The 245,995-nt window shown below is 41.9% G+C and overlaps 2 protein-coding genes, 3 non-coding genes and 3 pseudogenes across 6 annotated transcripts; 3 read left to right on the forward strand and 5 right to left on the reverse strand.

The window, feature by feature from the left end:
* Nucleotides 1-109,952: 109,952 nt before the first annotated feature.
* Nucleotides 109,953-110,056, forward strand: LOC148092017 (U6 spliceosomal RNA). The gene has a single exon (XR_015715365.1). It is a non-coding gene; the product is annotated as a U6 spliceosomal RNA (small nuclear RNA).
* An 18,077-nt stretch (nt 110,057-128,133) lies between these two features.
* On the reverse strand, nt 128,134-131,102 carry RPS13 (ribosomal protein S13). Its single transcript, XM_016225163.2, has 6 exons — nt 131,003-131,102; nt 130,810-130,858; nt 130,513-130,591; nt 129,304-129,473; nt 128,788-128,888; nt 128,134-128,209 (listed from the first exon to the last, which is right to left on the reverse strand). The coding sequence occupies exons 1-6, from the start codon at nt 131,023-131,025 to the stop codon at nt 128,176-128,178; spliced, it is 456 nt and encodes a 151-aa protein (XP_016080649.1). The 5' UTR covers nt 131,026-131,102; the 3' UTR covers nt 128,134-128,175.
* LOC148092018 (small nucleolar RNA SNORD14) lies at nt 128,396-128,486 on the reverse strand. Its single transcript, XR_015715323.1, has one exon. It is a non-coding gene; the product is annotated as a small nucleolar RNA SNORD14 (small nucleolar RNA).
* LOC148092019 (small nucleolar RNA SNORD14) lies at nt 129,631-129,720 on the reverse strand. The gene has a single exon (XR_015715360.1). It is a non-coding gene; the product is annotated as a small nucleolar RNA SNORD14 (small nucleolar RNA).
* Nucleotides 131,103-136,566: 5,464 nt separating the features above from the next.
* PIK3C2A (phosphatidylinositol-4-phosphate 3-kinase catalytic subunit type 2 alpha) lies at nt 136,567-217,430 on the reverse strand. 2 transcript variants are annotated; one of them, XM_016225162.2, is made up of 33 exons: nt 217,339-217,430; nt 197,741-198,775; nt 189,015-189,118; nt 182,683-182,840; nt 180,393-180,513; nt 179,392-179,503; nt 178,121-178,200; nt 177,934-177,997; nt 173,759-173,902; nt 172,213-172,255; nt 171,918-172,128; nt 169,492-169,614; nt 168,268-168,435; nt 164,177-164,288; nt 163,383-163,528; nt 161,676-161,864; nt 161,099-161,192; nt 160,517-160,611; nt 159,981-160,161; nt 158,142-158,246; nt 156,969-157,061; nt 155,421-155,550; nt 150,641-150,777; nt 148,213-148,382; nt 147,476-147,632; nt 146,688-146,797; nt 144,708-144,915; nt 143,356-143,480; nt 142,010-142,127; nt 141,857-141,929; nt 141,405-141,514; nt 141,192-141,317; nt 136,567-139,587 (listed from the first exon to the last, which is right to left on the reverse strand). In XM_016225162.2, the coding sequence occupies exons 2-33, from the start codon at nt 198,710-198,712 to the stop codon at nt 139,405-139,407; spliced, it is 4,962 nt and encodes a 1,653-aa protein (XP_016080648.2). In that variant the 5' UTR covers nt 198,713-198,775; nt 217,339-217,430; the 3' UTR covers nt 136,567-139,404. The 2 variants fall into 2 exon arrangements, with proteins under 2 accessions (XP_016080648.2, XP_016080647.2); XM_016225161.2 differs by having other exon boundaries at nt 197,642-198,775.
* LOC148092020 (U6 spliceosomal RNA) lies at nt 186,411-186,510 on the forward strand (annotated as a pseudogene).
* Nucleotides 205,689-206,020, forward strand: LOC107546702 (large ribosomal subunit protein eL33 pseudogene; annotated as a pseudogene).
* Nucleotides 217,431-221,002: 3,572 nt separating the features above from the next.
* On the reverse strand, nt 221,003-234,230 carry LOC107546731 (large ribosomal subunit protein eL15 pseudogene; annotated as a pseudogene).
* Between the last annotated feature and the right edge of the window lie 11,765 nt (nt 234,231-245,995).

A 245,995-nucleotide genomic window follows, 5' to 3' on the forward strand; every position in this document is an offset into this window, starting at 1 on the left:
GAGATGTGGAATGGCATCTTCAGTTCACTTCAGTTCCCACCACTCCCTACTGTTTCCTGATGGTGAGGGTGTAAGCCTACTGCTATTTATCATCACACCTGCATTTCTCACTTTCTTGCGGGAAGAGAAATTTCTTTGTACTCCTACCTTAACCAGAATTGGGAAAACAAAAACTAAATGGAGTGAGCTGAGTATTCCAAAACCAAACTGGAGAGCAGAAACACAGCCTGCTTTTTGTTAATTGCTAAGCCTGTACAGATATCTGAGTTTGCAACCCTGTCTTGTACCAACACCACTGAGTCTATAGAATACCTTCCTTTTAGGAAGGAGACCCATTTTAAAGAAAAGATTTCTTGCATAAGAGTAAGAACTAAAAAAAAAAAAATGGCAAAAGCAGGGCAAAAATTCTCCTCATAAAAAAATCTTAGATGAATCTTCCCAACAACAATGGAACGAGCCTCGCCCTTAGCCTTCCCTGACTGCTCTCCTGAAGAGGTGAGTCCCTACACAGCCAGCAGGCTGTTTCTCCCACAGAGTGAAAATCTAGAGAGACACCACCAACTATGCTGTCCCTAAAGAATCCAGAGACAGACAAGGACCAGGTGGACACCCACAGGGACCACTGACAGCAAGCAGGGACTCCTACAACAGAAAAGCATATGGCCAGGTGCTTACTGCGTAGGACAAGATCACAGACCTCCCACCCCAACCTGAAAAGTGCACAAGTCCACTGTGGTGTTCAGAGCACAGGCCCTGGGGTCCAGGCCTCGACAGCCACCCATATCACAGATAAGGAAAATGCTCCAGCAGAAAGCACCTTCAAAACATTGCCATCATCTTTTAAAAATAATTGCTCCTGGGGTGTGGTGGACGCCAGGTAGAGGTGGGCAAAGGGGGAAAATGGGGGACATCTGTAATGCTTTCAACAATAAAAATAAATTTTAAAAAATAATAATTGCTTCTGCTATGTTTTCAGGAGGAATCTTTAAAAGACCCATAATTACTAGACTATCAGACCTGAATGATATTTGTATTACTTGGCCCCAACAACGATATGTGACATAGTATATTCATTCATTCATGTAACAAGTATTTGAGAGCCAACTAAACATCAATCCCGTGATATCTTACTCTGCTTGAGTAATCAAGAGGAGGATTAGAATGTTCAACAGCATAGTTTCTATATCCCGTCAGAGGTGAACAAAAGGGCAGAGTTTTCAGATTTTTAGATTCGTGAATGAAAATCTGTCTTCTTAATCAAAATTCTCCATCAGTTTATTAGGCCAACTTGAGATCTTCCATCAACTTGAGACCATTTATCTTGAAGGATAATCCTTGCTTTCCAGAGATCACAGTATTAAGAGTTTCAGAGCTGAAAATGGCACAGAGCTTACCTCATCCAATCTCTGTTTTACAGATGAGGAAACTAAGGTCTGGGAAGGTTAGGGAATTGCTCAAGGTCTGTTATTACTAACCATAAAATTAATGTTAGTTCCTGAAAACAGGGATTATGAAAAAAAAATCATACATTGTTTTAAAACTAATTTCCTGCCTTAAACAAAATCCATTTTCCAATGACTAATTTCCATTAACAAACATGAAAAATGTATTTTAGAGCCGGGAATTTTTTTATCCAGTCAAAACACCCTGCACAGAATTCCAGTGCTGTTGGTCTGGATTCGAGTGGCAAATAAAACACACACAAGGGAGAAGGCCATCTGGAGACAGAGGCTGAGACTGGAGAGGGCAAGGACTACCAAGAATTGCCAGAAACTACCAGAAACAAAGAGAAGGGCATGGAACAGATTCTCCCTCAGAGTCTTCAAAAGGAACCAACCCAGACAACACTTTGATTTCAGACTTCTGGCCTCCAGAACTGTAAGATAAGTCTCCGTTGTTTTAAATTACCAGGTTTGTGGTAACTTGTTATGGCAGCTCTAGGAAATAATACAGAATCTATATTAGTTTAGTGGCACTGACTCACTACAAACCCACTTAGTCAAAAGTGTGGAGAAGCTGTCACAAAGTCAGTGTGGACCTTGGGACTTACTTAATAGTAGCAGAGGGTCCAACACAAGGGAGATAAAAGATGTTCTATTTGAACTGATTAGACCCCATTCACACCTACAGGTAACCACACCCACAGGCTAGAGCGGAAAGCTGGAGCACGTCTAGGAGAGACAAGCCATGACTGTGAAGGGAACCGCTGGGTAAAAGCCTCATCACCAAAGGAACTGGAGTTTTACGGGCTGAAGACTCAGGGCACATGACCGCTGTCATCATTTCAGAAGAGCTATCGTGAAGAAGAGCAATTTAATTTAGCCTCTGAAGTTCAAGATGGTAGAACTAGAATCAGTGGGTCAAGTCACTGGGAGACATTTTCAAGGAATTGTGTGTCAACAACATCACAGCCAGAGAAGCCTCTGAACATCAGGCTGGCTGGCTCGCTGCCTCCTGTTGATGGAAGTTTTCAAGCTCAGGCCAGAAAACCATTTGGCAAGATGTTGCTAAAGAAAGAACACAAACCCCAGGACTGAAATCTGCCAAGGTGGCCTTATGCTCCTCTCCAGCTCTGTGATTCTATTAAACCATGAAACATACCATTTAACAGATATGTCAATCAAGAGATTTTTGAAATACATGGGTAGGATAAAGGGATCCTGAGCATTAAGAAATATTTTGGTGGGAAAACAACGAAACAAGGCCCTGTACAGAGCTATGACTTAGAAACTATGCCCAACTCCTGGGAACCTGGCTGTAGGAGCAGGTGGTCACAGCCCCACAGTGGAGGCTGGGTTAGGTCCCTTACACACTTTCTCACAGGAAGTTTACACTGAGGTTGACAATACCTATGTCAAGCTTTCTCTTTTAGATGCACAGCTTTAATAGTCCAGGGTAGCCAGTATCTATTAACAAACTACTTCCCGAATACCTGCCATTTTGAGTAACTGCTTGAGATGCTTGAACGTATTACCTTAAATGGTCACTTCAACACTGCAAGGTATTATCATCATCTTAGGGAACTGTGGTTAAGAGGGGTTAAGTAATTTGTCCATGGCCATGCACTTCTAAGGATTTAGGATTCCCACTGGGATCCAAGTCCAGAAGTCAAACTCTTTTCCTGCATCACAATGTCTCCTCTGCACTGTACTTCAGGAACTAAATCTGTCCAAAGTAAATAACAATACCAGGCAATTGGGAAGTAAACAGGTGGCTTTCCCTCTCTGGGCCTCAGTCCCCTCATTTGTAAAATGGGAAAAGGTTGGAGCCCTCCCAGCTCTGACACCGGGTGCTACTTGACTAGGTTCATTTTCTCCATGTCACCTCCACACTGGTGGGGCTGAGAAAGTGGTGACAGTGGTGACTAGAAAGTTAGCACTCTAGTACTAACCAAAGGGGGCACATAGCTGGCAACTTTTCCCATGCTGCCTCGAGGTCAGAGCCGTAATGGAAGAAGGAAACCAAGACCAGGCACAGTCAGCTGTATGAGCTCACTCACAGGTGTGCAGTGTAGAATGACCCACATAAATCTTGACATTTAGCACTTTACTCCATAAACCGGGGCCGTGCTGTAAAGTATCAGCGTGCAGATCTGAGGGCAAGCTGTGCCAGAGCCCAGGGGACAGCAGGAGGAATTCAAGCGCAGGGTCTTTGTTTGGAAAAGATCAGGCTGTCAGTGGGGAGTGAGAGGTAAAGCAGTCCAGCCACATTCCAGGGGGAGGAGCCTCCTGCAGCTGCTCCCCAGCCCGCTGCTGTCCCCAGTTGGCTGGGGGACCTTCCACCCTCCGTGTTGCTTTCTCGCACACCCGCTCAGGACCTCCTGAGGCCGCCTATTTCCCAACTGCCCTCTGAGGGTCTTCTAGCAATGGTATTAACAGAGCCCACCACACAGGGGCACTGGCCCAGCATCCTTCCACGACTGGGGAGGGGGGCCACCCCACCCTCAGTGCTGGGGTGGGAGAGGACATCCGGTCAGGGAGGGGTTCTCCATGCCTATCTCACTTCTAGTAAAGGGCAAAATGGGATGATTTCGGAAACCCCCTCCCAGTCCCATTTCCTTCTCAATTTCCTACTGATGCCCATTCAGGAAGGGAGCCCCAGGTTGAGGAACACACCAGGAAGAGTGCCTGGCCCACAGGACCCTGAGTACCAGACCTTTCAGTGAGCAGACCACTGAGCCCAGGTGGAATATCCTGACGGACTTGTTTGGTTTTAGCCCAGTGTTTCTTTCCTTTTTCCTTTTTGGTTGGGTAGGGGGCAAGGCAGGAGAGGAGACAGAGCAGAGGAAAGGCATCAAAGTCAGTGAAGGAGTGTGGGTTTGGAGGCAGGACTGGGTTCCCATTACAGCTCCACACTGCCAAGGCAGGCTTTGGGACACACTTCTAAACGGTGTGGTGCCCGGCATCAAGGAGGTGAACGAGGGTAGCTGTCCTTCTCGAGGTCCCCTCTCCCTAAAGAAAACCTCGTAGCTCTTCCCATCCCTAGAGTGCCCACCATGTCAGTGTGGCAGACTCCTGTAGCTAGTGAAAATGTATGCAGGGAGCATGGGTAGTGGATAAAGAACCACATAAGATGAAAGAGAGATATCCATAACCATGACTTCAGTGAGCGTAGCCTACCCCATTCTCAGCACTCCGCAGGCATTATCTCCTGCCTTGTTACAATCCCAGGAGGCAGGTACTATTATCTCCATTTTACAGATGAGCAAACTGAGGAGGAGAAAAATTACAGTTTTGTGCAAGATTACAGAGCTTGGTAGGGGCAGAGCCAGGATTTAAACCTAGGTCCTTTGACTCGAGAATTGGAGATAAATACTCCCTGTGAAATATTCCCTGTGAACACAACATGGCAAAACTATATTTCCAAGGCAAAAAGAAAACTTTGCTACAGGGTGAGGACTTCATAGAGGGTTCTTACTAGAGTTTCCAAGTTCTGAAAATAAATCGCCAGCCTTTCACATCCCTGTCTGGAGGTCCCAGCTCCCTGTTGTGGGTAGTCGCTGGAAGCTTGAAGTCATTAGAGCCCAGAACTTGCTGGTGATTTTTAACCCAGAATGACTCTGACCTTTGGCGAAAGTAAAGGAAATGGAAGTGCAAAGCTCCTCACCATCCATGTCTCTGAGCACCCCCTACTTTGTAGATAGCCACAGTCTCTGACTCTGAATCACACATATAAACTACACTTTTCCAGATCCCAACTCCATTCCCGATGTTAAACTGTGTTGCTGGGGAGGGATACAGATAGGAGAGAGCTCAGTGCATCATTTTCTCTGCTAGTGATGGTATCTGATGCATGTTAAACGCCTCCCTTGCAAATCCCCAAGTGTCTATTAATCAGTGAACCAAGAACACAGAGGTACCAAGGAAAAATCTGTCATTGCAGGGAAAAAAGCAAATTGTGAGATGCTGCCTTACTAAAGCACACAGACTTTTAAACCCAAGGTGAGGCAGTGATGGTAACAGCCCAGTCATTGAGACACTCGGTCCTACTTGCCACAAAGCAAGACATTAAAGAACCTTCAACTAAAAGAAGCAAAATCCACCTCTCCCCAGCCTCATCTGGGCATGGGCTGGGCCAAGGGCAGAATCTGTCAAAACTGATTAAAAGAAAAATTTGGAAATGTCACTTGCTCTTGCAGAGCTTCAGTTTCCCCCTTCCCTGTAAAATGGCCCTAGAATTCTATCAGCACTCCCCAGCTCCTGAAATGAAACAAGATACAGAATGGTCCTGCCCCTTCTCATGCTAAATATCCTCCTGGGAAAGCTCAGGGTCTTTCTAGGCTTACTCGCTGCCATCGTGATGACTCCTGAAGCTGTGTCTCCAGTGCTGTCCATTCTTGGACCCTGGATCCCGAGATCCAACTGCTTACAGGATACTTCTACCAAGATGTCCATCAGGCACCGTTAAATCAAAATATTCCAAAATGGAACCCTTCCCATCCTATTTTTCCTCCTTTATTCCTCATCTTAGTAAAACCACCATTTAGTGATTTTCAAGCAGGGGCATTTGGGAAAATGGCAGTGATATTCTTGTTGTCACGATGACTAAGGGGACATTTGGTGGGCAGGAGGCCCCAGGTGCTAAACAGCACTGTCCTGCACAGTGAAAAGCTGTCCCTCCCAAAATGCAAACAGTAACACCATTTAGAAATGCCAAAAGACATCCTCTCTCTTTCCCTCATTGCCTGTCAGTCACTGAAACTAGTCAAGTCTACTTCCTGCAGCACCGATCAGCCTGTCCTCTCCTCCCACACAGCATCCCCACTCTCACTGAAGGATGCAGTAGCCTCTAAGCTCCTCATTCTCTCTCGCATCTGCCCACCCACCTAGTCCCAATTGACTTTCAACAATCCTCCACACAGGTACCTGCAATACCTCTAAACCTACAAATTGTGACTCCTTGCCCTAAAATCATCCAACAGCTCCCCTCACCTTCTGGATAAAGGCAAACAGCACCCTTTACCTGTTCCCTGCCTCATGGTTCACCACTCTTTCATGGATACCCAGGCTCCAGTGGTGCCTCAGTGTCTTTGCACACACTGCTCTATTTTCTTGAAGGCCGTCTCCCTGTCTCTCTGGCTAACTTCTATCTATCCTTCAAGATGCAGTGCAAGGGTCACCTCCTCCTAGAAGCCTTCCTCGACATGAGGTGGAGTTAAGTGCCGGCTGGTGCACACTGGGATCACAGCATTTACCCTCTCATTCCAACTGTCCTTCTTGTCCTGCCTCTCCGTCAGCTCAGACTCTCCAGCACCATGCCTAGTATACAATATATACTATTGTCTGAAAAATAGCCAGTGAATTAAAATTTACAGCTGACAAAGCATCCTCTCCTGCGATATAATGACCTGGAAAGGTAGTTACTATCATTATTGCCATTTTACAGAAGAGGAAACCAAGGATCCGAGAGGTTAAGTTCTTGTCCAGATTCACGTGACTAAGGGGCAGAGACACACTTGAAACCTGGTGGCACATTCTTTGTTTATTGTCATCATATCACTTTACATGAAAGGTTACAGAACAAATATCCAGGTGGGTGTGGGAGGTGTCGTAAGTCTGCCTTCTCTACACCTGGAGGTAACCTCGCCAGGGAACTGAGCTCTGGAAAACCCACCCACATTGTGCAGCTGCACAGCACCACTGGGGAGAAGGGGTGTCATTGTCCTGTCCTCTTCAGGCCTGGGGGGGGGGGTAGCTTCATGCGCAGACAGAGCTCTCAAAAACCCATCCACATCACCCATTTGCATAATATCATTCTTCCCCCATTATCCACCCTTCCTATACCCCAATCATACTGTGCTGTAACCCCAAAGCCAGCAAGAGCGTGGTTTTACTCTCAGACACGCCGCGCTCTGCCTGCGTGCAGCGCAATGGCTCCAGCGTGCCGGCTGGGTGCAGGGAGAAACAGCCGGGGCTGGGGGTAAGTGGCAGCATTTAAAGTTGCCAGGCATCAAGGGCCAGCCACTTTAAATGGGCTGCTCACAGAGAAGGTGTGTCAGGCAAGACTTCTGAGTGGCTGGGAGGTGGGCAGGAGAGCTCTGAGGGGGCGGAGGGCTCACCAGCTGTCCTGCAGCACCCCCTGAAAGGCTGCTAGTTCCTAATTACTTTCCCAGAGTTTTCATGAGCACCTTGCATATGCCATTTTGCTTCAGGAACACAAAGCAATTAGAAATGGGGTTTCAGACTTTAGGACTCTAACCGGGCTGCAGTGGAGTGCACTGCCTTGTGCACACGCCTATTTGGTTCAAATGAGAATTTCAAAGGTGATTAAGGAAATGTGCAGTTTGGTTCTGCAAACCTCTCACAGGGCAAGGAAAATGATAAATGCTCATTTCAGGGCTCTGGATGGCAATCACTACCGACTTCGACAATGTCATCTAGACATCACCATGACAACCATTAAAAGACTTCCTTCCTCCAGGACAAAGACAATAGAAATTTTAATTGAGGCCATTCATTTTTTTTTTCTGACCAGTGGAAGAAAAACATCAACAAAATGTTACCCAGAAATGCATGGCCAGGAACACTTTCAGAATTCAAAAGTATTTCTTTTGGCTCTCCAGACTCACATGATCTGTCCTATCTCCCCAAAGCCCATCCTCTAGCCTTCTCAACAACTCCAGTTTTATAGATCTCATAAATTTAGATTTGTCTAGATCTTTTATCAAACATTAAAAAACCAGGTAAACATTCCAATTTAATTTTCTGACTACGACTGAGAAGAGGATTTTAGTCACTTTTATTTCAGTCATGAAAGTCAAAAGGTCTGAAACGTTTTTATAAAGTACTTCCAATAAACTCTGAGACAACCCAAGATTAAACAAGTGCTCAGTGGCCTTTGGGCAGAGGCAGACCTAGATTTGAATACTTGCTTTGTTTCCCTAGGTGACTTTGGGTTACTTAACCTCTCTGAGCTTTAGTTTCCTCACCTAGAGGACAGAATAAGGCCTACTTGGGAGCAATAACTGGAACAAGCCAGCACTTTGTCTAGTACATAGTGAGCTATCAATAAATAGCAGCAAGTATTTTATTACTTTGCCTTATTTAGCCCTGAAAGAATTAGGAAGGCCTTGTCCACTCCTCGCAGGAAATGTCTGTGACATGTGTTGGCTCCTCTCCGTTCTCACACTAAATTCAAGCTTTCATCTCCTCCCACCTGGCCTATTCCAACAGCCTCCTGACTGACTGACTGACTTCCTTGCCTCTAGACTCTGCTCTTTCTAGTTCATGGTCTTCATGGCTGCTCAACCAATATTCGAAAATCCAGACATGTGTTGGTCACTTTGCTCTGTATAAAGTTCTAATAGGACTTTTATGGAGGAAAAAAAAATGGCTTTACTGAAAAATATTTTAAAGGCCTAAATGCAAGGAGAGCTAGAAAACCCTATTGTTGTAAAGATGCTGATTCTTCCCTAAATGCATCTATAAATTCAATGTGAGACCAATCAAGATCTCACAGGGTTTTTTGTGGATCTTAGCAAACCAATATTAAAATCTAAGTTTAAGAGCAAAGGGACAAGAATAGTCAAGAACATTTTATCATCATAGAAAGTGTTATTCTAGGGGAAATTATTTTTTTTTTGTTTCAATGGGTTTTATTTTGGAGTAATGTGGTCAATATGGACTAAAACTTAGCAGAAAAACATGTTAAGTGGCGAGAAAATGAAAATACTGATAAGTGGCTTCTGATTGGAGGTGGAAAAAATTGGAAAACTTTCTCTACCAACACAGTGTAGGAATCAGGCCAGGGGAAGGGGAGGCAAAGAAGGAAAGTGGATTGGGGAAGAGGTAATAATCTTTATCAAAAGCCTAACGTGTCTCAGGCGCTGTGCTATGTGCTTTCCATATGATTTCCATTTAATATTCACCATGAGCATGTTAGGTAGGTAGCATTATTTCTATTAAAGATTAGGAAAACCTTGAAAAGGGTAAGTGATTTGTCCAAAGACAACGAGCTTGTAAGTGGTAAAGAACCTTGCCCTCTGGGGTTTCTCTTTATACCACACTTGTGAGCCGTTCCAGGCCTGCTCTTAGCAGTCCCAGATGTCAGCGGAGGAACAGAGAGCCTGGGTGCCAGGGGTGTCCAGAAAAGTGCTGGCAGGCTCAATGGGGTGAGTGGGGGTGGGGGACAGGCACCTGGTAGACCTGCTCCATCCTCACTCCCCACTCCCCCTTTCCTGCAGACAAGCCCAGGTGCACACGGTAACAGGAAGGGTCTAGAGGCCAGAGCTTGGCGCTTCCAGCATGAGAGATCCAGGTCACGCCAACCTAACGTGTAATGGGAAGAGAACTCTCCACATTTAAGCCTCTCATGGTGGTAAATCCTCAGCTTTACTCAAATTGCTTGACAGCAAATTCTGCACTCAAACATACAGTTGGAGCTCAATAAATTTAACTTCACTGACCCATAAATCCTGTTAAAAAACAAAACACATACATATGGTCCAGCCAGCCCTTGGCTCAGGTGGAAAGCAGGGGGCTATGGTGAATTCCCGTTCTGTAAAGGCCTTGTAACTTTCATGAGATATTTTACTGGGTTACAAGTAGACCATGAAATGCTGGCATCAGCAATTATTCTTGGATAAATAAAACGGAACAAATTACCTAAGGGCACAGACACCCCTCTACATTTCTTTTGCTCACATTCAATTTAACATAACTATCCATCACCACCATCCCCCAGTCATCTTTTCCTTGTAAATAAAGCTGTGCACATAACTGTACATAACACTGTTATCTTTAACGACTTGGTGGACCTTGGAAAGACTCAATGGGCAAGTAAGAAATGCCTCACCTTTTTCCCAAAAAAATCTTTTCTCTAGAAAAAAAATTTTCAATCTAGTTCAGGTGGCACAACATGTGGGAATCATGATGTTCTTTTTGCATAACCCAACGGAGTATATATTTTATGACATAGTTTATCTTTGGCTCCCTACTTATAGAAAGTAATACACAACCCTTAGAGAAAAATTGAAAAACCTAGAAAAGTAGATGGCTGAGAAAAAATAATCACCTCTAAGTCCACCAACCAGACAATCAACTGGGAACTAAATACTTAATTTTGTGCTAAACTAAATCCATTTGTTCAGTCAATTCTAGTGGGGACAAAATAATATAAGCCACAAGCTTCAGAGTTGTATGGGATTTATCTACTATTACCTAAATTCCACATTAGCAATTCATTTATTTGGGTACGCATTGTCCTTCCCAGTCTTTCTTTTCTCTCCCTCTTTCTTTTTTTGTATCTTTGAGACATAATTTACAGGTCGAACAAGTCACCCATTTAAAGTATACAATGCAATGGCTTTTAGTATAATCACAGTTGTGCAACCATAACCCCAATCAATTTTAGAACATTTCCATCACACTAAAAAGAAACACCTTTAGCCTGGCCGGGCGTGGCTCAGCGGTTGAGCGTCGACCTAGGATCCAGGCGATCAGGGTTCGATTCCCGGTCAGGGCACATGCCCGGGCTGCAGGCTGCAGCCGATCAATGACTCTCTCATCATTGATGTTTCTATCTCTCTCTCTCCATCTCCTTTCCTCTCTCTGAAATCAATAAAGATATATTTAAAAAAAAAAAAAAAAAAGAAAGAAACACCTTTCGCCATCATTCCCCACCCATCTCTCCAGCCTAGGCAACCACTAAGCTACTTTTTACCTCTATAGATTTCCCTATCCTGGACCTTTCATATAAATAGAATCACACACTATGTCACACTATGTGACTGGCTTTTTTCATTTAGCATAATATTTTCAAGGTTCAGCCTTATCGCCAAATAATATTTCATTGTACAGGCATACTACTCATGAGTTGGTGGACATTTGGGTTATTTCCACTTTGGGGATAGTATTGTGAATAATGCTGCTATGAACACTCATGTATGAGTTTTTATGAGGACATATGTTTTCATTTATCCTGGGTATATACCTAGGAATGGAATTCATGAGTCATATGCTAACTACGTTTAACCTTCTGAGGACCTGCAAACTGGTTTCCAAAGTGGCTGCACATACATTCTCTCCAGCAGTGTATTAGTGCTGGTTCCAGTTTCTCCACCCACATCCTTACCAGCACTTTTTAATTACCTGTCTTTCTGAATACGGACATCCTAGTGGGTGTGGAGTGGTATCTCATGATGGGTTTGATTTGAATTTCCTTGATGGCAAATGATGCTGAGCATCTTTTCATCTGCCTGCTGGCACAGCTTTTCTTTTAACCTGCAAGTACCTCTGGACAGGAATACTGACTGAATTCAAATGTTACTTATTAACTGAAGTATCTTGGATAAGTCAGTTAACTTCTATGAACTTGAGGTTCCTTATCTGTAATGCGGAAATAATACAACTACCTCATAGAGGATTTAAGAGTTGAGATAAGGCATGTAAAGGACTTAGCACACAGAGGGGCACTCAGTGAAGGGTCAGCAAGTGACAGCTATTACTAACAACACTCTAGGTCACTAACACTTTACAACCTATTAATTCTTCGAAACAGTTCTTCCCATAAGGAGGGAACCTAAGACCTGGGGCAGAGAAGCTGGGAGCAGGAGGCAAGAGGAATACAAAAAAAAAGGGGGGGGGGGGGCGCGCAACAAAAACACAATTACTAGTGGGTCATTTTCAGAGTCCTGTTTTAGGAGTCACTGCCCAAGGCCAGCTTAGATCCTGCTCCTCCACCCTTCCAATGATTAAGCACCTAGTTCACTGTATTAAATCCATTTCTGTTTGGAATAGCTAGTTTCTCATTACTGCCTTTGAACCCTGACTGACACAGCAATGAAGGAAATCTTAGTCACAGCTGTTGTCACTACGGCCTTGCACGATTGTATGACATATAACATTAGGCAATCAGTAACTGAGGTGAACCAAATAGAATAAATGAGCGAATGAATGGATGGAATCAATGGACAGACAGAATGTGTTTGGGATATAAGGGCTCAGCAAGGTGAATGAAGCCCAGGCCCTCCCAGAGGGTCCTGGGAAAGGTGAGAAACAGCACAAGGACCCAGCAGCCAAGCTTCTCACCTCCTATCCAGTCCATCACCACTGCACAGCCATCTACATTAGAATATTTTTCCTTTCTTTGTTGCCAACACCCAGGGATTCTAGATTCTAGAGAATGCCGCTTTGCTTTATGTATTTCTTGAATTCATAGTGAGAAGGTGAAAAGGCATCCACTTATGCTTTTTGGCATATAAATAGCTCACAGTGGAAAGAAGCGGGGAGTCAATGGTTCCAAATGCAAAATAAAGACAGGCTGTTCTGACAAGGTCCAAATTACAGAGTGCTCCCAGCACAAATAAAAAGAGACAATTTCAGAGAAATTCCATTTCCCTATTCAATTGCAGAAGAGAGAGTCAAGCCAAGAAAACCCGTACAGCTGTCCACAAATTGATTTGGTTTCAGCAGTCATTTGGGGTGGGCACGCAGTCAGACAACAGACCATCCTTCAGGCTTTTGTCCTTCTTGCCATTTCCCTTCCTTTAGAGACTGGAAAAGCATCGCTGCCACTTGATCCTTCAACGTGGCGAAGAGACAGAGCCAGCTCCTCCTGCCTGCTAGACAAACTGGCATGGCCAGAATTGCAGAATCCTCTCAAAGACCTTGAGGCTGTCAGGGTATGACAGGTTTGAATTTTGCAGTCCATTTTGGGGTCTCTCTTGACAGTCTTTCATTGCCTTAAAACATTCCTTACTCTTTCATGTAATTTACTACATTTACAGGACACTTCTTCACTTACGTCCCCTCCTTCACCAAGCACAAGCAACTGCTGAGTGCCTGCTGTGTACCCACCCACTGGGTATACAGACCCTCAAAGCCCCAGGCTTAACTTTTCAGGGTGGATACCTCTAACTGCTGTGTTTCCTGAGTTGTTCATTATGGCATTATTTTAACAGTAAAGCACTGAGAAAATACCTAATTGTAATGTAACCAACCATATGGGAATGGTTAAACAAAATATCATGTTTCTACTTGATAGAATATTGTACTGCCATTAAAAACAAACTTTATAGAGAACCTAAACGTAATAAATGCTTGGGTTAGATGAAAACCAACCAGGACCCACACTGATATAAAGCATAACCCAACTATATTTATAAAATGCAAAGAATGAATACAGGATAAAAATAGGCCAAAATGTTAATTCTAAGATTATGGACAATATCTCCTCTGCGTACTTCTCTGAATATCCCTGCTCACTGAAGAAAATTTAAGAAAATAAAAGCATAAAAAATGTTTAAAAGTCACCTGTAACATGCCACCACTGTTATTAATATGGCATGTTGTCCATTATTTGTTAGAAAATTCATAAATATATTTTGCATATATTGCTTGCAAAATTTTTAAGACTCTTTAAAATGGGAAAGAATCAGAAATGTTGTTTAGACATATGAAGATAATGTTAACTGAGTCAATCATATGTACACGTGAACAAAAGCACACTCTATAACAAGACTTAATTTTCACTGCTTTGTATCTTGTCAAATTTGTGCCATGTCATGTCTACCTATTTAAGATAAATGAAAATTATTATCCTCCTACCTCCCCCAATAGTCCAGAAGAAATACATTAAAGTGAAATAAATATGGGTACTTTTCCCCCCTCTTCTCTATTATTCAATTTTTAATGTAATGTAGTTATACAACCTTCAGAATGAAAAAAATAACATTAAAAAGTCTATGCTTTCCTCAAGGTCACCATAACCCATTAGCAATTTCCCTTTAAATGACCTCCACTCCACCCCCAGCAGTGTTCTTTGAAGCAGAGGCCCAGGGAACAGCAGGGTGAGGAACTCTGGTGGCTAGGGCGGGAGGGGGGGACACACAGACATGACACGGACACAACACACACCTGCAGGGACCCCTAGTACACCACTAATGCCTGGGAGCATTTCCTCTAGAGAGAACAGGGAAGCAGAAACACTTCCACACACCCACCCAGTGTCACAGTGCTGCACGAAGGTGAAAGGCTGAGTGAGAGGCCTTTGAAATGACTGGCAAGGGAGATGACTTGGCTTTTTCCCCCCAACTGCCCCTGTATTCCATTCTCCAGGCTCCCACTCCACCTCCTCTGGAGTCATGATAGTGATGGATCAGGCGCTGGGTGATCATTAGTCTCATGATCCCACTTAACCGCAGAGTTTACAAAGACTTTCAATGTGAAGCGTTTCATTTAACACTCTCAGGGGGAAAAAAAGTGAGCAGAAACTCCTCCACTTTATAGCCAAGGAAGATGAGACTCCGGAAGGTTAAGGGATCCAAGCAAAATCTAGGCCTTAGTCTCTCAATGCCGGGCATCCCTTGACAGGCCTGAGTCAGGGACAGCTCTCCTCATTCAGGCTCTTACCACACTCTGAGGAAATGCCCAGGGGCAGGTGGTGGCCTGGCAAGCCAGGTGCAGCCCAGTTGAAACAGCCCTAGAAGTTCAAACTGGCCGTCTGACAAACACCAGGTCCTTGGAGTCATCAACTTCGCTTAAGAGGAGGAGCAGGCTGGTGGGGTTCACAGTGAACAAACCTACTTGGGCTTCATAATTTGGGGGGGTTTGAATCTCAGCTCCCCCTCCTATTCTGTGACCTTGAGTAACTTATTTAATGTTTCCTCATTTTACAAAACAGAGACAGTTATGTGTCCTCTGTGTAGAGTTTTCAGGTGGATCAAATGAGATGTGTATTGAGGCAAACACTTCACACACATTGGCAAACAGTAAACACTCAATAAACAGCAGCAAGTATTAGTAATACTAACGATTAATATTAGTAGGGATGACGCTATAGGAGCACATCATAGTGGGAGAAAATGTGTAACCAAGGGACGGTGGTAGAGGTTACAGAAGAAACAAAAGGAGCTTCAGTCTCTCGGTCGTTTTCCTCTTCAATATGCTCACAGAGAAACTGGAGCCCCTTTTATGCTCAGTGCCTTTACCCCTCAAAACGTCCTGCTATAAAAATCAGTGAATATCATGCCATGTGCTCTGAATTCTGGTGAATTTCCATCCATAAATTACTGAGCAGAAAGAGCTGATTTCACAAGACCTACAAGGCAACATCTGAAGTAAAACAGAAGGCAGCCACAACACCCTGGATATGGAGCAGAGGCCTGCTCCCATCACCACCCCACCCCCCAGCACCATCCAGGCAGCAGCCTGGACAGGTGTGAATACCGCACCAAGAGCCTCCGCTCCTGGAAAGCTTGGGCACCTGGAAAGCTTGGGCACCTGGAAAGCTTGGGCACCTGGAAAGCTTGGGCGGTAATCGCCTTCTGTCACTGAGACACCTCAAACATGTTCCCTCTCTAGGCTGTTTCCTTGTCTGCAAAATAAAGTGCTGGACTAGCTGAGCTTTGCTGTGCCAAAGAGCTCAGAGACCTTTAATCTCCAAATTCATCTGCATGTATCTCCTTGCAGACAAATTCTGGCTTCAATGCCCACATTTGGGCCTCACGAATCTCTGGGTGCTGGCAAGGAAGCATAGGAAGGTGGCACTGGTTTTGATTTTCATAAAATATTTGACAGCGCTTTGGAAACCTCACCATAAAAAGAAACTGGCTCTCCCCAGTCAGAGGTAATAACTAACAACCAATCTTGCAGAGACAATGACCCAAAAGAGTATCGCCAATGGCCAGCAAGAAGAAAGAGATTAACTTTACAGGGAGAGAGGGGAAGATTAACTTTATGGGCAGAAAGATGACAGGGGTAATATACTTGGCCAAATACAAGTCTAGAATTGCTGTGCTGAGTTCTGCACTTTTGAATTTGAGAAAACCTCAAGAGCGGTAATTAGACCTGAATCTTATCATCGCCACTTAATAGATGAGTAATGTTTTATAAACACTTCCACATGCAAGGTGTCACTTAATTCTCATTCACAACAAACACCTCTTTCTATCATAATCAGATGAGGAAAAGGGCTAAAGATGGTCAAGAAACTTGCCCAGCATCCCATCGCTAAGAAGTACAGGGCTGGCAGGCAAATCTCAGACTGGAGTCCAAATTCAGTCTTTCCAAGCTTATTTACGCCTTTCCTCTGCAGGCAAAAACAAAGGAGGAGAGAGTTTATATTCAGCATGACTTTATTGATGTGTGTAATCCAGCACAGTAGCCAAGTGGGGAAGAAGCCAGCTATGCAAATTTTAAAAGTGAAGTCCCCAAATATAAAAATAAATGCCATACGATGCCATTAGGGAAACATCCCTGACACACAGCTTCTGCTGCTGAGGCAGTAGTTCTCAACCAAGGTGACTCCCCCCCCCAGGGGGCATTTGGCAATACCGAAAGACATTTTTGTTTGTTTGTTTGTTGATTTTGATTTTTAGAAAGAGGGGAAGGGAGAGGAAGAGAGAGACAGAAACATCGATGAGAGAGAAACATCAACATTGATTGGCTGCCTCCTGCACACCCCCTGCTGGGGATCGACCCTGAAACCCAGGCATATGCCCTGACCGGGAATCAACTGATGACCTCTTGGTGCACGGGGACAATGCTCAACCACTGAGCAACACCAGCCGGGCACGTGAAGACATTTTTTATTGTCTTCAACTGGGGAACGCTACTGGCATCGGGGGAGTAGAAGCAAGAGATGCTGCTAAACACCCTACAATGCAAAGGACAGCCCCCACCCCCAACAAAGACTAATCTGATAAATGAAGAAAAAGACAATGGATGATACTCTCCATCTTAGCAAAGCAGAGGAGCAGAAAGATAGGCTATGCTTTCCAAGAACAAATATAAGCTCTATTAGCATTTTGGACTTGGCTTCTGGTTCCTCTAGACTTGGCTCCAGCCCTAACTCACTATGTGATCCTGGGCAAGTCACATAACCACTCCCTGTCATATTTCTCCTGTAAAACAAGGGGAGTGACATTGTTTAACAAAGTGGTGGCTCTCAAACATTCCTGTACCTGATAATGGCCTGGGATTCTGGCTAAAATGCAAATTCCTAGGTTCTATTCTCAGAGACTCTGAATTTTTATCAAGCACCCCAGGGGAGTCTGTTACAGGTGATTAGCAAATTTCAGTTTGAATGGCATGAGAAAACTTTACCAAAAAAAAAAAAATGTAGCTTTTTCTAAGCAGGATTTGTGAGTTTGAGAAATAGTGCCATCAGCAGCCCAGGGGTTAATCTAGAGGCCTCCTGAGCTGTGGGAAAATTATAGGGGGCTGTCTCTCAAGGGAGCACCAACTTCTCCAAGGCGAGAGGACCAAGGAGGGGGCCCAACCATGAGATTGAAGATAAAGAGTAGCTGAAACCACAAAAGCAACCCCTCCACCTGAGAGGCTGCTCATGGAACAAAGTCCCAACCACAAACACCCAAAAGAAGGTGGGAGAAGGTAGTAGGACTTAGGACATCAAGTCAAATGCATTAGCCATTCACAAATCACTTAAAGGAACCCACAGGCAAACCCAAACATACTTAGTGAAGGGGCTCATTCACTCATGGCAATAATCTAGTCCCCTATTAACTCCGCCGGGAAGAGAAGTTTACAACATTCAAGGGGAAACGAGAACAAGTGAGGCCTTAGGGACCACCAGCCTGTGAGAGGTAACTGAGAGCCACAAAGGGCTGAACATTCACTGCAGGCACCTGCTCCGTTGACCTGCCTGTCCTCTAGGCCCAAACAGAAAGCCATCCTCTGCCATTCACTCACAGCCTCGTTCCCCACCGCTCCCTCCTGTGCGCCATGCTCCAAACATTTGAGAAAAAAGTGAGCCCATGCCCCAGCTAATGAACCAAATATAAACATATTCACACCCTGTTCGTTCCTTTTCATCTCTCACCTTCCGCAAGGCATCCTCAACCTGTCCAGGTCCCTGCTTACGCACCGGAGGAGTGGCACAGCTAGAGCACACCCTGGTAACAGAAAGGGGTGCTAGGTGCATCCATAGGGGCTTCCCACCAAGCCAGTACCACACACGAAAGGCCTGATACAATCCCCTCACTTGTCATTTTACCCTTTCTGCTTCCATAAAGGACATGGAGCAAACTTCTACTGTAGTCACCACCGGCTTCTACACAGATCGTCCCATAAAAGGAAATTGCTGGTAGAACATGGCTACTCCTTATTTGGGGAAAACTACTGACCATTAGAATCACCTGTGGAATGTTTTTAAAATGATGATACCAGAGCCCCAACCCAGAGCAAATAAATCGGAATCTCTGCCACTGGGTCCCGGGCATCATTATTTTTTTAAAAGCTTCCCAAGGAATTCTAATGTGCAGCCAGGGCTGACATTCACTTGGCAAAGGCCTTGCAGTGGGATGTGGGTCTCCAACTTGTTAAGCTAAAAGTACTAATGACATCCAGCCCCAAAGTGAATTTGAGGTAACAATAAAGGGAGGCAGAAGAAAAAGTTTCCCCTCTTCAAAAGGAGGAAAAATCATCTGACATGTAAATTTAAATAGAGGCTAAAGAGCAGAGAATTAGCTGGGTTTTGCCTCATAAATTCTTATTTCATTTCAATCAAGCCTTAGCACTGTACCAGGCACTGAAGCAGGGAACAGCAATTATAAAACAAGGCATCTTAAGAGCGTAGACTTTCTGAGGAGGTAACAGTGAGGGCATCCGGCAGCTCCTATTAAGGCCAGATGTCCTGGTGTGGACATGGAGGGGAGAGCAAGGAGCTGGAGGAGGTCAGCCAGCCTGGGCTGGGCCCCAGAGATGCTTTGGGTTCCAGCCACGTTGAGATACTCCCACAGGTGCTGCAGGTCTCAATTCCCAGTCTGTTTCCTGTGTGACTCGCTCCACCCTGCTGGCCTATTGCCAGTCAGCTCTAAAATGCCTAAGTGAGGGCCTCTTGCTGCCCATGAAGTTACAGCTATATTCATTTCTCTTCCAAATTAATATCCTACTGCCCCGTAATAAAGCTGTCAGCTCCCAACAAAGGACGCTGGCTAAGAAAGGTGACCAAGGCTGTTTGGGCAGAAGGCACGGTGGCAGCTTGATCCCAAGGTAGGACCCTCCCTCCCACACTGACAGCTGTTTTCCCACCACCAGAATGCACCCCAACACCCCTCCCTGCCTGGCCATCCTCCTTCACCGCATATGACCACTAGGCCATTGCGCTTGGGACTGAAACACAATTAATCCCTGCTCCAGCCACATTCCTTTTTTTCCAGAGAATGAATCTGATAGACCCGCAGTGTCAATAGGAGAGCACCATTCTGAATGCTAATTGCCCCCACGAGTTCTGCAGAGGGCACGGGAGAGGCCAGGATGCTGGCCTCCATGGCGTGGGCACTCTCAGGTTCAGAAACCCTACCTGGCGTTATCAGCAGCAATTCGATGCAGGGACCGCCCTCCCAGTCGCGAAAGCAGTAGCCAGAGACCCTCAAGTTTCCTCCAGGGTAACATAAGGCTGGTGGCCGGAGTCGGGTGGTCAGGCAGTGGGGAGAGAGGCGAGTGGGCTGCCTGCAGACTGCGCAGCTCCACTCCGCTCCACTCCACTGAGGGGAACCAGCAGCAGGCGAGGATTTAAAATGCAGAAGATGAGATTTAGGTTAGATTCAAAGACGAACTTCCTGACAGAGAGGGAAGCACTGGAAAGGCTGACCCATTACTTAAATTTCACTGGAGAGCCACAAGAGGCCGATTGTACTGCCCGCCAGGACGCGAGTGAGCGGCCTCTGTACACAATGTCAGAAGCAGGGCCCTCACCCAGGTGGCCCACAGCCCCTAATTGTGCCATAACTTTTTTGCTTTTTAATATAAGGTAAATAGAACAGTCTGATAATCCAACTAATATGCACTTTTAAATGTATTTATTCTTTGACCAAGGAATTCCAGTTCTAGAAATCTAAGAAAGTGATGAAAAATAAAAAAAATTAGAGTCAACTATTTATATGTATTGCAGGGGAGAATATGTATTCCTATATTTTAGTGGAAGCAATCTAAATGCCCAACTAATGAATGAGAAATGATTAAGAAAAGTTTGGTCCATGTAACAAATAAACATGTTTTTAAGAAATATGTAATGATCTGGGAAATGCCCATGACATCATGTTGTGACTAAAGCATATTAAACTGAATATTTTGAAAAAAGTATATGCACATTTCAAAAAAGAATGAAGAGAAATATACCAAAATATTAGCAGTGATCATCTCTGGGTGTGGAAGTAAATGTTTTTCTTTTTTGATTTTCCAAATATTCTAAAATAACCACATTACCTTAATAATCAGAAAAATGTAGACATTAAAAAAAAAAGGCAGTCTGTTCTCTGACGTACCTCAGCGCCATAAATCTACTTCATCTGCACGGCCATTATTCCCAGAAAGCAAAACGGTGACACTCAATCTTGTACTTGGCAACACAAACATATTCTTGCTTCCAAAATGGCTCAGCGGACCCACTGCAGCCACCTGAAAACCACTCGTCACTATTTCCCGCTGGGAAGCACAGGGTCTTCCCCCTCAAAGATTCATAGGGCTCTCATTCTGTGGCCAGACCCTCCCTTCGCATCCGATTACAATGTGCCTAAGTGAGTCTGAAAGGCAAAGGAGAAAAGCAGAATCCTGCAAAGAACTGGGGCTTACTGGATTAACCCTGAGGACTCTTGAACTACCAGGTTTAGAGATGGTCACTATTTACCAAATGCCCACTATATACTAGGAACTAAGCAAGATGCTTTCACATACTTTGCAAAGTAGGAATCATTAGCCCAATTTTACATATGAAGAGACCGAGGCTCCAGAACTCATATCAACTTACCTCAAATCACAGATAGTATGTGGTAGGGCTGGGACTAAATGCTGCTCACATGACTCCAAGTCAGGAAGCTTTCCAACTCTAGCATTAGCGTCTTTGCAGGGAACACAGTACAGGCCACACTTCTTCCTTCCACACTTAGACCCTTACTCTTGGTACCCTAAGAAAGGTCACGCAGTGTTTCTTGCCCACTTGCTATTCTCGACCACTACCCATGGATGCAAACACACGAGCCCCATGTGGACACCCAATTCCCCAACCTGCTTCCTGACCTTTAAGGCTGACCTAGAATGGAGAGATGGGGCTCACTAACAAAGCCCTGTCTGGAGGTGTCTGAAACTGGTGAGAGGAAGGGGTCCTATAGTTCACAGCAAAACCAGCTTTAGGATCTCCTTTATGCCCACAATGTCTCTGAAGCAGCAGGCCTCTCATGCCCCTTTACGGAAGGGAAACTGAGGTTGGGGAGTGGGCTGACCTGTTCCAAGTCTAATCAGCAGCAGAGCTAGCACTAGAACTCAGGTCACTGACTACTGGCCCAGTGATCTTTCTACCACAGGGGCAAATACTAAGAACTTGGGCTCTAAAGTCTAAAGGTCTGGACTCAAATCTCATCCCCACTACTTACCAGCTGTGTGGCTTTGGGCCCATTACTTAACCTAAGTCTCATTTTCCTCAATCACAACATGAAGAAAATAACAGTCCCCACCTGGCAGGGCTGTGGTGAGGATTAAATGGGATCATATGTGGAAAAGAGCTAGCAGGTGCCTGGGAGGCTGTTGGCTCTATTATCACACAACCCCGAAGGCACGGCAGCAAGACTCTTCGCCTTATCTCCCTGCTATGCAAGGCCCAAAAGGCTTCAGCCTGAAACCAGGGCCATGAGGGCCTGCACCAACTTAGATGGAAACTGCTTTCTGCCCTGCAAGGCCTGGTCAGCAGCCTCCACAAAGTGTTCAGGTCTTACTGACTTGACTTTGAACATGCTCTTCTTTTGACTATAAAGGCTCTTCTCTGCCCCACTTCGTCCCTTAACTCCTCTCCTTCAGGGGCACCTCTGAGGTCAGCTAGTCTAGGAAGTCTTCCCTTATCTCCCAGGCTGGATTAGGCCCCACAGATTCCTGGATTTATAGTTCTATCAGGGTGCTCACCACTATTATCAAAATTGGCTCTGTACTTTCCTCTCTCCCCCACCGGTGTGAGAGCCACTGAAGACAGGGACTGTGCTACATTCACTGTTTGATCTCTAGTACCCACATGCACTGGCTTCCTATCGCTATTGTAACAAATTACCACAAATTTAGTGGCTTAAAACAACACAAATTTGTCATCTTACATCTCTGGAAGCTGGAAGTCCAAAATCAGTTTGCTGGGCTAAAACCAAAGTGTCAGCAGGGATGCATTCCTTCTGGAGGCTCCAGGGGAGAATCTATTCCTTGCCCTTTTCAGCTTCTAGAGCAGGGGTAGGAAACTTCTGGCCCATGGGCCAGAAATCATTTGGTCTGGCCCTACCAAGGCAACAGCAGGCAAGACTCGAAATTCAATAAATCTAGAAGCTTTTTTCATAGCTAATTTTTAAGTTGATAATTTTGTATGGCTCGCAAATGATGTTATAAATATCCAAAGGGCCCTTGGCAGAAAAAAGGTTCCCCACCCTTGTTCTAGAGGCTGCCCACATTCCTTGGTTCATGGCCCCATATCACTCCAACCTCTGCTACTATTGCATGTTTCCTTCTCTTCTCTGACACTCTTATAAGGAACTTCCTGATTATGTTGGGCTCACCCAGATAATCTATAATCATCTCCCCAACCCAAGATCCTTTCCTGCAAAATCCGTTTTACCACGTCATAAGGTAACATATTCACAGGTTCTGTGGATGAGACCCTGGACATCTTTTGGGGAAGGGACCATCACTCAACTTATCCCACCATCACAGCACCACATGCATAGCAGATGGGCAGTTACTGCCTGCCTCTTTAAAGAGACTATGCTCCATGTGGTCCTAAACCTCTGAGAAGTAAAACCTCTTCAGTTGGTTTAGGAGGGACCCAAAGCCTAGACCACCTGTTCTAGCCAGAATCTCCCAAAGGGGGCGCTCTCTCCATAACCTGCAACTAGGTTTCTTCAGCTAATTTGGAACAGCCCACACCTCCATACACCTTCATACTCCCACTCTAGGTAAACACCTACTAGTTGATTCTCTGAACATTCAAAGTATGGATAGATGAATCAATCTCAAAATCCACCCAGTAACTGCCCTTCGGAAGAACTGACAGGCACAGTCCGTGTCTTCCTGGAACTCACAATCCACACAGCATCTTCACAACATGAACAGAAGCCAAAAGGCAGCAAGATAAGGGTTCTATCGCTTACCAGCATGAGTCAGATTTGATAAATACCACATATTATAAATTCAGCACATTCTTTGAAATTCTATCAAAATGAAGTTTTAAATTAGCAGGCTATAGCAGCAACCTAGCAACCCAACCACATTCATTTCCACTTGAACCCGGTGTATGAACAAGGTGTCAGAACCCAAGAGGACAGGGCCAGGCTCCGTTCAGGGCTCATCCACCTTGTGAAATGTGACAGATAGCTACAAGGAGCATTGGAAGGAGCCCAAGCTAGGATCTGAACTCTGACTCTCCAGTCTATCCTGTGTGACCACAGGCTTGTTAAGCAACCCCTCTGAGCTTTGTCAATATCACATAATGAGCTCATTAATACTGACCCACAGATAAAATGTCTAACAGGTAGTAGTTTCCATTAGGGAATGGCTGCCTTCTTCCTGCCCCTGAAAGAATAAAGCTGGCAGGGCAAATAGATCCTCTCAGAGAGTGCAAATTGGTATATATGCACCGTTTCCCTAATGTTAGCCACATGTCGCCCACACACTGCCTCCATGGTTTCAGCCATGTCCCTGTCCAACCTCTACTTCCACTTTTTTCTTTAAATAGACCATGCAGATTTTAGCCACATCCTAAGCAATAACTGCTGCCAAATGATGAGAATGATGCTCTAGCTATATTTCTCTCCAAACGCACATAAAAAAATATATACACACTGTACAAAACTATTCAAATACAAAATATTCACCCCGTGTTAGCCTATGTCCTTTCACACTCTGGGAAACTCCGGTGGAAAAAAACTTGAGTTCTGGTCCCAGCTCAACTAAAATCATAGATGCCCAGGTCATTTTCCTTCTCTCAGACTCAGTTTCCTGCAAATAAGAAAATAAAGAGGATGGTCTAGACAAACTTTCCATTTCTCCCCAGTTCTGAGATTCTGAGATAATCAAGTGGTCCAAATAAGCAAAAGAAGCCAAGCAGGGAACTTTGTAAAAATGTAATGAACACCACTCAAAATAATTAGGATCATTCATCTTAAAACCAGGTAGAGAAACATAAAGAGACTTAGCTTGTGGCAATGGGCACACAATGCAGTGTGCAGATGATGTGTTATTGAGTTGTACACTTGAAACCTGTATGGTTTTGTGAACCAATGTCACCCCAATAAATTCAATTAAAAAAAACCAGGTAGAGGGAAAAGAGAATGGCAAAGAGGTAGATGCTATATACCTTTCCTCATCTTGAAAGACTGACTTAATGACTCTCTTTTCTGGGATTAATTATATCAGCAATTTTTCATAAGAGACTTGGTTTTGTAATGGAACCACCTGGGTTTCTATCTCAGCTTGGGTGGCTGTTAATTTTATCACCTGAGGCAGCCATTTAACTTCTTAGTTTCTACAACTATAAAATGGGAAACACTTGCACAAGGTTGTTTGGGGATTAAGGATGAGTGACTTGTCTAAAGCACCTGGAACAGCCCTGGGCACGATAGCTGTTTGCTATTACGATCATGTGTGAACTAATTGTTGAGCACACATCTGTCTCTCCCACTTAACTGTAAACTCTCTGAAGGCAGGAATGCCTTGTACAGTGCCTCACATAAAATAAAGAGCTCGGCCTGAATTTATAGGAAGTCAAAGCCCACAGAAAGAGTGCCTGCTCCAAGACAGGAAACTGAATACGCCCAGAGATGTATAAAGAACACACAAATATTTCCTGACAAAAACTAATGTTTCCTCTTCCTTCCTAAAAACAGTCCTTAGAAATCCACCAAAATATAAACAGTGGTTGTCTGTGGTACTTGGGCCATGATTCTGTCTTCCTCTGTAATTTTCTTCTTTTTTTTTTTTTTTAAACATATCTTTATTGATTTCAGAGAGAGGAAAGGACGGGGAGAGAGAGAGATAGAAACATCGATGATGAGAGAGTCACTGATTGGCTGTCTAGCCCGCAACCCGGGCATGTGTCCCGACTGGGAATCGAACCTCAATCTCCTGGATTCTAGGTCGATGCTCAACCACTGAGCCACACCCGGCTGGGCTGTAATATTCTAAATGTTCCACAATATGTACATAATAGGAAAGATTATTAAAATTATTATAAGGATATATGAGACTGCTTGCCTCTGAGTCAGAAAGTCAGAGACCTGGGGCTCAGTCTCCACCATTAATATCTGGCTACCTGGCCTTCGGCAAGTCACTCCATTTTCCAGTAAAATGACAGGAACAATTCTCACTCTGATGACATCACCAGACTGCTGTGGGAGCCAGGGTGCCCAGGTCTGTGCTGTGTAAACCCTCTCTCGCCCAGCCAGAGTGGCTCAGTGGTTGAGCATCGACCCATGAGCCAAGAGGTCACCGGTTCGATTCCTGGTCAGGGCACATGCCCAGGTTGCAGGCTTGATCCCCAGTGAGGTATGTGCACGAGGCAGCCGATCTATGAGTTTCTCTCTCATCGATGTTTCTATCTCTCTATCCCTCTCCTTTCCCATCCCTCTAAACTCAATAAAAACATACCTTTTTTAAAAACCTCTCTCTCCTAATGAGAGCTCTGGAGCTCTTGAGCATGCCTGGACCCCCACCAGGTCCTTTCCACTTTTCATTCCAAACTCTACCTTTTTTCCTTTATTTGTTTTCACACCTTCATAAATATTATTGTTGTCATACAAAGAAAGAATAACCCACAAAGCAGCAGCCCTTTTCTTATCCTATAAACCTGCTACAGAAGTAATGAGAACGCATTGGAGGCTGCGCTCATAACCCGCTGTGAACACTGCCCGTGTTTAAAACACCACCAGCCAGGAGCCCTCATATTCACAGCGTGTTCGTCTCTTCTTTCCTTTTCTTTTTTTCTTCTAACGCATGTAAAACTTCAGACCTGAGTGCTCACTGGCAGATCGCTGGAGCAGAGGGAAGGAGGTGAAACAGCTACTAGGTAAGAGAGCATATGAGGGGTGCAGTCCGACACAAGTGACACTTAAAAGTCCCAGCCAGGAAGGTGCTGTGTCTCTGAGCCCCCATTGAAGGGGGAGAGACAGAGAGAGAGACAGAGAGACAGAGAGAGAGAGAGAGACAGAGACAGAGAGAGAGACAGAGAGAGACAGAGAGACAGAGAGAGACAGAGAGACAGAGAGAGACAGAGAGAAAGACCAAAAGAACAAACTGACCAATAAGAACCTAGTTTACTCATTTTACAAACATATCCAGAACTAGCCTGGGGTGTTAGGTCAATGGAAGAAATGCAGTGTGCAAACATATTTGCACAAACTTCGATTTATTCCTACTCTGCGAGGCAAGCTTTCCTTCAGATGTACCATTTCCACAGGAGGTCAGCTACCCAACAATAAGAGTTACAATTCCTAACAGTGCAACTTCCACATCAATAAAACTTGGGCAAGAACTAACTGCATTGCACATTGTTGTGAGAATTAAATGAGCTAATACACAAAGGCACTTAGAACAGTGTTGGGCACACAGTAAGCTAACAATCGTTATTTGCATGCTGCTTTACAATTTGGCATATATTTTCCCACTTGATCTTAAGAACTGTGTGAGGGAGGTTTTATTATTCTCATAAGACACTGGCTTAAAGAGATAAAAATACTTGTCCAGAGTCATGCAGCTAAAAAGTGCTAGGTATATTGTTGCTCTTAGGACTAACCTCCCATACTCCTGGCTGGACCAGGGACGGCTGCTTTAGCAGGAGTCTGAGCAGGCTACATTTCCAGTTCAACCACACTGTGTGCCTGCAGTCAGGGATGCCTGGGTCTCCAGGGCCTCTTTGAACACCTGAGGCTGCAAAATAGGTTTGACGGGGAAGAAACTCTTCCAGGACAGTTCTCACACCTGACCCTAGGAGCCCAGATATGACCTCTGGAGTGGGCACAAAATGGCATTTCTGACATTCTTGTTTTTCACATAATAAAGCAACTCTCAGCTGTTGCTCCAAGGATCTGATAGTTACCTTTAAGGAATAAAAAATAATAGACCCTGTTAAATCCTTTATAAACATCTCATATAATCCTCAATTATGGGGGGGGGGGGGCAGTGAAGAAAGGCTTCCTTATCCCTATTTAACAGGCAGGGAAACAGACTCAGAGAGGCCCAGGGACACAAAGCTAATAAAGAGCAGAAACTGAGTTTGAACCCAAATCTGCAGAGAAAGTGCCACACGCCATTGCCCTCGACCTCTCATTTTCATTCCCATCACCCACAGGACACAAGCCTGGAATACCAGAGACAGTATAAACCCTAGGGAGGAATTTTGTGCTTTTGCAAACCAAGACTGCAAAGGCTGCCAGGGTCTTTATTCTATTTCTCTTGATCTAGTGTGATTCAGGGCAGACCTTCAGAGCACCTCTCTCTTGGCCTGTGTACTCTGTCCTGCTGCCCACCTGACAAAGAGGCTCCCTGCCACAGCTGCTGCTGAGGAGCACAGTACCAGCCACCCCAACCCCAGTGCCTCCTTTAAGGGGAAGGGGAGAAGACAAGCCCCGGAGCTGGTGTACAGAAACAGGGTGTCCCTTTTCCCAGGAGGCAGGGGCTGTCAAGCCCCAGCACAGAGGCCTCAGCTGATGCAAGACTCACCACAGCCTCCTCTGTCCAGTACATACATTAGGAACAGGACACATGGGAAAATCTCTAAACCAACCCTGCTCTGACCCTACATACAACCCATAGTGACCCTGGCCCCCTTCCTAGCCCACAATCCAACTGTCTCGCTTTCCCCACAACACTTAATGTTATCCTGCTCACCTCACAGTGCCCCAGGGACACTCCTACCCACCTACTCTTTACAGAATCACCTTGAGTAGGTTCCCCAGGCAGTGGTCAGGCCATTATCAATGAATATTCAGTCATGCCCAGCAGGCTGTGAGGTAAGCAGACATTAGATTGCAGCCTTGGGCAGATTTCCCATAATAGAAAAACTTGTTCCTAATCAGGGCCATCTCCAAACCCTCAATTCAGATCACCAAGGGCTGCCAACAGATCACCAACACAGTGGGGCAAGGCTGGAGAAGGGGTCATTCTAAAAGCATATGCGTTGGGGGAGGGGTCTCACAGAATACACACACTACAAACCCAGGTGGGAGGACAGATAGCATGGATGTCCCAATAATCCAGGTGTTGGGATTAGCGGCCTCTCTGAAGCCAAGCTCTCCTTCACTCATTTCCTCACTGAAGGCTGGATGGGGTGAGATGGGAACTATATATCCCTAGGAGCCATCAGAACAGTCCAGCCCTGCAGACCAGAGCCAAGAGGAAGGTGACCCCAGCAAGTTGAGACACTGAGGAAGGAGACAGACGTGAGGAACTACAGCAGCCTGTCTTGGAGAATCTCTCTGATACAATGCACAGCCCACAGCAGAGCTTAACTCTCCCTCCATTCACTCCCGGGTCCCCATAAACCCACCCCTCTCTATACACACTCCCTACCCCATGAGCCCGTCCCCCTTTCCAGACCCCTCCCAAGAGTGTCAACTTTCAAGATGTGCTCCTCTTATCAGCACACTTACTCTACAGACCCATCAATCCTTCAGTTTACAAGGCTGATACTCTATCCTAAGCTGACCAAAAACAATTAATTAATTTTAAAAAAAAATACAGTTTCCTAGATCTCTAAGGCACAATTCTGCAGGAAGTGGGGGATGGGGAGACTGAATTTGCCATCTCTCCTCTAGCCCAAGCTGGGGCAAAATCTCAGGCCTGCTTCCAACCAGCCTCCATCCAACCCACCTCCCCGAAAACCAAGCCCCATCCACAGCTCTCCATTTAAGCTTGGGCCCTTCCATTCCCCTTCAAGAAGGGTCTGCTGGGAAAAAGGCCAGCAAACAAAGAGCGCACTTTGTGACACAGCCAGTCTTGGAATCCACTTTCTCCCAGCCAGCGGGGAGGGAAATTGAAACTATCTGACCACCTTGACCTCCTCCTTCCCCTGGGCTCTGAGGGCAGGCACTGGGAGAGACCGGTCAGGTGACCACCTGGCAGATAGTTTTGCCTCTATCCACAGTCTTACAAACCAGTGTCTTGAAAATACAGGCGAGGCCACTTGTTGAGCAGGTGCCGAGGTTTTCAGGCACTGGGGCTGGGACAAGGCAGCACTTTTCATAACCCCTGGAACTAGCTGAGGACCCAGGCCTCACACACCTGGCCTGGAAACTTTATCAAAAAACTGCCCCGAGGCAGGGGATAGAGGGGTGGTTTCGAAAAGCAAAGGAGGAAAAGCAGAAGCTGGTTAAAAAGTAGATAAAAACCCAGAGGCCCACTCCCTCTCTGACCTCTCAGGGGTGACAGGGCTATCCCACAGATGGGGATAAGGGACCCCTTCCTTGACCAGAGTGCCGGTCACGGGGAGAATGCCAACAGCCTTTTTAGGAAATAAGCTGCAGTACCTTGGGCTTAAATCTTGATTGTCAACGCAAAAAAAAAAAAGAGGAAAGAAAAGAAAACCTGTAACCCACCAATCTCATTTTTGGATTCCCTCTCTCCAGCCTAAAGATATTAATAATTAACTTGCCTACTCGGAAGCTCGCCGTAGGGGCAATAAAAGATGAGTAATAGCACCGGAGCCCGGGCCCCAAGCCCCCGGGCTTCTGGGCTCGAGGCTGGGACCGGCCCCTGAAACAAAGCCTCTGCATTCCTCCGGGAAGGTGTGTCTGAAACCAAACCTGTCAACGGCGAGAAACTGACCCCTCACCTCCCCCATAGCCGGCTCCCGGCAGGAAGGAGGAGGGTAAGAGTGGCAGGCGCCCGGGCGCGCGGGGTGGAGCGGGTGGCTAGGTCGCTCTGCCCACTCCCCCCACCCCTGACCGACCGATGGCCCCAACCATGGCCAATTTCGGGAAGCCGCGCTGTCTGCCGAGAGATAATCCTGTTACCATGAACGCAGGCTGTACTTAGAGACCCAATTCTCAAAGCAACAAGGCAGCTCCCTCGGCGCCCTTCCCGATGAGTAACCAAAGCCCGGCGCCGGCTCAATGAACACACTCGCTGAAACTCCAGTGGCGCGTTGCGGCTGCCAAGCCGACGGCCCGCCGGGGACAAACCGGCTCCCGACACGCCAGCGCCCTGGCACAAAGGCACCCCCGAATGCAACCCGTGCACCCTGCGCCCTGCCGACCCAACAGCCCACAGCCACCCGAAAGTTACTGCGTTCAGACACACCTGCAGGCACCCCGCGGCGGCCCCAGCCGGCCCCCAAGGGCGCCGGGGCACGCGTCCCGGGGCGGGCAGCTCCTCCACTCCATGCGCCCGCTCCGCGAGCCCGGGACGGCCACCGGTCCTCAGCGCCGGGCGACGGAGCGCGCTCGGGCCTCAGCGCGCCCGCGGCGCATCGCGCGCCCGCCGCGCCCTCGCCTGGGCCTTCCCTAGGAGCCCACACCCACTTGACATCAGCGCGAATCAAAGCACGTGGCGCAGCGCCAGGCGGCCTCCCGCGGGGGTCCAGAGCGCGCCTCAGGTGCGGCCGCTCCGCCGGGACGGCGCGTCCGCGAGCCGCACATGCCTCCTCTCGCAGAGGATGCTGCGAGCTGGACTGGGCAGGGAGGGGGAGGAGGGGCAGGGAAACCGCGGAGGGGGCAGGACCTGCGCCGAACAGCGGCGCGGCTCTGGCGCCCGGCCAGACACCAGCAGATCTTACAGCCGCTGCCGCAAGTGCCCATCGACTGTGAAGACCAGGCTGCTGGAGGCCGGGGTTGCTGTCCTCTCCCTGCCATGCAGGGCCCTGACCTTGAATTATCTTCCCCAGAATGGCTCAAGGAGAGTTCTCTAAGCATCCTTACTAAATTGCCGGGGTGCATTTTGCCAAGCCAGGAATGAACGCTTGGCCCGATGGTGTTGCTAACCCTTTCACCCAGGAGACGGCTATGGGGCACCCAGGAAAGCAGACCATACCCTCTGGCTTGTTTCTATACTAGCAACATCAACTGGGTCTCCTTTCATTCTCGTCTCTCAATGCCCTTGGCAATAAGGGACAACTCTCCTGGTTCTGCAGGAAACCAGAAATGGCACCCCTCAAGCCCCCGCACACTTCCAATCCACTCATTAGCATTCATCCAAAGAGTCAAACATTCATGCACTTATTAAGGCTTCATATATGGCAGGAGAAACAAGATAAAAACATTCCTACACTCATAGAGCATTTAGTCAGGGAAAGAGATATTAAATACAAAGCAAGGTAATTATAATTATGACAAGGGTATTAACCGTAAGAGGTGCTATAGGAATGCACACAGGGACCACAAACCATGTTGACAGTCAGGAAAGGCTTCTCTGAGGAAGTGACATTTGAGCTGCTGAGGCATGAAGAGGGAAAGTTCAGACAAAGCCCCTGTTATTGAAGTGTAAGCTCACGCCATTCACAGATGGAGATGATCGAGCAGAAGTGAACTGCCATGCCGGAGACACCTGCGCCTTTGTCCAGGAGGGCAATGGAGCAGCTCACAAGTCACAGAAGAGAGCCTGGCTGTCTGTCCCAAGAGGCCTTTATGTCTTTTACCTTCTCTCCCCTGAACCATGCTATCCCACCTGAATGGAAGACTTCACTTCTAGCTCCAAGTACATCATCAATTTGCTATGTGGCTCTACAGAAATCCCTTCCACTCTCTGGGTTCAGTTTCTCTACCTAAAATGAGGGGTTGGTTTAGAACAGTGTTTCTCCACTTATTTTTTTCAAACCCATACTCCCTTTTGGATAAATATATGTCATTCCTATCCTGCAGCATCTATGACAAGCCATCAAATCATCAAATCATTTTCCAAATCAAAAATTATAATATTGACCAAGCTTTTAAAATTACATATGCCGTTTAAGTATTAAGCAATATTTTGTCTTTAGATGTCTGCTGACGGTAACTTGGAGGCGGGAGTAAAGGTTTCCAAGCTCATCCTTTACCTGTTATAGGTCTTTCTTTCCCACACGAACCCCTGGCCACCAGCACTTATCTCTTGCCTTGTTTCTTTTATTCTTTCCATGATACATTGGCCAGGCAATGAACAGAAGCCCTGGGTCATCAAAAAAAAAAAGGGGGGGGGGCATTCTGTGGAAGATTCTTTTGAATGATAATGTCCAGTGTTGCTGGGAAACAGACACTTTGAAGGAAGCATACAATGTTCATGGGGACAATTGAGCAATATGAATTAAAGCCTTAAAAAATGCTCATCTCCTTTGAACCACTGATTCCACATGTAAGAATTTACCCTCAAACAAAAGTATAGATGGACACAAAGATTTATCTACAAGGATGTTCATTTCACCATTTTTATAACAGCAAGTAATTGAAAATAACCTAACTGTACAATAGGAGACTGGTTACAGTGGAATATATGCATCTTTAAAAAATGATACATACATAGGATATTTACTGTTGAATAAAACAAAACCAAGGTTAAAAAACACATGATTCCAATTGCATGTGCATGTGTGTGTATGTTGGGGGGTGGGGGGATAGTAATCCTGTGGTGGAGTTGCACTGTGTCCATTTTTCTTACTGGTTGACTCGGAGCAAAACGTGATGCAGCCATGACATGTCATCCTCACAAATAAATCTATTAACCCATACTAAAGCTATAGAAGCTCAATATTAAAATGGAATGAAATAAACCTTACAGGCAGGCAATTCTTTACCACCATCTACTCACCATTAAGGATTTGAGAGTAATCTTACGGGTAGGATGGCGTTTCCCCCAGACTTTTCATTTCATATAGATTTCCCAGCTGTTCTTTCCTTGAGTCTAGTTCAGCGGCTTCTAAACTTTAAAGTGCATAAAAATGACTGTCCATGATGGTTTGGGATCATTTTGACTTAATGAGATTTTTTCCCCCCTTAAACTGAGTTTGGAACCTAATCACTGTATGAAAAAGTTAAAAAGAAAAAAAGAGGAAAAGAAAGACTACCAGACGTATATTTACCAAAATGTTAACAATGTTAGATTTTTATTTCCTTCCTTGGGATTTTCAAGTTGTCTGACAATAAACATATATTACCTTAGTCATCAGAAAATAAAATGCTGCTTAAAAATAAGTGGGTTAAAAAATCTCCAAAAAATAAAAAGAAACTATGTCTTGACTTTTACAAGAGGTGACTCTGATCATGCCCTTCATATGGCTACCCTCCACAAGCTCTGATACTGTCCCAGTTGGTGCCCCAACATCCAAGGACAGGCTGTACAGCGTCGCTAGGAAACCATGCAGGAAAAACTGGCAAGAAAATTATTTTTACATTTACCTCCTGGGCTGTGCTTATAATAATGCTCAGAAGCTTAGACTAAAGGGTCTGAAATGAAGCAGCCATGACCATCAACTAATGGATCTGTCTGTCCCCTACCTCTAAATCTCTCTACCAAATATTGTTAATAAGCTGAGACCACGTAAGACATATACCCTTGGTCCTAAAGGACCCAAAACTATTCAACCTGCTTTTCCCAGACCTGGTAGTGCCACCAAACACATGGGCAAGGACCAACAGAAAAAGAATAGGCCATAAATCAGACTGGGCTCAGCCAGTAAATAGGTGGACAATCTGTGCCTCAGTTTCCCTTTGAGGGAAATAGCCTAATAAAGGCTCTACTTTTCTTTTAAAGGGGTGGACATGAAAGCATTAATGTAACAATAGGAAACTGTAACCCACCCCACCATTCTTTTGATATTGTTTCTGTAAATGCTGACTCTGACTAATACGTAGCTTGTAGATAAACAGCATGTTTGAATAAGAATCCTAGGAACTAGCTTCAGCAGATACAGACTCCGACCTCCAGTCAGCCCAGTTCCGGGAGATCTGCTGACCTTCAACCATAGAGCCGGAATGATGTAGAACCAGGATGATGAAAACCAGGATAACGCACACCGGACTATCACTTGACCAGCTTCGAGATACTTATCGGAATGGACTGTGCTAGTCTGCACGTAGAGAACTTTTCTTTCCTTTTTTTTTGTTTGTTTTTGGTTTTTGTTAATCCTCACCTGAGGATATTTTTCCCATTGGTTTTTAGAGAATGGGGAGGAGGGAGGGAGAGGGAAGAAAGACAGAGGAGAGAGAGACAAACATCAATGGGAGAGAGACACATCGATTGGTTGCCTTCTACATGCACCCTGACTGGGGCCAGGGATCAAACCTGCAACCTAGGCATGTGCCCTTGTCTGGGAATTGAACCGGTGACCCTTTGGTGCTCCAGCCAATGCTCTAACTCTTGAGCCACACCAGCCAAGGCATAGAGAACTTTTTAAGCCCCTCTCCTTGATTTCTTTGTTCTGCTTTCCCTCTCCCTCCTTATAAAAACCTCTGCCTGCACTGAGATGTTGAGATGGGCTTTGCCAGAAGAGTCCCCCATCTTCTCAGGTGGTCAACACTTGAATAAACCTCCTTCCTTTTTCACCAGCACCTGTCTCACGAATTTGGTTTTCCTGGTGGCAGGCAGCCAAACCTTGGTTTTGGTTCATTAAGACAAAGTGAACAGCATCATTTCTGTGTAAGGTGTTATTATTTAATGAAAATATATGCTGGGACTTTAGTGGGGGACTGGTTAGCTGTGGGTCCTTTGGTACAAGACTGGTAAATAGAAATTTGCCTCATATCTCGAGCTTTCCAAGACTCTAGAGTGCTCACAAACCAGGTGAGGGAGCTGAGGTGGGAAAGATAACTGTGCTGACTTTCTCTAATGGCATAACTCAGAAACTCCTAAGTCAAGGACAGAAGGCAGGTGGGATTAAAACTCCCAACTGGGGGCCCAGGTTCTCAAAACACAATGGGCAAAAACCACCAGGTAGGATCTAAGAATGAGAGATGATTGTCTTATTTGGCCACTTTAATTCAATAACTATGTAATCCCTTGTCAGACATTGCAACTACCCAAATTCTCTGCTCAAAATAAAACACATGACTTCCAAGCCAGCCAGAGCTACCATTAGGTTATACCTTAAATCCACCTAGAGTCTAATAAAGCTAATTTTACTCTTATGGTATCTATTAAAATATGGGGCCTTTGTTTAGAGAGTGAACAGAGGGCAGGAAAGCACAGACATCAAGAGCTAGGAATTTTGGTTATTCCAGAATTGTTTCTGGGAAGGAAGTAGCAAGAACCTGATTTTTAAAAATAACAGGGGCACATGCATCAGAAGGTCCACTCTTGTATAACTATCCAGCCCCCTTGAGAGCAGGCCAGCCCTCCACAGCCAGGCAACAGCTTGGGGACAGAATTGAGGCACCATACAAACACAGAGACCAAGGAAGCCAACTTGGGCCTGGGACTTGGAGCTTAAGGATCATTAAGATGGGAAAAAGCCTGTAGCGGAATGAATCCAATTGGTGTATCTTGTAAAACCGCAACAAAATTACAACAAAACTAGGGTGTGAAGAATGCCAGAGAAACGAAATGAAAATACGAGTGAAGGAAGCACTTACCATATAGGAAGTCCTCTAAAACTGATATCTTTTTTTTCAAATCCTCACCCAAGGATGTTTTTATTGATTTTAGAGAGAGAGATATCAATCGGTTGTCTCCTATTAGCACCCCAGCAAGAAAACAAACCCACAACCTAGGTATGTTCCCTGGCTGGGAATCTATCCAGCAACCTTTTGGTGTATGGGATGGCACTCCAACCAACTGAACTACCGGCCAGGGCAAGCTGGTCTCTTTTAAAAAGATGAGAAGGATATACTATTCTTACCTGTCTAGTCTCACCTTGTACTCATAAGCCAGGTATAAACTAAAAACTCCATGGACTCAGCCAGACCTGAGTTAAAATCTGGGCTTACCCACTTATCAGCTGGGTGGCCTTGGTTAAGTTTTCTCTTCCCTGAGCCACTGTTTTCCCAACTCTAAAATGGGATTAACAACATCTATCCCACAGTATTGTTATGAAGATGACATAACTGAATTGTGTAAGTGCATGAGGCATAGGTGGCTCTCGTTCCTTAAATGAATAAACATTTATTAGGGCCTTCTACAAGTCAGGCATTGCAGGCACAGGACATACAGTAGTGGCAAAAGAGACAGGGACAAAAATACAGATAATAAACAAGCAAACAGCCCGGCGGGGCAGGGCTCAGCTGTTGAGTGTGGTCCTAGGATCCAGGACACCGCGGTTCGATTCCCGGTCAGGGCACATGCCCAGGTTGCAGGCTCGATCCCCAGTCAGGGGCATGCAGGAGGCAGCCGATCAATGACCCTCTCATCATTGATGTTTCTCTCTCTCTCTCTCTCTCTCCCTCCCTCTTCCTTCCTCTCTCTGAAATCAATAAAGATATATTTAAATAAATAAATAAAACAAGCAAACAAATAATCTCAGAGATTGATGTGTGCTCTAAAGAAAACAAAACATTCAAGCAACAGCATGATATGGGATTGCAGGGTATGTACAGAAACAGCCTTAGATTTAAACTAACACATTTAAACTAACACCCAGGGGAAAAACATTTTGGGAATGAGAATAGGTAGGAACAAACGAAGTACACTCCTGCAAAGGAAGGACAGGGAGGCTAGAATTCAGCGGCCAGTGGGAAGGCAGTAAAAGATGAAGCCCGGGAGTCAGAGGATGGTAAGCAGGGCAGTGTAATCACTTCCAAATGCAATAGGAAGCCACAGAAGGTTTTAAAAGACTGTGTGATGAAAGAGGCATGATCTGATTTGCTTTTTAAAAAGACTTCTGTAGCTACTATATGGGGAAGGGCCTGGGGATTGGGGACAAGAAACAAAAACCTAATATTTCCTTAGAGTTTAACTATGTGCTCTTAACTATCCTAAGAACTTTATATGTATGATCTCCTTTAATCCTCATGCAAACTTGATATGCGTACTAGTACTATCCTGAGTTTGCAGATGCCAAAACCCAGGCATAGAGAGATTAGATAACTTGCCTGTCACGGTCAATGGAGGACCCAATATGCCAACCCAGATGGTCTGACTGCAATGCCTTTGAAAAGAAATGGGGAGAAGTGGGGAGACTAGGTAGAGAGACCACGGCAGGAGTAGGGGCAAAGAGGGCGATGGCTGGTGAGACGGCAACAGTGACAATGCTGACGGGGGTTCAGCTGTGCAGAATGTCTTCGCGGTAGAGCCAACAGGATTTCCTGACAGGGTTTATTTATGACAGGGGTGAAGGAAAGAGAAGAAAAGAAAAGGTGACTCCCAAGCTTTTGGTTTGATCAACAGAGTCGATGCCCATGCAATTTCCTGAGATGATTAAGCCTGTGGAACGAGCAAATCAAGGGGAAGGGAGGCATTAAAATGAATCAAGGATTCTGTTTTGGCCCTGGCCTGTGTAGCTCAGCTGGCTGAGCATCATCCCGTACTCCGAGAGGTCACGGGTTCAATTCCAGTCAGGGCACATGCCCAGGTTGTGGACTTGATCCCCAGTAGGGGATGTGCAGGAGGCAGCTCATCAATGTTTCTCTCCCCCCTCCCCCTGCTAAAAAGAATCAATAAAAACACATTTTTTTAAAAAAAGAACTCTGTTTTGGACACCTTAGGTTTGAAGTGTCTATTAGACGTCCAGGCGGAGACATCCCAAAGGCAGTGAGCTGTGGCAGTCTCCACTCAGGGGAGAGGTCAGGCTGGAGATGTAATCAGTGGTATCTTACCATCACACGTCTCCTTACTTAGTGAAGGTGTGTTTGTGAGGGTTGGGAAGGAGGGCTTCCTCTGGTTGGCTGTAACTGGCAGGAACAGAACAGCATCTCAGCACAAGATTACAACTTGCTGTGAGGCTAAGCGCCCGGCCCGGCCCAGCCCACCCTCTGTGGCTGAGTAAAGTCTGCGTTCCAGCCCCATCCTCTAAGCCAGCTTCCTGGGAGCCCGGGTAAGCAGCGTTCTTTCACAATGACCTCCAGCATGCCGGGTCTCCGGGAGTCAACTTAGCGACTGGAGGTCCCGGAGGAGAGGTTGGAAATAGCAACCACAGAAAGAAGGTTATCGGACATCCTGCCAGCTTGTGAGAAGGAGACTTCTGCTCAACTCTTCCACTTCAACACTCCTTTTTCAGTCCCCCTATCATCTAAGCCTATCCGGGTGTGAGTCCCTGGAACTGCTCCCAGGGCCTGAGTGCAATGATAATGAAAGGGATTCCAAAACAAGCCTCCCACATCCAGGCTTCCCAAATGCCCAGCCCGTGTCCAGGCTGCAGCGTTTCCAGAAAAAGAGCAACATTGCTTGATAAAATACTTTCGGTATTGACACCTCCTTGGCTCCGAGGAAGTGGGTGTGTGCTGGAGGTCAGGTAGAGGTTGGAAAAAAAAGAAAAAAAACACAATTTTTAAAGTTTAGCTAAAATGTCAGGAACATGCAGCAGCCCATGTTTACACAGAGCTTTCCAAACCAGAGAGCAGCTTCCAAGGAGCTTTAAACAAATGGCTACATCAACTTGTCCTATGAAAATGGCTTTTTAGCTTAACAGAAATAGTACCAGGCTGTTCTCCTTGTCTCCTTAGGCTTAATTTCCTAATATAACTTATATTCTCGCTGGTGCTGTTTTAATTATTTTTATTTATTTTTATCCCTACCCCATAAGCTGCCTCGAATGTACTGAGGACCAGGATAAAACACAGTCTTGACATTCCTGTATATTAGACTTTCAGCTCCATCTAACTGATAAAGGTTGTTTATTATGGGTATTAATAATATTAACATTTTCTATCACCCGAAGTCACTGGAACCAATGTCTTGGTGCTCTGGAGCAAGCAGTGATGACAGATGCTTATAATGCTCACCCTGAGGACTTGCAACCTTCTGGAAGAACAGATAGACCAAATTATTGGAGGTTAAAGGGAGGAAATACCCTAAATAATAGTGTAAAACACTTGAAAATTTTGATAGCCTTATGTTAAAAAAAGGGGGGGGGGGTGTCTAGTAATAACTAGCATCTGCATTTTTCTTATTTTTCTTTCCCAAATTGCCTAAATAATAATTTATAGAGAAAGTGGGTGAACTCTCATGTCCTACCTGTGTGTGGGTGATTTTGTGGCTCTTTCCATATAAACAGGAATGACATGATGCCAGTTCAATATCTGTGCTACTTCATCTTCCAAATAAGACTTGTCAAAGCCACAGAAGGAAATCGGAATATGACTTAATCTAACTCTATCTACAAACAAGGCTGGCATCTGTCAGTCCTTTCCTGGGGTAGAGAGGTACAGGAATGTCAGAGCCCACTGCTTTCTCAGGTGTCCTTCTAAATGCAGAGACAAGCTTTAGAATATGAAATCGCCAGCAGTCTGGGAATACAGATTCAAAGACATAAAAATGATTAGGTTTTCTAAATCACTGACATGAGCCAAAATCCTTACTGAGACTAGTGAGCCAAAGATAGAACCAAAGCCTTATCACATTTACAAATAGCCCCTTAAATGCCTTCTTCCGAAACACTCTAACACAAACCTGAATGCAGCAATTATTCAGCTCCCCATGTGAAGGCAGCAAATGTTTCTGAGAAGGCTCATTCTCAAGGGAGCAAAGAAAAAGTGGTATTTTTGACTAGCATTTCCTATCACCCGAAGTCACTGGAACCAATGTCTTGGTGCTCTGGAGCAAGCAGTGATGACAGATGCTTATAATGCTCACCCTGAGGACTTGCAACCTTTTGGAAGAACAGACAGATCAAATTATGCCTTGTTGCAGTTTGAAATGTGTTTTATTGCCTTCTAATCTTTTGAAGATTGACACTCCATGCAGTACACGGTAGGCGGCAACACTGAGCCATGAGACTATCCCATTTGCCACTGTTACTGAGTAGAGGGTTTAATATAATAATAAATCCCATCCTAAATATTAGGTCTCTATTAAAATAATGACAACAGGCACAAAGTAATTAAAAATACACGCCTGACAAATTCGGAATCAAATGCACCATCAAATGTACTTCCTGGCATGTTGCCATTTCCCACCTCCACTCCCCCAATCACTGGGCAAATCCAATTATTCCTTGAGATGACAGAATTGGGTCTCTTCTCCCTTTCTCCCTAGTGACTTTTATGAAAATGATATTCAACTTTCATGCACCTGCACTTCAGGAAACAGTGAGACAAGAGCAATAAACACATTCTGTGTGTGCAAAAACCAGGGAAAATGAGTTCTGAGACTGCCTGCGCCAACCCCAGGTGTGGGCTCTCTTTCCTCAAACTCAAGCGAGACCATAATGTAACAGCTGACAGAAAGCAGCCGTGGCCTGTGCCAGAAATACCCTTGCTGTGCAGCTCTAATTGCCAAGAGATAAGAACCCATAACTCACACAGACACTTGTGGCTCAGGTTCAGACACTGCAGGCAGCAAGGAAAGAGCATGTGCTCTGGAGTCAGACAGAACTTCGTTCGGACTCTTACCAGCTACGTGACCTTGGGCAAGCCCTTTCCCTCCCCTGAGCCTCAGCTCCCTCATCCAGAAGGACTAGCAGCTACGTGTACAAAGTGCCAACTGCAGGACTGGACTTAGAGCAGGTGCACAAACACTGGAGTTATTATTATTGACAACCTCTGAAGGATACAGTGGAGTACAATGAACTTGCAGACATCCTGAAAAGCATGGTGTTCAAGCTCTCTGGACAAGATCCAGTTTGCACCCTTAAAGGACCTCATTTGTCTCTTAGAGTGCTACAAGAATCGCGTAAAATCCCTACTGCTTTTGCCTTATTTATTCATTCAAACAAGTATTTACTATGGGCTTACATGTGCCAGGAGTATGCCAAGCACTGAGGACAACATCGCCCTGGCGTCATGAGACTTATAATCTAGCGGAGAAGACAAGCTTTCACAATAATCTCATGAGTAGATGGACATGTACATCTGTGACAAGTACTACAAAGGAGAGATGCATGGCCATCTGTAACACGGCCACCTGAAAGAGGAAACTGAGCCAGTCTGCGGAGACGCAGGATGACAAGGGCTAAATGAGGCAAAGAAGAAAGTTGAAGAGGATCTTGCTCTTTAGGCCTTCAGTGGGTGCTACATAAGAAATTTAACTTAAAGGAGCAAACTAGGAAGCACTTAGTGTCCTCTTAATGACTAGGATGTTTTTCTTCTCTAACCATAAAATCCAGAAAACCTACTCTGTTCCCTTTTTGGCTTTGCTGCCAGGGAGCTCCACGTCAAATGTGAAGCTCAGCAATAAGGCATATATCTTTCTATTCTCCCCATCCCCCTTGTTTTGTCTTCTTCCTCTTACTTATACTTTCCCTAGTCCTGATTTCAAATTCCTATTTCTATTTTATCATTGCATCTAGTGCTCATGAATCATTGGTAGAAGGAAGCAGGACACAAATAGAGACTTATTAATACTCTTTCTAAGGCTAAGGGGCTGAGCTGGAAAGAATTAACAGAGTGGTCTTTGTGTTACTCCAGAAGCAGAGAAAGATGCGTGGCTTGCTCCAGTTTTATATAAGCAGAGCATCCCGTGTGATTTGTGTGATCTACACAATTGTGCTTCCCCCCAGAGCCACTTTATCATGTTATAGTTCTACCCTAACAAGCAGCAGTCCTTTCGATCATTTTTCTCTGAAACACTCACTGACCTATATTTATCGTGAACCTACGTTCTGGATATTCCAGGACAAGTGTTTCTACCTCTCTCCTCTGCCTTTTTCCCCCAATTTTCTGTTTAGTAAAGACAACTCGTTAAATACGTAACTGGCATTTTCCTTTTGTGCCTCTGAAGGGCACAACATATACATACAAATCCTTCATCAGACCATACAGCACAATTTTTGGATCAGAAAACAGTCACTCTCCCATTATGATGAATTAATATCCACATGTTGAAGGTTAAAAACAGAATGAGATAAGGAGATGAGAGAGAGGCTATTACCTTTCCTCAATTTGCAATTTATCTGCACCTCATTTTTTAAAAAAAGGCTGTGCCCTAGCCAATTTTGCTCAGTGGTTAGAGCATTGGCCCTCAGACTGAAGGGTCCCAAGTTAGATTCTAGTGAATGGCATGTACCTTGGGTTGAGCCCGGATTGAGCCCCGGCCCTGGTCAGAGCGCACACAGGAGGCACCCAATTGATGTGTCTCACATCCATGTTTCTCTCTCTTTCTCTTTCCCTTACACTCTCTCTAAAAAGCAATGGGAAAAATATCCTTAGGTGAGGATTAAAAGAAAAACATCAAAGTTCAAAAAGAAGATGTTCTATGAGTAAAAAGTCCATATGTTGTAGAAAACTCCATCCCTCTTCCTGGAAAGATGAAATCTTTGTAAATAATTATTAGATGTAATTCCAAGGACTACAAATTGTGGCTCTTTTTATTTGGTCCTGGCCCCCTTTATATGATGAAAACTTTAAACTGTCTCCCCCCAGAAAAAAATACATAAACACAATACTGGATATTTTTAGGGGATTCAAGGACCTCCTCTAAGTCCATTCATGAACTTCATAGGTAGATTCTCCCTAAGGATGGAGAAAATGCCTGAGGGTGCCCAAGTGGCAAGAACACTTGAAAAAAGATAAATACTATAAATAATAGTTATAAATAATGTATATAAGAGCTATGAAAGTCAATAAATAAAAACTAAATATAAAATTACTTTTTTAAATTCACTTCAGTGTTTTTTGAGTCAAATTAAAGAAAAATACTACATGGCTATTGCAAAATGCAGAGATGGAAGGAATGCCTAAAGTATAGTGATCACTGCATAGGGGTGTCACAAAATCTAGGTTTAAAACCCTGCAATACAATCTAGAAGTCATTATATACATTATATACATGTCCAAGCCCAAGGATACACAACACCAACAGTGAACCCTAATATAAACTATGAGCTCTGGGTGATCATGAAGTGTCAGTGCAGGTTCATCGACTACAACCAATGTACCTCTCTGGTGAGGGGTGTTGGTAATGGGGGAGGCCGTGTCTATGTGGCGGTAGGTTATTTGGGAAATCTCCTTACCTTCTGCTCAGTTTTGAGGTGAACCTAAAACTGCCCTAAAAAAAATGTCTTTTTTTTAAGGTACTCTCTTAAAGCAGCTCATTCAAGGCCACTGTTTCTCCTTTTTTCTTCCCTCATGTTCCCCAGGCCAGCCAGCTTGGCAGCATACAGGCTCATGTCACTCTTAACCCTGGGCCTGCCTTCTATCATGAGCCAGAGGATTCCTGGTTTGCTGCAAAGATTATGAAAGGGGAAAGGCTGCCCTGGCACAGAAATGTGTGTGGGGTGAAAGTGCTAGGGATTTCCCTGAGCTGCGGGCAGAAATTAATCAACCTGGATGAGGCGACAAAGACCAGCAGCATGTCCTGGCATCCAGGATCTGATGAGACCCAGACATCTCAACAGGAAGTGAGCCAGAAACAGTGCTGGGTTTGCCAAAGCCATGACCACTGGGAGCTGAGCAAGAAGGGTGGGTGAGGAAGAACCACCATTCAGTCTGTGTGGGTCTGTCCCCCCCTTTCACAATCAATCAGGACCTTAAAGTCACTTACTCAACGTGAATCTTCCCTGCTGGGCTAACGCTTCCAAGAGGAAAAGGACCACTGGTGTCTTCTTCTCAGCCCTATATCTCCAGGCCCTAGCACAGTGACCAGCACATAGTAGGCACTTTGAGGGAATGGAAAAAACTGGCTCCTTTTGGGAAAGGGAGAAGCAGCATCTCATCTCTTCTGCCCTCTGGTGGCCATCAAGTGCTCCATGCCAGTAGATGCTCAGGAAACAGTTCTTTTAAAAGTCATTAATGTAACACTGAATAATCACACTCTCCTTTGAACAAGATATTATTTATGAACTATTTTTAACCTGAAGAAATGAAGCCACAGAGAGTTAATATCATTTGTCACACAGTGAAGAGGCAGGTGGGTTAGGAATAAAAACCAAGGTTTTATATTTGTTGTTTGGCCCAGCCAGGAGTGGCTCAGGGGATGAGCGTCGACCTAGGATCCAGGCGATCGAGGTTCGATTTCTGGTCAGGGCAAATGCCCAGGTTGCAGGCTCGATCAATGACTCTCTCATCATTGATGTTTCTATCTCTCTCTCTCCCTTGCCTTTTCTCTCTCTGAAATCAGTAAAGATATATTAAAAAATAATAATAAAAATATATTTGTTGTTTGGTTTAGTAGTAGAACCCTTTTTCAAAAATTAGAATCTTATTGTCAAAACCCAACGAATAAAATAAAGCAGCGCTGTGTAAAGACTCCTAAGGCAGGGCACATACTTGAGAATTATAATTAACAAACCCACCTTGAATCCCTCTACTAAAAGTGCCTCTCACGAAAGGGAGTTTTGTTGCTTTGTTCACTGCTGTGCCCAGCGCGTAGGACAGCACCTGGCACACGGAAGACCTGAAACAAACACTGCTGACTGAATAAATGCAGCATTCACAAAGCATTTACTAGGTTCTACGCACTGTTCTAAGGACCTTACAGGTATTAGCGTGATTAACCTCACAGCAGGTTCTCCTGTCCCCATTTTACAGATAGGAAACTGAGGCACAGAGAGGTCAAATAAGCTTCCCAAGGTCACACAGCTGATAGGTAGCAGAACTGAAATTCAAACTGGGGTCAGATTCTGTGTCTTTTTAATTCTATTCCCTTAATTTATAGCAGGGGAAAGATCTGAGGCCTCTAGAAGAGAGACAGCAACAGAAACAGTTAATGGCAGGGACGCTTGATCTTTAGCTGGGCTTTTTTATAGACTATTTCTGCATTCCTGACACCCGTCCTACCTTTTTACTTCCCCTTTTTATTTCTCATAATCCCACCATGAGATAGAAATGAGCATTTGTGCACTGTCACTTTAGAGATGAAAAAACTGCTCTCAATTCTTAGGAATGCTGCCATTTAGGGAGAAATTCAGTGACCATGAGACAGGCTAGTAAGCGAGGACAAGTGGAATAAGGAAACTGAGACAATTAAACAGCACTCTGGAGCCATCTAGTAAATCCTATCTTCCCTAAACCAAGAACACCTAAGAGTAAATGGTTTGCACTTCTCCTCCACAACCAGAGAATAAATAGCTTAAATCAACCTACTCAGGGAGACAGACAGCAGAAATCCAATTAGTGCCATTTGCCAACCACCCAAGGACAGATGACGTTAAGAGAATAAATCTCATTTTGGTATATCAGCATAAAGCTGATGCATTTTCTATTGAGATCTTCCCCTTCCCCCAAAATGCCCAGCCCCAGCATCCTCTCCCTCCCAGGAGCACTCCCATGCCTTTCCCCACTTCCACCCCTCACCTTCTTCTTCCCCCACAGGCTTGCATCTCCTAAAATCTAAGGCAGGGGCGGGGAACCTTTTTTCTGCCAAGGGCCATTTAGATATTTATAACATCATTCCCGGGCCTTACAAAATTATCAACTTAAAAATTAGCTATGAAAAAAGCTCCTAGATTTATTGAATTTCCACTCCCACCTGCAGTTGCCTTGGCAGGGCCAGACCAAATGACTTCATGGGATGGACGTTCCCCACCCCTGCTCTAAAGGACCCCATGAGGCTTGCAACCAGGGAGCAATGGGCAGCAGCAGTTTGTCCCAGGCAACCTCCCTGAACCTGTCCCCCAAGGTCCCTTTCCCCTGACTTCTTAGAGAACCAAAGTAGACCAGCCTAGGCTCATTCCCCCAGCCCTTCCTTGTTCCACGGTCCCCAGCTTTAAAAAGCATCCTCTAAAATTCACCTGGACTCTTACTGTGAAATTTTTCCTACACGAAGTCAAGACTCAGATGCCCTTCAGAAAGAATTCCATGAAATTCCCACTTTTAAAAAGCACCATGATAATAAACAGCTCTGCAAACATCCAAGGTTGAGTTCAATGACTCAGAATAACTGTTCCAGATGTAAAACCTACCCTTTGGATTTGCAAACATAAAAGGTACCCGTTTTCAAATGTAAAACCTATCCTTTGGCTGGCCCTAGGCAGACCCCCTCAGGGCCAGGTCGCCTTTCTGGTGGCAACCAGTGCCCACTCCCACTTGGCCATTGTTTAGGAGCTAAATTTGTTTTTCTCAGCCTCACCATGGGAGTGCCCCGCTGGACCTCACACACTGTAATCATGAAACATCAGGGAAGAGAGAGAGAAAGCAGAGGGCTAAAGAGAGGCCAAAAATGATAAGAAAAGGTAAGCAGAGTTCTCACTGCTATTTCATAGCAGTTTCCAGCCAACGGTTAAAAAAATGAACTGCAGTGTCCACTGTAAACTGGTGTATTTTGGGCTTTGCAATAAAAATCCAATCTAAGCAAAGCAATTTCTCCACTTTGGCTTTTTTCTTGCCCCTCCTAAAAATGCTGGAAGACTTTTAAAACAGTAGATAAGACCCAGATGCCCTTCAGAAAGAATTTCATGAAATTCCCACTTTTAAAAAGCACCATGATAATAAACAGCACTGCAAACATCCAAGGTTGAGTTTAATGACTCAGAATAACTGTTTTAGATGTAAAACCTACCCTTTGAATTATCAAATGTAAAAGGTACCCTTTTTCAAATGTACCTACCCTTTGAATTTGCAAACAAGTAAACACTGTAAACTTTTTGAACTGGCTCCCAAGGCTGACTTAAAACCCAAAGCAGCGTTGTGATGGCATATAACCTGAGCCACATCTGCAAGTTTACACTTTCTAGAGCCACATGAAAAAGGATAAAAAAGAAACCAGTGAAATTACTTTTAATAAGACACTTTAACTCAATATATCCAAAATATGATCATTTTCAACATGTAATCAATATAAAAGTTGTTACTGATACATTTTACATTCTTTTTTTAGTATTAAGTCTTTTAAATCTGTTACTTCAAATTCACAGCACATCTCAATCCAGACTAACTGAATTTCAAGTGCTCAAAAGCCACCTATGGCTAGTGACTACCTTTTAGGACAAACAGACCTCCAGCTGTCGAGCCCCAATCATACATGCCTGGCACAGTCCCTCCCTCGGCCTGATGCAGGCAAGTGCGCAGACAGACCACAGCTCGGAATCAGAGGCTTTTTAACAGCAAAGAATCTGCTGTCAGGCCAAAGCCCAGGCTCTTGCTCCTTATTTTACAACATTAAATCCTATCAGAATCAACCACAGGCTTAAGAGAGAAATGTTGGGAGGTGGTAGCTCTGATTACATCATTATGGGAAGGAGTGGAACTGGGAAGAAAGGATTATTATAATGAAAAAATCGGGGGATGAATGGTGATGGAAGGAGGTTGGACTTGGGATAGTGATCATATAACACAATATACAGATGATGTGTTATAGAATAGTACACCTAAAACTTATGTAATTTTACTGTTACTCCAATAAATTCAATTTAAAAAAGAAAGAAAAAATAGGAATGATAGTCCCTTACATCCACTGAGCACACACAGAAATGCTCACACTCATCACCTCCTCAAATACCCATGCCTAATAACCCTGGCACTCCGAGAGCCAAGTGACCAGGAGGTCACCCAGGAAGACAGAATCAGCACCAGAAGAAACTAAGCCCAGGGATTGGCCCCAGCGCCCTGAGCTCTGCCCTGGGTTCCCTAACTGAGCCGCAAAGCAGAACTGCCTGAAAGCACTGATTTCAACACAGACTTCCTGCCCCTGCTCACATATACTGGAACAGTTGGGGGGAGGGGAGAAAGGCAGGACCCAAGGATCTACATTGTTAAGACACTTCCCAGGTGATTCTGATGTTGCCTCTCTTTGGGAATGACCACGCCAAACCACCTTGCAAGATTAAAATGCCTCTCCTTTAAAAAAAAAAATCCAATGTGCAAAAACCCACACTTGACAACACAGGGTGTTACTCTCCATCCAGGAGATTTCTTTTACTGAACTGACTGTTGCAGTTGTTCCTCGCCCTGATGCGTGGCGCAACAGACAGGCTTTTAAGACCTGTTGAATTCTCACTGAGCAAATTGTTGAAGATGCTTTTCTCTGCATTCTCATGACTTCTATCCAAGAATCCGAGAGAAAATTCCTTCTCTGACTTTGATAATAATTACAATAGCCAATATTTATTAAACAGTTACTATGTTCCACAAATACAAGCTATCTCCTTTAAGGCCCTAGAGACAGCAGATCTGAAGGGAAGAAGGCCCAGCACCTGAATGCAGCAAAAGCCACATTAAAAGGCAGTTTCACCTGGCCGGGCGTGGCTCAGTGGTTAAGCATCAACCTAGGATCCAGAAGACTGCGGTTCCATTCCCCGCTGGGGCATATGCCCAGGTTGCGGGCTCGATCCCCGGCTGGGGCGTGCAGGAGGTAGCCGATCAATGACGACTCTCTTATCATTGATGTTTCTATCTCTCTCTCCCTTCCTCTCTCTAAAATCAATGAAGATATATTATAAAAAATAAAAATTAAAAAGGTCTAAAAAAATAATAAAGGCAGTTTCAAAAGAAACAGGGATCTGGGCCTAGGAGAAGGCTGGACCATGTGCCCAGTAGGGAGCTCATCAGGAACAAAAGTCCTACAAAGTCTCCTGGTTTCACTCTCTGGCCTCAAAGGACATCACGCTTTGCTCTCTCATTTAAGTCGCTGGTGCTTTTGGTTTTGTTTTTAAGGGGAAAAAATGTTGCCTCACAATCCCAGTCTGTTCATAATGGAGCCAGAGACAGGAACGAGCCCGATTCCCCCCACAGTGGTGTCTTCGGCCTGCCCGTTTAGGGGAAGCTAGAGAGGCTGGCTCCATCTGGAAAGGGCCTGACTTCCCGAGTCGTCCTCACGGGGGCAGCAGAAACCGCGTGTGGCACCACCCACACTTTTCCCCATCAGGGCACCTCTGCCTGAAAAGTGGGCAAAGCTGGCTGTGGGAGCCAGCACCCTGGGTCCTGTCAGCCCGAGGCTGAGGCCTCCTGGTTTTCTCCCAGTGCCTTTTCCCAAACAGTCTAGTCAAGGGATAACCCCAAGGGCCGGAGCCCCCAATTCTTTAGGCCCCCCCTCCCTCTACTTAAAGTGCGAACCCCTCCCTCCTTCCTCACTTCATATCACAAGGCAGGATTACATCAGCCTGGGGCGGGGGGGATTTGAAAGTGGATGCTGAATATTTTTAGAGCTTGGGAATCACTGAAATTTTTGTTTGTTAGTATTGACTTTTTTGATGTGTTCAAAGAATTTCACTTCAAGTGTCTCCCAAGAGGTTCGCAGAATAGGGATGCACAGAGGGTGCCTCAAAGCTGCCTACAAGCTGACTTCAGCGCCTAATTAGAATAGCAAATCAGGGTATTTGAAGGCAAATCAGGTGTTGAAATGAAATTTCTGTAGCAAACAGCAAAGAGTATTCATTACTGACAGGCCCCAACTTGCTGTGGGTCTTAATGAGCATTCTGTTAGACTTGGCTCCGGCAACACACACACACCACACAGAGAAGACCTGGGGGAACATTCCCTCAGCCTCCTCTCTGCTCTGTAAAGTATTTTCCTCTCTATTGATCAAAGTAGAGGAAGGAGTCATTCTCAAGTTTAAAACCCCCATCCCAGCTGAGGAATTCTTAGGCCCCTAATCCCTGAGTGAAAGGGCAGAGTGATTGGGTCATGGGGCTGATGGCTCCAAAATGCAGCTACCTCGGCATCAGCAAGCCCCCTGGGAACTTGTGAAACACACAGCTGCCTGGGCCCCACAGCGCCTGGGGAGCTGCATTTGTAAGCCCCTGTGGTGACCACTGAATAGGCTACTCTTTTCTCAACTTGGGGGTTGTAAAACCACATCGGAATGTATTAGAATGCCCTGCACTGCCTCACCATCCATTTCCCTCACACCAGGAAGGTGACAAGTCACAGCAATGAGAAAGGAAGGAGGACAGGCAGGACAGTATCTGCACAAATACATATACTTATACATATATACACACATCACACACATACATACAGACAGCTGGCTGAGCTGTGAGGCAGGATGAAGGAGGGACACACACACACACACACACCCAGCCTCTCCAGCAAGTTCACAGAAGCTGGAGAAGATTAGAGGAGGGAAAAAAGCACAGGAACTTGAAAAGATACTTTCTCACATAGAATATGGATAGAAGTGCTTTAGGACTTAATCATGAGCTCCAGGATCCCCCAGCCCTCTCCACAAAGCCCTTCCCCAATTCCCCTGCTCCCCAGGGACATCCTCACCACACAGAGAGAACAGCAGACCCATCAGGGACAGACCCACACAAATGCCCACCTTCCAGCCTCCTCAGCATCATCATTAGGGCTGGATGCATGGCATTCAAGCCCTTGTCACTTGAGTCTGTCTTCTCCTGCTTCTGCTCATGTATTCCCACCTGGATCCAGCCAACCCAGACCCCTAGTCGTTTCCTCACTGTGGATTTCTCACCTCCATGCGTTGCTCATGTTGGTTCCTCCTCCCAGGAAGCCCCCCAACTCCCCCTCTCTTTACCCTCTCCCCATCTCTACTTAGCAAGCCTTATCTGCCCATCCATTTCCGGGTAAACAACCCCCCCCCCCCATGCTCTCTTCCCATTCACCACTGCACAAAAGCCATGCCTTCCCCCCAAAGCCCCATCTTCCCTGCAAGAGGAAAGAGGTAGACAGGGGTCCTGCTCACTTCCCAGGACTCATCTAGAGGACACTTGATGCCCAGCAGCTGAAATGCATTTATAAGGTTGACTCACTGGTCCTTTAAACCAAGACTTTTCAGATTTCAATGTGAGTAAGATCACCTGGGGGAAGGGGAGTGCTCGCTAAAAATGCAGACTTCAAAGACTGGTTTGGTAAATCTGGATAGGGCAGGACACCTGCATTGTTAGCAAGCACCCCATCAAATACACATCAATCTGATGCAGACGGTCTGTGGAAAACACTCCAAGAAACATCGCTAAGCAGGTAACTTACAACAAATCCCAGAATCCCAAATCATTCATTTATTCTAATGCCTGCCCGCTATATGCCGGTACTTGGGGGAATAAAGAAAACTGAGAATCAGATCCTGGCCTAACAGTTTAGCAAAGGAGTTAAAAGGCATGAACATAAATCACCAAAGTAAAGCAAAGTACAAAAAGAAAGTAGCAAATGCCATCACAGTATAGAGGTCATGAGCCACAGAAATTCAGAGGAGGGAAAGAAACCAAACTGGAGATAGGAGGGTGAAGGGTCAGGGAGAGGCGGGAACAGCCAAGATGAGGTTTTGAGAGAGATACCGGTTAATAAATGCTACAGAGTGAGGGGAATTGGGCCTGGATACTGAGTCAGGTAAAGATGTTGGGAAGGAGGTGTTCCATGCAGAGTAGCCCTGTGATCGCCCTGGAGGTGTGAAAGGCTCCGCTGAGGGAATGGAGAGATGGTGTATGGCTAAGGGTATGCGAGAGGCTGAGGGGTGTGAGGCTAAAACTACCTGTGGGGCCACAGTAAGAATCCCCTAAAAGAATCTATGGCTCAAGGTTGGGGGTCCACTGGCCTGAGCCACACAGGGAGGCCAGAGAGAGCTTCATGAAGGTTTGAGCCTTGAAGGCCAAGGATTAAGTTGTCAGATGCATAAGAGGGAACAAAGAAAGGGCATGAGAGGCAGAGGGAATGGCAAATGTCAAGTCATGGAGATGATACTATTAGATCCCACTGGATTATATTTTCTCACAAACCAGGTGTGTTTTTTTTTTGTTTTTCCAGTTGCTTTTTGTTTTTGTTTGTTTATAATCCTCACCCTAGGATATTTTTTACATTGCTTTTCAGAAAAGTGGAAAGGGAGGGGAAGACAGACAGACAGAGACAGACAGATACATCGATGTGAGAGAGACACATCGATTGGTTGCCTCCCACACGCACCCCTATCAGGGTGGGGATCGAGTCTGCAATTGAGGCACCCGCCCTTGGCCAAAATCGAACCCAGGACCCTTCAGTGCGTCGGCCGATGCTCTAACCACTGAACCAAACCAGCTAGGGCTCTCACAGACGAGTTTTAAACCTTGGTCTTCTTCATAGTAATCAGCTAAATGCCTTGTATTGGTTGATTAAATGAATGTAAGACTAAATGACTATGAAGAAACCAAAGAAAGTTATAAGCAAGTTCTTTCATGAGTGCCAAAGTGACTATCATCTACAAGAAGCCTTATAGTTCTAAGATTTTGGGGGGCAAAGGGGGGACAAATAAAAACAATTATGTACACCATCCCTATCTAAAAATTAAATAAGCTAGACCAAATGGTGAGGACCAGGGCTTTTCAGAATGGTAATAAACTAAGACCCTTGACCACGTGTTTGAAATAGAAGATTTAATTTTATGTGTGACATGTTTTTGTACTGAAATAGAAGAACTTACACTGACAAAGTTTACATTAAAGCCCTTTAGGGACTAACTTCTAATGTTTGAATAAATACTATTGCATTTAAGGACACAACTTAACCTACCTACTAAAGATAAATTTATCTGGTTGACTGTGAGACAGGCCAACAGGCCAGGACAAGTGGAATAGGGAAACTGAGACTGGTAGTTTTAACAAACCGGCATAGCAATTTACAGCAGATACAGAAGGTCACCTCCACAGAGATAACATCTAGGCCTCAGTTGTGTTTCAGCTCCAGACCCAGAAAAGCAGTAGAACTGGTAGGTGACACCAGGACCAGCTGCAATGACTGACAGCCCCTGCCCTGACCCTGACCAATTGGTGGAGATGACGGCTCTGGAAGAGCACAGCTAGAAAACTGATTAATATTCTGCTGAAACCCTCCCCTGAGACCTCCCCTAGGATTCCGGCCTACCAGGAAGAGATACTCAAGACAAAGGACCCTGTGGGGAGCACCCCCCATCACTCCCTTTCCCCACTTCTCCCCCACTTCAACCCCACAGGCATGCATCTCCTAAACCCTAAAGGTTCCCACGAGGCTTGCAACCAGCGCAGTGGCCCTCGTCCCAGGCAAACCCCTGAACCTGATCCCAAGGCCCCCTTTTCTCTGGCTTCCCAGAGAGCTAGGGCAGCCCAGCGTAGGCTCCCCTGTTGCTTCTTCTATGCTAAGCCTTTTCTTGTTTTACTGTCCCCAGCTTTACTAAAGGTTCCCTCATAGTCACCTGGACTCGTGTTGTGAAATTTTTCCTGCATGAAGTCAAGAACCGACACACTACTGGCTGGCCCTAGGCAGACCCTTTCCGGTACCAACTGGACAATGTTTTCTCTAGATTGTGTTTATTTTATTTTACTTTTGTTGTTCAAATAAATTATTTACTCTGCAGGAAAACACAAAGCAGATTTTATTTTGAGGGTGCCTATGTTTTTCTTACCCTTCCCCCTCAAGGAGCTGGTAAGAGGGGAATGTGACTAGTTATACCACATTTATGAAAGAATAATTTGGCCTTTATCATGATGAGAAAGTTGACTCACCAAACAGAAACTTATACAAAGTTCAGAAACTAAGCCCTCAGACCCACAAGGAGCTAAACTGAATCCAGGAGTCAGAAAGGAAGTTCAGGGCTTCATTAGGTAAGAAACAAACTTAAGATGAAGATGAGGAAATTCCACAAGTTAAGAGGGTCTTAGAGGGCTTCTGGTCCTATATATTTTCTTAAACAATAACAAAAAATCATGAAATGAAATAAAAACATCACCATAAATGTTCTCTTATCCAGCACTATCAGAGCACAGAATAAAAAATAATAATATAGGATGCTGTAGTTATTTGAAAGGTTACCGAAATCCTCCAAATAAATTTACTGAGAACTAAATAAATACAGCTAACAAGAGTTAAATATTAACTACACACCTTATAGCTGTCTCGTGTTTTATTTTTATATACATTGTTTCATTTGAAAGTCAGTTTCCACAAATGAAGAGTGATTTTTTACTTTCCTAACTTATCAGATGGATTTTTTAAAATTTACTCAAATATTTCCCAAACAACTGTTTTATACAAAGCACTCTGCTAGGCACCCTAGAGAATATAGAAAAGAAAATCTAAACTAACAAACCATGGGGCCTAGATTGCACAAAGCTAAGAGGAGAGATTTGCTGAATAAATGAATGAATGAATGAATGAATGAATGAAAGGTTTTTCCCAGAATACTCCTCCACTACCCATCCATATGGCAACTTCCTACCCATCCTTTAAGACCCAGTTCAAATACGGCTTCCTATTGAGCCTATCCCATGGAATGGACTGCCCACCCCTCATCTGTGTTCCTATGGTATTCTATACAAATCCTCATGAGGACACTTGTCACATTACAGTTTATGTACCTAACTGTTCCCACTGAACTGGGGCATCTTGAGGGACCATGATTTACTCATCTTTGTTTCCCCTAGCATCTAGTATAGTGCCTAGCACACAGTAGGAGTTCAGTTAGTGTTTGAATTCACTGAGTATGCCAGTTGCTTACAGGTAAGAAACAAACTTAAGATGAAGATGTTAAGTATATGTTTGGCCTTTATTAAAAGGCCAAACATATACTTAAGCTGAGGATCGATGAAGCTTAAAGAAAATTACTGATCTAGATAGAGTTCTAAGTTGTGTTTTTTTTCCTCCAGGCCATGTCAAACATGAGCCAGCAGTCCATAATTTCCATAAAAGACATTAAGGATTCCAAAAAGCTCTAGAATGGAGGGGGGAAATGGAATTTTCAGGACTGATCCCAGTTATCAAAAATGAAGACAGGTTTAGTAAGTCCACACAAGGGACCTAAAATGACTGGGGCATGGTTAGCAACCCAGTCACCTAGAAAAGGGGAGATTTTAAAGACCATACATAGCCACTTAGAAAGCAGGGTGGGGGGAAGATCACACCCAGTGATCTAGTCTGTAAGAAATATGTTCTTTTTGGATACCAAAAAGCAAACAGGCATATTCTACTGTCATAAAGGAGCAGCTCAGAGGAATGAATATACATGTGTATGCATGTGTGTGCCCACACATGTGCCTGTTGATCACTCCCAGACACTGTGCTAGGCTTGGAGGAAGAGTCTTCAACGCCAGCCTAGCAGGCACAGCTCTGAGGTGGGGCACTAATCCTCTGGATAAGTCAATGCCCACCTAAAGCACAGACAACCTGATTCCTAGAGGGAAAAGAGCCTTGCTCAAAGTGACCGAGCAAAGATTAGATCTCACTTCAGTGTTCCTCCCATTCAGCTGGTTCGGGGACAATCTTCCCTGCCCCCCTCCCCCACCCCACACACAGAATCAGCTGATGATCTTTCAATGATCCTATGTCCAATGCCAGAGTAAGAGTCAAAGGTAGCCATATTTTAATAACCCCTAATCCAGGTCTGTGACAGGGATAAAGAAATATCCTGCCGGTCTTAGATTTTGCAGGGATCCTCCCCAGGAAGCCTGCTCCCAGCTATGCCCTAATCCACAATCTGTCTACACAGAGCATCTCACAGCCAGTCTGACTCTGGCACTTCCTGCACCTGGGTGAGAGGCAGGAAGCAGCAAATCACTTTACCTGAGGTCTCTGGCAGTTACAAGTTCTGCAAGCACCAGCCAGCCCTTTCAATTCCATCTAAAGCAGCTTAACCAGTATCCATAAAAGTTATGCTACCCTAGAAGAACAGAAAGATTCAGCAAAAATAGCCCAGATGGTCCCAACGGAAGTGGCAGGTTTAAGTGCTTAAGTGCTACCTTCTTAAATGCTAACTTCTAATAATGTGAGCTATTATCACCTTGTATGAGGCATTAGTCACCCCTGCTAAGGAAGTGCTTTCATGGGAAGAGATAAGACTGTCAAAAGAGCAACAAGGAAGCCAAAGGTTGGAGGGAGGAGTATTTCATTCAAGGAAATAAAGAAGTTTACTTTACAACCACTTTCAAACTAAATTAATGGGTATACATATAGATAGCCAAAAGATATATGAAAAGATGCTCAATGTGACTAATCACCAGAGAAGTGAATCGATGTTTCTCTCTCTCCTTCTCCCTTCCTTTCTCTCTAAAATCAATAAAAACATATTTGGGGGGGGGGGGGCCACAAAGATGTTCAACGCATTATTACTTATAAGGCATTAAAAAACTGGAAGCAACTTCAGTGTCCAGAAACAAGAGATCAGTTAGGTAAATTATGGTATATCTATATGACAGAATCCCACCCAGCTCCTTGATGGCAGGACCTTTTGTTGGCTGAAGACCACCAGGGCCTGTTCAAACAGATCATAAAAGCATACCATGCAGCTTTTAAAATGTCCCAAGTATGATTTTATTTACACGAAATATCCAGAATAAACAGATCTATAGGGACAGAATGCAGATTGGTTGGTTGCCAGAGGCTGGGGGAAATAGGAGAAACTGCTTAAGGGTACGGAGTTTAACTATTTTGGTTTTTTTAATCCTTACCCGAGGATATTTTTTCCATTGCTTTTCAGAGACAATGGAAGGGGAGAGAGAAAAAAAACATTGATGTGAGAGAAACACATCTATTAGTTGCCTCCCACATGCACCCTGACCGGGTCAGTGGATCAAGTCTGCGACCGAGGTACGTGCCCTGGGCTGGAATCAAACCCAGGACCCTTCAGTCTGCGAGCCGACCCTCTACCCACTGAGCCAAACTGGCTAGGGTGGAATTTAACTTTTAAGTGAGGAAAATGTTCTGGAACTAGACTGCACAACATTGAGAATGTACTAAATGCCACTGAACTGTTCACTTTAAAATGGTAAATTTTATTTTACATGAGTTTCACATAAATAAATTATATTTTAAAAATCATGTCTCAAAGGAAAACTTCATGTCATGATATACATTTATGGGATATTTTTAAGTAAAAGGGGGAAAGAAAGGATGCCTGTATATGTATGCTCCCAATCTGTGGTGAGAGATAATGCTATATGCTTGAGAAAAGAAAGATTGTCAGTGTTTACACACAAACAGTCACAAAGAGTGGTTATCTCTAAATGGAGAAACAATCAGTATCATTTTTGCTTTTCCTCTCTGTACTTTCCTCTGCATTTTCCAAATTTTTACAATCAAATATGCATTATTTCTGTAATAAGAAAAAAAACTATTCAGCAAGCACCAATTATACAGACTTATAAAGAGAGTGTGTAAGACCTCAACAATATTTTTTAAATGCCTCCAAAAATCTAGAAGGAAATATGCTAAGATCTTAAGTATCTGTATCTTGGGGTGGTAGGATTATGGGTGACTTATTCTCTTCTTTGCTAATTCCTTAATTACATAGCAGAGGTAACTATAAAAAAAAATTGAAAAGGCAAAGAAGCATGAAGGCTCTCAACCAGAAGCACAAACAGTGTCCATTGCAAGAATGAAAGTGTCAAGGTTGGGGGGTGAGCCTAAGCCAGGGAGCTCCCCATCTTTATACTTGGTGACCAGCCACAAGCCATGGTGCCGTGTCCTAATTTCCTCCCGTCTTCCCTGTCACCACTGTCTTGTTTATTTCCAGCCTCTCTCCATACAGTGGGAACTGATGGAATTATTAATAAACATGACAACTGCAGAGACTATTCAAAGCCCATCTTGTTTGTGCCAGATTACCTTAGGAAACTGCGAAAACACATTGGTAAATGTTTAATAAATTCACAGAGCCAAGAAATGTGTCTGCATGCTTGGGTTATCTTTTTCCAGGCTCAGCACCCTACAAGAGTAATGTCTGAGGGAGATGTCAAGCCACTAGTTAAATCGAGTTTAAAAAACTGGACTCAGGGGGGCCATAAGTAATAACATCAGGGCTGAACAGCCAGGGTGGTGACGGAACAAAGTAATGACCCTGAACTGGCTCAGTGAAACCACAGCAGTATAGAGACTACCTTGATTAGAAAGGCTCCCGCAACAAAAGGCCCACTCAGTTGAAATCTAATCTGTGTTAATTAACGCCCCGGAGAATGAAAACACTTCTTTATCAGTGTGCGGTTCCTGGCTCCAGCTCTCCCATAAACGTGGCTCCTGGGTGGAGAGGACTGAGGGTTCCCCTCAGAGGCCATGGAGCCCTGCACCCCCATACTTGGCTGACCCCAGGCCAAACCCAGGGGAAGGAGCCCAGGTGACACCGGTGGATTTTCAGAGCTGAAACGTAGTCTCCCCAAGGGACCCACTGATAACCTGAGGATGAGTAATGGCGCTGACTCCTATGCACTCCACGGCCCATCCCTCCACTCTCCCACCCAGGCCCAGTGTGCGTGCACACGCTCCTCACACTGGCCCACGGCTCCACCAACGGTACTCTTTACTGTGAACTGACTTTTTTATCCACCTTGGGCCAAGCCTCCTTTCAGTCCCCATGGTCCCTTCACTCCTGGACCTTTATTTTGAATGCACAGCCCCTGGCAACCCCCCTCCTCCCACAGCCACACAGCCCTGGAGAAGCCAGAACAGCCCCCAGGTGACTGGCACCCAGAGCAGAAGGCATGGGCGGTCCAGGCCAGAGCTGGGCCAGGAAACAGGAATGAGGCAAGAAGCCACTGAAGACCTGGATTCCAAACCCCCCTGGATTTACTCAATGTGTCCTGAGGCCTGGGTGCCAGGTACCATGAGGGTAAGGATCAGGCCAGTCGCTAGTGAGACGGGAGGACAGGGAAGGGTGGGACAGAGGGACATGTCCACCAGCCCGGCAGAAACAAGCGCTACAGAAGCCCACATGAGAGGGGAGGAGCTTCCCTGGGGATTCAAGGAGGGCTCCTTGACTCGGTGACTAATCCAGGTGAAGTCTCTGGTGCAGTAGGTGCTAAATACAAACAGGTGATCACAGGGTCCACCGGAGAAAGGAACCCACACCCTAAGGTGATACTCCACTCCAGGCCCCTGCTCAGCCACAGGAGAGGTGCTTAAATAATAAATAACAACAACAATGACCGTGTAACAGCTACACCCCACCCCCAGCCCAGGCCTCCCAATGCTTCAAGCAGGAACACCACCAAGAGGGAATTTCACCCCCAACCTACAGATGGGGGCACTGAGGGACAAAGGGGGCTGGCCCAGGGTGGGGAAGAAACTCTCACTCCAGTTACCCACCAACTCCTTGAGCTGAACTTGTCCACAAACTTCTGGTTTACTCTCAGCACCTCAGTCTCTACCCCATGTCTCTAGCCTGTCCTCATGAACAGACCCAGCCAGCAGCCCCCCTGTACTCCTCTGGGAAGCCCATTCATGGTTGGGCCCCTGGGGGTCTCTGGCTGAAAAGCCTGATTCTCTGAAACATATTCCTTCTTACTTTCTGGCTACAGCTTTTTCCAAGCCCAGAACACAAAGCCCTCAAGTTTTAGAAAAATTGGATCATTCAGCAAAGTTTCCTCAGTGAGGTTCTCAAGCCGCCCCCACCCCAAGCTAATCTCTCTGCTACTCACTAGGATGATCAAAGCTCCTGAAAGAGGTGACAGAATCTCGGAGGGGTTGCAGTAAGTCCCCCAGGTCCGGGAGGTGATCCTGATGCCAGGCTCCACACAGCTCATCAGAGGACAAGCCTCAGAGTGGGAAGAACACCTGCTTCTCACACCTGCCCTGGCCCCTCAAAGGCACTGACCCTCCCTCGGCTTCCCTCGGCCAAGAGCTCCGAAGAGTTTACAGTTTCGGGCTACAGGCAACCGGAGAAGTGGCCCAGAAAAGAGGCCCTCAGCCCTGCACCCGCCCCTGGCCACGCCCAAAGGGGGCATCCAAGCTGTCACTGTCCCCAGGGCAGGACTGTAGGACACCTGGGGGAGATAGTGAGGACCCTCCTCACCCATCTCTGCCCCCAGCATCTTTCCTGGAAAAGCACATGTTGTTTCAACCTTGGCCCTCACATCTACCATGGCATCATCAAAGCCGGAGACAGGATTTTGGCAGAGCCAGGAGTAAAGGTCACAGCTGCCCCACCGCATCCTTCTGGAAGAGGGAGAAAAGGCCATGGACTTTTGAGTCAGATGGTCCTAAGATCAAATTGAGGTTCTGCCACTACCTAGCTATTTAACGCGGGCAAGTCGTTCACCTCTCTGAGCCTCAGTTTTCTCACCTGTAAATTGGGAGCAGTAATACCCAACTCCTTGACTGTTGTGAGATCATAGGGGTGAAGCACCGACTGAAGTGTCTGCATAAAGTAGGTACCCGATAAATATGCCATGGTGAGCCTGACCAAAATGCACCAGACGGAAAACAGAAGCCTGCATGTCAAAGTCGGGCTGATACCATCCATCTAGAAGGGAAGTAAGTGGGGGGACATCGGGGCAACTTTTATTCTGTCCTTCTTCCCAAAACAGGAGGCAGTGGAAGGAGCAGCAGGGCCCTGAGTCCCAACACTGTGCCTCAGGTGAGCAGACAGCCCTGTGACTTTGGCAGAAATGACTGACTTACATGGTATCTGGAGACAGACTTCTGGGGTCAAATCCCATCTTTACCTCTTGCTGACTCTGTGGCCCTGGGCAAGGTACTTAACCTAAGTCTTCTCACTTTAAACGGGCATGTCCACAATACCCGCCTCACACTGTTGTTGTGAGGCTGTCTACATAAAAGCCCTTGGAGACGTGCTCAGTATCTTTCACTGTGGTTATTATCGTCTCCAGGCAACACTTACTCCCTAAAACAATTGTAAGTTTGTCTCCTGCAAACTCAAGTTCTGCCATGGGAATAGGCACCATAATGTGGCCCTTGGGCAGCCTCCCTTGAACATGTGTTTCTGAAAATCTCCCATGCACTCCAGTGTGCCCAGTGCCCAAGATGTGGGGCTTGGCCACTGGAGCCTTGGGAACCAGGTGGCACTAAGGGGGTTTCTGAGTTAAAGCACCCCTCCCTAGGAAGGTCAAGGGGTGAACAGACATTTTGGGAAAGGGGGCAATGAGGAGCAAGGGCAGCCACTCTGACCCCTCTTGGCTTCAGCAACCCATCTGTAGAGCAGGTGGTCTCCATTCCCCACCCCAGAAAGCATGCATCATAAAAGACAAGGCCTTGTACACAGTCTTCAGGGGGTGGGTGACACCCTCCCTGTGCATCTCCAGTACTGGGACAGGCGGTGGCGAAACAGAAAAGCAGAGAAGCAAACACCTGACCAAGCAGCCATATTTGATATTTTCCAGATTTCAGCATCTTTTATTTTTAGAGGTGGGCGTTCCAGTTTGGCTGAGGTATCTTCGGGTTCTGTGGACCTTGCTTAATTTAGGACACTTTTTTCTTTTTTGGTGGTGGGGTAGGAGTTAGATACAGCTTCTCTCATCCACCTCTGGATTCTGAGCCCTAAAAATAATTCCAAAGAAACCTGTCTGTCCTACTTCATGATTTCAACTCTCAGAGAAAAGCCATTACCTGCTTCTGAAAATCAGAGAGTTCTGACAATGGAGCACCCAGAGAGGTGTGTCTTTGATCACTGGGTGCTGGGCTGCAGTACCAAAGCCGTCATCAGCTGACTGAGGAGAGGGGACAAGAAGGGGACACATGGCGCTACTTCATGGCCTAAATCTTGATGACCATTCCCCTGGGAAGGCCTAGAGAGCTATTTGTACAGCCAGTCAGAATGGCCAGGGTGTGGCCACAGGTGTCCCATTCTAGCAGCCCTAATGCCTGGCACAGGTGCCTAGGGATAGGGACAGTCTGGCATCTGATCGGCAGTTACACCACATTCGGACAAAAGAATTAACCTCCCTCCACCCCAGCCCCCAGCCTCCTCCCCTTGCTTCCTCCTTTTTTTTAAAAAAGTTTTTTTCTCTTTTTATTGTATTCATAATGTTGTACAACCATCAGCACTATTTCTAAAACTTTTTCATTACCCCAAACAGAAACACTATAACCGTTAGCCGTAACTGCTCATTTCCCCCACCTCCCAGATCCTGTTAAATACTAATGTTTCTATGTATTTGACTATTCTAAGTATCTAAAATAAGTGAAATCATACAATATCAGTCCTTTTCTGTCTGGCTTATTTTATTTAGCATAATGTCTTTGAGGTTCATCTCTGTTGTAGCATGTATCAGAACTTCATTCTGTTTCATGGACAAACAATATTCCATTGTATGGACATACCATGTTTTATTTATCCATTCATCTGCTGAGTTAGTTACACCCTTAAATAATGCTGCAATGACCATTGGTAGATAAGGATCTGTTTAAGGCCCTGCTTTCAATTCCTTTGGGTTCATACCTAGAAGTAGGATCATAAGGTGATTCTGTTTAGATTTTTAAGGAACCACCAATCTGTTTTCCACAGTGGCTGTGTCATTTCATATTCCTACCAGCAATGCACAAGAATTCCAGTTTCTCCACATCCTCACCAATCCTTGGGCTGTACCCAAGCCCCAGGAAACAGCCTCTCCCTTGTGCCCTAAGGATGTCTGCAAGCTCCTGGGATGGACTGAGGGGCTCAGGAACAACAGAGCAGAGCTAGGAAAGTTTCCCCCTTGGTTCCAGGCAATCTGGTAAAACTCTAAGCAAAAGAACAGGGTCTGCCTGCTTCTGAAAATCAGAGCACCTAAGAATGAAGAGTCCAGCCAGATGTGCCCAGGATGTGCCCAGTATACTGGGCTGTAGTAGCAGAGCATCCTAGTAACAGAGATAACTGGGGACACCAGGGGTCTCCGAAGAGGGCACACTCAACTGTGTGGTGCTCAAGATGACCACTGCCAGTCAGGAAGAAAATATTAGAACACCTATTCATGTTTATTTTTATATCACCCTTTTAAGAGTGTGTGTGTGTGTGTGTGTGTGTGTGTGTGTGTGTGTGTCTTATAGGTACGTTATCACAGCAGTTTATATATAGAATTTATAAATGAGAATATATATATTGGAGTACATGCTAATTTATTAATGGGACATACATAACCAAAAAAATTTGAAGACCCCCCTACCTTAGATCAATCTCTCCTACACTGCTGTTTTCCCCTCCTGACTTTTATATATTGTACCAACAGCGATGATAATGACAACAGGGAGAAATAAGCTCACAAAATCCACCGCCCCTCTCAGCCTGACAGTGCTCTATTGTCAATTCACTTTTAGGGTTTAGGGTGCTCCTACTCCTGGGGGAAGTGAGAGACAGATGTCTCTAGACAGGGGAGCAGGGAGAGGGGGAATGGGCAGTGTTTTTTCTCCCTGAGGTCCCCACTCCACTTCAGGTCAAAGCCCAGAAAAGGGAGGTTTGTAGCCTAGAAGTTAAGAACCTAGCTTTTCACCCTGGCTGGTGTACTCCGTGGTTAGAGCGTAGGCCTGTACACCGAAGGGTCATAGGTTCGATTCACTATCAAGGGCACGTACCTGGGTTGCAGTTCACTCCCCAACCCTGGTCAGTCAGGGCACGTGCAAGAGGCAACCAGTAGATGTGTCTCTCTCACATCGATGTTTCTCTCCCTCCCTCCCACTGCCTCTGAAAAGAAATGGAAAAAATATCCTCATGTGAGGATTAACAAAAAAAGAACTCAGCTTTTCAATCAGAGATACCTGTGGGTGAGCAGTGCTATCACCATTAACTTCTGTGGCAAATTAGTTCATCTCCTTTGACCTTGACTTTCTCATCTGTAAAATGGCAGCATTATTACACTAGCACCTACTTCATAGGGTGGCTGCAGGAGTAAGTGAGGGACTAACATATGCGGGACTAACATAAAGTACTAGTGCAATGTCAGCCCAGCAAGGTCTGATAAAGCAGGGAGGAGTGAGGACACAAGAGAGGCCAGGGAAGGAGACTCTGATGGAGCTGGGAGAGAGGGAACAGACTCGGGGGCTGTGTGTGTGCGTGTGTGCTTGCGCTTGTGCGTTGCACCCAGTATGTTCCACAACCATCCACTGATCCAATGAGCAACCACTAGTGTGTGCTTGTGCTTGTGCGTTGCACCCAGTATGTTCCACAACCATCCACTGATCCAATGAGCAACCACTAGTGTCAGGCACCTTGAGAGGCACAGGTACAAGCCAGGCAGTCCACTGTCTGAGGTCACTTCTGGTTTCACAGCCCACCAGAGCACCAGAGAGCTCAGGCAAGACAGGGACGCCTGGAGTCACCTGGAGTACGAAAGCGAATTTGGGAGCTTAAGCTGGAGAGGGCCTGACTGAGATCTAGGGCCTCTAACAAAAGGCACACATCTCTTGTGGTAACACACACCACTAGAAATCCAAGGGGAGCCTTTGTTTCAGTTTCCCTAAATTTTCCATTCAGAGATTTTTTTTTTAATCTCTCCTCTTTTCCAAAACAAACTCTGCCAAAGGACTTTGTCATCTCAGATACTGAAGCAGAAACTCCACACCCTGCTTTAATCTTCGGTCACCCACACCCCTGCTCAGCCATGAGGATTTTACTGCTGCTGTGCGCCTGGAGCAGCTGCCTGCGTCAGGATCCTGGGCTCCTGCTTCGGCCACCTTCACTGGACCATCCCACGGTGGGAAGGGCAGCCCCAGTAATGTGGCTCCACAAAGCAGTTCATCTATGAATGGGCTGCTCAGTAAATTACTTTTCAGGGATAGGGAGCCCGGCACCAGGGCCTCCTGGAAAGGCCCGATAACAGGGCCACTGCAGCCTCCCAGTCAGCACAAAATCGCTTATTCCAACAGGAACACCAAAATCATTTCAGGACACGCATGCTCTCGGTGTCCTATTTTTCAAATTCCCTACCTTGTTTTTTAAACTGGCTGTTAAACTTCAGCTCAGCAACTCACCGGGTACATTATTAATGGCGTACACTTGGGTGGCTTTGCTAGTTAGAGTTTAGAAAAGAACATTCCCATTAAAATGTCATTTCTGCAGCAACCCCCAGAACGGCCCAGAGAGCATTTCATTAGAGCAAACCTGAACCAGCATTCTCCCGTTCCCCTCCAGTCCCCGCACAAAGGATTTTCCTAAACTGGCTTCCATTCTCCTAGAGCAAAGATAAAGGAAAATCTGGACAACTCAAATTGATGCCCAGCCTGTGTCTGAGATCTGGGCAGAGCTAATCAAGGACCAGTGCTCAAGGGGCACTCAACACAGGACTTTCCACCGGGCCAGGGACAGGGAAGGAAGCAAGCTCTGCTTAATGCCACAGGCCCTCCATTTACGAGACCCACCCCTGACAAGCCACAGCATGGACACAAGTCACTTCCTGTTAGGGAGTCCAGGACCCCACTGGACCCTGATTCCAGGAGAGAGCATCCGTCCAGCTATCACTCCTGCTTCGCCCCCTCCACTAACCCCTCCTCCAACAAGAAATGCTCGGCAAACCAGGCTCCTCTGGTGTGACAGGCCAGGAGCCCAGAACAGATCCAGACAAGCATCTGTCTTGTGCCTTCCAGTACTAGAGTGACTTGGGCACCCCCATTAGACACACAGACTTGCCCGCTTGCTGCCTCAGCCCTCTCCTCAGCAGCCACCTGCCGCCTTGGACTCTAGACCCTTCTTTGGCCCACTGCCCAGAAAGAGGGGCTCATCTAAATATGAGGAAGTCATTCCCTGTCTAACCAAACACCTCCTTTTGGGTGGAATGGAGGCTCAGGGCATGCAGGAAAGGTGAAAGGAGTGATGCAGACAAGGGGGGAGGGAGGAGGAAGGGAGAGAGAGGACAAGCAGAGAGAACTCCATTCAGCTCAAACCGAAACAAAGTCCAACAGGGATCTTGTACAGGCACAGGGAATAGAGAGCTACTGCCTCTACCAGCAGGAAGTCACCTGGATGTCAAAAGGGACAGGCTGTCAATGTGTTGGGTGGTTTGGCAAACCCACGGGGAGGTGAGGAGGCCTCAGGCACCCCCAATGCTCATCAGCAGAGAGACCTACCTCCCTTTCTTCCCAGGCAACCACAAGGGAAACTGCTCCCAGACTCAGATCTGGACATAAAGACACACACACAGCACACATGACACTTCATCAGACCCGCTGAGCCATATGGAAAAGGCCACTTTCCAGCCTTGTCCCGGCCCAACTCACAGGCGAGCCAGTGCCTAGATCAGACCTCCTCCCACCATCATCCGTGGACTCAGGGCTTCCAGGGCAAGGCTCCCCTCACTGCCCTCTGTTCTCCAGGGGTCCTCCAGATGCTGCTGTCCAACTCTGCTTCTGCCAGGCCATCTGGAGTGCTCTGCCCCGTGCTGTGTCAGATCAGCGCAACATATTGCCAGAAAGGCTCCACAAGGGTTGCACACCCACCCGCCCTCTCTGAAGGGCTGCTTTGTGTTTCTTGCTTGCAAAGGAAGAAAACTGTTTTTGTAGCTGAACAACACAGTTTGGAGCCTTCAATAGAGCAATGGAGGCCAAAAGCCACCAGCACACTGGCGCCGCCGCCACCCCACTACCCAGAATGCCAGCATGCAGAGACACCATCGACCTGTACCTCAACAAGGCTCATAGGGATTTCAGTGCCCTGATTGCCACCCTCGACCACCACAGACTTCTCTGGAAGCTGCTGGTGCCTCACAAGCTCTGGAAATGGATCCACTGTTTTCGCTGGTATACCTCTCATACTCACACATGCCAAGAAGTTCTTAATGTCTAACCTGGATCCTTCCTGCTTCGACTTATATCCACTTGGGGCTTCAGCAGACAAGCAGACTACTTGATGCCGTTCCTGGTGACCTTTGACATGCCATGCACCCAGAAGGCTGGCTTCATGGGCTACGAAAAGAAAACTGTAGAGGTTTTGGGGGGGATAGTGGAGGCAGGAGAAGATTCTGACTCTTGACGCAGGTGATTACCTAGAGCTATCTCACTCCCTCTTCTATCCCCGCATCAGTGTCAATCACATCTATCACCTGACTGCAGAGTGCACTGAGCTGGGAGGGAGACAGACCATTTTACCAGAAGACAGAATTAGAGCTGAAGGATCTCACAGGCTGATTCTCTGAACCCAATACAGCCATATGAAATCAAACAGGGATGAGCTTAGAGACCTAAATTTGAATCCAAAATCTCCCAGCAGAGGTAGCACAAGAGGGGAAAGAGAGGCTGAGCAGCAGCCCTTGATGTAATATGATTACATATTAATAAGGGACATATTTTGGTTACAGGTTACATTAATAAAGTATAATGCTGAAAAAACAAGAAATGGTGAGCTGTCCAGACACCACCTGCCACAGTGTTCAGTTCCACATACCACAATATAATGGGCATGCATGGCTGACATGCACCCCTTCACTGAGAAAGCCATACCTCCCCACATCCTCATGCTGTGGCTGTCAGTGACCATGCCCCACCCCACGGGGTGGGCCCATGATCTGAGCAGAGCCAGTCAGAATCTCCTCTAAGAAGTGATACACAGATCCTGGGAGAGTGAGCATCTCTCTTCCTAACAAGGGGCTGGCCAAACTGAAAGAGAGCAAAGCCCTCAAAAGGCCCTGATAGCACTGGGGTCCAGCAGTACCAAGGCCAGGTCAGATCTACCCTGTTACTGGAGCCAACATATTTCCTTTTCTGTTTAAGCTAGTCTGAGGTGGGGTTCTATCACTTCCAACCTGAAGAGCTGGCATACAAACATTTTAAAGAGGATTACTGATAAAGTGGAATATGCCCAGAGTGGTACCAAAGACAGAAAGTAAATGAAAAACCATGGTTGATGGGAGAATGGGATGATTTAACTTGAGCCACTTGGGAGCCTCTTCAAATACTGAAAGGAAGACGACTTGTTCTATGATGGCCCAGAGCATCGACTCCAGACATCGATATAAGTTACAGAAAGCGCAATTACTGGGAAGACTGAGTAATACAACAAAACCGATGAATCTGAACCCATCTCCTAGTGTATCCCCGCAGACTCACTGGATTAAAGCAATTCCTATTATCATTCCAAAGTAGTTTCTTCTTTTGAGCAAAATGCAACTTCTATACACCTAAGCTTCCAATCTGTACAATGGGGATGATAATGCCTCTCATACCAGCCTCGGGATGCTACTTTATTGGTCAAAAGAGAAAAGTGCATTATCAGAGCTGGCATCCTGGGGCCCATCAGTGACTCTTCTAAGAATTTATCCCGAGGAAACCGCCAGAGATGTTCATCAAGACAAGGGTATTGATAACGCCATCATTTGTAATAACGAAAAACATTGGAGACAGCCTCATGTCCAAAACTAAGGATCACTCATAAAAAGCAGATGCTGTACAGCCCTTTGAAATAATGTTGTAGAAGAACAATTAATGAAAGGGAGAAACAGCTACAAAATATTAGGGAAAGAAGCAAGAATCAAAACCCTATGCACAACATTACCCAAGTTTATGAAACATATCATATATTTACAATAAGAAAAGACATTGCTAGCAATGATTATTCCTGAAGAAAAAATTGTTAACAGTGATTATCCCTGAAGGATTATAAGTAGTTTTTACTTCTTTCGGCTTTTCCTAATTATACAATAAATATAAGGACACATTATGCAGCAATTAAAACTCATGAGGTGAGCCCTGGCCAGTGTTGCTCAGTGGTTAGAGCTTCGGCCCAAACACCAAAGGGTCAAGGGTTCGATTCCCAGTCAAGGGCACGTACCTGGGTTGCAGGTTCAATCCTCGCCTCAGTCGGGATGCATGTGGGAGGCAATCAATCAATGTGTCTCTCTCACATTGATGTTTTTCTCTCTCTCTTCCCCCCTCCCTTCCAATCTCTCTCTAAAAAAAAAAAAAATCAATGGGGGAAAAAAATATCCTCAAGTGAGAATTAACAGAAAACAAGAACAAAAAACACTGATGAGGTGAATCTTAATTAATGACATGGAAATTTTTTTCAATATATAATTAAGTGGGGAAAAAACAGTATAATACTGTATTGTATTATTTTTGTTAAAACACACATACATATATGTAACCACATATAATATACAACAAAATGTTAACAGTGATTCTCTCTGGGTGACAGGATTACAAGGGATTCTTATCTTCTTGTTGCTTGTCTACATTGTCTAAATTTACAACAATGAACATGAATACCTTTATATTTAAAAAAGCAATTTTTTTAAAGTGCTTGGACAAAAGCTCCAATTTTACCATCACTAAGGCTTCTCGCAAAAATTGTGTTCTTCTCCCAGCTAGCAATGTCTTTTGGGTGGTCTCCATTCTAGGACCCATTCCATTCAGAGGCTTATCACAGCTGCTTGTGGACCAGCAGCCCCACCACAGAGACTTGCTCACTGCCTGACCCCCTGGACCTGGATGGCCCAGCTCTTGGGTTGGGGATGAGGGAGACAGGTGCTTGAGAAGGACCTGATGCTACTGCCACACCAGGGGCTGTTTGGCCAGAGCCCCGAGGCTCAAAGAAAAGCCTCTGGAATTTCTCGGGGTACTTGGCCCTCTGAAGTGAGTGACATCTTGGTCCCTTCCACCTGGGCCTTCAGGAACAAGCCCTGGGAATGAGCTACTGAACCTTGGGCAAGTGATGAGGATCTGAGCCCAGCTGAAGCCTCTTTGAGCTTCTGACTTGGGGCCTCGCGGACCCTCGGAGGAAGGGAGGCTGCTCCTCTGCAGCTTGTTCTGTTTGAAAAGTTTTCCTTGTTCCACTTCTAATGTCCGCCCTATCCCCTTTTTCTCCTCCAGCCCCTTCTCCCACCCAAGAGCAGAAACAAAGCTGAAAAGACTGGCTCAGAGAAGAGCAGGTGTGGGGCAGGAGTGCTGAGAAGCACAGAGACTTGCAGGAATGTGCGGTGCAGCCCGAAGGAATTCCCCTGATCTCTGGGAGGCCCCACTGTTTAATTCACCTCTAAGCAAAGGTGGTTGTGTCCAAAACCCCACCCCTCGAGGCCAGCTCTGTCCAGGAACTTCCTCTATAAGGTCTCACCTGTGCAGTGAGAAGCAATGTTTTCACTCGGTGGAACCACCAGGCTATGGAGCACACTGTTTTCTTACAGCAGCTCAGATGTTTTTCCTGTCACTTTTTTCTCTCTCACATGACATTTACTTTCAAAGCCAGACCCAAGGAGGGGATCACGTCTGTTTTGCTCACTACCATATGCCTAGCTTAAGTGCCATGGTAGATACTCAGTAAATCATTGTTGATGTGTACATGCACACCCACCATCAGTGTGTAGTCACACACCCAGAGCACACACAGCTGTTTCTTTCTACTGTCAGGACCATCACACATCTGTGTCAAAGAAGACTGACATGCCCAGTCCACCTCAGCCAGGGCATCCCCGCCCCTCCCACTACTATTTTTTTCAGACGGGCAAACATCCTAGAGAGGGGAGGCAACTCCTCCTCCCTCCCTCCTTCCCCCCACATTTTATACCACAGCCAGATGAAACGCCCTAGAACTATTCCCCGTGTCAACTCTGCTCAGAAGCATTCAAAAACTCCCCATTACCCAGGGAATTAGGTGAAACTCTCTGGTCTAGTGTCCAGGGCTTCCCAACCCACCAGGCTTCTCCCCTTTCCAACCAAGCTCCTGCTCCCTCTTCACCTCCAACAAACCCCCACTACAGCCCAGACTCGTGATCTTTACACGACTGCTCACACCCCTCCCTCCTCTTCTCCCAGCCTACCTCAGTCCCTCTGGCTGCTCCCCTTCCAACTTCCTCCACTTATTTTCTGTGCCCCTACTTATCCCTCACACCCCCCTGCTGTATCTCTCCAGATAAGAAAGAGTGACTACATCCCAACGATGTCATCCCGGCCTCTTCTCTGTGTCCCTCAGTATCTGGCATCATGCTATATACACAGTACATGTGAAATAAATACCTGACTGGTTAACACTCATCCTGCCCCAACTCAATTTCCCACCCCTCACTCACTACCCAACGTCAAACCCACAAGGCAACAACTGTGCCTACCTGCCCAGACCATGGCCCTACTCTCTAGGATCACTGATGGTTAAGGCCAAGCACACGAGCTTAAGGGCAGACAGACCTCTGGCCAAATCCTGGCTCTACCAATTCCTTGCTGGACAACCTAGGCCAGTTAGTCAACCTCTCTGAGCCATGGTATCCTTGTCTGCAAAATGAGGTAGAATTTCCTTCATCTTCAGGCTGCTGTGAGGAAGAAACAAGATAACATAAGGTGCTAGCACCCAGCAGATGTAAGCCAAAGCTTCCCTCTCTTTGCCACTCTAATAAAAACACACTGGCTCAGATGTTGTGCATGAAAACCGGTTGGGCAGCAAGCACACCTCATCTCCCCTCACCTCCAGTTGGCTCCCAAAGACAGAGGAAACAAAGCCTGAATTTAGTCCCAGTCCCCCGAAGCAGGGAGGTCTCTGGAAGAGGTCTTTGTTAAAACACCTTCCGTTTGCAAGCTTCTTTATGGGCCAGACACACTGTTTCTGTTTGTAAGAGGTAGGGAGAATCAGCCTACAGGTTAATATCACTGAGTGCTGATAACAAGGCCTTTTGTTCACATCCCTCAATTAAGCTCTGCAGTAATTAGCGGCCACCTACTCCTGTTGCTTAAGGGAAACAAGGGAGCAAGAACAAGCCATGGTCCTTATTCATACAGCCCCAGACACAAAATTGTTATCAGTAACCTAAGACAGAAAGTCACATGGGGGGGCAAACCCAACCCTGATGGGCTTTCGAACCATGGAGAATAAAAGCAAAGGGACGGCAGCTAACTGGCGCAGGTATGTTCCTCCATTCTCTCATCTGACATATGCAGATCTCCTGCTGTGTTCAGAAAAGTACACCCCAGCATCGCTTAATGGTTGCATGGCTCCATAATTCAGTTAACTGATTCCTAACTGAGGGACAGTTACGTTGTCTTCAATTGCTTAGTATTATAAACAAGACTGCAATGAACATCCCTTCACCTTTGCAATCTGCTCACTTACTACCCTGGAAGGATGGAGACATAGCAACACAACTGCTGGGTGTCTGTCCTTTTTGATTATCTCAATAAACAACAAAACTGTCCAATGTGCACACAGAGAATTTTACCCTTTCCCAGAAATGTACATATAAACGTGTACACACATGTACCTACACAAATATGCCTCGTGACTTCCTCCATGCCCATACCCCTGCCTCGGTTCAGACCTGTGCCATATTTCACTTAGATTATCACAGGAGCCCTCCAGCAGATATCCCTGCCATTGGCCAGCTCTCCCTGCATACAGCCACCAGTGAGATTTGTAAAATACCAACCTGATTCTGCACTTCGGTGCCTCAAGTCATTCTGCCCCCACCCTGACACCTGCAGGGCAAAGTCCCAACCCTTAGCCTATCTCCAGACTGATCAGTAGGGCGGTCTCTTTCCCACATACCCACAACCCCACCTTCACCTTTTGACACAGTGCCAAGGTGTGTTTACCTCTACCTTGAACCCTCTCCCTTTCTTATCTTTGCCTCCCTAAAGTGTCACCTCTTCTGGGAAGCCTCTCTGGCCCTCCCAAAGTTAAGTACCAATGTACCTTCTATGTGCTTCTAGCAAAGCACTTGCCAGACTGTCATGTTCGTGAGTTCATCCACTAACACACTCTCCCGATCTTCACTTCCATCTCTAGGCTCCAGGAGGGAACAGACCACATTCTTTCCGTCCTTAGATGCCTGGCTCTGGGAAATAGTAGGTCTAGTAAACACTGGTTGGTTGAATAAGTAAATACAAATATACAAGAACACTTGATCTTAGTTTCTGAAAACAACTTTAGGAGGCAGGCAAAGCTACATGGTTATTCCCATTTTACAGCTATGGAATCTGAGGCCCAACTTGCTCAAGGTCATGTAGTAAGCAGGTGAAAGAGCCAGGATAAAGCCCCAGCTCTCCTGACTATTGAGCCCAATAAACAGTGAACCAGGGTGTCATGAACCATACAGCACCAAAGCTCCCCGAAGTTAAATCTTCCACTTTTATCCCCCTCATTCTTTTTAATGGGAAAATGGCCTTTCACCATTTTTGTTTTCGATGAGAGGCACTTGCAAAATAATCTTTGAGAACTTGTCCCTGTAAAGTCGGCAACATGAAAAAAAAAGACATGTTTCACCCTCCTTGAGAAGAAATTGGTTATCTGATTAATCTCAAGTCAGAGCAATTCTCTTTGGTCTATAAGTATTTGTCCTCATTTGTATACCATTCACTGAAAGGCAAGGCCATCCTTTTTGTACACAGGGTCGTCACATCTTGTGAGGCTACCCTATGTCTGTTACCTGGCTATCACCACAAGCAGTGGTCACATAAAGAGTGAAATCAGTAGCTGAGAAGCAAGGGCAGACTGGAGTGAGGCAGAAATGGCCCTGACCCTCAGCAATGGTCAATGGCCACATAAAGTGCCGGGCGGGACAAGGAACCACTGTTTAGATCTCCCTGATCACTGTACCTCTTCAATTCTTGTTTCCCCCAAAGAAAAGCAGCCCAGTGTTGAGCCCAGAAGGAGAAATACCCCAAGCAGAAAAATACATCAGGCCTTTGGAAAGAATTGCAATAGCAAGAACAACTAACATCAGTTGAACACTCACAGTATGTTAGACATTGTACTAAATGCTATATGTGGATTAACTCCTCAAAACCTATGAGACAGGTGTATTATTAGGTTATGTCTAGGGCGACAAACTTAGTAGTGGAGCCAGGATTCAATCAGAGCCATACCCTCAGAGACAGCCTGACCAGGGGACTCTCACGTAAGCTAGGTCCCCAGGGAGGGGCATGTTAGGGAATTCCCAAACTCTCCCTTGGGCCAGTCAATGTCCCCGGATCCCCAGCCACCACCCACAGGGCATTCCTGAGAGATAGGAGAACATGCACAAAGGTGTGGAGGACAAATGCCAAAGATATGGCAAAGAAAAGCAAGCCGTTCTTTGAGGTAGAGCTATGTTCTTGTCTGGTTGGTTTTGGTGGACAGGGGAGAAGAGAGAGGCAAGATAGGGTCAACTGATGAAGGGTCTTACACATCAGGCTAGACTTTGGACTTAATCGAAATGAGCAGAGGTGCACCAAGTGCCCAGTGCTTATCACACAGTAGGGCTTCAACAAACAAAAGTTCCTTCCTCCTTACGCAGAGAGGTCAAGGGGACCCCTTGAGGTTTTCTAAGCCAAGGAGTAACAAGATCAAATTTGGATTTTATTAAGACTGTTGTTCTACTCCTCTTGCAGTCTCAGATGAAGCCCTTAAAGGGTAAATGTGATATCGATGATGGTCAAGACATAGTAAAATGGCATAATATAATGATAAATGTTCTTAATGAGTGTTTACTGAATGTCAAGTATTATCTTTAGCACTTTATATGTTAAATTCATTAGTTCTCACCATCAATCCTATGAGTTATGACACTATTCTTTTTTTTTTTTTTTAAATCCTCACCTGAGGATATTTTTTCCATTGCTTTTCAGGGAGAGGGAGAGAGAAGCATCGATGTGAGAGAGACACATCCATTGGTTGCCTCCCACACGCACCCTGACCAGGGGTCAGGGATCAAGCCTGCAACTGAGGTACATGAGCTTGTCCGGAATCGAACCCAGGACCCTTCGGTCCATGGGCCAACACTCTAACCACTGAGTGAAACCTGCTGGGCTTTGACGCTATTCTTATCTCCATTTTGCATATAAGGAAACTGAGGCCCAGAGAGGTTAAGCTGGGAAGTGTTAGCACTGAGATTTCAACCCAGCCGGTCTGACTTCAGAGCCAGTGCTCCTAAGCCCCCAGCGGGCTTCCTGTAGCACCCTGCCCCACGATGACACTCCAGCCAGGGCACAGGTATGTCTCCCAGCCACCTCCGGCCCCTCATCGCCAGCCCTCTTCTCCCTCACTTGTTGCCAAGTCAGCCAAATGCAAACTACCCGCGGGGCTGGAAACATCATGTGCCCCCAAGAGGCTGCTAGTATTGGAGGGGAAAAGGGGCTACAATAACTTGGCTCTTGAGCTGCACAGAGAAAATGAAGGAATGAGGAGTGGGCCACCAGATCCTCACAAGTTTCAGGGTGGAAAGTGCTCAATTAAAATGCATTTCTGCCGGGGCTCAGCAGCGGCATCTCAACAGAGCCACCATTGTCTCCGTCTACACTGCCGCTGCCCACAGCCCGGCGAGCGGCTACGAAACAGGCTGTCGTCATGGAACCGGAATGCGGGGTCCTGGCCCTCTGGATGGCACCAGAAACGCCGCTCTGTTTACCCACGCTGCCCCTATTTAAAAACAAAACAAAAAGCCCCACTCCACCCTCAGCCCTTCAGCATCCAAGACACAGGCGAAGGACAGGGGATGGTGGGAGGACACTCCATATGCTGGCACGTGAGGCGGGCCTGCCAGAAGATTCCCAATGAGCCGGCCAGGCTGGGAAAGAAAGGCCATCCCCAGGCTGCTGGGAAAGTACTTTGGAATATATAAAAATCAGATACAGAGAGCTATCATGTGGGCATACACAGAAAATGTCAATCCCTGGAAGGGCCCCAAGCTCCTTTAGAAAATCTTTGTACTTCAAAGAATCGGAATGTTTGGCCAAGGGCTTGGAGTCCAGGCGCTAGATAGGCAGACTCCCTGCATGAGAAACCCTGCAGGGCAGAGACAGGCCTGCGTGTCCAGTCAACTCCAGGACAGAGGCAAGCTGAGGCCAACCGGTCATCCATGGCTACCGTATCTAGGGCTCCACCACAACCCAGGAATGGGTGCTCCCAGAGGCAGGGCCTGGAGCCGGGCTCACCCAGTGCACTGAGGTCAGAAACAGGAGGTCCAGGATGACGGGCACAGCTAAGGTGATGACTTGTTCCTGCTCCGCTCTGCAGAAGTCCCAAGGGCAGGTTCAATTAGTAACACCAGACCAGAGCAGGAAGGAGAGTTAGATGTGCTCAGAAACCCACTCATCAGTTCTAGGAGAATGTGAAACCCATGATGCCCAGGTCCCCATACAAACCCATTTTAAGACCCATTCTCCTAGGCAGCCCTCTGACCTCAGGTCCATGACCCTCGGCAGGTCACAGGAGGCTCTTTATGCTCTGATTCAGTCTCTACCTACCCTGTCTCTCAGATTTCACCTCCTACACATACACACACACAATCATACACACACACTCCCTACTGCTCCAGTAACACTGAACTACCTAGACTTCCTGGACTCTACATACTATTTGAAGATACTGTCTTACCTTTTGCCTCAAAGGTTTTTCTTCCCTCCCTGATCTGGCTAATTCCTCACCTTTGGGACTCCACCCAGCATCACGTAGTCTACCGAGTTCTCCTTGACCTCTCAAACTTGTCGATCACTCTGAGTGACGGAACAAGAACTGCACAGAGCCTCTTGGACACTAGTAAACTTTTCCCTAATTGGGAGAGGATTAGGGCTAGAATGGGGTAAGCAAGACCATAACTGACTCCCTATATTTCAGAACTAAAAGCAATGGAAGAAGTCAAAGAAGAAGAGATTTCAACTCAACCTCAAATGGAACTTCCTAACAATGACGATGTGACAATTCTAGGAGTGGCTGTCTTGTCAGATAGTGACCACTTTCTGTTATCCAAAGGAATCAAGCAGAGGCATTTTGATTAGCACTGCTGCCATAGGTATCAGAGACCCAAGACCTTTCCACAGAGGCCTGAGATTCTGGGAGTGAGAGCAGGAAGGAGAGATGCTCATGGTGAAATCCTGGGAAGAGGGAAACAGCTCTGGGGGTAAAGCCTCTCCTGGGAATCCCAGACAACCAGGGGGAGGGAGGTGCAGAGATGGAGAAGAGACACATTTCAGGGGGCAGCTAGCCTGGCATTCCCTGGAGGGGGGGGTCTGTGACTGACTGGCAGTTCCAGGTCGATTTCTCCTGTCCTGGTTGGTGAAGGCTAAGACTTTCCTCCTGCACCATTGCCACCACCATGCCTCACAGTGACTACCAAACAGAAGATCTAGAAAGGAACAGACAAAGATACAGACACCTTGTCCCTCCTCATCCCCAAGTCCAGGACCCATCACTCCACTCCTTGGGCAGAAAGCATCCTGGATGCTGCAGCTCCTGCAAGGGCAGAAGGTAAATGGGATGAGGGCCCAGGCCAAGATCAGCAGGCATTCAGGTCAATCTTTAATAATATTATCACCAAGATCAAAACTACTATTGAATGAGGGCTTATTCCATGCCAGGTCCTGTGCTAAGCATGTCATATACATTGCTTCTGATCAGTCCACTCTCTACACAACAGCCATAATTATTCTTCTAAAATCAAAAGGAAATTAAATAAATAGGCAGACCACGTTACTCCTCTGCTCAAAGCCCTCCAAGTGACAACTGTCACCATGTTCAGGGTGCAAGCCAAAGTTCCTTCAAAGGCCTGCAAACCACTCTCCCCACACACACCCTTCTGACCTCAGCTCCTCCTCCCTTAGCTCCAGGCACACTGCCCTCTTTGCCATGCCTCCAACCAGCTAAGCACACTCCAGCCTCAGGGATCCTGCATTTGCTATTCCCTGTTCATGAAATGTTCTTCCCCCAGATGTCTACATGCTTGATCAGATCTCTACTCAAACGTTTTCTCCACAGAAGAGGCTTCCTCTGACCATTCTACTCCCCGGCCCAACTCACTCCTCCAGCACTCCAAGCCTCTTTCCCGCTTGCTTTCCTCCATGGCACTTACAGTCCTCTACACTACATATTTTAGCCATTTGGTTTACTGTCTTTCTCTCCCATTAAGATGTACGCTCCATGAGGACAGAGACCTTTGTCAGTTTTGTTCACTACCCCATCCCCAGCATCTAGAACGAAGTCTAGATCATTCCATGAATGAATGAATGAATGACCCTACAAGGGAGGTGTTCTTACTAACTCCTTATCACAGATGTGAGAACTGAAGCTCAGAAAAGTTGACTCAGTTCTCCAAGGTCACAGAGCTAGCAAGGGACAGAGATGGGATTAAAATCCAGGCCTGTCTGGCACCCTCCTTAACTCCGTGGTGCCAGGTTCTTTGACCAACAGTAAGGGTCTGGGCATCCTACACCACAAGTAGCCTGGTGCCAGTGGACTACGCCCCACCTCAGCCTGTCTGCATGTTCCTCCATCTGGGCTCCTTGAGGCAGATGCCTCAGCCTCACTCATCTAAGAATGCCCAGCACCTGGCCCAGAGCTGACACACAGCAGGTGCCCACCAGACGTTCATGATTAAATGAACCCACCTCAAGGCACTCGGTCTGTCCTTGTATTTTTATTTCTTTACACACTTCACATATTGCTCTTCATTTTACTGAACATGAGGAAGGGCAGAAATTCTGAGTACAAAAAACTGAACTAGAAATGAACCCTGCCTTGAAGAAATTTACACCAGGTAAGGGAAAGAGAAGATACAGACACCGAAAGGTGTAATACGAAGCAGGGCAGTCATGTGAGCAGCACATACAGAGCCAGGAGTGCAACGGGGAAGCCAGCCGGGCGGGGGTAGGGGGCCTGCACACAAGCAGCTGGGCATTCACACCCTAGAGGCAGATTAGAGGGGAGAGGAAGGTGGGAAGGCTGCTCATTCATTCATTTGGTCAACATTAACTTTTAAGGTTTTCTTTTCCAGACACTGTGTTGAGTGCTGGGGATAAAGAAATGAATGAATAAAACATGAGGAGAACTCACAGGCTAATGGAGAGACAGAGAAACATTAGTATAAACTAAGGTAATGTGTGGCAAGATAGGATGCGAGGATGCAAGCTCCATGGCACAGACATCATTTTGCTGACTGCTGTACTCCCCAGCGCTTCCAACGCTGTCAGGCTGATCAAGGCTTCTCATTACATGCTTGTTGAGTACACGAACGAAAGCCCCAATGAAGGGATATCACAAAGCCTCGGTGGAGGGTGGTCAGGGAAGGCTTCCTGAGATATATCTGAGCCTTAGGATGCATACGTAGGAGCTATCTGGAAAGGGAACATTACTGCAAAGTAAAAGGCTACGAGCAATCTGATGTTACTGGAGTGTATCAGGACAAGATGAACGCATAATCTGACGACACAGACAGCAGGAAGAGAAGCCCCAGTCAGGAACTTCTGGGGAGGCGGTGATTAGGAAGCACATTAGATGGGGTCTTTGGGTCACTGGGAGAGAACAGAACAGAGGCAGGACAACCAGCCAGGACCGGCTGCACCAGGCTAGGTATGAGCTGGTGAGGGCAGGGCCTTCAGTAGGCACCAGGGAAAGGCACTGGGCCAGAACCTTTATCCGTCACAGGTGCCAGACCCCACTGAAAAGGGAGGCAGCCAAGATGAGGCCCATCATGCCTGTGAGCCCACAGAAGTGCGGCCCCACCAGAGCCCTCAGAAGAATGCTGCAGAACTGCCCAGGGGAGATGCAAGAACATGCCACACCTGTGCTCAATCACCAAAGCAGGGACCCTGGGGACTGGCTGGGGGCAAGTTGAGAAAGCGAGGGGAGAAACCAGAAAAAGTGCTGGCTATGTATTTCACTTTCACTTTGAGCACGACAGAACTAGGGAGGAGGCACCCTAGCCCAGGAGTGCAGAAACCTGGCTGGAGTCCCAGCTATCACTCATGACCTGAGTGACCTTGGACAGGTTACCTCACACCCCCCCCCCCAACAGCTTCCCCATCTATAAACGGGAGTTGCCACCAGGAGCCCTGCCCCATCCCACCCCTGCCCCATCCTGCCTCCTGGAAAGGTTCCAGTCAGATAAGTACCAGCTCGGTGTGACTCCATAAAAGTACCTACTGTGTGCTCTTCCTTGTACCAGAGGGGAGGCAGGAAAAGGACGTGTCCAGCCCCTGCCCCCAGGGAAAGAGCCCAAGCAGGCAGTGTGGGACTCCAGGAAGGGCATTCTCAGGCATATTCTTGGCCAGTCTGACTGCCCAGCCCAGGGAGGGAGAGAGGAAGTGGTGAGCTGTTTTACAATCCATCAAATTAATTGCCCCAAATGGGAAATTTACAGGCTTCCTACAGCCTCCTGTGTATCCCATAATCTCCCATGGCCCTAATCTCCTGAGAATGTGTGGGCTGCAGTCTTTCCAGCCCACTGTTCTCAGGGGCAATGCCTTGGAAAAAACGTCCTTTCCAGCAGAAGTCACCCCAACAAAAAGCCCCCCAGCTGGTGGCCAGCCAGGGCCTGACTCCACCTACCCCCACCCACCAGGAGCCAGCCCAGCCAACCTTGGCCTAGACTCTGGCCTCAGGGAGACCTGTGCAACCAGCCCCTTTGGTAAATACTTTTGCTTTCTCCTCCTTTTGCTCAAGAGGAGCAGCTTGGCAGGAGACAGAACCAGGAAAAACGGCTTCTGGGCAGAGACTCATCCATGGGACACGGTGAAAACAGCTCCCAGTGAGGCATTGGGCATTGGTTGTAACCTCAGCTCACCCTTCCCCTGCTGGGAAACCCTCTTCTCATCTGGCCTTCACCTTCATCTGAGAAATTAGGGGAATGTAAACAACATCCCAGGAACTTCTCACTCTGCCTCTTCACGATCCAGGTTTCCCAGCGATCTGCTCCTAGACCTCTTTCAACATCAAGAGTTGCAAGTTTTGCCCAGCCGGGCGTGGCTCAGCAGTTGAGCATTGGCCTAGAACCCAGGAGATCACGTTCAATTCCCAGTCAGGGCACAGGCCCGGTTGGGGGCTCAATCCCCAGTTGGGGGCCTGTAGGAGGCAGCCAATCAATGATGACTCTCTTCATTGATGTTTCTCTCTTCCTCTCTCTGAAATCAATAAAGATAAATTAAAAAAAAAAAAAAAGTTGCAAGTTTTGCTATCCGGAGGGAAAGAGGTTTCCAGCTAAAAGGCAACAACCTGCGCCAGCAAGGAGACTCCCCATCCACCCCAACATCTGATTCTCTCCCTCTACGTCATTTGTACCCCCACACACCCTCTCTAAGCTTCACTGTCCTCAGCTCCAAAAAAGAGGAAAATTTTTTCCTCACTAGGCTCATCCGAGGAGTAAATGAGATAAAATATATAAGCACCTAGCCCAGACCAAGCAATTACCCAAGGTCAAAGCTGGTAGGCAAGTGGTTGGGTTGGGCTAAGAGTCAAACCCAAGTCTGTCAACCCAAAGATTTGTGGCCATGCTACAGTCCCACCCTGTTTTCTTGTCCCACAGCCCTTATCTACTGAATATACTCTTTGGTTTGTCTTTCTCCCTGCACTGGACTATGAATTCCTTGAAGACACCCTTGTCTTTGTGGCCCCAGAATCTGCCATGGTGCCATCTGCTACAGAGTAGGAGCTAATAAATGTTGATGAACGAATGATTATATGAACAACTTAATGAACTGATATCCTGAAATATCAGGGGGATCACTTTGTAAAGTATATAATTGTCTAACCACTTTAGTTTAGTACACCTGAAACTAAAACAAAATAATATTGAATGTAAGCTGCAATTGAAAAATGAAATTAAAAAAAAAAAGACAGGCACCCACGCCTTTTGCCCAATCTCGGCAGCATCAATCCCACCAACATGAGCTGGGTAGCAAGAAACACTTATTTCCTAACAGTTTGCAGCACTGAATCAGCCAGCACTATTCCTCCTAGACAGGGAAGCCCACTTCCCATAGCAATGTGCTGCCTTCCCCACCAGAGAGTCTCCAAGACTGGTAGGTTTTGCTCTAAGCTGTTTCTGGAGCCAGAATTAGCTGCATATAGTCAGATGAGTATTGTCTGTGATGGTCCCTGGTGACCCCAAGATGGCATAGGTCCTATACGGGGGAGTGCTGATGCTAGGATTTCTCCCACCCCAACTCTCTGAGGCTTCATTCAAAACATCTTCTCCCTGTTCCCAGGTAATTAATAATAAGAAAAAGAAAGGCACACCTGTTCATATTCAACAGGCCATCTCAAAACTATCCAAGCCACACCTGATGGAGTATTCCTGTCTCACCATTTGTGCCTCTGCTCGATGCCACACTGGCCCTGTGACTCAAATACCAAGTCCTTCTCAGCCTGGTTGTGAGTTCCCCTCTAGAGCCTTTACCAATTATTTCTAAGGCTCCGGAGTCAATGAGAGCCTTGGTTCCATCACTTCTGAGCCTTAATTCCCCATCCCATCCAATGGTCACCCAATTATAACACAGTTAAGTATGAGGTAAGTATATAAACACTGTGGCCATGGACTACATACAACAGATGTTCACTCAGTTATGGGGCTTTTCCTCTGGTCTATTATATCCCCGAGCCTTGAATCACTGTTGTCCCAGACACGGCTCAGCTCCAACTCTGCAGGGAGGACCTCAAGAGTATGGCTGGCATCTTCTCCAGCCACTGCAAGAATTTGTACAACTGACAATTCAATGAGCATTCAAACACTCCTTATGGTTAGCAGGTAAGCCAACCCATTTTAATTTGCTGCGTCACTGTAGATAGGTTTGGTAAAAAATGTCTATTTTCAGATAATTTGCAAGAAGGAGTGACTGGAAGCCATCAGGAAGATAAATAAGGATGCTGGATGGTCTCCAGACTAGAGAGGAGTCTTTGGGGACACCCGAGCCAGAGGACCCAAGACCAGGCCCTCTGCCTCTGGGACTCTTGGTCTGCAGCTCTCTCGGAGGCAGGGGGACACCGCTCACTGGCTGGCTGGATTCTCAGGCAGAGACCCAAGGAGAGAATATCACAGAGTTCACTGAACCACTTAATAAATTCATTCAACAATTATTTTCTTTCACCACCACCAAAAAAAAAAAAAAGGTCTCCCTATGAAGTGATGGACGTCTTAATGATCTTGACTGTGGTGATCACTTCACAATGTATATGTGTAACACAACATTGCAAATACATACAATCAATTTGTACTTGTCAATCACACCTCAATACCAGAATATAAAAAATTCTTTTCTGAGCACCTACTTGTTCCAACCACTATTCTAGGCACTAGGGGTACAACTTTGAACAAAACAGGCGCTGTTCCTTGTCTTCACGGACATTAAATTCTAGTGGGAGAAACAAATAAACAAATTAAAACATAATATGTCTGGGTCGGGTTGAGAACGCTAAAGAAAAAGAATATAGGGTTAAGGGGATAGAGAGTGCTGGGGGAAAGAAGTCAAGAAAAACCACCCTGCCCAGCCAGGTGGGGCTCAGCGGATGAGTATCGGCCTAGGATCCAGGAGATTGAGGTTCAATTCCCGGTCAGGGCACACACCTGGGTTTCGGGCTCAGTCCCCCATTGGGGGTGTGCAGGAGGCAGCCAATCAATGACTCTCTCATCATTGATGTTCCTCTCTCTCTCTCTCTCTCTCTCTCTCCTCCCTTCCTCTCTCTGAAATCAATAAAGATATACTTAAAAAAGAAAGAAAAGCCACCCTGAGATGGTGACATCTGAGCAGAGACCTGAAGAAAGGGAGGGAACAGTAGGCCAGGGGATTATCTGAAGGAAAACATTCCAGAGGGAGCAGTCAGTGCAAAGGCCCAAAGGCCCATGGTTGTGCCTCATGTGTTGGAGGAACAGCAAGGAGGCCAAGTGGCTGGAGCAGAGCAGGTGGGAGAGCAGGGAGAACTGAGGTGGGACAAGTAATCAAGGATGGTGGGGGGTGGGGGTGGGGGCCAGATGACAGGGCCTCATGGGCCACTGCAAGGACTTTGAATTCAGCTGTGTGTGAGATAAGAGACCTTAGGTTGTTTGAGCTGAAGAGTGACATAATCAAATTTCCACTGTAGAACAATCTCTGGCTGCTGTACTAGGGGAGGGCAGAGAAGCACAGGGACTAGCATAGGGTATTACAACAGTCCAGGCAACAGATGACAGTGATGTGGACTAGGGTGGTGGCATGGATGTCGGGAGAATGGTCTGATCTAGAATACATTTCAGAATAGAACTGGTAGGATTTTAAGTTCCCTGGAAATGTGCCTGATGCCAGGCAGTCCTGGACATTCCTGGCTGCTCATACTGGGGAGTCCAAAAGACAAACGGAATTTGGCCCACTGAGCCCAGCCTGGGCATACAGTATAGAAGCCGTATCACTGCAGAGATGCAGGCAGGAAGCCACGTGGCTGCATTCTGCATGAATGCAGGTGGGGAAGCTCTCACCTGGCCGGGAGGGCCTCTCCCAGCAGGAGGCACCAGCCTTTACCCCCTCCCCACAGTTCTGAAGAGCTGGGTGGCTCATGCCACCAAGAAGCCCAGTGAGGCAGGGTGGTGATCTGGGTCCTAGCCCCGGCTCTACTACCTCCTGCTGTATGACTGGGTACGTCTGGGTCTCAGTTCCACATATGTAAGGGAGAATTGAAATATACCACCTGTGGGGTTCTTGACAGGCTTAAATGAATTAATATATATACCATCCTATGCAAAAACTGGCCCACAGGCTTAGAATCAGAATATACCAACCATTCCTAGTTATGTGACCTTGGACTTAGAGCCTCCCTGGGCCTCTATGTCCTAATCCATAAAATGGAGGGTATAGCACCTTTTAGAGCCTCTGTGAGGATTAAAGCAAATGATCTGTGAAAAGTGTTGGCCACAGAAAAGTGCCTAAATGGCTGTGAAGGCCCTCTGAGCCTCCAAGTGCTATTTGATCCGATCCCTCTGGTTCCTCCTCCACGCCACCACCTAGGCTCTGCCGACTCTGTCCACCTTCCCCACCTGCCCACCCTGGGGGGAAACTGAGGAGCCAGGCGACCCCTGGCTCACACTGTTCCCTCCCGTCAGGCTCAGAATCAGTGGGCCACTTCTGCAGGCTCAGTGACAGTTCCTGGCGATTTTAAAGGTGGCCTCAGGCTCCAGTCTGCCAGAAACAACCAGCACCCATGGGTCATCCATGGAGATTTCTACTCTCTCAGCTCCAGTGGCTCTCTCTGCTGGTGGCCCTGACCTCAGAGCCTGTGCGCAGACCCAGTGAGCACACAGTAGGTGCTGAATGAGCGGTGTTATAGAAACAAGCCGGGGCACACTCCTGACGCTGGACTGCAGACCAGCAAAACCACCACCAGGTGCGATGTGGTTCACGGTTCCCCCTGCAAGCGTCATGTTCCGTTTCCGTCATACCCACAACCTCAGTTAATGTTTAAAAGCCCTGTGCGAGGACCTCTGGCAGATTCTGCATATAAGTGATTAGCCACAGAGGTTAAGTCCCGAAGGCCTCAGAGAAATTAGGACAGACCAAAGGAGGAGGCGGCAGTGGGCCTGAGAGAAAAGTCAAAGCCTTCTCCATTTTCCTCTCTCCTTCCATCTCTGGGTGGTATTTAAGGACGCTGGGAGGTGCAGAAACAAGGAGTGCAGGAGTGTTACGCTGTCTGTCAGATAATTAAGTCTGTAGGAATCACGATGCACTGGGAGCAAAAGCCTAAACACGGCATTTCCCTCAGTCTTGTTCAGTGGGAGTTACTAACCACCTCGGTCCCAGAGGCTTGAATCCAGTGTCTCCCCTTCCTTCCCCTCATCCTCAGCCCCTCTCCTAGAAGCACTGAGTGCACAGGCCAGGGGACAGACTTTCAGTGCGGTGGGGCAGAGGCCACCGGCGACAGGACTTCTGTCCATCACCCAGAGCTGTGGAAGGACAGCAAGCCTGCCCTCGGCAATGGCCCCTTGGAAGGCCCTGGCGCTCGCACAAGGGTGACAGCGGCTCTTGCCCTCACTTCCAGGGGGGTCAGGTTTTAAGTAGGTCACCCCTCGGACACTCACACCACCCACTCTTTATCTGTCTCTTCTATTTTAAGACAGGAGTGCTGCCAGGCAGTGGTGTGGGTTACCCGGTGTCTCCTCCTTTGGAGGCCAAGCCCCTCACCCGTGGGCGGGATCTCTCCCAGCCTCCAACTTACTCCTTCCAACCACGCCCCAAGCTGGATGGGGTCTGCGAGAATGACTGACACCTCACCCCGCACATCCCACTTTCCTCCCACAACCATGGTGGGGCCCTAGTCGTGCCCCTTTTTAAGCCCTGGATCCACATCACCCTCGGGACAAAGCCCCACCGTCCCTGAGCAGCCCTTTCTGCAGCCTCCTTCCTTTCTCGATGTCCTTGAACATGTCACCCTCTCACACAGCTCTGTCCGCACTGCTTCCTCTCCCTTGAACATCCAAACTCCATCACCGAACAAATCCCTGCTTGGTTTTCAAGGTCCAACACAGGCTCCCCTACCCACCCACCCCCAAAGCCTTCCCTGGCCACCCCTCCTCCATACCCCTTCAGTCCCCATGCTTCTCTTATAAAATAATTTCCAAAGAATCCTCTAGTTGTTGGCATGTCTGTATCCCCACCAGAGCACAGCATCTTTGAGGACACCAATGACACTTTGATTCATTAACTGAATGCCTACTATGTACCAGACACCTCTGGGAGCCAGCGATATAGCAGTGAACACAACAGACAAAATCGAGCTAATATTCTAGTGATAACAATAGCTAACACACAGCAGCACCTTCTGTATTCAACGCTATTCTGAGTACTTTACATTAACTCAGTCCCCATTATTATTATCCCCATTTTACAGATGAGGAAACTGAGGCTCCAAGTTACACAACTTGCTCAGGATCCACAAGCTAGTAAGTGGCAGGGCTGGGACAATCCTGTACCTAACCATATTCCCAACCACTGTGCCATCCTGCCTCTCAGTGCTGTTTACTCTGCATTACTCATGTTGGTATCCACAGTGCCCAGGCCAGGGCTTGGCACACACCAAATGCCCAGTAAAAGTCTGCTAAGTGAAGGGACCCCTGAATTATGAGTGCTGGTCCCCTGCATGAAGCACCCACTCTTCCTCTTGCCCCCACCCAATCCCACCCAGCTCACAAGACGCTCCAAGTCTTCCCTGACTCACCCAGCCCCTAATTGTCTCCTCCTGGATATTCCCCTCTATGCCTCACCTGAACTACTTATCCTGACACCTAATCACCCACCACCTGACCATCCTATCACCTGAAGCTGTGTGGACATCTTGCTTTGCCAGCTCCCTGATATCCCCCAAAGTACAACCAATATGGTGCCAGGTACACGGCAAAAATGAATATAGAAATACTAAACTGAATCGGGCGGCCCCTCTCCACTTTTCCATTCTCATCGGAGCCATTTTTCCCTTGCCCGAGGGAAGCAAGCCAGGCCTCAGGTCAGACACAACCTCTGCTGCAACCATATCCACACTGATGAAACCTGTAAGCTGTAACAGCCAAGGTCATAATTAGGGTACAGCTGTGGTTACAAACAGCAAGCAGAGTTGGACGTTTTTAACCCTCTGGTGAAACCCATCCAGATGTTCAATGCCCTCTATTAGAAAATGCCCATCACGGAATCTGAGCTGGGCAGGATGTAAGACAAGGAATTAGCCACATATATTTGGAGCAGCAGAGCCATTACAGAGAAAAGACAAAATACCTAGTATTAAGGAAAATACTTGCTAAAATTTATGGAACTATACCTCCTTCTGGGAACTCAGTACTTCAAATGTATTATTCTCATTTAATCAATGCAAAAGACCCATAGGGCAGATACCAGCATTTGCCCATTTTATTTAGAGGTTAAATAACTCGCCTGGGTCCCAAAGCCACAAAGTAGGACTGCACTCACTCTGGATCCCATAGCTGCCCTATCTAAAGTCCAGAGTGGGAACAGCTGAACTGTGTGTGAGGCTGAGCCTAGTCAGATACACTCAACACAGGGACAGTAGCCTCAGGGGAGCAGTCCCTCCACCTGTCCCACCTAATAACACACACCAGGCCACAGAGCTTTCCAGGAAGGTTTCCAATGGGCAGAATGGGAGAGCCAGAGGAATATTATCAACTTTCAGGAAGTAAGACAAGAACTTAAGGTCCTTCCAAGCAAAAGGCTGGTCATCAATGCATCTTTCAGGTTGATTTATGACCAAAAGGGGAAACTGTGGATGAAAAAGGGGTTCTATGGAAACTAACCTCACAAGGGGATCTGGTCATTAATTCCTAATTGGGCAGATCATTGTGGGTAGTCATACAGCAGGCATATAACTTCTTTAAAAATTTAAAAAGAACTTAAGGTCCTCAGCAAGGACAAAGTACCCTGGGCCACAGAATGTTTAACATAAGTTAAAAGTTCACCTCTGGGCTCTGTGCCAGTAGGTGCCAGGTCCCAGCTCCCAGGACCTCCCTGGCCTGAGCAGGTGGTGGATCTTTCAGGACCCACTGCCCGAGGCTCTGCTTCTGAGCCAAGAACATTTGTACTCCCTCCCCAGGTGGCCACTGCCCCCATCACCACACCCCTCCCAATACCCCTGAGGGACCTATGGGGACAGAAGGGACCAGCCACTTTCTCCTGCCTAACCTCACAGACTGCCTCCCTCTGCTGCACCAGGAATGGCCAGGGACAAGGCCCTGGGATGCAGGAAAGCATTAGAGTGAGGCTTTCATGCTAACTCTCCTCAAAAGGCCAAATCTCTTCACTATGAAGAGGAGTTTATTTTTAGTCTTTTTTCCACTTTGGGTGGGACTGCCTCAGACCATCTCTGGGCCCAGGGTGTGGCCCTCTGGAAGGAGCCTGAGAAAGCCATCTCCAGGTGCATCCATTCTACAACCTCCCCTGGGCCCAGTGTGAGGTGCAGGGGCTTCTCTGTAATTGGATGTGTGTGTCCTGGAGGCAAGGGGATGACAATTTCTGCTGGACCAGCCAGGGCTCTGTCCAGGAGCTGACTCAACAAAAGGCCTCATGGGGTTTGCTCCCAGTGACTCCTAAACTGACAGTCTCAGGCAGTGCCCTTGCCTCCCTCTCTGTGGCCACAGTCCCTTCAGTGACTTGTATAAAATGTGAGGATTTCCCTGAAACAAATCAGATCCAGCCTCCCCTGCACAGCTCACCACAGTGCAGAGTGGGGACAGGCCAAGCAGGGCACAAAGGGACTGTGAGGACCCCAACTGAGGACCACTGGGGTTGATCCTGGCCCAGCCACCTAAAACCTGTTCAGCAAGTTCTGTAACCTCATATTTCTTGTCTGTACAATGAGGATCATAATTGAACCTACCTTACAGGGTTGCTAGGATTAAACAAGCCCATGCCTATTAAACCCTTGAAACAGTGCACGTGGTGAACGCTACACAAGTATTTGTAAACAAATAAGGACTCTACAAAAGCAAGTGGCTTCTCAGTATGACAGTCCCCCTGCCCCATCGCTCAGATTACTGCGCCCCAAAACCAAGCAAAATCCAACGCAGACCTTAGAGAGAAAAACACAAACAATTCTCAAACCTTCCCACTGACTCAAGGAGGCAATCGGCACCAACAGGTCCTCCCCGTCGAAAGGACCAGTGAGATCCTCACACAGGTGTAACAGTTATTACAACTTAAACATGGACACATGGAGAGTTTGAAATAAAAAGAGTGTGCTTTGGAGTTTAATTTAAATATTTATCTATACACAGAAATAGGAAGCCAATTACTTTCCTCTCCCCCAAAGAATTAATATCCCCTCTGAGTTTTAGAAACCATCTGGTACCAAACACACAAACAGGTCTAAGCATTTTCAGGTGAGGAGGACTGGGAAAAAGTCAAAGCAGAGGCCAACTGAGATCTCTCCAGCTCCCACCCACACGCCAGAGCTATAAAAAAAAAAAAAAAAAAAAAGTTGTAATACCCACGCCTTGCTTCCCTCAGGTGTGCATCTTTACTTTTCTCTCCTAAACTCCAAGGGTCCCCACAAGACTTGCAACCAGGGGAGCAACAGGAAGGGGCAGCTTGTCCCAGGCCTAGCCCCTAAACCTGTCTCCAAGGCCCCCTTTCCTCTGACTTTTCAGTGAGCTTACAGCAGCCCCGCCTTGGCTCACTTCTTTCCTATAACGTTTCTGGAGAGCCAAGCAGAGCACCGCCTAGGCTCTCTCCTATTGCTTCTTCTGTCCTAGACTTTTCAGTGAGCTGACATCAGCTCAGCCTTGGCTTACGTCTTTCACTGTAACTTTTACTTCTGAGTCCACACTCCCCAGCATGTCCCACTTCTTTCCCATAATGTTTCTAGGGAGCCAAAGCAGAGCACCGCCTAGGCTCTCTCCTGTTGCTTCCTCTACCCTAAGCCCTTCCTTTGTTTCACTGTCCCTAGCTTTAATAAATGTACTCTCAAAATCACCTGGGCTCGGTGCTATAAAATTTCCCTCCCACAAAGTCAAGAACCCACACATGCCGGAGACAGACCCACTCCAGGCCAGTCCCTCTCCAGTGACACAGTGAGCCCAGGCTTAACCGGCAATGTGCATGCCAACCACTTGGGGGTCTTGTTAAAAGATAGACTCCATCTCAGTAGGTCTGGGGTGGGGTCTGAGAGTCAGCAGCTATAATCAGCTCCCAGGTGACATGATGCTGATGATTCCTCGATCACGCTTTGAGAGTATTTTTTCCAAATAAAAGTTTGATCCTGTCTTGCCTCCAAAGAAAACCTTCCACTGATTTTCCAGTATTCTCAGGGAAAAGATCTCACCATGTGACCTAGTTCTTGCCTGAAATTCTAGCTCCTTACCCACCACTTTCTTGCCCTCTCTTTTCCACTTATTTATTATCAATTTATTTATAACATAATGAAATGAAATAAAACCACCATCCCACTCAAGCACTGAGGGGAAAAATTATTATCCAAAGACTCGGTAAATGGATGTAATTTCAGGTACTACCAATTCCATTTAGAAACGCATTAATGGGTACAACGGTTATAGACAGTTTCACAGCATTCATCTGCCTGTTTCTTTCAATCCCCAGGTCAAAATGTATTGAGAAAAAAAAATCTTTCCAAACACTTTCATGGGCAGGGAAGGGAAACATTTTCCTTCCCTAGGACCCAGACCATTAACTTTGTGTCCCCCATCACCCCTTTAGCTTACAAACCCCAATTGACCCCCAATTCCAATCAACCCTCTCTTCTTGTATGTCTGCCAGTGTTGAGAGGGTTATGCCAAATGTCCAATTAACTAACCTACACCAATTTGGTTGAGCACCGACTCTGTGCCTGACGCTCCCCAAGGAGCTGGCGAGCTGTTCCTGGCACAGAGTCACAATCCTGGCCCTGCCCATCTCCCCCAGAACCAGCTCAGGAAGGGCTGTAACACCAGACTCCTCTACAGTTTATCATCACCACTGTCTGCTGGGACACATTTATTCTTCCACACAGAGGAAGAATTCCCATTTTTCAATTAACTGCAGCCTGCTTACCTGCTCTGGCTATCAATGTCAATCACTCAGAACAACCCAACCCCACCCCTGGCCCCAGCCCCTCCCCTGCCCTCAGGAGGACCTCTGAGTGGTGGTGGATTCTGAGATGTGGAGCAGCCAGCCCACCCTCCCCAGGAAGGCACAGTCCCCATTCAGTGGCCACCTACAAGACCAGCCCCACTACCAACCTGTGCAACTGACAGCATCATCTGGGTAGAGGAGAGGGCAGAGCATTCCCAAACTCTCTGAAGGAAACCAGAGGCCCACCAGAGAGCCTGGCTCTCAGGGATCTGCCCTGGGTAATGGGATGGGTATTACAGACAGCTGTACCCTACTGACACGGTCTCCAGGCCTTCCCACAGCTCCACCCAATCAATGCTGGCAAATGTCCTCCTGTACATGGAAGGGCTCACAATGCCTGAGCACCTACTATGTGCCAAATAGCATGCTAGGAGCTTCAGCTAGGCCATCACATTTATTTATTTATTTATTTATTTATTTATTTATTTATTTTTAAATGTACCTTTATTGATTTCAGAGAGAGGAAGGGAGAGGGAGAGAGAGAGATGGAAACATCAATGATGAGAGAGTCATTGATCGAGCCCACAACCTGGGCATGTGCCCTGACGGGGAATCGAACCCCGATCGTCTGGATCCCAGGTCGATGCTCAACCACTGAGCCATGCCCGGCCGGGCTAGGCCATCACATTTAATTCTCAAATAACACTAAGGAGGAAAGTAGCACTGTCATTAGTGTAAAATTAGGGAAGCTGAAGCTCCAAGATGTGTTCACTTTCAGTGCTCTAATATAGACCAAGTGCTCTAATACAGACACCACAGACACTGCCTCAAAAAAAATTAAATTTTTTTAAAAAGAGCTAAATGCCCTGCCAGGCAGTGCAAACACTAATACTAATACCTAGAAACCCTCTCACTAGGGGAGGGGATGGGGGTGGGGGAGGGATGGGGAGTAAATCAGAACTGCCCGTTTGGAAGATGTGGCCATCATACACACAGGAGACCTACGCATTTCTCTCCAGTCGGACACAGCCACACAGGGCTTCGGACACGAGGAATGATTGCTTGGATATCTAGCACCAATCATTTTAAAGTGCCCGGCTTCCTTTTAAAAACAAGTCTCAACAGGAAAGCACAGATCTCCCTGGGCTTGCCTGATCTCAGGCTTCCCCAAAAAGAGCCGCACAGCTCCTCTGCTGGTTGTGCCGCCCGCCACCATAGGAAGGCGCTGTGGCTAGCAGGAGTAATATAATACTCAACTCTTACTAGCACGTACGAAACCGCAGGCACTGCTCTAAGTCAGCAGTACGGTCATCGTGCCCATTTTACAGATGAAGAAACATCTGAATACACAGGTTTAAGTCATCTGCCCAAACCAGCAGCAGAGCCAAGATTTCAACCCAGACACTCGGACTCCAGAATGCATATTTCGTAACCCCCATGTGGCACCACCCCTCAGACGCAGGAATTGGAAAAATCCCTAGAGCAATATTCCAGATTATACCACTCTCCTTAAGCCCAGCTATCCAGGCCGAGTCCCTACTCTTCAGAGTCCCTACTCTTCAACTTAGCACCAGCCTCTTCCAGATGAAGATGGGCACACACACACCCTTGCCCCCAGCTCCTTCGATTTCCTCCCCAGCCTCCCCTGCCGTGGGCTGCCCTGCTCCGCAGCTGCCTGGCCTTCCTCACACTCACCCTCTGAAGCTCACTAGGGGCCCCTCCTCAGGTCCCAGGCCCAGTCACCCACACTGGCACTGCCCAGCGTCCCTCTCTTCTGGACTGGGCACTGCTAGAGGGTGGAGAGGGTGACTTCTATTTCTCTCCACATCACCCAGTGTGAAGACTGGCATACACTAGATGCTTCATCAGAGTCTGGTGAGTGAATGGTTGAATCCTGAACTAAAAGCCTCTGAGTAAACTGCTTCCCCAATAAGGAGTTCACCACTGCTTCAGATGATACACCGATGCCATCTGTGGACGTGCACAGACAACTGAGTTTGCAAGTGGAGAGAATATGATTATTGCTGAGGTTACTGCATTTATCTAAAACACTGCTCTGGCTCCCCTTCTCCTGGGAAGGAGACAGTCTCATCTCTCACTTTATCCAGGGGTAGATAACGCAGCAGGCTGTGCAGCCAGGGGGCTGCGTTTGGGGATGAAATGGGCCCCTTGCTGCCACCCTCCCCTGAGCGCACTGCCCACCCTCCCTGCACTGCACTTCTCCAGGGACGCACAGGAGGCAGCTAGTGTCTCTGGAGGAGACTGCATGCTAACTCCAAGCTGTCAGATGTTGAGGGGGTGAGGGCTCTGCCTTGGCAGGAAAAGCCCCTGAGAGCCCTAAGGATACTAGCTGTAATGTTGGAAGTTCTCTTCTGCAGAACTTGAGACAGTCTGGCTCTAATCTAAGCAGGCTTAAGAGGCTCATCAGCCCCTAAGCTGTGGTCAGCTGACATCTGGGGGCAAGTTGGGGGGTCCACTCCCCAGCACACCAGGAACCTACCCATTGCCTTGTCTGGGGGCCATCCACCCCACCCATCACCCTCCTATGCTGTAGGGGACTTTCTGAGGGAGGTGAATGGGGGCTCTGTGTCAGCATCACCAGGAAAGATTCAGAGGACCAGGTTTGTGGAACAGAATAGACCCTAAAGGAGGGTTCAGGACAGAGGGGTAGCAATGGGAACCAGAGGATACCTAGTGCCACATCACACAAAACAACACAAATTTGGAGCCAAGAAGACTTGTGTTCAAGTCCCAGCTCCCCCACCAATGCTCTTCTCTGGCCTTGGGAAGGTCGTTTAACCCCTTCCCATTCCAAATCTCAACTGCTTGATCTGTAAAATGAGGACAATAAAAATACCTGCCTCTAAAAAGGAATTTATGTGCTTTCAACTAGTATAGGGCACCATGAAGATTATCACTGTCAACATCTGTGGCCCAGGCAGCACCAGGCAGTAAGTCTGTCCTTCAGCAGTCAGAGCCGATAACCAGCTGGCTGCCCAGATTAAGGAGCAGACATCTGTGCAGCCCTCTCGATGCCCAGGAAAGAGGCAAACCAGGAGCCGCTTTCACACCTCATTACCCAGGGTTCTTTGTCCCCAGGTCCCTGCAACATGAATAAGGTACCCGCAGCCCTGGAACAGTATGCCCTTCATGGACAAGGTTAAACAGTGTTATTTTTAAATTAACTTTTTATTTGGAAATCATTTCAAATTTACAGAAAAGTTACAAGAATAGTACAAAGAATCTCCATACAGCCCTCACACAGACTTACCCACCGCTAACATTTTGCCCCATCTGCTCTATCACCCACTCCCCTGCATAGGCGCGCACACAAAGAAACACACACACACACACACAGAGTTTTTTTTACCTCAACCACTTAAAAGCAAATCCTTCAAGGACATCTTTTTAATAACCATAATGGTTATGCAGTTTTTATGGGTCCAAACCAACTTCTGAGTAGTCCTAGAGTTTGCATGCTCCCAACCCAGGCAGCCCCAGTTCAACGGCACCAGTTGTCTCCTACAGCAGCCGAATGAGATTAGGGTCCAGAATTCACATCTCCACCTCATCTCTTAGGTGTGTGGATGTACAAACAAGGAGCTGGCATTTACTGGGCATTTACTATGTGCCAGGTACTTGCTAAACCCTTTCCATCAATTAATTCATATACTTCTCACATTTATCCCCATTTTACTGGTGAGGAAGTGAGGCTTAAAGGGGATAGGTAACCGACCAAGGTCAGAGAGCTGTAAGTGGTGGAGCTGGAAGTAGAATCTTAGGAATCCAAATCCTACACACCCACCCACTGCCTCCTTACACACGCTACCACATACACAACGTCTGTGTATTTTTCTGCATGATAAAGTTGCGTGATTGTGCTTTGGGCTTCCAGAAAAACCAACCCTGCTGCCAGGCCACCACCCAAGTGACTGAATAGGCCGCATGCAAGAAAGAGAGGTGGTTTAGCACAACTCAGTCCAGGCAAAAGATGACCGAGGTCACAAGAGCTGCTGATACTGTCTTCCTCTAGACCTGTATATCCCCCTTTGGACACAGAGGCTGGGAAGCCAATGATCGGTCTCCCCATACTTCCCTGTCACTTGAGACTGAATAGGACTATTGGTGCCCCTGGGGGGCCGTGTTTCTGTCTAGGAAAACACAAAGTTATACAACGAACACGATGCATCCCTGCCACAGTACTGATCTTAACAGAAGATATGGAAGGGGATTTTATAAGTTAAATTGAGGGTCAAGTTCACATGAATTTTTGTACATAGCCAACATTTTGAGGGCATTTTCCACCATCCAGTCTGCCAGATGAGTTGACCTTCACCCTCTTCTGTCATTAGGGCTGTGGTTGATAAGTCAGAGAAGCTCTGATCTGAGACAAGCCACATGCCCACCCTCTTCTCTGTGCCTTGAAAAAGCTGAGCTAATACAGCATGCAGCTTTGGGAAGTCACTTCATCACTCCGAGCCCACATTTCTGCACTAAGAACACAATAATTGTGAGCCTCCAGATAAGGTTCATGAAACACTCTGTAAATAGTAAGACATTAACCCAAAACACTTCTCATTTCAACAAATCTAAATAAAAATGTTTTGACGGCCATTTCAAAACAACAGGCAAATAAAGCCATGTTTCTCCATGCTTTTCCCTCTGCCAATATTTACTTATGACACCATGCCAGTTTACTGAGCTGCTGCCGTCTCATGGGAGCAAAAAGATTCAACAGGCTCTCGCTGGAGAGGCGGGAAACTGGAGCAGGCACCTCACTAAATCACCAAACAGTCCACATCATGAAGTGCTTTCACAAATAAGCTCCTTTCCCTGTGGTACATAACACAGTGGAATATTACTTGCTGTAAAAAGAATGAAATCTTACAACAACATGCTAAGTGAAATAAGTCAGAAAGAAAAAGGCAAATACCATATGGTTTCACTTACATGTGGAATCTAAAAAATAAAAGGGACAAATAAACAGAAACAAAGTCATAAATGCAGAGAATGAATTGATTGTGGCCAGATGGGAGGGAGGTTGGGGTAGGGGCTGGGTGAAAAAAGTGAAGGGGTTAAGTAGTACAATTGACAGTCACAGGGATAAAGTACAGCATAGGGAATATAATCAATAATATCCTAATAACTATGTATGGCACTAGGTAGATACAACACTTATCAGGAGGATTACTTTGTAAATCATATAAATGTGTAATCACTACGCTGTACACCTGAAACTAATACAATCTTTTTTTCCAAAATGTATAAGTAGTTTAGTTTGGTATAGACTTGGTGTAGACATTGTAAACTGTCTTCCAGAAAGTTTGCATAAATTTATTCTAATCAATAGTATACAAACTACTCATTTCCCAACTTTTTCCTCAACACTAGATGTCATCCAACATTTCATTTTTGCTAATCTGATATGAAACTAATGCAATCTTGAATGTCAACTGTAAATGAAAAATAAATTTAAAATAAAACAAGCTCCTTTTTTCCAAAATCTTAGATTCACTACCATAAGTATTTTAAAAGTTTTTTTATTCTTTTTTTTTTTTTTTTTAATCCTCACCTGAGGATATGTTACTGATTTTTTAGAGAGAGAGGAAAGGAGAGGGAGGGAGAGAAACATCAACGTGAGAGAGAAACATCGACTGCTTGCCTCCCTTACAAACCCCCAGAGATGGAACCCGCAACCTGGGTATGTGCCCTGACCGGGAATCAAGCCTGCGACCCTGCAGTGCACAGGACGACACTCCAACCAACTGAGCCACACCAGCCCGGGGAACTCCCATAAACAAGAGAATGGAAAGACTGCCACCGGTGCACAAGAAACCTACACCCACCCTCTCACACACAGCACTGCGATTCGGGGCTAACACCTCTCCCCCACAACCCGCACCCTGTCCTTTCTCTGGGGAAAAAAGAGCCTTCCAAAGCAACTGGCGACCGGCTTCTTAAAGAGTTTTCTCCAGATCTTTTCCGGGAGGGTTTTGAGACCATGGTACACATCGTGGCTCTTAATCCTTCCTTCAGCTTTCTGCACAACGCCGCTCTTGTTCCTCCCTCACAGAGCCCAGCATTTCAAGCCGTGAGTCAGTTTTCGCCCTTGATGAAACAAGCAGGAAGCGAAACGCGGAGTGTGGGATTCTGCCAGAGCTTGCCAAGCTGGGGGAACCTTTTCTTAATTTGCAACAAGAGGTTTCAGAATTTCCCTTTTAAATACATGTAAGCTGTGAGCTGCCCAGAAATACTCTGTAGAACGGTTGCTCTCTACTTGAAATAAAGTTTCTGGGACTGCTATTCCCAGAAACATCTCAATGAGAAAGATGACAACTAAATAAACCACCAGGTTGGCACTCTCCGAGACAAATCTCACTAACATGAAGTTCAACATTTGTCTGGGGAGTAAAACGTGGCAGACAGGATGGACTTCCTGGGCTAGCCTGAGAGACTGTCCCTTGGCTGACAGCATAATTAAACCTCAAGAAGGTGGCTTCCTGGGCCACCCAGTGTTCATAGGCTTTCCTGAAGGCCTTCCACACTTGATGTCTACAGCCAGCTGAGGTCCCCACCTGGACACTGTGACCCCTGGTTCAGCCTTCACTCCCCAGTTCTTCCACCCTCCCTCCCTCTGTCAGACTCAAAAATGGGTTTGCTGAATACAAGAACACACTCTAGATATTTAGCATTATCTCTAGAAGGGTAACCCTTCTGAAGGAGGCCTGAAGCCTTGGCTCACATCAGTCCCCACTCCCTGCCTCCCTCAGAAGGAGGGGGGGGGGGGTGGAGGGAGAGAGATTAACCAAAGAACTTAAATGCATATATGCACAACCCAAGGACACAGACAATGGTGTGGAGTGGGACTGGGGAGGCGGGTGGGGCGGGGTAGAATGGGTTAATGGGGAGAAAAAGGGACATCTGTAATATTTTGAACAATAAAAAATTAAAATTAAAATAAAATAAAATATTATATTCCACTATATAGAGATGAACCATAAGATTTATGTTAATAATTTAAAACTTTTTAAAACTAAGAATGACATTAAATAGCAAATAAAAACACTATGACAAGTAGAGGAAAAGACTTTAGAAGAAAGAAAAAGTTTTATACCTTAATACTTTTATTTTTCTGGCTTTTTGAACAAGTGGCCCTGCTCTTTCATTTTGCACTGGGCCCTGCAAATTCTGAGCCAATCCTGCCCCTGGGACTTGCTTTGGTCCAAAGGGCTGGGGAGCGGAGTGGAAAGTCAGCCTTACTCCAACCCTCAGAACTCTTTCCCAAGAGCCTCGCTGCCCTCATTTGGAGATGTGCACCCACAAGGGCACTGGCACCTACATGGATGGCCCTGCAGGCTCCAAAGCTGAAACTGAGGAACATGAAGCTAGGAGGGACCTTGTACAATCAGCTGATTCCACCCAGATACAGAGCATGAGGTCATGAGGTTAAGAAGCCAGAGGTCAGGTTCCTGCTTTGTGTGCTGTGCCTGACAGCAAGAAATACATACAAGAAGCCTGGGGTCCAGGCACCAGCCTTGAAAGGCGCCGTTCCTGGCTACTTTGCTTCGCTTACCTTGCCTGGTCTTCCCTACACTCTGATCTCTTCTCCAATAAGAAGTTTTCCAAGACCCGGAATACCTACTTAGCCCCCTGTGTCCCTCAAACACTGCTGCTTCAATGCATACCAGGTGCCTACTCAGTGCCCAGTGGTGGGATGGGCGCCAGTCTCGGAGGTGGAGAACAGGGTTCTGCCTTTAAGGATCAACCTTGGCACAGGCAGGGTAGCCAGAACCCCTCCTCTCTGCCATTCACCCTCCTTTTCGACTCAGGACCTATTCAAAACTGCTGTAGGGAGAACCCAGCCCATGGGGTTCCATGAAACCCCTGAAGACCAGTGTAACACTCTAATTCCCACGGCCCCTTCAAGAACCTAATGGGTCTCATGTTTGAAAAGGCTATATCTGCCAGACTGTTTTTACTAAGTAATAATTAATGTCTTCCATTTCTTACTAATCAGATACATGCACCATCACCAATCAGCACAGGAGTCCCAAGGACTGCTGCCCTTCCAAGGAGTCTCAGTCCCCGGCAAAGACAAAGAAGAGGTCTGGCCCATGAGCCTTGGGCGGCCTGAGTCAGAGCAATGCCACATGGCATGGGGCTCCTTCAAGTATTAACCCTGGCTCTCCCCTGTGACCTGGGGTAGAAGCCGCCATGACTACCATGGTTACCGTATTAGAAAATGAAGACCTGCGGTTCTAGTCCCAGCTCTGACTCTTTAGCAAAATCACTGAATCTTCATGCACCTGAATTTCGTCATCTGAAACAGGACAGACCCTGATCTGTGGCTTTTAGGGGCTATTATAGGGATCAAGTATGAAAAGGGGCCAGAAAAAGCCAACTGCCTTTGCTGTTGGAATGACCAGGATTATTACATGTTTCCACATAGGTAAAATGAAACTAGTAACTTCCTACTTCATTAAGTTGTTGTAAGAATTAAATCACATAACAGTTATAAAACAGTTCCTGGTATTTTTCAAGGACTTGAAAACATGAGGCTATTACCAAATCTCTAGTACTCTGATTGCTGCTGCGTTAATGGCACTATTAACACAATTGTTATTATATCCTACTAACTGGCTAAGGGAATCATGGGAAAGTAGAGAAGTCTTGGAGGACAAGTCTTTTTAGAGGGAATGTCAGCATTGCCTAGTCTAGAACTGAGAGAACCTCATATATTTTGTCCCTAGTTAATCCACAGTTGAAGACAAAGTGGAGAAACCAAAACTGAAATCCACCTGCCTTAGCTCAAGGTTTTCTCCTTCAAGAAATGGATTCTGGAGAGTATTCAAACATCTGCTATCAGGAGCAATTGATGCATCCTGAAAACCTCACACAATTTTCCAGGCAAGCATCCACTCGGGAAAATAAAATCAGGGGTGCTGAAACTTTGTCCCTCTAACTGAGCCGTATTAGAGAATTGACCCCCCCCCCCCCAAAATGGAAAATTCAGAAAAGTTCATGGCAAATCCAAGAAAGCAGATTGAAGTGAAACACTTTTTATGTGGAGAAAAGGAGAGTAATTACTCCCAAACCTTTAAGTCTTCAAGAACTTGTCATAGAACGAGGTAGAAAATACAGTCAGCTGCACAGGGTCCCAGGGGCACGGTGACACACTGCTTCCCCCTTTGCCTGGAAGGACTTGGCCAAGGCCCTATAGGTAGGACAGCAGGGCTTGCTAAAGGATAATCAGGAGGGACTTCACAGAGTTGCCACAGAAGAGGCAGCAAAAGAGATGAAGGGCACGAGGCTGTGACAATGGCCCTCAGATCCCTCAACTCAAGATTTTGCCTACAACTTCACAGAAAAGAGAAACCCTAAACAGGAGAGGTGGGTACCTCTCCCCTCACCAAGCCTATCAAACTCCTTGCAGCAGTTCAGTCACACACAGCTCTTCCTCCCATCAATGAATGAAGTGCCCTGTACCCATCTAAGACCAGTTAGACTTATGACCTGGGTCCCTTCCCTCTCATCTCGCAGAAACACTGCTTCAGCAACGGTCCCGTCTCCTTCCTACATCATCTATTTCTCCCTCTCTACTGGATCATTCCCATCAGAACAAACCATGCTCTACAATCTCCTATAGTCTCTCCCTCAAACCCACATCCTCTCCAGTCCTCAGCTAATTTCTCATCTCCACTTTGTAACACAACTGCCTTGAAAGATTCACCCAAACTTATTGACTCCATTTCTTCATTCCTTTTCTCTTCCATCTACTCCTGCCAGATTTTGTCCTGTACGTTTCTGGGAGCCCTCACTCTCCTAGGCTTTCTCCTACCTCCTCAGTTCTTCTCACTCCCCTTTGCTGGATCCACCTCTTTTAACTGATGCTCTGTCCCAAGGCTTGGGGCATCTTCTTTTTCCTGTCTGCACTCTCCTAGGTAATTCCATCTAATCCTGTTGCCTTGAATAACACCTATAAAACACAAATGTCTCTCTTCAGTCCTCTCTCTCCCTTAGCTTCGGATGCATACATCTGACTGGTTGATATGTTCACATCTCAAATGTAGCGTGGCAAAACAAGATCTCGCACTCTCCCCCACCCCAAACCTGCGCCTCCTCCGGCCTTCCAACCTCAATGATGTAAGCACCGTCCACCCAGGTGCTCAAGCCTCTAGGAGTCATCTTTGACTCTTCTCTTTCTCCCACAGACTGCATCCAAATCATCAAGCCTGAACCTGACCACTCCTTTCCACCTTCAGGGCTACCACCCTCAGTCAAGCCATCATTAATTCCTGCCTGGACTACAGCAGCAGCCACCTAATGCTATCCAGCCCACTCTACTACAGGTAGAGTGATCTTTCTTTTTAAAAAAAATAAATTTTTTTAAAAAATTGATTTCAGAAAGAGGAAGGGAGAGGGAGCAAGAGAGAAACACCAATGATGAGAAAGAATCACCGCAAGCCTCCTGCAAGCCCCCTACTGGGGATCAGCCTACAACCGGGCATATGCCCTGAGATGGAATCTAACTGTAACCTCCTGGTTCATGGGTGGACGCTCAACCACTTAGCGATGCCAGCTGGGCTAGAGTGATCTTTCTAAAGTGCCACGTTCACTTCTGTACTCCCAACGCCTAGAACAATGTGTGGCACACAGGAGATACCTAGTAAGTCTCAACAGATGCAGTTATGAGCCAGAGAGGGCCGCTGATAAGTTCTAATGGTCCCAACCAGCTCCCCAACTTCACACACACACACACACACACACGAGGCAGGACAGAACAGCATTTATAGTCCTAGTGCTCACTTCTATTAATCTCATCCATCAGAATTTCAATAATCCTGCAAGAGCCAAATCCAGAAGGGAGGCTGTGGGCCTTTCCGGAACCACCTGAGCTTCGAAAATACTGCTCCACTGCCGACAAGCAGTGTTTTCAAGTTGGTAGTAAAAAAAGCGTATTTCTGACTCACAGTCCCCAAAACTATTTAGTATTAGTCAGACCACCGTCCAGCCAGACCTTAAGCTAGTTCATTCATTCAGTGAATAAACATTTACCGAGTGCCTACTCTGTGCCAGGCACTGGGGCAAAGGATCAAAGGCACTGTGTGACCTCATGGAGCTCACTGGGGAGCAGGCAGAGGAAGAAACGCTGCAACAGAGGCACTGCCCTGAGCAGCGGGAAAGTAAAGACTACGCTATAGCGTTAGCGCCTGAACGGCGCCTGGAGTTCATTTCTACAGACCCAGGTCTGGGATAACCTGGTTTATGAGGCAAGGTTCCCGGGTTTTTTTGGAAAAGCCACTACCTAAGCAGAGGCAGGTGTGACTGTCCCCGCTGAGCGCCGGCGAGAGACGCGCCCGGTTCAAGCAAGGTTACCGCCTAATCGGTTCCCCTCCCCACCCCCACCCCCACCCCTCCCCACCCCCACCCCCACCCCCACCCCTCCCCAGCAGGCCGGCGACGGAGGGGCGGGGTGGGGTGCGGTTCCAGCTCCACGCTACCATCCCCGAGAACGCAGCCGAACAGAAAGACCGCCCGCCCCAAACGAGATTCCCTCCGTCTCCTTCCCTCCCTCCTCACCCTCCCCACCCTCCGGTTCCCCGACGCGGGACCGAACTCCTAGTCTACTCTCCCCACCGCGCTCACCCGGGTCCCGGCCCTGCGCAGCCCGAGACCCCAAATGGGAGGCGTGTCCGGCCCCTCACACCAGCGCCCAAAGCCAACCCAATTGCTGATCCAGGATCGCAGTTTGCGGCCGCAGCCCCCGCAGCGGGCCGGATCCCGGCCCCCGGCCCCGGTTCCCCAGCGGAGATGCGGACCCCACCCCGCCGCGGTCCAGCAGCCACCTCACAACTCCGGCAAACAAAACCCCACATCTGCGGCCGCGGCGCTGTGCGCGCCAACTCGCCCAGGACCGCGCGGGAGGAGGGGGCGCGGGCGCGCGGCGGGAACCGGGTGGGACCCGCGGCACAGGTGCGAGCGCGACGGCGCCCCGGTCACTCACTCGATGAAGTAGCTGGCGCCCTCCTCCGTGAAGCCCTCCTCCCAGCCGCGGGGCAGGTCTGCGGAAACGCGAGAAAAGTTAGGGTCAAACTTGGCCACCCAGGCGCGCGCCCCCCGGTTGCCCCATCCCGCCGACCCTGCGCCCACCTGAGCGGATCATGTGGCCGGAGTTGACTGGCTCCCCGGTGCGTGGGTGCAGCCAGGTCGTGCAGCGGAGCTGGTCACTACGGGGAGAGAGGTGCACCTGTTAGCGTCGCCGCCACCCGGGGGACGCCCGCCCGGCCCGCATCCCGCCGGGCCCCTCGCCCCCGCCCGCGGTCCGCGTTCCCGCGCCGCACTTGATAAAGAAGACGCGGCCGTCCCGACACACTCCGTAGGACCAGTGCTCAGGTAAAGTGTCCCGCCCGATCCCCGCCGCCGCCATGTTCGCCGAGCGCGGAGCCGCCGCGGGCGCCGCGGGGCGGGAGGGAGGGAGTGGGGGCGGAGGGGGCGGAGGGGGCGGCGCGGGGGGCGGGCAGGCGGGCTCGGCCGGCGCGGGCCCACGCGGCGCCCCTGGGCCCTCCATCGCTGAGCGGGCTCCTCCGGGCGCGGGCGGACGGCCGGGTCCCGGACGGCGGCAGGAGCTCCGCGCCGCACCCGCCAGCCCGAGCGCGGCGGCCGCGGCCTTTGTCCCCGGGCTTCCCCGCCCCCAGCCCTCCGCGCGCCCCTTGGCCCCGGAGCCCCGGAGACTCAGGCGGGGCGGGGGCCGCTGTCTGGGCTCCGGGGGCAAACTCCGGAAACAGGGTGCACCCCGAATGTTCCAATAAACCCCACCCGATTCCTGCGGCAGAACTTTTCTCTCCGGGAACTGTACTTCCTTCTGAACCATGTAAGCCTCACCAGGTTACTTCCATATTCCCAGCCTGTTTCTTCCTCTGTGAAATAAAGTTAATAATAAATATTACACGGGATGGTTGTGTAGATTAAATGAAGTGACAATGTAGTAGGTCCTCTGTTAATGCCAGGTCAAGCATAATTTCATCTACCCAAATTCGCAGCTGGAATATGAAACAGGTGGGCGCAGGTCCTCTCCCCCGCAAACCACACACACAACCCTAAAGTTGTAGGGATCCCAGGCTCTGCCTTCAATTCCCGAATAACTGAGTGCTGGGCTGTACCTCAGCCGTCTGTTAATTTTTAGAAGAGCAGATCCTCCAGTGGGGGCTCTGGAAGTTCTTTTCATGGCTGGAGCCTTCTCATATTCAGGTCTGTGCTCTCATCTCAGCTCCTGGGGGATCCTTTCCCTGACCCCTCTGTCTGAAGGAGAGTCTTCCCCTCCTCCCTTCACTATCCCATTACTGTTTCTTAACTGACCTTATTTGTGTGTGTTTCTTTATTGCCTTGTTTGTTGTATATTAGTCCCCTGCCATCACTATAATGTCAGCTAGCTGAGAGGAGGGGCCTGTCTGTCTCATATACTGTCATATCCATGGTGCCTGGAACAGTGCCTGACTCATGTATGCACCTAAGTGCTGAATGAGTGGGTGAAACCCTCCACACTGACACCCCTGCACACTGAACAGGGACAGAGGGGAAGCTGGGAGATATCAGGCCCAGCCTTTGAGGGACATAGGCTATAGTTAATGAGATGAGACCCACATAAAAGTGTGGGCATTAGTTATTCAGAAAGTCACCCTTGTAGTAAGATTAGGCTGACCTAAAGGACTGGTCAAGTTTGGGAAGCGGAGAGGTGGGAGAGCAAACAGGGTTGTGGGAGAGGTGTGGGATATTGAGGAGGCCATACACACACCCTTTCTTGGGAACAGTGATATTTGGGTAGTTCACCGATATGAGTTAGAAAAAGGGAATTGGTGTGATTGTGGAGGACCCTTAACACCTGTTGGAGAGGGCCTCCTGCCTTTTTTTTTTTTTTTAAATCCTCACCTAAGGATATTTTTTTTCCATTGCTTTTCAGAGACAGTGGAAGGGAGAAAGAAAGAGAGAAACATGGACGTGAGAGAGACATGGATTGGTTGCCTCCCGCATGGACCCGGACCTGAGCAGGGGATTGAGCCTGCAACCAAGGTACATGACCTTGGCTGGAATCGAACCTGGGACCCTTCAGTCCATGGGCCAACACTCTAACCATTGAGCCAAATCAGGCAGGGTGAGGGCCTCCTGTCTTTGAGGAGATTCTTGAGCAAATGACAATGGGAAAAGTAGTGTTTTTATTGTTAAACATTAATTTGAAATACTGCATTAAGTGGACAAAGGTCATGAACACACAATTCACAAAAAAGTAATAAATAAAAGAAGCTTTTAAACAAATGAAAAAACACTCAACCACCTCATAATAGGAGAAAGGCAGATTAAAATTAAGGTGAAATACTATTTTTTAGATATCAAATTGGCGAAAAGCACACTGTAGAGAAAGACATTCTTGTTCATTGCTGACAGGACTATAAAATGGTTGTCTCTTTGAAGGTAGTTTGGTAAAAGCTATTAGAATTTAAATGCATGTACCTTTTGACCTAGCAATTCCACTACTAGAACTTTATCCTACATTAGTGCTCACACAGCACAAAGGCCTGTATATTAGAGTATTCACTGCAGCATTGTCAATAGTTACAAAAGACTAGAAACAACCTAAATGAAAGAACAGGTTTGTACGGTAATGAATGTTAACTAGACTTATTGTGGTGATATTTCACAATATATACAAATATTGAATCATTATGTTATATACCTGAAACTAATACAATATTATATGTCAATTATACCTCGATTTAAAAAAACAACAGATTGTCATATTCCTACAATAGGATGCAGCTATTACAAAGAATGAGTGTGATCTCTAGGTACTGCTATGGAGTAGTCTAAGATATTAAGTGAAATGCAAGATGCAGAACTGTCTATATGGTATGCTACTATTAATATATAGGGGGCATCATGGCTGAGTAAGATATCCCTCGTTTATGTCTTCTCCTCAACAGCAACAATTTGGCATCCATCCATGGATAAAAGTGTTTTGTGGAAGCTGTGGGGTCCAGCACCATATGCCAAGAAACCCAGGAGTTTTACCCGCACATGCATCAGGCAAAAGGCATACAGACATTGGTACTGGCTGTGGACACTGCAGTTGCCCATGAACTGACTCTAGCCCCTCTCAGCTGCAGTGGAGGAGCCCCTGGAAAATATTATCTTAGACGATCACCCACAGGTAAGGGAGTCTTTGTGGAAGGCAAGGTTTCCAGCAGAGAAGTTCCAGCATACCACTGGAACAAAAAATACAAGTTTGGGTGCATTGAAGAGGGCAGTTAGTAAAGACTAGAGGAGGTAACTGCTCTTTCAAATGTGAAGACAGCCACACAAACCTTCAAGGAACATGAAAAATCAACAAAACGTGACATCACCAAAGGATCCCAATAACCTTTTAGTAAGCAGTCCAAAAGACATGGAGATCTGCAATTTACCTGATAATTCAAAATAGCTGTTTTAAGGAAACTTAATGAGCTACAAGAAACTATAGAAAGACAATTCAATGAAGTCAGGAAAACAATACAGTACATGAACAAAATGGGAAGTTTAAGAAAGAGATAGTAATCATAAAAAAACGAAACAAATTCTAAAGCTGAAGAACACAATGAGTGAAATGGAAAAATGCAATAGAGGACATCAACAGCAGAATGAATCAAGCAGAAGAAAGTGTCTGTAAGTTAGAAGATAACTTTGAAATTACCTAGTCAGAGGAGAACAAAAAATGAAAAAGAGTAAAGAAAGCCTACATGATTTATGGTGTACCATCAAAAGAAATAATTTGTGCCCAGTCGGGAGTGGCTCAGCGGTTGAGCGTCGACCTAGGATCCAGACGATCGGTTTTCAATTCCTGGACAGGTCACATGTCCGGGTTGCAGGCTTAATCCCCAGTTGGGGGCGCGCAGGACGCAGTCGATCAATGACTCTCTCATCATTGATGTTTCTCTCTCTCTCTCTCTCCCTCTCCTTTCCTCTCTCTGAAATCAATAAAGATATATTTTTAAAAAAGAAAAGAAATAATTTGTGAATTATTGGAGTTCCAGAGGGAGGGAAGGGTCAGAAAGCTTATTTAAAGAAATGATAGCTGAGAACTTCCCAAATCTGGGGAGAAATTTGGATATCCAAGTACATGAAGCTCATAAGTCACCAAATAAACTCCAAGAGGTCCTCTCCAGGACACATTATAATAAAACTGTCAAAAATCAAAGACAAAAAGGGAATCTTAAAAGCAAGGAGAGAAATGAAGCTTGTAACTTACTAGGAACTTGTAAGGTTATCAGCAAATTTCTCAGCAAAATACTTAAACAGGCTAGGAGAGAATGGGATGATGTATTAAAAGTCCTCAAAAAAACCTGCCAACCAGGAATGCTCTAATCTGGCAAAATTATCCTTCAGAAATGAAGGCAAGATCAAGATTTTCCCAGAAAAACAAAAGCTAAGGGGGTTCATCACCATTAGACCTACCTTACAAGAAATGCTGAAAGGAGTTCTTAAAGCTGAAATGAAAAGATGCTAATTAGTAACATGAAAACATACAATATGCTGGTAAAGGTAAGTATATATACAAATTCAAAGTACTCTAATAATGTAATATGATGGTGTGTAAACCACTTAATTCTAATATAAAGGATAAAGCACAAAAATATTAAAAATAACTAACTACAATAATTTGTTAATGAATACACAATAGAAAAAGAGGTAAACTGTGACATCAAAAACAAAAAAGGAGGGGATAAAAGGATAGAGTTTGTATATGTGACAAAAGTTAAATTATTATCAGCATAAAATATACTGTTCTGTCTGTAAGATGTTTTATGTAAGCCTCATGGTAGCTATAAAGCAAAAACCTACAGTGGATTCACAAAAAATAAAGAGAAAAAAATCAAAGCATTCCACTATAGAAAATCATCAATTCACAAAGGGAGACAGCAGGAGAGGAAGAAAGGAACAAGTGAACTCTAAAATAGCCAGAAAACAATAAGATGCATTAGTGAGTCCTTACCTATCAATAATAGATGTAAATGGCTAAATCAAAAGCCATAAAGTGGCTTGCTGAATAAAAAAAACAAGACCCAACTACATGCTGCCTACAAGAAACTCGTTTCAACCGTAAGGACACACATAGGCTCAAAGTGAAGGAATGGAGAAAGATACTCCCTGCAAGTGGGAACAAAAGAGGGCAGGAGTAGCTATACTTATATCAAACAAAATAGAGTTTAATCCCAAAATGCTAACAAGAGACAAAGAAGGTCATTGTGCAGTGATAAAGGGCCCATTCATCAAGGAGATAAAAACAATAATATACATGCACCCAACATCAGAACATCTAACTATATTAAGCAAATACTAGCAGATCTGAAGGGAGAAGTAGACTATGACCATATTAGGGGACTTCAATACCACACTTTCCACAATGGATAGATCTATCCAGAGAGAAAATAAATAAGGAAATAATAAACGTGAAAGCCACATTAGACCAAATGAACCTAGCAGACATTTACAGAACATTCTACCCAACAGCTGCTGAATACACATTCTTCTCAAGTGCATATGGAACATTCTCCAGGATAGATGATATGGTATGTCACAAAACAAGTCTTAGCAGATATAAGAAGATTGAAATCATACCAAGTATCTCTTCCAACCACAATGGTTTGGAACTAGAAGTCAATAACAGGAAGAAAGCTGGAAAATTCACAAATATGTGGAAGTTAAATAATATGCTTCTGAACAACTAATGGGTCAAAGAAGAAATCAACAGGCAAATTTTAAAATGTCCTTATTTAAAAAAATAAAAAATGTCTTGAAAACAAAAAAACAATGTACCAAAACCTGTGGAATGCAGCAAAAGCAATTTTAGGAGGGAAGTTTATAGAGATACATACCTACATTAAGAAAAAAGAAAGCTCAAATAAACAACCTAACCTTACACCTCAAGGATCTATTTTTTAAAAACAAATTAAGCCCAAAGTTAGCAGGAGGAAGGAAATAACAAAGGAAATAACAGCAGAAATAAGTAAAATAGAGACCAGAAACACAAAAGAAGAGATCAACAAAATTAAGAGCAGGTTTTTTTGTTTTGTTTTTAATCCTCACCTGAGGATATTTTTTCTGTGGCTTTTCAGAGAGAGTGGAAGGGAGAGTAAGAGAGAGAGAGAGAGAGAGAGAGAGAGAAACATTGATTGGTTGCCTCCTGCATCAGCCCTGACCAGGGCAGGGGTTCGAGCCTGCAACTGAGGTACTTACCCTTGGCCAGAATCAAACCCTGGACCCTGCAGTCCACAGGCTGGCACTCTAACCACTGAGCCAAAGGAGCTAGGGCAAGAGCTGGTTATTTGAAGATAACCCAAATTGACAAATCCTTAGCTAGACTAAGAAAAAAAGAGAGACACCTCAAATAAATAAAATCAGGAATGAAAGAGGAGACGTTACAACAGATACCTCAGAAATATAAAGAATGACAAGAAACTACTGTGAACAATTAGATGCCAAAAATGGATAACCTAGAAGAAATTGATAAATTCCTAGAAACATACAACCTACTAAAGACTTAATCATAAAGAAATAGAAAATCTGAACAGACCAATAATGAGCAAGGAGATTGAATCAGTAATCAAGACTCTCCCAACAAAGAAAAGCCCAGGACCCGGATGGTTTCCGTGGTGAATTCCACCAAACATTTAGAGAACTGATGCCAATCCTTCTCAGTTCTTCCAAAAATGTTAACAGGAGGGAACACTCCCAAACTTCATTTATGAGGCCAGTACTACCCTGATACCGAAGTCGGAGAAGGACACTACAGGAAAACTAAGGCTCACTTCAGCAGCACATATACTAAAACTGGGACAATACAGAGATTAGTATGGCTCCTGCACAAGCATGACACGGAAATTTGTGAAGCATTCCACACACATACACGAAGGGAAGGGAAGGGAGAAGGAGAAGGAGAAGGAGAAGGAGAAGGAGAAGGAGAAGGAGAAGGAGAAGGAGAAGGAGAAGGAGAAGGAGAAGGAGAAGGAGAAGGAGAAGGAGAAGGAGAAGGAGAAGGAGAAAGAAGGAGAAGGAGAAGGGAAGAGAAGAAAGAAAAGAAAAGGAAAAGGAAAAGAAAAGAAAGAAAAGAAAAGAAAAGAAAAGAAAAGAAAAGAAAAGAAAAGAAAAGAAAAGAAAAGAAAAGAAAAGAAAAGAAAAGAAAAGAAAAGAAAAGAAAAAAGAAAAGAGAAAAAACTACAGGCCAGTATCCTATGTGCAGCAGGGAGCAGGTGCCGTCAAGGGACATACATGTAAAATTTCTAAAGAGATATGCAAAAAACTTTGTTTGCCTCTGAGAAGGAGCTTGAAGGTCTGTTATGGAGTGAGACTTATTTTTAGATTTTTGTTTTGTTTCATATGTTTTAACCTTAACATTAAAAAACTAACTTGAAAAGAGAGATCATAAATTTAAAGAGCTTATTAGCACATTGTCCCACAAATATTAGGCTCAATAAGTAAAAATTCCTTTCTTTTTTGTCTTCCGCTAAACATTTGCCACCCCTTTCCTTACCTCCCCCCACCCAACAGTATCTCCATTTGTGCATTTGATCAATAAATGTTAATTTCATGCATATTGTATGCTAGGCACTGCTCTAACAAGACAGCTGCTTGCATAAAACACAGTCCCTCCCTGCCTGCACAGAGCTTCTAGTCCCCATCGTCACCTCTGGCAATTTTAATTTAATTCCTGCCTCCCTAGCTTTATACAGGCCATCCTTGCCACACAAACCTAAAGTAGTTTGCCCATTCAACCTCCTTCATAACCTGACCCAAATTCTCCATAGCTTTCTACAGGCCAAAGCAATTCATACTCTTACAGAAACTTCAGAAAATAGAGACATGAGAAAGAAAGATTTGAACAGCTTGCACATCCCACCTAGAGACCATTTCTGCTCACACCTGGAGCACAAGCAGAAGGGAAAGGGCGCTGGGCCAGGAGTCAGGAGATTGAACTCTAGTTCTCACTGTCCCTTCATTCTGTGCTCCTTCCTTCTCTGAGCCTCAACTTATCTACACACAAAACGAGCAGCCCAATAAAATATCCCCTCTGGCTTTCCTCTGTGATTCTAAGTCAGTGGTCCCAAGCAGTCCACTCATCAATTAGACCAGCTGTGGGGAACCTTTCTTTTGACAAGGGCTATTTGTATATTTATAACATCATTCGCGGGCCATACAAAATTATCAATTTAAAAATTAGCTATGCATTGGGGAGGAAAAGGGACATCTGTAATATTTTAAACAAAAATTTAAAAATATTAAAAAATTAAAAAATTAGCTATGAAAAAAGTTCCTAGTTCTAGCCAGTTTTGCTCAGTGGTTAGAGCATTGGTCCTCAGACTGAAGGGTCCTGGATTTGATTCCAGCCAAGGGCATGTACCTCAGTTGCAGGCTCAATCCCCGGCTCTGGTCAGGGCACGTGCTGGAGGCAACCAATCGATGTGCCTCTCTCACATCAATGTTTCTCTCTCTCTTTCTCTCTCTCTCTCTCTCTCTCACTCTCACTCTCACTCTCCCTTCCACTCTGTCAGAAAAGCAATGGAAAAAATATCCTCGGGAGAGGATTAAAAAAAGAAAAAAGCTGTATTTATTGCATTTCAAGTCCCACCTGCGGTTGCCTTGGCAGGGCCAGACCAAATGGTAAGGCCCATGGGCCGGATGTCCCCCGCCTATGAATTGGACCGTTTTGCGGTTCTGGGTCTGTGGGTAGAAAGGAGCCAGGTCCATTGTAGGCAGAGATCAGACTTCTGGTCCTGCTGGAACTCCACTCTAGTGCAAAAGGCTAGAAGCCTATCCTCCTGAGCTGGCTTCCAAGATACCACCTTTGCAAATGAGTCATTCTGCTGCCTAAGGGTCTCATTGATGAGTAGACTGCTTGGGAGCAGGGAATGTAAGAAAAATAAATTTCTTGGCTTTTCTTGAAGCAACTGTCTTTCAGAGGGTGCACAAATAGAATGAGATTTCCTCCAAACAAGAGGAGAGCCTAAAAAATAACTCTAACTAGAATTGCTAGGAGCTGGTAGAGTCTGAAGTAATTTTCCCATTCCCTCCTTCAGAACCTGACCTAAATTCTCCATAGAGCCTCTGGACCCCCAAGGATTCTCAATATTCTCAGCAGAAGGGACTCATAGGAGCCTTGGGCCAGCTTCCTACTGCCCTCTGCTGGGGCTCCCTGGGGCTCGAGGTCCCTTTTCTCTTGGGCCTGCCTCTTCCCACATAGCATCTACTCCCCTTGGGTGGGCAGGTCCCAGGGATATATGCTTCCAGAACATACTGGCTTTCCCTGGACACTATGGCTTAAAGCTGGTGTCTGTGTGACCTGAAGTCTGAACCAGATTGTTCCTAAAGGCCACTGTTTTTGGAGAGGCAGGGCTGAGTGGCAGGGCAGCAATATGGCTGTGGAGGAGGGGGCATTCAGGTGAAATACCTTTAATAGAACTTTTTTATTCTGCTAAATTTTTGCTGTACATGCTTGAAAAATGCAGAGAGTAAGACTGAACTTAAGGGTGTAGATGCAGATTCTCTGGTCATTGAGCACATCCAGTGAACAAAGCTCCCAAGCTACAGCGCAGAATTTACAGAGCTCAAGGGCAGATTGACCCAGACAAGCGCTCTCCCTGCCGCACTGCGAGGATCCACACTGAAAAAAAACAGGTTGCTCCTAAACCAGGAGAGGAGGTGGCACAGAAGAAAAAGATAGCCCAGAAGAAACTGAAGAAACAAAAACTTATGACCCAAGAGTAAATTCAGCATCAAATAAATGCTAATAAAAGAAAAACAAAAAATACCTTTATCCTTGTTGCTCTAAAGAAGACAATTACATTAAAAGGCCTACAAAGTCCTGTGGCTCTGCCCCTGCCTCCCTCCCCCACACTCGCCTTGCTCCCTTCTGCCACAAGGCCAGTGTGCAGTCTATTGTGTGTCTAGAACACCCACCCCCCTCCCACATCACTCCCCCTTACTTCAAATAACAGCCCGAGAGTCGCCTCCTCAGGGAAGCCTTCTCTGCCCCCAACCGGTCACGGATGGTTCATGTGGCACCAGGTACATCTCCTTTGTAGCGTGGATCACAGTTGGCATCTACATTTGTATGGTGGTTATGTGATTAATATCTCTCTCCTCCAAAATCCTTTAGACTCCATGAGAGCAGAAACCATGTCTGGTTATGTATACTGTTGTATCCTAACGCCTAAAATAGCACCTGACACATATTCAGTAAATATTCATTGATCGGATAGATGTACAGGTGGGTGGATAGGACAAGAATATAGAGGGCCCAGGGCCATTGTAAGCCTTTAGGGAACGTTGCTGAATGAAGAATCGAGCAGGTTGAGCAGAGCCCAGATGACACATTTTACACCTGATTTCCAATCTTCAGGCAGGACAAGGCCAGAAAAGAATCTATTAGAATGTAGGAAAGTTATTTAGTCAGGACAGCAAAGGGCTTACCCTGCCTGCTCCAGGGCCTCTTCTGAAGGCGTTGGAGACTTGAATAGTTTCACCTGCTGTCAGAGCTCAGGGGTGATTTGCATAAATGACACTTTAGTTAGTATAGGGCTTTGTAAGTTACAAAAACCAATCATGATCTTTGAATTTTTGTGAATTTGTTCATAAATAAGAGTACTAATGTAGTCTCTCAGATGTGTCAAGCCCTCCAATGGTGGGATCTCAGGCACTGCAACCTGTTAGCTGGAGAGATGCAGGAGGGGCTCTGTCTAAAAGACCCTCAAAGAATACCTCGTTAGTCTTCCTTGAGGACCAGTCTTTGAGCCAAAAGCACTGTAGGTAGGGCATGAGGCCCAATGCTGAGGTCCCATGCTGAGATCCCAGATCAGTCAACGTGCCCTTTCCCTAGACTAGAAGAGTGGATGCTAGCAGAGCAGGACCCCAGGGTGACGCAGGGCCTTCCCACACCTCCAGCACGAGGTGGTCTCCCTGTCCCAAGTTCCCCACTAGGTATGGCATTCCAGGCCCAATACCATGGCCTCCCCATATTAGCCAGAGGCAAACCAGGAGCTCCAACCTGCAGCCTGTTGGTCAATGCCCAAGTGGAGGGCACAGCTCCAAAGCAGTCTCCCTCACTTGGCCCCCCCAAGCCGTGCTTACCCTTAGGTACAATGACTACCTGAACCAGAGGAGAGGCCCCTGGCAGAGACAGCACGCTTTCTACTTTTCCAAGTTGTTTCTCTCCTTCTGTGTCCTTCCCCCTCACCACAGTCCTGTGAAGTGGGGTTCCAGTAGACAGATGAGGAGCTACTACCCAGCAGTAAAGACCAAAACTCCTTTCAGTGGTGACCCTCCCATCCTTGGAGGAGTTTAAGCAGAAACTGAAGAGCTACCTGTGAGTAATGATTCCAACCCAAACCCTAACAGCTCCCAGGTCCTGTGGACTGTACACCGGCTCCTGTCTCTCCACAGGCCCAGGTCCTGTTTGTGCCCATCCGGGCTCTAGGGAGCAACCTGCCATTCCCTGCCCTGTTGGCCCTAACTAACAGCAAACAGCTCTGGTCATGTGGTTCCACTCTGTACCTCCTGCAGAACAGTCCTGCAGCTTGGCCTGAACTGGGCCCTCTGGGAGCTGACCTAACTCCTTTCCCAGACTTCTCTCACCACTACCAAGTTCACCAGCCGAACTAAATTACTCACTGGTCCCATGCAGTGCACATTGCCCCACCATCATACTTTGCTCATGCACAGGAAGCTCTATTCTTGGGGTACCCCCTCTTCCCCCTTGCCCAACATGTCCTTCAAGATGCCATCTCCTCGTGAAGCCTTCCCAAATTGTCCATGCTTTTTTACACGTTATCTGCACCTCTCTTCTGAAGCTAGTTTCTACCTTGTGAGGTTTTTACACTTAATGAGTAATGTAATATGCCTGTCAACGTTAAGAATCGCTCAAACCCATAGAGAATTTTTGAGTTTATTTGAGCTGAAACTCACAGCGTATGCCAGGGAGCTAGGTCTCAAATGCTCTAGAGAATAACAGTTCTACAGCTTCTTTTATGCATTTGAAATTAAGGAAAGGACATAAGGAAGATTACATAGAGCTGGGAGAAAGCAAGACCAGGATTGAATTACAAACTAGTTATGTGCTCTCACACTTCAGAAGGAGGGATCTGAAAGGGTGGTCAGGTATTAGGAGGGGGTTTCAAAGTGTGTTAACCTAGAGTCACAGAAATGATGGACAGGGCCTGCTTAAAGCAAAGATAAGCCTTTTAGTAAAGAAGTTATGTACCTGGGGCGGGACTACCCACCATGACCTGCCCAGTTAGGAATTCATGATCAGATCACCGTGTGAGGTAACTTTCCATAGAACCCCTTTTCTTCGCCCACGTGCCCCATGCCTCTCAAGGTGCAGTATCAGGTATGAGTCATCTTATTAGCATCTGGCCCAGCACCTTGCCCATAAGAGGCAATCAGTGAGTGTGTTTTATGAATAAATTGCTGTTCACCACAGTGTAGAATACATGTCACAAAAGTGCTCATTAAATAATTGCTGAGTGAACTGCTTTTTTACAATTCTAGACCTCACAGAGACTTTTTAAAGCATGTTGGGTATACAAAAAGACAGAACATAGCAAAAATCCCCTTGTACATATCACCTACCTTATTGGGGGGGGGGGGGGATTACAAACACAATTGAAACTCTCTGTGTATCTCAATCCTGCTCGTCTTCCCACTGGAGAGGACCACTATCCTGATTTGGTGGTTCGTCATACCCAACTTCTGCTGTATGTGTCACTGTTTGTGGTCACAGCAGCAGGTGATAGTGTAAGAAGCAGGGTGACTGCAGGTGAGGCTGGGATGCCATGAACACCTTGGAGATGAAAGGCAACTCTTATCCTTAGCTTAAAAGAGGTCTAATTTTTACTTATAGGTAACAAAATTAGAGAGAAACAATATAAAAGAGAACAGTGCCTAAATTCACTTAGATTTCTGGAGATTTAAAATTTTTATTTCTGTAAAGGATATTTTCATACATTAGAAATTAGCTAAAATGTTTCTATTCATTTTTTTTCTGAGAGTACATTTATTAAAGCTGGGGACAGGGAAACAAGGAAAGGCTTAGGATAGGAGAAGCAAAAGGAGAGAGCCTAGGCAGTGCTCTACTTTGGTTCTCTAGAAATGTTATAGGAAAAAGGGAGCTCACTGAGAAGTCAGAGAAAAGGGGCCTTGGAGACAGGTTCAGGGAGTTAGCCCAGGACAAGCTGCTGCTGACCTCTGCTCCCTTGGTTGCAAGTCTCATGGGGACCCTTAGAGTTTAGAAGAAAGAGAACAAAAGTACACCCCCCAGAAAAGGAGGGGTGTGGGCATGCTCCAAGGAGAGCACACCTTGTTTCTGTTAATTTTTAAGTTGACTTGTTTAGAAAAGCATGGGTTATTATTATTTGTACTTTTCTTAAAAAAAAAACAAAAAAAACCACACCTGTGTCTTGGCCAAGTGGCTCAGTTGGTTGGAGCATCGTCCGGTACACCCAAAAGATTACAGGTTTGATCCCTGGTCCGGGAGCATACAGGAGGCAACCAATTGGTGTTTTTCTCTACCCCCCTTCCATCCCCTTCTTTTCTCTCTAAAATCAATAAAAACATATCCTCAGGTGAAGATTTTTTTTTAAACTGAGAAAAAAGCTCATAAGAGGCATAGAGATATATGATAGGAGCACTAGGCTTCCTAGTGGCCTTAGTTTGAGTCTCAAAGTAGATTACCTTTTCTGAGCTTCAATTTTCCCATCTTTAATATGGGGGTAATTTAAAAAAAAATGAACTCATGCCAAACCTCCTTCCAAAGAAATCTGGAGTTAGTTTTTTTGGGAAGTTGTAGAAATCAAAGAAATATAAATGTGAGAGTACTTTTAAATTAAAAGCTGCAGGTATGTGGTGGTGTTAGCATCAGCATCAACAAAAGCAATATACGTCACCTAGTGGTGTAAAGGAGTAACTGCATCCAGATACAATTCAAATATTGTGCTCACTATACAGTGGGCATCACAATTCAGAGCCTTACAAGGACTACTGGACATTTAAGGAAAGACACTAACATAAAAGACAAACAAAAAAGTATTTCAGAGAAAGCAGTGTAGAGGTAGAAAAAATTTAAGATTATCATTAAGTATTCAGAGATGAGAAATATATCTATAAAACAAAAGATTTCTATAAAAAAGAAAATTCAGGGAACAAAAATGAGCTCGGAGTAGTGGTGAGCTGGATCTGGCCATAAGGGCTCAGAGGAGCCAACTGTTAAATTTTCAGGAATTCTGCAAGCCAGTCAAGCACAAGCATTATTAAAAATTTAATTATTCAGCCCGGCCGGGCATGGCTCAGCAGTTGAGTGTTGACCTAGGATCCAGGCTATCGGGGTTCGATTCCCGGTCAGGGCACATGCCCGGGTTGCGGGCTCAATCAATGACTCTCTCATCATTGATGTTTCTATCTCTCTCTCTCCCTCTCCTTTCCTCTCTCTGAAATCAATAAAGATATATTTTAAAAAATAAAAAAATAAAAATTTAATTATTCAAACTCAAAAGTAAATAAATTATATTCAAAACAAATGTAATAAATACTAAAACCTCACCATTTCCTAATTATTTTATACAACTTTTCTATTATCCAAGGTCGTAAAGTCATTTATGTTTATTGTTCCTGTATAGGGGAAATCTCATATAATGGCCTGCTACCAAGCGCCTGTCCCAACTCCACTGTGACATCCATTGGTAGCTTGAAATCTGCCATACTAGGAATTTTGGGGGGTTTTTAAAAATGTTTTTTATTGATTTGGGGAGAGAGAAAGGGAGAGGGAGAGAGAGAAACATCTGTGAGAGAGAAACATCAATCTGCTTCCTCCTGCATGCCCTCTCGCGGCATGTGCCTTGACCAGGAATTAAACCGGCAACCTCTTGGTGCATGGGACAAGGCTCAACCTACTGAGTCACACCAGCAACGGTTATAGCGGGAGTTTTTACACCACAGAAATAAACATTGCAAATCAGAGTTGTCTTCTCCCCACCCCCACCAGAGAGTTAAACATTTACCAACATACCAACATACATTTAACAACATAATAACATAAATACATAATATACACATATACATTTACCAAAATGCCACTGGCTCTGGGAAATTAAAAATATGAAGGCAGAAATGAAAAGCTTAGTAAGATTGGGAGATAAAAGTTGAAACCTCCCAGAAAGTGGGAAAAGAGACGGACGATAGCTGTACAAAGATGAAAAAAATTAGGGGATCAGTCCAGAAAGTCTAATGTGCAAATAATGAGTTCCAGAAAGAGAACACAAAACAGAGTGGAGAAATATTAAAGGAATAATTCAGGAACACTTCCCAGAACTGCAAGACAATTCTGAAACTAAAATAGCTTGAGTACCTTGCAGAACAAATGAAAAATAAAAACAAGGTATTATTAGAACTCTCAAAACACCAAACAATAAAGAGGTGATCCTAAAAGCATTGGGGGGAGGGGGGAAAACAAGTTCAAAATGGAGTGGAAATCAGATTGACATCTGACTTCTCAACAGCAGGTTGTCGTTTTTAATAAGCACTGATAACATTTTTAAGAAAAATTATTTCCAACCTAGAATCTATTCCCAGTCAAATTCTCTTTCAACAGTGAGAGTTGAAAAGACTTTTTCCAAAATCTCCATTTTTTTTTTTCATCCTTTATGTGCATTCATTTAACCAATATTTATTGAGGACCTACTATGTGTCAGACATTAAATACTAGGGATAGAGCAGTGAACAAGGTCCCTGCTCTGATGGGGCTTGCTTATAATCTGAAAATATCAATGTAACAGTTTAGGTACCCAGTACTCTGAAGAACAGCAGGTTTGGGGAGATGGAGTGCTGGGTGGGAGAGTGCTTTCTTAAGGGCCTTTCTGGTGAGGTTATGGTTAAACAGAGACCTAAATGTAGAAGCAAGCCATGTGGATATGTGGGGGAAGAGCCTCCCAGGCAGAGGAATTAACAAGGGCAATGGCCCTGGGAAGAGTGTGAAATCAGACTCATGTGACTGGCAAGGGTGGTGGGAGATACAAGGCAGAGGTAGCTGGAAGTCAGATCACAGGGGCCCTTTGAATTGATGCTTTCCATCTGTCCCTCCAGAGTGTTATGGGCCATTCATATCTTTTAAAGAGTTCCTTTAGAAGACACTCTCCCAATTCCTCAATTTGAGTGTGATATCAGTTTCCTGCCGTATCCTGACACTCCCTTGTAGGGCAAGATTAGGATTTTAGATTTTATTCTGAATGAGATGGGAACCACTGGAGGTTTTTGAGCATTTGGAACACATGAGAGTTACATTTTGAAAAATAATCCTAGATGCTGGATGTGGAAAAGACCTGGTGGGGGTCATAGGTGGCAAGAAGAGGCTTTTACGGTAGTAAGCATAAGGTGACTCAGACTTAGGTGGATGTAGTAGAGGTGTTAAGTGGTCAAATGAGATATATTGTTAAGGTAGAATTGGTGATCAAATGGTATGTAGTATAAGAGAGAAAAAAGGCAAGGATGACTCAGGTGTTTGGCTTTAGGGTAAGTCAAATTTCCATTTACTGAGATGAAGATGTCCTGAGAGAGCAGCCTTGGGCCATAAAAATCAAGAGTTCAGTTCGAAATAAATAAATTCCAGTTGTTTATTAGAGACTGAAGTGGGAATGTTGACTAGGTGGACACATATCTAAGGCTGGAGTTCAGGGAAGGTCTGCACTGGAGGTATGAATTTTAGTGTAGTACCCTCAAAAGTAGTATTTGAAGTCACAGGCTAGATGAAATTACCTAGGAGTTGGTATAAACAAAGAAATGAGGTCCAAGCATTGAGTCCTTTCTTCAGAAGCTCCTAGATGCTTTGCCAAAATGAAGGAGTAAACCAGACAAGAGAAAAACATGAGATGTAGAAAGAGGGAACCTGACACTGGGGGCAGGAAGAATCCCCACGTTGATGGTAAAAGGAGACCCCAGAACTATAGGTCTCAAGTGACTTGTCTGAGTTGGAGCTAGAATGAGGGTCCTGGGAGAGATACCACCAAGAAAAAAAACACAAAGATGTAAACTTGACTGAAGAAATTGAGATTTAAACTATGGTTCAGCCCTAGCCGGTTTGGCTCAATGGTTAGAGCATTGGCCTGTGGATTTAAGGGTCTCTGGTTCTATTACAGTCAAGGGCACGGACCTTGGTTTAAATCAGCCCCAGTCAGGGTGTGTGTGGGAGGCAACTAATCGGTGTCTCTCTCATATCGATGTTTCTCTCTCTCTCCCTTCCACTCTCTCTAAAAAGCAATGGAGAAAATATCCTCAGGTGAAGATTAAAAAATAAAAAGTAAATAAAATATGGTTCAAAGTTTGGGGATGAATTAGAGATAGGAACACAGAACAAGTAAATGGAAGAACAAGGTAATTACAACCATAATTTATGTAAATATAGAATTGCATCAACAATATATATAGAACATTCACAGATATATAAACATAAAATATTGATTTAACCATAAACTTACGAGGCTTCTAGAGGAAGAGGTATAAACCAAAAACCAAGAAATCATGGTACAAGGATATTTAGAGCAACTCCAGTTCTAAGTATATATCCAAAAGAATTGAAAACAGGGCCCTGGCCAGTGTGGCTCAGTTGGTTGAGCGGTGTCCCGTGCACCAAAAGGTCGCTGGTTTGACTCCCGGTCACCAATCAATGTTTCTCTCTCCCTCACCCTTACTCTCTCTCTAAAATGAATAAAAATGTATTTTTAAAAAAGAATTGAAAACAGGGACTCAAACAAGTACATGTATGAGTGTTTGGAGCAACACTGTTCAAAATAGCCTAAAGGTGGAAACAGCCAAATATTCAATTAACAAATCATGGTATATACTTACAGTGGAATATTATGCAGTCATAAAAGTGAAGTACTGATATATGCTACATGAATGAGTTCCGAAAACATCATGCTAAGTTAAAGCCAGACATAAAAGATCACATATTGCATGATTCCATTTACATAAAATTTCCAAAATACGTAAGCCTATGGGAACAGAGAGCCGATGAACGGTTTGCCAGGACCTGGGGGGACTGGAGAATGACAAGTGCTTTATGACTCTGGGGTTTTTGTTGTTTTCTTTAATCCTCACTTAAGGCTGTTTTTTCCATGGCTTTTCAGAGCGACTAGAAGGGAGAGTGAGAAAGAAAGAAACATCGATGAGAGACACATTGATTGACTGCCTCCTGCACGTGCCGGACCATGGCCAGGGATGGAGCCTGCAACCGAGGTACGTGCCCTTGGCCAGAATCGAACCTGGGACCCTTCAGTCCTTGGGCCGGTGCTCTAACCACTGAACCAAACCAGCTAGGGCATGACTATGGGCTTTTATTTTAGGGTGATGAAAATGTTTTGGAACTAAATAGGGGTGTTGGTCATATGGTATTTTGAATATACTAAATGCCTCTGAATTATTTTGAAATGGTGAATTTTACATTAATTTCATCTGTGTTTTTTTTTTTCAACCAGTACTATTTAGAAATAAGGGTTAGGGAGAAACAAGATGGCAGCCCAGGTAATAGCTGCACCCGATGCCTCCCGCAACCACATCAAAATTACAACTAAAATGCAGAACCACCGCCACTAAGAACCTCCTGAAATCTGGCTGAACAGACCTACAACCAGGGAGGTGAAGAAGCACTGAGACCAGTGGTGGGGGGGAACGTGGGTCGGGGCTGGATCCAGGAGACGGGGCCGCGGGCCCACAGCTGGTGCTGTGGGTAAACCCAGGAGGGAATCTCGGCGGTGGAGGTTTCCCCGAGGAGCAAAGGGTCCCAGCTCCACATCGGGCCCCCAGCCCAGGGCTCCAGGGCCAGGAACAGACGTCCCCACAACTTCGGGCTGTGAAACCAGCGGGACTGTTGTTGAGGGTCGCAGAGGCTGCGGGAGCCCCAGCAGCTCCTCTTAAGGGGCCACGCACGGATTCACTCAGTCGTGCTCCCTCTAAGCCCAGTGCTGGGCAGCAGCTGGAAAGGACCTGGGACACTCTGGGGGGAACTAACCTGCCTGAAGTCAGGGTGAGAGCTGGAGGGGCAGCTTTCCCCCAGGCAGAAGGGCTGGCAGAGGCCATTGCCCCTTTGGCGAGTCCTCCTCACACACAGCCAGCAGGCAGGCGCCATATTTGAATCGCCTGCACCTGACTCGCACCTTTGGCCCCACCCCTCCCCACCTGCAGGCTCATCCAAGCCGTTTCCAGTGCCTTTTCTATGCAAGTGCCTCTAGGGCCTTATGCTTAGGACTTTCCTAAAATCTCTCAAACAAGCAGCAGCGTGTCCCATATGGCTTGATAAGTGGCCCCAGGCCTGGCACTAGCGGCAGCCTGCATTGGCTCATAGCTTGGCCTCTCCTGGACAATGCCAAGTAGCAGCCATCTACGGATGGCCCTGGGCAAGGCACTGGCAGAGGCTGACTTTGCACCTCCTGGGAGGCCCCAGAGACAGTGCACCTGGTGGTCAGACTTGACCACGCTGGATTACAGCCCTACCACATCCATGAGTGACACAGTCAAGGGGCACACCTGGTGAACACCAAAGCTCCACTGAAGTAAATCCTGCTCCATAGGGGTGTCTCCAGCACAGCAGCTCTTTGGCGGTCATTGCAGCTGGTCCTCACAGCTGATTGGCAGGGGGGTCAATTCCTCCCAGTGACGCCAATAGCAACCAAGGCTCAACTACAACAGGACAGTGCACACAGCCCACTCAGAGGAGCACCTAGAAGGCCCAGCTCAGGTGACTGGGGAGGCTGAGCCACTGGACCCTACAGGACACCTACTACACAAAGCCACTCTATAAATTCCAGGAGACATAGCAGCTCTGCCTAATACATAGAAACAAACATCTGGAAGCAGCCAAAATGTGGAGGCAAAGAAACATGTCACAAAGGAAAGAACAGAAGAAATCTCCAGAAGAGGAACTAAATGAAACAGACCCAAGCAAGCTAATAGATACAGAGTTCAGAATTTTGTTCATAAGGATGTTTAAGCAGACTATTAGGGAAATAACTGAGAAAATCGATAACATAATAAAGTACCAATTTTAAACGAAGGCTACACAAACTGAAATGAAGAATAATTTACAGGGAATCAAATCAGCAATTTGGAACACGAGGAAACAAAAAACACCCAACCAGAAGGGCAAAAAGAAAAAAGAATCCAGAAACATGAAGATAGTGTAAGGAGCCTCTGGGACAACTTCAAGAGGCCCAACATTCGTCTTATTGGGGTGCCAGAAGGGGAAGAAAGAGAGCAAGAAATTGAAAACGTATTTGAAAAAATAAGTACAGAAAACTTACCCTACCTGGGGAAAGAAATAGCTTACAAGTCCAGGAAGCACAGAGGGTCCCAAACAAGAGGAACCCAAAGAAGCCCACAGCAAGACACATCATAATTAAAATGCCAAAGGTTAAAGACAAAGAGAGAATCTTAAAAGCAGCAAGAGAAAAGCAGTTAGTTACCTACAAGGGAGCACCCATACAACTGTCAGCTGATTTCTCAACAGAAACCTTGCAGGCCAGAAGGGAGTGGCAAGAAATATTCAAAGTGATGAAAAACATGGAAATACAACCAAGATTGCTTTACCCAGCAAAGCTATCATTTAGAATTGAAGGTCAGATAAAGAGCTTCACAGATAAGAAAAAGCTAAAGTTCATCACCACCAGACCAGCACTACAGGAAATGTTGAAGGGTCTTCTTTAAACAAAAGAATCTGATGAACTAAAAGATCCAGAGACATTGACACCTGCAACAGACGATCATATTTCAGAGGATAGAAGGAAGGGGGGTGGAGGGAAGAGATTAACCAAAGAAGTTATATGCATATATGCATAACCCATGGACACAGTCAATAACAAGGTGAAGGCCTGGGGAGGGGGTGGGAATGAAGTGGAGGGGGTCAATTGGGGGGGAAAAATGGGACATCTGTAATACTCTCAACAATAAAGATAAATTAAAAATAAAATAAAAAAAGAAATAAGGGATATTATATATCAGAGGAATAGCTGAGTTGAGGTTAGTCACCCTCGATTTCAGGCTGCAAAAGGGAAGGGACTATTTCCAATTACAAGTCTTATACAATGATATAACTTTTAACCTTTAAAAGACAGCATTTAAATTCAGCTCTGCAGGCATTTACTTTTTTGCCTCTATCTTATCTATTTTATGAGTTATTTATGAAAAGTAAAAACATTTATAAAGAAAATGTTTATTAAAGTTATCTTTTAATATATGTTACTGATGTTAAAAAATATAAAAATTACATTTACAATTTAAATTACATTTTTTCAATACAAAAAATAAACATTTCATTTTTTATTATTACATTTTCTTAACGTTTCACTCTTGGAAATGGTCTTCAAAAAGTTCTTTTTATTCTAAATTAGTTTTTGTGTGAAATAATTTGAAACAGTTGTCTACACACAGGCCTACGTTGCACTTTGAGCATCGAAAAACTGCGACTTTCTTTGCCTCAAAGTGAGCATAAGTGGCATCTGGCTTTCTTTCCTCTCTATCCAGTGCTCGTTATCTCTCGCGTGGAGGCGAACGACGCTTGTTGAATAAATGCTTATAACACTCGGACAACTTTGAGGGAACTGTTCACCATCGAAGCAGCAGGGGAACTAAAAAATCTTAGCCCAGAAGAGATAGCAACAGCAAGGGAAATCCAAGGCCTAAGCTGCTTGTTGTATCCTCCTCAGATAAGTAAGGGCCACTTGCACGTTGAAAGGGGCCTGTGTTGAGCGAGGGGAATCCAAGGCCAAAAGTTCGTTGTCAGATACTCATAAGGAAGTGCCAACGCAGCGTGTCAAAAGGGGGAGGTGTTAAGCGAGGAGGGGAGTTCCAAGACGTTTGTTGTTATAGATACTGCCCAGAAAAAGGGGGGCGGGTTAGCAGGTCAAAAGGGACATTTGAGAGATAAATAGTCCTGACATCATTACACACTCCAACCATCATCATAGAAGGAGCGAGAAATAACTCAAATGAAGTGGGAACGAAAGTTCCCATTTGGCCAGCGGGACCCACTCCTTGCCGGGAACTAAAGTTCCCTTTTGTCCGATAAAGGTTAAAGCTATATATATGCGTAACTTCAACTTACAAACCAGTAGGATTAACACACCTGTCACTTGAATATTAAATGAAGAGAACAGTTTTTGAAGGAAACCTTCAAGTCCTCGGTGCTCACATATGCATAATTTGGACAAATAAGATCCATATGCTGATTCCAACTGCGTCAAAATAGATGTACAAAGAAAAAGCATATGGAAACTTGTTTAGAAAGGGAGAATGAATGTCTAAGTTTGGAATACAGATGAAGACCAGACTAAACAGAAGGGAGAAGCAAAAAAAATTAAAAATTTAATTAGACTGATCCACTGGGGGGAAAAAAAATCAATAAAGAAAATCAGTAGGGACAGTATCAATAAAATTCTTAAACTTCTACAGCACAGCAAAAACATCATAAACAAGATGAAAATTGGGGAAAATATATTTTTAAAAAAGAAACTGGGAAACATATTTGTAGCACATGATTGAAGTTTCAGAGTAACAATGTTCCAAAACAGAAATTGGAATAGGGCATGAATAGACAATTCACAGAAAGTAAACATAAGATACTCATCAATAACCAAAGAAGTAAAACAGAATAGAGGATCATTGTCTCTCTTAACAAAGACTTAAACAATTAAAAACAATTTTGAAAGGATGTGGAAAAAACATTCTCATGTACTTTTTGAGTACTTATCAGTACACTTTGAAAGGCAGTTTTGCAAAATACACAAAATATAAAATATACATGCCAAAAGATCCCATTTCTAGGAATTTATCTCACAATAACTAGAAGGCAAATGGTTACATGAATTGAATACTATATGTCCACAACTAGGACATAAGTAAAAAAATATGGAATGATATATATTGTGTGATGACCATGTGCAAATGAGTGTCTCTAAATGTATTAGCAAGTTGGAGGGATGTTCACTAAAGAACTTGTTAGGGTTCTCTCTGAATGATTTAACAGCCACATATTACAGATTCTTGAGAATCTAAATCACACAGCCTTTTAAGTGGGAAGCCTGTTTCTGAAAGCCAAGTTGGACCCTCTGCCCATATCTAAAGGACTGCAGTTGGCTTTTACATTTTCTTACATTGTTTAATATCAAGTATATTACCTTTTTAAGGTATTAAAAAGCCTCCAACATGTAGTCTAACATTTGCAGTAATTGTTGACTTGATGGCAAGAATTAAAATATGTAAATACACCTTATAATATAAAAGAAAATCTAGGATGCTTTGAAACATCAAATGCCCCACATATATCTAACTAGTTTTTGGTCCAGAACCATCAATACCCACCATTTGCTAGCTACCTAGGATTTGCACAAGATTGCAAATGAGTTACCTTGTTTTACTCACTCTTGGAGATGTTTGCCTTATCAGTTGTTTATTCCTTTGTTTATGATGGTTAGCCACTTTTAAGACATAAACACAAAGCACAAGGGATTAAAACCTTAAATCTGCCCATCCAGGGTGGCTCAGTTGGTTGAGCATTGCCGGGTGCACAGAAAGGTTGCCAGTTCGATTCCCAGCACATAGGGAAGGCAACAGATTGATGTTTCTCTCTCTCTCCCTAAGCATGTCCTCAGGTGAGGATAAAAGGAAAAAAACACACCTTACATTTAACACTAGGTGAGAAATAGGTAAAATACTGAAGGTTTCCATACCTGTTTCCCACTTTTGTGAACCCGTTAGGAAGGGGACTGAATCAGCCTGCACACCCAGCATAAAGCATGTAACGCTGAGTAGGGAAATGGTCCTAAAGAACAAGGTAAGTGATTTGGGTGTCTATCCCATCCCCCCATAAGGCTATCGATGCTGTTAGGATATTGGTTTCTCTTTTTAATGTTTTTATTGATTTCAGAGAGAGGAAGGGAGAGGGAGAGACAGAAATATCAATGATGAGAGTCATCGATCGGCTGCCTCCTGCACGCCCCCTGCTGGAGATCAAGCCCGCAGGCCAGGCACATGCTCTGACTTGAATCTAATCTCAAATCTCCTGGATCAGGTAGATGCTCAACTGCTGAACCACACCCAGCCAGGCGAAAACAAGGACTTTGCCTAAGTCTTACCCTATTACTACTTATGGTAAAGCTTAATAATATAAACTTAGAAAAAAACCTGGTCCATATATATGGCCTACTTTAACTTTTTCTGAAGGAGTGTGGCTCTGTAAATCAGCCAGACATGCAGCTTATCATTTACTGGTCTTACAACCTTGAACAACTCATTCCAGTTGTTCAACAGAACTTTCAGACAGGGATACCCACGTACCTCATTAGGATGTCTTAAGAATTAATATTCTGACAATACCCAAGTGAGTAAATTTTACTTTCACTCATCCAAAAGTTGCAAGGCTCCGGGACCTGAGCTCACCTCAATTCTCCCTGTTCCCTCTGCTCCAGGTGGAACCGTGCTTGCTTACAGTTCCGCTAATCCCTTCTTCATCTTTAAGCCTCACGAGCACCTCAGGAAGAAGTATCACTTTCTTCCAAGGTCCCTCCATACTAAAAAATGCTCCTCCACAGACACTTTCACATATATATTTCCGATACATCAATCACAGCTCTACCTAAGTACTTAACATCAAGTGCATCAAAAATACTTAGAAACAATTCTGTCATGACGTCAAAACAATTAAGTCACTACTTCCTAGTCTCTTCCAGCCCCAATGAAGTTATAACCTGCTCAACTAGATGCAGTTTATAAACTGGATGCAGCCCTCGCTGGGAGGCTCAGTTGGTTGCGGGATGCAATAGTGGATGCCATCTTATAGCTCTCTGTGGAATTACACAATTCTAATTCTGCTAAAACACTTCTACATCAAAAAGATCAACACATATGAATCACTGATACATAACTTTTTAAGGGAAAGAAATACAAAACATGCTTCTAGTTAAACAATGATTTTATTGCTTGGTACATAGACATTTTATGCAACCAGGGCAGAGGCTGTGGATGACTCGCTGAAACGGAAAAAAGGGGGAGGGGAAAAGACTGGGTTAATACAGGTCCTCCATATTCATTCATATAATCTCCCAGCTAAGGAGTTATTTCCAAACAGCTAAAATAATCCCAAATATATAAAATACACCAACTGCTGAGTTCTTGAGTCAGTTCATTGTGGCTCAAGCATAACAAATTTAAGATGCTCACTCAGACATCCAAGGAAGAACTGGCCAACATAAGGTAAAACCTTTCTGGTGGAAACTGCGAATGTTTGGAAATCAATCATCATAGTGAGCAACTGATGCAAAAATAAATACAACATAAACACATGGGAGCAGTGCAAGAACTGAAACTTTACCCACTATCTAAAAGGGATTCAAAGGGCTTCTTCATATTCTAAATCGGGGGTTTGCAAACTATGGCCCTTTTCTTGTCTGCAAATAAAGTTTTGATGGAAAATGGCCACACCCATTTGTTTATGTATCGTCTATGGCTGTATTCCTTTTACAGTGGCAGAGCTGAAAGAGTGGCTAAATTACTACATTAACTATTTGGCTAACTCCTGTTCTCGTTAACAAATAAAGTTGATACTTACTATTTCCAATTGGGGGGAAGGACTCGTTTGGTCTTGTAATACCGAGCCAACCGGTGAATACGGCTCTCGATCAGAATCAGACGGAACTTAGCATCCTTATCCTAAAAATAAAAAGTCACAAAATTCAAGAAAACCACTCAAAACAACTAAACAATATTTTAACAAAGGAATGTACAGGCACCATACACTTTAATGAAAAGTTACCCAATGCCCTAAAATAGAATTACAAGCTCAGGTTCATGTGGTTACATTAAGTCCTTAAGGGAATTCAAGGTTTCCTTCCACAAGACTGAGCAAGAATGATTTGTAAAACTTAGCAAACAAACAGCTCAACATTTTCAACCAACCGAATATACTGTAACTAAAGGAGCCAAAGCTCCCCGCCAATCTCTTCTGGTAGAATTTTAATTTCAAAGCAACTTCAGTGTGACTAGTTTGTGCCCTAAACCACCTCATAATTCAAATGAGGTGCATTATATTTTATTGAAGTTAGCACAAGCAATTCTATTCTCTTACCTTTCTGTTCCTCTCAAGATGCTTTCGAACAGCAACAGCTTTCTTAATTAAATGGTAGAGGTCCTCAGGAAGATCAGGAGCAAGTCCCTTGGACTTAAGAATTCTCAAGATTTTATTGCCTGTCACAAAACGCACTTGAGCGACGCCATGTGAATCTCTCAGGATCACACCTGTAAAGGGAATAATATTTCATAAATTCCCACACCAAACACACATACCGGAACATGTGCTGTGAAGACTGAGATCAAGTTGCTTTTCATCTGTACGATGGGGCTCACTTTTATATTTTATACATCACAGAAACCGACATGAGAATTCACACAAAGCTCACTCAGACATCCAAGGAAGGTTTACCCAACACTAAGGAAAACCCTTCTGGTGGAAACTGCGAATGTTGGAAGACCATCATCATAGTGAGCTTGCTGGAGTAGAGGACATCAAAGCTATAAGATTCCAGCTATGTAAGCTACGTACATTTGCTCAATTAAAACCAGCTAACGTTTACTAAGAACACCAGCTACTCTTCTAAAAATTTAACGTACCTTATTTAAAAAAAAAAAAAATCTCAAAAACAGCACCATCTACTTGAGAGTCTGCTATGTAGTTCCTATTGTGTGTGATGCCTCCAGTACACTACATGCTCCAGTAGAGCAAATATGATGCCCTTCTTTTTTTTTTTCTTTTACTTCTGTATGTATTCTCAGGGTCCAGAACCACATAGCAGGCAAAGATTTGCTGAATGAAGCCACTTGCAAAGTCACACATAGCTGAGGGTCAAACCACATCTAAATGCAGGAAAGTGTGACAAGCACTCTTGAGCAGCCAATCTTAACTCCTTCACCTAAAAGCCACACTGTGCCTCAGCTTCCTCAACTGTAAGATGGGGAAAACTACTAGTATTTACTTGAAAGTATTGCTGTCAGAATTAAACGAGATCAGTATACTAAAGTGCTTAGAACCATGCACTTAGGAGAATGCCTAGCCCATTGTAAATATCTATTAAATTTTGGAGAATGCTTTCATAATTTCACCGTCTTCAGAGAACTTCAGAGTTTAACAAAGGAAGACTACGTCTGGGTCATTAATAATAAAGCCAGGAAAAAGTACAAAACGTTTTCAGGCACCTATAAGACACATTTACCACCCCTCCCATTTCCAGCAAGTACACGAGGGCAGGCGGAAGGGGCTGCATTAGACAAAAACACTCACCGATTTGCGAGGGAGTCAGGCCCTTCTTGGCCAGTTTGTAGATCTGCTCCTTCACGTCGTCAGACGTCAATTTCAGCCACTGTTTGCAGAAAAGAAAGCGGCCTTAGGACGACACACCTGGGATGGTACCGGAGCACAGCGGACCCTCCACCCTCGAAGTCGCGCTCCTCGTGCACACATGGCCCCCATCCCCGCGCCACTTCCCCGGAGCGAGGAATGGTATCTTCCCCGCCCCCCCCGTTCCCGTTCCCGTTCCCGTCCCAGTTCCCCCGGCCCTGGTTCCCGCACGCTACTTACGGTGGGGACGCTGCGGCGGTAGGGCAGAGCCGACTGGGACAGGCCCTTCCTGGGGAGAGAAGCAGGCTTGGGTGAGTAGCGCTCTGTGCCACAGCGGCTTAGAACACCATCCCCTCGACCCGCTGCCCACTCTCGCTCCCTCCCCCGAACCTCGCGGCCGAGCCCTGCACCCCGCAGGAAAACCCGAGCTCACCCGGGAGCGTGCATGCGACCCATGATGGCGGCGGACTAGCAGCAGCAAAAAGAGCGAGAACTGGCAACGCCGCAGGAAGCCACCCAGGCCGCAGGAAGTGACCTCACACGTCCCAGCTTCCTCGCCTGCCGCAAGGCGGCCTACGTCACGTGGCGGAGCCACATATCCCGAAATGCATTTCCATGCGGCAGCGGAGTCCTCAATCAGCCGGACTACACATCCCGGCATGCATCAGGCTTGGAGGCGGCTCCGGCCAGAGCGGGAAATTAAGTCCGCTTCCAGCCGGAACTGGGCGCGTTTGAAGGTGCAGCCGGCGTCAAGACCGTGCAGGTTCGAGTCCGCACTGGGAGCGGGCATGGGGCCGAGACAGACTCAGGGATTGGTGGACTTAGTCCCTGCACTAGGCAAGGCCGTTATCTGGCGCCCCAATTCCCAGCGAATTTGGGTGCCTTTAGTTCAGTCGCACACAATTGATTGTTCATTCATTCGGGACCAGACATTCATTCAGCGCTACACAATTAATTGTTCATCCAGGACTAGATTTCCAACGCCTGTCCTTATCTTGGCATTAGATACCTCAGAGGCTGTGCCTGCCCTTCATAAATTCTCAGGTACAATACCACGGAGATAAGCGCCACATTGAAAGTAATTAATGGTGATGGGTGGGGCGGAGCCTCAAGGAGCCGGGTGCTCCGGCGGGAGGTGAACCGCCGAGCGCTTAGGGAACGAGAAGGCCGAGGCCGGAGCTGGGCGCAGCGAGGAGTCCAGGAGGAGGGAGATAATGAGGCGTGTGAACTTCCTGGCAAAAGGGCACCGCCATTGAAACTTTTTAAGACCAAGTCAGCGCTGGTACACGGGAATGTGTTGAAAGATTGAGTAAACCAAGGAGCTTGTTCAAAAATGAATGGCCCTGGAGAGGAGGGAGGTCAGTAAATTCCACAAGCTACTGTCAAGGGTGAGACTTTGAAAGAAACTCTAGGTGAAACATCCAGCCCCACTCTTCCAGCCTGTCACTTTTATTTGATTAGTAACTTTTCCCAAAGCATCAAGAATTTCATTCAAATTGAGTAATCTGTTTTTACCTAGCGAAGAGAGTGGGGGAGAGAAACATCTGTGTGTCTCACATCAACTGGTTGCCTCTGGAGCGCACCCTGACCTAGAGTGCCCTTGGCCAGAATCGAACCCAGGACCCTTCCAGCACTAGTATTGGTTACATCGAAGCCATCCCTCAATCTTTCCACTATGAGACATAACGGATGTCAGGGCGCTGAGGGCAAATCATCCAGCAATGCTTAAGAAATCCTGTGTAATTAAGGGACCTGACCCAGATCACAGATGTACTGTAATCCAGGACTAGATTGCCAGCTCTCTAACCACTGAGCCAAACCACTAGGGCCAAGGACACATTCTTATGGTTACCCTTTAGCCCAGATACGGAAGAGGTTTTAACACAGCTCCAATTCCCAATCCCCACCCCTAGCTACCTACTTCAGACCCCTTAATTTCAGTTAAACACTACCCATTTGCTCAAAACACGAACCTTAGTGTCTTGATTTTCCCTGTTTAATTTCCATTAAAATCATCTCAGCTCTACCACAAAAATATATCACGAATACATTCACTTCTCTCCATTTCCACTGCTACCACCAGCTCTCATCTGGGCAGCCCAGTAGTATCCCAGTGATTGTGCTTTTACTTATGTCCCCATCACAAACACAAGCCATTTTCTACCTAGTAGTCACAGTGATCTTTTAAAAATATAAATCAGGCCCTGTCTGGGTAGCTCAGTTGGTTAGAGTGTCATCCCCATAGGCCAAGGTTGCTGGTTTAATCCATGGTTAGGGCACATATAAGAATTAACCAATGAATGCATAAATAAGTGGAATAACAAATCTCCCTCTCCCTCCTTCCCTAAAATCAATTAAAAAAACGTTAATCATAATTTATTACTCCTCTGCCGAGTACAACCTTTCTATACTTTCTCAGTGCATTTAGAATAAAATCCAAACCCCTGACCTCTATTGTCACTTCAGAGAGGCCTTCCCTAAGGAAGACCATCTAATATAATCCTCCCCCCTTCCAATACAATATCCTAGTGATTAGCTTCATAGCACATAAATCTGACATTTTTCTTTCTAGTTGCTTGTATGGCTCCAATAAAATTTAAACTCTGAGGGTAGACTATTCATTACTTTTATCTCCAGCACCCAGAACTGAACCTTAGTAATTTGTTCCCCATTTGAAGATGTCTAGACTACAAACTTTATTTCAGAAGGTAGTAGAAGAGAGTGGGAAGACTAGGATTTGGCAATCTAGTCCTGGATTACAGTATATCTGTGATCTGGGTCAGGTCAGTTACTTACACAGGATTTCTTAAGCATTGCTGGAATGATTTGCCTTCAGCCTCCTGACATCCGTTATGTCTCATAGTGGAAAGATTGAGGGATGGCTTTGATGTAACCAATACTAGTGCTTTTAAGACTACCACGCTGGTTAAAAAATAAAATTTAAAAATCAGTTGTTAAAAAAGACCATACAATCTTTCTAATAAGGATCTAGGAATGTTGACTTATTTATTCATGGAATAGAAACTATAACTATTATTTCAAGGTTTCCTTTTTTAGTTATGTTTAAACCCTCTACTAGTTTTTAATTCACTTTATCTGGCCATGTATATATCAATAACATCAAATATAAAATATGTAAAATGTATGTTGAATTTTAATCAAAATAGTTTTACCTTTTATTAAGCCATACCCTATTGCCTTTATATGTGTCATGCTATTTTTGAGAACTTTCATAAATCTGAATCTTCCGATTTTTTTAAAGACAAAAGGGGAAAATCATTTTACTTTCTAAAAAATTGTCACTGCTAACACAATTACTTGATTCCATGATCAAATGGTTTCTAAAAATTGATTTTATAGCCTTTTAAAATTTTGAGTTAAGCCCTAGTTGCTTTTGCTCAGTGGTTAGAACGTCGGCCCACAGACTGAAGGGTCCCGGGTTTGATTCCGGCCAAGGGCACGCACCTCAGTTGCAGGCTCAATCCCTGGCCTCGGTTTGCAAGTGAGCTAGAGGCAACCAATCAATGTGTCTCTCTCTCACATCGATGTTCCTCTCTCTCTTCCCCCCCTTTCCACTCTCTCTGAAAAGCAATGGAAAAAATACCTGGGTAAGGATTAAAAAAATAAAAATAAAATATTGAGTTAAAATTCACATGCCATAAAATTTGCTATTTTAACCATTCTAAAGTATATAATTTAGTGTCTTTCAGTACATTCGCATGAATAATATCCCATTGTATGGCTATATAACACTTTATCTGTGCATGTTGACGGAAATTTGGTTTGTATTTTTAGGCCATTATGAATATGTGTGTACAAGTATTTGAGCACCTGTTTTCATTCTCCTTGATTTTATACATATACACACACACAGTATAGGAATTGCTGGGTCACAGAGAACTGTTTCACTTTTTGAGAACTGCCAAACTGTGCTCCACAGCAGCTGCACTGTTTTACATTCTCACCAGCAATATAGGCGGCCTCCAGTTTTCTCTGCATCCTCACACTTTTTATTCTAGTGGGTGCGAATTAGTAACTCACTGTAATTTCGATTTGTATTTCCCTAATGATTGAGGTTGAGCATCTTTTCATGTGACTGACCATTTTGGAGCAATGTCTATTCAGTCATTTGCCCATTTATAAATGGGGTTGGCTTTCTGTTGTTTTAAGAGTTCTTTAGCCCTGGCGTGTCTCAGTGGTTAGAGTGTAAGCCTGAGCACCAAAGGGTCCCAGGTTTGATTCCTGGTCAAGGGCACGTACCTGGGTTGTGGGTCCGCTCCCTGCCCCACATTGGGGCCTGTTGGGGAGGAAGCCAAATGCCTCTCCTCCCACCCCTCCCTTCCCCTCTCTGAAAAGCAATGGAAAAAATATCCTTAGGTGAGAATTAACAAAAAAAAGTTCTTTATATATTCTGGATGCTGGGCCCTGATTTATCAGATGTGATTTGTGACTATTCTTTCCCACTGTGTGAATTGTCTTTTTACTTTATTAATAGTATCCTTTGATGCACAAGATTTAAATTTTGATGCTGCCCAATTTATCTATTTTTCTTTTGTTGCTTGTGCTTTTTTTTTAAAAAATTGATTTTAGAGAGAGGGAGAGAGAAACATCTACGGGTCGACTCCCGCATACTCCCTGACCAGGAATTGAACCTGCCACACGTTGGTGTATGGGATGATGCTCCAGTCAGCTGAGCCACACCAGCCAAGACACTTGTGTTTTTTGTGTCATGCTTAAGAAGCCCTTGTCTAATCCAATGTTACAAAGATGCACACCTATTTTCTCCTAAGTTTTATAATTTTGGCTATGTGTAGGTCTTTGATCCATTTTGAACTAATTTTAGTGTATGTTGTAAGAGACCTACTTCATTCTTTTGCATGTGGGTATCTAATTGTCCTTTGGTGAAAAAAACTATTCTTTCCCAATTGATCTTGTCAGTCTTATGAGTGTCTTTCCTGGATCATGATTAAAAAACAAACACCAAATAGTTATTCTAGAAATGACAAATACAATAACAATATTTAAAACTCAGTGGATGGCCCGGCCGGGCATGGCTCAGTGGTTGAGCATCGACCTAGGATCCAGGAGATCAGGGTTCGATTCCCGGTCAGGGCACATGCCTGGGTTGCGGGCTGCAGCCATCAATGACTCTCTCATCATTGATGTTTCTATTTCTCTCTCTCCCCCTTTCTTTCCTCTCTGAAATCAATAAAGATATGTTTAAAAAAAACAAACAAAACTCAGTGAATGGGTTAAACAGTTGAAGAGAGCAGTTAATTGGAGAAGTCATAATAAATTATTCAGAACTGAAGTTACTGATCCATAGATTTAAGAATTCTAAATAGAAAAAAAAAATATGTACACTTAGGCACATCCTAGCTAATATAGATCAAAAAAGATTAGATCTAAGGTAGGTGTACGATGGATTCATTCATGAAGTTCATTACACTGCTGTCTAATTTTATATATCTAAAATTTGCATGATAAAGTGCTTCAAAAGAGTAGGGGTGAAATTAAGTAGGTTTTCTTTTCTGACAGAAACTGAATTTATCACCCACAAAAAAAGGCTCTAATTATGTAAGTTATTGCACTTCATGGTCTCTAGGCCCTTTTACATGTTGTGCATGGTATATTATAAGAATCTACATTTCCCTGTTGTGTAGACATGTCTATAACATGGATGTTACTATACTATTTACTATTTAAGTAAACTACCAAAGGCCAGGGACCATACTCACGGAAGCATTTTAATTCTATGAAATGGTGATGGGGCTCTAGGCAAGTGGCAATCTAGGCCTTCCAAGAACCACACTTAGAAATCAGAAACACTGTACTTGGACATCTTTAGGGGCAAATGATAGGTCAGTTTTGAAATTCAGGATATTTGAACCTAATAAACTCCTGGGTTTATTAGGCAAAGAACAGCAACAGTGAGCTCAAAGTTTGGAACCGAAAACAGTAATATGGTGGCGAGAAAAGAAATGATAGCAGAGTTCCTTTATTCCAGAAATATTTTAATAAAATTGTAGTACAGTTATAAAGTCACATCCAATCCACTGAATATATTCAAGGTATTAATAAAAATATTATACATCTTTACTCACTATCTTAATATAATTAAAGTATTTGGTTCTTATAGATCAGACTGTCATTTCATTCATATTTGTACTACTAGTCAAACAGCATGTAATTAATCTATAAATTATAGTAGTGTGGCTTCAGTCCTTTTTGATCTGAAGTCTAAGTATCAAAATTGAATGTTTTCTTTTTTAAATGCCATAGTACTTGAATCCTAGAAAAGACTGGTTAACCAATTTAAGGCAAAATATTGAAACTTTTATTCAACTTTAACTTGAAAAGATAAAATACTTTATCAAAGATCATATGTGCCTTAACATCTACCTATTGATTCTTATAAAGGGAGTAATAAAAACGTCAGTGCAAGTTCTACATTGGGTTCCTCAGTAGAGAAAACAATAGGTTCTGGGAGTATACCATTATTTTCAAATCCCAAAGCACACTCCAAGAGGAAAGAACTCTTCTGGTGCAGGACTTACTTATAATTATTTTCACCCAATAAAGACAGATATAAAATGTGATTATAAATAAAAATTAGTGTCTTGGCCAGTTTATTTAAACTTTTGTTTGATTTACTTGAATGCAACCTTTAAAAAAATGATTTAAAATCTATTGATAGTAGTAGTGCAAAGAGGTGCCTCTGTCCCTTTTATTTTTTTGTTTTGGTAAGGGCTGAAGATTAGAATTTCACAAAGAAATAACTTATATTAAAATATATATAAAGTGTGTGTGGTGTGACCAAAGAAGGCACAAAATGAGTTAAGAGAAAACATTACCACTTTTCTGAACTCTGGTTAACTGTACAATATTAATCGTAATATACACTTTTAGATAAGAATCCAGATTTCTTGTAATTGAAAAGTGATTATCACATTTTCTAGCTCTATTATTTGTGCCAAGAGACACTGCACTAACACTGAGTTCAATTAACAATGACCTTTCACCAAAATCATACTTTTACTGTGGCTAAGTGACAACACGTGGAATGGAATTAGTTCTCAAAATCTTAAGTGAAAATATCTAGTACTTCTTTACATTTGCAAAGCTACTTACACACATGAAGAAACAGTTAATGGTATGTGGAAAAAGAAAATAAACAGTGGTGATTTGATCTGCATTTTAATTATTGTATTAAATAAACAACACATTTTAACATTTAAAAAAAGACATTCATATATCATATTCATGGGGTTTCCTACAAATGGACCATTAGTGTTAGGCACCAAAAATTTCAAGTTTTTCTTTTTTTAGCCTGTCCCACTGATATATCCTCAACTCATCTATTTCTGCTCTGCAGGTATCACCATGTATACTAAATATTTGCACAGTTCATAAGAATTCTGTTCTGGATGACTGAGTTGCAGACTGTCCTTTCTTTCTTGGTATTCTACATTCTGAAGTATTTTGTCAGTTATCTCACAGCACCCAGATTGTTACAATCTATTATTATTTAAAAAGTGAATTTCTATTTCAGCCATGAGATTATATATACATATTTACCCAAACTAAACACAAAACTGTGTGAAGCTGAATAACTAATAAAAATGAATCTTATTCTTTAATGGTTACTGCAAATAATTTCAAATATGTCCCTTATAATTCGAAGTCACATTATATTAAGGAAAAATAATTTTTGAAAGTACAGTGGTTACAAATGTAAGTAATACAACTTACAAGACCAACTTTGTCATAAATGTCTACCTTAAAATTCAGTCTGGACCCTAGAATTCTTGCCTTGGGCCTGTTGTGAAGAGTCTGCCCTACTCATTGGAGTTCTTCTACCAAACAGGAATGGGTAAACAATTTTACTTGTTTAATGAGGGAGGGGGAATATAAATATATGGAAGTGAAACTACCAAACTTCAACTCACACTCCTGGGAACAAATGTAGGACTATAATGGAATGATGGAATTTAGTGTACAGCTACATTGATGACTGAATCACTGGATAACAAAAACAAATGGCTGACTTTAAGTCACACATCAGAAATAGAGAAAATGATCTTTCTGTGGGAAAAAACACTAGTAAATGTCAATAATTTCTTGTCTTGAGTAAGTTGAAAGTGAGTGAAAACTGCTTACTATTTATCAAGTCAGGAAAAATCATCAGAATGAAGTGCCAGGCAAGCGTGTGAAGTTAAGGCACCATTATTTACAACTTCAGTAATTGGCACTTCATTCTGAAAAAGGCTTTAAATACATGAAAAATAGAAAGCAATATTATTTCCCCCTACGTCTATAAACTACTTAGTAGTTCTTAACATAACTAACTATAATTTGTGCTTTGCTTTTCGGCCCTATGAATAGCAGCTGCATTTTATGGTAACATCCTGCACCTCTTTCCTTTCCTTTGGTGTTTGCAAACATGCACAGTGGTAAAGGCTGTAGAAGGTGCAAAACAGGAAAACAAACATGCTGTGTCTGTAAGAAACAATGAAAAACAGGCCAAACTAGAGCTATTACTCTGAATTAAGAGAGGGTTAAATTGTTCACCAAGTCTTTTTCAGACTTATTATATATTAAGTTTAGGGTTTACAGCATTCTATATAATGACTTTAAAACAGCAATGGCTTCAACAAACTCATAAAAGTTAGTTATGTGACTGTTGGTCCAACACCTGTGCTGAAATGCAACAAGTACATTTACTTTATAATTTCTATCCAAGTATAAAAATACTATACAAAGTTCTCAAGTGTGTGTGTGCGCGCACACACATTTATAACTGTTCTTACTTCCAAAGCTCAGAAATTCAATAGCTTAAAAATAGGTTGCTGCAGTCAGTTGATACCATTTCACCGTCTCTTTGCTCAAGTTGAAATCTTTCAAAGGCAGGGTTATTCCACCCAAGAAAAAATTCTCCCGTAGAGATTCTGCACTGAGCACACTTAGTTGAAGTTCTCTCTGCCTTAGGGTTTCTTTGCTATATCCACTGTACACAAGCTACAGCAAAGGCAAAAAGAAAACAAAGTTACAAGTTATTTATTTCTTTGGCTTCTTGGGTTATTTTAAGTAAAAACATAAGAGATTATTTGTCAGAGTGACTACAATTAAAGATACTGGTTATGACACATCTGGTAGAATCTGTCTCATGCTTAGATGCACATTTTGTATTTCAGGAGTTCTGAACTAACTGTATTATTAGTCCTCCGAGAGTCTGACATAGAAATGCACAAAGTAGAAAGTTATTATGGCTTAAGACTAAGAACATGGTTTTTCTGAGATGGAGGTATGGGGAAAGGAAAAGAAGTTACAAGGCAGCATGCACTAAGATGATCTAATGAGAACAGAAGGAAGCAAGGTGAGATAGCATAATTGTAATTATTTTACAAAAAAATGAGAGATTAAAATTTTCTTTTGTTGTCTTTTTTCTGTTGGATTTCATATACCATGAAATGATAATTTCTGATTATCCATAATCCACTGCAAACTCATCAACTATAAATGTAATTTATAGCAAATCTGGAGTGTGGAAAAGCTACTCTCTTCCAAATACCATGTTCAACACTTAGAATTTTTTTTCACGAAAGCCTCACCATAACTTCTGAGAAACATCTCTGTAGTCTAGTCCTTCTCACTGTTTGACTATAAGAACTAAAAAACTGACCACATTTCATTTTCTTGAAAGCACAACACTAATTAGACAAAAAGCCAATACTGCCTTTTGAGAATGATAGGAATATTGGTCTTCACCAAACATTTTATATGCTTTTAATGGGCTGAAAGTATATTCTAAGGTTTTAATAAATTTGAAACAATGAAAATTCAGAATTATTTGCTTTCTAATCTCCAGACATTTTTGTGTGGATGTAATGTTAATGTACACAAATAAAGTGGTGTTTATCCTAAAAAAGTAGTTGACTAAGAGTGGGCTTTAACAGATGAGGAAGTTTCCAAGTTAGCCATGAGTAGCTGAGCAAAATCAGTTCTGCTCCATACTGCTCAGCTGATGCCCTGCTTGCTGCTTTCAGTCTGGAGCACTCTATTTCAGGAGGGTTGCTGGCAGTCTAAAACAAATTAGAGGGAGGAGGCTTTTGAAACTACATCCTATCAAGCAAAGGTAAAGGTACTGAAGATATTTTAAAAGAATCAACAGAAAGAGCATTTAAACTTCAATTATGTAAAGGGCTGCCATGCAGGAGGAAAAGAATAATTCTGTGTGGTTCCAAGAAGTACTAGACCCAGAGGTGCAAACTATAGAGAGGGAAGATTTCAGCTCAGTATAAAAAATAATCTAAGAGCTGGAGCTGCCCAAAACAAACTGGATGGCCTGGAAGTATTTCAGCACAGACTGAACATCCACTTTTTAAAAATGTTGTAGAAGGGGTTCAAGATGGAAGAGTAATGGAATAATGGCCCCTAAGATCTTCTTAAAACCTAAGGTCTATGATTGAGGGTTCAACTCTGCATCACTTTGTTAAATATCATTGGACTGCTATTGATTTGCTTTACTAGTACAACTGATACCTAAAAATTTTTAATGTAAAGCATTTGAAATTTAAAATCTCAAAACATCAAGGAAATTTTTAGAAATGATTTTAACTTACCATTTCATTGAATGTCGGGTTCCTAGTTTTTCGTGAAATTTTGGTTTTACGCTTGGATGTTTTGTGGGGATCTGGAAGTAGGTATGTTTTGACATATGGATTTGGGTCAGCCCCATCTTCAGTAACCTACAAAGAAAAGCATTCCCTTAACAGTAATGCTTCCTACCAAGGTATGGGTTTCCTCTACAATTACCAGTATTTGCAATCACTCACAAGATCTTTGATGTGCATCACCATGATGAAAAGAGTACCATTTCGGTAAGAGACAGATAATTTCACTGATCCTCCTATCTGGCCTGGAGTAGGACTTAAGGCACCTGCATCTGAAAATATAAATATGTTCATCTTTATTTTATTTTGCTTGCAGTGCTTCAAGCCACAAAATAAATTTTTTTGCTTTAACTCCAGGACCATCACTGTACAGTACAAAAAGGTAAAGAACCCGGTAGGCCACTGGATATATCTTTCTTTAGTAATCACATTCTACTAGGAAAATTATGTTTATCTAGAAAATTCTTTCTAGCTTAGAAAGAATACTTCCTCTCATCTCACTGAACCACAGCCAGCAACCCCACTGTGACTCTACTACATCCACTGATTAGTTATAGACTTGAGGGCCATAGGGAAACCATGATCTATTAATAAAGAGAAAAAAATAATCTTACCTGCAAACCTAGCTATTCCTTCAGCTTTCTCATCACGAAGTAAAGGGTGAAAAAACGTACAAACAAGATCACACTAAGATAGAAGAAAAAGATCCATTAGTTTAAATATTACGTAGCACGAAAAATATGTTATTTTTCAATGAGGACAGTCACCTCTGCTACATCCGTTGAAGCACTCATCAAACTCTGTAAATAACTGTTTAACTCAATTTTTCTTTTGGCTGCTACATCTTTTATGTGTGTTCTTCCTAGAACCATCCTATTAGGAAAGCTACAAAAGAAAAACAGTAACAAGTGAGATTTAAATTATTTTATCTGAAAGTATTTATAGAATCAAGCCCAATATTTACTTAGAAATACACTTTTTTATATACTTAAATACAAACTGGAGTCTTACTCCACTATAAAGTAAATTTTGCAATTTCTCTTCAAAGTACTGGAGATGAAATAGTTCAAGAATCCATTATGCTTTTATGAACCCTGGTACAAAAGGTACATGGCTTTGCTAATTTGCTACAGTTTTAACTTATTTTCTACTTATTTCTTTTCAAGATTAATCATTCGCAGATATTTTATACAGATCTTATCCTCCAAAATAATCATTAACCAGCTATAGTTATTGTAGATACCAGTAAAATCCGCAAACGACAAAGGGCCGAAATCAAGATAGTCTTAACTCTGCTTATTTTGGTGGCAGTGGAAAATGAGACTGCATGTGGAAATAAACTCTGATACCCACTCTGCTGCGTCTTTACTTTTAAAATCTAGTTTGAGAAGAATATGACCAACTTGACATAGGAAATCTGGTCATCAGCTACATTAAAACTGAGGGTCTCCAAAGGGCATCAGATACAAAACTAAGCACTAAGATTCTGATAACAATCTCAATGCCTCAGTTCTTTATTTTCCAGAGGAGTTCAGTGTGATCATAACAGATTATTTCTGCAGTGACTTAAAACCTGTTTTTTCCAAATTATTATCTTGTGTTCCTTACTATGGTAGAGACAACAAATTTAAAGCTTCAACTAAAATTAGAAAGCTGGAAAATCCCAAAATTTTAGTGTAAGATCCTTTTTAAAAATATATTTTTATTGATTTTAGAGAAAGAAGGGAGAGGGAGAGAGAGAAAAGTCGATGTGAGAGAACCATCAATCAGTTGTCTCCTGCACATCCCCTACTGGGGATTAAGCCCGCAACCCAAGAATGTACCCTGACTGGGAACTGAACCAGCGACCTTTCGGTGCACAGGAAGATGCCCTACCAACTGAGCTACACTGGCCAGGGCAGTTTCAGATCTTGATCATTTATTCATTAACTTGATCATCAAAAACTTACAGTTCCTTGTGTGAGTCTAGTACTGTATGAGGCCCTTGTGATACAAAGGAAAATAAGTCACATCCATAGTATCTTACTAAGTGTTAACACAAAACTTTTGACCTACACATAATAATAAATTATTTCCTATAAAAAAGGACTAACGTACGTGAATGGGAACATACCCTGGTAACTTCCAAAGTGGAAAAATAATACTGAGTTTGTTGTGCAGTTCCTGAAATTCGTCAAATGTCCGGAACACAAATGATGGCTCAAGCTGTCCTTCCCTCAAAATCCGGACTACATAAATCTGAAGAAATCACACCCAAACACATTAGATTCATAATAAAACCTTTCCTGACAGAAAGAAAATTTACAGCTTGATGGTTATATATAATCCAAGTGCTTTTAACTTGTTAATATATATGTCACCAATAGAAAACAGCAAATATAAAACTCATCATATTTATAGCACATCTAACTACATTCTAAGAATGATCTTAACCATTGTACAATATAGAAACAAGAACTGGAAAGTGAAAGTCATTTTATTTCCAGGATTAAATAAAATAAATGTATTTCCCAAACTTACAAAGTAGTGCATTTTCAATGAAAATATTAGTAAGTTCATTTAAGAGAGTAAATAGGAAAAAAAGGCAAAATTTATGATAGCTGGGTTATGAGGGAAAACTTATCTTACTGGATATTTAAACTATTATAAAGTCACAGTACTTTAAAGAGCAAAATACTGGTACGGAATCAGATACATCTAAGGAAAAAATAAATTCTGTTTATAATCAGATACATCTATAAACAGTGTATTTAAAGATGGCACAATAAGTCATTGGGAGAAAAACGGACTGCTCAATAAAACAGTGTCAGGATAAAATGATCAGTAAACATAGAAAAATTTACTAGTAATAAAATAGGTGAAAATTAAATAGTAAAGTAGCTTTCTAAAATTTATCAATTTATCAAAAATTTAAAGACTGACAGTGCCACAAAGTATTGTCCAACAAAAATATTAGCACAAGGGTGAAAAATAACAGCAAAAATTATGACAATGCTACATTATTGGGGGGGATAGAAGCACACTAAAGATACTGTCCTTAAAAAACAAACTGTGTGTTTGTGTGTGTGGGGGAGAATACTTCATCATTCCTGGAGAGTAGAATAAGAACTTAGACTTTTACTTTATATGCTTCTACATTGGCTGAATTTGTTACAATGAGCAAGCTTTACCTTTGACATTAAGAACGAATTGAAGATAAGGAAGGAGAAAAAGCGCTACCCTTTTAGTCTTGTCTCTGAAAAGAAGAATATCATTTGTCCCTCATGGTTTTGGAGCAAATCTACCAAGAAATAAATACCAAAAAACAATTAGGGATGCTCCAAGTACATTTATTTATTTTTGGACCATCCATGGAAGAAAGAAGTATGAAAAGAACAAATGCTTGAAACTTCAGCAGAGTCAGTGAAGGAAGCAGGAAAGGACAATAATGCAGGCATGAGTCTCTACAAATCAAACCAAACTTACGTAATGTTTATCTGGGTTGTATTTCTTATGATAAGTGAAAACAGAGACTTCCTTGATTCGACCATCTTGCCTGAAGGAGTATGTTTTGGGTGAAAATGAAAGGATGGGCTCATCATTGGAAGGAAGACCAGAAAAACGCAGCTGAGCAAGGTTGTGAATGAAGAAGTTAAATTTTGTGGCAATGCTTCCCAAGCTTGATTCAATGAGCCTACAAAATAATCAAAAAATGTGTTAACAGTAAATGTTCATGAGAACACATGCTCAATTCTTTTAACATAATAAAAAGATGAAAAATACTTTTATTCCTTTTAAAATAGTAAGCAGATTCTCACTCTGCCAAGGATTCCCTTTGTTCTGTAGGCCAAAAACCTATCAAAATACATCTTACCCCAACAGAACTTTCAGCACAAGAGTTTCTATTCCATCCCATCCCACTGTCTCCAAGTGATTTTTTATTTCTTGAATCCTCTGGGATCCAATGCTAATTAAAAGCTTTTAGAGATGACTGGTATAATGCCAAAAAATGATTTCATTATTTAACCCCTTGCAATAAACAGGAACAGTGACAGCTAAACAGGTATAGGAGGAAGAATCCAGAGTAATTCAAAATTTTTAAAAATCTCTTCTATCAAATAATGGAATCTAATATCAGAGTCCTTCATATAATCTCAATTTCCCTCAGTTGGAAAAAGTTTTGATAGGATGGGGAGTTTGGTAAGAATCAATTCAGAAGACAGGCCTGGATAGAACACTTTAGGCAAGCAAGGGCAAACAAGAAGTCTCAGAAACAGGATAAAGAAATCCAGAAAGAGAAAAAAAGATTCAAAGAGAAGTGAGAGAACCTCATACAAAGATTTTTGCCTTGCTATGGACTAAACATTTGTGTCTCCCAAAATTTGTGTGTTCAAGCCCTGATGGGTAGGACCTTTATAGAGTTAGCAATTAAGGTTAAGGGTAGAGCCCTGATCCAGGAGGATTGGTCTCCTCATAAGAAGAGACAAGAAAGTACATGCCTTCTTGCTCTATCTCCCTCCTTCATGAGAAAACAGTGAGAAGGCAAGGCAGCAGTCTGCAAGCTAGAGCCCTCACCAGGAAGCAAATCAGCTGACACCTTGATCTTGGACTTCCCAGCCTCCAGAACTATGAGAAAATAAATTTGTTTTTTAAGCCACCTCATGTCTGGTATTTTGTTATGGTAGATCAAGAAGACTAACATATGCCTGCTTTAGAGCATTAACAAATCTCTTTAAAAAATCAACACCAAACCATCAATACCTAAATTATCAGAATTAGTTTGGAAGGCTATATAAAAGTCAGCTTCCTTCAATTCAATAATTCAGCCCAGACTCCTGAGGCTAGGGAAGTTCAGTCCCAGTGTTTTCTACCTCTTCTCTACTGAGAGGAAGAAGGCAAGAGAAAAGAGAGAAAAGAACATGAGCTCATGTGCATTACCACCCCGCTATGGCATTATGTGGTGGTACCACTAGTCAGTGACCACCCTGGTCACCAGACATTTAGAATATATTTGCCTTTAAAGCAATAACAAGTTCAAATGCAATCATTGGTAAATGTGTTCCAAGTACTACATCATATCATAACAATACTATAGCAGTGTTGCAGTTAAGGTATCCATGAAAATTGTTATGGCAGAATCCTCAAAAATAGATTAAAAAACCACCTCGTATTTGGCACTGTAGAAAATATGCTTCACAGAAATCGTTGATAAATAGGATTTTTATAAATAAATCATATACTAAATAAAACTTGAGCTCATGCTTTGAGAGAAATAAATTTTTTTAAATGTTGCAAATCCTTTATACTTATTCAATAAATAAACTTTTGACCACCTACTATTTGCTAATTCTGTGAATCCATTTTCCTGTAAATCAGATTTTGGTATATACCATTTATTAATACTAAGGAAAACACATCAAAGCTAAAGTGTACATGACTTCTCTAATATACTTAAGCATGCCTTACCTAGTAAAGAAAATTGTAGCTTCTGTATCTGTAGTTTGGGGTTGAAGCGCATCTCTAACATATTTCAAATCTTGAATACTTGTAAGTTCTGGTAAGCCTGAAGGAATCATCTATAGAAAAGGAAAACAAGTTTGTGAGTTAATTTTTTTAAAAGTCTGTTCCCCATTCTTCCCTAAAAGCTGTCCAGGTAATCAGAACTAAAGTAAACAAAAACAATCACAGCTTTGAGGAGTTTATGTTTTAGAAACCTAAGTGATTTTCTTGTTAATGAAAAAAATTGAAGAAAATGAAGTCAACTGTTGGAAGTCACAAAGTCAGTTTATGGAATATAAGCTGTAAAAGCCAGGCAATTTTGTCTAGTATTGTTTTTATATTAATTTCAGTCAAAATAATCAGAGTGGGGTTTTTAGCTTGTTTTTACTTAATATACATCCAGAAAAGTACAGAAACTTTAAGTGTATAGCTTAATGAGTGTTCACAATCTGAGCACACCCAGACTATGACACAATACATCTACCAGCATCCCAGATGACCTCAGGGTCCCTTTCAGTTGCTATTATTCCTCACTTGCAGGGTAACCCGTTTTGTGATTTATTTTTTTTAAATATTTTCTAAAAATGGTGTCTGGCATATTTCACATTGCAGCATTTTTTAAATATGTTGGTAATAATATATCTAACATTTGAGACTACAGTAAATTTTATTCCAAAATCACAATATCCTGTTTTTAGTTATTAAAATACAGAAACATTAATATAAAATTAAATGCTTAAAAAGAACAGAGTTACCAGTGAAAGGAGGTTAAGAAAGAGGTTTGTTTGCTTTCTTATCAAGTTGTAGGCCTGACAGCAGAGATCCACAAATAACTGGAAACGAATGGTGGGCTTTTCACCCCCATTGATGACATATGCCATATCAGAGGTCAGCACAAAAGGAGCCCGATCCCTATTTAAAAGGAAAGTACATACAAAGTGTTATTTACAGAAGATATTCAAAGAGTGCTACTACCATTACATATGGTTACTGAACTAATCTATCTGAGCCATAGCAATTTCCAGTTGGGAAACTTAGTATCAGGCAGTTTTGAATTTGCATTAATTCTTAAAAAATTCTCATTTTCAGGAAACTCATCATCTAATCTCATCATTTAGATAGAACTTATATATGAAAAGTTTTTCAAGGTGATATTTATAAATCCACACATTCAAACAGAGCTCAAACATAATTATAGTTACAAACATACAGAGAAAAAAAGTTTGCTCAATGACATTATACAGAAGGGAACATTTCCAATTAGGTACCACTAGCTAGACAAAATAAGATACACCTAATTCATTTCAGCAAAGGTTATACACACATACTCATTCTTGAAGTAAAGTCATATCTTAGGGCTTTTTTCACCCTGTTATGCTCAAAAGGAGATACAGGGTAAAGAACAGCAAGAAAAAAAGGAAGACTTGGGATACTAATTTGTGAACTTGGAAGCACCTCTTTTCTTCAGCAACAACAACAACAAGGTCAATACCTTTTGAAGCTACCAAACATCTGTGCATGGCCCAAAAACTTCCCAAAGTCAATGTGAAACATGTGTCCTGTGCTTCGAAGCATTATATTGTCATTGTGTCGATCACAGATACCTAAAACATAGGTGGCTACACAGCATCCAGCACAAGAATAGATAAAATTCTCAGAAGCCTATAATACAGATATAAAATTATTTTAGAAAAAAATATTTTTAAAGGAGGCAAGGTTACAAAGATTAATGTAATTCATCCCTCTTTGAAATCACTATTGTAATACACTTTGTAAACAACTGATAAATTGGATTATGATTTAAAAAACAAAACATCCTGTTCATAATTCAAACACAGAAACACCCTCCTAAAGGTGGATACTGCCCCTTCTCTCTAGTTTTGTCCTTTAATAAGCAGAGATGCCACTAGGCCCTATGTAGGGTATGCACTGCCTCTGAACATCTTTTAAGTATCATGTCTGTGGAACCCTGCTCTTCACAGGCTCTGCTGCTTACCACAAGTGGTAACACTGAGACAAAGATTAAGCTGAATAAAAGAATATTTTTCTGTTTCATTTTTTTGTGGGGGCTTATAGGGAGGGCATGTGCAAAAAAAGTCAGCTTATATCTTTAACCATCCAATAATATAATTAATGTACTTTGCTGCCCATTTGGTGACTCTTTGTCATCTGTTACATTTCTCAAAGCTGGATAATAGTCCTGCCTGTCCTAGGATTAAATTATTAACACAATATCATACAGAAGGATACAGCAAGATGCAGATGTATACAATGAATATTTTTGTCCAAAGCATGTGCATTTAGTTTATTCTCAAGATACTACATTTCTGAATGAAGTCATATGGTTCTACATGTCCATGTGGTTAATTTTATTCCATAATCACACAGAAATCATTACTGATGGTGATAATAGCAAATGTTTGCATAGCGCTTATCACAAACCAGGCACTGCACTACTCTCTATCTCTGTTTCTCTCCCCCCCAGCCACACTCACAGTACATATGTGAATATGCATATATATGGATGTATACATTAACTCATTTAAAATCTTATAACAAACCAATAATATATGTACTATTATTGCCATTTTTACACATGAAACTGAAACACAGAGAGGTTAATTGCCCAAGATCAAATAACTATTAAGTGGCAGAGTCAAAATACAAACCCATGCCCAGCCTGCGTGGCTCAGAAGTTGAGCATCGACCTATGATCCAGGAGATCTTAATTCTATTCCCAGTCAGGGCACATGCCTGGGTTGCAGGCTTGATCCCCAGTGCGGGGAGTGCAGGAGGCAGCTGATCAGACTCTCATCACTGATGTTTCTCTCTCTCTCTCTCTCCCCCTTTCTCTCTCTGAAATCAATAAAGATATATTTAAAAACAAACAAACCCAGGCAATGTGACTCCACTATATTATATTCCCTACATAAAAGAGCCAAATGCATAAAAAGCACTCAAGGTATGTTACTTGACCATTATTTTGTGTCAAACAACTTACCTGGAATGACAAAAAAGCCAGCTACTATAAACAAGTATTGGCTTCTGCTGCACTGCTTTCCCCAAACCACAGCGTAAGAAAAGGAAACGTTTTTAAACATTTCAAAACACCGAACAAAATTCCTCTACTTTACTTTCTTAGGTCAACAGATAGCATTTGTGCGTATCTATTTGCAAATGTGATACTAAAACTGGGATCTTCTTACATCACCATTGAAAGTATTCTTGAGTCTTCCTTAGACCAATTTAGGATCATTACAGGCCTTAAGTCCTAAGAGATTTCCTTTTCCTCTTACGTAAAACAAAAGTATACTATAACAAAATACTGATGTCTCTAATAATAGCAGCTATCAATTACAGAATTTAGTCTATGTAACACTTTATATATATCAATTCATTTAATTCTCATAATAACCTATAGTACTATTTTTTACAGCCGTAATATGTACTATAATACCATAAAAATATAATACTATGACATTTTATAGCAGATGTCACTGAGGCACAAAGAGGTTAAGCAATTTGCTAGAGGCTGTATAGCTGGTAAGTGACTTGGGACCTGAATTCAAGCCCAGAAAGTCTGGCCCATAATCTTGCTCTTAAAAACCACATGATGCAGCCATTCTACTCATTTCTATAACTTTTTCCAAGACTGTTGTGAAAGAAATATCATTTTGGATTATAAAATTACCTGTTTTGCTGGCCTCTAAATACATGTTTGGAAAGTTTTGGGTAATTTAGCATTGGCTTCACTCAAATTCCTGCCATTAAATGCATTCTGTTTTTATATTCTTTTCTTTACTTGGAGAAAAATACTGTTTTCACAACTTACACTAAATGGCTGACACCAGAGCTGGAAAATAAAAGCACTGAAGACATTTTTAACGAAGTTATTTAGAATAAGGAGAAATGCTAATCACCTTTTCATATTCCTCTTCAGAGGGATTGTATTTCCTCAGCCACTCTGCGAGCGGTTTATCTTTAAAGGATCCGGTCACACCATATTCCACTTGGATTTTCCTGAGGGTATCTGAAGCAGGAACTAGCTCCACCATGCCTTTAACAACAAAACATTAAGCTATGTGAAAATATCTTCCAAAAGAAAGCCTTTAAAAAATGTAAAGCTTTCAGCCCTGGCCGGTGTCACTCAGTTGTTTGGGCATTGTACCAAGCACTGAAAGCTCACTGGTTCATTTCCCAGTCAGGGCACATGCCCAGGCTGGGGGCTCGATTCCCGGTAGAGGGCATGTAGGAGGCAGCAGATCAATGTTTCACTTTCATATCAACGTTTTGCTCTCACATCGATGTTTCTCTCTGTCTCTCTCAAAATCAATTTTTGAAAAATTTATAGCTTTCAATCTTTGACATAAGACACTAGCTAGCAATTATCTTTTTTTATTTAGAGAGCAACTCTGGCAGTTCATGCTAGAAAATGTGAACAATTCAATTGTTTTGGGGGGGGAACCACAATGTAAAACTTAAATTTAACTAGTTGAGATTCTATAATCTGTACATCTATGTGCTCCCCCCACAAAAATAACAATATTAATTACAAATTAGATAGTATGAACCTCCTTAATAAAATTACTTATAAGACACATGCTGTCACATAACACTTTCTAGTCATGTATGTTGGCAAGATAAGAGTGGTCCAGGGCACATGAGGCCCTTTTGGAGGGAAGAACGGGTCAGGACTGCCCTCTGTGATGCGCTCGTCTCAGGTAAGAATTCTGTCCTGCTTGGTGAAAGGTGCATGTCTGGCTTGGCAGATCATTTTTTGTTTTATTCATAATTCCTTTAAAATAAATATCAAACAAATTATGGGACATCTACACAATGGAATAAAATGAGGTATACCTCTGTGTGCTTGTGTAGAAAGACCTCAAAAATATGCTTTTAAAGACAAAATCCAGATGGAGAGCTCTACATTTTCTGTTTAAAAGAAAGACTATTATGTATGTTGGAATGTACACAAAACATTCCCAGAAGGCTATGTAAATAGTTATATTTCGGGAGTAAAATGCCAAGGATTAAAGATGGGCGTGTAGGAAGAAACTAAGATTTACTTTTCATTATATGCTATACAAATATTTTACAATGTGCATATACAATCTATATAATTTAAAAATTAGTTTTGGGGAGCAGGGTAAAGGGAAGAAAATACGGAAACATCTGTAATACTTTCAACAATAAAATAAATTTTAAAAAAATCAAGGAAATGCATTGGCATCAAAATAAGATATGTATACAGGGACCTGCTTTGGACAAAGAACTAGAAGTAACCAAGCATGCCAAGGCCTCCAGACCACCCCCACAGAAAGTATGCAGCCCAGCCAGGTGTGGCTCAGCAGTTGAGCATCAACCTAGGATCCAGGAGATCACAGTTCGATTCCTAGTCAGGGCACATGCCCAGGTTGTGGGCTTGATCCCCAGTGGGGGCGTGCAGGAGGCAGCTGATCAGTGATGACTCTGTCATCATTGATGTTTCTCTCTCTCCCCCTCTCCCTCCCTCTCTCTGAAATCAATGAAGATATATTTAAAAAAAAAAAAAAAAAAAAGAAGAAAGAAAGAAAGAAAATATGCAGCGATAGGCGGTAATCCTAGGAGTCTGGTCACATATGGTAGAATGAATTCATTTGGATCTTTTATGTTGTTTTGGTTGCACCATCTGGTTTATAGTTCACAGAGACATCCTTTTTCAATTAATACCTGCATCTTGATTCTATGACTACGTTTAATCTGTTAATACACACACAAAATTCTAATTTCATAAACAAACATACATATGTACAGATTACTATGTGCAAATGGTAGACCAAAGTTCCTAAGAAATACAAAGTATTATTATCTGTGGAAGAAGATGCAGTCTCTAACTGAGGGAACTTAAAATCAATCCAGTAAGGAAGATAAGAAACATGTAGTAAATGTCTGGTGAATATTAACAATTGCTGAGTCTGGAGAAGGAAGGGATTACTATAGACTGCGGTACTTGTTAAAAACTTCAGAGAGAATGTGGATATGATTTCTTTATTTGAAATGTAAGGATACTGCTAAATAACACAGGTAAAAAGCTCAGCACAGCCCTGGCCAGTGTGGCTCACTTGGTTGAGCACCATCCCAGGCACCAGGAGGTCACCAATTTGATTTCCAGTCAGGGCACATGCCTAGGTTTTTGGGCTCAATCCCCGGTAGGGTGTGTGCAAGAGGCGGCAGATCAGTGTTTCTCTCACATCAATGTTTCTCTCTCTTTCAAATCAATAAAAGCGCGCGCGCGCGCACACACACACACACACACACACACAAGCTTAGCACAGCGCAGGACACAGAGTAAGCACCCAATCATTAGTTAGAAACAACATAAAAACGAGCAATCTGATTGTCTCCAAAATTACATGGAATTCCATAAAAGAGACATTCGACTACATGCAATAAGTGTGTGACAGAAAAACTAATCTAATGAGATGGTAGGCTATTGTTGAGGAATCTTACTTGATAAAACTTCCATCTCACGAGACATATGAAAAACCACCAGCAAGAGTTCTTAAATTGGCCCTGGCAGGTTTTGCTCAGTGGTTAGAGCATTGGCCCAAGGAAGGGTATTGGGTTTGATTCCGGTCAAGGGCATGTACCTTGGTTGCAGACTCAATCCCCAGCTCTGGTCAGGGCGTGTGCAGGAGGCAACCAATCAACACGTCTCTCTCACCCTTCCACTCTTTCTGAAAAGCGATGGAAAAAATATCCTCAGTTGAGGATTTAAAAAAAAAAAAAAAAAAAAGAATTCTTGAATTGAATAGATTTCCTTTTTGACAAGATAAAATTTTGTACATCCTAACCTGAGGGAGTAAAGTTACAAGGCTCTCATGTTGCCCTGATGGACAAAATGGCGAAACGTGGAGTGGTTGATAGCATAATGAAATAGGTGAGTAACCAAGTAAAATACAATACACAAAGATTGAGCAATCACTTGAAGGGAGACTTTGCCACAGGTTTGGTACTTGGCCCTTTCTGAGTAAACATGTTTTTCAATGACTTAGCAGAAGCTACAGAATATATGTTCTCAAATCTGTTCATGACACAAGTTAAGAGGTTCAATGACAGATAAAACTCAGATTTTAAAAAGAATCCAACAGGCTGAAAAGTAATAGATCAAATACAGTAAGAAAGTTAACAGTGAAGGTCGTACACTTGGGTCTAAGAATCAAAATGCACAAGTACAGAATGGCTAAGACATGGTTTAACAGGAGCTAGCAAGATGGTTTTACTAGTTAATAAGCTCCATATATGTGATACTTTGCCCACCCTTCTGCATACTATGAAATCTAGGTGTCATTCTTAGAAACTATAAATCAATCACTTGAGCCCTTTACAAAGAAAACAATGATGTGATGAAGTAATTTAAAGTCACATATGACAGCTCAGTCGGTGTCATCCTGGACACCAAAAGGTTTCAGGTTCGACTCACGGTCTGGGCACATACCTAGGTTTCAGGTTTGATCCCTGGTCAGGGAGAGTATGGGAGGCAACTGATAGTTTCTCTCTCACACTGATGGTTCTTTTCTCTCTCTCTTTAAAAATCAATAAACATATCCTTGGGTGAAGATTTTTAAAAATTCACATTATAGCAAAAACACCTTTAAAAAAAAAAAGTAACATATGACAAATCACTGAAGAATTCGAAACTCAGGATTCACAATAGGTCATCATGAAGAAGGATTTGAAATTATATGATAGCCTATGAATAGAACTGGAACCTACGGTTAGAGGAAACCAGGAGTCAGTTTCCGTTCATCTAAATACAAGAAAGAACTTTCCAGCTATGAGAGCTATCCAGGACATACTGGACTAACTTGAAATACAGTGAATTCTCTTCACTGTAGGCATTTAAGCATAAATTGAATGGCAAATATTAGAAGGATGATTAGATAAGATAATCTTTTAGGTGACTACCTAGTGTCGATGATTAGAATCTGTAAAGCATTTCTCATTTCCACTAACCATAAGTGATCTTTCTCTCCTTTAAAAGCAACAGCATTGCCTTTGAAATTATTCTTAGACCTTTTTGCTTACCAAAGCATTTTCTAATTACTTGCATAAGTCTTCAATTGCTTGCCTCTAAAATATAAGCACTGAATGCTATTAGCATTCTGCAGATGGTAGATATGCAACAAACATTCGCTGAGTAAAAATAATGATAATGGTTGTGATTCACTGAGCATCTCATATGTATCAGATAGTAAGGCATTTTACATTCATTATCTCAATTGTCACAATGTTTCTATGAGTGTAGTACTACTATTATTCACACTTAACATATGTGGAAAGGAAAAAAGGATTCAATAAATAATAAGATGAAGTTTGTTCTTAATAAAAAAAACTGTGTAACCATTATTTCATTCTGTAGTAATGAAATCAAAGTTGGTTTGTCTTAGAGATGGCCTTAATTATAAGTCAAAAGCTAAAGACCATAAGGTCCTTGTTGGGTAAATTAATAAACACCTCTCTCTGGTTACTGCAAAACATTTAATAGGGCAGCTCATTGAGTTATTTAATCATGAGCAAATGAATCAATAAAGCAACATTAAATTAAATAAGAAATAACTGAGATCATAGTGTATCAGCATCAAGATCCTCAGGGCAGTTACACTGAGCTAAGTTCATGAAGAAAACAAAAAAACACCAAGACACAGCTAACAAGTTTACCTCGATCTCTGCCAGTTGAGAGACATCTGAAAATCACCATCCTGAGATCCAGTCCTTCTTTAAGCCAGATTTTGTCCATAATCTTTATCATCTGTAAAGCTAACATATCCTGCCGAAGATCTTCACCAACCTTAAAATCAGGAAAACAAAATGAAACTTGTACCTTTCCAAAAGACTTATATACTATATATGAGTATGAGAATAGTGAAAAGATGAAGAATGAAATTAAGAGAACTGCCTTTTCATTTTTCTGCAGCATTCTAGAGACATTTACTTAACCTCTTCATGTCTGTTTCCTGAACTGTACACTTTAAAAGGTTGGGTTTTAGCCCTAGCCAGTTTGGCTCAGTGGTTAGAACATTAGCCCACGGACTGAAGGTGAGCCAGGTCTGATTCTGGCCAAAAGCACACCTTGGTTGCAGGCTCATTCCCCGGCCCCGGTAGGTGAGCAAGTGGGAGGCAACCAATTGACGTGTCTCTTTCACATCGATGTTTCTATCTCTCTCTCCCCCTTCCACTCTCTCTGAAAAGCAATGGAAAAAATATCCTCGGGTGAGGATTTAAAAAAACTAAAAAATAAAAGGTTGGATTTTATGGCTTGTGAATTATATTCAATTTTTTAAAAGCATAATATGAGGGACCTTTGTGATGATCTAAATATTCCATATCCTGACTATCAATGCCAATATCCTGATTGTGATATTGTACAACTTTTGCAAGATGTCATGATTGGAGGAAACTGGGTAAAAGGTACACAGGATCTCAGTATAATTTCTTATAATAAACTATGAATCTATAATTATCTCAAAATAGTTTACTTTAAATAAAATAGTTAACCCTCCCAAAATAAATTAACTCTAACTGGAATCACATCAAGTTTTCATTTTCTTTTTTATACTGGACACAATAACTTAAAAACACATAATGATGAATATATTTTTGAGATTAGCATATAAAATTTCTGTATTCAGATGGCACAATTTTAGGAAAAGGCAAATACATTAATGAAATAAGACAGAGTCCAAAACCAGATCTGACATTTGGAAAGTTGCTATATATATCAAAGGAGGTTCAAGAGAATCTATCTTTATGAACCTCCACTAATCAAACTCACTAAATTAACTAAAACTCTCCATTCTTTATTCAAAATATACTAATTATGAAGAAATTTGACTGATAATAGATTATGCAGTAATACCCCACTCCTGCTGCTTCCACAGGTAAGTTATATGTTTCCAAAAACCAGCTCCATTGTTCATGGTTTTGCAGCTTTACACTACTGCACAACTCTAGGGGGTATCATTCACATAGTCTGCGTGAAAAGCACTGCCTGGAGTTAGGATATGTTCAACCAGCATGGAAGTAACTCTAGACCATAGTTGCATTTACTCCCAAATCTGTTTGGGAACAGTTTATGTCAGTGATAACCTTTCACATAATTATTCAATTTAATTAAATATTAAATAAAATTACTTTTGTAATTTTGGAAATGGAATTTGATAAAAGAATTTTTAAATTACCATTTAAAAATAATCTTATTTTGCTCACCTTAAACATGACATTAATTTCTTCCCCCATTGGATCAGCATTCACCATTGCGACCTTTAGGGGCACAGCATTAGAACTGAAGAAGGAGCATGACTGCAAATATAACACAGTATTAGAAATTTAATACTGAAATAAAAATGGGTTTAAGGTGTTTTGTTTTGTTTTTTGTCCTAGGCATTTCTCTTTTTACTTCTCTGAATTATGACAAATGAAGTAACACAGGAACACTGCTTTTTAGATAATCAGGCAGAAAAGAGGTATATAAAAATACTTTTTGAAATTTAAAGACAGCATATATGAATAAAATATCATCTACTACTCTTTGGGCAGAGAAGCAAAATCTTAAAAGCTTGAGTCAGCCCTGGCCAAGAGCTCAGTTGGTACACTAAAAGGTTGCGGAATCGATTCCCAGTCAGGGCACATACCTAGGTTGCAAATTTGATCCCCAGTCGGGTAAGTGCGGAAGGCAACTGATCATTTTCTCTCTCACGTTGCTCTCTCTCTCTCCCTCCCTCCCCGCTCCCCTTCCACTCTCTCAAAATATCCTCAGGTGAGGATTAACAAAAATAAATAAGTAAATAAATAAAATAAAAAGTGCTACGAGCTCTTGCCAGTGTGGTTAAGGTAGTTGAGCATCATCCTGTGCTCTGAGAGGTCTCTGGTTTGATTCCTGGTCAGGGCACATGCCGGACTTCTGGGCTCTATCCCCGTAGGGGGTGTGCAGGAGGCAGCCCATTGATGTTTCTCTTTCTCACTTCCTCTCTCTCTAAAATCAATAAAAACATATGTTAAATATAAATAAATAAAAGTGCTATAAACCCAGGAAGAGTTTATGTGGATACTCACAAGAAAGGGGAAAAAAATGCCTATCTATGAGTGGGGAGTTTTACCACTGGAGTTACAACATATGCCTCTCATGTAACTTTTATATCACAGTAAAAAATAATTTAATTTGAGGTAGTAAATAATTTTACACTGTTTTTCTTTCAGGAATGGTGATTAGTAACAATGTACTGAGATAAATGTGGATCTTATACCAGACACCCACAAATGCTTTTACAACCAACCTATAAAGGCTTTATCCTCATTTGCTTTACGCATACCTGCCCATTTCTCTTCTTCCTATACATTATTTTGAAATGTAATAAAACTTATAAGTATTTTATTTATCACCTTAATATTTAAATCTTTTGCCACAAGACTTGGATTAAGAGGGAGACGACATTTATTTCTTAGAATAAAGGACTGTACTCGTTCCATACTCCTTTGGAGGACAACCTAGGAAAAGAGATTGATACTGTAAGTACATAATGAAAATGAAGACCTATTTTTAAGACAACAAAATTATGATGCAGACCCAATTTTTAAAATGCCCAGCTGTCAAACGATGCTAAAGAGAGTTAATTTTTACTATACAAATAAAATTAGAATGGGCAAAGGCTAAAAACATAAGATGAAAAATTTAAGATAATATCCTGCTGGCAACAGGGTTGGAAAGACATACTTTCATAATCTATTTCTGGGGAGGGAGGTATATACCTGCACATATATGGCTATGTCTGTGTGTGTGTGTGTGTGTGTAAATTTTCTGGGTACAGCAATCTAACAAGCTAGTATTTCTAAAAATGTACATAGTTCTTAACTACTTTCACCTGTAAGAATATCCTACAAAGAAATACTAGCAAAAGGGCAAAAACTTATACACTAAAGTTCATTGCAGGACTGTTTAAGAAAAGTATGTAAAACATCTACATGGAGGTAATTAATGGCTCATAATTTATGCTACAATTATCTTGTAATATTATGTACACATTAAGAAACATGAAGTATAGCTATATATGTACTGACATGAATTTTCCAAGATCAAGTAAAAAAAGCAATTTGCAAAAAAAGTGTAATTGCTGAAAGAAATTAAAGATCTAAATAAATGGAAAGACATCCCATGTTCATGAATTGCAACTTATTAAGACTGCAGTATTTCCCAAATCAATCTACAGATTCAGCACAATCCTTATGAAAATTCCAACTGTCTTCTTGCAGAAATATACAAGCTGATCCTAAAATTCATATAGAAGTGCTACAGACTTCCAAATCGCTAAAACAATCTTGAAAAAGAACAAAGCTGGAGAACTCATATTTCCCAATTTCAAAACTTACGACAAAGCTACAGTAATGAAAATAGTATGGCATAAAGATAATGGACCAGAATTGAGAGTCCAGAAATAAATTCGCTTATCTATGGTCAACTGATTTTCAACAAGTGTGCTGAGTTTACTTAATAAAAAAGAATAGTCTTCTTAACAAATGGTGCTGGGACAACTGTATAACCATATGTAAAAGAATGAAGTTGGACCCTTATCTCATGCCATATGAAGAGTGAGTGGTTAGTAAGTACATGAAAATGTTATGGAATTAGACTGTGGTGATGAATGTACAACACTGTGAATGTACTAAAAGCCAATGAATTATACACTTTAAAATGGTTAAATGGTCAATTTTATGTTGTACAAAATTCACCTCAACAATAATATATACAAGCGTTTCAAACTCCAAAATTTTTTATATATACTAAATGTATATATATGTAAAGTCTTAAATTGAACAATAGATACCTACATGGAGAAAATAAATCTGAAAAAGTCTTAATTTTTTTATTCTATAAACTCTTTCATTATTAGGATTTTTTTAAACATTGGCATCCAGTCATCGTTTGATTATTTTTACCATCACAAAGTTAAAAAGCAAAATAATGAAGAAAAAAAGAAAAAACCCCACAAAACCTCAAGAGAACAATTTTAATCAGAAAGGAATAAGCATAGGAATTAAAAAGCACTGATTTTCTGAGTTAGGTTATAAAATCTTATCCTAAAGATCTTAAACTCATCTGCCCCAAATAGCATAGGTGTAGAGTTCTATTGAATGTTTATTGACAAAGAATAACAACTTCGCTTGTCAGCACTGTAAAGATACTTTAATATCAAAATATTTATGGTCCCTCTTGCGGGTACATACCTGTCTGGTTGATCCACTAGCCTGCTTTACTTTTTCTGCTACTCCTCCTAAAAGCTGAACAAGTTTTGTCTGCTTCAAGAGTTCTTCTCTGAGTCCTTTTCCTCCTACTGAGAGGAGAGCACCCAAAACATGTTCATATCTGGCACCAAACTGTGCATCATGTAGGGCATCCTTGAGGAGCCTAACAGAGCAAAATATTTGTTAACCACTTCTGAAAACTGGATGAACATCTCTCAAAAACCAATTCAACAAGTTCAATTTTAGGTATTCAGAGATTTATTTTAAGCCAGATAAGCAAATAAAAATTCATTCATTAACACAGAGCTCTAACATGCCAAATATCTTTGCAATAGTTTGTTATTTTTATTGTTTTATTTCTAAGGACATAAAAATTTAGCTTCTTTATAATAATGCCTTTATAAAACAACTGGTATCCACAGTAAGTGATCCGGGCACACCATTTAGACTTTCAGAGTATGTCATCTATATAAATACTAGGGATGGAAAAAAAGTACTGAAGAAAATTTAAATCTTACCAATATAAATTGTGTGCTATCTGTATATTTCCCAATGCCCTGGACAGAAGGAATCGCACTAATGAACTGTTCAAATAAATTTCATATTTCAAAGCCTACACATAAAGGAAAATAATTATTACTAGTGGTCAAACCCGTATTATACTGTTAGGATAAAATTATCAAAAATGAAATTATATAAAGCTTACTCTTTATGAAAGATGATACTGATAAAAATGAAACAGATAAATTAACTTAGGCTAAATTAACAAAATCAAGTAGAAAAGTATAGACCTGGGAATAACTTTCATTAGCTATGTTAAATGGCCAGTAAAGAAAGAAAAAAAAAAACTCAAGTCTGGTTTGTTCTAAGAATTTAAAAAGTCAAAGAATTAAAAATCCAGGTACATACATATATAATAATATTCAAGTGGGGCAGCTGACAAAAGTAGAAACAAAATTTACACTAAATCCAAATGCAATGCACCTCAACATTCCCACACTACCGAAGCACTTTTCATTAAAACAGAGAGCGGAATCCCTCAGCAAATTCCCTACTCATAAAAACTGGGTAGAGAGTAGGTAACCAAGTAAAAAACTCACCTGTACAAACTGTGGAAGAAGATCTGTCAATTCGTCATCACTAATAGCCTCGATCCAGGTCACAGCTTGGGACCTCACTTCCTGATCAGCAAATCTAGAAGAACATCACAAAGATCAAGATTTGACGGTGACTTCTTTCTAATAAAGCTTTATTTCCTGAAAACTCAATCTCAATCTATTCCTGAAAACACATGCTCCAACAGCTCTTTATTCAAAAAGCAATGTGTTCATTCTTTTTTTTTTTAAGGAAGAAAATCTTACCACGCTATACAAATTCTATTAGGGGACTGGTTTAGAAACTTCAAGCTTATGAAAATTAATTTTGTCCCACATCATAAAAATATAACAAGTTATTCAAAATTTACAACCTAATTCTCTTTGGGTTTGTTTTAAATATGACATGCCCTTTTAATAGCCTCAATGAAAAGGCATGTTAGTAGAATACACATTTAGACACCTATATTGTATTGAATTACTTTCATGTTAAAACAAAGGGAAGTACTCTGGCAACATAATAACTTACTGAAAAAATTAACAATAATAAAACAGAGTAAATAAATTCAGTTAGTTGACTTACTTTGAATCAAGAAGCTCCAATGCAGTCAATGGGTGTAATGGAGTCCACTGCTGAAGCAATGAGTAAATTTTGGCAAGATTAACCCATTTCCAGTTTGGGGCACTTGCTAGTATTTTAGGAAGACAATTTGGGTGTTCGAGGCAATAATAACGTTTCTCCCACAAAAAGGCTTTGTCTTCTTTAGAAAGTCTGCATATATAACGGAACTAAATTACTTCTCAATGATATAACAACAGTTATACTCTCAATGATTAAAAAATACAAAGAAGAAATTTATTCATTTTAGGCTAGCCACTTCTTGGTTAGAATCATTAATGCTAATTTGGAATAGAAAAATGCAACGTACAGCAAACACCACTAATTTACCCTAATTTGGGGAATACAAAGAAATCATTTTGCCTTGATAAAAGATTCTTAGTTATTAAAATGAAGGGTAATTCAGTACAATAAAAATTTATTGAGATCTAACCAAATGCCAGGCACTAGAAATAGGAGTTGAATAAGAAAAATCCACCCCATGAGCAAGGATTTTATCCATTTTATACAAGTAAAATAAAATGTCATATAACACACAAATGCTCCTAAATTTTGGATGATTACATAGCTCAACTGAGGAATATTTAAAATGAGAAAGTATTTGTTTTGAGATTCTAATTTAATCTTAATGACAAATGTTTATGTGAATGAAAGATTTCACGATATTACTACCCACCCTTTTGTGTATATAATACATGCACTGAAATGTATTCCTCTTATGTGGAACACTGAAAAAATTCCAAATATTGGAAAAAAGTACACAGGGCGTCTCCCTTCTGCCTACACTTGCATATTCTTCCAGGGTCCATTTTTATAGAAGTATATACCTTTAATGGTAGCACACTACATTTAACGTATCTGACATATTAGTACATAGCTATAACTTCATTTTTAACAGTTACATGGCACTCTTTTGGATAAACGTACCATAAATTTAACCTCCAGTGATGCACATTCCCTATCAGTTTTACAATAATTCAAATACATACTGCAATGAGCATTCTTGTCTCCGTAAGCAAACACTAAAGGGTTTCTTTCCTCTGAGATATTTAACTAACTGGAAGTGGAATTGCTAGGTCACAGACTATGCACATTGTGACCTTTATAGGTTTTGCCAAACTGCTCTCCAAAAGCTTTTTAGAGTTTTTCCAACAGTATAATCTCCATTTTTCTGTATCCTCACCAATACTTTCTATGATGAGACATTTTAATTTTCAACAATCTGATGTGTGTGAAATGGTATCTTGCATTAATTTACATTTCCTTGATTACTGAGAGGTGACATCTTTTCAGATGTTTAAAAGACATTGTATTTCTTTTCTAAAGAATTACCTATTAATATTCTTTGTCTAATTTACTGCTGAGGTTGTTGGTTTTTCTACTGATATAGAAAGGTTCTTTATACATTAAGAAAATTAATCTACTGCTATTTACTGTAAATATAGTTCCCAATGTGTTATCTTTTGATCACGTAAAAAGTTTGACCTGTACAAATTTCTGAACTTCTATGTAGTCATATAGTGTTTTTATATAATTAAAAACAGATATAGAAAACTTTCTACACCAAAAACATTGCTAAATCATAAACTAAATCAGGGCATTTAATAAACCATTAGCTTGACCTTTACATTGTAAGATATAACCAGGCAAAACAGAATCAAAGGAGCATACCCAAGTGATGAGTCTTTGTGAAGAATATCAAGAAGTTTCCCTTTTATATCATTTCCCAGTGTTTCTAAGTTGTGTTGCTGTATGATACTTCTGTCAACTTGAGGTGTGGTATAAATGATATCAAATGTTGGAGAAGGAAAATCAACCTTAAAAATTTAACAGGAGTTGATCAATATGAATAGGCCATATACTTACGTTAACTTCTTTGTATCTGAAAAAATTGTTTTTTCTTAGCCATCAGGGTGAATTTCAGATTGTATATTAAATTAATGTCCCTTTGCTGAAAGTGACTAGCATTGTTGGTAATTCTCAGTAGCATATATATTGCTTGGGATGGGTATAAGGGCATATTTTACTGTTTCTCAGATATAGGAAATGGATGATTGACATTTAAATTTAAAATAGATCCTGAAGTTGAAACACAAGTGATTAGGCTTCTTTAATAACAACCCAAACCATGGTATACATACACTTTAAATGTTTTTACTGATTTCAGAGACAGGAAGGGAGAGAAAGAAACATTAATGATGAGAGAAAATCATCAATCGGCTGCCTCCTGCACACCCTCTACTGGGGATGGAGCCCAAAACTCAGGTATGTACCCTGACTGGGGAATCAAACAGTGACCTCCTGGTTCATGGGTCAATGCTCAACCACCGACCCACATGGGCCAGGCAGTAAATATACACTTTTTTTAATATTTAAACTTCTCCACATGTCGAGAAGTAGCATTACCTTCTAAAATCAATAAACATATCCATGGGTGAGGATTTTAAAAAAAGAAGTACAATTACCTGTAACACTATTCTTTCCATCACATATCCTTTTTTGGGGATTGATCCAGGAACAGGAGTTATATGTGATGAAGTCCAAAGATACAGAAGCTTAGTTCCACATGTTAAAAACCTTCACAATGTAAAAAAGAATACTGTGGTTTGCATTTTAAAAATTAATTCGAAACTCACAACACATGGTAATGAATTTGAAATGTTAATATTCAAACATTTATGAAGCATCCTCTATATAAAAAGAATGTCATCTTTTAAAATGTATCAGGGGAGTGGCTCTCCAAAGTGTACTAATATTTAGGTAATATAAGTGTGGTAGTTGGAAGAGAGAATAAAGAAACATATCTAAAGAGGAATGGGGTTGAGAATATACTGTCCCCAAAACAACTTCCATAAACAGGAAGGTAAAGGACAGTCTTTGAAGATCATCTACAAAGGAAATTTGGATTATAGAACTGCTCCCTGACTTTTACCATAAGAACAAAAACATATGCCAAAAACATATGTCCTACTTTAGGATAGTACCAATCACTTGAGAAGTTTTATCAGTGTCCTGGACCAGGGGTCAGCAAACTATCTCTAAAGGGCCAGCCAGTAAATATTTTGGACTTTCTGGGCCATACAATCTTTGTTGCAGAGACTCAACTCTGCTATTACAGAGCAAAAGTAGCCATGAACAATACATAAATAAATATGTGTGTATTTCCGTATTTATAAAAATTTCTGTATTTATAAAAACCAGGCAGTAAGGTTGTAGAATGCTGACATTTGCCCAAGACAACCAGTTCATGGACTACTTATATAAGAAATATATATATTTAAATATATCTTTATTGATTTTAGAGAGAGGGAAGGAGAGGGGGACAGAGAGACAGAAACATCAATGATGAGAAAGTCATTGATCAAGCCCACAACCTGGGCATGCGCCCCGGCCGGGAATCAAACCCCGATCGCCTGGATCCCAGGTCGACACTTAACCGCTAAGCCGTGCCTGACCAGGCTTAAATTAAAAATATTTATCAATAAAGATACCAGCATATTTTTATACAATAGAAATAGCGGAAAACTAACATGAGATATAAATATAAAAGCAGAAAACTATAAACTTCATTAAACTTTGTTCATCTTATTAAAATAGCAAATATCCTTTCCAAAGCTAGACTCTAGTCCTAATGCTTTCTCCTAAAGGTTAACAGCCATTAAATCTTTAACACATTATATTCTGTCTCTTTTAGAACCACTCGCACCCTCAACTAGATTAAGGTAAATTCCTATCACATTATTTCATCTGTAGATACTTTTATATATCTCAAAATGGTAAAGAGTTTTATTTTAAAATAAGTACAATACCATTACCACTCTTATAATAATTAACACAATAACTACTTTAAATAACTAGCTATCTAGTCAGTATTTGAATTTCCCCAATTGTCTCTAAGTTCTTTTTATAGTTGGTTTGTTTGAATAAAGATCCAAGCAAGGCCCAACACTTACATTTGGTTGATTTGTCTTTCTAGGTATCTTTTAACTCAAGTGTCAATAAAACTCCAGCCTATCACCTGGTTTTGTAAATAAACTTTTATTATAACAAAGCTAAACATTCATTTACATACTATCACTACTTTTGCCTTTGTGACAGAGACCATATGACTTGCAAAGCCTAAACTACTTCTATCTGGTCCTCTTTACAGAAAAAATTTTAATCTATACATTCTTCCTATCTTTTCCCCCTGCCCTTTGTTGAAGAAACCAGGTCTTTTGTACTGAGAATTTTCCTTATCCTGGATTTTACTAATTGCATTACTCTGGTCATTTAGCATGACCCTTTATCACTTATATTTTTTTCTGCAGTAAAGTAGTAGTTAGAGGCTTGATCTGATTCGGGTGTAGTTACCCGGCAAGAATACTTAATATTCTATAGGTGGTATTGTATACTACTTTCTATTGCCTAAGAAAAGAGGCACACATGTTTGGTCTCTCTCTCTTTCTGTGGTGTTAATATAATCAGTTTATTTAGATGCTTTCAGTCTAAACCATCCATTATAAAGTTCCAGAAAAGCTAATCACTTAATGGTTTTAAGCAGGCATTGATAATCACTGCTTAAATCAATGGTTGTCAATCAAGAGTGATTTTGCCCCCAGTAGACATTTGGCAATGCCTGGAGACATTTTTCGTTGGCAATTGAGGCGCTACTGGCATCTAGTGGATAGAAGCCAGGGATGCTGCCAAACATCCTACAACGCACAGGACAATCTCCCACAACAAACAATTATCTGGCCCAAAATATCAATAGTGCCAAGACTGAGAAACCCTGGCCTAAATCTAACCCTGACTTAAATTATTTCAGTAGGACTTGCAAAATTATGATATTCTATCATTTGTTCTGCATTTATTAGCTGAAATTCTTCTATAAAGCATGTTCTCACATCAATTATTTGGTAAGCCTGAGATACAATTGTAAAAGAAAGGCAAGTTAAAGGCTTGATTCTCTTCACTTAAAAATGAATTAAGGCCCAGCCGGGCGTGGCTCAGTGGTTGAGCGTCGACCTGGGATCCAGGTGATCGGGGTTCGATTCCTGGTCAGGGCACATACCCGGGTTGTGGGCTCGATCAATGCCTCTCTCATCATTGATGTTTCTGTCTCTCTCCCTCTCCTTTCCTCTCTCTGAAATCAATGAAGATATATTTAAAAAAAAAAAAAAAAATGAATTAGGAAGTCATTTGTTACTGAGGCTGACTGAAATGCCTCTATGTCATTTGGCTTCCATGACAGTGACTTCCTCAGGTTGTATGCCAAGTTGTACCTTAACATAAATTACTTTAAAAAGAATTTCAAGACCAGGATTTCTGATTACCATACTATAGCACATTAACTGAACTAAATAATTGACACTTTGTTTCTGTATATGTGTTAATGTAAAATCATCTTCCCTCTAATTTTTGAGTATTTTTTAAATGTTAAATACTAACATTACCTAGATTGACTGCACTGCTTGGCAAAGTCTCAAATTTAATGCTATCTGCTCACTGTTTTATTAACAGTAGTGTTGAGTGCCAACTATTTGTCTAACATCACCTTACTCTCTTAAATTCTGAATGTTATGTCCTTCACCTAAAAGAAAAAAATTCTACCACTTATTAGCTAAGTGAAGTAGGGCAAGTCACTTAAGGTCTCTGTAACAAGCAAGGGATAATAACACCATCTACCTTCACAGGGTTGCTGTGAGGAATATAAGGATATGTATACAGCACTCAGATTAATAATATCTAGCACACAGTAAAAGCTATGGGTTTATTACAGAATATTGTCATTAAACACAATAGGCTTCCTGACTGCAAAACTTTAGAGATATGTACTTTAATATGCTAACATGCATTATCACTCTCCAAAATGTTCTTATGTATTGTATAAAACATATCAAACCTCATTCAATTAATTTTTTTCATTTAGGAAGACTCTTGATGGTTTCATGGAACATATTATTACTTAAAACATAATTCAAGTTGTCAGTTGAACGGTCAGGTAGATTATACTATCCTACTGACTGTTAGTAGACATGAAGCTTGAAAGGAATTTCTTTATCCCTAAGGATCATTAAGTTTTTGTACTCATGTAGAATCTTTGGAGATTAAAGGCCAGGGGCCCACAGCAGTAAGGGTAGATCAGTCAGGTAGTCGGGTAAGGAGGAGGGAATAATGTTCAGTTGTAACCTCTCTGGAACTTGAGAAGTATGGAATAGGGATGAGAAGAAAAAAAATGGAACTGTTTTAGTAATATCAAGGTCACCTAAAAGACCGTAAATATTATGTCAATAATACAGTGCTTGCATAAAATGACAGTGAACTGATTGCTGCTTTTCTCCTGAAATAGTGAGTGGCAAACAATCCTTTGAATGGCCATATAGATATGTTCAAACTATAGCAGAATAACTTTGGCTTCCTCTGATCTGGGTCTCTGAAATGATGTTCTCTCACATTGAAAAAATTGAGCAGCTCCTTATCTCATGATTGTCATTATTCCCCACCCTGTTCTCTAGGCAATTCTGAGGTTAGATGTGTCCACAGTAACTCACTATCACAACTCAGTAACACTTACCGTTTAAAATCAAAAAGAGGCAAAGAAACTTTGCCTAAAGCTTCTGGCCCCTTTCTCTGCTTATTAGAATCAGGGGAACTTCCACTGCTCTGATTTAAAATTCCAAAAAGAGTAAGGTGAAGAAGTGATTCTAATGGCAATTGTGATATCTGGATGGGAAAAATAATTCTATGGGGGAAAAAGGTATTAATAGAAAAACAAATTAGATCACATATGAAGATTAACCCTTTAATGAAACTGACAATTTTAGGTATTTTATTTGACTTATCAAATAATCTTTAATCCTGAGTCCCCTTTACTTAAGTAGTAAGATTGGCTAACATGTATTATAAAAATCTTAAATTTTATTAAAATTTCAAATATATAACATTTCTTGAAAAAACTGTTAGCACCATTACTCAAGACTTGCAATGCTAATTTCTAGGCAAAATAATAGTAAGTCATTTTATTTCCTTTAGGAAAAAGTAGATAAATGCTTATGAGTATTTCTGATTTGGGATATATATATGTGCACATATATACACAGACATATGTATATGTTTACTATTTTTTTTTTTAAGTCACAAAGGACACATAAAGTCAGTAGTGGTCACTCTGAGGAGCCATGAGATGGTTAAGTGCTGAAAAGAAAGTGATACTTTTTACCCTATATGAATTTTGTTTTATGTGATTAGTTTCATAAACGTGTTATTTTTATAGTTTTAAAAAATAAAAGACTAGGAAACCATTTAATAAATGCAGAAAAGTAATGGCCTATCTGCCTAAGTAATGAAAGCACTCCCTTAGTTTAAATACAATATTTAAAAAATATTAAGAGTGCAAATATCATCTTGTACATGAATTCAAGATAATTTTATTTTTATCTGTTAACCAAAAACTAGACTTCATATATACAGTTATAGAATAACACTGAACTAAGCAATGTTATAACATACTACCTTTCTAGAATTATTCATAAATTTATATTTTTAACTTGACAAAGTCTAGGAAGAATAGCATATTTCTGCTTTTAACAATATGTAGGTTAAAAAGAATATTTCAGACTTTTAAATCAGAGTTTCAGTCTGTTCTATAGAATCATATCTAGAAGATACCTTAAGATGTCAATAAGAACTTAACAGATTTTAATGGAAATTGTAATAAAAATAAAAACTAGGATGCATACATGGGAAAAAAGTAAATAGGACATACTAAAGAAAAAAAAAAGCCAGAAATTTTACTTACAGTTCATCCCACTTAATAAGATAGAAGAAATTCTTATAAGTGCCAACCTTCTTTGACTGAATAGGTTTAAAAAGATCCTTTCCATTGTGAGAAAGGGAACATATCAAGTAGTATTTTTCATAACTGAGGGAAAAAAAAAGAGTTTAATTTAATTTAGTAATACAAATTAGTTAACTAATACAAATATGTATCTTTAGCCATCCTTCCTAAAAGTGACTATTATCTGAAATAATTTGGTCACCATTCATTTGAACTTATAAAAAAACATCTGTCTACTGCAAATTCTGTAAAGTAGAAAAGAAGTATAGCAAAAGAGAATACAGAAGGGAACATGCCAGTTTAAGGGGGAAAAATGATAACAGCTGGAGAATTTATCTAAATTTTGTGCTCAGTTTTAAGTTTTAGATTTTAGTTGAATGACACTGAGTAATTCTTTATTTCTAGGTAAATTCTAGGAAGACAGAGCCAAACATTATCATTGCTGGATGTCATTTTCCTTTGCTAAGCCAATGAAATAGTCAGTCAAGCATATGAATAGTGCATTGGTCTGACTTGCACTGAGTCCATCTTTATTAGGAGGCTTCCATCCATGGGGACAGAACCTGTTATGTTCTTGCATCAGGTAGCAACAATTTAGTTCCTAATTGTTACCAAGTACAGAGCTGGTTAAGATACAATCAGGCAATCTTGTAGGACAGAAGTCCAAGTTTCAATAAAACGGTATTGTACTAGCATTCTAACTTACTGCTAGGCTTACACATTAACCACTTTGTTTATTACACAATTTATTATAAACATATATTTTTAAAGATAGTTTTTATTGATTTTAGAGGGAGAAAGAGAGAAACATCGATGAGAGAGAAACAGTGACTGGCTACCTACAGCATGCACCCTACTGGGGATGGAGCAAGAAACCTGTTCATATGCCCTGTCCAGGAATTGAACCAGTGACCTCTCAGTGCATGTGACGACGCTCAATCAACTGAGCCATGCTGGTCAGGGCTATAAATATTTTTTAAATCGAATCTGGTTAACAAAACACCCCTACCTAATTATCTGATTGCTTATCTCAACCTCATTCCATTTGCCCCTCTTTTTTTAAAAAAAATATATCTTTATTGATTTCAGAGAGAGGAAAGGAGAGGGAGAGAGAGAGATAGAAACATCAATGATAAGAGAGTCATTGATCGAGCCCGCAACCTGGGCATGTGCCCTGACCGGGAATCGAACGCTGATCACCTGGATCTTAGGTCAACGCTCAACTGCTGAGCCATGCCCATTTGCCCCTCTTCATTTCAGCATTTTATTACCTTTACTTTTATCTTAATTATTACTGTAGTTTTCTGTATTGTCTTCTACTAAGTATTTGTTCTCCTTATTAGTGTCCCTATATTATCCCTGTAACTAGTTAAAAGAATAAAATACCTTCAGAAAGCAGCAATACCCGTTTAAATGCAAGTTCCAAGAGGGCAGAGTTTTCCTGCCTTTTTACTGCTAAATCTCTAGTAGCACGAAGAACACTGCTCACAGACTGAATTGATATACCATTCAACTCACTATGTTATTTTTTATGTTTGTTTTTATTTTATATAAAGCTCAATTTAAGCAGAATTTATGTGTGGTATCTCTTTTCTAGGCTTTACCTTATTTCATAGCATTAAGCTATGCTATTATGAAGCTATTTAATTTTAAATATTCAATTCAGACTTTTCAGTTTATATTAGTCATTTGCTAATAAGTTGAAGTTGACAAACTTTATGGCATTGACAAAAAATCAAAAAGGAAAAACTAGCATTATAAATTATGAAAGAGCCCTAGCCTGCACACCAAAAGGTTGAAGGTTCAATTCCCAGGTGTGAGAGCACACACCTGGGTCCTGGGTTCAATCTGCAGACAGAGAACATATGGGAGGCAACCCATCAATCTTTCTCTTCACATCAATTTTTTTTTTCTCTCCCTTCCCCTCCTTCTAAAAAAAAAAAAAAAAATCAATGAATATGTCCTCCGGTGAGGATAAAAAAAAAATTACAGAAGAAATCTGCTCTTGCAGACTTCAAAGCCTAGCAATCTGTAAACTACTAAAAAGAAAAAGAGAAAAAAAAGGGGGAGGGATATCCCATTACACTGTTTCAAATTACCCTGGTTCTAAAGGAAAGGCAAAAGAATAGCAGTCATAAATTGATTTATTAATCAACATTTGCCCTTGTAAGTTTAAACATATTTTCCTGCCTTTTTTGCATGTAGTGAGAGTGGTATTTACTGGAATGGCTTTAAAAGTCTCTGTAATTTTTATGAAATCCACACAGGTATCTGGTGTTTCTTTTTCCATCCACATAAATACCAAGACAACAGGATGCTGACATTTTATGAGATTAGAATAAGTTCTAGGTAAAGCTGTACATATTTTCTTTTAAATAGTTACTTACTTTGATACCCAGTTACTTGAAATTCCATGTGCAGCAAAAATAGTAAACTGGAGCTGTTCTGTTGTGGTCCATGCTTCCTTGATGTTCCTGTTACTTTGGGCACAGTCTGCAGGACTCCTACCAGAATTTCCATGGAGTCTCAGAAGATCATAAACTGCTACAGTTAACTGGTCCATGCTTACTTGAAGAGGATTTTCAGGATTCAGTGAGCCTAGATGTAAAGAAACTGTTAATACAATTCTCTGAAAAAGCAATAATTATTGCTAAAATTTAAAAAACTTAAAGACATACATACCCCTAGTGGGACTCTTGCTAGTCTCTCCCTTTCCAGAAGTAACCTGCATACACATACAAATTAGTCAAAAAATTGCCTACAACATAACATAAAATGTTTACCTTTCACTTCAATACATTAATTAAATGCTCTATCAAAGAAATCCTTCCCAGGGGAAACCTCCCAAAAGTGTCTGCAGAATAAAACAATAAAAAAGTAAAAAAACCCACCCAAATAACAGAGGATTTTTAGTATCAAGAAAATTATAGTACAATTTTATTAACCAATGTCACTCCAATAAATTCAATAAAAAAAGAAATCATAGAGTAACTGAAAATTACTACAAAATATACAGACTCGCCCTGCCGGGCGTGGCTCAGTGGTTGAGTGTCGACCTAGGATCCAGGTGATTGGGGTTCGATTCCCAGTCATGGCACATGCCCGGTTGAGGGCTTGATCAATGACTCTCATCACTGATGCTTCTATCTCTCTCTCTCCCTCTCCTTTCCTCTCTCTGAAATCAATAAAGATATATTTAAAAAAAGAAAAAAGAAAAACAAAATATACAGACTCAACAAAATCTGCCTCATTAAACTAAATTAAAAGTTGAAATTCCAAGTGATTTTCTAATATAGTACTTTGTTTCCCATTAGTTGCTCTACTATTAGCATGATAAGAATAGCCTTAAAGAAACTAGAACTCTATAACCATTTAGTACCTCATAACAGCTCTTATAATGATTTAAATTGAGCTCTCCTCCTACTCTTTGCTCCTTTATCCAGCAAATTAATATAATGAATAGAAACCTCAAACATTAGGACCATGGTAGTTAATTACTTCCAAGTGATTTCATATATATTTTTTAATTTTTTAAAACAAGCACATAATAAGAAAAAAGACCCAAATTTCTGTACACCATATGGATAGGCTCTCTGAGAATAAATGGATTGTGCTATCTCCTATATATCTGTTGAAGGGCATACCATCAACATAACTTTAAATTTATCATGTCTTGCAATCTACTTTCTCTCATCCTTCCAGTAAGAGCTATGAACATCCCGATGAACAGAATTAATTAAATACCCATGAACTACCCTGGGAGAGCTTTTACGAATAACAGTATGCTATCAAGAGGGCTCCTAACCTGGTTTCTGCTGAGGCAGTCACTATCACTGAGGCATTTGGTTCTTCCCAACGAGGAGGTAGAATTCAAAACAGGGCTCCCCCTACTGGCAGTCACGGACATCCGGTCAGAGGGAGAAATGGCACCTACTACCACCCAGGCCATTCAAGACAACCAACTCATTTATGCCAGAGTTCCTGCTCCACATAAAAAAGGTGCACAGTCTGGTATCCACCTATTCAATGTCAACTCTCAAAACGCTCTCCCAAGGCAGACCATTTCCTCTCAAGAATGTCCCACCTTACCACGTAAGTCACCCAATCAACTCAAGAGTAAAGCAACATTTTGTCCAGAAGAAGCAAAAATCTGCCAGTCTTAGTGACAGATGGTCACGTAAGTACCTATCTGCATGCAATAAAATGCTAATTACTAAAAAATACTCACATCAGCACTTTTACTCCTTGGAAGATTAACTGCTCTCTTTAGCTTCTTTACTGATTCTGTAATGGCAGGAGTCTCTACACCATCTAAAGCACTACAGATTTTTCTTACCGCTCTAATTACTTGATCTACTGCTCGGTGCTGGTTCTTTAAAAATAAAAAGTAAAATAAACATAAGAATGTGGAATTTAAAGGATCAATTTCAGACATGAAGTCAGAAACTAGACATTTCAGATGTACCTAAGAAAAGATATCCTTTACTCTTTTGTGATGAAAAAGGAAAGAAACGAGACAGCATTTCAATTATATAGTTTACTTTAAAGTAGAAAAAAGCAGGCCTGGTTAATTTTCACCTTGCCTAACACAATTACTTATATGTAAATGCCATTAATTTCGTAATTAGAATCAGAAATAACAACAAATTACTTACAAATTACTAAATCACAAAAAAAGAGTTACCTTTTTTATTCTCATTTGGGACTAATCTCCACATTAAAAACATCAACCCTTCTCTAAGTCTTGCAAAAACTGAGTATCAAAAACCAAGTTATTTAGAGGTTGGTTACATCTTAGTAACACTGGGCAACAGTTACTAGAAATGAGCCAACTTTTAAGCATCATTTGCATTTATACAACCATCATTTTTAAAGTTCTGTCCAATGAAAAAACCTCAAGCACAATCCCTATGAACTATTCAAGTACAGTTCATTTCGCCATGATTCAAAAGTATACATGTACAAATATGTAATAAAATCATTTACCTAATGAGAAGGATTTAAAAATACTTCTCTATGCTCCCATCATCATTTTAAAGTATACACCTCATTAAGAAACATTCTTATATAATGCATTAACTCATCAAACATTTATGCCAAACTTACATGCCAAGTACTGTTAGAATGGGCTGAAACTCAGTACTGTACCAACCCTTAAAAATTTAAATTTTTCCACCCTTGAAGCTTGGCTACCATAAACTGAATGTTCCCTTCACCTTCATGCTTAAATGAAACCACCTCATTTTATCGAATACCCAATTACTCTGCAGTTCTCAGGGCCTGAAGTAGTTCTATTATCTAGCTCCCCATTTTTGCTTACTTATATTTCTGCTTACTTTTACTCCTCCACCTTCATGCAAAAGCTTTCCAGTTTTGAGGCACATGCCATCCTCCTATACTATTCTTCACCATTTTTTATGTGCCAATTATCAAATTATTGTGTTATCAGTTTCAAATCTACCCTCTTTGCTCTATTTTGTGATACTGGAGCTAGACCCTTTCTCCTTTCCCAGCTGGAACAATGTTAGGATTTGTCAATAGAGGGCACCAAAGGGGCACGCGAAGGCAATAGCAGCATGAAGGTAACTCTCATCAGGGTTCCAGACCTCCATTTTTAAATTCGGGGTGGTAGCCCAGTGGCCCTCCAAGACCAGCACCAGCCGCACCCTCATGCCATGTTCTCCCAATCTGACAGCTCTGGCAAGTTTCTTTGCCATAGGCAACTTGTGTGTTCCTGTGACAGCCATAAATTATGGGGTGGGGAAGAGGCTCTATCAGTAAGTTCTTGTTCCTTCACTATCCACTGTTTCTCAGGCTAGAGGTGATAGCTTTTTTTGCACCTGTTACTTCTGGACCCCTTCAAACAGGGCTGGCAAACATATTTTTAAGGCCAGACAGTAAATGTTTTAGGCTCTGTGGGCCATATAGTCTCTGACACAATTCAACTCTGCTATTAGGGCATAAAAACAGACATGGATAATTCCTAAATGAATGAGCACGGCTGCCTTCCAACAAAACTTTATTCACAAAAACATACAACAGCCTAGATATGGCATGCCAATTATATGCCTTAGAGTCCTCTTTAACCCCCTGTAGTAATTAATTACCTTTTACTAATTAACAATTCTTTAAATTTCCCTGTACAAATAACTATTATAGTTTCTGTCCCCTGATTTGGCCCCTGAGTGATCTGTCTTGCCACTGCTGTGGTCACTTCCCCCAATGCATGCCACATTTTCGCTCTGAATATTTATCTGACTTTCTACCCTGCATTTACTAATAACCCTCAGTTACATAAATGTCTGTGTAGAAAACTCACAGTATCTTCAACCCCAAAACTGTACCCTATCAAAATTTCATCTACAATGTCATACACCCTGATCACAATCTCCTTTGGTTCCAGCCCTCACACCCACCATCTGACAGGAGGCAGCCGATCAGTGACTCTCTCATCATTGATGTTTCTGTCTCTCTCTCTCCCTCCCTCTCCCTTCCTTTCTCTGAAATCAATAAAGATATATTTAAAAAACAAACAAACAATGTCCAAAATTGAGTACCAGATCTTTCCCCCAACTTGCTCTTCATACAAATTTCCACATCTCACTAAAAGGCAATTCCAAAGTTCCAAATGTTCTGGCAGAAAATCTTGGGAGTCTCTCTCTCTCTCATGTTCCACATCCAACCTATCGGTAAATCATCCTAGCATAAACTTGAAAATAGATCACAGAATTCAATCCCTTCTCACTATTGCTACCATAATTACCCTGGTCCAAGCGAACATCATCTCTCCTAAGGCTAGCAAAACATTCTAATTTATTTGTTTCCACTCTTGCCTTCCTCCCTGGTTCTATTCCAGCTACAAATATACCAAGCACACTCCTCCCCCAGATAACCAGTAACTTCTTTCTCTCCTCCTTCAGTTTTATACTCAAATTCATCTTCTCAATGAGGCTTTCTCTGGTTACCGTATTTGAAACTGCACCATTACTCTCTCCTTTATTGTTCTCTATAGCACTTACCACCTGATAGCACATATATTTTGTTGATGTATTTTATTGTCTGTCTCCTCCAACTAGAATTAAACTAAGGGCAAGGATTAATTTCTTTTGTTCACTCCCGTATCCTTAGCACCTACAAGAGTGCCTCACAATGAGGAGACACTCAGTAAACATTTACTGAATAAATGAAGATGTGTATATGCTGGTAAGAATGTACTACTAGCTAGAAATAGGGAAGTCATCCTACACTATTTCTTCTTACATCTCATTACCTATTAAAATCTTACCAATTTTATCTCCTAAGTATTGTTAATCAGTTCCCTCCTTTTCAACCTTCACCACAGTCATTTTCTTTCACTTGGATTACTATACAAAAAAACTTCCCTAAGTAGTATTCCTAAAACCAATCTTGACAACCCTAACCCTAACTTCCCAGTACAGCCAGACTGATTTCAGAGCTCAGGACTCACCATGTCACACACCACACCACACCCCACTTCCCACTCTCAGCTAAAACACTTTAAATGGCTAGAGCTGGGATCAGCAAACTTTTTCTGTAAAATGGCAAACAGTAAATAGTTTAGGTTTTGCAGGACATACAGGCTCTGCCCTAACTACTGAACTCTAGTATTAAGAGCACAAATGCAACCATAGAAAATTTTATAAACAAATGGGTATGGTTGTGTTCCAAAAAAATGTTATTTACTAGAACAGAAGGTGGGCTGGATATGGTCCTCTGAAAGAGAGGGTAAAGTAAACCTCTCTATTTGTGTCCAGCTTTCCCCAACATCACCTCCCAACCTTCACTTCACACTTGGTACTCTACTACTTAAGTGCTTATACTTCTAACCCATGTATTAATACCTGGTTTTGTTCACATGCCCTTCCCAACTACCTTCTTCTAGCTAACTCATACTGTTCAAGAGGTGGCTCAGGCAACATTCCTTCTTAGAAGCCTTCCTTGTACCTTAAGTTGAGAGACGTGTCCTTGTTGGATCTCCCAAAGAACCTCAATGCATACCCTCTAGTTTACATTTAATGTTAAAATTTTGTTTAAATACCCCATCACTAATTCAAATCCTGGTAGATGGGGGCAAGGTCATTCATTTTCATAACTCCAATAACTAACATATAGTAAGGATTCAATAAATGCTTTTTTAAATTGAACTGAATGTTCCTCTTAGTAATAAAGCTGAAGTAATAGTAGACACGTTAACTCAGCATTATCGACAACTTTTGTTAATAAGTTGGGTCAGAAAACAAGTCATCAAACATCAAAATCAAAAATATAGTTTAAGTAGTCCTTTGTAAACATTTTATACAATGCCAACACTAGTATTTAAAAGAGAACAGAGACAAGAATCTTGAAGTCATCATGCCAAAATGTGAATTAAGACGTACGTACTTCAATTCGAAGAGCCAGCTCCACTTGGTTGTGATAAGAATCTAAAAGTTCTTCAATAGGATGTCTGAAATAAAGAACAGTTAGTTATTGTGGCTGAAGGATGTACAAAAATTATTGCTTTACCAAAATGTATTCACATCCAAAAGCAAAGTTTGAAAACCTGCAAGTAATGCTTTAGATGCCACACCTTGTTATGACTTCTTTATAAGGTTTTTCTATTTGATGCAGGTGTTTGTTTAAATCCACAGGTGTTTCATCATCTTCTGCCTTAAAAAAACATACATACACAAATGTTTACCAAAAAATCAAATCCATTCTTTGATCTTTCTATTGCCAAATTAAATATGGTTGAGTGTATGATAAAGTCTTAAAACTAAAGTGATTTTTTTAGAATTGAGGATAAAATATTATCAGAATTAAATTGACTCCAAAAAAGTGAATCAGTATTCTGAAAATTTGTTTTATAAGTGGATAAACACAAATTCTTTTAAGTCTAGTTTCTGATAAATAGCTCCCAACGCAACAACTACTTCTGTTCTATACAGAGAGACTAGGAAGCTAAAAATACTTTTAAAGATGGCTGACAGCCAATGAAGGTGGGGTGGGAGCCAGATGAGAAAGAGATCATTTGATTTCTGCATTTTTTCCCTAATAATAATCAAGTTTCCCTCCACCGTACCCCCAATAAATGAAGTGCTGGTCTCTCCTATCATAAGTCCTTATTATGCAAATATACTCAAGAATATCATTCCTTAAGAAACTGAAAAGAGCAATTACTAATGATTGCTAAAATGTCCTGAATTTTGTGAATGTTTCCACCCAATTGAAATAAATTCTACCGAACACAGCAGCAGAATTTAAGAAAATAAAGAAAAGAGAAAGTAGAAATGACTATATATTCCCACCCCAAATTCTACCAAATGAAGAATAATTCCCCCTAGAGATTAGAATTCATCAAGTGTATATACAGTAATAAAATGGCCTCATTTCCTGCATGCTATTTTGCTTAAACCTTCAAAGAAAGTACTGTACTTTAAAAACAAAGAATTAGTTTTCATTAGGTGAAAAATAATCTATTTTTCTCAGTTTGTTGCAAAGGTCAATATGGATTTCCCCACTCCCCAAAACCATATTTAGTATTCAAAATCTTTCCTTTTTCCTCATTTTTCCTTGACAAAACCCTAATGTTTTCATTCTTGTGTAAAACTATTACACACAAGTTTTTAATCCCTACATTTTGATTTTCAAATAGGTCTCCAGCTCTGAGCGGTATGCTACCTAAACATCCAAGATTAAAAATCTCCAAGCTTCTGCTGAAAACATTCCTGTTGAGATAAAGAGTTAACCATTTCCAGTCCAACTCAGAAATCTTGGAGAATATACAAACTGCACATTGGCTCACTAGCAGAATTAATCAGATTTAACCAAGTGCAATTCAGTTATAAGGTAAATACTTACGGTTCGGGCTAGATTTTGACACATTGTGCTTAAGGTCAAAAGTTGTAGTTTAATCTCTGTGTCCCATTTTCGACAGTTTTGAATATGTTCATGACTTCCAAGGCAATGACTACTGTTAAAATATATTAATTATTCATCATTGTTATTTTCTTCAAACTAGAAATTATAGAGGTGAGAGTAAAATATAAATTGTATTTGCATCAGAAATTGAAGAAAATGGTAAAATACAGGAGATAGTTTTTTAACCAAGTGTGAGCATTTAAGTAGAGGAATTTCTACATGAGAAGAATCAAAGCAAAGAAGAAAGAAGATGAAGAAGAAAAATAGGGACAGGACATCTTTAGTGGCCTCAGAGAATGAAATCTATAATATAAGTAACTAGACTAATTGCCGGATGCAATAACTACCTGTTCAGAAAGTTGTATGATTATTTCAGGTAACTAAAAAGAAAGTACAGTTGACCACTGTGTATAAACAGTACATGCTACAAAAGGAAAATATAGTCTATAATGATGTGACCCTTTGCAGAAAGAAAAAACACACACATTAAATTCACTTATCAACTAATTGCCCACCACTCTTCCCATCTGAGACTATAAGCTTTTTTAAAAATTGACTTTGGTGGGGAAGCATAGATTTATTGTTCTGCTTATTTATGCATTCATTGGTTGACTCTTGTATGTGCCCTGACCAGGGATTGAACCCACAACCTTGGCACATTAGGCTGACACTCTAACGAACTAGGCTACCCAGCCAGGGCTGAGATTAAGCTTTTTAAGAGAAATACCATGTCTTAATTATCTCTGAAATCCCTCCACTGTCTTAGACATGATTTCTTAGACAAAGTATATCTCGATACAAGTTTATTGATACAATAAATCAACTCAGTAGGACCCAATATATTTTTACTATTACAAATTGAATTTGAAATTTTTCTAATTTAAGCTGTTAAAAATGTAATTTCCAATGATGTTGCTCAGTAGTTAAATGAATAAACTTACTTCTGCAGCACTTCCTCTTGACCACAAACTTTCAAAACATAGCTGCCAACATCTACTTCATTCAAGTCATCATGTACCCAGCAAAGGGCTTGCATTATAATGATTTCTACAGTAGAACTCACTGTAAAAAAGTTAGTCATCATTTTCATTTTGCTTATTTAACTTTCAGTATACATTTATTCCGATTGTATTTCTTATAATGTAAGACAGCACTATTCAATAAAAATATGCAGGTCACATGTATAATTTAAAATTTCCTACTAGCCACAATGAAAAAAATAAAAATAAACAGGTGAAGCTAAGTTTAATGTTTTACTTAACCTAATATATCTAAAACACTATTTCAACATATAATCAGGATTTTAAAATTCCTGATGAGAGATCTTACATTCTCTTCAAATCCAGTGTGTATTTTATACTTACAGCACATCTCAATCTATATTAATCACATTTCAAGTGCTCAACAGTCACATGTGGCTAGTGATTACTATATTAGGCAGGGCAGATGTAAGCTAAGAAAGCTACATCCCTATTACAGACAATTCTATAAAGGGTAGTATTTTGCAATATCTAGCAAACAATGATTTAAACCATATTATAAAGAAAAGGAATCACCATTTTAAATGTTTGACATTTGCTTCGTAAATCTTCTGATAAAAAATAAAAATCTAACAAATAGAAAGTATTGTTCAATTATCATTCTGGGCAATAGCTGGATAATAAGATTACAACACATTAAAAACTCAGGTAACCTGTAAAGTAACCTATTTCTATACTTCAAGCTCCTATGTTCAATACAGAAGACACTAAATTACATTCAAACTTCATGAAAATTAATAGCTTGGCAGAAAAGGCCACAAAAACCTCTATCTAAAATAGTTACATTTCTGAATAGTCAAATGTATGGGAACATTTATCATTTGAACATACAAACCATTTTGTACCATAATATGGTTACATTTCTTAACAGAGATGTACATTACAAATGTGCACATTTATGAACCAAATAGGCATTTGAAATTTTTTTAAGCAATCATATCTTGATATAGCAAGTCAAAATGTGGTACAAATTAAAGCATTTGTTATCAATGTGTAAACATTGATACTCGTGCTAATTTCAATCAAGAGACCTATTGTCTTTTTTCTTCTTCAATTTTAATATTAATTCTTATTGCATACTTAGATTTAAATGATTTCTCACACTAAAATGTGAGATATATTTTAAAAGAATAATTCTTCTTTTAGAAACTAAAGAATGTTTATAGTTGGCTAACATTTTTGTTTCAGATTATATTTTTTCAAAGGGCTTTGAAAACTACAAAGCTACAAAGAAAGTATCCAAATATTGGACATATTCCTAGTCATAAACATTAAAGATAAAATGGCATAACTTTTAGGCCAAAGTACTATAGAAATATATGATCTTATTCTACTGTTGGAAGCCCATTAAAATAATATACATTGTGAAAAGCAATAAACTATGAAAGTAGTTTTGAAAATTATAACAAAAAATTTCCTACATCAAATTTCAAAGAAAGACTTAGAACTAAAGGAGCAATATCTTTTCCATACAGTAGCGATTTTCAATGGTGTGATGCAAGAATTTTTAAAAGATGCAATACCTAACTATTTAGTCAGGGGCACTGACCTCTTTTCCCCTAGATTGTCAAAAAAAACCAAAACAAAACACACACAACAATAGCCATCTGGTATGAATTAATCAAAATTATACCTTTTTTTGGGTCAGATCAGCAAAAAATATTTTTTGGTGTGCCACAGAATTTTAGTAATTAGTTTATGTGTGCCATGAGATGAAAAAGGTTGAAAATTGCTGCCTTAGAGGAGCTTAACAAAATCACTGGAATTTCAATTCCACTGACAGCTTTGTATAAACAAGCATTCTTTTTGCCATAAAACAAAAAAAGAATTAGATTTTCTATTTAATTAGCTATCTATTTATTGGACTTTTTACCTAATGTTTTAGGGCCTTGGCCAAGAGCCATTGATTAATAGAAGTTACTCAGCATTTTTCAGAGAAATATGTACAATAGTTAGAAAGGTAAACAGTTTTCCCATTGGTTCAAACCAGGAAAGCATCCAAACAAAATGCAAAATTTTTGAAAAGGATACCTAATGAATGTTAAGCATTTTACCATATTCACACACAACTTGTTTAAAAAAGGATGCTAATAACAGAGTTGGTTTCTTAAGAGAATGAAAATTATTAACATTTTAAACATTTCCTCTCTAATCAGAGCAAAACAGGATGGTTGGGGAACTACAAACCTACCATCACATGTAAAAGTAACCGGTAGTTGAAATCCTTCAATTTCAATGGAGACTTTCACGCTAGCATTTTCTCCACATATGTTTCTTTGCACTGTGACTGGACTTAACAAATAGCCTGGATTTGTGCAGTGATTGGTATATGGAAAGCTGGTCTTCAATCTGTTCACAAGAAAGAAGAAATTCAATTCTTTTTTTTTAGAAATGCATTTATTTGAGCCCTGAACAAGGCTTTGCATGCTTACAGCTATTCAATTCTGTGCCTTTGTTCAATTCTAGAGAAGCTGATGAGAATTGCAATGAATGGACCCCTGTCAAAACTCCAAATACCAGCATTTGCCTTTTAAATCAAAGGAATCCAAGGAAAGAGATTAAGTACTGCCAGGATATCTTTGGTAGCATTATCAACATTAACCAAGCACACACTGGACACGTGGCATTAAAGGAGGTGCTCTGCTTCAGGTTCTTTTGCTACACAGTATCATTACACAAAATGGTACATTTTTAATGAATACTGATAATATTGGTGATGCAGCCCTAAATTATAACTGCCAGAGGAATAAAAAGTTTGCTTTTAAAAATCTTTTTTCCTAAGGTTCTTTTTCCTACACATTGTTTCTGGTTGTTAGAGAATGCTTTTTTAAAAACAAACAACATAGAAAATGGGTTTCACAGTGCTGTGAGGCCTTTATTTCCTCAAAGTAATTTCTAAAACTTAGGGAATGGTAAGAATTGCCTGTAAAAGTATTCAGAGCATTCACAGATATTTAGAGGAGCAATATAGTTTAAATTTAAATATATGAACACAGTGTATGGCTCATCTCCATACAGTACTTGTGTTATCAGAATGCAACAAAAGAGGGTATGACGCCTTCTTTAAATTTGGGCTTCTTTTAACTTTTTTCTGGAGGTTAGAAGACAAGTTCCAATCTTCCCATCTATTTTTTCACAGGGCTACAAATGGAATGAACACTAGAAATGCTGTCTATTTGCTTCTGTAGAGATAAAAATAATCAAGTCATAGGAATAGAATAAAACAGTTTGAGCTGACAGAAAGGCTCTGGAGAGGCAGCAAGTATAACCACCTCTAGAGCCAGACTACCTAAGTTTAAATCCTGATTTTACAACTCCCTAGCTGTGTGACCTTCAGCAAAGTTATTGAATCTCCTTTTTGCTTCAGTGTCCTCTATAAACTGAGGGTTATACTACTACTAACCTCATAGGGCTGTTGTGAGAATTACATGAACTAACTAAGTAAAGCACTCAGAACAGGGCCTAGTACATGGTAAGCACTATAAACACCTTGTAAAATAAACCAAAGAGTGAATGAATAAATATGGTTTCTGCACTGTGATCATGAATGCCACAAAGGATCCACCATTAAAGAAATGTAATTGAAAAAAAGGTACTATAATAAAATTAAATTGATGTTGAAAGTGCACTCTTAAATGCGAACACATTATCTTCAGATACTTGATTGCTGCCAAACTTACTCCTCTGCAACACAGTAACATCTTCATAGGACCCAGCCTAAGATTTTTTAAAAATTTATTGATTTTAAAGAGAGAAGAGGGGAGGGAGAGAGAGAAGAGAAACATCAATTTGTTGTTCCACTTATTTATGTGCATTCATTGGTTGCTTGTTGTATGTGCCCTGACAGGGACAGAACCCATAACCTTGGCATATCAGGATGATGCTCTAACCACCTGAGCTACCAAGCCAGGGCTGACTCAGCGTAAGATTCTTATTGTTTTGCATATACTTGGTTTTCTCTTGTTTTCTACAGTATGAATAAAATAGATATTCACAGCAAATCACATAATTAACTAATACATGAAGTGGTATAGAATTTTGCCGACAGTTAAGCAAGCTTTTCATTTTCAGAAATCTTTAAGGATGATGAAAGCAAAATTAGAAATTCCTGATAGCTCAGCAAACAAGAATTTATTAGACCAAAATTGGACTGATAAAAGTTGGGTTGCATTCAATGAACTTCACTTGGCGGGGGGTGGGGGTGGGGGGGGGGTGGGGTGCTTCATCTCCTTTTCTTAAAAGAAGTCCTTTCTCTTACACAACAATGTGAATGTACTTCATGTCACAGAACTGTGTGTGTAAAATTGGTTAAAATAGTAAATTTTATGTTATTATGTTATATATATTTTAGCATAATAAAAACAGGTTTTTTTTAACTGAGTCCTTCTCTCTATTTGACATCATGGAAGGTAGCCCAGAAAGATACAGTGATTTTCACTTTTCATTGAATTTATTGGGGTGACATTGGTTAACAAATTATATAGGTTTCAGGGTACAATTCTATAATACATTATCTATATATTGTATTATGTGTTCACCAACCCAAGCCAAGTCTCCTTCCATCACCATTTATCCCCCCTACTGTAATTTTCTTTTTTCTATAAAATTGATAATCTATTTTCATGGTTTTGTCTGCTTTACAAAAACTTGGAAAAAACCTAAGGTGGTAATAGATTCCTTAAAGCTGGGCTTTCTTTGGTTTTGTTTTGTTTATAACTAAACATATAAAATCAAATTAAATGAGTAAATTGATAACTGCTGAGTAAATCATTCATTTTCAATATACAAGGTATTTTTACAAACACTTTAAGCCAATACAGCTTGGTGTTTTTAAGCAATTACCTGTAAAATGTATTTTTTTTAACTTTATTTTCTTTTTCTCTAAAATTTCTATTTCCCCATCACCACCAAAGAGCTTTGTTTGTTTAAAGTGGCTCTATAGTTCAGGAAATTTAATATCTCTATGCATACAATAAAATCTTTTACAATTTATTTCCCTACTATGTGCTTGATCAAGCTAAAGTTACATACAGACAGAGCCAAATCATGCAAAATCAGAAGGACAGAAGAGATTAAAATGAGGGTTTTAAAAGTTAAAAATAAAAGTAAGGATTTAAATTGAATGTTACTTTACAAGAAAGTACAGACTCAGCTTTGTTTAAAATAAAATTAACTAAATGCAAAGGCGCAGTCCTAGAAAACATATAGGAAGTCCTTGGGGTCAAGACACTATTATAGGATATAAATATTATATCTGAACCATATAGGAAGGAAAGAAATACAAGGCTATTCAGAATGACAAGTCTAAAGTGTTGTTTCTCATTTTATCCTAGAAAACCACAAAAGCAGCAGCAAAAACTTCTCTGGTATCTAACATTCGTCTAAGAACTTTCTCTGAACTGATGTCTAGTAGATATCGGCAAGCTTTGTCAATTAACACTGAGTGTGAAAGGCAAGAAAACAAGAAATAAAAACCAGGAAAACACAGTAGTAATGAAATGTCCTAAATCAAAGTATTACAGGACTTGAAACGGAAAGAGACCTTTTGAGATCAACAGTCCAACTCCCTAATTTCACAGAAGCAAAAAAACAAGGCCTAGAACTGGCACTAAATTCTAAGTTTGTTATACAGTAAACTTAACTGTAAGCAATTATCTCCATAGTCTTATACTAATTTCACAGCTGAATTTAAATGATTAAATGAATCATTTTAGGAAATTTCAAAAAGAAAAGAACTGGCTCTCTAAGACTATGAATACTTGTTTTTAAAATGCACTGCAGATATGAGCATATTGGAAAAAACAGAAAGAGCCATTTGTTTCTTCAAGGGACATCTCCTCCTGACCTCAATCTCCAAGATCACAGGGGAATGAGAGAAGTTCCTAGAACACGGTTTCCAAAACACCTCTACTTCAGACCTTGCTTCAACAGCACATATACTAAAATTGGAATGATACACAGATTAGCATGGCCTCTGCACAAGGATGACACACAAATTTTTGAAGCGTAAAAACAAACAAAAAAACCCCACACTTCTACTTTCTACTGCTCTGAAATATTTGTTGCAATCATACTCTCCTAAAGAAAATAAAATTATAAAAAGAACTCATTCTCTCTTTAGTTCATCTAAGGTTTCACATTACATAAGCCAGTGTGCGTATGTATGTGTATGTGTGTGTAAATAATAATAAATCATTTTAGCTTATTGGAAGAGTCTTTGTAAATAACTCAAAGATTCAAATAGGGAGAAAAGGCAGGTCACTGAGAGCGTAATTTCTCAAATTAAATGCATAGTCACTCAACAGTTTCACAGAAAAAACACAGGGCTTCTGGAGAAAATTAAAGGGATTAGATGAATTCATAACAGATTATTTCCAAACCATTAAAGGAAAAGACTATTTCCAAACTTTTTTTTTTAAAATATATTTTTATTGATTTTGGAGAGAGGAAAGGAGAGGGAGAGAGAGAGATAGAAACATCAATGAGAGAGACATTGATCGGCTGCAGCCCGCAACCCGGGCATGTGCCCTGACCGGGAATCGAACCCCTATGGCCTGGATCCTAGGTCAATGCTCAACTGCTGAGCCACGCCCGGCCGGGCTATTTCCAAACTATTAACCACACAAACATAATGATATAATGGCACAGGTAATTTCTAATACATGCAATTTGCATACTAAGTCATCTAAATTGTCTCTTCTACTTTAATGCCTACTGAAAACTATGAGTTTTAAAAATCCAGTTAAGAATAACCTTTGCAGGGAAGAAAAAGTGGCTCTAGTGATATTTTTCTTCTTTTCCTCCCCCTAGGGTATTCTGCAGAAAAGAAATTCTGGTAAAAGATAACATAAAGAGAGAGAGTTTAAATATATATGTGTGTGCTTTTATTAATTTTAGAGAAGTGGGAAGGGAGAGGGTTTGGGAGATAGAAACATCAAGAGAAACATCAATCGACTGCCTCTTGCACAACCCCTCTTGGGGATGGAGACAGAAACCTGAGCAAGTGCCCAGACAGGGAATCAAACTGGTGACCCCTTGGCTCATAGGTCAATACTCAACCACTGAGCTACCCCAGCTGGGCAAGAGAGAGTTTTAATGAAATATTACCAATAGTCTAGAAAATTAAGTCCATTAAATTACATTAAAATGATGTACCTACTCAAAAATTATCTGGGAACCCCAAACTCTGCTTTGCTTATAGCAGATCACACTGGAAAAAATATAGAATTCAGAATAAATCCCCCGATGGTAATCTACTTTCCCTTCTTTTGATAACATATCTCATCCCCTTAGCCACAATGTTTGTTGTTCCTCTTCTTCCTTCCATGGTTTTTTTTTCCTGTCTGGTGCTGGCCGAGGACTCCCTTTCATCTTTGCTAGCAAGACCATTAGAATATGAAGTCTAACCTATCAGTGGCTATATTTCCCCGCCTTCAGAACCCCACCTGCAGTGAGAAAATGAAGGCAACATGCATGGAGGAAGTGGGGGAAGAAAAGGGAGGAAGACAGAAGGATAGGATGTGAGAAGAGTCCAAAGGGAGGAGGGACCTTCACAGTGTATGAACTGCTGGATCTGGCTGTCACTTCGCTGCGTAGCATCCTTCCTCTTTCTGTTATATGGGCTTATGAACCAATATATAACCTTTCTTCTTTTTTAATATATCTTTATTGATTTCAGAGAGAGGAAGGGAGAGGGAGAGAGATAGACACATCAATGATGAGAGAGTCATCATTGATCAGATGCCTCCTGCACACCCTCCGAATGGGAATCAAGCCCACAACCCAGGCATGTGCCCTGACCAGGAATCGAACCTGTCTCCTGGATCCTAGGTCGATGCTCAACTGCTGAGCCACACCGGGCCAGGCTACATAACCTTTCTTGATTTTAAACTAGTTTAAGATGGGTTTCTAGTACTCATAACAAATATGGCTAATACACTGATATAATGGAAAGAAAACACACTGAACCAGAGGCAAAGGAAATCTGGCAGACTAGCTGAGTAAGCTTTGGTAGGTAACTTTTCTGAGTCTCAATTTCTTCATCTATAAAGAATATTAGACAGATTTGAGAATAAAGAACATTTTAGAAATGCATTTTTCTAACCTTCGGAAAATACATTTGCTCCTTTAATAGTGTCTGTTATCTCTTAAATAAGTATGACAGTATTTTGAATGCTAGAAAAGTATTCAAGGGGCAAAACTAAGGGTCCCTGAAACAAAAAAGGGCATTATCTATGTGTACTGAAACTTGAACATTTAAGCCATATTTTCACTGGTTAATAGAATATCAAAAGTCTACTGCATGACCTCAGTTTTTCTTCTAAATACTCAGAAACATAACAGATAAGAATACAGGTTTAACTGTAGTTTGTTAATACGCCAATTAAAATTTTAAGCCACAGGGAGAAAATAATTAAAAATTTAAAGTTTTTAGAATTATTAGCACTAAGCTAATTTTCAATAAATTTTTAAACAAGCATTTAATAAAAAATAATCTTTAATTTATAAAGAAAAATTCCTTACTTTGTAATGGATTGACAAAAAGCTGCCACTTCCTCATTTTGTACTTCAATTTCTTGTAGAAGAGAACTTCCAGTTGGCAAACTACTGGTCCCATTTGGGTCTTTCTGTAATCAAAAAAGTGTTTTTATTTTAAAAGGAAAAGATCCCCAAAACGCTAAATAGCAGCATAGTACAAACACATTTTTATTAAAATATGTACAGAGATATGGAGGTAAAATTACATCAGTAACAAAGTTTTAAATTATGGACTTCTCTATCCATAAAAGTAATACCAACTAAATTTTATTTTAAAGTTTATTGGTTTTATTGCTCCGAAGTAGAAATATGGTGTTCTTTGTGTTGGTAAGAATGGAATGCTAAAGACATTTCCATTCAAAATCTTCCTGAAATGAATACTAAGTTAACAGCTGAATGAGATTAAAGGACAAGCCTTTATTTTAAGACAATGAAGAGAGAGGCCCATTTGGCACCCCCCTAATAAACCTGGAATTCTATATATGGGGTGGGGCGAAAGCAGATTTACAGTTGTGAGTACAGGAAACACAGAGTTTATTCTTGTATTATTATTTAATTATTGTATTATTTTCCATACAAACAACAGTAAACCTACTTTTGCCCCACTGTGTATTTAACTTAGGCCTCAAATATCAACAAAGCAGTTGATTCTTTACGTAAGAGAATGAGTTCTAGGAGTTAGTGGACATTTTCTATGTTAATAAACTTATACAAACAACGTGATAGTCCTTCAAAAGTTAAGTTTATGTCTGATCGAAATTTGTGTGCAACATTCAGGAGATAAATTCACCACCCAAGCAAAGCCAAATAGTAGAGTTTATATGTAGAGGCATTTTGGTTACTACATAAAAATACTTAATTTGGCACAAATTTCAAATGTAAATTTCCATTAAAATTAGAAACTTGGAACATTCACAATTCAAAATTAAGTGACTCAGAACCCAGTGAATAAACGTCAAGACTTGTAATGGATTCAATGAACATTTTGTCAGAAAATTAAACTGGAAACTTAGGGCAATGATTCCTGTACGAATTTTCTTCTTTTAAAACATGGCAGAGCCCTTTCTGCTACAATGTGATATGCATATTTGGGGAAGAAAAAAACAAACAAGTCTTAAGTTCCAGAAAATCACAACTAAAAATAACAAAGCTTATGGGAAAAACAGAGTTAAGGCAGATTACTCAAAATCACTGTAGCTTTATAATCAAAGTCCCAACTAACACAATAAAAAGTCCTTAAAAAATACTAGCATAGTTAAGTCTCCACTTGAATTTGCACCTAGCATTATGGTCTTTGAACCTTAAACTCGGGAGCTTCATCATTTGTGATATGGGTTCTTGAGGGCATTTGCTTCTAGTCAACCAACTGAAATTAAAAATATTGCCTAAGATATAGATTTCTTCAAACAAAATTCTTAATGCAAAGGAAATGTCTTCATAGCTTCTTTGTACTGCTTTACCAGAAAGTTTAACACTGTGGAATATGAAACCATTCCTAAAGCTACTCATCCAATCACCATTTTTACTAAATAACACTTCTGCAGGATTTTCAGTGTTTTCTTTAACATTTTCTTATATTACGTATACTTTCTTTTTAATTGTGAGAAAGTTTGTTCCTGGTTGCTTTATTTTTTTTAATTATTATTATTTTTTAATATATCTTTATTGATTTCAGAGAGAGGAAAGGAGAGGGAGAGAGAGAGATAGAAACATCAATGATGAGAGAGTCATTGATCGGCTGCAGCCCGCAACCCGGGCATGTGCCCCGACCGGGAACCAAACCCTGATCGCCTGGATCCTAGGTCGACGCTTTAACCACTGAGCCACGCCTGGCCGGGCCCTGGTTGCTTTAAAATGTTAATAAGTTGGTAAAGATTATGTATGAACTAATGCTATTTCCCCATTATACTGACATCAATCTCTTATTTACCAATTATCAGTTAATTTGTGTTATAGAAACAAGCACTAGAGCAAATAGACCATACTACCCTAAAATTGGGATTTGATGTTTCTAACAAATCCTCTGGTCTGACACTTACTTCAAGCTTGTCAGCTTGTCACAGTCTAATCCAATCATATTTCTGAGAACTTCCTAAATGATTTCTATGTTCCAGTTAGCTTGAATCATATCCTGTTCCTAATAAAACACAAATGAGTGATCCTGTCCTCTGCAACTTTTCAATGCCTTCCTCCCTAAATTTCCCTCACAAGTAAAAAAACCCATTAAGGCCCAACAGAATGCTACTTCATCTATAATACCTTTTTATAATTACTCAGTATGAAGTAATTCTTCCCTCCTCACTCTTTTAAGTAGTATGAACCAAACACTGCATCATTACATCCTGTTTAATATTTGTTCTAATGTGAAAGCTCCTTGAAGACAAAAATCAAGTTTTATTGAATTTTGTATTTTTGTAGAACTTTATATCCAGTTCAGAAGGCACTCAACCATTGGTTCAATTTGTTGAATGTTTTGCTCTCTCTAAAAACAAGCTAAAATTCACTTACCACCTCACACCCATTAGAATAGCTACTACTAAAAAAACAGAAGACAAATATTGGTGAGGATGTGAAGACAACAGAACCCTTATGCACCGTTAGTAATAATGTACAATGGTACAGCCACCGTGGAAAAACAGTATGGTGGTTCCCCAAACAATTAAAAACACAACTACCATATAACCCAGCAATTTCATTTTTGGGTACATACCCAGAAAACTTGAAAGCAGTTCTTGAAGAGATATTAGTACACCCATGTTCATAATGACATTATTTATAATAGCTAAAAGGTAGAAGCAACCCAAGTATCCATCAACAGATGCATGGATCAATATCTAGCAATTACTACATGAGCAGTTATTACATGTCAGGCTCTGCTGTAAGAAATTTACTGGTAGGTATGTATGTATTATTTATATCTAACAAAGCCCTAGTAGGTGGGTACTATTATTATTCCCATTTTACATATTTAAAAAATGAGGCACAAGGAAGTTAATTCATATAAGGTCACACAACTAATATATTCAGAGTTAAGATTTCAACCCAAGTAGCCTAGCCTCAGAATCACATGCTTAATTACCATGCCTCTACCTCTCAAAAGTCTCTTTAAAAACAAACAACAAAAAAACGCAATGAGAAAAACAATATGTGACCTTTGCAGGAGCCATGTCACAGAAAACCTCTACTTTGGCTTGACCCAATAATCATCTTTCCTTCTTTAACTGTTTTGCATGTTTTACTTATTAACATATTTTGAATCTCTTTAGTGACATTTCTAGATTTTTAAAAAATCAAAATGTTGCATTTCTTGCCGTGCCATTAATGAATTAGGTCCTTCCTTTCAAGCAGGTTGTAAGTTTCAACTGACAGTGACAGAAATAGATTATAATAACTAATTCTCTAGACATCTATTAAGGTAATAGTAGACTCTGAAAAGTTAACTCAAAAGTTCTGTCCACAAAGTAAAAAACAGCTGGGCTGCCAATGATTTTGTCTTCACATTAACATTATCATTTTTTTTTGTTTTTCTCCACCCTTTCTTTAAAAAACATTTTTTAAAAATTTTACACCTAGTCCCTCAGCTCTTGCCCCCAGTCCCTCTCAACTCCACTCAAACAATCTAAGCATCAAAGCATCTCCTTTCTCCAATGATCTTGCACATTTTTATGTGGCACTCAAGGTTTTCTAGTCTATATTGCAATTATACACACACACATCCTGTCTCCCTCTTCTAACCTCAGTTCTTTAAGGATGAGACCTGCAAATGATTAATATTTGTAACCCTCACATTGTATAACTTCAAGTATATATATATATGTGTATATATATTCTGAATGTCTTTATTGATTTCAGAGAGAGGGAGAGGAAAAGAGACATAAACATCAATGATGAGAGTCATTGATTGGCTGCCTCCTGCAAGCCCCCTATTGGGGAAAGAGCCCACAACCCAGGCATGTGCCCTGACTGGGAATCGAACCCTGATCTCCTGGATCCTAGGTCAATGCTCAACTGCTGAGCCACGCCCAGCCAGGCAGCAGTTTTTTCTTATTATTTGTCTCTTTCATTCATTAAAAAATATGAGCCTGGCCAAGCGTGGCTCAGCGGTTGAGCAACCAGGAGACTGCAGTTCCATTCCTGGTCCGGGCACATGCTTGGGTTGTGGGCTCTATCCCCAGCAGGGGGTGTGCAGGAGGCAGCCAATCAATGACTCTCTCATCATTGATTTTTCTCTCTCTCTCCCCTCCCCCTTCCTCTCTGTGAAATCAATAAAGATATATACTTTTTTTAAAAAGGAAAAAAACTGCTAATTCCATTATCCAATATATGCAACAAAGAAAGGTCTGCTGTAGAAGATACTGAGTTCTCTAGTAAATATATTGGGCTTGGAAATCCATGAACATGTTTGATCATCACCTAGAAATATTTTATTCCAGAAATTCTATTCCAGAGCTAAAGATCTACATTTGAGGATCATCCATCAAATTCCTGCAATTTTCTACAGGGAAATTTATGTCTGCTAATTGCTGTCAGCATCCATCAGGATCACTGAGAGGATCTTGGGGTTCTTGGGTCCAAGTTCCATCAATAGGAGATAGTCTGTTTAGGAGGCTGAGGGACACATAAGGGGTTGCACTCACTTGGAATGAAACTGGGACATCTCTCTCTCTCTCTCTCTCTCTGACATACACACGGGGGGGGGGGGGGAGAGATTGGTTTATTATAATAAATTGGATCATGTGATTATAGCGAGTGACAAGTCTCAAGATCTACTGTTGGCAAGCTGGATATCCAAGAGAGTAAATGATATAGTCCCAGTCTGAATCTGTCAAGCTCAAGACCCAGTAAGAGCTGTTGTTTCATTTTGAGTCTGAAAGCAGAAAAAATCTATGTTCCAGCTCAAAGGCAGTCAGGCAGGAAGAGATCCTCATTGGCAGTAGGGTCAGTCTTTTTGTTCTATTCAGGCTTTCAACTGATTGGACAAGGCCTACCCATATTAAAAAAGGCAATTTGCCTTTACTCAATCTACTGATTCAAATATTGATCTCATCCACAAACACCCTTACAGACACACCCAGAATGTATGACCAAATGCCTGAGCACCCCATGGCACAGTCAAGTAGACACATAAAATTAACCATCACAGCCTCTCGACCATAAAAAAGCCATGGAGTCACATTGCTGCAAGAGTCTAAACCAGTAGTTTTCAAATTCTGTATCTTGGAGCCTAAAGAATAAAGCACTGAATGAGAGAGAACAGGTAACAAATATTAAAGACAGCCAAGAACAGAACTTTGGGGGAATGCCTATATTTAGAGGCTAGACAAAAGAAAAGGAGTCAAAGATCACAGGAAGAAAACTAGGAAGTTTTCTAAGGCAACAGAAGAGAAATTTCAAAATGAGGAAGTAGTCAATTGTTGCAAAAGCAGCAAAAGGGGTGGACAGTGAATGTGATCACTAGATTGGCAATTAGCATTCATATTATCAGAAGTTAAGGAAAAGGAGTCAAATACGATGAGAATAGAGACTGGAAAGGCAGTTAAGTACAAATTCCCTTGTAAAGAATAATGGTAGAAAATACTTTGGGGAGGCAGAATAGAAAAAGAGGTGAAAGAATTTTCTTAATTTTTTAAAAAATATATCTTTATTGATTTCAGAGAGAGGAAGGGAGAGAGAGTTGAAGCATCAATGATGAGAGAGTTGTCACTGACTGGCTGCCTCCTGCGTACCCTTGACTGGGATCAAGCCCGCAACCTGGGCATGTGCCCTGACTGGGAATGGAACCATGATCTTCTGGATCCTAGGTCGATGCTCAAACGCTGAGCCACGACCGGCTGGGCAAGTTTTCTTAATTTTTAAAGGGAAGAAGTTATCTCCTCCCTCAAGCCTGAAAGAAGGACAAATCTGAGATGGGCAAATACATACAAAGGATAGCCTTGACCTCAACATAAAAAAAGAAAAGAAGAGGTAGTGAGACCCTAGCTGGTTTGGCTCAGTGGTTAGTGTCAGCCCTCGGACTGAAGGGCCCTGGGATTCGATTCCTGCCAATGGCACGTACCTCAGTTGTAGTCTCCATCCCTGACCTGGCCAGGGCTGCATGCTAGAGGCAACCAATAGATGTGTCTCTCTCACAACGTCTCTCTCTCCCCCTCTGAAAAGCAATGGAAAAAATATCCTCTGGTGAGGGTTAAAAACAAACACACACAAAACAAACAAACAAACAAAAACTTATCAGTATATACTCTGTAAAGCAGTTATAAGAATATGGGAAAACTTTATGCCTACAAAAATCCAAGGTTCGTGCCACATTACCTAAAAATTAGATAGAACAAATACCAAGTTTTCAGCAAATATACTGTAAGCAAATTATATATGTATGTTACTATTCAGAATTTGGTTACTTCCTTATTTGATTTTTAAAAAATTTTTACAAAAAAGACGTCAGTAACCTATTCAAATAATGTACTACATTCAGGTAGATAATGAAAATCAAGTTTTGTTCAAGTTTCCCTCATCTTTAAAATTAATAGACATTTTGTCAGTGGGAATATAAATGTTTATAACACCAATACAATTAACTTTTAGAAAGAGTAATATCCACATAACTTTGCAAAACCACTTCTATGAAAATAATTTAATTCATTACTTAAATGTTTGAAATCTGCTCAAAGTAGCTAAATATATAGCTATTAACTCAAAATCTGATTTAAACTGCCAGAAGAGAGTTTTAAGTAGTATTCCTTTTCCTAGTTTTGTTCACAAAACATTTGAACTAAAGTATTTAGATTATTATTAACAAAACAAGACACTAGAAGGAAACAGGAAGTAAGCTTGCTGAGTGAGAAGAAAAATACCCTTCTGAGTTTTTAACCACAAAGCATAAAATTCTAACACGAAATGAATACTTAAGTACATAAAGTAACTAAAAAGAATAGGCATTGCAATCTTATTTCCCAACAAAAAATATAAATGTTGTGTGAAAATTTAAAAGCTCCGTCAAATATTTGTGCCACAAACTTCCAAAAGTACTAGTGTTCTATGTGCCTTCCCCATTTCGCCTAAATGAAACCAAACTTTATCTGCTTGTACACGAAGAAAATGATGAAATTTTAGTGTTAACAGAAGAAACTTTTCTTTATATATAGAAGTCCTTTTACAGCATTTGTAAGAAAAAGTGCACACCAAACCTCTGATTGAAGACATTCAAAAACTGCACTGAGGTATGGGGGTGGGGGAGAAATGTCGGGTGGAGGGGATCAATGGGGGGAAAAGGGGGGATAATTGTAATACTTTCAACAATGAAAATAAAAAATTTAAAAAAAAAGTATAATTTGTGCATTGACAACCTATTGGCTATTTTTATAAATTCCTTTGTCAACATTTAACTATAATACCTGCCTCCCTGGATTTTCTTCCCTCCTTGTTTTACTTTTTAGGACAATAAATTTTAAAATTAAGTTATTAAATTGAATTTCTCAATTCACAGAGAAATGTATAAACAAATAAGATTTGCTTAAATTTTCTATAACATGTATTTTAACTTTCAGCACCTGCTATCACCTCTCTTAAAATTTAGCACACACTGCTTGCTACTTAAGGTAGCACAAAGTAACTTACTTAATATATTTAATATATTGAAAATTTTAGTGTATCATTATTTCATCTTTTTTTATTACAACACTGTGGGTCCTGGCCAGGTAGTTCAGGTGGTCAGAGCATTGTACCGTACACCAAGGGTGGAGGGTTCGATTCCTCGTCCGGACACACACTCAGGTTTCGGGTTCAATCCCTGGTTTGGGCGAGTGCGGGAGGCAACCAATCGATGTTTCTCTTTCACATCAATGTTTTTTTCTCTCCTCTCTCTCTTCCCCTTCCTTCTCTAAAATAAAAATGTATTAAATTATAAGAGCAAAATACAAATCTGCAACTAGGATACTATATTTGGAAAGAAAAAGTTTTTCTTCTGACGGAAGACATCCTGCCTCAGCCACCCTTAACTAATTTTTCCAGATAGTAAGGCTATATGAACTCAACAACTACACCATTTAGACTATAGTTTCACTCCTTACTTTTATCAACATAGGTGATTAAAAACAGTCCTTTCAATTGCTTTTTTCCTGTCTCTCTGGGGTTATCCTCTTTCCCTCCTTTTCTTTCACTCATTCATGGTTAAAAACAAAACAATATAATGAGGAACAACAACAATATAAAAATATAATTAGAATTTCTATAATGGGGTTAAAAACCACAATTCCTTGTTTACCTTGAAAAATAAGAGGTAAAGAAGAAAAAGGAGGACCATATTTAAGAAGAAAGGAAGAAACAGATAAAAATTATATTAAATGCCTATCAGTGATAGCCAGGTTCTTGATTAGAGGTTCTTAAAATTTATATAATTCTTGAAAAGATAACATTAACAGCAAGCAATATTTCAACTGGCCTGTACATATTTAATCCTTCACCATACACTCTAGGAGTCACAGCACACTTTAGGACAAAGAAAACAAGATTCGAAATGAAAAATATTTTTTACCTAATAAATTATGCACACAAATATGAACTCTGTGTTAATACTAAGTTTGAGTACTAAAAAAACAACCACACACACACGATACCTGAGACATTTGGCCCTGGACTTTTGTAAGCTGAGTTGTTCGAATATTTAAAGACTGGCTTCTTGTTACCATTGCCCCAGAAAGAGATTTTCCGATCACCTTTCTTTCAAGGTGACAACTTGCTAGTGATCTCTCTTCAAGAAGAACAGCATCCCAAGGATCCTCTGCTAGCAAACCTGGAACATTTTTCTCTTCTTCATAGTTTAATGCCTCCACATTGTCCACCTTAGGCTTACTTAGAGGATCCAAGTCTAACCAGTCGAATTTACTGATATCTTCAGACTTTGGAGATACCTGTAGATTGTTAATTGTAGCTTTTGAATTTGTTATCTCCAAATCAGTCCTTGCTTTTCCATTTTTTAAAAATGCTGATGTACTAGCTATTTTGTCAAACAGCTTTGCCATGTCAGGACTGACTACTGGACGACAGATAGGTAAGCTTCCTTGTGGATGAAACGGTGTGGTGGATGTCAAAGGATATGAAAAATATGGGGACTGTCCTGGAAGACTTAAATATATAGGTTCTGTGGATGGAAAAGTAGGCATTCTTGGATTAAAGCCATTTTGGAATGCAGTCTGCTTATTACTATAAGTTGACTGATAAATAGAAGGTAAAGTATAAGTGGAAGGCCCAGATAAACCAGTTGGCCACTGTCCTCTCTGAATAGTCGGTCTAAGATACAGCTGTGTTGAAAATGAAGGGCTCAGAACAGGAGTAACTGGCATTGCAGGCGTTTTCCTTGTCTCAAAACTGTCATCTAGCAATAGTTTCTCCAGCTCAGCTTGGGTGAGCTTTTCTACATCAATATCTACTGCTCTTTTTTGGGTATCTGATTCAGGAAACACCATGAGATCATAGTCCTGTTTGTTATAAGCTTGTGCTTTTTGTCTGGTGCTGCTTGACAACTCAGAGCCTTGCTGATTATCAGTTACTCCTCTATCTTTTTGCAGTTTTGCTAAAGCCTCTGCTTCCATCTGTAACGCTTCTTCTTTGTCCACATCTTTTGTTCTTGATTCCAGATGTGAAGATGAACATTGCTTAAATCCATTGTTGCTGGATATCTGAGCCATGTCCACTTAAAAGACCAACCTTCCTATATCTACTTTTTTCCTTGTAGTTCCCAGTATCAAGACCTATACAAAAAATAAACATAACACTCAATTAGATTTTTTTAAACACAAATTTTGCTTTTAACCTACTTCATATGATTCAGTTAGGAGTTAAAGCCATTTACAAACACACTATCAAATAAAATAAAATGAACAGATAGGGGAAATCTGGGTGAGAGGAACATTTTAAATTTCTTATACACTTACTGCTAGGTTAAGGAAGATGTTTAGACATACAAGACTGCCCCATTCCCTGACCTACCCCTACCAGGAAAACCAGAAGAGTAAATAAACTCAACAAGCCTTCACTTTAGCTGTCACAATGGCTACCGTTAACCCAGAGGCACTTCTGCCAGAATTCTTGGCATGAAATGGCTTAAATGCTAGTCACTATTTGCAAGAGTTCCAACAGGGTTTACTATTATGCAAATAGCAAGTCAAAAAAGGTTTCAATCTTTTGCTATGTGCTAAACTGCTCAAAAGCCAATTAGCAATAAAAGTACTGAATACCTAGTCAATAAAATCAAGGAACTAATAGTGTATCAAAATATCATATGAAAGCCCAGCTGGTGTGAAGCTCAGTGGTAGAGTATCGACTATGAACCAGGAGGTCCCAGTTTGATTCCTGGTCAGGACACAAGCCAGTAGGGGGTGTGCAGGAGGCAGCCAATCAACAACACGTCATGGATGTTTCTATCTCTCCCTTCCTCTCTCCGAAATCAATTTAAAACAAACATATGTATATAGTTTTGATCACACTTCTATTCTGATTATCTTCAGTTAAAATCAAGTCATAATACTAAAATTCCTCCTTTTCAAATTGCTAAAATATTTATTCATAGACTAGAAGACAGCTTATTAAACTTTCTCATAGATCAGTTTTTTTAAATTTATACTTCTCTATTTAAGACAAACACTTAACTTAGATCAGGATTACCGTGTGAAGCAATAAGACAAAGGGTTAGTTATCTACTGTGTAACAGAGGGCACATTTCCTGCCTCTAATCAATATAATATAGGGGGTTAAATGTGGGTTCTGGAGTTACACTACCTTGATTTATGAAGCTGTAAGGCCCTGGGGAAATGAAAACTTTTCCATGCCTTAGTTTACTAACTTCTAAAATGAAAACGTATCTATCTCTTATATAAAGATTAAAGGAAACAATGCAACTAAAAGTGTTTACCATTGGCCTTGAGTATAAGCACGAAATAAATGACACCTATTATTGATCTGATCTGGTTTGTAATAATCTAGTTTGAAGACTTAGAAAGCAAGAGAGCTCCTATTTAAATCCTTTTTCTAGCACAGTGGTTGTCTACTGTAAATAAATATTTAATGAAAGGACATAGGAAAACACCCATAGTAAATACAAATTACTATAACAGTAATGAAAATCCTAAGTGTTGAGGTAATACCAAATGAAAAAAGTATTAGTGATGAGGACATGAAGAGGTATTCAAGGAAGACATCCTTTGCAATTCTTTTATAGAACTATAGTTGAATTTGAGGCATTTCATTGAAAAGCTATTCCAAATTTTTCCCTTCTGTGGTAGACCACAAAATTTGGCACAATGTACATATATAAATTGTACACTTCATTGTATGTAAATGTTTTATCAAAAGAAAAAACTGTACACAAATACTGACTCTTGCTAAATATGCACAAATTAGAGGAAAGTACTAAAGTTTACAATTTACTTTGAAATGCATCAAAAAAATAAGATGAATTGATGAATAGAAGGATAATAGGTGGATAAATACATGGTAAGTATAGGAAAATGTTAGCAGTAGAATCTAGGTGGTAGGTATATGGGTAGCTCCTCAACTTGGCTGCATTTCTGAGCATTTTCAAAATAAAATGCTGGGTGCAGGGGGAACAGGCACAAATTCCTCCCATTCCATTATACACTGCCCTTTTGCAAGGTGACTTTATTGCTCCTCCCATAAGGAGGTGGGGTCTACTTCTTTACTTCATCTGAGCTGGTTTTGTGACTTTCTTTGACCAAGAGAATATGAAAGAAATGACATGCTGGGAGTTCTAAGTCAAGGTCATAAAAGGCCTGGTTGCTTTGGCTCTTCCTTTCTTGAGTGTAGCCACTGCCATGTGAATGACTACTCATAATAGATCAGAACATACTAGGAAAGAGAGGCCCAGGCAATAGCCAGCACCAACCACCAAACATGAATGAAGTCACCCTCTTAGACCATCAATGCATAGTCCAAATGACCACACACACGAGTAATCCAAGGCATGACCAGCAGAAGAAACTACCTAGCCTAAGTTCAAGCCAAATTGCTAACCCACGAAATCATTTTGGAATGGTGTGTTACACAGCAATAGATAACTGATAAACCTTTTCTTTTTACTTTTAGAACACAAAACTGAAGCTACTTACCTATTTACCAGTAAATTTTTGTTTTAACCAGCACAGCCACCACCACCACCTTCCTTTACTTGTTTTTAAAGAATGAACAGTTCCTGCCCTACCCTGTTTGGCTCAGTGGTTAGTGCGTCAGCCCACACACTGAAGGGTCCCGCGTTCGATTCCAGCCAAGGGCACCAACCTCGGTTGTAGGCTCCATCCCCAGCCTGGTCAGGGCTTGTACAGGAAGCAACCAATTGATATGTCTCTCTCACATCAATGTTTCTCTCTCTCTCTCCCCCTTCCAATCTCTCTGAAAAGCAATGAAAAAAAAAATAGCCTCAGGTGAGGAGTGGGGGGAAAAAAAAGAATGAACAGTTCTGCTTTTTCTTTTTAAGGCTGCTCCCTCCACTTCCCCTTAATCCCACCAAATTCACCTACTTCTTTATAATGATTGCCTCCTTTGCATTATTAATTTGTCCTTTACTTAATTTTCTGCTCCTCTGCCATAAAATTGTTCAAGTTTTCTCCATACTGAGGGGAAATTTTCTCAACATTCTCCTTTAGACTCCAGTAGCTTCCATTTCAATTTTCTCCTTTCATGGCCAAACTTCTCAAATGAGTGACCCAGAAAGTCCTTTCTTTACCCGTTCTGCCTTGGGAAAAACCTACTTGTCCTTCAGGGCCCAACTGAAATACAGCTTTCTGCCTGAAGCTTTTCTTTTTTTTTTTTTTTAATATATCTTTATTGATTTCAGAGAGAGGAAAGAAGAGAGAGAGAGAGATAGAAACATCAATGATGAGAGAGTCATTGATCAAGCCCACAACCGAGCATGTGCCCTGACCGGGAATCGAAGCCCGATCACCTGGATCCTAGGTCAACGCTCAACCGCTGAGCCACGCCCGGTAGCTATCAGTAAATTTTCTTACAGTAGCTATCAGAATTCATCTTTTTAACTCAACTACTAATTCTTATCTTTATGGTGTAGACTTCATGCTATTTTTGCCCATTGGGCATCCTTTCTTCTGGTAGTAGTATCTATAACTTCCCTTTTGGAAACTATCTCCCTTTTATTCCACCTAGGGCTGGACCATACTTACTCCCTACCTCATCTCCCCCACCCACTCCAGAGGATCCAAGTCTAGCCAATCAGAGTTAACCACAGGATTTCTGAAACTATTTGTAAAGGAAGGATATGGTTGAGGTTGCTAAGCTCATAGGATGTAAGCCTGGCACTGCTGTAACTATCTTTGCCACCACTTGAGGAGATGCCTGAGAATATATGCAAGCCAGAAGAAAGCAAAGATAAATGAGACAGATTCTGGATATTAGATTAAGCATCCGGATCTAATTCATTTCCAAGGCCAGTCTTTTCATTTATGTGAGCTAATAAAACCCACTCTTTGTTTAAGCCATTTTAAAATTACTTTCTGCCATGATAACCAAAAAGGTCTTTATTAACACAGAATCTGTAACCTATATGTTCACCTAATAGACTAAAATAAGCTTAAGTGCAGATGCTTACTTAGATTGTGGTTTTTTCCCCCCTACAACATTTAAAACCACCTTGCTTAATAAATACGAAACTTAATTCAATGAAAATGTGTGTTAAAAGAAAGGAATAAGGACTAACGAACAGTCCGGAAGAAGGGATTTTCAGATCACACAAGAGTATGAAGGTTTGGTAGAAGAAACGAGTCAAGTATAAACTGCCTGTTATTGAACACCACAACACACTGCCTATTTTTCACAAAATAAGATGGATAAGAACAAAATAACAATTTACAAAGAGATAAAGATACTGAACTGTAACTCATCTTCCACAAGCATAAAGTATTCTCCTGGCTCCCATATTTGGTAATAATATGGTATTGTTCTGAAAGGGGAATCTGGATCTTTTTTTTTAAGTGAGTTTGAAATACAGTTTATTCAATGGAGAACACACTTATTCCAAATATTTCAAACTAATGTTATCGCTCATTTACTGACAAAGGTATAAAATTAATAGCCTGAAATATATTTTAACAGTGAATGTGGTGTTTCACATCACCAATTCATTTGTTTGCTCTATCCCTACTACCAACCCAAAGCAGTGTGTATACGCTAAAGTAAATTCAACTTAGTGAGAGTGATCTATTAGCAGCTAAATTACCATATTTTAGTTTTCTAAAAGATGATCAGTTGTGTATGCTCAAATGGTAATAAAGGACTTAAAAAATTGTCCAAAAGTAACCCTGTGCTTCAGCTATTTTCCTAGGACTGCTGTACTGACATGCTCCGTTGATTTTTAAAAATGAAACTTCATCTAATGACAAACATTTAGCAGGACATAATTTCCCGCATGCTAATTCAAAATGAAAACTTCAATGCTAATATTCTCCTAATTCAAACTGGGAAAGACAATATAAGTAGTGTTTGAATGATGACTGTATGCCATCTGCCAAAATTTTCCCAACATAAAGTAACCCAGAAATGATCTCAAGGCCACTTTAAAATTCTTCAAAAGAGTGCAATTAAACCATTCAGTTAAACTTTGGGAGACCATTTGCAGACCCAAAAGAATTAGTTTAAAAGCTCTTGGCTTCTTCTGTGGTAGACATTCATTTAGAATTTAAATTTAAATCTAAGGAAGAAAATAAAGCAAGCCAGCTCTGTTACTCATCTAAATGCTTTCCCACCTTAAAATTCAAGATTCCACCCTGGCCTGTGTGGCTCAGTTGGTTGGGTGTTGTCCTAAGCACCTGGGACTTGATGCCTGATGCCCGATGCTCAATGCCCAGTTGTGGCTCTGTTCCCCCGGTGGGGGAAGTCCACGGTTGGGGCCTGCAGGAGGCAGCCTATCAATGAAGACTCTCTCATCATCGATGTTCCCATCTCTCTCTTTCCCTCTCCCTTCCTCTCTCTGAAATCAATAAAGATATATTTAAAAAAAACAAACAAAAAAAAACTATAACATTTTTAGAATCAGAGAAGGGAAAATTTTCTTAACATATAGAAAGCAGTGGCCGTAAGAGAAAACATTAATAAATTTGACTATAATTCAGAACTTTCATCATCAAAAGACACCAGTAAAATGATTTTCAAAAAGGAAAGAAAGAAAAACATAAGACACAGAAAGGAAGATCTTTTTAACACATAACCAAAGGACTCAAGTTCTGGATAAATAACTCCTACAAATTAAAAAGACAGTCAATCTAAAAGAAAAGTGAGCAAAAGCATCAACTTCATAAAAGAGAAACCCAATGGACAATATATGAAAAAAGGCTCAATCTTAGTAGTAATGAAGAAAATGCCCATTAAAACCATAGTGAGATACCACTACACATGACACTGGGGAAAAAATTTAAATGTTACAATACTAAATGATAGCAAGGATATGAAAAAATAAGAAAACACACTCCTGGGAAGAACATGGATAAACTATATGTTCATGGTCTGTTTCTACTCACAACACTGATACCAAATGTGTGGGGGATGCGGTCCACATTAACATACAGTTCTCCAACTCTCCAAATACCAACTAAGTGTCCTACAATTCAATTCAATTCTGACAGTGAGATTCCACAGGTTTACAGGCTCAGTCCCAAAAGACTGCCCTCACTTCAGATGCCAGTTGCAAGTATTGGGTCCTCAGGGTTATCCTCACTTCTATCCAACTTGTGTACAGATCAAGGGTTCCGACAATCCCCACTCTAGATCACAAGAAAACAGCTTACTTACTATTATGTTTATTATAGAGGATACAATTCAAGAACAACCAATGGAAGAGATGCACGGGGCAAGGTTGGGGGTGGGAGAATGCTTAGAGGTCCCCAAGGCCTTTCTGGAACTGCCACCCTCCTAGCAACTCAATGTGTTCATTAACCTGGAAGCTCCCAAACCCTGAAATTTAGGAGATTTTATTGAGATTTCATTACATAGGCATGATTGATTAAATCATTAGCCACAGTGATCAGTAAACTTCTAGCTCCTCTCTCCTCTCCAGAAGTCACAGGATGGGGTTGAAAGATCCAACCCTCTAATCAAATCTTGGTCATTTTAGTGACCAGTCCCCATCCCGAAGCTATCTAGGGGTCCCGGACACTAGTTATCTAATTAGCATACAAAAGACTCATTACTCTGGTGATTCCAGTGTAGAATTCTGGTTTTAGAAGTTGCATTACAGCCCTAGCCAGTTTGGCTCCGTGGTTAGAGCACAGGCCTGTGGACTGAAGGGTCTTGGTTCAGTTAAGGGCACATACCTCAATTGCAGGCTTGCTCCCCGGCCCCAGTTGTGGTGCATGCGGGCGGCAGCCAATTGATGTCTCTTTAACATTAATGTTTCTATCTATCTCCTCTCTCTCTCTCTCTCTCTCCCCCCTTCCACTCTCTCTAAAAAGCAATGGAAAAAATATCTTTGGGTGAGGGGAAAAAAAAAAGAAGTTGCATTAGCTTGTCAGGAAGGCAGCAATGTTTGGTGGTGGCTCTATCAGACAGTTATGGATATGTACATAGAATCTTATAGGCTCCTTTTCCCTGCCACCTTGGAGCCTACGGAGGTCTGTTGGGAACAGGACTTCCACAACAACAAATATGTCTGGAAGGCTGTGGTCCAAGGCCATTTTTGCTGATATAAGCAGGGTCTCTGGAACCAGAGGGAGCACACAGCTCTTCTTAAAATTTTCAGAAGTGTTTATGCTCAAGATGAAACTGAATTCTATGTAGGCAAAAGATGTGCTTATGTATACAAAGCAAAGAACACCACAGTGACTCCTGGTAATAAACTGAACAAAACCAGAGTAATCTGGGGAAAGGTAGCTCGTGCTCATGGAAACAGTGGCATGGTTCATGCTAAATTCCAAAGCAACCTTCCTGCTAAGGCCAATGGACACAGAGCCTGTGTAATACTGTACTCAAGGATTTAAACTTATTGAAAAGGAAATAAATAAAATGGATTTGTTCTCGTTTTTTTGTTAAAAAAAAACCTCATAGGCTCTACCTTAAAATATTTCTGAGTCTGAGCATTCCTTCATTATATTCCTGTTACCATCCTAAAGCAACCAACCATGATCTCTTGCCTGGATTTTTGAAAAAGCCTCCGAGTCTGTCTCTGCCCCCCCTCTATCTCCCTCTTTAGACTATTCTCAACACAGCCAGAGTAATTCTGAAACACCTAGATCTTTTTAGTCCTGTGCTCACAATTTTCAACAGTGCCTATCTTGCTCAGAGAAAAGGAAAAATCTTGACAATAGTCTACCAGGCACTCTAATATCTAGCCCTCCTAATACCACTCTCATGTTAACTCTCCTCTCTGCTACTGTCAAAAGGGCCTCCTTGTTTCTCAAATACATTATGCTTCTCACTCAGAGCCTTCGTTCTTCTGTTTCCTCTTACTGAACTAATCTTCCCCTGGTTAGCTGAATGGCTCACTCTCTAGGTTTCTTCAAGGTTTCATTGTGAAGGTGACTTTTGAGTCAAGTCCTCAGTGACAACCTAGTTAAAACTATAATCTCTAACTTCACTGCCTATGCACTTTATTTATATTCTCCTTCAAAAATAAAGAAAAAAAATAAAAATATGTTCTCCTTAGTATTTAGTACCATCTAGTATAGTATTTATTTTATTGTCTATCTTTCCCCTCTAGACTAAGTGTCATAAAACTGGAATTAATATTTGTTAGGTTTATTCCTATATCCTAAGCACCTAGAACAAGCAAGCAAGCAAGCTTTCATTCAGATGTTTGTTAAACCAATAAATGAAATTAGCTCTAATATGGACCAGATTAGGAAGCAATTCTTCACTGTAGAGTGTCTTTGTAATCTGTAAGATACTTCAGAGCACACAAAAATATCATACTTAAAATGAGTATTTTAACCAAAGAGATACAATATTTTTTAAAATATGTTTTTATTGAATTTTTAGAAAGGAAAACAGAGGGAGAGAGAGATAGAAACATCAATGATAAGAGAGAGTCACTGATCGGCTGCCTCCTACATACCCCCTACTAGGGATCAAGCCACAGGCCGGGCATGCGCCCTGACCAAAAATTGAACCTGCGACCTCCTGGTGTATGTAATAATGTTCAACCACCTAAGCCACACTGGCCAGGTGAGATTCAAGATTTTTTTTTTTAAAACATATCTTTATTAATTTCAGAGAGAGGAAAGGAGGGGGAGAGAGAGAGATGAAACATCAATGATGAGAGAGTCATTGATTGGCTGCCTGGCCCGCAAACCGGGCATGTGCCCTGACCGGGAATCGAACCCCGATCTCCTGGATCCTAGGTCGATGCTCAGCCGCTGAGCCATGCCCGGCCGGGCGGATTCAAGATTTTTAATCTACTCTAGTTGCATTCATTTTCACTTAGAGTATTTGAAAATCATTTTAACTATGTCAAATAATAAACCATTAATTTCTTTATCTGAGAAGAAAATCATGTGTACGTATTCTCAAGATTGTTTTTCAGAGACACATCGTCCTTTTTAGTCAGACCAAAATACTATTTTGAAGTACTTGTGGGAAATACAGTTCAAGTCTGCTGGTTGACAGAAATACTGGGCATTGGGCTCAACAGAGCATTTTGGCTAGAGGATGTTATCAATGTAAAACTGAAGACCTGAAATCGTGAAAGGAGTTGAGACTGCCTTGGGAGAATATGTAGAATGAAGGGGGAGAAAGAGACCAGGAAGAAATCATGAGGGCCACTAAAACTTAAGCAGGAAATTAAAGATCAGAGGACAATAACTGATAGGTGTCAAGATCGATATCAGAGAGGTAAGGGAACAGAGCGTCCTAAGAAGAAAGCAATCAGTATTGTCCGAAACTACAGGGATGTACAATAGGATAAGGACTGAAAAATAGATCTAAGAGCTCATTTGTGATTATTTTAAAAATAGCTTTATTGTAATATAATTCACTATAAAATTCACCCATTTAAAGTATGCAACTCAATTGTTTTTAGTATATTCAGAGTTGTGCAATCATCACCACTAACAAATTTCAAAACATTTCTATCATCCCCAAAGAAACCCTTTACCCATTATCAGTCAACCCTCATTTTCCTTCCCCCACGGACCCTCACTAGTGATTTTCAAAGAGGACAGTTTACACAAGTGTGGAAAACTGAAAAACTAAGGAATTACAAACAACAAGGGTATATTATCCTTTCAATTCTTTGACAGTAAAGAGGACTAGGAGAGACAGGTAGAGTGGAGGAGGTATCTGGAACGGCTATTTAAAGCGGGAAAGGACTTCAACATGTGGTAGGTTGAAGAGAATAATTCCGGGAACAAAGACTGAAAGGTACAAGAGCTGGGAGATAAATACTAGCTCAGATCCTGGGTACAGTCCAGCAAGGCAGAATCAGTACAGATGGAAGGATCTGACTTGATAAGGAAAAGATACCTTAGGAGACTGAGGTGATAAAGGTAAGAAACTACTAAGTCAAAACTAAAATGGATGACTGAGAGTGGGGAAAGCCAGTGGTAGGAAGTAGATTTACTTCTCATTATCTAAACTTTAACAGAGTTTTAAATATTTCACCAGTGGTAAGATTTACTGTTTTAAAATAAAAGCGACAAATGTGCAATAGAGACCTTTCTCATCTTATTAGTCAGGGAAAAGATAGAATTGGAGCCATAACCTGGACATAAGAATGAGTCATAGGAAAGCTAAGAGAAGAGCCTTCCCCAGTTTCTTCAGAAGTTTAAAGATGGATGAGCCTAGCCTGGTTCCTGCATTCTTTAACCTCCTTACCACATGTAAAATTACGCTTTGCCCAAGTACTACAAACAATTAATAAAGGGCTAAATTCTCCCATTTTGACAAAAAGCAATGGCTACACCATAATCTATTAAGCACTGGCAGTCGTTATACTCACTACCTTCAACACTTAGAAGCAATATTCTCCACATAAAAGACTCACAACCAGGGTATTCATCCAGAATAACTTCTATATCTGCATATGTATATAACTATGTGTTTGGGAAGGGGACAATGAAAGGGGGGGACAGAGTCACAGCAAGAGGTTCCTGTTGAAAGACATTTTACTGACAAAGCAGTTTTCATTCTAACTCCAAATCTCAACAGTAGTACTGCTTTGTGGAGATAATTGCTGAACTTTGGACTACTTTATTGTTCATTCATTTAACATGAATAATTAAATATATTCTAACATCACCCAATTCCAACATGACAAGTAACAGAAAGCTTTTGTGCTAAATGCCTCCATTCCAACTTGGATTAAGGTAGGAAAAAACAAAACTGAGTTGCAACTGAGAACCCCCCAAATAGGGAATAATGAAAGACTGATATGAATACTTCTAGAATTTTGCCCCCAAACTCCATCGATTTCTATGGTTAACAAAAATCTTGATTTCACATGACACCAATTGCATGAAATTGCCTGTTTCATAAAACAGTGATAAGAGTAGAAAAAGGACCCAAGCTCAAATATCACACCTCCCTCTTACTGTGTAATCTTATGCAAGCTACTTTATCTGCCTCTGTCTTAGTTTTCTCACCTGTAAACACAGATCACATGTCATAGTGTTGTGCAGTTAAATAAAATTATATATATAATGCTTAGGACATAATGGCATTAAAAAATACATCTGAAAAGAAAAATACATCTGTCCAATTATTGGTCCTACCATTAAAAACTACAGCTTCCAGCCAATAAGCATATGAAAAGATGCTCAATATCACTACTCATTAGGGAAATGCAAATCAAAACCATAATGAGATACCACTTCACATCTACTGGAATGGCTATAATTGAAAATAAAAAGAAGAAAGAAAATAACAAGTATTGACAAGGATGTGGAAAAATTGGAACAGTCATATTTTGCTGATGGGAATGTAAAATGGATCAATCACTTTAGAAAACACTTTGGTGTTTCCTCAAAAACTTAAACAATTACCATATGACTACTCCTACATATATACCCAAAAGAAACAAAAAACAGGAACTTATAGAGAGCACATGAGATCTTGCTCCCCAGCATATCTTGTCAGTTTAGCTCAAATAAACTAATAAAAATTCAAAAACAACAACAAAAACAAAAAACAGGGACTTATATACCTGTACACAAATGCACAAAAGCATTTATTCACAATAGCTAAAAGGTGCCAACAACCCAAGTATCCATCAACAAAAGGATACTCAAAATATGGCATGTTACGCCCGGCCGGGCGTGGCTCAGCGGTTGAGCGTCGACCTAGGATCCAGGCGATCGCGGTTCAATTCCCGGTCAGACCGGGCACATGCCAGGGTTGTGGGCTGCAGCTGATCAATGACTCTCTCATCATTGATGTTTCTGTCTCTCTCTCTCCCTCTCCTTTCCTCTCTCTGAAATCAATAAAGATATATTAAAAATATATATATACATGGCATATTACATACAATGGAATATTTATTCAACCATTAAAATAAATAGTTATGGCCTGGCCAGTGAGGTTCAGTGGCTGAGCGTTGACCCATGAACCAGGGAATCACGGTTCAATTCCCAGTCAGGGCTCATACCCAGGTTGTTGGTTCGATCCCCAGTAGGGGGTGTGCAGGAGGCAGCCAATAGATGATCCTCTCTCATCACTGATGTTTCTCTCCCTCCCTCTCCCTTCCTCTCTCTGAAATCAATAAAAACATATAAAAAATAATATTAAAAAAAAAGAAAGAAATAAAGTTATGCCCTAGCTGGGTAGCATGGTTGATTGGAGCATCATCCTGTACACCAAAAGGTTGTGGGTTCAATCCCCAGTCAGGGTGCATATGGGAGGCAGAGGATTGATGTTTTTCTCTCTCTCTCTCTTTCCGCTCTCTAAAAGTCAATTAAAAAAACATGTCAAGTGAGGATAAAAAAGGGGGGTGGGGTGGGGTGTAAAGTTCTGATATATGCTACAACATGTACAAAAACATTATAGGTTAAATAAGCCAGGCACAAAAGGACAAATATTGCATGATTCCACCTATATGAAATATCTAGAATGGGTAAATTCATAGAGACTGAGATAGATTAGCAGTTACCAGGAGCTGGAAAGCGGGGGAATGGGTAGTTAAAGCTAAATGGGTACAGAGTTTCTGTGTAGGATGATGAAAAATTTTGGAAATAGATAGTGGTGAGGGTTGCACAACTTGTAAATATAATTAATGTCACTGAATTGTACACTTAAAAATGGTTAAGACCTGCCTGGGTAGCTCAGTTGGTTAGAGTGTTGTCCCAATATGCCAAGGTTGTGGATTCCACCCTCAGTCAGGGCACATACAGGAATCAACCAATGAATGGAAAAATAAGTGGAACAACAAAACCCAATGTTTCCCTATCTCCCCCTTCCTCTCTCTGTAAAATCAATAAATTTTTTAAAATGGTTAAAATGGCAAGTTTTATGTTATAGAACGTACAAAAGTCATCTTGACAGAAACCATCACACAATTTTCCATCTTCAAAAACTTCACTCTAGATTCTTGTTTTTGACAACTAGCAAACATCAATAGTTTGCATACATAAGAAAAGAATAGGAGGAAACTAGGTCTCTACACTATTTTAATTTTTCTGTTATCTAAAACTATTCTAAAAATTAGTTTAATTTTTTTAAGACAGCTTACTGAATCTCAAAATCACTATGCTAAGTGAAAGAAGCCAGACTCAAAAGGCTGTATATACTGTATGATGCCAAGTTATATGAAACTCTGGAAAAGTAAAACTATAGGAACAACAAAAATCAGTTGTTGCCAGAGACTGGAGGGTAAGTGGAGGGAATTGGTTACAAAGGGTCGTAAGGACACTTTTTGGAGTGGTAGAAATATCCTGTATCTTAACTGTGGTGGTAGTAGTTAAACACTTGCTATTCCTCAAAATTTATAGAGCTGTATACCTAAAACAGATGGGTTTTATTGTAAGTAAATTATATCTCAATAAATCTGATTTTTTTAAAAACAAAACAGTTACAGTGTCATGTCATACATTGTAATACAGGTAGAATTTCAGTCTGATAAGTGTCATTATGAGGTTTGGTCAGATAAAACCAGGCTATGAAACCTGGAGCCAAAGAGAACCTTTTCCCAACTCAGCACCATGGTCTAAAAAACATACTAAACTAAAAAGAGAAAAGAGGAGTCAGAACAGTTATAAATTACATTAGAAACACATATAAAGTAACTAAAAACATCAATTTGGTTATGGCTATTCATAGCGCTATGGTTTTGTTTATAGGTTTAATTAGGTCTCCTTTAGTGCTTATCTTGCGGGGGGGGGGGAGATACATGCTTCAAATAATTTCCAAAACTGCACGTAGAACATTTTAGAAAAGTGTTTATTAGACAGGTATCTTCCTAGTTGTATCTCTCCCATCAACATCCATGTTTTTTACCCCATCTCACCAGAAGGGAAGTACCTGCACTGATTTCTCTCTACTGTCTCCTCTCATTTTCTGCATCATTTTATCTTGAAAGAGGATTTTCGTCTTCTTTTTTCTCTCATTCCACAGGAGAACTTTGACTATACTTAATCTCTTCCAAAGTGCTTCTTCTGTTATTTTCTGAAGGTAAACTGACAATTTCTGTTTTTACAGGAAAACACTTTAAAAAATAGCCTGCTTCAAAACTGCAAAATTTAAACCAATTTTCTTAACACTGCTATTCCTTTTTCTTCTCATAGTCAAATTCCTTATCAAATCTCTACTCATTTCACAATAGGACTAAGCATCACTCTGCTGCACATTTATAGTCACTGACCTGTCCTATAGTCCTCTTAACCATATCTTCCGTACTACTCAAGCCACGAGTTCATAGCCAGTGCTAAAATTTCCCTAATCATCCAAATGATGTATATACAATTCGACCACTGGCCTCTAAATTCTTTAGAGCCCGGACGGGCGTGGCTCAGCGTTTGAGCGTTGACCTGGGGTCCGGGCGATTGGGGTTCGATTCCCCGTCAGGGCACACGCCTGGGTTGCAGGCTCGATCAATGACTCTCTAATCATTGATGTTTCTATCTCTCTCTCTCCCGCTCCTTTCCTCTCTCTGCAATCAATAAAGATATATTTTTAATAAATAAATAAATAAATAAATTCTTTAGAGCAGATGTCTATTTATTCTCATCTCTTACTTCAGCTAGGTCCTGTCCTTATCTTTTCAAATAAGCCTTGCAAATCCTTCCTTAACCCTATACTTCATTTTCTCTCACCTAAGTTTTCCCCCAAGTTGTTCTCTGTGCATTGAAATAACTATGTCCTTGACACCTCATCACCTTTTTCCTACAGCAACAGCTTAAGATCTAAATTCTTTATTCAAAAATCTTGCCTCATTAACTCTCATCTTTTTCACTATCCCTTACAGCTTTTCTTTCCCATTAACAAGTTTTTATAACTACTTTCCGCTATATGCACTGTAGTTGGTCTCTCCTAAGTGGAATATAAACTTCCAAAAGGCAGGAAGTACCCATTCTTTAATACACATTCCAAAATCTGGTAAATGCTATGTATTTAAACACTGAAGTACTGTATGAAAGAGATGCACTGAAAAAAATACTAGTGTTTGCAGTGTATGACATGGTAAGTTCAAGCAATGCATCTAACGTATTATGCTAAACAAGAAAGCATCATTTAAGTTATAATCATCAATCAATACAAATGTAAGGATATTATTTACTTTACATTTTAGCCATAGGTCCTCGTTTAACATAAGTCTGGTAAGTTGTGGGTTTTTTTGTTTCTTTTTATTTATTTATTTTTTTAAATATATCTTTACTGATTTCAGAGAGAGGAAGGGAGAGGGAGGGAGAGAAATAGAAGCATCAATGATGAGAGAGTCACTGAGCCCACAACCGGGGCATGTGCCCTGACCGGGAATAGAACCCTGATCGCCTGGATCCTAGGTAGACGCTCAACCGCTGAGCCACTCCCGGCCGGGCAAGTTGTTTTTTTTTTTAAACCAAACTCAATGATTAGCAAATTAAGTGAGTCAGCATTATACATTATTTATTCACATAAATAATGCAACTTTTGTACTATAAGACTAACAAAGACATACGTTTAACAGTAAGGATGTTAATTATATAGAATCTTAAATGCATTCTCAAGGTTAAAAGATAAATACTTGTTGCTAAGCCAGTAATTGCCTTCAAATCTATTAAAATCAAGAATGCTGAAAAATCCGACTAGCTTTTATACTCAGATGATGAAAATTTTAAGAAATCTACAATGTCGTTTTAAATTGCATAAATTTCCTTAACTGCCTAAAATGTCCATTGTGTTTTGTATCCATCCCATGTTGTAAAGAACAGACTGCAGAAAAAAGGAGAGATACAAAATATAAATGCACAAAGTAAAGATATCAAAAATGTGACACCACCACAGAGACAAGGTAAACAAAGTTTCTTCTGGTTCCAATCATAACCCTATGAACAACCTGAAAGATGTATACAGCAATATCATTTCCAAGTATGACCATAATTCCAATAAAAAGACCATCATGGACATATACTATCAGAATGATTAGAAATTAGAAATGACTACTAATACATTTTCCTTTTCAAGCAGGAATCCAAGATAGAAAAGCACAATTTTTATATTATAGATCTGCACTGTCCAATATGGTAGCTACTAACCACATGCTCTTATTGAGTGGCTAGTCTAAAGTGAGATGTGTTGTAAGTGTAAAATGTACACCAGATTTCAAAGACTTACCAAAAAAAGTAAAATGTCTTACATATGTGGCTCTCATTTAATATTTCTACTGGATAGCATTGATTTAGTAGTCAACTCTCAAATAAAAAGTGGATACCAGAGGTATTAAGCAGCTTGCTTAATATCTCACTGCTTGATAGTATCACAGCAGGGTCTAGAACCTGATCACCTTAATCCCACCCTTATTAACAGAAGGAATTCATCCTTCAAGACTCAGTTTGAGCATCATCTTCCTTATCAGATGCACTCATTCCCTCTCCATCTCCCAGCCAGGTAATCACATCCTTTTTAGTACTACTTGGATCTACTGCCCTTAAAACCATACTGTTATAATTTGTGTGTTTTGTCTCCCCAGATAGACTAGAGAATTTCTTGAGAACAAGCCCTGTCTCATTCATTTTTCTATCCCTGGAACCATTGCAGTGCCAGGCACCCTTACAGGGCCTCTGAAAACAATAAGACCTTTCAGAGGGTAAAGTTTAGCCCTACTGAGGTACAACTAACAAATCAAATCACATACTATGTGAATGCACAGCACTAAAACAGTCACCTTTATCATTTACCTGCCTTAAATTCTTTTTGAAATATGACAAATATATAATAAAGTGGTTAATTTATGTTATCAAAGCAATACAAGTTACAAAGCATTAAAATAAAGTGCTTCACACTGCTGCTCTGAAAAGTTTGATATGATGCTCTGATAAGGACTCTGAGCTCTTAGGAAATCCAACACTCTCATTAGGTATAAGTTCACTTACTGAATGAGCTTACTAAGTAAGAACACTGTACAAGATGAAAGAAAGATTCCTAGACACGGGAATTGATGCTGCCATCTTCAATTAATTGAAAATTTTGGAACCATTCATGACTGAAGGGAGAAACAATCATAGTAATATACAGATAACTACATAACGTTATAGCTTCTAAAATCCCTAAATGCAAGCATGCCAACTTTCATATTCCATAAAACAGGAAAAACTGTGAAACCCATGGGTGAAAAACATTAAAATATACTGCTTGCCCAGAAAAACTGCAAGCAACATGCATGCATACAAAAATACAAATAGCAACAGAGATTTTCATCAGAAAAAAAAATTGCTGTAGAATCTGTTACTCTAGGCAAAATAATTTGTGGAAGCTCTGTATGTGCTTGGTACCTACATAAAAATTACTTTTAAATTAAGTTTGAGTGAAATAATAAAATATTTCCATTCCCGTTCAGCCATAATGCTTTTCAGTACTCAAGACTGTCTTAATGTTAAAGAAGCAGTTATCCTCAACGGTACAGACCTCAACGAAGGTACTGCAGTCTAATCTGCTCCGTGAGTAAGGGCACCAATCCCAACAAGGCAGAGCTGCTAAGCCTCCAACGGAGACTTGGCCGCACGCCAAGGAGGCAAAGGTACAAAGTCTCTCCTGGAATCGGTGTTCCTGGACCTCCTAACGTGCAGTCTTCCCCCTTTAAACTATCTTCACCATTCTTCTAATAGCTTTCCTTTTTTTTCTGCATCTCTTCTAATCTGTGGCTATGAGGCTTCAATATATTTTTTTAAAACCTTGCCAACAGAGCTTTTCTGCCTGACGCCCACCTAGGAAGATTTTAGGGTATCTTTTATTAGGTAAACTTGTTCAAAGAGGAAGGCCTCTTGCCTTAGACTCAATTCAACACCCACTGTTAAAAATAAAAGTATAATTACAACCTCAACTTCTATCAGGAGACTACAGGGGAAGGACTACTACAGGTTCTTCCACGTTCTTTATCTCCGGACTTGCCTCCTCGCTTAGTTTTCTCCGTCCTCATTTACCTTCTCAATCCCTGCGCCCCGCTCCCCGCTCCCGAAAAAAATTCCAAGCTGGAGTATGCGCTGCTTTTTTCTTCAATTATTTGTTACTCTTCAGTCACTCAGGAAGTTAATCTGACCGCCCTCCCAGGAAGATGATGCGCTAAATACACACAGAAATAAATACACACTGAAATAAATACACACTGAAATCCCCAAGCAAGTGGATTCGCGTCAAAAAAAAAAAAAAGGCAACGGCGGGGAAGTGGGATGAAAAAAAAGGGTCATTAGCCCCCAAAGCCCGAGACGGGAGGGACAAGGAGGTGAAAAGGGGGTCGAGGGAGAGAACGTAAGTGAGAAGTGTTAACACACACTCGCCAGGCTTAACAACTTAACATTTCGTCAAGAAAATAGGACCGGCCATTGCGGCTCCAGTCCGGTCCCGAGGGACAAGGGGGTGGCCTTTCCTTCCCCTTTGGGACAAAATTAACTCCCAGCCCCCCGGCCTCAGTTCCCGACTAGAGGGCCCAGTAGGGGCGCAGACCCCTCGCACCTTCAAAGGGACAGTCGGCAACGGCCTGGGTGGAAGCAAGGCCCGGAGGGAGGGGAGTTGGGCTGGGGCAGCGTCGAGAGTTCGGGATGGAGGGTCAGAGGCGGGCACCCGCGGGACTGGGGGCCCGGGCAAGGGACCCTTCCATCCCGGAATCCCCGGGGCCCCTCACCGCCCTTGCAGAGCTGGGTTCCACATACGAGCCCCCGCCGCACCCTCCGCGCCTTACCTCAAGCTGCCCGAGCCTCCGTTTCCACCACAACCCGAACCACAGCAGCCGCCACGGTCCGAGCCATTTTCGGCTCAGCTGCCTCAGCCGCCGCGCAGAGCTTCGGCGGACTCCGCGGCCAGCCAAGCACAAACGTCACTTCCGGCCTGGAAGCACCGCCTTCCGCGCCCAGGCTTCTCCCGATTGGCTGGTGTACACGCCCTACCTGAGTTAGGGGGCGGAGCTGAGGCGAGTCTCGTGAGGCGCCGGCAGCGTTGGTAGGTGCAGGGGTCCCGCTGCTCACCCGGGACTGTCCAGCAAGCTCTGGACGTCTCTCATGTCAGCCCCAGACTAGGGGAGTGGGGCCTCCGTGGACTCTGGCCGGGCCTCCGAAGCCCCGCCAACCACTGAAGTGCTCTGTGGTTTCCGCGCCTTCTCCGCGGACTCAGCGCTCGCCTGCGTCCCGGCCGCGGCTCCCAGATTCCAGGCCGCGCCGATATTAGGCTGTGATTGGAACGCGGAAAGGAACAGACGAGATACGAAAATCGCTCCCTCCTGCCGGCATTTACCGATTCCTCCGGGCGGGTCGGGTGCTGTGCGGTGTGTGGTTTGTATCAAGCGCTTTCGGAAGCGCTCATTTAATCCTCACAGCAGCCAGGTAAAGGACCTAGCCCGGTAATTCCCAGGCGCACGCCGCTTCTCTGCGTTCCACACTATCTTTCCATGCAATCTCCAAATACCTTTCTTACGGGAACCGAATGGTGTTACGCTCCTGAAGCGTTTTGCCGTCAAATGTTAGATGAAAACCTTACATAACCGTGCCAAGCAGATAGGGAAATCATCCCCATCAACAGGCGGCGAAGCCGGGGCCACGACTGTTCACTCTGGGTTCTGACTCCAATCCGTAGCATTTTACAACAGATTTCCCTTCAACAGTAAGAGAAGGGGGTCCGCTCCTTCCAGATATTCACAGTCTAACGTGGTACAGTGCTTTGAGCTGCAATTTTCAGTTTAAAAGTGCTGTTTGTTTGCTTTTTAATTTGTGAGAAGTCTGTTAAGAAAAGTAGAAACTTATCTCCAACACTTAATGGGAAAGAAAAGTGATATTTTTTTTCTTTTTTTGAAGGGGGGGAGGGGAGTAGGGAGGATTTGAAGTTGGTGGAGTTCTCTAATTGCTGTAATAAACGTGTCTACAGCTCCAGGAGATGAGACTGGACGGAGCTGTTATTCTGTGGTAAGTTTAGAAGCAACTGAATTATTCCTTGTAGCTGTGGCTACTGGCTCTCGCCCACCCACCCTTCCTACTCCTAACTTTCCAACCCCCTCCAGGCACACACACTTCCAAGCAGAAGCAGGCTTTCCACACCCTGGAAGAATGTCTGTCAGGAATTCCCTTAGTTTCACAGCATTGTTCTGCTTTATCATCTCATCAAAGGAGGAATTTCGAGAACTGGCAGCTCTTCCGTAAGATTAAAAGGAGAGGGGAAACCAATTTGTCTTGGGGCTTGTTTCCTAGCTTCTGCTCGGGAACAGAGTGTGCCTTCAGAAAAAAAGGAAGAGGCTTTGAGAGAACACTGTATCTCGGGGGAAGGTTCACTTTTGACTTACTTGTATTTTTCTTCTGAGAAATATTTTCCTGGGTTCCAACGGCAGAGGACCCTTGCTTTAGTGAGTTTCTTTTTTGCACTTCCAACTTCATTATTTTCTTAGGACTCTTGAATTGTCAGTGCTTAGTAGGCTCTGGTCGACGAGAAGGGTCCCAATAAGGGGAGGAAGACCTTCCACCACGTGAGGATACAAGGCTATGTCCCAGATCTGTAAGAGGACCCTCGCCCAACCATGCTGGCACTCTGATCTCAGATTTCCTACCTCTAGAAATGTGAGAAATAAATGTCTTTTGTTTATAAGCAAAAAGAAGAAGGAGGTGGGGTGGGGGAGGAGAGGGAGGTGGAAGAAAGGGAGCTTGGTGTTTCTCCAGATCTCAAAAGAGCAGCTTTTAAATTGCCCGGTATCAAGAATCTCAACTCCCTTAGCATAGCTTATCTGCCTGGCAATGGACGTATGAAGATGCATGTGTAAACAACAGGAACGCAGACTTCCAGGAGAAAGTACGCACTGGTGCTGCCATCATTTGAAACCAAATAGAACATAGCTGGCAGCTGTTTCTCCTTTCTCTTCTCTCACTGGCTTCTGTCAGGTAAGAATGCCCAAACCAGTAGAGAATTTTATAAAAATTTACTTGAGCAAAACAGGATACGCCTGGAGGCAAGATCTGAACAGACTGAGAAAAATGCTTCTTAGATCAATAGTTTGCAGTTTCTTTTATGCCCTTGGAAGTAAGGAGGGAACTAAGGAAGACTACATGAAGGTGTAAGAAAGCAAGGTAGGGATTGGATTAGAGGATAGTTAACAAGATTATGTGCCCCCCCCCCCCCCCCCCCCCCCCCCCCCGCCCAGGTTATGGCTCCAGAGGTCTCAAAAAGGATTACTGGCATTTCAAAGTTCAGTTAACCTAGATGCACAGGGCTTGCTTAAGGCAAAGATAAACCTTTTACTAAAGAAGTTATATGCCTGGGATATGACTACCCACCATGACCTGCCCAGTTACAAATTTATAATCAGATCTCCCAGTGAGGTTACTTTCCGTAGAACCTCTTTTTCATCTGTAATTTCCCCCATTGGTCATAAATCAATCTGAAGAATGCATTGATGACCAATCTTTTGGTCAGATAGCATGGTCTCACAGCGCTAGGAAGCCTCATCTTTCAGAAATGGCAGACCATTGGTAAATGGGGCAATACCATAACCATCGGATGTGAGTTGAGGCTGAATTTTTCCAAAAAAGGAAGTGCAGGTAAATGGAAGGAAGTTGGGTCTTATGGCCTTCATTGAGAAAAACACTGGATCATTTCTGTCCTGTGAACTATGATGATTCGAGTTTTGCCTTCTGTCTCATTTTTCTATATTTTGCATCTAGTATAATAACATATCAGTAATAATAAACAGTTGGACTATATAGAAAAACCCAAAGAACAAGCATAAGTATTATTATGACTAATATCATTAGCAGACAAAGACAAACAAAATGGTTTGAGTTAAACATTAATTCATAGGTATACAGGCCTTGTCAGTGCCTTGGGATAGCTGTCTACCTCTGATGTCAGTGGCTTCTCATCCTTGAGGAGTCTGGTGTCCTTGGTAGATGTAGGTGAGTGTCAGAGACAGAGGTAGATGTCCATTTGTGGTTAGGTGTCTGATAAGGCCCCTTCCAAAAATTTGGAGAGTATTTTTTTATTTGATGTCCTTTTCAAAAAACAAAATCTCTGAGTGGCAGTCCATGAATTTAAAAGTCTTTTGTCTCCTGGAAGCTCACTGTGAAAGGAAGCGGTTACCAATTGGCATTTTCTATTTTTTCCTCTTTCACAGAATTGATTTGTACTTATTATACCAAACAGCATTTTAAACACTGACCTATAAACTCCCTAATTCATACATACTCCTTAATAAGATAAAGCAAAGACAAAAGTGTTTATCTTATGAGAAATGAGATACACCATCACTGTTTTCAAACATTATTGCACTTTAACTTTCATAATTTGACAATGCATTCATGAAACAATCTGCAGACAACTAGTTTTAACAGACGAGTTAAGGAACACTATTAAGCAGACATGACTTTCCTAAATTGTTTATTAAGTAAGAGTTTTACAAACATTATATTAGCAGTAACGGAGCTGGAGAATATTGCACCTTCTCCAAGCTGCATGGCAGGAACCACCGATAGTGTTGTGGTACCTGTGGCCCTTTTCAAGGCCACAGCTCTTGGAGCCTGCAGATGTCAGCCCTCGCTGCTCCCTGTGCTTGTGGATTCGCTTGGTGATCCACTGGGTATCAGGATTCCATCTGATAGCTTTATGGAATGGATCAATGAGGACAACCTCAAAGAATTTGTTTGTGGAATCTTCACTAACCCAATAAGGATTCAGGACTCTCAGAGCCCCACAGTGGCGTCCAGCTCACTCCTTGGCAACAGGTGAAAGCTTTCGCCAGTTAATACCATGATGGACAGGCTTGCAGTAGGTCACACCCTTAGGAACTGGGCATTTGTAGCACATGGCCCACATGAATCCGATATATGACATAATCTTGCTTGGCCTTGTATACGTTGTTCGGCCAGGCAGGGTAGGGGCTCTGTGGAGCACAGAGAGCTGGCGGTACTGTCAGCAGCACGCCCTGAGAAGAAAGTGCGTTCCACTGGACGGCTCCTTCCTCCATAGCTCCTGGATGTATTTGTAAGCTCCTGTCTTGGCTTATCTGATGACTGCGGTCAGACGGAACGAAAAGACCAATTTGGCATTCTCTTAAAGTGACTTTATCAAACCTTGGCAATAGTTTAAGATATCTTCTTTCAATAATGTCAGTTCATAAATTCCTTGATTTAGGTTCAGCTTAAATGCACTGTGATGAATGAGGAAAGTAAAAACTGAAAAATAGGTTTTGCCAGGGAGCCTTAAGGAACCAAGTAGCCATTCTGGATTTTCCATACCCCTGACTATTCATTTAATTTACAACTGTTGTCTACCCATACGATATTAGACATTTTTCATCACTTATTTTACAATGCTTCTCATGCAATTTAATATAAAAAAAATCTTTTGAGGTGTTCCAGGAACCCTTCTAGAACTCCAATAAGTTTTTCCTATGGATATTGAGATTTTTAACCCTTGAAACCTCAATTTCTAATGAAAACTAAGAAATCAAATTTATATAGGCATTTTAAAACCTTTATAAACATAAGCTCTTTTACTGGCAAATACATTTTATAATTTTAGAAACATATGCTTTCTTGACAAAGTACAAGAAATTTCATTAACAGATGACCCCAAAGTAGGAAAACCTATAATCAATAATTAATGATTTATTTTTATTTTTGTAAACCCAGGTAAAATAAAGACATGTCGGGCCCTGGCTGGATGGCTCAGTTGGTTGAAGTGTCATCCCATAAACCAAAAGTTGTGGAGGCAACCGATCGATGTTTCTCATGTCAATGTTTCTCTCTCTCCCTAAATCAATAAAAACATATTCATGGGTGAAGATTAAAGTAATAATAATAAAAATAAAAAATAAAGCTGAAATTAAAAGCAGCAACCCATTTTTTCCCCCTTTTCCTAGGTTACCTCAACTTTCATTCACCTTGAGGATTTTCTAAGAACAGCTGAAATAAAGTCATGGGCCTGCTACTTAAAGCGAGAAAGCCTGGGATTCCAAGAGAAAGCTTACCAACTTCACTCCATGTGAAGCAGGGAGCCAGTGGGGCACAATGGGCCCATGCTTGTACCTAGCACTCGGTTGGGGTCCTCAAGGTGGACCTAGGTGGGCTCCTTCAAAATCCTACTGATGTCCGGCCGGGCGTGGCTCAGTGGGTGAGCATTGACCTAGGATCCAGGAGATTGTGGTTTGATTCCCGGTCAGGGCACATGCCCAGGTTGCGAGCTCAATCCCTGGTCGGATGTTTCTCTCCCTCTCCCTTCCTCTCTGAAATAAAAAAAAAAGAATCCTACTAACTATGCCAACTAAATGTTGACATAAGAAATGTTCAAGCCTGTAGAGAATTTTTATAAGAGTTTATTTGAACCAAAACTGATAACAGTGCCAGGAAGGAAGATCTCAAATGCTTCCAGAAAATAACAGTTTCAGTTTCTTTTATGCATTTGCAATTAAAGAACAAAGGAAGATTATGTGAGGGTGGGAGAAAGCAAAGTGGGGATTAGATTAAAAGTTAATTAACAGGAATATGTGCTTTTTTTTTTTAATTCCTCACCTGAGGATATTTTCCCATTGATTTTTAGAGAGAGTGGAAGGTGAGAGAAACATATCGATTGGTCACCTCCTTCATGCACCCCAACCTCCAGGCGGGGATAGAGTGAGGTACATGCCTTTGACTGGGCAAGAATCAAACCTGGGACCCTGAGGTTCTTGGGCCAACACTAACCACTGAACCAAACTGGCCAGGGCAGAATATGTGGTTTCTTGCTCATTTCAAAGGTTTGTTAACCTAGATGTACAAAAACAATGGACAGGGCTTGCTTAAGACAAAGATAAATCTTTTACTAAAGAATTTATATGCTTGGGACATGCCAGACTATCTACCATTGTTAGATTGGACAACGGTCTCAAGGTCCGACAGGTTCTTACTAAATGTTATTCTTGCTAATGTTAAAATGTAGCACAGTATTTTGCAGAGGCAGCTTTAACAGGATGAGCTTGATAGGAACCCAACTGGATAACTGTAGCCAACTGAAAAGTAGAAATCAGCATGTAGTTAACCAAATAGTGTATTTAAGCAATGGCTAAGTCTCCTTTGTAGGAGACAAAGCTTTGGATGTGAATCCCCTGTCTCCTTTATTTGCTGTAAGTAAATAAAACTACCTAACAACAACCACATCTCATTCATGAATGCAACACCCCAAGCAGTGAACCCCTTGAGTTTGCTAACACCCTCACCTGCCCAGTTAGGAATTTATGAGCAGATCACCCTGTGAGGTTACTTTCCATAGAGCCCCTTTTTTGTCCACAACACTTCAATACTAAAATTTAAAGGGAGAGAAAAGAATTGAGGAGGCATTGTATTTTTAAGTATTCCAATCCTAACCCCCAAAAGAGAACTTTACAGCACAAATATTCCCAAACTCCTTCCAGGACCAAATGAGAAATGGGCAACTTTGTTTTACCACAGGTAAAAATAGTGGCTGACATTTGTTGAGCATTTGCTAAGTCTAGGCCTCATTCTTTTTCTTTTCTTTTTTTAGAATAGGTTTTTGTTGATTTCAGAGAGAGGAAAGGAGAGGGAGAGAGAGAGAAACATCAATGATGAGAGAGTCATTGATCGGCTGCCTCCTGCGTGCCTCCTACTGGGGATCGAGCCCGCAACCTGGGCATGTGCCCTGACTGGGAATCGAACCCCGATTGCCTGGAGCCTAGGTCGATGCTCTGCCACTGAACCATGCCAGCAAGGCTAGGCCTGGTTCTTGATGCTTTACACCTCATTGAATCCCTCAAACAACCCAATAAAATCGTAGCATTGTTATATCCTCATTTCAGAGCTGAGGAATTTGAGGAACAGAGAACGTAAGGAATTTGCCTAGAGTCACACACTAAGTACAGCTGGGGTCCAAACCTGGCTCTGACTGAATGGCTCCTGCTCTTTTAACTTCACACTGCCCCCAACAGGCCAAGGAGATTTTATTCACTGATTGATTGTCTTTTCTTGCTCTGTTGTTGTTTTAAATTTTTATTTATTTTTGTTTCTGTTTTTTCTGGCCAAGGAGATTTTAACAGCAATAAAGTAGCTACAAAAGGACATTAATAAGTAAACCTATGCTTCTCTTTCCTTTCCCAGTGCTGTATCCCCACCTCAGTAGGAGAACTCTGCTGGGTCCCATACCACACAATTTAAAAACTGTGATCTCTACCTCTTGGAGATCATTACCAAAAGTAGATCACACCATCACAGAGAAATGTCACTCAGAACATTGAAGGTGTAGATGATGAAAAGGTGTGAAGTTTGTAGAAGGACTAGGAAATGTTTGCTTTGTAATTCATTCAGAAAAAAAGAATAAGAAATTATTGAGCCCCTATTTTCAGTATGTCAGGCACTATGGTCTGCGCCGGGGATATAGTAGTGAACAAGACAAAACGTACCAGCCCTCATAAAGCTTAGAGTCCAACAAGGGAGACAAACAGTAGACACTTAATTAAGCAATCACTTAATCTCAATTGTAATAAGTGGTATGAGGAAACTACAGGATTATTTTATTTAGAATGGAAGGCAGAAAGGACTTCCCTGAGGAAGTGACATTGAGCTGAGATCCAAATGAATAGAAATTGAGTAAGGATGAGGGAAAAAGCATCCTAGGCAAAGGGAACCGTGTGTACAAATACAATGAGGGAGGCCCAGCCGGCATTGCTTAGCGATTGAGTATCCTTCTATGATCCAGGAGATTGTGGTTCGATTCCCAGTCTGGGCACATGCCCGGGTTGTGGGCTTGATCCCCAGTAGGGAGCACGCAGGAGGCAGCCGATCAATGACTCATCATTGATGTTTGTATCTCTCCCTCTCCCTTCTTCTCTGAAATCAATAATATATATACATATACATATACATATATATATATACACACATACATATATATATATACACACACACACACATATATATATATATATATATATATACACATTTTTTTAAAGGCAATGAGGGAGGAAGGAGCAAAGCTGAACTGAGGAACTGAAAGGCCAATGTTGCTGTTGTACTAGGAACAAGGGGGAAGTGGCTTTAGATGTGGTGGTGACACTGTGGCAGATCATGCCAGGCCTGGAGGCTGTACTGAGAATTTAGGTCTTTATTCTAAGAATGATGAGAAAAAATTTTTAATCTCTCAAATGATCCAAGTTGCATTTTCAGAAGATTTCTTAGGGCTGGGTAGAGAATGACCTAGAGAGAGGCTAGAGGGGATGTGGGCAGCCCAATCTGGAGGTTATTACAACAATGTAGGGAAGTGACGATAGTAGCTTGAAATTTGTGTAAGATGCAGTAAATATAAAGTTGACTATGCCAAGGGTTCCTGTGCTTGGAGACAGTCAAGTAAGAGAAAGATTTAGAGGAAGTATGATGTCGTGTGCTAAGAGCATTACTAGAGATACATCTAAGTAACTTGTGAAGCTCAGGGGAAAGAAGAGGGGAGAATGGAAGGCATATTAGTTATCTATTATTAAATTACTCCAAAATTTAGCAGTTTAAAGCAACAAACATTTACCATCTCACAGCTTCTTTGGTCAGGAATCCAGGTGTGGCACAGGTGGCTACTCCTGCCTAAAGGTTTCTCATGAGGTTGCTCTCTGATGCCAGTCTCATCTAAAGGCTCGAATGGGGAGAGATGCACTTCCATTTTCACTCGTGTGGTTATTAGAAGGTTCTGATCTCTTGAAACATGGGCCTCTCCACAGGGCTGCCGCACACCATGGCAGCTGGCTTTCTCCAACATCAATGACGAATAAAAGAACGAGAGGGAACAGGGGTGTGTAAGAGGAAGCACCCTTGGACAACAGTCATAGTTGTTTTGTAAACTAACCCCAGAAGTTACATCCCATCACTTCTGCCATACTCTGTTCATTAGAAGTGAGTCAGTAAGTCCAGTCTGTGTTCAAGGGGAGAGGAATATGCAAAGGTGAGGAATATGCAAAGGTCTGAATATTGGAAGATGGGGTGTCTTTGGGGGCCAGTCTAGAGGCTAGCTGCCGCAGAAGGTTTCACAGAAGAGGCAGCACTTGAAGTGGTTATATTGTAGTTTTTCAGGAGCATCCCAGGAGGAAGGACATTCTAGGCAGAGAAAAGGGTATGTGCAAAGAGACCTAGTTATGAAAGAGCTTCATGTGTCCAAGGGTCTGCTGTTGGCCATTCCACAACCAGGTGAGTGGGACTCAGGGAACACCACTGATTCAGATGAGAAAACACTGAAGAGGTAAAATGATATTCGTTGAAAAATAATAAATTTACATTTATGTGCCCTGGCTGGATAGCTCAGCTGGTTAAAGTGTCCCCCCGATATGCCAAAGTTGCAGGTTCAATCCTGGGTTAGGGCACATACAGGAACCAGCCAATGAATGCAGAAATAAGTAGAACAACAAATTGATGTTTCTCTCTCTCTCTCTCATCAATAAAAAAAAAAAAAATGGAGGATGTTGTAAGAGGATAGGATACCTCTGGAAGGATACACACAAGAAATTGTTAGCAGCCGCCATGTCTATAAAGAAGGGAGGCTGGGGGTCAGCAACAGGAGAGAGCCTTCCTTTTTATTATATATTCCTTTTCTACAAGTTGACTTTGTTACCATGAGCATGTAATACTTTCAAATTTAAAAAGAAAATAGTGTACCCTGGCTGGTGTTGCTCAGTGGTTAGAGCATAGGCCTTTGGACCAAAAGGTCTTGGATTCAATTCCTGATCAAGGGCACATACCTGGGTTGCAGGTTCAATCCCTGGCCCCATTCAGGGTGCATATGGGAGGCAACCAGTTGATATGTCTCTCTCACATCAATGTCTCTCTCTCTCCTTCTCTCTTCCCCTTCCTTCCACTCTCTCTAAAAATCAATGGAAAAAATATCCTCAGTTGAGGATTAACCAAAAAATTAAAAAATTAAATAAATAAAAAAGTAAAATCATGTAAGAGAGCTTAGTCATTTTTGGCATGAAATATATATATATATATATGTATTTTTAATCTTCTACCAAGGATATTTTTCCCATTGCTTTTCAGAGAGAGTGGAAGGGAGAGAAAGAGAGAGAGAGAGAAACATCAATGTGAGAGAGACACATTGATTTGTTGCCTCCCACACACTCCCTGACCAGGACCAGGGATGGAGCCTGCAACAGAGGTATGTGCCCTTGGCCAGAATCAAACCTGGGACCCTTCAGTCCATGGGCTGACACTCTAACCACTGAGCCAAACCGGCCATGGCTGGAATGAAGTACATTTAGACTGCACTGGGTGTTAATCATTTTTATTAGAAACAATACATTTTTATGATAAAAAAGTTAAAAAGTCCCAGCTGGCATGGCTCAGTGGTTGAGCATCAACCTATAATCCAGGAGATCACAGTTCGATTCCCAGTCAGGGCACATGCCCCGGTGTCGGGCTCAGTCCCGAACAGGAAGCATGCAGAAGGCAGCCAATCAATGACTCTCTCTCATCATTCATGTTTCTGTCTCTCTCACTCTTCCTCCCTCTCTCTGAAATCAATAAAAACATGTTTTAAAAAAAAAGATATAAAACACCCTGGCCAGTGTGGCTCAGTTGGTTGAGTGTTGTCCCATGGCCAGTGTGGCTCAGTTGGTTGAGTGTCGTCCCATGCACCAAAGCGTCGCCGGTTTTTTGAAGTGATATAAAACAGCTCTGGAAGTATACGGACTGTAAGACTCAGAGGATGGGATGAAGGATGGGGTTCTGACCACTTCTCCTGTTATAAACCTATTATAAAGTTGTGGTGGGGTATTTATGCTATCAGTCCTTCAAGGACTTGTGCCCAGAATTTTCTAGCACAATTCTAATATTGGATTCAGTTGGGTTCCATAAACAGTAATCAAGATCAGCCAGGAGCTGGGCTGGGTACAAGGGAAACAAAATGAATACAATCTGACCCTGCCCTTGAAAAGTTACAACATAGAAAACCCAAAGACGGAATAGGAAAAAACAAAAGGTACACAAGTAGAAAATGTCAGTACACTGTGTTAAAAATGTACCAGGTGCCAACAGAGGAGCACCCAGCCCCACTGGAGGAGAGGGTGGGGTAGGGAGGCTTCCCAGAGGAAGTGACCTTGAAGAGTATGGGGGTTTGTCAGGTAAAGGTTGGAAATGGTACTTCAGGCAGAAGAAAAAATAGGAGCACAGAGAGAGAGGCCTCAAAATGCCTCAGGGTATTTGGGGATATATAGATTTGAAATATTTCCAATAAAGGCAATTGTTTAAGTAGGCGGCTAAAGTTTTTTAAATCTGTAGAGCTTTGAAAATTTTTTCACATGAATATATGAACAGATTTTTCTTTTAAACCCATTGTCTTATGATGGGTTCTGATTTTTCATTTGAAAGGATGGTCACTGTGACAGTAATCTCTCAATTTTCTAAAATCTTAACATCTAATTACTCAGTTTAGTCCTAATTACCTCCTGTCTCAGAGTGTTTTCAACTTGTTTTGTAATTACAGCTTCCTTCCATCTATTGAGTTTTTACTGTGAGGCACTGTGCTCAGCATTAAGATACTGTTTTATTTAATCCAAAGACTAAAATTTTTTTTATCACTGCTATCCTCAACTTCTCTCAGACAGGATCATAAGATCATAAACTCTCTGAGGGCAGAAACCAGAGTAGATCTATGCTTTCCCTCCTCACAGCTTCCCTACTCAGCCTTGCGCCCCCCTTTTTAAATCTTTATTGGTTTCAGAGAGAGGAAGGGAGAGGGGGAGAGAGACAGAGAGAGAGAGAGAAACATCAATGATGAGAGGGTTGTCATTGATCGGCTGCCTGCCTCCTGCAGGCCCCCTGCTGGAGATCGAGCCCACAAGCTGGGCATGTGTCCAGACTGGGAATCGAACCACGATCTCCTGGATCCTAGTTGGATGCTGGGTCGCGGAGCCACGCCCAGCCGGGCTGGCCTCTCTCCTTTTAACCCTCCTACATGCATAGCTCCCCATCCTCCCTTGGCCTTACACCCCCTCTGGCTTCTGCCTGATTTCTCTGCCACCTATTAGCAAAGCTCAGAAGAACTATCTATATTTGCTGACTCTACTTTCTCACCCACAGGGCTTTAATCGCCTCACTATACTGAAATGTCTCCAATCAAGTCAGCATTGACCCACATCTTGCCAAAGTAGGTCAACTCTCCGTCTTTATCTTTCTGGACCACTAAGCAGTTTTTGACGTGAGTGATTGCTCCCTCCTGGAAGCACTTTGTTCCCTAGGCTTCAGTGATGCCAGGTTTCTCTTATTTTCCTTTTGCCTTCCTGCTTACCTTTTAGTTTCTTATCAGCAACTTCCCCTTTATCAGACTTCCAGTGGTATCAGTGCTCCAAGACTTGGTCTTCAACTTTTTTCCCTTTGTTTAGAATGTCTAACTAGTTGAGCTCATCAAGTCCCATGGTTTTAAATACCATTCCTCGGCCAATGATTCTCAAATTTATGTTTCCAGCACCTGACTTCTCCCCTGAACTCTAGACTTGTGCAACTGTCTACTTGATATCTCCTTTTAGATGTTTGATAGGCAACTCAAAATGAAGAGTCACCCAATCTAAAGAGTCACCTGGTCCTTATGTATATAAACATATAATTTTATTTATTTATTTATTTATTTATTTATTTATTTATTTATTTATTTATTTATTTATTTATTAAAAAGTATCTTTATTGATTTCAGAGAGGGGAAGGGAGAGGGAGAGAGAGATAGAAACATCAGTGATGAGTCATTGATCTGCTGCCTCCTGCACTCCCCCAACTGGGGATGGAGCCTGCAACCTGAGCCTGTGCCCTGACCTGGGATCGAACCACGATCTCCTGGATCCTAGGTCAATGTTCAACCACTGAGCCATGCCCGGCCAGGCCATATCACTTTAGTTTAATGGTCTATGAGGTACCAATTACTCCTGATACTTTTGAAAATTTATTTTAGTTCACAGATTGTCTTCCACACTAGAATGTAAGCTCAGTGACAGCAGGGACTTTGTCCTGTTCACCACGAATTCCTCTGCATTTAGAGCAGTGCCTGTCACAGAGCAGGAACTCAGTAACTGTTGAATGAAGGAATAATTTTACTTTCATTTATATTTAATATCCTCTCCCCCTCAGTTAAATGACATAGCTGAGCCCTGCCGGGCGTGGCTCAGCGGTTGAGCATGGACCTAGGATCCAGGAGATTTCGGTTCGATTCCCAGTCAGGGCACATGCCTGGGTTACAGGCTCCATCCCCAGTTGGGGGAGTGCAGGAGGCAGCCAATCAACGACTCTCTCATCATTGATGTTTCTACTTCTCTCTCCCTCTCCCTTCTTCTCTCTGAAATCAATAAAGATATATTTTTTTAAAAAATGGCATAGCCAAGCCTCACCTTTTAAAGGTTTTAGAAATGAGCATGAATTGTGAAAGACGAATATTATTTAAATGGAAGCCCTGCTTTGTAAACCGAGGGTGGGGAGCCTTTGCACTGCCACTGAAATATTTAAAAAGATTCAGTGGAGCCCGGCCGGGCGTGGCTCAGTGGTTAAGCATCGACCTAGGATCCAGGCGATCAGGGTTCGATTCCCGGTCAGGGCACATGCCCGGGTTGTGGGCTGCAACCAATCAATGACTCTCTCATCATTGATGTTTCTATCTCTCTCTCTCCCTCTCCTTTCCTCTCTCTGAAATCAATAAAGATATATTTTTTTAAAATTTTTAAAAAAAAGAAAAAAAAAAGATTCAGTGGAGAGTTACTATATAAGACATAAAATTAAGTTGCAAAGTTTTCAAGGAAGAATGATCAAGTGTTTCCTTCATGTGCTTTAAAAAAGGACATCAATTTTATGCATCATATAAGTAATATGTGTAGGATATGACTCAAGGGAAATAGCCAACCTAGGGAGATGAGGTGCATGGAGGGGGGGGAGGGCATAGGGGGGATGAATGGTGATTGAAAAATAAAGAGAAAGAAAAGAAAGATGGGTGCTTTCCCCCCTAAAAGCAGGACCACTGCTATTCAAAAAGAAAAGAAAACAAATAAACAAAAGAATAGCCAACCTACTCCTTGCTCTTCTCTCTCCTCCCTATAAATACCATAAAGAAATAACTGTGATAGGTGCTTGAAAAAGCAGTTACCATTTTCTGAGAGCTTACTGTATGCCAGACTCTTAAGAGATTTAATGGATTAGCTCATTTATGCTTCACAATAACACTATGAGGAAGAAACAATTGTAATTCCTATTTTACAGATATGAAACACAGAGAGGTTAAGTTACTTGCCTGCGTCACACAGCTAATAAGTGGTGGAGGAGGGCAAGCTGACTCCAATGCCCAAGTTCTTAATCACATCCCATCCTGACTTAGGGGATGGCATTTCAATGAGTCTGAGTACTTGTCATCGCCATAGTCCTCTCTGAGGAGAGTGAGTAAGGAAAAATACATGGGGTGTGGAGGTATGTATCAAACCCAGTAACCCACAGGTTTTTCTTTTTTGTGCCATGGATCCTTTTGGCAGTTGGGTGAAGTCTATAGACTCCTTTTTCAGAATAATGTTTTTACATACAAAGCTAAAATACAATTGCAAGTTAATTACATTGAAATATAGTTCTCAAAATATTAAATCAGTATTTGCTATAGTGATATAAATACTTCTTTTTAAAAATTAATTATTGATTGATTGATTTGAGAGAGAAAGAGAGAGAGACATTGGTTTGTTGTTCCACTTGTTTATGCATTCATTGGTGCATTCTTCTACATACCAGGACAAGGGATGGAAGTGGCAACTTAGGTGTATCGGGATGATGCTCCAACCAACTGAGCTACCAGGCCAGGGCCCCAAAATGTGCTTTTTTAATGCGCTAAAAACACTCTTAGATGAGCTTAGCGCATGACATTAATTTTTTATTTTTATTTAAAAATATATATATATTTATTGATTTCAGAAAGGAAGGGAGAGGGAGAGAGAAAGAAACATCAATGATGAGAGAGTCATTGATTGGCTGCCTCCTGCACACCCCCGACTGGGCATGGAGCCTGCAACCCAGGCGTGTGCCCTGACTGGGAATCAAACCCTGATCTCCTGGATCTTAGGTGAATGCTTAGCCGCTGAGCCATGCCCAGCCAGGCACATTTTTTTTTTTTAAGTGAACCATGATTATTTGCCTCTATGCTAAAGATATGGTGTTATTCCCACTCAGCAGGCTCTGACTTTTTCTCTATAATTATTGTCAGAAAGCATGACTCGAGATCAGCTCTTCTTATATCAAATATTGTTTTGGGTAGCAGTCCTCCAACATTTAATTGATTTATTGACAAAAGACTTGTACAGCACATAACCTATACAGTTATCTGGAAAGCATTTTTTTAAAACTAATTTATTAATTAAGGTATTATCTTAACTAATAGAGGCTAGAATGATCTTGACTGCATCTATGTGGAAGAATGTGAGGCCTAAGTAATTATCTGCCCATGTGTTTAGGTGGGTCTAGATCTATTTTTTGAGGAAAGTCTTTTAAGCCCACTTTAAAATGGCAATAGAATGGCCTTCCTTTCTTCTCTCAATGTCAGTCCTACCTTTAGTTCACTGATTGTCAAAACAACTATTAATTAATAGCAAAGATCATTTCCATTCTAGTTCCTTGCTAGAGAAATAACTTCAAACTCTCTACTGCATATTCATTAAAAGCTCAGGGGAAAGAAGTAATATTCATTGAAGATTACTTGAAGGCTACATAATGCATCCATTTCTCCAGACATTCTAAGTGTTATCTCTGATTTACAGCTGCTAAAATAAGCTCTGTAGCTGGATTGCCTCTGGACCCTTGTAGAATTGCTTTTACTGAGTTGCACTTTGGCTTTATGCATTAAAGTTAGTTTAAGAGATGGCCCTAGGAATCTTGCTATTGCAATTATTGTAGGGATATTGTTGAGGACCTCCACTATCATGTCATAGAAAGACTTAATAAAGGAACGTTTCTCTTAGATCTTAATACCAGGAAGCTACATTTCTCTTAAAAATGACTTCACTTTTATTATAGGGATATTGAATTTCATAATTGTTCATATTTCCCTACTGCTTCCTTCCTGGAAGCTCAGACTCAAATATGCAGCCCAGATATAGCTATTGTTTAAAACTTGTAATATGCACTTTTGTAAGCCAATCCTAATAGTTGACTTTATTTTTCTTCTGTTTGCTTTTACTCCTGACCTTCCCCCTCCTCCAATTACTTAACTCATTTATTTCCTGTTATATTTCTATAAGTTGCTTCAAATCCATCTGGGAACACATAAACTTTACACATTTGAGAATGTATTTGCATGCATACATTTAAAGTAATGTGCAAGTATTTGGAATAACAAAAGATTTTGAACTAGATATTTGCTTAAATACTATTATTGAATATTTTTCATAAAAGCAACTTTTGCATTGGAATTCATGTTTGTTTCTTTCCTTAGACTCCACTGCTCCTAACGTTTGTCCAACCCAGGCTGCAAACCCTTCTCCTCCCTTCCTTTTTCTTAAGCTCTTCCCCAGCCCCTCTGCTCCTTATTGCCAAATCTTCCCCCAATGCCCTCAGAGGGGCTTCCTGACCCCCATTCCCTCTAAAGCTGATGTTTGTCCCATACCCATTCCTCCTCCTTATTCTCTGTCATCTTGCCCTGCTTTTTTTTCATTATAGCACCACCTTCTGTCTTGTTTTATTAATTCACTTGCTATTTATCTGTTTCCTCTGTTGGAGGATGAACTCGTGAGGGGAAGTACTGTGCTTCATCTCGGTCTTAAGATGAATGAATAAATTGCCCAGCCCATGAACCTCAAAAAATCTCTTCCATACCCTAAGGATAGTTCCCTTTTATGAGCTCCCGAATTTACTCCTGTCTGACCAGGATTCCTTACCACATTTAAAGGCTTTGATTCCTCTTTGTTTTGTGTTTTAGGATGGATTTCTTCAGTCACATTGTGAGTTAATTATTTAGCTGATGCTTAGAAGAACACTGAAGGTACAGCCACTGGTGTCTGGATTTCAGCAAGGTATTTAAATAGTCTCTTGTGATGGTCATGAGGGCAATAATGACAGAAGGGCAAGAGGAGGTAGAAAGGAAGCTTATGTTTATTGAGAACTGCTTAGATTAGGCAAGACAGGAACCAGTGAATGCAAGTGATAGGGAGGTGGAATTGGCTCATTTCTTTAACAATGAGGGCAAACCAAAATTAGAATGTTTCCTTGGAAGGGTGATTGCCAGACATAGTCCTGGGCACTAGGGATAGAGCAGGAACAAGTTCTGGCCCCTGTTCTCATGGTACTGACAGTGTAGTGAAGGTTGCAAGGAATCCATCTCAGAGTGTTCCATTAGTCCTGGAATCAAGGATTCCAGCCCTGAGCAGAAACCAGATTCAGAGTTAGTACAGCAAAGCGTGTGAATAGTTGTTGAGAGCTTACCAGCTGCCACACACCATTAGAAGCACCATACACAGCATTCACATTCTCTTAATAACCAATGGAACATTGAGGGGAGGAACACTGTAGTGTTCTGGGGTCCCCCAGGGGCCTGAGTATTGCTGTGCACATAGGAGACACTTGGTACTAATTGATTATTGGTATCATTCAAGTGCTTCAATGGTAATGAGAAGCTAGTAGCATTCTTATGCCCTTAACACAGAAAGTAAAATGAAAATTAATAACAACACACAAAAATAAAATAAACTATTTGCCAGAGGCCACTTCTTGCAGCTTTCATCAATGCTGTGTTTATACTCAGGACTTTCTGGCCTGTAGTGATGGACTTAGATTTCAAAGCCATACCTGTCTCTCCATACACATGAGGTAACTGTAATTGTTATGTAGCCAGTCATTATAGGAATTCTAGAATGTCATAGTTACAACTATGCCATCTGTAATAAGAAGCTTGATGAAAGGCTCTAGATACTATTTTAAATATGCAACAGGTTGTTTCCTCTGCCTTCACATAATTGAATTTTATTTTAGATCCAGCAGGGGGAGCAAGGTACATATTGATTAAAGGCAAAAACAAAACAAAACAATCCCCCCCCCCCCCCAAAAAAAACCCCAAACCAAAGCAACCACTTAAAAATTACTTTTAGTCGTCCCATATACCAAAGTTGTCCGTTTGATCCCCAGTCAGGGCATACACAAGAATCAACCAATGAATGCATAACTAAGTGGAATAACGAATGGACGTTTCTCCTCTCCCCCACTCCAAAAAAATCAATAAATTTAGCCTTAGCCAGTTTGGCTCAGTGGCTAGAGTGTTGGCCTGCACTCTGAAGGGTCCCAGGTTCGATTCAGGCCAAGGGCATGTACCTCAGTTGCAGGCTGGATCCCCGGTCCCGGTCGGGGTGCGTGCAGGAGGCAACCAATCAATGCATCTCTCTCATATTGGTGTTTCTCCCACTCTCTCTCCCTTCCACTCTCTCTGAAAAGCAATGGAAAAAATGTCTTCGGGTGAGTGTAAAAAAAAAAAAATTAAGCCCTGCCGGCCTGGCTCAGCGGTTGTACATCAACTTATGATCCAGGAGACTGGGGTTTGAGTCCTGTTTAGGGCACATGCCTGGGTTGCGGCTGGATCCCCAGCAGGGGGCATGCAGGAGGCAGCCGATGAATGATGCATCATTGATGTTTCTATCTCTCTCTCTCCCTCTCCCTTCCCATCTCTGAAATCAATAAAGATATATTTAAAAAATAAATAAATAAACCAATAAGTTTTAAAAAATGCCTTCTCATTTCCAAAGAATTTTATTTCCATCTTCCTTTAGTGTCCTGAACAGCTCTTTATTTCTTCTCTGAGACCTGAGGGCATAAAAATGAAGCTAAACATGCTACAACAGAAAACTTTTACTTTTTTGAGTTCCTTTGAAGGCACAAAACATCAGTATTCCATTTACCCATTTATCCAGACAAACGTGAACTGTTGCCTAACTTGCCTGCTGGTCTGGGGCAGGAGGGGACACAGAGTAGGAAGGGTCAGACTAGAGATCAGTAATGGGGAAGCTAATAGGAGAGAGCAGCCCCTTCAGTGAGGAAGAGATTTTTGGATTGGATCTGGAAGGACAGTTAGCATTCCTCAGTCAATGATGGTTGGAATTAGCATTCCGTACTGTAGGAATAATATGAGCAAATAACAGGTGCAGTGTATTTGTAGATTTATAGATAGGAGAGGGACATGGTCAAGGGGAGGTAAGGTAATTCTGGAAAGGTAACTTGACTAAGTGTGGTTTATTTCAGCAATATTGGATAATAGCTAACCATAGTAACTAATATTTGTGTTAAACAAACAATATTCAACAAACACTGATATAGCACTTAATATGTTCTAAATACAGTGTTTTTTAAAAATTTTTTTTAAATTTAATGTATCTTTATTGATTTCAGAGAGCGGAAAGGAGAGGGAGAGAGAGAGATGGAAACATCAATGTTGAGAGAGTCATTGATCGGCTGCCTCCTGCACGCCCCCGACTAGGGATCGAGCCCGCAGCCCGGGCATGTGCCCTGACCGGTAATCAGACCCCGATCGCCTGGATCCTAGGTCGTCACTCAACCGCTGAGCCACGCCTGGCCGGGCCTAAATGCAGTTTTAAGTACTTTACAAATATTAACTAATTTAATAATCTGATTATTGTCCCCATTTCCAAGTGAAGAAACTGAGGAAAATTGAGGTTGAGTAACTTGCCCAAGGTCATGCAGCTTGAGAGGGATGGAGCCAGCATTTGAACCCTGGCAGTCTGGCTCCAGAGTCTCTGCTACTGATCTAAATATTTGACCTGTATTATCTCCTTTGATTCTCACAACAATTCAGAAGTTGGTGACATTATTATATCCATTTTGTAAATGAGGAAAGGAACACAAGGTTAAGTAATTTACCTAAAGTCACACAACTAGTACTAGATGGTGAAAGGTTTAAACCTAAGCAGTCTGACACCAGAGCCCGTGTTTTAGTGGTTGGTTGGTTTGCTTGTGTTCTTTCTTTTTTAAAGAAAATTTGATATACATTCAAAATTCAAAAGGTCTAAAACAGTATACAATGAAAAGTCCCTTTTCATATCTGTTACCAGCTACCCAATTTTGTCCCTGAAAACTAATGCTGTTGTTTTCTTATGTTCCCTTCTATTTTTTAAAAATATATATGGCCCTGGCTGGTGTGGCTCAGTTGGTTGGGTGTCATCCAGTGCACCAAAAGGTTGCTGGTTTGATTCTGGGTCAGGACACATGCCTGGGTTTCGGGCTCGATTCCTGGTAGGGGGCGTGCAGGAGACAGCCGGTTGATGTTTCTCTCTCCCCCTCTACCTTCCTCTATCTCTAAAAAAAAAAAAATGTTAAAAAATATTTATTTCCTCTGTGCTATCACACAAACTGTGTGTACTTACTACACACACTGTTCTGCATTTGCTTTTAAAACCTAATGATATATCTTCTGAATGGCTGCATAGTATTTCTGGGTATGGATGTACTATAACTTTGTTTAATCAGTCCCTTACTGCTAGGTGGTTTCCAATCGTTTGCTATTATAAAAAATAAATGGCAATGAATAAAAACTCCTTTGTATGTGTTATTTCCCACATGTGCAAGCCTACCTACAGGATAAATTCCTAGAATATATTTGCTGGTTAAAGATCTCTGAATCTGTAATTTTGAAGATGTTGTCAAATTGCTCTCTGTGGAGGCAGTGCTGATGCATGCACCCTCATATAAGAGAGTGTCTGCCTCTCCATTCCTTTACCATCACAGTGTGTTAAGTGAAAAATTGCTATTTCGGTGCAGGTTTAACTTGCATTTCTCTTATTATGAGTGAGATTGAAGATTCCATGTGTTTAAGAATTTAAGAATCATTCAACTTTTTTTGTATGTGTGGACCATTTGATCAGAACTTTTGTCCATTTTTCTATTGGGGTTGTTGAATGTGTGTGTGTGTGTGTGTGTGTGTGTGTGTGTGTGTGTGTATTTCAGTTCCTGGCCCAAAACCTACATGTGATTTTTCAGGCCCAGCTGTAGGCAGTTACAAAGCCTTTACTTGGCAGGTGTCATGGGGGGAAACACTGCCCCACTAGACTTTAAGCACATTGCTGTCTCTGAGGGGAGCTTTAGCCAAGAACTCAGGCCCCCTGCAGGTAGACCAAGGTCTTAAGCATATCTGCATTGCTGGACCAGGAGTCTTATTTGGAAGTCTCTTTATTTAGGACTTCCCTCAGGGGCTTCTACTGAAGCCTCCTTATTGGTGGGGGAGAAAGGAGGGGGGAATCTTAAAGACACTTTTGGGCCCTCTGACTGAGTACTCAGTACTTTTCTACTCCTGGCCTTCCTTTCAACCCCCACCCAACCCCCACATCAGCGCTGATCTGCCTGACTTGTGATTTTCTATGGGGAAAATGAAACAGGAGGGTGTCAGAACTTTGTTTTTTGAAATTATACCAGTAAAAAGGAAACACCTTACTTTTGCCAAGAGGTTTCAAGTCACTTTGATACAGAGAGGCTGCCTTGATTTCCAATCTAGATGAGGAGTTTCAGGTAAGTTCCGGCTATAACATTCCATATCTAGATTAACTTTGTAATATTACAACCAGGCCCCTTGGTCCATTAGCAAGTCCACATTTTATGGAAACCTATTACAAATAGCCCTCTTTCCCTTTGAACCCATCAATACATTGCTTCCCTCAATTACACCCAAGATTCTGCCCTTTCCTCAAATCCTTTAATGATTCTGTATTTTCCTCTGTTTGGTGAGATGCCACATAGCTTCTTTTGTGTGCAGTTTTCCTCCTAGGAGGAAGTCAGTTACCTTTTGTCTTGTCCCTGGTGGTCTTGGGCTGACTGGGCTAGGAGAGATTTGAATCCAGGATCCAGGTTTGCCTATAGCAGAGTCTAGTGTTTAAATGACAAACTAAACTGGAAATGATCTAACTTTTATGTCATATATATTTTCAGTGACCTTCAGCCAAAGACCACCAGGAGCACTCCTGTAGTTGAACAAGTTTGGTTTATAACTCATTGCAGCAGGAGAGAACATATACCGTGGGGAGCCACAGGGCATCTCAGTAAGAGGGTGTTAGAAAGGACTCTCATTTAGGACTTGAGCGTTGGTTGGGTGATTCTGAGGAGAGTAAAAAGAAGAGGGGCACACTCTGGATTGGGTTCTGTTAGAAAGTGGGGATAATTCTATCATTGAGTATCTCAATAAATCACATCTGTAGGAAGGAAAGACTGGAGTGAGGTTAAAACTCTAATTGGTAAAGCAGCATCAGTCATATTAGCCAGGAGAGCAAGATGTGTGGTATTTTATGACTTGAAAAATGTTCATGTTTTGTTTGTGTTCAGACATGATTATGGAGTGGTCTTGTTTTTGTCTAGATCCATTATGGTCACAGGGTGGCCTTGTTAGATGTTGATGTTCTGTGAAATAGTTCATGTGAAATAGAACATCAAGACCTCCCTACGAGTGCCAGGCCAGCTCATAGCAGCCCCAAGACTCAGCAGCTAGTAGCACCCCGCCAGCTCCTGGATGTCAGGGGCTGCTTCTTGTTTTTCTCAATACCTACATATATGTATATGTGCACATGTGTGCATATGCACATATGCATATCTCTATTAGATTATTTAAAATTCCAACTCTAAAATTCAAAGAAAAGCAAACTGATATTTGGTATTTTTTAAAATTTAATTAAGAGTGCGTATATATTTATGGCTTGGGCTATGTTTTGTTGTGGATATGTATTTATATATTTACTTTATTGAATATGAAATACATTCACATGGTTTAAAAATTTTTTAAGTGTACAGAGAGCTCGGCCAGGCGTGGCTCAGCGGTTGAGTGCCCACCTAGGATCCAGGCAATCCAGGTTCGATTCCCGGTCAGGGCACATGCCCGGGTTGTGGGCTTGATCAATGACTCTCTCATCATTGATGTTTCTATCTCTCTCTCTCCCTCTCCTTTCCTTTCTCTGAAATCAATAAAGATATATTTAAGAAAAAAAAAAAAGTGTACAGAGAAAAGTCTCCTTTCTGTCCCTCATCTGTTCAATTCCCACATTCTCTGATCGGGAACTACTATTATTAGTTTCTTGTGTATTTTTCCAGAGATACTCTTTATATAGGTAACACATAGGAATGTGAATATATTCTCCTTCTTGTGTCTCTTTTATAAACTTAAAGAAAACCCATAAACATGGAGTTTTGCATCTTGCTTTTCTGTTAATACAGCTAGGAGATCTTTCTGTTTCAGTTCACAGAGACATCCTCATTCTCAGGGCAGTTTTGTTTGAACTATAATTTATTTAATGATGTATATTTTATGTTTTCAATCTTTTGCTACAACAAAATGATTGCAGTGAATACCTTTGTACGTGCATCATTTCACACATCCTTAGACTAGTTCCCCAAAATGAAAATTATTGTGTCAAAGGATGTAACATTGGTGATTTTGAGAGATAGTGCCAAACTGTCCTCTACCGGGGTTATACAATGTGACAGTCTTATCAGTGGAGTAAGCAAGTGTTCGTTTTCCCACAGCCTCACCAGCACTATGTTATCAAACTTTGTTCTTTTGATAATCAGATGGTGAAAAATAACATTTTAGTGGTTCTAATTTGTGTGTCTATTACTATGAGTCAGGAAAAGCCTTTTAAAAACTAGACTTATTTTTTAGAGTAGTTTTAGGTTCACAGTAAAATTGAGGAGAAAGTACAGAGAGTTCCCATATACCCCCCGGCCCCACACGTAATGGCCTCCTCCACTATCAAAATCCTGCACCAGAGTGGTACATTTGTTACAATTGATGAACCTATGTTGACATCATAATCACCCAAAGTTCATAGTTTACATTAAAGTTTACTCTTGGTGTTGTACATTCTGTGAGTTTAGACAACTTTACAATGACATGCATCTACCATTATATTATTGTTATCGGTGGGAGTGGAGTTCTTGGGGTACCACTGGAAGAAGCATTTTCAGGGAACCCCATGGGAGGATGCAATATGGTAGAAAACTTTATTTCCATGGCATTACACCCCTGGGTTTCCAAAGTCCCATTTCCCTTAGTCCAGTCATAGAAGAAGTATGGCTGGGGTTTCAGTAAAGCTAGAAGCAAAGCCAGCGCCCCGAGTTTCCTTTCCATGTTGGAGCCAGGTCCAGTACAGCATCAGGCTGTTTTTCATTAGTCCACTGTGTGGGGGTCCACATGGCTGTGGGCCACGTGGGCGAATGCAGGGGAGCAGGAGCAAAAGAGCCCCACAGGCCCCAAGTCACAGGAGTCCCAAGAGAGCAAAGAGGGCAAAAGAGCATAAGAGAGCAAACCCCTTTGTATAGGGGGATATTTTTTCCATTGTTTTTCAGAGAGAGTGGAAGGGAGGGAGAGAGAGAGAGAAAAATATCAATGTGAGAGAGACACACTAATTGGTTGTGCCCCACACAAGGCCCTCGCCCCAACCGGGGATGGAGCCTACAACCGAAATACATGCCTTTGGCTGGAATCGAACCCTGGACCCTTCAGCCCTAGATGAGCCAAAGTAGCTAGGGCTATTAACCTCTTTTAAGAGGTAGATTAACTGAGGCTCAGTGAAGTTAAGTAATATTCCTGAAGTCACCCAGCTGGTAAGTCAAAATTCAAATATAAGACTGACTTCCTTTCCATTGCCATTTACTGACTGATATAAATATCCCTGATCTAAAGGTTAGGCACCAACATTCTAAACTTGAACAACAAATCTTAGCATTTTGAAATTTGAAAAGAAATCAGAACAGAATTACAGCACAGGCATTCAACATTGAGCAGCAAGAGACCACAGAGTAAGTTCCTTTGGGTTTATTGTCTCTCTGGTTGAAAGGATTTATCTTGATCTTTGAGGCCATTAAGCATGAAGTATGGAAGCACGGCATCCATTGTTCTAATTTTGTACAGGATGACTAAGCAAATGTTTTTTTCTCCAGCCTCCAGCACTAAAACAAATAACACCAGCACCTGCTTGTAGTTTGTCACTTTCAAAAGGGAATCCTATATTCTTAGCAAAGCGATTCTTTAAGAAGGAAGAGTATGCAGGGAGAAACTGCATGTAGGGAATTAAAATTGTAGTGCCCAGCACCATGAGAGCTTTCAACAAATGTTAATTGGTGATGATGAAAATGACAGTAATCACAATGATGAGGTTGACACGTGACACATGAACCACATGAAAGAGCCAGAAAATGAGCCAGTTACTCGTCTGTAAAATAACCTGCAGAGCAGCTTCGGAGCCTGCCTGAGAAGGCCGAACAGGTGGCGCGTATATTACAGGTCTTAAAACCACAGGCTTGCGAGCCAGCCAGAATTCTGATCTCCTGCTACTAGATGTGTGACCTTGAACACGTTACGTATCTCAGTTTCTGCATTTAAACAAACAAACAAAAAATCCTCACATGCTTAGAGAGAGGAAGGGAGAGAGAGAGAGAAAAAAAACCACTACATTGACGTGAGAGAGCACCATCCATACGTGCCCCAACTGGATATTGGCAACCTTTTGGTGCACAGGATGATAACCAACTGAGCCAGTCCAGCCAGGTTCAGTTTCTGCATTTGTAAAATAGGGTAGAGTACCTACTGCATAGTGTTGTTATGAGGATTACATGAGATCGTGGGACCGACAGGATTTTATCAATAAATACTATTTGGGAGTTACCAGGAGATATCCCCCAAGCTTGAGAAAATGAGGAAAGTAAGATTGCTTTTCAGAAGCAAAGAAGAAGACTGAAGAGTTGTCAGACTATTATTCATATACCCAGAGAAAGACTGGTGGTTTAGGAGAGAGAGTAAACATTCCAGGTTCACCTGGTAACCTGATGAGGACCTAGCCTCCTGGCTAAAGTTCGCCAACAGGAAGAAATGAGCTGGCGTTCAGCCTTCAAGTATGCAGATCCTGTGGCAGTGATGTCTCTCTGTGGATGACGCGATTAGCATTTGGCTTCTATGCATTTTGGGTAGTCAAAGTCTGTCTCTCGGGCCCTGGTCACTCTGAAGCCTTTGACGAGAAAAAACAGATAAAGCCAGATTTACCTTTAGACAGCATGCACACAAATCACCCAGAGGTCTTACCGAAATCCAGATTTGGATGCTCAGGTCTGGGGTGATGCTGATTCCGCTGGTCCCTAGACCACACTGAGTAACAAAGCTGCAGACAGCACACCACTACTTCCAGTTACACCTCTGTTTTTAACAAGGATTCCTCAGTAATATTTATTATCCTTTTTTCTTTTGGGGGTTATAAGTTTTCAATTCACAACCTAAAGCTTGCTGCCCAAGCACTCAACGTCTAGGGATGGGAGCAAGGCTTTCACCTGATTCCTTTGTCTTGTTCCCTGATACCCAGACGGAGGTCAGGATGGGGTAAAACTGCGGTTCTAAATCCTTTCCTCTCTTTAGTTCAGAGCAGGTCCATCAAGGGCACTGGCTAAATGGCTGCTTTAACTAGGTATACTGTCCGAGGCAGACTGCAGCTGAGCGAGAGAAAAGGGTGGTCGAGCACAGGCACGTAGGTCCTAGGGGAAGCCTAGAGGCAAAGCAGGGGAGGCTGAAGGGAAATTGGCTGGGTGGGTGGAAAGCGAACCCGAGAAGGTGATGAAGAGATGGTGGTAGGTGATTTCTCTGGGGGTAGGAGACCTCACTTTACCTGGCAGACACTGAACTGGTGGCTAGCAGGATGGTATCATCACTCCTGTTACAGGCAAGGCTAAATTTGAATCAGAGGCCACTTAGAAGCCTTATTCAGACTTGAATTTGCTGAAATAAGGGGCAGGCAGAGCTTTCGAAAGAATCTTATTTCTGAACATTTTGATTTGCCCATTTGAAAACTGAGAGAAAAATTAAAAGAAATGGATTATATGAAACTTAATTATAGACAAGATTAAAAGTCATCTATAATCTTTAGATGAGTGCTGTTACATAAGAATGAAGTGTAACATGTCAGAAGAAAATTAAGTACCATTGTGTTAATTACAAAAAAACCTTCAAGTCTTGGAAACCTGTCCCTATTGTTTTTTTCTCACAAGGAAATCCTGTCACAATTCTTAAGTACAAATAAAGGCACTTAAATACCCCCCTTTTTTCCTGCGTGCTAAATGTCTTATTGAATTATAAAATTAAAAATTTTTCGTCTTTCAGAAAGTTTTTCTTTTTTGTATCCCACAAATAATGTTTAAAGCTGTTCAAAGTTTTAATTATTACAATCAACAACATAAGATAAAAGCTTGTAACCCCTCAAAGTAAATCACTTCTCAAGGGAACTATAGGAATAAAGGAAGAAAACTGTATTAAGCTAAGAGTAACATTGTTTGCTACTACATGGTAACCATTAGGCACACAATGGCTTGGGGTCTAGCAAACAACAGAGCACAGTTCTTCATCACATAGTCTTGACTTTGCTCTCAGCTAGATGTCTGACCTTGGTAAGCCACTTCATCAACATTAGCCTCATTTTCTTCTCTGTAAAATGAGGAATTAGACTAGTTGGGATCCAGTCCCAATGTTCCCTTGATTCAGTAGAAGCCTTTACTTTTGATTCAGAGAGCATCAAAAAGTATTTGCCCTTTCCCACACCACTGAATGTCTTAGGAAGCAGGAACTCAGAGAGGTTAAGCAACTCACCCCCACCGTCATAAGGCAAAGCTAGGATTAAACTCCCAAGATGCCTGACTTCTAACTAAGGATACTTTCTACAATACCATGCACCTTAAAACTCTTTCCAGACATGATTTCCTTGCTATCAAAATGAAAATGCACCAGAATAAACCACAAGAGATATTGGAGTAACATAATTTCCTCTAAGGAAATGATTATTTTTCTGGGTGCTTAACACAAGTCATAACTGTCTGATTATGGTCAGAGGTGTGGTTGTAAATTATGCTAGAGAACCACAAGAAAGCAGACCAAGTTCTCATATATAGTCAAAACAGCGATTTTCAAGATTACACAGTAGTCACCCTCTTGTTCTGTGAATGAGTTGAGGGCAGAGAGAGGTGATGCCTGGCGGGTCTGTGTTCTTAGCAAGCCAGGCATTGGGCAGCTCGGAAATCCTCCCAATAGTGCAGGACTGTGGGAGCAGGGAGGGAGCAAAGGAGCAGATCTGTAGCATTAGGAAGGGGAACTGAAAGAGAGGGCACTCTCGGGAGAGCAAAGCAGGCCACGGAAGGAGATTTTACAGTGGAACCTGAGCAAGTGCTGGTCCTCCGCGCAGGCAACGCGAGTAGGGATGTTAGGTGTCCTCAACAGAAGTTCCATGCAACTAGGGAATGTGGAAGGGGGTGGCAGTGAAAAAAAACACACAGCCCCATTCATTTTTTGTAGATATACCTTGTCCCTCCCCATTCTTTTTCCTTTGAGAAAGTTGTAACATTATATATTTAGCATTAGTGTACCTGAACGTATTACTTGAAAATGATAAG

The sequence above is a fragment of the Miniopterus natalensis genome, chromosome 11 (assembly GCF_054644295.1).
Source record: "Miniopterus natalensis isolate mMinNat1 chromosome 11, mMinNat1.hap1, whole genome shotgun sequence".
NCBI classification, from domain to species: domain Eukaryota; kingdom Metazoa; phylum Chordata; class Mammalia; order Chiroptera; family Miniopteridae; genus Miniopterus; species Miniopterus natalensis.

What these genes read in the sequence shown, in the direction of transcription:
- RPS13 (XM_016225163.2), bottom strand. Translation starts at nt 131,025, where the DNA reads ATGGGTCGCATGCACGCTCCCGG. An exon ending in CCTGACTCCCTCGCAAATCG is followed by an intron (nt 129,474 to 130,512) that starts GTGAGTGTTTTT and finishes TTCCCTTTACAG; the next exon opens with GTGTGATCCTGAGAGATTCA. An exon ending in ATCTTGAGAGGAACAGAAAG is followed by an intron (nt 128,889 to 129,303) that starts GTAAGAGAATAG and finishes TTTTATTTTTAG; the next exon opens with GATAAGGATGCTAAGTTCCG.
- PIK3C2A (XM_016225161.2), bottom strand. Translation starts at nt 198,712, where the DNA reads ATGGCTCAGATATCCAGCAACAATGGATTTAAGCAATGTTCATCTTCA. An exon ending in CAAGAGGAAGTGCTGCAGAA is followed by an intron (nt 179,504 to 180,392) that starts GTAAGTTTATTC and finishes ATATTTTAACAG; the next exon opens with TAGTCATTGCCTTGGAAGTC. An exon ending in TTGGAGCTTCTTGATTCAAA is followed by an intron (nt 161,193 to 161,675) that starts GTAAGTCAACTA and finishes ATGTTCTTCTAG; the next exon opens with ATTTGCTGATCAGGAAGTGA.